The sequence below is a fragment of the Podarcis melisellensis genome, assembly GCF_964234715.1.
Source record: "Podarcis melisellensis genome assembly, chromosome: 1".
Classification (NCBI taxonomy): domain Eukaryota; kingdom Metazoa; phylum Chordata; class Lepidosauria; order Squamata; family Lacertidae; genus Podarcis; species Podarcis melisellensis.
Genome location: NC_138528.1, coordinates 72,189,392 through 72,477,749, shown reverse-complemented (window position 1 = coordinate 72,477,749; position 288,358 = coordinate 72,189,392). Strand labels below are relative to the sequence as shown.

At 42.7% G+C, this 288,358-nt stretch overlaps 6 protein-coding genes across 10 annotated transcripts; 1 reads left to right on the top strand and 5 right to left on the bottom strand.

The window, feature by feature from the left end:
- Positions 1 to 8,298: 8,298 nt before the first annotated feature.
- Positions 8,299 to 11,889, top strand: LOC309373626 (pleckstrin homology-like domain family A member 2). The gene is made up of 2 exons (XM_081917960.1): positions 8,299 to 8,962; positions 11,448 to 11,889. Exon 1 carries the CDS (start codon positions 8,497 to 8,499, stop codon positions 8,923 to 8,925), a length of 429 nt encoding a protein of 142 aa, XP_081774086.1. The 5' UTR covers positions 8,299 to 8,496; the 3' UTR covers positions 8,926 to 8,962; positions 11,448 to 11,889.
- Positions 11,890 to 26,067: 14,178 nt separating this feature from the next.
- NAP1L4 (nucleosome assembly protein 1 like 4) lies at positions 26,068 to 60,469 on the bottom strand. Of its 2 annotated transcripts, XM_081904318.1 has the most exons (16): positions 60,306 to 60,469; positions 53,619 to 53,652; positions 51,885 to 51,946; positions 50,963 to 51,062; positions 50,572 to 50,713; positions 49,616 to 49,702; positions 48,068 to 48,199; positions 47,153 to 47,224; positions 44,204 to 44,343; positions 42,049 to 42,194; positions 39,218 to 39,240; positions 37,808 to 37,927; positions 36,695 to 36,724; positions 35,836 to 35,892; positions 34,408 to 34,445; positions 26,068 to 27,621 (listed from the first exon to the last, which is right to left on the bottom strand). In XM_081904318.1, exons 2-15 carry the CDS (start codon positions 53,630 to 53,632, stop codon positions 34,440 to 34,442), a joined length of 1,131 nt encoding a protein of 376 aa, XP_081760444.1. In that variant the 5' UTR covers positions 53,633 to 53,652; positions 60,306 to 60,469; the 3' UTR covers positions 26,068 to 27,621; positions 34,408 to 34,439. The 2 variants fall into 2 exon arrangements, with proteins under 2 accessions (XP_081760444.1, XP_081760443.1); XM_081904317.1 differs by lacking the exon at positions 34,408 to 34,445.
- Positions 60,470 to 66,699: 6,230 nt separating this feature from the next.
- On the bottom strand, positions 66,700 to 100,178 carry CARS1 (cysteinyl-tRNA synthetase 1). 2 transcript variants are annotated; one of them, XM_081903751.1, is made up of 23 exons: positions 100,023 to 100,178; positions 93,435 to 93,680; positions 89,897 to 89,988; positions 89,660 to 89,748; positions 88,739 to 88,835; positions 88,177 to 88,275; positions 86,531 to 86,680; positions 85,635 to 85,775; positions 84,569 to 84,657; positions 83,365 to 83,486; positions 83,151 to 83,263; positions 81,597 to 81,725; positions 78,745 to 78,874; positions 78,431 to 78,534; positions 77,611 to 77,708; positions 75,615 to 75,804; positions 74,999 to 75,067; positions 74,248 to 74,329; positions 71,207 to 71,287; positions 70,675 to 70,742; positions 69,621 to 69,680; positions 68,001 to 68,084; positions 66,700 to 67,139 (listed from the first exon to the last, which is right to left on the bottom strand). In XM_081903751.1, the coding sequence occupies exons 1-23, from the start codon at positions 100,039 to 100,041 to the stop codon at positions 67,005 to 67,007; spliced, it is 2,487 nt and encodes an 828-aa protein (XP_081759877.1). In that variant the 5' UTR covers positions 100,042 to 100,178; the 3' UTR covers positions 66,700 to 67,004. The 2 variants fall into 2 exon arrangements, with proteins under 2 accessions (XP_081759877.1, XP_081759878.1); XM_081903752.1 differs by lacking the exon at positions 93,435 to 93,680 and having other exon boundaries at positions 100,023 to 100,157.
- Positions 100,179 to 100,850: 672 nt separating this feature from the next.
- Positions 100,851 to 120,929, bottom strand: LOC309365803 (tumor necrosis factor receptor superfamily member 6-like). Of its 2 annotated transcripts, XM_081904297.1 has the most exons (11): positions 120,827 to 120,929; positions 113,740 to 113,824; positions 111,493 to 111,624; positions 110,431 to 110,539; positions 109,636 to 109,706; positions 107,166 to 107,294; positions 105,743 to 105,765; positions 104,569 to 104,619; positions 104,114 to 104,263; positions 102,494 to 102,563; positions 100,851 to 101,920 (listed from the first exon to the last, which is right to left on the bottom strand). In XM_081904297.1, exons 1-11 carry the CDS (start codon positions 120,878 to 120,880, stop codon positions 101,622 to 101,624), a joined length of 1,173 nt encoding a protein of 390 aa, XP_081760423.1. In that variant the 5' UTR covers positions 120,881 to 120,929; the 3' UTR covers positions 100,851 to 101,621. The 2 variants fall into 2 exon arrangements, with proteins under 2 accessions (XP_081760423.1, XP_081760424.1); XM_081904298.1 differs by lacking the exon at positions 104,569 to 104,619.
- Positions 120,930 to 123,521: 2,592 nt separating this feature from the next.
- Positions 123,522 to 137,124, bottom strand: PSMG1 (proteasome assembly chaperone 1). Its single transcript, XM_081904562.1, has 7 exons — positions 136,828 to 137,124; positions 134,586 to 134,683; positions 133,276 to 133,427; positions 132,343 to 132,405; positions 130,470 to 130,668; positions 126,698 to 126,834; positions 123,522 to 124,716 (listed from the first exon to the last, which is right to left on the bottom strand). The coding sequence occupies exons 1-7, from the start codon at positions 136,965 to 136,967 to the stop codon at positions 124,645 to 124,647; spliced, it is 861 nt and encodes a 286-aa protein (XP_081760688.1). The 5' UTR covers positions 136,968 to 137,124; the 3' UTR covers positions 123,522 to 124,644.
- A 3,732-nt stretch (positions 137,125 to 140,856) lies between these two features.
- Positions 140,857 to 268,425, bottom strand: OSBPL5 (oxysterol binding protein like 5). Of its 2 annotated transcripts, none has more exons than XM_081903573.1 (22): positions 267,797 to 268,425; positions 193,687 to 193,843; positions 188,584 to 188,657; positions 181,790 to 181,870; positions 180,158 to 180,259; positions 178,016 to 178,219; positions 172,761 to 172,845; positions 166,680 to 166,851; positions 161,880 to 162,096; positions 157,129 to 157,313; positions 155,670 to 155,751; positions 154,828 to 154,926; positions 154,589 to 154,685; positions 153,947 to 154,045; positions 152,032 to 152,129; positions 151,024 to 151,113; positions 150,028 to 150,164; positions 147,709 to 147,894; positions 146,594 to 146,732; positions 145,167 to 145,284; positions 143,749 to 143,851; positions 140,857 to 142,496 (listed from the first exon to the last, which is right to left on the bottom strand). In XM_081903573.1, the coding sequence occupies exons 2-22, from the start codon at positions 193,820 to 193,822 to the stop codon at positions 142,361 to 142,363; spliced, it is 2,640 nt and encodes an 879-aa protein (XP_081759699.1). In that variant the 5' UTR covers positions 193,823 to 193,843; positions 267,797 to 268,425; the 3' UTR covers positions 140,857 to 142,360. The 2 variants fall into 2 exon arrangements, with proteins under 2 accessions (XP_081759699.1, XP_081759698.1); XM_081903572.1 differs by having other exon boundaries at positions 267,910 to 268,425.
- Between the last annotated feature and the right edge of the window lie 19,933 nt (positions 268,426 to 288,358).

Genomic DNA, 288,358 nt, shown 5'->3' with positions numbered 1-288,358 from the left:
TCCCTTTTTTATGGGAAATGGCAAGTTTCCTCTCACTAAAAGTTTTGTACAGTGCAGTGTTATGTAACAGTAATTGAGAAAGACTTAAAGGTTGCTTAGGGAAAAGTATGCATATCAAATAAATATTAGTATACTGGCTGATTAGGTTATTTAATGTTGATGGCTTCAGGCAGAGGGAAGTTCTCACAGTCCAGGCAAATAAACACCACCATTTCCTTTGTTTAAGTCTTGCAAAAAAGCAACTCTTCCCATGTATAAAATACCCAAGGACTCATCCTGGAAGTATTCAGTTTACTGGATCCACCAAACAAACACACACAGTTGATAGTCCATGTGGTATTCTGCTTTGAATACACAGATGAATACAAATCATTTGAACTGGAGAAGGTCTTGGGAAATGATGGCAGGGTTTTGCCATCCATTCATTAACATGCATTAAGGATACATTTCCCATAGACTATGAAGCCCATTTGTCTGCCTATAAAGCATTAAATGTTGGTGCCACAATAAGATGCTGTGAAATGGCTTCCAATTTATGTGTGCATTTTTAAAAATGTTGCATCCTGCCTTTCTATACCAAATGATGTTCAAGGTGGCTCACAACAACAGCAGAAATACAATAAAATGTAGTGAAACACAAGGACAAAAGCATTAAAAACCAAGCTATAGTCATTGGTGGGACAGACAGAAAGGATCTTTAAACCCAGGGAGATTTATATGGAGAATGCAGTCTTTTAGATAATCTGGGTCCCAAGTCTTGTAAGGCATATCCCACACTTTGAAACAGACTGGTAGCCAATGGGGTATGTTGAAACATGAGGATCACATCCTTTCTATAACTGGCCCCGATAGCAACCTGGCTGCAGCATTCTGAACCAGCTGGAGTTTCCGAAAACTCTCCAAAGGCAGCCCCACACGGGGTGCATTATAGTAGGAGGCAAGTCATTGAATGTAAGAGTAAAAATCAAAATGATGTCATGGAAATTATTTCCCAATATCTACTGTTGCAAGCACACTTTCCAATATTACTTCATTGCTACAAAGTAGGCATGACATGTTGCTTCAATCAAAGCCCCTTTTCACTTCCATCCATCCTAGCTGTCACATTAATTTTTTAAAAAATATTTTTTATTAACCGACCAATCAAATCAAATCAAATCACATAAACTCCGAATTACAAAGCCGAATTTTAATTTTTTTGTTGGGGGTACCCATATTTCAAGTTCCGAAGGGGATTCCAATCATCTTCTTGCTGCTGCATTAATATCCACAAATCTGTCCAAATAATGTTCATATTTCTATCCAGTCCTATCTTGCTGTTCCCACGTCTCATCTTATTCATATATTTTTCTTTTTTCATTGTGATGTCTTCTGATAATCCCCTTAAAAAAGGTAAACACCAGTTATAATCCTGTGTGAATTTTTCCATTCGTCCAATCACCATATCGAGATGGTTTCCATATATTATCACTTCCATAAATAAAAACACTCTTTCCATCATTAATCTTCGCAAATCTGTCGCCTTCTTTAGTCCTCTGAGGAGGCTTGCCCGCAATATGAAAACAGATCCATTCCTCCTCCTAGACATAGGTCTTTCGACAGAACTTGCCAAAATGGCGACGCTGTTTTTTTACTGCGTCATCCCAAACCTATTAAACTTTCCATGATCTCCTTAAAACATGCTTTTGGTTAGAAATTATCTCCACACAGTCTTAAATCATCAGCTTAGGTCATTTAAGCGGCATTTCTGACTTGTGGGGGGGATTATTGGTTAATAACATAAAGAAAAGAAAGAAAGCTCCCCCCCATCCAGTCCCGTTGCCGACATACCGAGCCTTGGTGTGTCTTCTCATGATATATTGCTGTTTATCCGACCCGTCTTCTTTCTCAGAGATCTCTTCAATTAGCAGTCTTTACTCCCCATTCTTCCTTGAAATATGTGCATTTGCTTCCACCTAATTGTTTCTTTTGAAGTTGCTGCAGCTAGAGGCGCGAATCAGAGACAGCGTCCAGGAGAGCCGAAGTCCACACAAAGGCTTTCTGCCTAGTGCCCCCACTCCCTCGAGTTCGGGGGTGGTATAGGGCACAGCAGGCAAGGGTAGTCCCCCCCCCCACTCACTTGGGGGGGCAGGGAGGCTGCTTACTCCCATCACAGCCTCTTAATTACCTCGTGTGGGTCGGAGAGATGTTATTGTCGGCCATCTTCCGATGCGCCCCTAGTGGCCCCCCAGCTGTCACATTAATTTTTATGTAGCTTTTCATATTTCAATGAATTGAATTTTGCTGGCAAGCTGTTCAACAAAGACTTAGGAATTTAGGCTGACGATTCTATGTACACTTACCTGGGAAATAAGCCTCCTTGAACACAATAGGATTGACCTCTGAGTTGACAAGCATAGTATTGCAGTGTTGGATCACTGTTGGCATGTTGGTACCCCAAAATTATACACATGGTTGTGTAGGTAACACCTTTGATAGCAATAGGTAGTAACACCCACTGTAGAATGTCAGAAACATTTGCACTGATCATTACCCTGGCTGGTGTTTTAGCTTTGTGAATTTATGGTTCTTAATTTGTAAACTGCTTATACCCCAATCTCTGAGCAGTGTGAGATCCCAGGGGTTCCAGGCACTTACTCAGGATTTGTGACTCCTTTTGGAATGAGGCACAGCAGAGACGGTGGTGTCTTTATGAGATGTGGTTTATTTACACCATATACAACCTGAGCCTGTGATGGAGGGGTTTGCAGCAATAACACAAGAGGGTCTTGTTTCTCCCATAGGCGCAGCCTTTAATTCAAACAGAAATCAAGCATGCCTCTTTCTCTGCCTTTCCGGCCTGTAGCTTTTCTTTCAGCTTCTGGCTCGCACAACTCTACTCTCCACTCTGGTCTTTTGTCTTTCTAACTAACAGAAAGTTCAGGGAGGGAAACCTCTCCACTCGCCCTCTGGAACAGAGCCACTCCCTTTCTTCTCTTAACAACCTGCACTTAGCAGGCCATTACCAGGCTCGCCTGGCTATTCCAGCAATTGAATCCATGCTGGATCCAGGAATTAGAAGGGTCTCAGCATACAGCCTACTTTCCCCGCAAAAAGACTCATAAGAATATTAAGCAGTCGGTAGATAAATTAATCTTAATCAGTGTGTATAGATCTATCTGGGTGGATGAGTGTTCAGAACAAACACATACTGTCAGCATTACAATAAAAATCCAAAACCAAAGTACTGAAACGATATTTTGTTTGTGCTATTTTCAAAGCCCCAGAAACATGGCCATATGCGTGACAGGAGCTATAAAAAAGTACCAATGAGGTGAAAGGTTTGGAAACCAAACTCTTGAATGCACAAATGAAATAGCAAGTGTGTGTCTCACCTAGAAAAAGCACATCTAATAATTTAACCCTCCAAGCTACGGCAGGGCATGTGTAGACGTGCATTCCTGCAGCCCTCGATTTGTTTCGTCTCATTTCTGAATGCTCTCACTCTTGGCATTTTTCCCACTGCCTTTCTTGCTCCTTTCCTATGCCTGGAGCAGTCAGGTTCTCCTTTCAAAGGAAGGGAACCCTCATGCCATCACAGCCCTGTCAGCTAAAGTAGTGGCTGCAAGTGATACTGCTGTGCTCTTGTAATTCCAGTATCGAAAGTAGCTGAGCTTTTAACTGGTTTGAGGCCAAGGCTGCTGTTGGTCACCTTTCTAGCTCTCAAAAGCAGGACAGGGTGGGAACACAACTTTGGGCAGACATAGTCCAAATACAGAAATTGTTCCAAAGCACTAACATATTATTACTGATGTTGTGGCATTTAGCGCCCATCTCTCAGGCGCTCAAGGTGGCATACATGGTTTTCTCTCTGCTCCATGTTATCCTCACAATAATCCTGTGAGGTACGTTCGACTGAGAGATGGTGCCTGGCTCAAGGTCACCCAGTGAGATTCATGGCTAAGAGGGGATTTGAACCCTGTCTCCCAAGTACAACAACTACAACAAGCTGCTTGCCTATATTTGGCACCATTCTGAAGAATAGAAGGATGTGTATGTTTCAAATTAATGAATGAACATATGAAATACATTCTCCATATCAAAGCATTGGCACCACCCATTTGTGCATTGTGATAGGCACCCAAAACCTATTTCTGAATGCTTACATGCTACCACACCAATCTCCTCCTGAGACTGGCGAGGCTTGTTGAAACAAGTGACTAGCTTGCACATGTATTACAGTGGTACCTCTGGTTACATATGCTTCAGGTTACATACGCTTCAGGTTACAGACTCTGCTAACCCAGAAATAGTACCTCGGATTAAGAACTTTGCTTCAGGATGAGAACAGAAATCGTGCTTCGGCAGCGCGGCAGCAGCAGGAGGCCCCATTAGCTAAAGTGGTGCTTCAGGTTAAGAACAGTTTCAGGTTAAAAACGGACCTCCAGAAAGAATTTAATTCTTAACCCGAGGTACCACTGTACCTCTATGAACCTAGACCATGAAGAAATGGGGTTTTTTTGGAAGGGAACACATCAGTGAGGGAGCCAACCCAAATGGGCAAACATTGAGGTGACCAAGTCCTCCTCTAAAAGCATCCTCACAGGAAAAGCATGACTAAGTTGATCGGATAAGGATTTAGCGAACCTAAAAATGAAGTCATCTTCCACGTTTCCTGCAGCAAAAGAACAGCTTTCCGTGGCATTTGCATTCAAAAGGCCTACCTCTTCTTCTCCCACTATCCGGGTGGCCCAGCCCAACAGCTGAATGAAACCTGCAGAGAGAATTCCAAGGCCGCCGCTGACTCATAGATAGTGGGCTAGGCAACAGCCGCATTCCTAAGGCGAGTCATCCTGCGAGGTACAAGGGAGCCAAAGAAGGAGCGGGAAGAAAATGTCTGAAGAGAACAGAGGCAAGGAGAGCAAGGCCTGGCCTGCCATTAGGCAAAGTGAGGTGGCTGCCTCAGGCGTCAATGCTGAGGGTGGGGGGCAGCAGCCTTGTGGCTGTTCGCCAGTATTGAAGTAAGAAGTGTCAAATGCCATTCTAGGCAGTTTCTGAATATGGAAAGGGAAAGTGGAAGATGTCATCTTGTTTTTTGCCTCAGGCCACAAATTACCTTGGGTCAGCCTTGAAGTAAAGGCTATGAGGGGGAAGAGGTGGGCAATGCAATATGTTGGCAGGAAAAATGAAGGAGTGGAGCAGAAGGGAGAGAGACTGTTGCATTATAAAGGAAGGTGAGCTGAAGGCGTAGAGAGCCATTTGGTGTACTTGCGAGATTGTCTGCATCCACACCATACATTCAAAGTGCACACACACCCTTCAAATAATCCTGGAAATTGTATTTTACCACTTATAGAGCTACAGTTCCCAGAACCCTTAACAAACTATAGTTCACAGGTTTCATGGGGGGTGGGGTGGTAATATGCTTTAACTGTATGCTGCACAGAGCCTTTATTTCTGAGGGGAACAAAGAAAATGAAACCAACCCATTGCTGATGGATAGGATTGCAGAAAAGCAGCAAATAAAAAATCAGAATTTAAAATGACCAAGGTGTTTGAAGGGCCCAGTTGAATAAAAACCAGACATCTAAAAGAAAGCAGACAGATCAAGTGTTTCATAAAGACTGGAATAAGTTTACAGAGTATTTGAAAGATAATTGTAAACATTTAACAACACTGACAGGACTGATTTATAGCTTCATAGTTTATAGAAAGCACTGATTTATAATTAATATAATTTTGTGATTATCAGAATTGAATAGAAAGTAAAGAGGGGAAATATGAAATGCAATTAAAAAAGATATAATTTAAGATAATCATGGACTGGGAGGGAGGGGAGTAGCGTAAAGGGGTGGCATCTGGAAACTCTTTCCCGAAACATAGAAAAACTTTGCTGTTCGGGAAGCGGGTGAACATACTATAGCTAGGCAAGGCATTCCACAATGGAGCGCCACTGGCTGCGGCTTATGGGAGTTTAGAGTCCAACGTCTGGCAGGAGGTGAGTTATCCACTGCTACTGTAAGTCAGAAACTGGAGGGAGAAATTCAACATAGCATGATGGCAATCCTTCCTTCAGGGCAAGCATTTTGCCTTGCCAGAGGGAATGACGCCCCTGCTCTCCTGTGCACTGCTCTGTGCTTCTCCCAACCCACTGAGAGCCAATTTGAGGGGAACGGGGGAAGAGGGGGGAAGCCCCATTACACTAGCAGAAGCCCTTGTGTGGGCTTCTGCCAGTGGAACTTATTACAGTGGTACCTCAGGTTAAGTACTTAATTCGTTCCAGAGGTCCGTTCTTAACCCGAAGCACCACTTTAGCTAATGGGGCCTCCTGCTGCTGCCACGCCACCAGAGCACGATTTCTGTTCTCATCCTGAAGCAAAGTTCTTAACCTAAAGCACTATTTCTGGGCTAGTGGAGTCTGTAACCTGAAGCGTATGTAACCTGAGGTACCACTGTACTTGAATCTGGCCATTATCTGCCATGTTGCAGATGTGGCAGGGACTGAGGCTGTGAGGCAGGGAGAGGTGCAGGTGGCTTTCCTAAGGCCACTCACCTAAGTCAAACCAGGGACTTGCAGGTTCGTGGCTCACTCTCTTAACACAGAGAACAATCAATCCCAAATAAAATATCCACACAAGGTGAAGAAACAGCAGACTAAAGAACTGGCTGTTAATCTTCTCCCTTGCTGCGTCATTTTCTTTGTCCCTATCGTCATTTCCAAGGCATGGAATTGACAACTTTTTGTCTGTGTACATTAAGACTTCAGGAGACTGGGACACTTAATCCCTATCAAAACACTTGGGCATGCAGTTGCAGTTTTTAACATTCAGCTATGCAGCTCTTGAGCTCATTTGGAATTAGTGGGAAGTGGGAAGAACTTTTTACATGTATACCCACAAGTCCAGCACTTGTGCCTGTAAAATCACCTTGTAAATTCATAATTATTCTGTGTATCAGTGGATGTGTTTATGTTATGTTTTATTGTGCACGGTATCAATCTGCAGCAACATAGTCCCAATAATTTTTCCCATTATTTGTGGGCTATTTCAATTACATATTCCTTTTTGTACATTTTCAGTTGGATTTCTCTGTTTTGCCTTTCTATTTTTGTCTGCCACAGGCCCGTCTCATTTTCCTCCCCCCCTTTTTTTCTTTTTGCAGTTTATAGAGCCACACTTCATTCCAGTGCTTTGTTGCGTGCACTTAGCAAGTGTATAATACACATTTGCAAACACAGCTTTGCTGCTCTCTTTTTTGCATATAACTCAGAAAACATTTAAGGTTTACTCCTTAAGATGTCATCTGTGAAGCATCCCTTTGGGGTTGGTTCAGACATGCATGTTCTGCATGTGTTGGCTACAACATCAAAGCCCTTTGCAGACAAGATCCAGCACTCCATGAATTCATGAAGGCTGAGAGAGTCAATCCCCCCAACCCCTCTCCCAAAAGCAGGACTCTTGGTCCACAGGACTATGCACCTTCAGTGGTACTAGCATAGGATCTACTGGACCTAACAAAGTCTGCCATGGCAATCCACTTTCCACACAGCTCTGGATGCACCTGGAAAAGGCTGAAGTGAGAGTTGGTGCCTCTGAATGGCCCATCACAAATACTGTATATGCAACGTTTTTCAGTGTCATCAGGTCACATGTTTGGCTACCAGCCATAAAAAAGATAAAGGGACCCCTAACCATTAGGTCCAGTTGTGGACGACTCTGGGGTTGCGGCGCTCATCTCGCTTTATTGGCCAAGAGAGTCGGCGTACAGCTTCCGGGTCATGTGGCCAGCATGACTAAGCTGCTTCTGGCATAGCAGAGCAGTGCACGGAAATGCTGTTTACCTTCCTGCCAGAGCGGTACCTATTTATCTACTTGCACATTGACGTGCTTTCAAACTGCTAGGTTGGCAGGAGCAGGGACCAAGCAACGGGAGCTCACCCCATTGCGGAGATTCGAACCACCAACCTTTTGATTAGCAAGCCCTAGGCTCTGTGGTTTAACCCACAAAGGGTGCAATAATAATCGAGAATCTAGTGAAAGCCAGCACTCCTAGCTGGGAAGGGTGTGGGGAATGGGAAAGTCATTGTCAGGTCCTGCACCCCACTTTTGCAATGACCATTGCAGAGCAACACCTGCAGTGGTGATGATGGCTAAAAGAAGATTGTCAGTGGAGAGTTGAAGGACGCAGTGTTAGACCGTGGGGAATTGAGAGAGAGAACGCGGCGGGGGAGGCAGTCTGGCGTGGGCGGGGCGATGGAGCCAGCAGGCGTGGGCGGGGCTCGCAGGGCGGGGCCTGGGACGTCTCTCCAAGGCCATAAATGGTTCTCTTCTCCCGCAAAGCGCACAGCGAATCCCAGCCGCGTCGCGGAGCCGGCGGGAGAGGCCAGCGTCCCCGTCGGAAGACAGGCAGGCAAGCAAGACTGGCAGGCGGGCGAGCGTGGCCTTGGCGCTGGTCCCCCGAGGCGATCTCGGTGCGGAGGCTCTGTTGGCGAGCGCGGGCAGCAGCAGCAGCAGCAGCATGAAGGGCCCGGCCGCCGCGTCGCCGTCGGAGGTGATCCGCGAGGGCGAGCTGGAGAAGCGCAGCGACAGCCTCTTCCAGCTGTGGAAGAAGAAGGCGGTGGTGCTGAGCAAGGACAGCCTGAGCCTCTTCTCGCCCGAGGCCGGCAAGGCCCGGGGCGGCGGCGGGAAGGAGCTGCGCTTCGGCTCCATCCAGAAGGTGGACTGCGTGGAGCGGACGGGCAAGTACGTGTACTTCACCATCGTCACGACGGACCGCAAGGAGATCGACTTTCGGTGCCCGGGCGAGAGCTGCTGGAACGCCTCCATCACCATGGCGCTCATCGACTTCCAGAACAAGCGCGCCATCGAGGACTTCAAGAGCCGCCAGGAGGCCGCCGAGCACGCGGCCGCCGCCACCCGGGACAGGCGCCTCGCGCGCGCGCCCTGAGCCCGACACACGCGCGCCCCCGAGCGAGAGACCAAAGGTGAAGGAGGGAGCAGGAGATGCGCGGCGGGATGGAGGGGCGGGAAAGGGCCATAGCCAATCGTGAGCCGGTGGCTTCTTCGTTTTGTGCACTAAAGTGGGCTGGAGTTAGTCCCGATCGAGGAGGCTTAGTAGGAATGAGCTTAGCAGCAAAGGCGGAGGTGGGCGAGATTTGAAGGGACGAGGAACTGGATCCACTGGAAATCTACTCCGCAAACTCCACCGGAGGTGCGGGGTTGGGGATAACTTCTGGCTTCCTGGGCTGCGGAGACAAAGAACCAGCAGCAGCCAAGTGGGAACAGGCCTTAGGGCGCCCCGTTGCTGAACTGCCTCTTCTCTTCCTCCTCCCAAGCCCTCTTGCCGCTTGTTGGCGGACCAGCGGCAGCCAAAGTGCCCAGTGCACTTGGGAGGAGGAGAATTGCAGTCACTCCGGGGTAGAGCATCTGCTTTGGGCACAGTTCACTCCCTGGCATCTCCAGGTAGGAGTGGGAGAAAAACCCTGAGGGGGCTGCTGACAACCCTGAGATGGGTGATTCTGTATAAGGCAGCTTCCTTTAAGAGCCATTGCTATCGGAATGCACAAAATGTGTTTGTGCAACATGCAGGCAAAGCTGAAGTTTGCGCTAACTCAGCTGGAGCGAGCTGAGGGTGACGCTACCTGCAAGCAGCCACCCCTGGGACTTTTAAGGGCAGAACAATTACAGAACATGTGGTAGTCCATGATTCTTCTTTATCCATATGTGTTTTGTTTTGCAAAACTGCAGCCATGTATGCTGCAAACCAAAAGGGGAGGTGGGGGAGGACTGACTTTGCAGGGAGAGCGATTTTTGGCAGGAAAAAAGTAAGTGTGTTTCGGGCCAAAGTCCATGTTCTCCAGTGATATTAGACCATAATTCTTGGAAAGTGGCATGTATGTACTCAAAGGGTCTTTCCTGCACAGAACTTTATGCACCCTGTTGGTGCCACATAGGGCTGGCCCACACAGACTATGTAAGTGTGTGCTTCTCTTCTGACTGACCAGAAATCTTTCCTGTAAAAATGTAATTAAACTATAATGGAGGTGTATTGGGAGGGGTGTTTAGTTGCTCTTGAAGCTGCAGAACATGTTGGGCTTCAGCAAGGATATTTCAAAGTATGAAGGTTGATGGCCTTGTAAGCTCTTAGTGCTTATTATGCCAGAGCAAGTTTTTTGCAGTCCTGATCACAATTCCTACAAACTGAACTGTTAGTGACTTAGTAGATATGTTTAGGATTGCATTGCTGAGATGCTCTGTCCCCGAATTGTGGTCCATGAGCTTCATTCAGGTGGTCCACAGGGTGTGTGGCGGAAGGCAGGAGCCGGCACACTGATCACTTTAAATATACTGATTTTTAAATGTACTTTTGATGCTTCTTTTATTTCTTATATTCAACATTGTATATGTAATACAGTACAATATAAGAAATAAAAGAAGCAATAAAAATGCATTTAAAAATCATACGCATCTAGCACACAGCACCTTACAATTCCTACACAGGCAGAAAAATCATTTAAGTGGTCTGCCAACACCCTCAGCAGGTTTCATGTGGTCTGTGGTAGTAAATGTTTCAGAGCCACTGCCTAGTGCTCTAATGTCAACTCGGGGATTTATTGTGAATGTGCCTTTGGACAACTTTGAATGCTGCCTGCTATGCCATTTGAAAAGAGGGAAATTTTTTTCAGTGCACTGCTTCTATTTCCATTGACTCTAGTTACTGCAGATTGGAGGACTCTGCCTAAAACATTCAATAGCAATTGTTCTCCTCTCACCCTAATCCCACTAATTATATGGAAGAAAGACTCGTCCGCAACCTACACTGAAACATAAGAAATGCAGCATTAGCTGCTGCTTCATTTTGTATTCAGGCATTTACCAGAGGAGTAGTCATTTTAGTCTGCTGCATTAAAAATAGCCTTATGGCACTTTAAAAATTTATTAATTAAAAATTAATAGGTTTATCATGGCAAAAGCATTTGCACATTTTGGTCCATAAAAACCTTTGCTGTAAATCAACTTGTTAATTCTTCAGGCAAGGATAACTGGATACTTTGAGGCCAAGGACCACACTGACTCCCAAAGTGTTGCCCATGAGTCAAAATGGCTGCAGCCAAAAATCACAGCAGGATCCATGGGAATAGTCCGTAAAAAACATTTGTTTATTATTAAAATGAAAAAAAAAAGTTGTAGGGACTTTTTGTCATCATGTTATTACAACAGAGGACCTATAGAAAGAATCATTTAAAAAACAAACAAACCAGCAATATAATTTCAAAAAATATATAGTGAGGTTATGGAGACCACAGATGACCTCTTACATAGCCTGTAAGTTGGCCACCCCTGCTTTTAGATGCCACAAGGCTCTTATTATTTTTTATTTAAATCTTTTAAAAACCAATTTGAGATTTCTACTTGGTCTTCGTCATTTTGCTGACTTCCTCTTGCCTTTCTCTCCCTCCCCATCTATAGAACATTATTCTGGAGGACAACAGGACCAAGTGTCTTTGTGATTCAAGTGCACCAGAGCAAGGTACCAATGAAGGAAAGCAAAGAAGGATGCCAGCGACTGCTAGATCTCTTCGGATCTGATGAGGCTGCTGAGCAGGAGAGCCAAATCTTTGCTGAAAGGCTTTTGCAAACCAAAGAAACTTTTGGCAAACACAAAGTCTGGCCAACTGAAGAGGAGGCCCACTTTGCAAACTGCTATTTTGTTTTATATTTATAAGATGCAAAGACTATCCTACACCACCTGGTGGGGAGGAAAGACATAGTTTAAATTATTTGTAGTATCAATATTTTGTATTTATTTTGATGAATGCTTTTTAAGCAAATAGCTGTCTTAATGTTGCTTTTTGCATTAATGTAGCCATTCCAAATAAATGATGTGATATGTTCACTTTATTTTACCACATATCTGAAATGAGCCTCTCTTTGTAATTGCTGTTAGCAGTTAGATTTTGATCTAGACTGAAAGATGTTGGCAGTAAAATTATTAGTACAGTGGTACCTTGGAAGTCAAACGGAATCCATTCCGGAAGTCTGTTCGACTTCCAAAACATTCGGGAACCAAGGCGCGGCTTCCAATTGGCTGCAGGAAGCTGCGGAAGTCGCGTTTGGCGTTTGGATTCCAAAGAATGTTTGAAAACCGGAACAATCACCTCCAGTTTTCAATCTTTAGGGAGTTAAAACATTTGACTCCCATGGCATTTGAAAACCAAGGTATGACTGTGTAGATATTGCACTGATCAAATCTGCAGAGAGAGCTGGATTTCCACCAGCATGCCTGCCCTTCCACCTGTACAAAAGGAGTTAAAGTCTATTTAGAATGGCAAGCTAGGATGACTAACCTTTACCCATAGGGTCATGAAGACCATGTTTCGGTAATTGGAAGTTGTTGCGATTTAATATATTACAGAGCAGAGAGAGCTAGGCACTAGGTTCATCTTTCACTGTTTCCTAGAGCAGTTGCCCCAAGCTTAAATTGAGGTTTATATTCTTACCACCAGCAGCAACAGCTTTCAACTTGAAATAAAATACTTTAAATAAAATACTTTGAGTGCCCTACTGACATATATGAATTGTGATCCTATATCTGGTTATGCAGGAGACCCAAAGTAGAATTCTTCCATCTGAACAAGACTAGCCCATAGATTTCAGATCAGAGTGTGCAGGAAGACAAGTGCAGGCACTGCCACTGTATTCCAGAGAAGAAGATCCCTTTAAGCAGAAGAACACAAGTCACACTTGCTGGAGAGCTCAAGTAAAGGCTCATCCAGACTTGCACTTGCCTCGTGCTTAGAAAGCATGTGTGATGACCTCTTTCAGGAGAGAGGCAGGGGAAATGGACCCTGTTAATTTCCCTTGATCTCTTAGTGGCTTTCAGTACCATCAGCCATGGTATCCTTCTGAAGCAGCTGTCCAAGTTAGAGGTGGGTGGCCCCAATTTGCTGTGCTTCCTGTCCTACTTGGATGGTCGTTTCCAGAGGGTGGTGCTTGGGGAGTGCTCTTCAGCCCTGTGGAGCCTTCCATGTTGGTTCCCCCAGGTTCTATTTCATCTCACAGGCTGTTTAATTTCTATGTGAAACTGCTGAGTGGGGTTCTCCGGAGTTTTGCAGAATATTGTCAGCCACATGCCCAATGACACAGAGCTCTAATTCTTTACACCTGCAGGTATAGCAGTGGATATGATGGATGCATTGTCTTGCCTTGTTTATAGGCTAGATGAGACCTAACAAACTGAAGCTCAATCCAGATAAAACTGGGGCACTGCTAGTGGGTGGGTCCCTAGACCAGATGGATGGGAGATTGCCTGTTCTTGATGGGGTTACTTCTGGATCCGCTGTTGTTGCTTGAAGCTCAGGTGGCCTCAGTGGCACAGAGTGCCTTCCATCAGCTTTGGTTGATAGCCCTGCTGCGCCCCTATCTGGACAGAGATAACTTCTGTCATCTATGTTCTGGTAACCTCTAGATTTGATTACTGCATTGTGTTATACATGAAGCTGCCTCTGAAGATGGTTTGGAAACTTTAGCTGGTGCAGAATTCAGAGGCCAGGTTGCTCACTGGGGCAAGAGAGTTGGAGCATATAACACCAGTCCTGCCCCAACTGCACTGCAGGAAGTCTAGAGGGTGGCAAGAGGGTGCATATAGCACATGCCATGTGATAGTAACGTGTAGGGCCTACCCAAGACATTTTGGTACTGAGGAGGACCCCAAAATGACCCCACCCCTTCCTCCTCTCTTCTAGGGAAGAAGGGGCCAGGGAAGATCTGCTTCAGGAACTGCTTGGTGGGGTGGGGGGAGAAAGACCAACATCAGGATCTGCTGCTCCGATGGACCCTGCTACCTGAGGCAATTGCCCCATCTTGTCTCATGGGTGGGCTAGCCCTGGAAATGTGTACAGTCATACCTCAGGTTACGTTTGCTTCATGTTACGTTATTTCAGGTTGCCTCCCGTGGCGACTCGGAAGTACCGGAAAGGGTTACTTCTGGGTTTCATGGCCCACGCATGTACAGTAGCACTAAATTGCGCTTCGCACATGCGCACAAGCACCTGCGCAGATACGGAGCTTCAGGTTGTAGGATTTTCACATTGCAAACGGGCCTTGGGAATGCATCCCGTTCGCAACCAGAGGTACCACTGTAATGTGGTATGACCTCATTTCTAAATAAGCAAGATGGCATCAATCTTGTCTGAAAATCATACTTGGGCCCTCTTACATGGAAGCTCATTCTCTGTCCATAGATGTGCAGCAAATAATTGATGGGGATTTTTTTTTATCTTAGAGAGGAGACAGTGGCACACTGCACATCTGTAATTTCCTAAATAAATGATGTACACATCCTACTGTGATGAAAACAGCAAAGTTAAAAATTGCAGCCATACCAAGTCAAAACGTTTACCAACCACCGCTATCTGTATTGTATGATTTTCTTGGATGAAAATTCCACATAATCATTATTTTGTAACTTCCTGTTTTAATGAGTTTCTCAGAAGGACAATCAAGAAAAAACCAAAACTTTTATCATTCCCCTTCCCCAGCCCACATATTTCCAGGCTAAAACTCTCCACAGTCATCCTTATGAGGAATCTGTGCCTGTGAATTGTATTTAAAAAAACAGTTGGATGCTCTTTTGCTTGGTCAACCAATGAGTTAAGGACTGGACAGTCTTGGACTGCTCAGTACAGCTGGCTCCAAAACAATGGAACTGAGGGGGAGGGCTGGTGATTGGCATCTGGAACTCATCAAGGCTTCATCTCAAAGGGGCTTTTATAAGGGAAATTGGTGCCTGCTCAGCTTCCAGTGTGGCCACTTGCAAATGAATGTTGGCCTAGTTGCCTTGTTCTGGCTTTGAATTGGGCACTGCTCAGCCACACCATAATTCATTAGGATTGTTGATGTTTGCTGAACAAAATTTCAGTAGAAAGGCATCGGGATTACCTTTTGAAAACAAAAGAACACGCCAAGAAAATTATCCTGGGGATCTGAAGTAGAACGAGTTTTCTGGGCGCTGCAAATAAGCGCTGGTGTTTGTTCAAAGACTTGCCTGCAAACTATAATGCAGGAAGAGAGGGTGTTCGCGTTCTCCCCCTTTCACTCTGCTCTTGTCTTTGACTGGCAAAGCGTCTGCAGAGAGGCCCTGGAGATGCCAGAGATTGAAACTGGAATCTTCTGCATGCAAAGCATGAGATCTTGCCACTAAGTGCTCTGCCCACAAAGCTGGAACTAGGGGAGGGAATTGATTCTGTCCACATTTACAGGTGACCTACCTAATTTTCACTTTCTGATCTGAAACAATGCACGAACTGAAACATAGCCATCCTTTGAACTTCTCCAGCCAAGGAACATGTAGTCACAAACATAATATACTAAAATGCTTCATATGCGGGGAAGCCAATTTGCAAAATTGTGCATATTAAGCAAGAGTGCATGGAAAATGTGCTTGTTGGGAGAAATTTGCACTAAAATGCTGATGAATTTTCAGGGGGACTTTAAAAAAATGCTTTTGAAACAAACTTAAGGTGAAAGATACAAGGAATGGAGAGGAATAGAAACTGAATGATTTGCCGGTCCCTAGCTTGAAATCAAGGATCATGCTGAGCCCCAGCATGTAGCATCTCAGTAATGGTTTCTTCAAAAGGGTGACATGTGACAGATGCCTGACTCAGCAAAACCCCAGTGCCTATGATCAGGAGAAAAGTCTGCACCAGCTGAATAAAATTTGTCCTGTCTCCCCAAAGGTTAAATCTGCAACTAATAGGCATAATTTGGGAGCAGAGAGCCAGCAGCAACTTTGCTTCTGTTAGCAGCACTACAGACCTGCTTCTTTGCTTAGAACTGCAGAATTAGGAAGTCATGGGAGGAGTATCTTTGCTGGTCATTTCCTTCAGCAAACTTGGCCAATATAGTTGATGCAGCATGAGAATATGTGGTTCCAGAAAGTCTAGGGAGAGAAGAGGGGGGAGCAAACCAGATTTCCACATTCCATCTGTCAAACTGAGATTTTTCAGGAAACAGTGAATAAAACTCTCCATCATAAAGAAGAAAAACAAGTGCAATTGCACACTTCCAGAGATATTTTACTTTCTTGGGCTCCATGATCACGGCAGATGGTGACAGCGGTCACAAAATTAAAAGACGCCTGCTCCTTGGGAGAAAGGCGATGGCAAACCTAGACAGCATCTTAAAAAGCAGAGACATCACCTTGCCGACAAAGGTCTGTATAGTTAAAGCTATGGTTTTCCCAGTAGTGATGTAGGAAGTGAGAGCTGGACCATAAAGAAGGCTGATTGCCGAATAATGATGCTTTTCAATGATGGTGCTGGAGGAGACTCTTGAGAGTCCCATGGACTGCAAGAAGATCAAACATATCCATTCTTAAGGAAATCAGCCTTGAGTGCTCACTGGAAGGACAGATCCTGAAGCTGAGACTCCAATGCTTTGGCCACCTCCCTGGAAAAGACCCTGACGTTTTGAAAGATCACAAGGAGAAGGGGACAACAGAGGATGAGATGGTTGGACATTGTTCTCGAAGCTACCAACATGAGTCTGACCAAACTGCGGGAGGCAGTGGAAGACAGGAGTGCCTGGCGTGCTCTGGTCCATGGGGTCACGAAGAGTCAGACACGACTAAACAACTAAACAACAACAAGGAGAGATACTGTTGCACCTGTCTTAGAGATGCCCATAAATTCTGCATCACAAGTGTCAGAGTATTCCGTAATATGCTTATGAAGTAGGGAAATGCTACCCATCCAGTTATGAAGGCACCAAATGGTTTATTGCAAGTTGTACAGGACTTTTGCCAGATTGTGCATGCACTTAACATCCTGACCAGAGGACCAGACGGTATCTCTGTCAGCACGACACTTGTACTTGTGCATTTTAAAATACGTGCTGCTTATAGCCTGTTTGTTTTTAGTAAGTTGCCTGTATAACTGGCTGGACAGGAGACAGCTTGAGGACCATATGTAAATTGTTTCGAGGTCCTTTGAGGAAGGCAGGGTGAAAATCAATAAATCAGTCAGTCAGCTGAACCCATGTAATTGAGTCATTCACATTGCAAGGAGGCCTAGGCATGGTGAAAACTAGGCTGGCATTAATGTATGGCATCATGGCAGCCCAAAGTAGCTTCACCAGCCCAAATAGCTTCATCTCTTTTTTTTTTTATAAAAAATTTTATTAAGATTTTTTACAGATACATATTTAACAAACAGAATAGGTTTCATAACATCCTTTCATTCTATTGTGGACTCCCTCACGTCTCCCGCTTCCACTTTCATCATTAAAAACGAATTTTTCCAAGCAAATTATCATCTTGTTTATGATCTTAAGTGCAGTATTTAGGTTAAACTCAAATAAAAAATTATAATTTAATGGTAGACAGTTATTTCTGCTCTGGCTTCCTTGTTAGGATTCAACCAAATTACAGTACTTTTGTAAATAAATCTTAAATTTCTTCCAGTCTTCTTCAACCCTCTCCTCTCCCAGGTCGCGGATTCTGCCAGTCATCTCAGCTAGTTGCATATAGTCCATCAGCTGCATCTGCCATTCTTCCAGTGTGGGTAGATCTTGGGTTTTCCAGCTCTTAGCAATAAGTATCCTTGCCGCCGTTGTAGCATACATAAAAAATGTTCTGTCCTTCTTTAACACGTTCTGGCCGACCATGCCCAGAAGGAAGGCCTCTGGTTTCTTGGTGAAGGTATACTTAAATACCTTTTTTAACTCATTATATATCATTTCCCAGAAGGCCTTCACTTTAGGGCAGGTCCACCAGAGGTGAAAGAATGTTCCTTCATTTTCCTTACATTTCCAACATTTGTTATCAGACGAATGGTATATTTTAGCCAATTTCACTGGGGTCATGTACCATCTATATATCATTTTCATTACATTTTCCTTCAGAGCATTACATGCTGTGAAGTTCAGCCCGGTGGTCCATAACCTTTCCCAGTCCTCAAACATAATGTTGTGCCCAATATCCTGGGCCCACTTTATCATAGCCGATTTAACCAATTCGTCTTGTGTGTTCCATTTCAGCAGCAAGTTATACATTTTTGAAAGTACCTTGGTCCAAATAGCTTCATCTCTTAATTAGTTACCGGTATCCTTCAAATGAAGGTTTTCCATTTTCCATGTTGACGATCCCAGGCAAAAACATTTAAGCATGGGATTTCTCATGCACAGCCCACTCATATGAGGCCCATAGAGTACTTAAGCCTCTTTGTACAGGCATCATTCAGTGTATGGGTTGTGTGTGCTGGAAAAGACATCCATCTTGAGAAATGCTAAAGGGCCTTGTCCCTTTGTATGTGTTCAATTTGCTTCTTGAACGATGTGGGTCATTTACTTTCTTCCAAATATCCCTGTGTAACGCCGGCTCTGATGATCCCAGCCAGTATTCATTGGTTTGGGAGATATTCGAATCTAATGTAGGTTAAACTTTGTTCTAAGGTAATTTATGCACAATGCTGAGTTCTGAAGTCTCAGCACAGCTCATTACACATAAATTACCTTAGAACAAAGTGCAGATACATCACACATGCATCTTAAAGCGCTTTAATTATCACTTACAAATCTTCCAGCACTTCGGCTAATGTGCATACTAACACTATGCTTTTTCCACTTTAAATATCACCCCATACACAACTGTAAGCAGTGCAGGACTGGGATGCTGGCTAAGACTTGACTAGACTCTGGTGGGAATATCACAAACCCTCCTCTCGTCTCCCCCTTCACCCACTGCTGTTTTGCAATGAACCTTACAAGGTTGGGGAAAAGTCATATCAGCTTCACTAATGCTGTGTTGGTTTGTTATTGTATTAAAGTATTATGGAAGGCAATGACAATGCATTGTGCCCAGACTTGCCCTTTTAAAGAAAACAAAATTAATTCCTTCCTTCCTCCCTCCATCCCTCCCTCCCTCCCTCCCTCAACAATGGCAGCACCAATGGGTGGTGGGCAAATAAGGTTTTCTGTGGCTTTCTCTCCATTAGCTCTCCAAAGAAGGGGATCTGCTGTTACATAGACCACTCATGAATGAGAAACATATTTTAAGGGGCTGGCCTAAAATCAAGCTGGACATGATTAGATCTGACTGGAGAAATATTATACCAGCATCAGATCTAACAAGCAGGAAGCTCGATTTCGGGTTTAGCCTTGATAGAGAGGAATAGATGGGGGCAACCTAAGAAAATTCCAACCAATTCAGGCCCAGTTAACATTTTCAGATCAGATTCTAGTTCAGCAGTGCCCCCCAGATGCTCTTGGGCTGTAACTTCCATCATCCCTGGCCATATTGACTGGGGTTGATGTGAAATACTTGAAACAAAGACATCTCAAGTGAAAGCTCAAATTCAGAGCCACTACTCTACTCAGGCAAGGGATTTCATTTGTGGGCATGACCTCCTCAGGGAGGCTCATGTGGCACCTTCTTTCCATATCTTTAGGCGCCAGGCAAAGACATTCCTCTTCTCCCAGGTCTTTGGCTAATTAAACAACCCCTGGCCTTTTACTATATGTGAGGGAGGGGGTTACTGTTTTTATTTGCCACTATGTTATGTATTTTTGCATTTTTATCTTGTAAACTGCCCTGTGATTCTCAGGAGGATGAAGGGCAGTATAGAATTTCTTCCTTAACCAAAAGCATCTATGTATTTCTTCATTTTTTAAAATATTAATTTATCTGGCTAGGTGGCCAATAATGAAGCAGCTGTTAATAAACAAAGCTGAAAACCTCACCCAGCAGATCAAAATCTACCATGGATCAGCTGAGAGCTGAACTGATTTAAACACAGCCCAAATCAGTACTGGAATAACCAAGTGTGGGAACTGCCGACAAACCCATTGTCATTTGCATAGCATGGTACTTAATGACTATTCAGAATGAGGTTGTAATATTCTAACGCAACCTCAGACCATAGTGACAGCAGCAGCAGCCGGGTCATCCCCCTTCATTGGGAAAGCTGAACTGCATTTAAAACTGAGCAATCATGAGCACCTTGCACATTTCTACAGCAGCCCTTCAGGCCTCAGCAAAGCTAGTTATTGCTGGGTTGGGTCAGCAAACTCACCTGAATCACACCTGCTTACCTAACTATGAGCTCAGCAGCACTGACTCAGCAGTGGAGCATTTCAAACTGGGGATTAGGTGTTCTCAACTGCACATCTTTTCCTATTTTGGTCTATTTTGGCAATTAGCAGAGCTGGATCTGCTTCAACTTGAATTTTGATCCATGCACACAAATATTTTGCCCAATCTAGTATGTATTTGCTTTCACTCTTTTTGTAACGAGGTTAGTTTGTGACGATGCATCCCAGAGAATTTTCTTTGTTTTAAATGTAGCACTTGTATTAAAGAAACACATTAACAAAGCTGTCGGTTCTGATTTCTGTGCAGGGTGTTTTATCTTTTTCTTGGCAGCCTGCTGGGCAGTGAGGAAGAGGGGGTCAGAAAGAGAGAGAAAAGGAGGATACCAAGAGTTGTGTGTATGCTATTGGGTTAAGTCCCTGCTTTTTGGCCTGATTGAAGTGAGAGCTGGGCCATAAAGAAGGCTGATTGCCGAAGAATTGATGCTTTTGATTTATGGTGCTGGAGGAGACTCTTGAGAGTCCCATGGACTGCAAGAAGATCAAACCTATCCATTCTGAAGGAAATCAGCCCTGAGTGCTCACTGGAAGGAGAGATCCTGAAGCTGAGGCTCCAATACTTTGGCCACCTCATGAGAAGAGAAGACTCCCTGGAAAAGACCCTAATGTTGGGAAAGATGGAGGGCACAAGGAGAAGGGGACGACAGAGGACGAGATGGTTGGACAGTGTTCTCGAAGCTACGAACATGAGTTTGACAAAGCTGTGGGAGGCAGTGGAAAACAGGAGTGCCTGCTGTGCTCTGGTCCATGGGGTCACGAAGAGTCAGACACAACTAAACGACTAAACAAGTTCTCTTCCAGTTTTAGCAGCTGGGTGGAGCAGTTCTCTAAGTCTCCTTACCTTGCAATAAAGTAAGGATGCATGGAGCTGCAAAATCTGGCCTCATTTTTGTTTTTCCTTGTCCCCCTCCCCACTTCTTTGTAGGACATCTTGCCTGATGAAGAGTTCTGGAGAACTCAAAAATCTAGCCAGTTTTGTGACATCTTGGTTGGTTCCAGTAAATAAATGCTTTTGCCCTGCTGTGGGTTTTTTGGACTGACAAAACTACCTTTGCTTTCCGTCAGGATAGGACTCACATTTCTCAGCAGCAACTATGAAAAGCTGTTTTCAGTGAGAGGAAGACATTTGGGAGACCTCTTGGACATACCATTGACAAGTCATTTAAAACTGCAACTTATAAAAACCATATTTGGTTGTTGGAGTTGCTACTCTCACATAACAATGCTATACCAGGAATCCCTGGCAAATAGCACCAGGGCAGGATATATATTTTGTTTGGAAGCAGTTATGTGAGGATTTACCTCTCATTGTGAATATATGTTATGTAATGGTGTTCTTGGAGAGTTACATGGAGAAATCAAGCAGATGGCCTTAGGCAAGGAGCTGTTATCTCTGCCTAACCCCCTGCCCCATCTGAAACAAGGGGCTCATAGTACTGACCTACTTAGAGGGTCCTTGTAAGGATTACTGAGTGTAATCCTCATGTGTAAAGCCTGGGGCTCAAAAAAAGGACTATACAAAGGATTAGAATTATTAAAAACATTGTATGCTACAGCTGTATCATAGGTGTTTTATTGTGAAGGCTCTTGAGAACTGAAACGTGTAAATTACATGCAATACTAAAACCTCAATGGATTTTGAAACATCTATCATGTAAAAACGAAACCACAAAAAAACACTTCTTATAAACAATAATGATGTATGCAGTTCTGTACTTTCTGCTAATTTTAGCTTTTTACATGGATCCAGTGATCCTATTCAAATTCAATTATTAAGATGTGTCTCTCCAGTAAAACTGCCTTGTGCTTTGCTGATTTCCATTTTCCTTCTCAGTAAAGTCAAAGTTGAGTGCAATGAAAGTAGAAATTGTATTTTTGTGACTCACTCCTACTTCAAAACAAAGTTGCATAAAGCTCATATTCATGGCAGCCCCCGATTCCTCCAAGCTACCACTTTGATTGGCTTCCAGCATTCTGTGTGCAAATATTTTAAGGCTTTGGAAACAAGACAGCTGTAGGTGTAAAAGCAAGGAGGGAAGTGGATTATATGCTTTGTCAGAACACTAAGCTCAGTGATGAAAATGAATGAAACCGTTTCCCATAAAGGTATTATTGTCCAGCCTTGCCAATTTTTCTCACTGTCCATGTGGTTCAGAGTTCTGAATTAATCTCTCTCTAGTTGTCTTTTTAAAAGATGGCTTAAACTATAACATTAAATAATTGATTTAATGATAAGCCAAAAAAGTCATGCCTAGTACAACTTTTACCAGTTGGCAATTTTTTGTTTGTTTTCGTTGTGGCAGTTTGCTGTAAATATCAGAACTATGAAATGTTACAGTCAAAGTGAGGTAGGAGCTGCTTTTCTGGCTTTGCTAATGTTTATATTTTTATTTATAGCACCACATGTTTGTATCCTGTTTTTCCTTCCAGCAGTTCAAGGCTATCTCCCCACAGCCCTGTGAGGTAGGTTAGGCTAAGTTAATACAGTGGTACCTTGGTTTAAGAACAGCTTAGTTTATGAACAACTTGGATTAAGAACGCTGCAATCCCAGAAGTAGGTGTTTTGGTTTGTGAACTTTGCCTTGGAAGTAGAACATGCTTTGCTTCCTTTTGAGTGTGTTCCATTTGTAAATTGAGTCCCCCGCTGCTATGGGAAAGCACACCTTGGTTTAAGAACTCTTTAAGAACGGACTTCCAGAACGGATTAAGTTTGTAAACCAAGGTACCACTGTACATACATAAGCCATTCTTGCCTATAAATTGCAGGTGCCTCAACCTATAGTGTAGCAGGCCTAGGAAATCCTGCAGCTATCTTTTCGCCTTGTTTCCCCATGCCTCTAACAATCTCTCTCTCCATGCCCACCTCCCCTTTTTCTCTTTGTACAGGTCTACTCTTGATGCCTTTCCCAACAAAACCAAACTTTGAAGTGCGGCTTGTCTGCTTCTGCAGTGCAGGAATATCAGTTTTGTAATTGTGAACGATGCCACCATTACCCCCTCAACAGACAATCCCGTTTGGAGGAGCCATTTTGCAACAACTCAGTTATTTATGCCACAACACTGGAGGGATGAGGCTCTGCAGAAAGTGATAGGGCTCCAGCAGCTTTACTAGGATGCTTGTAGAAGGAATCCGGCTTCATTTTTACGGAGGGAAAAGCAAAACAATTAGGAGGCAATCAAATTACATTTCCTCTTCCATAAGACCGGCCCAAGCACAATACAGCCCCTGCTGATGAATAAAGGAAAGATTTTTGGCAAGACCATGGTTTCCCAAGGCAGCTGTGAACAGCATGAAATTGCAAAGCCATGTCACTCTTGGAACTGAAAGCGGCTATTTCCTGAAAAACACGGGTGTAATTACAGGAAGAGAAGCCTATCAGTTATGCTTGAACACAAAGTATTGATGGATCTGCATAGAACCCAGCATCACTAAACTGGTGATAATGTGTCGAGATCAACACATAACTTTTTAAAGTGTTTGCCTAACTACCGTATTTTTCGCCCTATAGGACGCACTTTTCCCCCTCCAAAAATGAAAGGGAAATGTGTGCGTGTCCTATGGGGCAAATGCAGGCTTCAGGAAGCTATCCGCTAGCCGTGGGAGAGCTGCACGAAGTCGCGCAGCTCTCCCACGGCTTGCAGATAGCAGCCTGTTCGGGGGGGGAATATATTTTTTTCTTTATTTCCCCCCCAAAAAACTAGGTGCGCCCTATGGGCCGATGCGCCCTATGGGGTGAAAAATACGGTACTTCCTTCAGCCTTCCCTTTTGCTTTTACCTTACTATGCCCAAGACACCCAGGGTTAGTCACCCATATGTCTGCAATTATTTTCTTTTTTAAAGTACCTCCTCCAATGAGTCTATTGCTTGGCAGTTGGGACATGCACATATGGGCGAGTCTGTGGCTAGCGATGAACAATTTGGGAGAAAATACTCCAAAATGAAGCAACAATGTGAAGGGCCTTTCTTCTATGCCCTTCTACGGGGCTGACATTTGCATCCCTAAGTGGTGACATAAGGAACGCTGGAAACAAGTAAGCCTTGTAGTCTCTGGCAGCATCTGAAATCTTTTGGGGCAGAATTGGCTCTTTGCTGATTTAAATGCCTCAGCCATTGACCAAAGTTGTTGAAATACTACTAGCACTACTTTACTGGCTTTACCATTTAAAAAACCAGTGTTGAAGTGTTAGGCAAACTACCTAGGAGAAGCATGGGAGAGCTGTAGTTCTCCAGTTGCTGCTGGACTACAACTCCTAGTGCTCTTTCCCTCCCTGCTTTTATGATATAGAGACAAAAGGCAGAAAACATTCAGGGATTCCTATCAGAGATATGCTAGGAGTTATCAGGTTAAAGGATATATGGTGTCCCATATTATGATTAAGCAAACTGAAAATGTATTTTATTCATTAAATCATCCAGACCAGACAGGATTCTGACAAGTGAAATATTCCTGATGCAGAAATCTGTGGCCTAGATCAAGCCTTTCATTGTGCCTGAACTAGACTCAGACATTCTACTTGGCAGCATTTGCTTTAATTTCTCTTTCCTCCACCTCTTCATTTCCTTGGGACTTAATTGGCTTCTATTTGGGGTATGTTAAAAAATAATAAGCAATGATGCAGAAACAGAAAGCATTTGGGATTCAGAGGAGCCTACACAGGCAAGCATACCTCTGACCACTTAAAACAGGCACAGAAATCAGCAACTCACATTTTTTGCAGGCTAATTTAATTGCAGGAAGATGGAAGAGTTACATGAGCAGCTAGGCACACATCCAACCATAGTCTCTACAAAACAGAAAGCAGTCTTACCTAGACAAGTATAAAGAGCTTCTTCTTTTGACCCACATGGCTCTCGATACAGCCACCATTCTTATTATTTCCCCTAGTTCTTGGGATTGTTATAGCAACACTGCTGCCTTGCCTCTTCCTCCAGACAGCTCATAAGCACCATGTGAGATCAGACTGAAAGGCCAAACTAGTCCAGCATCTTGTTTTCCACCATGGCCAGCAAAAGACTCCAGGAAGCCCACAAGCAGACCATGAAGGCAACAGCCCTTTCCCACTCTTGTGCCTCAGTGATCCCAGAGTTAGTATATTGCCATAATGACCAGTAGCCATCAATAACCTTAACCATCATAAGGATTCTTCTACACTCTTTAAGGAGGTCTCACAAAGCCCCAGTCCAGTTCCACAACTTTCCTTTTGTTGCATTATTCCTTAATGGAATAATTTTCCAACTGGGTTGCCAAACAAAGCTATAAGGAAACTATCATTCTGATGCAAAACCCCAGAGAATAAAAATATTATCAGCAAACTAGTGGACAAATTGCAATCTATTATACTGTTTGAATAGTCTTCACTTCACAAGAGAATGTACTATTTACTCTCAGCTACTCAGGGCGAGAAGGAGGGCCAACCTTCAGCAGAAAGGCTTCTGTAGTAACAACTTCATTGCTATTGCCAACATGTTTAAGAACTGCTTGTGTGAAAAATGGTTTCTGGCCTGATCCTAGCACAGGGAATGGGTGTTCTGACTCTACCCTTTTGAGTCATTAAATCATTTTTACCTGGTAGTGCATGGTCCTAATAAATGAATCCCCCTCCCCTCCCCTCAATGTACCAGCATGTAATCTATAGGCCGTATCCATTGAAGCCACTGCACCTACTGAATGACTTCCACTCACACAATGTTGTTGGATACAGCCCTCAGATTTTTGCTGCATCTTGAAATTCTATCTATAAATCTGCTGCTTGCAGAAATATCCTCAAGCTGCCAAACCACTGAACTCTGAAATCACAAGCTATTTACTATACTAACATTCAGAATATCTGAGTGGCACAAGAATGAAATCTTAATAGCTTTCATTCCCCCAGCCCACCCCCCAAGTTGTTCAAAAGACCATGTATAGTATTAACAAAGAAACTGTCAGGACAATATGCTTCATGTTTCACAACTTTAATAGAATATTCTAACTATTCTGTACAAATTGAAAACACTGTATTAAGTTACAAATGTATAAGGTAAGGCTGGAGCACTCTCTACATGCCTGGTAACAGCATTCATACAGTTGCTAATGAACTGTTGCCAAAAGCTGGCATTGTATGTTGAAGAAATGAGAACTGTAATTCTGAATAGATCTTTTGAAGGATTCTGGAGCTTTAAAACCACTGGAGTGTGGAACAGTGCGATATGAGTATTGCAAATTAAATATCAGAAGTACACTCACATATAATTTAATTTATATTTTCCCAATTAAATGACTCTCATAAGCACAGTTCAGATGATCCCCTAAACCATCAGAAACATACCGTCCTTCCCATTCTTGCATCATTTTCAGACTCCTCTTTTGTGCATGTCATAGTTTGCTGTCATGTCTGAATAGGCAAGCTTTGATCTTTGCTTACCTCTAGAATTTGAAACCAACAATTCTGATTTGAAGTGCAAACCACAGCTTGCCAGTTCAGACTTCACAATAATTTATGCCTCACACTGAAAAAGAAACTGAAAAGTGAAGCTGCCCACAAGAGGGGAGGAAGCAGACAAAGCTGTAGCTCATTCCCAATCCTTGTTTTGGAGGACCATCTGAACCAGGCTTGGTAATGTAGGCTAAGCTAGACCAGTGATACATTTTACTGCTGCAACCCACTTCCATCAACTATGAGGCCCGTCTCAAGATCTCCTTTCCCAGTTTGTTTTGAAATGTTTGATGAGCAATCATTCTGTGAGCAGACTATGTTTTCCATGTACAAGTACCCATATTTTATAAACAGGAAAAATATTCTTCAAGTATATTTAAAACTATTAAAAGCACTAGTTCATCAAAGTACTTACAAACATGAATAAATAAGGTGAACAACTAAGTATCTGTCAACCACCACCTTCTTCAAAGAAGATAAAGGAAATGTTACTTCAAATTCAGATTGCTTTTACTGGAGATGACAATGTTTCAAGCTGCTCTATAGCACTAGTCTGATTGGTAGGTTGCAGGAATCATGTTATTTTAGAGGGAATAAGAGCTAGCAGAAATCATATTGCTTTATTTGTTTTCACTGCAAGTATTGTATTAATTCAATATATTTTCATGTGAACTATTCCACAATATTTAGATAAAAAAATTCACTGAAGTGAGGGCAAGTATTTCAGAAGAGCAAATTAGTTTCCCCCCCAATTTTAATTTGAAAGCCTACTGAAACAGTTTGAGCTACAGTATACCAAAGGCCGTAGAGTGTGTGCTTTAATTAAACCTCTTATTTCTCAAATGCATTAAGTTGCCACTGTACAAGTTAAGCAAAAAAATAAGAAAAAAGTTAGTGAAAATCATGCATTTGAAAACAATTTAGTTTTAAGCGTTGTTAATAAGATTGTGCTGCAGCAATGGAATATCCTGAACTGCAGGCCAGGTATCCAAATATTTGTTACAGGTTGTTCAAATATCACTCTGAAGTGGTATTTCCTTATTGTTGTTTGCATTCAGCAGGCTGGCTGGCATCTTTCTGTTTGAAGAGGAAAAAAAGAGAGCAAGTTTACACAACAGGTACCCAAGCATGACACCAAGTTTCATTCCACATTCATAAGCAACAGGAGAACTATGTTGTGGGAGCTAATGTAGGCAAACATTCCATCAACAGAAGGATTTCTCCTTGAGCAACAGAACATTCTCCCTGCACTCCTCCCTCCAAGCACCCCCTAAATCTGTTTCAGGTGTTTCCCCAACCCTCTGGAGCACAGAGAACACATAAGAGGGATGAGGGAAGTGAAAGTCTTGTTGCACAGGTAGAAATTCCTGGGCTGATGGGGCTCTTTTGGCAGAATACTCATTGTACACAACTGGTACAGTCAAACCTCAGTTCCCAAATGCCTCCAACTTGGAACGTTTTGGCTCCCAAACGCCGAAAACCCGGAAATAAGTGTTCCAGTTTTCGAACGTTTTTCAGAAGCCGAATGTCCAACATGGCTTCTGCTTGAGTGCAGGAAGTTCCTACAGCCAATCGGAAGCCGCACCTCGGTTGTCGAACATTTCGGAAGCCGAATGGGCTTCTGGAACGGATTATGTTCAACAACTGAGATTTGACTGTACTATGAAAGCTAATTTCCCATATTAAAATAAAAGGCTTCTGATGTTATTTCGTATGTGGCAGGAGAACTATTCCCCTTTCCAGATTTTATACTTTTTTGCTTTAAACTATTTTTGGCTATGTTAGAAGTGGTGGTATTTTGGCAGTGACTACCCACAAGGACAAGCATGGGTCAGCAGTGCTGAAGGATCTGGTGCAGAAGAAATATAGGATTGTATCTGATGGTAGTTTTGTACTAGCAGGAAGCACTTTTAGCTAGTCTACTTTTCCCCAGCTCCCCGCACCCTGAAAAGTTATTCATGAGGGTTTGAGATCCTCCAGCATATAGTTCCCTATACTAAAAACAGTTCCACAACTCTCTGGTTTCTGAATGTTTGTTCATGGCAAGGAGATATGCTGCCATTATCCCACGGCTATACTGTGTAGCGCTGTCAATGCTAATGGAAATGTGGTGAGGAGGACTGCTGGTCTTGCTAATTCAACTCTTTGTTCCAAGTGACACTAGAGCTCATGTGTGGCATAGGCTTATCAATGCAGTAGGTGACAGTTATCAGGCCACCTGTCTGCAACTCTATCACAAAACAAGCTGTTAATATTTTTTTAGTTTACTTTGTTAAACATATGCTTGATCCTATGTCATGAAAATGAACAAGCAGTTAATGTATTTCCTAGAGGCACAGGAAGCAATAATTTCCAAAGGTATGAAGCAAATTCTAGATCTTAAGAATGAAATGCTTTTCCAACACCTCCCTCAATTGTAATTCTAGAGAGGGAACCCAAAAATGTGAGGTTTTCAGAGCTTAAAGCTAGGCAGTTTTCTGCATATTTTGTATGCAAAATGAAAAGGACACCATGAAATATAATGGGCAATGAGCCTGAGCAAAACTTCAGGCTCCCTTTCTGTGTGTAGCTAGGAAAAGGAGCCTGTGCTAAACTGGCAATTTGTGAAAATGGAAGCAGACACTAACCAAGTCCTTGTTGTAGTTCTGCAGGAGGGGAGGAGTGTAGAAGCCCAAGGTTTTACTCAGATTCATTCCTGCTTGTGTACATGGTTTAACATTACATATAGACACAGTGCGAAAGAATGAAAGTGCAGGACTGAAAAGAGCATGTTGCCTTCTAATTTCAAGTGTAATGTGAATATGTGATAATATACTGTGTTTTATGGGTGAAATATATGCACTTTAATAAGAAAAAAATCAGTTGAGAAATTGTATTCTTCCTTTAAAAACAGGTGTTCAATACCCACATTTTCCTCTCTATAACAAAGGCCTTCAATATATGTCACAGAACACTACCACAATGTAATGGATCCCTAGTTTTAAAAGTTAGGCAAAATATACCATGGCTCTAAACAGATTGAGGTTACTATCTGCCAATAACCCCTAAAAACAGCTTTCTTGTGCCAACATCTCTAACAACTCAGATTTCTACCAAAGACCTCCACGTTAAGTATGCTTTGGTAAGAAAAAAAGCACAGGCAAGAGAAGACTGAGAAACACAGTATTCCAATCTGCTTCGCAAGTATAAGTCAACACACAATGCACAGGTTCTCCAACAGCAATGCTTTTTCGAGTATTATGGTCTGGTCTACACTAGATTAGACATCTTCACCCTGCATTCAAGACCGCAATTCCTCTTTTACATCAGTTGTCAAGGTTAGGGAAACAGATGTAATCATAGAATGTATGTAGAATTGTTCCCTGCTAATGCAATGACAATCATATAGGCCCTAAATCCTAATGCAGATATGGAAAAAAAACCTAACATAGTTTCCCCCTTAAATTCTCTGCACTGCCAAGAGCTGAAGAGGATGGCCAGCGGCACACAATATGGAACCATTCACAGCTCCTAAATCGGAACAATAGTGTATAATTGTGGTCAAATTCACCAAGATTATATAGATGGCAATATGGTACTTGCTACATGACAATGCAATTTGTAGGAAATATCGTCTTAGCCCTAAGCTACCAAAACAAAAGCAGTCTTGATTGCTTCTTTTCAAGTAATGTTCTTAGAAATACAACCATTGTATTTACAAACCTAACACCCAGCCTTAATACTTTTGAACATGGCTGGTGCTTCTAAAATTACCTCTCAATTAGAAGTGTAAAGGACAGGAAAAAACCCAAGAAAAGACAACATTAAGAACTTTGAAATTTAGGGCAAAATACCCTTGGGAAATGTTCTCTCTTTTGAGGTGAATGAAATACTTTTCAAAGCAGTTTTGAAAATACTTGTACAATCAGTTCATGCTGCTACACATCTCTTAGATCCAAAATCTAAAGGTCTGGATTATAAAAAAGCAACAGCCTTCAATTTGATGTTGGAAAGTCCCTTCAAATACTGCAGAATGAATATGAATTACTTTCAAGGATTTGGTACAGGAGTGTGAATTGTGAGTCTGCCAAGAAGTGGAATGAAATATGGGTTCAGAATAGCTAACTTTTACAGATGACACTTGCAACTGACTTCTGTGCATTTTTATTTAAAGTTGCGTACTACATGCCTCAATATGATTTTCACTTACATGAGTGTACAGGCTACGTCAGTGATTAAGAAGAGGTATATATATATATATATATATATATATATATATATATATATATATGCAGGTTTTGGTGTCCTCGGGTGTCTTCCCGTGTAAAAGTTGGGGTGTCTAGGCGACGTTTCGACGAGGTCTCACTCGTCATCTTCAGGCTGGTGCTTTCGGCTTCTTGTTACGAGGTCTCAGCCTGAAGATGACGAGTGAGACCTCGTCGAAACGTCGCCTAGACACCCCAACTTTTACACGGGAAGACACCCGAGGACACCAAAACCTGCATTCCTGTACCCGTGAAAATCTACGAAAGCATATATATATATATATATACACACACACATACACACACACACACACACACACACACACACTCTCCCAGATGTGCTGCTACTCATTCACAGTGTGCTGGAGATAAACTACTGTGATAAGAAAGCAGTGGCTAGAGTAGCTGTCCTAGCTGTCCTAGAAACACTTGCACAGATGCTATGCTCTGTAGAAGCCCTCACGCTGCAAGATGTTTCATAAGTGCTTGGACAAACAGAACATCTTCACATTTAGAGAGAGATGCAAGAGCAGCTGTGAGTACAAAATATGGCTTCATGGAGAAGAAACTTTTGGACCAGCACATTATAAACCCAAGTATCTTCTGTTTCTATGCAGTAGTGCCAGAGATCTACACACTGTCTTAAATAACTAAGACAAAGAGATTCAAAATTCCTGAATGTTTTTATTAATCTGTATTAGAAATCACATTAATTTTCAAGATGAAAGATTTATACTCTGGGAATTGGTGAAACATCAGTTGTCTTCTCAAAGGATACATGAGAGAATTCAGTAACTACTGACTCAAGTTCACATATTCTGAGAGCAAAGGTCTGCTACAAGTCCACTGCCATGATTGATGGCTGCCACAAGCTGAGACAGTCAGCCCATGATAACTTCCAGCTACACCAGCCTTTTGAGGCAAACACATGCAAGCCACTGGCCCATGATGAACTCAGCATTTGGCACAGCCGTGTATGTGCTGACCAAGCTGGAATTCAGCACAGGCCAAGTAAAAGTCATGGTTGCAGTATATGATGGGTAGGTTACAGGGGCCGAGGACTTCCAAACTGCACAATATGCCAACACCAACATTTCAATAAAAGTATTTACACACTCAAGTCAAACAGACTGTGCATTCTGCACATTCATAACATGATTCCTCCCAACATCAATCCAGTACGAGATAAACTTGGAACATACAAGGCTATAGAAGTGTGAGTCAGCACCTGCAAAAATCTTATGTTGATTCTAATATTTACAGAGCAAGTCAAGTAGTGAAACAGGTAGTTCACAGAGTAATTTAAAGGGATACTGGAAAGAGGTAGGCAGGCAGGTTTTATGCTGAACATAAAGGAGCTTATTTTGTGTCCATAGTTATTAAGACAGAGACATATAGAGAGATCATTACACCAACACACAGCACATTCCAGCCGTTGGGGGGAGTGTGCCATTTTTAGCTACTTCACAATCCCACAATTCAAAGCATGAAGAATCTCAGAAGAAGTGGGTAATCTCAATCTTACTTAAAACACATTACTCCAGTATCTAACTGCCGCTAAGTACAAAATGGAAACTGCAATCAATCTCCCTCAGGTTAAAACAGCAACACCTCAACCGACAGGAAAGCAGGGATGGGGGCCCTGTGGGTCTCCAAATGTTGACCCCAATTCCCGCCAGCCCCAGCTAGCATAACCAATGGTCGGGGATGATAGGGGTTGTTGTGCAACAACATCTGGGGAGAGGCAGGTTACCCATACTGAGGTAAAGGAACAGTGATTTAGTGGTCATTGAAAAGGGATCCTTGCAATCTTGCACACTGGATGAGATCTTTCCAATGTGCAATAGCCATTTGGCTTAACTCTCTCCATGATTTTTTGAAACGCTTGTTAACGTGGAGAGGCGGTACCTTTTCAAGAACAGAGAACCAGTGTTCGAAACTCCCATTGTTCTAGGTGCATTTTGCGACAGAGAATTTCATTAGCGCAAGCAGTTTCTGAGCTCTGGGCGCGGTACTGCACCTAAGTTTTCAGATGAAGAAGAAGAAGAAGAGTTTGGATTTGATATCCCGCTTTTTCACTACCCAAAGGAGTCTCAAAGCTGCTAACATTCTCCTTTCCCTTCCTCCCCCACAACAAACACTCTGTGAGGTGAGTGGGGCTGAGAGACTTTGGAGAAGTGTAACTAGCCCAAGGTCACCCAGCAGCTGCATGTGGAGGAGCGGAGACGCGAACCCGGTTCACCAAATTATGAGCCTACCGCTCTTAACCACTACACCACACTGGCTGCAGAGTGGAAGGAAAGGAGGACTTTTTTCTGCCTCCCCACTTTCAGCTACCCTCTGAAGACTGGAGAAGAGACCCTCTTAAGAATATTAAGACTACGTGAAAATAATATAATATTTTAGATGCAGGTCATTCATTTTCAGAATTGTATTTTTGTTATTAAAAAAGTACACCTAGACATTCTGTTGTTGCACCCATAATCTAGGTTTAAGGTGCCATTTAGCTCCTAGCTTTCATATCACAGTTTTTAACACTGCAGAGAACCCATGTAGAGGTAATTTAATCTTTTAATTTTAATAAAATTTATTTGCGTCAGCCATTGGCCATGTAGAGGTAATATGAACAGCTTAGAAAGAAGCTGGGATAGAAAATTAGATTTTAAGAGAAGAACCTGAGTTTATGGCTTTGAAAAAGCACAACTGAGAGGGCAGCAAAGACAATGAGAAAAGTCAACAAGCCTAACTACAGCGTTGATATTTTATGGATAACAGTCATAAACTCTGTGCAAGTACAAGAGAATGAGTGCATGTGAGGGTCCTAGGAGAGAAAGAGAATGTGCTTTTGCCTCAGGGCAAGAGAAAGAAGTTAACATTCTATCAGAAGACATGACAACATTGGCAAGAGCCTAACTGTAAAAATTGCAAGTCACAAACTCAAGTTTAGAATAACTAAATAAGAATGCAATTTCTTGTTTCAGCAATCTCGCCTATTGCATGAAACAAATAATCTCAAAATATATGAGTGCAAGTGTTCATTAAGCAGAAAAGATATACTGGCATATCAGTGACCACAAATTATGTAATTATACTGGAACACAGTACAAAGAAAGAAGGAAGTGAGGGAAATTCAGAATTTAAATTCAAGTAAGCAGGATTAAATGGGATATATGGGTGACTGATTTGGCAAGATAACCAAGTTGTCCAATCTAGCTGAAAGAGAGTGGAAAAATGTTGCCTCCTAACAACACCTTGAAGACATAGAAATCTAACCCCTAATTTTAAACATTAAAGCCTACACAAAGAAACACAAACTGCCAGTGCAATCATAACAAAAACACATCCATCTTAAGAGCACATAACTAAGGCAAGAAGAACATAATGTGCATCAGGAAGAAATGGAAATTCCTATAAACACTGACATCATTCATGATTTTACAGTTAAGGTGTTCTACATATTTTTCTAAACTGCAACTAGGTACGTGAGGGTAGCCATTAGAAACCGAATTTTTCTATTTACTAAATAAAAGAAACCAAACATATACTAAAATGAACCACATTGTATGGGCTACAAAAACTGGAAGCCTGGAAGTTATGTATTAATGGAATTCAACCTTACCTATAAATGAATGAATGATAAAGAGACTTAAATTACACCTAAATGGGGAAAAATTGAAAGGAACTGTCAGCATGAAAGAAAAGTGAAATGGACCAAAGAAAAAAGACAGTAATAACTAGTGTTCCAAAAGATTCAAGAAATGGTTTGTCACATACAGCTGCTCTCCAAAATAATTATATTCAAATAATTGGCATAAAACTTGATCTTCCCACCCACAAGACTTTAGATACAGCCATTGAAGCATTTCATTTGTGAACTCAGTAACTGCTCCCCTATCACTAAAATTATTCTGTGATAGCCAAAGAAACACTATTTCCACTAGAAAGCTATGTATATTGTGCAGAATGTGCTGGTTAGGAAGTCATGCAAGTGTATATGTTTTCATCATGACACAAATCCTATTTTTGCATGCTAATATATTTTATGTATAACTTGCTCTTTGTTTTAAGATAGGTCCCCAAATCAACACATACTGGACGTCTTAGTATCAGTGTAACCAAAATATGTTTGAGAACTGATCATGAGGGAGTCTTGCCCATGCAGAGGTTTTAAAACAAGCCTACTATGGGGAAAGAAAGAAAATAGAAAAGTTGAATATCCTTTCAGGTCCACTTCACCCATGACACTTTTCCTACATGGCAATATTATTAATTTGGGAGGCACTGAAAAATGTTATACAAGAATCAGACAAGTGTACATTTCATTGCAAATTACCCATTGCAAGCTAAAATGCAATTTGCAATTTGAGGATTTTTGCCTTTTGCACGTGTAAGGGAAGTGTTATGCATGAAGCAGCCTTACCATTTTCAACAAAAGACTCAATACCAATGTACATAAAACAAAGCCAAAGTAAAAAACAAAAAAGGTCAAACATTCTGCAACAGGATTTCAAAGCTTGTTAAATATGCATATGTAACACTTAAGTTCAATAAAACTGTGTGTTATTTGCTTATCTGTAGTTTACGAGTGTTTATGTGACAACAGCCAGGTTGTTAGTTATGTCTGTGCCTCTGTGCCTTAATGAAGGAGCATTAACAGGTATTGTTAAAGACAATGAAATGAACAGCTGTTAACTTGGTCACTAAAAAGCAGCAGCATAGAAATTCTTCAACCCCAATTCATGTCAACAAAAATACAGTCATACCTTGGAAGTCGAACGGAATCCATTCCGGAAGTCTGTTCGACTTCCAAAATGTTCAGAAACCAAGGCATGGCTTCTGATTGGCTGCAGAAAGCTCCTGCAGCCAATCGGAAGCCCCATTAGACTTTCGGCTTCCAAAGAACGTTCGCAAACTGGAACACTCAGCCAAAACGTCTGAGTACCAAGGCATTTGGGATCCAAGGTACGACTGTAAAAGCGAGTTATGATAAAATTAAGATGCTACGATTTAAAGGTTACATGGCATACAGTGCTTTAATAAAACTAACCTTAGGTTCACTTTCTGCTTCTTCGTCCTCTTCTCCTTCTTCTTCACCTTCCAATTCCTATGTTTTATTTTTTTAAAAAAGTAGGATAAGAATGCTTTTTTAAAGGAGCAATACTTTTAACTGATGACAACAATAACATGTCCAGAACTAAACTCAATGATGCTTTACTGCTAAGACTGAAATTGTTTGCAAGTAGAAATATTTAGTTACAGGATTTCCTTAACCTTCATATATTCTCATGGCTCTTGACATTAAGCAACCTTCCCATGGGTGTCTGCAGTAATTTTTCCAAGGCAGGGAGGGATAGGGTGGAGTAAACACTCCAAACAAACAAACACATGCTAGCATCAGAGAAAAGGTAAAATCTGGTGACTTAGCAGTGACAAACCCAAGGCAGGTTTGGTCTTTGGGAAACTTGTATTCCAGCTCTTCCCTCCATTGTTTCTCAATGGGTAGGCCTGTTGTCCATCTACAGATAGTGAAAAGATCCCCAGTCTAACTGTTAAAACCTATTCTCTGTCTCCGTTCAACCCCCCAATTCCAGTGCTGCTACAGTCAGCTTCACTGCCCCCACCCTGCTGCATTTGCCCCCTAACATGTCTCGACATGTCTAACAAATCTATCAGTAAACCATCTTTCACCAGACTTACTTGACAGAATATGGCTTGACAAATGCTTCCTAACATGGCTGTAGTTCCCAGTTCCCCAAGCACCAAGACAGGCTAGCTCTCACACTGACTTATGGAACATACATGACTGAAACATGTGCCTCCTTGGATTCTCTCATAGAAAGCAAAATATTACCTTTTTTCCCCCATAGGGAAAATGTGACAAGTAGATTAAACAGTATTTTACTCACCTCCTCTTCTCCTTCCTCTCCTTCTTCAAACTAAAAAGGGGGAAAACTTGTTTAGATCCTAATTTAAACCATTAGCAGATGAAACACAATATTTGAAGATACGCATTCCAGATCAGATCCCCAGCACTTGGGTATATAAGTACTTAACATTTTCATCTCAAGTCCATACATTAACACTTTCATTTATATCCTAATGAAGGACTTAATGTAGTCTTTTAAGCTAAATGCAAAATTGAATGGCTATATGAGGTCACAGTATTAACAAACCTTATCAATTTTCACTAACATAACCAGCTTCATCTCCAGTCATCTGTTTATTCTTTAAGACTAGTTAAGAGAAATTAGAGAGCAATTACATCAGTAAGGAAAAGGCCAGCAGGTCACTGTCTTAAAGGTGCGGTAGTGCGGTGCTTAGGATATTGTGCTGAGACATCCCAGTCAAATTTCACCTCAGCTACAAGTTCAATGGCTAGTGCTAGGCAAGCTGTTATCCTTTCAGTCTCAGCCTCCACCTGCACTACAGGGATACTGTACTAATATACTGTACTAATGATTACTGTTATACCGTGCCATAATGCTATTAGTTATTGAAATGTATTTCTGCAGCAAGTATTTCTGCAGCAAGGATTGTGCTTTTCCAGAAGCAGGAAGTTAGAAGAGGGGCCCTGCAACAAAATGTTGCAGTATTCTGACCTGCTAGCACGAATGCTCTTGTCCAGGGTTCCAGCCAAGCAGCCATTACCCCATCCAAATACTAAAGAGCTGTAAGGAGCTCTTTTTCAGCAGACACTCAGCATTCCATGTCTACTGAGTATCCTCAATCTTAAACGGGTTGCATCCAAAACATGTGTGAAGGGTAGCTTTCTGGTTTCCCTGAGCATGCAGATACTTCCCTTTTCATATTCAGAGGCCCAATTATTATTCCAGTTTTGTTGGAATTTACCACATCACTTGGCTATTTCAGGGAGTGATAAGGACACAATCTGTTCTCCAGCCAAAAGTTGACCATTTATGAATAAAGTTATCTTTCACTTAAAGCACACACACACACATACACACACCCCTCTACACATGGAATATTCACAAATTAAGATAATATTAAAGTATACATACATTATCATCATCCTCTATAGCTTCCCCAGTGAAATAGAGTACAGCACGGGGAACTATTCTTTCACGGAAAAAGTGTCCAACTTCAAAATCTATAGCTAAAGTACACTCTGAATCTTCATCCTGGAAAGTTAAGATGAAAATGTAGGTAAAATATACAACCACAACTGATTTCTTGGTCAAAGTATTTATTAGGTTATTAGTTTTAATAAAGTATTTATTATTTTTATAAAGTATTTATTAGGTGTATTAGTTTGCACACGGGTGGCACTGTGGGTTAAACCACAGAGCCTAAGGCTTGCCAATCAGAAGGTCGGCGGTTCAAATCCCTGCGATGGGGTGAGCTCCCATTGCTCAGTCCCAGCTCCTGCCATCCTAGCAGTTCGAAAGCACGTCAAAGTGCAAGTAGATAAATAGTTACCGCTCCAGCGGGAAGCTAAACGGCATTTCCGTGCACTGCTCTGGATCACCAGAAGCGGCTCAGTCATGCTGGCCACATGACCCGGAAGCTGTACGCCGGCACCCTCAGCCAGTAAAGTGAGATGAGCGCCCATCCCCAGAGTCGTCCGCGACAGGACCTAATGGTCAGGGGTCCCGTTACCTTTTAGTTTGTACTTCTACCACTTATTTAACATCGCTAGAAGTCAAACAATGAATTATAACAGTGTGACAATTTTCAACAGTACATCAGGCAACGTCAGAACAATTTTTAAAGAACCAGACAGACCTTTAGATGCTAGTCTGTTCTATAATAATAAACTGACATATAAGAAAAATACTAACTCCCTGTACTGAAACAATCAGCAATCAACTCCAGAGGATAGGTGGGAAGATAAAATACTGTTTAAGAGAAAAACAGCAGAGAAGAAAAGGAAATATTAAATAAATAAATAAAATTTATTCCTGTTTATTACTGAAAACTGTTTGCACTACTAATAAAAGAATTGAGTATGCAGTTCCACAAAGGGGGTGGTACCTGCAGTCTAAAAACAGTGACTAGAGTTTAAGTACAGGACTCAACAAAACACAAGATGGCTCAAGACCACAGCTGATGCTGATAAAAGTGTACACTGCCACAGATAAAAGTTATACATGAGTGGAAAGGCACTTCCTGCAAATGCAAGAAAGCCCCACAGAATTTTCCCAGTCTTGTTGCAATTTCTCCCGCCACAATGTCCCACCAAACTCCATTCCGGAAAGTCCCTCAACCCCGAGGAGGAGCTTTTGAAGGAGAGACAGGAGGCTGGGAAGACCTGTTTTGAGCAGAAATCCACAACTCTATCTCAGGATCCAACCCATATTAAGTAACTGATTATTTGCTATCCTTTGAAGTCTGTTGCCAGAAAAGAGTCTACCTCAACATGTTTAATGGTAAGGCTGGAACCGACTATAAAAATATTAAAATTAACTTACCAGTGATTCGCCATCTCCTGAAACTACAAAAAGACAAGAAGTCAGTCTAAACTGTTTAAAAACCCAACCCTGCTGCAGGTTCTAATGTGAAAGCTATTGCTACGTGTAGATGGAGCAAGAAATATCCTTAGCTTTCTCTGGGTGTCTTTGCTAATGGAGAACTAGGACTCCATTTTCAAAGCTTATCCTTTCAAATAGGTCCTTTTATTTGTCTCTTGGGTCAACAGCTTAGGGCCAAAACAGCACGTGAGAAAAATTGGACAGGTAAAAATGAAGTTTGCAAAACACACCCTGCCATGTTTCAACACAAAAGATGCAGCTTTGCAACTGAAACCCACACAGGATGAATGTTTACAACATCAGAAAGGAAAGTTATTCACCCCAAGCCCACATTTACCTCAAATAATGGGAATTCAAAATACTTTCTATAATACAAAAGTTAAAATGCAAGCATCATCACTCTGATCCAGCCACATAGTAACACACTGATCCAGAAGATAAAAACTGAATTTCAAATCTAGGTCTTGTCCCTATGATAAGCCTTATAATTGCCCCCATATAGCTCATACCTCTTGTTGCAACTACATGGAAGAATGAATGCATGAACCAACATGACTGCATTGGATCCTAGCAGCAATTCACACAGACTTCCCCACTTCTTTTTAACCCTCCTGTGCTTGTATGAATAGTTACTAGACCAGCCTGTCTTAACCTTGGGCCATCAGATGTTCTTGAACTACAACTCCCACTGTCCCTGACTGCTAAACAGAATGGTTAGAAATCATAGGAGTTGTAGTCCAACAATATCTGGGGACCTGAGATTGAGAAAGGCTGCATGAGACAGTAGAATGATCCTGTTGGTTGCTGCTGCTGTTGCTGCTGCACTAGGAAAGATAGCATGATGCCCTCTAGATGGTGCTGAACTACAGCTGCCACCATCCCTGACTCTTGGCCATGTTTGACCTGGACGGACGTGACTTGTAGCCCAAAACATCTGGAGAGCACCATGCACTGCAGAGTTACCAATCTCCTGCTTCAAGAGAGAAAAAGCCACCACTTGAGTGCTACCTTCCACTTTGCCCTTCAAAATGTTGCTTCTGAACATAGTGATTCAAAGAGCAGTTTGGCGGTTCAAGGGACATCAATAGCAAAACAAGCTCTGAAAAAGACAGGGTCTCATGAAGCCCCATCCTTATTTCCTGCCCAAAGCATGCATGAGTGTTCCAGAATTTAGAACATTGTGAAAAGAGAAGTTCAGCTGAACTAGCCAGAAACTCCTTTTTAAATTTACAATTGGCTTTCTCTCTATGCCCACCCACAGAACGGATGGACAAGCCTTCTAATCAGAACTTTGTGATATGCAAAGAAAGAGATCATTTTAATATTTTGATGAGCAACATATGCAAGAAAAAGTTGGCATCATGTTGTGGTTTGGTTTTTAAAAACTGAACACTGACACACGGGTTCTCAAGACAAGAGCAGTGCAAAAGTTAATATATTTCAGTTTTTGTTTGCTAAAGAAAGATGGGCTCTCCTAGAAAGAAAGAAACCTGTAAGATCCCCTTGAAGCCATTATGAGCAATGCTATCCTGATGCATTTTTAATAATAATTGCTTTTTTCAAGTCACAGAATGCCCTGTTGTCAACTCTGCAGCCTAATCACCACAGGCTATTAAATCAGTTTTAATCTTCCATGCAGTTATTTGGATTTAGAACTCTACAGCCCTCATGTGGTAAAAACTGGAACATGTATGCAATATTTAAACAACTTTATACCTTTTTCAGGCAGCTAAAATAAGGCAGCTCATAATTGTAGCTGAATTTGTGGTGTGGAACATGTTTCAAGATAAGATGTGCTGGAAGCCTAAACTATTTTAGATGTATGTCGCTGATTTATGAGTGACAGCAGGGTTTCGGATCTCTACTAAAGACATCTAACATCTTGGCCATCAGTTACCTACAACAGGTTTCACCAACTAAAGGCCTTTTTTTCCTTTAAAGATCACTGCCTATCAAGAAAGTAAGCTGAGTATGCAATGCCTGGTTAACTCCTTCCCTGCATACCTGATTCAAAGTACAGTCGTACCTCATAAGTTGAACAGAATCCGTTCCAGAAGTCCATTCGACTTCTGAAACACTTGGAAACCAAGGAGTGGCTTCCGATTGTGCAGGTACACCGGTAACAATAGTGGGAAAAAGTTTGAAAACTGGAGCACTCACTCCAGTTTTCAATCATTCGGAAGCTGGAACGTTCGACTCCCAAGGCGTTCGGAGCCGAGGTACGACTGTAACTGGAAGAGACTGAGGCAGGAAGAGAACCCCTTTATCTTCATCTCCTCTATGAGGATTCAAGAGCCTAATTCCTTGTTTAAAAAAGCCAACCTATGAAAGGTAGGTAAGGGAGGATTTTCAAATTACTCTTCAAAGTGTATGGATAACCCCACCACTCCCACAAAAACCTCTTGCAAATAAGTGTTCAAAAAGCATCATCTGTGGTATCTTAATGGCAATAGCCATTTTGATTCAGCTTTCATATAAAAAAGAGAAATGGCATCCTCTATGAAACCTACAGAGCTCCTGCTAGAGGCTGGCTATAGCTGGGGGACACAGAGGGGGCACATTTTGTTGCAGGACCCCACTTTTAAAGGGGTCCACAAACTGTCTTAGAACATACTCAGGCTCCTGATACTAAAGTTTTTACAAAACTAATAACAGCCTTAACAGACTGCTACTCTTTGTTTATTTGCTCCATGCTTGTTATATGGAAATAGCTATCTAAAATAAATATGAGTATTCCTAAATAGGAACAGATGAAATTTAACCAAACTTACCTTTTATTGGACTGAAGAAGTTAAAAAATGAGTCATTGGGTACTTGTTTAGTAATTGTTCTAACTGTGCCTCGGCCCTTGTGTTTTTGTTTCTTCTTTATTGTTTTAACTGTAACATTTTTTCCTTTCTTCCAATCAATAGTACATCTGGAGATGAAGAATTTATATGTGAGTGACATTTAAAAAGGAGAGTGTCACATTGAACATCTGGTAGCTTTTCAAGCCAGTGGTCAAGTCCTGTAAGGATAACGGCAGTTTTCTTTAGCACTGCTGCTACAGTTCGTCTACACTGTGTGACATAATATTCCAATACATAAACCTATTTGAGTTCTGCTTGTGGGAAAGTGACCTCCCTGCACCTTTCATCCCCTTTCCCTAAAGTCTGCAACTAGAACAAGAAGATATGGCAGGTGGAATTGCGATTTTTCACTGCATTATGCCCTGCCTACTACTCTAGTAGTTGATGGATTTTTAAATGGTCAGAATCCCCAAAATTAAAGCTAGTTGGGTAGATCCAGAGACAGATGAGGGGAAGTCTGTTCCCCACAATGCAGTTTTCCTGGTCCCTCCCCCTACCAACATGGACACTGGAGTGAGGGGAGAAATGCCTTTCTGGCTCATCTAAGACAACCATGGATCCAGGTTTAATTTAATACTTTAATCAAAGAGCCATAGAACTGTAGAGTTGGAAGGTACTCCGTGGGTCATCTAGTCCAACCTCCTGTGATGCAGGAATCTCAACTATGAGATATATGACCAATGGCCATCCAACCTTTGCTTAAAACTCTCCAAGGAACAAGAGTCCACCAGCACCTGAGAGAGTCCGTTCCACTGTTGAACAGCTCTTTGTGTCAAGAATGTTCTTTCCAATGTTTAGTAGGAATCTCTTTTCTCAGTGGTGGACTTGGGTACTATGGCCCCCTATTCAAGGCCAAAACATGATGCCCAACCCTCGCACTGCATTTTCAAAGTCAGGTAAGAGAGGCACAGGGCTTTGGCAGGGAGGCACGAGGCTCTGGCACAGTCCTAGAGCCTTGCTATCTCCATCTCAAAGCTGGACAGGCGCTTATGGGACTTTGGGAAGAGGAAAGGAGGAGGAAGGACTCTAGGACCTTGTCAGAACCTCACACCTACTTCCCAAAACCTGGCACCTCCCTTTGAGAAGGTGACCCCTTGGTTCAGCATCCAGTCCATGCGAACCACTCACACAGCTGTAAATCCATCCCAGCCTTTCTTTTAACTTACCGTATTTTTCGCCCTATAGGACACACTTTTCCCCCTCCAAAAATGAAGGGGAAATGTGTGTGCGTCCTATGGGGTGAATGCAGACTTTCGCTGAAGCCATCCACAAGCCTCGCGCGCCTGGCGGGAGGTTGCGCCGGGCGCGCAAGGCTTGGGGCAGCAGCCTGCAGCACGGGGCGCGCTGCGGAGCACGCCCCGTGCTTCGGGCAAATGTCCGCAAGCCTTGCGCGCCCGGCGGGAGGTCCCGCCGGGCTCACAAGACTTGCAAGCAGCAGCCTGTTCTGGGGGCTGGGAAAGCTTGGGCTACCCCCACGCCTGGGGGGGAAATTTTTTTTCTTTATTTCCCCCCCCCCCCAAAAAAAACATCTAGGTGCGTCCTATGGGGCGGTGCGTCCTATGGGGCGAAAAATACGGTAAATCCATTGGTTTGGGTGCTAGCCTATGAAGCAGGAGAAAACAAGCTTGCTCTATCTCCATGTGACAGCCCTTTAGATATCTAAAGATACTGGATATCCCATCTCTTCTCAGTATCCTCTTTACCGAGCTAAACATACCCAGTTCCCTCAACCGTCCCTCGTAAGGTTTGGTTTCTAGGCCCTTTATCATCCTGACCAGTGGGATCCAGAACTGGACACAGGACTCCGGGTGTGGTCTGACCAAGGCAGAAAAACAGCTTGTTTTTGCTGTTGCATCACATTGTTGACTCATGTTAAAACTTATGGTCCTCTAAGACCCCCCCCCAATCCTTTTCACTTGTATTACTGGCAATAGTTCTGTGATTGCTGATCCAATATACTACATTCATTCATAACATTTTATATTTTATATCATTTTATATTTTGACCACATATATTTATAATAGTACCTTAAACTTCAGACTAGAAGCTCAAAAATGTTCAAGAATATTTTCTTACCCCTCACAGTCAACAATTTCAGGGCCTTCAAATGAAAAGGGATCCGTCTTATCTGGCTCTGACTTCATCTTGTAGGTTTTTGTCAGAATCGAATTAGTAAAATATTCATTGGGCTCGAAGTAGAACTCTAATGTGAAAGACTAAAAGAGATCCATTATTGTTGTAAAGCTCTCAACTATTTTTGGCAGACAGAAGGTGATAAAGTGTTATTAGTAAACAATATTTGTATTGGCAATGCACCCTTTACAAAAATAAAAGTTCAGATCCTACATTGTAACAGTCTCATTTTACACTGTTCTATTAAAATGTCATAAAACATGAATAAGAAAAACAAACACAATAAATAATTTGGAACTATATGTATGTATATATGTGTGTGTGTGTGTGTGTGTGTGTGTGTGTATGTGTGTGTGTATATATATATATATATATATATATATATATATATATATATATATATATATATATATATGTTTTCTTGACAGGTTTTGTATTACAGCTATTCACAGTACTTCAACCTTATGTACAAAGTTCTCCTTTTTATTTTTTTGCCTTTCAAACAAAGCTTAAAGGCTAATCTTAATACAGTGCACACTTAATTCACAAGCAGATATGCACACATACAGGGCAAACAAGAATCAGCATAGCTCAAACTATGACAGTTGAATACAAACATTTAAAGCTGTATCCAACTGATGTCCCTCAGCTGATAAAAGCCTCTGCTGGACCAAAGAGGCTTCTGTGAGTGGAATAGGGATTAATGCCATCTTTAACAATTCCCCTGTACTACCTCCCCTGACTCCATGTTTTTTTGGGGAAGGGGGGATAGGATGTGGGGAATTGCCAAAGGTCACATTGCTCACTCCACCAGGCTTCAGTCAGTGGAGGAACACCAATTGGCTACAACCTTTAATGTTGGTTGGGGGACAATGACATAAACATCTTACATTCATATCTAAAAGCACAAGTGTTATCTATTGCTTTAGTCAGCAGCAATGGCAGGGCAGGTAAGAACAGCAGAGTATCAGATCCCACCCCCCCAAAAAATGGTTTAGAGAATGAGTCAAAGCATTTGAAAACATCTTCAAATGAATTATTTGATTATATATTGCTCAAGTGAAGAAATATTTCAGAACTAGTCACCAGGCATTTCCCTCATTAGCTTGTACTGTTGCTATTCCACCTTCTAGCCACTGCCATAATAATTTGCTAACATTTCCAAGCTACAAGAAAAATGGAGGGCAAACACCCCCATGTGAGCCAGAGGCAGTTTGCTGTGCAGGTGCTCATTCACAAGGAGCAGTTAACTGCTAACTTGTTCAAGAAAAGCATGAAACTGCGAAACCTTTGGTGAAAAATAATCCAAAATCAATTATCTTATTTCAGGTCTGACAACCAGGAGAGAATTACAACTTTACTTAAGTAACCACAATATGGATAAAAGCTTCACTACAGCGCATTCAAAGAACAGAAGCTTAAATATGTTCTAGCAGAACTCTCACATATTGCTTAGTTTTCTAGTGGCAAACTGCTCTTATGTGCCAAGTGAAATCAAGAGCTTGGAGTACTTCCAGGAACAACAGGATGCCATATGAACTGTTATTCCAGCCACTGATTTCTGTTTATATTACTAGAGCTAGTTCTCACTAGAGAGCAGATAAAAGCTTCTCCCACCCTCTTAAAAAGGTAATTCTAATCCTTTAACATATAAATAGAAGTAAAATGCAAACCCAGCATGTAAGATACTAACAGAAGACTGAGCAGTGTAACCAACTTAAAACTTTTCCAAGGAAAATCAAAGCCGAGGTTGTTAATAATGTGGGGTCAACTCTCTGAAGGTGAAGCCATGTAATGCTACTGAGCACAACTTCCTCTGAGTGCTTCTATTAGATCAATACAGTATAAAACTCTATTTACTGGGCAAAACCTTTCACTAAGAGCAGTGAACTACTGAATAGTTTTTCTGAAGTGGCCCACTAAGCAATATATATTTTTAGCTACTTTCACTGCATGCAGCCCAACAGAAACAGCTCCCAGAGAACCTAATTCACTAATTAATGCCATTAACATTCTAAATGAGGTACTAGGAAAGATCTGCATCTTCCCTTGCTCTGTGGAGGTTGTTTAAAACTAGTTCAAATATGTTAAGAATATCTTCCTTGATGGGCAGGCAATGATACAGAAGACTTCTTAACACATATTAAGTGGTTCTGTCTAGTTTTTCAATTCTTGAGTCATTGTATTAACTTGGTCCTTGAAGCAGAACAAAAGGTTCCTCCTATTTTTTGGAACCTTTCCCCAGGACAGCAGAAATGGATTAGTTTCACTTTGTTGGTTGTTGCATGTAACATTTTGCAACAAAGGAAAACTAAAATACAGTCCCAACAACTCACCAATGGCAGAAGAAACCTATACTCACTCACCATACATGAATTAGCGGCACATCTTAAGTTTACATAAATGATTACCAAACCTATACTGAACTCTACCCCTTGCCGAGTTCAGTTATTTTGCTTATGATACTCACGTAGATTGAAAATGAGCAAAACCTATGAACACCGACCAACATCTCTCCCTATTTTCCTTCCCTGCTCCATTTTTGTTTATTTTGTTTCTTTGCTGGTAAAGTTTTTGTTTTAGTTTATATCAATATAAGAAACATGCTTCAATAAAGGATTAATAAAGACCTAATTCAAGTACAAGCTCATATTATTTTAAAACATTGTTTCATTAATTGTCAGTAGGTGGTGCTATTATAACTGTAGTTTTTAATGCCTGATCTAATAAAGAAGTCCCCAGTGGGATATACAGCTGAGAAGTTCATCTTCTAAAGTGAAACTTGATACAATAAGATAAAAATGGAAATCCTCCACACTCAAACTATTAATGGATACCATGCCCCTCACAAGTTAAATCATATTAAATTCTTCGAAGTTAAATCATACTAACCATAGGCTGTCCTGGCTCAGAAAATTTTACTTTGATATCCTGCAGGTGCTTCAAAATTGGCTCATCATATTCCTAAACAAAAATGGTAAAGCTATGATTAAGATGAAAGAAATGGCTGGCATCTCATAAAGAGTCAAATGCCTCCAATGCAAGTTCTCAAGTTTACATCTTCAATTTCAAGTTAACTGTTTCTGCTTCAGATAGTTCTTCAGATAGTTCTGTTTCTGCTTCAGATAGTTCTTCAGCCAACTCTATATATTTACTAACACACTAACCCCCCCCCTCCCAATACAGTTGACTCAATAATAAATGTATCTCAGAAGGTCAAGAGGGATATACGATCAGGTGTGTACTAATTTAAGAGGAGAGATGAGAGACCCCAATTTTTGGACAACACCGAGACAGCAAATAAGGAGAAGGTAAATCAAGAAAAGGCCAAAACAGGGACAAAAGTAGCTTACTGAAATCTGCAAGTTGTAAATTAATTAGAAAAGCCCGGCAAAATTCTAACAAACAGCATGACAGTGGCCTGGGCTCACACATACATGTGCTGATGCAGGCTGCCCCAAAGTCCGTTTTGCTGTTTCCTTACTCTTGACATGCTGGAACAAGCCTAGAGTTGTTTTCTAGTCCAAACCCATGAAAGCAGGTTTGGACAACAGTACAAGTCAAAGCTTATGGTCTGTTGCAGCGAGAAGTGGGAGACAAGTGAAGTGAGGACTTCTGAGCAGCATGAGCAATACTATTTTAATGTGATGAGTGAACCAGAACACATGTTCATTAATACTTATTTGCAGGCAAATCTCTCACAGCTCCCTTTCCTGTTCATATTTATCATTATCAGTTGGTATTTGAATTGAGATAGCATGACATGTAAAAACACTAATTAACAAACATTCTTTTAATAGGCATTACCTGTACTAATTCACTCAGCATATCTACATTTCTAAATATTGTGAACCAAAAATCTGGGATTCCTTTGGGATTTGTCTCTTCAGCTGCTCCTGCTTCTTTTTCTTCTATTACTACTTTATTTTTCACATCTCCCTAATAACAGAAAAGAGAGAAACTTCTTTAAAGGTTTTGGCCAGAAGCTAGTCAACAAATAAATTCAAAGTTGTTTGTAAAATGCAAATGCCCCATTTCCTAGGTGTCCTTTTAATTTTCTTAATGCAGAAACATTGTCATTATAAAAAGTATTTGCATCTAAAACAAAACTTGGGTGGTTGTGAGGCTAAGGGCTATAAGAGGAAAGAATAGCAATTTTAACACGGATTGGTATTGCTTTATTACACAAGTAAACTACTTGGGTCATACATTATATCTCATTGACACATGGTGATTTATGGATTCTGAGAAGATTTAAGTAAATTTGTATAACTTCTCAATATATATCATTGAAATGTATGTACTGTGACTGTGTATTTTGTTTATTATTATTTGTTAAATGCTATGATGGGCGAAAATATAACCTTGGGTGGTTTTGCGCCTATCAGTTTGGAAACAAAATGACACCCCACCCCCGGCACACTTGCCCTAAAAAAAATGAGGCAATGGTTTCTCCATATTATGGAGAGTTCCAGGGTATGCAAAAGTAAATTAGTCTCTAATTTAAAAAAACCAAAAACAGCATCTAAAAATAGTTTAACATGGTCACATTTTCATTTTCTTACCTCTCCAGAATGCCCCCTACCCACTATACAGTAATAAAGCACTAAGGTTTCCAAACCTGAACTCTTTCATACTTTGTAACTCAACTGGGAGAATTTCAGGAGGCATGCAGACACAGTAATAAAAAATAGGGGAATATTTCCCTTTTAGAGCAGTTCAGAGATTAAGATCACTGGAGGAGGCCCTCTCGCAGATCCACCAATCTCATAGGTTCTGGCAGCAGTAGCTTGTCAGAGGGCTTTCTCAGTGATGATCCTAAGAATGTGAAGCTCCCTTACAACACAGGTGCATCAAGTACCCTATCTTTTTGTATCCTCCCTAAAATGTGTTGACTAAAACTATTGCTTTTGAGTTGCTGTAACCCGTCCTGAACCTTTTGCTGAAAAGCAGGCAGAAAAGACAAAAATAAAATAGATCAATAATGACGTGTCCCCAAAACGAAGATAACAGACATGCAAAAAATGCCTGCTTTTTCTCATCCTGGGTGTTACTGTAGCACTGGAATGGAACCCATTAGCAGAAGAGGCTGTCAACAGGTTACGAACAGTGCAAATGACTAGATCAAAGCAGGTTCCTGGCCAATTTCATTAGGCATGCAGCTATTATATGCAGCTATAGAAAGAGAAAAACTGCTAAATATCTTGGTAACTCAAGCTCATGATGTGCTCTGGTAGGACAGGTATTATTTTAATTAGATCACTTCATTAGGTTTTCTGAAGAGTTTACTAGAAATATTACACATCACAGCTTAAATTATTTTAGTAATTGTGTTCAGAAGCAAATTATACTTACGGCAAGTTTTTCTTCCTCCTCATTTTCACTGTGCCATTCTGCTTCTGCCTCTGTGGGTTCAGCACCACCAGTGATAAAATCCCTTCTCTGTGTAATTAGTATAAAAATTGTAGACAAGTTAGAACATACTAAGGTTATCCAAGAGCACTGGAGAGTGCTGTGGAAAATGGATCAACAATGGTGGTTCCCATTGTATGCTCAAATGAGTTAAGGAACTGTATAGACTACTATCTCAGAAGTATTAGGAATATGCTTCATTTTTTTAAATCTAACACCCAAATGACTTTATCATCAAACAATATCTGAGAGTGACAGGTTTCTGGTATTTTAGATACTCTAACCAAGGTACAGGGCAACAAATATCCTTTGAACGTTGTAAATTAAAGTAAAAAGAAAAGAAAACAGTTACTTTAGCTGAACAAAAACTAAATAAACTATAATGCCTAAAAAGAGAAAATGAAGTGCAGATTACAGCTGTGTAGCTGTTGAACAGTTCAAACATGAAATTGACCAGGATCAGAAGAATCCTGAATAACTATACCATAAATGAATACCAGTATTCTAAATGCCAAAATAATTAATTATAGAATTAAGACTTAACAGTAAAGCCCTAATATAGTTATTGTTTTAGGTAAAGGCTACTAACAGCAGGAACATTAGTTTTATATATCTAGCAGCTGTCTTAGAGGGACCACTCAGCCTATTGTTCTCACCTCCCTTTTGTCAACACATGCTAAACACACACCTAAGTAGTCAGGCTTTGAGAACACTTCGGATAGCTATAGGCAAGTTCTCATGATATAGATGACAGAAATAAAATAAATAGCAACCACACAGTGTAAAGAACAACCCAGTTTTAGCCCCCTCGCAATGATAGGAGCTGTTACAATTACAGGAAGATGAAGCATAGTTCCACTAATATTAGTTAAGACTGCAAGGAAATTTACATGCCTTACCTTATCAAAGAGAGGCTGGTACAGGGCTGCATATTTTCGCTCTAAATCATGAACTTCTTCATAAAATTTAGCTTCTATATGGGCACATTTCACCTGAAGCTGTTTCAAGGCATCAATTCTTCTTTTTACTGCTTTTGGTAAGCTAGGAACAAAAGTATTTAGAATTTACATAGCAGCAGCATCTAGCTTCCTCCACATAATAAGATTTTCACTACTTTCCAAGTATCTCCAGAATTCAGAGAAATTTCCTGTCCCTCTCTAAGGCTGGAGGCTTTCCTTAACCTCAGGCTGAGCTTGCCAAATCAAATTAACAAATGTACCTAATAGTGGCAAGTGCATTTTTGGACCAGTGAATCTTTTACTTGTGACAAGTGGTGTTTCTCATTCTTACGTTTCAATGTAGCTGGAAGGAGTGTGAGGTGCATTATCAAGTCGCTCCTGTAAAGCTGCCAAGACTTGTGGATTCTGCATTACCTGGTCTGCTAACTTTTCTGTAAAAGAAGAGTTTAAACAAATCTCACTATAACGGTATAATTTTATTAGGCATTTATTTTGGCATCATTTCCACATAAAAGTCAAACCAGGGAATTCTTAGATAGGGTATTGTGCTCCCAAAGGAATAATGAAACTATCTGGAAATATAAGACGTTCAAATTACAAAAGCTGTGGATGATAGAAATAAGATGACATTGAAGAAAAGTTCTTCAGAGGTATAAAGTACAGGTCAAAAGCTACCCATTCATTCAAGTTCCCTTATTGTCCCCAGCAACTTAAGCTGCATTTCTTTGGAATTTTAAGCAATTCTATCCCTGAAGGCCCAGTGCACAAAACAGAACATGTAATCAAAACAGATTTCTTACTCTGGGGCCAGGATTAAAGAACCATCCCTATTCATACCCAACATCAACTAGTTGCCCAAATATAAAGATATTATCTCAGTTCCTGAAAAAATATGAATTCCAGAGAAAATGTGCAAACCTGGCGAGCAGTCTTCAAGAACCTTCTGATTTAGACCTTTGATGTATATGCAACATAACAGAAGGCACAAGGAAGTTCTTGGCATACCCCTTAAGACAGTGATCACAGCTCCTGCTGCTCTGCCATCTCTGTCCACTAAAACATAACTTTTACCCAATCAGGAAGAGGTGCAGGAAGGAGCTATACACAAAAACCAGGATAGGATGCACAGCAGCAGCATAATTTCTCTCACCTTCAGAGCTTTTAAAGGGATAAAAACAATCTCTGGAAACCCTAACCACACACTCATTCTGCATTTTAACATACTTTTGAAACATAGTATTTTAATCAGTTACCTTTTTTATCACCGGTACCTTTAGCAGCTTCCACAGAATCTGAGGCAGCATCTTCTGTTTTACTGCAAAAACATATTTGAGAGATATTTGCATAATATAATATAACTTAAATCAAGTAAGCTTTGGTAAATGGGGTGGATCCAGGGTAATGCTCACTGGAATGCCACTCAAACTGAGTGGTTGGGAGAAGGACTAAAAAGCAGAACTTTTAATGATTCCTCCTTTCCTCTGTAGTCCATTGTTCCAAAGGGCTGCCCTTCTATTCATGACAGGATAAGTTCTGGATCCAACCCAATGTAAACTGGTATTTTAAAAATTAGTAAAGATATCAACTTCTTGTTGGCAGTTTTGACACTCAAATGAACTTGTACAATAGGCACTTAAAAATAAATCAGATTTTCAATTTTCCATTACTTTTGCCAAGACTGTACACAGGATAAAGGCTAAAGATACTGTTAGGTGAATTATACTGCATTCTAGGTGTGTGTGGAAAGATTCCCATGACACATATTTCCAAACAGCTTGCCAGGAGAATTTCATTGGTTAGGAATCACTATTTCTAAATTTCCAACTTGAAAAGGCAATTGGAGAAAATTAAACTGTCACCCTGGTTTAAAGAGCTATTTTGCACCTAGCTTATATATCAAAGTTTCTAAAACTGGATGTGGCTCACATACATCATTTGAATAGCAATGCTCCTCCACTGGGAGGGGGGATGGCCCCCTCAAATATTTTACTGAGGGGGCTGGAGGGATCTTGCTCCTTAGGAATTGGCTCCTATGGCACACAGTATGGATGCCTCAAGAGACAGACAAATCAGGAGTTTGTGGCATGCCAGGGCAGGAGCAACGAAACCTAGTGTGCCTACCTAAGACAGAATGAGCTCCGCCTGCCACTCCAGTGCAGGACTGCATTCCATTCCATAGCTCAAAGCCACACCCCTTCCCACCGGCCTTCACATTTCTAATTAAGACCAGAAGGAAACACATCAGAAAACATGAGGAATTGCATATTTAACTGTACTGTACCCTGGAGTTGCACTCTTATATTTTCAGTTGGATTTTTATACACCTGCCAAGAAGTTGGACCACTACTGTTTCAGGACCTATTCTTCCTCTCTTGCTTTGTGAATAGTAGTTTGGCTATAACGCTAGTACACAATTTGAAGCACAGGTTCTAAAAATTCTCAGTAAGCTTCCCATGGGTAACTAAGAACAAAAAAAAACTTAGTAGGAAGGACCCACATGTTCTATGTTTTAAGGGTATCAAGAATGTACAATGCACCATAAACTGACCATCACTCCCTGACACAACATGACACAGTAACGGGGCTACACAGACATACCAATTTCACACAGATTAGAAGAAAAAAAAGCACAAACATTTTCAATTATATATTTTCAGAAATGTTTAATGCTTTTCAATTGTGTTGTTTTGCTGTTTTGTCATTTGCAGTGCTCCTCTGGAAAGAAAGGCAGGATATAAACTTAATAAATGGTCATCATCTCCTGACTCATTAGAGGGACCACATCTTAACCAAAGGAAATCGGTATAGAAAATATGTTTTATTAAGTCCAGTGAAAGATTTTCTCAAGTACAGGGAACTCCCCATTTGCATAGTGGTTGTGCCGAAAACACTGCATGTGTCAGTGATCACACATCAATCAGACAAGCGCAAAACGTTTGCCACTAATTCTTAAAGACCCATAATTTTCAGGACTTTTCAGAACCTACCTGTTATCTGCCATCTGCGAGATCTTTTATCCACCTGTAAGACAATACAAAGAATTTAAAAGTATGCTGATATGTTTCCAAAGCAACTATCATGGAATAGTATTATTTTTGTATATTATTTTTACTAATAGCCAATCACAGCATAAACCACTTCTGAATTACATTTAAAAATGGTTTCAACCATCTTGTATTATGGAATGGACTTGCTTTTAGAAGTTGAAATACATTTCTCTGTTATTTTCCACTGAAAGCCTATTGAATTGGACTTAGCAGACTAAAAGTCAATCCTAGAATGTGTAAGATATATGTTTTTTCCCCCTTCGTTAACAAACATCCAAACAACAGTAGCACAAACTAAAATCCCTACGTTATAGTTCATATATTTCATTTTTGCAATACTAGAGGTAGAACTTATTTAGCCAATCACAATTTTTGAAAAAAGCTTAAATGAACTTAGGGCTTGAATAAATGCATCATTGTACATAGCAGAGTTGCCCTCTATTCTCTATTACTTTTGTAATGTATATAGATCAAATATCTCTATACTGACATCTGCAAGGAGTTGCTGCTCTTAACTGCATTCTAAGAAATGTAACTTTAAGAACTTGTGCTTAAGCATGCTTTTCATTCCTCCCTCCAATTTTTTTCCTTATAAATAAATAAATAAAATGAATCATTTGCAAGTGTTGAAGAGAGAAACTCAAGAAATTACTCCTGTGGGCAGGATCAGAAGCAAAAGTGAGTGAAATAATGGGTGCAACTCTACTTTGTACGGTAGGGATACATTCCAACTACACAGAAGTTGGGGGTTTCTATACAAACACATGCCTCCATCCAGGCAAGGAAGCAGTATTGTCATTGTTATGCATTTGAGAGTCATAGCCTAGGCCACAGGCACGCATGGGGAACCTTTGGCATGCAAGTCAATCTTAGTCTTGAGAGGCTATCTCCCAAAAACCACACCCATCTGTCAATCAAATGGCATCACTCTATTGCAGAGTTTTGCAAACTTTTCATGTTGGTGACACACTTTTCAGACACATATCATTTCATGACACAGTAATTCAGTTTTATTAGCAAACCAGAGGTTAAACTAACCCCTTATAAGAGTCTTAGCATGACACACCTATACACTGCAGCCAACACACTAATGTGTCACGACACAGTTTGGAAAACTCTGCCCTATTGGGTCGGTGATGGCAGCTGACAGGTAGGGAATTCTGTTATGCATTGGCAGAATTCTATGTAGACAGAATTGAACAGTTCATCAGCTGAAGATGTCATGACATCAGAACTGACAAGTGGGTGGTCAATTCATATATACCCAGAAAGTATACTCATATATACTCTGGAGCATGGTTTTAGAAAATTGTCCATATGACTACAGTTAAGTGACTTGGATGTGATATTGTAGCAGGTCAGCATCAAACCATATTTTGGCATTACAAGCATGAGTATCAGACTCATGCTCTTCCCTTTGCTCCACTCTGAATTTAAGACAAACCAGTGTGCAATTTCATCCAAATTTTGTTTCCTGAAAAAATGTGGGGGGGGGGGAGACACACTAAGGATCAGAACTTATGGGAAGTATCTTTGCAGTAGCCACAATATATGGCTCTGGCAAAGGATGCATGTAGACCAGAGCAAGGAGGAAAGGGCTGGAAAGCACATACAGGACAACTGTCACCTTGCCAGGGTAGGGAGTCACCCCAGAGGGAAAATACTCGGAATCATGACAGGTAAAGTGGAAGTAAAAGAAGTAAAAGCCCACATGGAGCTGCAGCAGTCTTGCTCAGAGAACAAAGGCAGACTGGCATGATGCTGGTCAAAGTTAGAGAGAGCCAAAAAGACCTCACAGATCTGTTGCCAGCTTGTTCAAGACGAGTGCAGGAAGCCAGTCTACAGGAGAGAGGTCCACTGCTTCGTTGAGCTAGAGTAAGGAGCCTACAGGGAAGGAGGGAGGCTTCCTCTTCTCACAGCTGGATTTTCTACAGCAGAAATGGAAAACTATTGTCTCTTGCTTGTTCATTGTCTGGCAATAGTGTTATCTTTTTACACACACACACACACACACACACACAGAGAGAGAGAGAGAGAGAGAGAGAGAGAGAGAGAGAGAGAGAGAGAGAGAACAGCCCTTCCCAAGTGAAAGCTCTGCAAGGAAAGCAACTGGTTGGGTACTTCTGCTGGACAGTGGCATAACACCCACCCCTTTTGAGAGAGTTCATGTGCACAGTGTGTAATGGCTGAAAAGTGATTCTGCTGAAGCCTTGGTGGTGCTGCACGGGAAGGGAGCCTGGAGGGAGGAAACACCCTGGACTCTGGCTCTTTTTTTGTTTCTTTCCTGTGAATCAATGTCCCATGAGAAAAAAAGTGTTTCTCCACCTCTGATACACAATATCAAAACTCTCCAAAATATATTTTGGTTACATTTTAGCAAGGTTTAACAATGATAAATATGGTGGAGATTTAAGTTGTTGCTATTGTTGACAAAGAAACTCTTAAAAATCTACTGCAAATCACCCAGATTACTACTTGTAGATTCTTACCTACTTTTGTAGATTCTTTTTTTTCCCCAAGTGAATTTTTATTGTTTTCCTTACATATTCTTTTCCAACAAATTGTAATAGCACCATACATTCCCTTTGACTCTGCCGAGTCGCGACCCCCCCTCCCTCCCTACTTTTGTAGATTCTTACCTACTTCTGCCCACAAGATCACATGACAAACTGAAAAGCAGGTAAGAGCAAAAATCTGAAAGAGCCACTCATTTGGGAAAAAGCTATTCATCACAAATCTGGGCCAGCTCACTGTTTCATAAATTTAAGATGAAGTATTTCTGACCTATGGTCAGAAAGATTAAGAAAACAGCTAAACATGCAGGAGTGATCGGAGCAAGAGTTACTGCAACAATACTAAAACTATACTTTACACCCAATATGAGGCTGCTGAAAGAGTCCTCTCTCTCAAGTTCTCCCTGTCTTCCCATTTAGGATAATTTATTCCATGTTGTGACAATATAATACTCTGAGTTTCTGCCTTGCGTGTTACTGGCATTAGCTGGGAGGGTGGGGAGGTGACAGACAATGTAATGACTGCATTAAATGGGATATGGATGAAGGATGGCGGGGAGAGAAGAACTTGATATGGGGCTGCAATTTTTGGCAGCAGTCCTGTGTCATGTGCAACACGTAGTTATGACCTCTGTAACAGAGCAAAATACCTACTTCAAAGATATAAAATATTAGAAGTACCACTTAGAAGCCCAGAAGACAAACATCAGAATATTTAACCATAATCACAACTTATAAGCAACCTCTAAAGATATGTAGCCTGCAAAGGTAGTTGAATTAAAGTTTACTGAATGGTCAATATATGGGACATAATTAAAAATAAAGACACTTTACGTGAAGTTGCTATCAAATAATAAGACAAAGTTTGACCAATTCAGTCAGCAATAGATTATTTCATAGATGGAATGCTAAATTCTACTTTGACTTTCCCCCATTCATTATCCACACTGACAGCCAGTGTGTTATAGTGATTATAGAGTGTTGGACTAGGACCCATGAGACTAGGGTTCAAATCCCCACTATGTCATGAAGCTCACTGGGTGACTGTGGACTAGTCACCGCCGCTCAGTGGGTTGTTGCGGGAATTATTTGAGGAGCGGGGAGAACCATGTAGGCCACCTTGAGCTCCTTGGACAAAAAGATGGGACATAAAATGCAATAAATAATAAAAATAAATACAATAAATAAAATATCCATAGAATAACATTAAAACTACACAAAGTAGTTTAAAGAAAAATGTAAGTGACAATGTGTATTAACACCAAATTCTCGGTCATGTGAGGTAGAACACAATGCTTTTATAAGCATGTTTTCACCAACAGCAGCAGTCAACAAATTCCAAAAACACTTGAAGTATTTCAGCAAGGTGAATTGCCAGAAATCTGTAGGATTATGGTTATAATGTATATTAAATTAGATATCAGTCAACATGACCATATTTCAAACCTTTTATAAAGCAGACCCACAAACAAAACTTGTAGTGTAGTGAATTGTCCTACTGTGAATGGAAGGGCTCTTTCCATTTACAGATGGGACCTTCTTCCTCCAGCTCCTCACAACACTTCCCACCATGTTTTGGAGGGGCCCCCAACCTTCTGCAGAATATTCAGGTGGTACAGAGGAATGGAAGTATTGGCAGGAATTGCTTCCACTCCCTCCTCTGATGGGATCATCTTATGGTGGGAGTTCTACTCATGGAAATCCTGAAAACAACTCGGTCATCATAGGGAATCAAGTTATACTTAATGTTATGTAAGTGCCATAGTCCTTCACAGTAACTGTCCTGAATACCACCAACCAACAACATGGTGATCAACAAGATTCCTGAAATCTACTAATTTCATTTGCTTACTCATTTCAGAATTACTTTGTAAACATGTAGAACTGAGACAGATTTTCTGCAATGTCCCTAGCGGAATTGGTAGCCAACAAAGGCTTGTTTGAACTAGGCCTTTTAAGGATCATATGCACATGTTTAGCAGAAGATGTAAACTTACATCTGTCTTTACTGCTATGCAACAAAATTAGCCACTTTATCTCAAAGAGTAACTGACAGCAAGTTGTAAGCAAAATATAATTTAGTTTCCAACCAATATTAATTTGGTTTTCAACAAAGGACTGACAGTTCTTTCTTTTCTTCCTTGCCCCATCAGTTACAATAGTACATACTTATTAAAAAGCCAGTCAAGTATGCAAAGAATTATACCTAAGAAGCAAGAGCATTTTAAGAGACCGTCTACACTGTCAGTCGAAAATAATTAAAGAAAACTGCTGGTAAGTGTCTATATTTTGGGAGCCTTCCAAAAGTGGATTATTTGTTATAATTAATGCAACCACAATTAAACTACAAGATTTGCATCTTGCTTCACCAAGTCTTGTAGACTGGGCTCCTTTGGGAGGAAGGGCAGGATATACACTGAATACATACATACAACTACTAATTATTACTATTCATATGAACCAGAGAAGGACTGCAGTTCAGTTGTAGAACATCTGCTTTGCACCCAGAAGGTCCCAAATTCAACTATCAGGTGGAGCTGGGAATATCCCATCTGAAACCCTGAAGAGCTACAGCCAATTAGTTAGAAATAAATGTGCAAAACAAACTAAATGGCCTGACTCCGTATGTTATTTCATAACATCTATATACTGCTTGACTGTACCACAAAACCCCTCAAATTGGTTTAAGATCTAAGATAGCTGTTTAACTTTACTCAGATATAATTCCATAATGTTTAATGGGGCTTGTGCACACTTATTGGAGAGCATCTGTCATGAAGTGGGATTTAATTCTTATAATGTATAGGAGCTCATGGCTATCCAGCTGCAGTTGACTTCAACTCCTATCAATCCCCTGAGTATTCAAATGGGAGGAATCAAGATGAAGCAATGGTAAATAGGAGCAAACTTTTGCAAACTAACAGGGGAAAGAATCTGTATGCTAAGGAACACAAACAGTAGTCATGCTGAGATTCTACTACAGGAAGATTTCAACCCATATGGTGTTATTGTGTACAAAATTCATTACTGAATATTATCTTCCACAATGCCACCTATTTTTGAAGGAATGGGTTTCTGTGCAGTAAGTTCAAAACTGACTCAACCCCCCCTTTTCTTTTCTTTCTTTTTTTTTTTTGACTGAGTTTCACATTGATCAGCTAAGTGTTACATTTAAAAGTTTGTCCGAGCTGACTGAATCTTGCGTCCCCAAGGTCTTGCATTTATCAGACTCTTTCAAAACTTGCATCAAGTGCGAGTCAATTATCTTTCTAAGCCTGGAAGATGGTGCGGCCCCTGCAATAAGAGCTACAAGTAGCGATGCCAAACCACAAAGGAAAATTATGGCTTCCGTTACAGAACTTGCAGTCAGAAACCCTCGGGCAGGAACAAAACTATGTGTTCTCTATACAGCGGGTGGGGGGGAGGCTGAGAGGAGCAGTGACTAGAGGGCGCTGGCAGGAAAAACAAGGGCCTGCCAGGTTACATACTGCAGGGCCTACATCGGGAGAAAAAAAGAGGGGGGGCGCTTTTCACGGTGTTTATCTATACGACAAGCCTTTCATAAGGCGCGCACACACGGCGCCAACTGACTTCCCCGCACCGCAACTCCCGCCCCCGTTTCCCACGGCACACCTTCCTAGATAGCCATTTTTAAAGCGGCGTGGCTTAGACAGCAGGACGGGAAGAGAAATCGCAGAGCACATGGCCGAGAAGAGGTACGGGAGAGAGAGGAAGCGATACGCGCGCGTGTGGATGAGCCCGGGGTCCGCCCTGAGGCGGCGGAAAAAAGCGGCTCTCCTCCCATCCGCCTGCGGCAACCCGTGTGAAGAATCGCCGCCAGAGAGCGAGGAAGCGCCGCATCTCGGAGCCTTAATAGCCGCTCCGCCGCGCCCAGAGGCGAGGCCGCTCCTTAAAATGGTGCCCGTGCTGGGACCGGACTGCCCCACCCGCTCCCCTGCCTGTTTCCCCCCGTCAGCCGGGCCTCGGCAGCACAACGGGGCCTGCTCGCCTTCCTCTCCGCCCTTCAGCCCGGGTGTGCAGCAGCAGCACAACAGGCCCGCTCCGCGCTGCGCCCCGCCTCGCCCGGGCCCAGCCCCCGCTATCCCCAACTCACCTGGCCCGGCCCTTGCGTCTCCTCACGCCCGCAATAGCAGCGCCCAGGCTGATCCTCTCACTCCGACTCACTCGGGGCTGCGCCGCCCTAAAGAAGGCCGCCTCCCATTGGCCGACGCGACAGGGCCGCGCGCAGTAAGAGCCGTTCGGATTGGCCTAGGCTTAGCGGCGGCCGCTGCTCCACACGCGGGACATGTTGACTTTCCGGCAGAAAGGGGATGAGCCAATCAGAGCGTGGGGAAGGTGGGAGAGCTCGCGCTCGCCGCGCGTGCGCGAGACCGCTCTAAGCGCGAGAGAATTCTCCGATGCGGGGAAGGGGGCGAGGCGAGAGGAGTGGGGTGGGCGGGGCTTGTCCGGTGGAGCGAGGGAGGCGCTGGAACGCGCCGCGGCATTTAAAGGAGCAGGAGCTGTTTAAGGAAACAATGGGTGGGGAGGTGGAAAGGGCGGTCGGCTCTGCACTAACTTAATGCTTGCGTTTTGCCATGGCAACGTTTGTGATGGACAACATCTGAGCGCCTGGCGCCAAGCTAGAGCTAGTCGACTCTCACCTCGAGGCTGAGGGACTTTAAAGGGAAAGGAGAGTATTGTGCCAGTGCTTCGACGCATAAGTAAATTTACTGGCAGGTAATTTAGTGGGAACCAGTGGCCCTTCCGCTTGTGCTGGATTCCGCTCCCATCAGCTCCAGGCTTTACGTCATATAGTCAGGGATTATGGGAGCTGGATATCAGCAACAGTTCCCTACTCCCGTCTGAAAGGGACTGTGTGCTATGGTGACGGATAATGCAAGAAAGCATAAAGGAAAGAATAAACGTATTGCACATTTGTGCAGAATCACGTGTTCACATCCTGGTAAGAAATTGCATTCGCAACTTTCTACCCTCTGAACATGCAGCGTTTTAGAAATCCATCACAGGCGTGTAAGACAGTAATCCCCGCTGTGAAGTGTAATAACTTTGTAAAAAGTAGTTAATTCACAGATTCAAAGTTGGGCTTCTTGCTATCACGAATGAACATGCAAATAGGCCCAAGGCCAACTTTACCATGAGTTCCAGAGGGTGCCAATATGTCTAGTTTCAAATTTCTCATATCTGTGTGTCAAAAGAGGTGGGAAGCAAAGCAGGATGGTATTATTTACTGTTTACCATACTTCCAGTTTTTAAATATCAATGACTTTAGTCCTAGACACACTGATTTAGAATGAAACTCCATTGAAATTGACATAGGATTGGGCTGTGGCGATAGCTGCTGCAGGAGAAAGGGTTAGAAAACCCCTTGGGGCAGAAAGTTTCTCCTGCCATGCAGTGCCAACTCCAGATTGCAGAGGGGCACCCTTAAGGCAAGATGCCCTCCAGCTATTTCAGTGCACACCTCACAGAGGCACAGGAAGCTGCCTTATAACAAGTCAGAAAATTGGTTGTTCCAGCTCAGTTGTGGAGAACCCTTTTCAGGCTGAGGGCCACATTTCCTTGTGGTCAACTTAACGGGGGCTGCATACGGCCAGAAGCAACAGTAGGCATAGCGACGGATGTGCCTCAAGCCTACATTTCAGCCATGCAGAGCATAGCACACAACACTAATATTTTTGCCTTCCAGACAGGCAAAAGTACTCAAGGAAGGGGTGGTCTGGGGAAGAGTCCTGAGAGTCAAATGAAGAGGCCCAGAAGGCTGTATTTGGTCCCCGGGCCTTAGGCTCTTCATCCAGGCTCTAGCTCAATATTGTCTACACTGGCCAGCAGCAGCTCTCCATGGTTTCAAACCTGGGTCCCTTTCAGCTTTATCTGGACCTTCTGGGTTCAAGCAAGAGTAGGCAGGCAAGCAGGTGGAATGTTGGCTCACTTAACCACTCTGGGGAGAGCAGGCTGGCAAGGAGGAGTTGCTGCACGCTTGCTTGCTTGCTTACTCACTTACTTGCTGGGAGCCAGAATGAAAGTATCAAGGAGCAAGCCGTGGCAGCTGCTGCTCCGCCTTGCTCATTCACCAAGATGGGTGAGTGACAGCAGCAATGAGAAGGACAGTGTTTGCCACTCACCCCCCTTGTCACGGTCTCCCTCCAGAACACTCCTGCTGTTCCACCTTGTTGCCCTTGACACTGTTCTCTCAGACTTCTCCCACTCTGAGTGAGCAGCAACAGCAAAGAATGAACAGCAGCAGAGATTATCCTCTTCCTGGGATGTGGACCTTGGTGGATACCTGCTGATGCCAATCCCTGCCCTGCTCCCCACCCCTCCAGTGCTGATTCCATGTCCTTGAAAGCAAGAAGCCAAATCCCTAAAATATGCAGAGGAGTGCCCTTGTCAAGTTGTTTTGACCAAGTAATTCAAGTGCTGAAGGGGGGTGTGGGGTGGGGCTGTTTTTTTCTTTAGATATTAATCATTGCTGCAAAGACAAAAATCAGAGCATGCCAATCTGCCTACATTCTCAACAGAGTCATTTCTGTAGAGGCAAGTTTCCAGCACACACACTGACAGGACTCGCAGTTAGCCTGTGCACTTTCATTGCTAAACCTGAATAGTCAGATAGTCTTTGACATTTTACACACTACCAATTAGGGGAAAATTTGAGAATAGTGCCTCAAGATAGTTCTGAAATCGTTTTAAACTTTGAAACAGAAGCCATGTTTGGTGCCAGACACCCTTCATTCAATAAGATCACTCTTTTCTCCTCCAGTCCAGTCACAAAAAGTTAGAGCCCCTGCAGCATCGGATCAAAGTCCTGTCTGGTCCAGTCAGTGGTATCAAGCCAGGACTTTCAGGCAGAAGTTCAGGGTTCCAATCAGAATGAATATGAAGGCCTTCAAACACAGCAGGGCTGGCTTATCACATTTTGAAGTAAACAAAGAAATAAAACATTGTTGTCTAAGAGTAACATACACAGTAAGACCTTTGGAACTTCCCAATGTTTGGTAGAGCAGTCTGTAGTATATCTGTTGCTATAGGACAGGTGTAGGGAACCTTTGGCTTTCCATATGTTGCTGAATTACAACTCCCAACAGCTCCAGCAAGCATATGGCCAATAGCCAGGGCTGATGGGGTTTGTAGTTCAGCAACATCTCGACTCCAAAAGGCTCCCCCATACACAGTGCTATTTTTTCTAGAAAAATAGGTTCTGTGCCCACATCTGCTGTAGGATGATTATGGAAGCAGGATCCCATTGCTGTCTTTGAGATTTATGTGGAGGGGGGTACTGGGAGAGTTTTAATGTATCTGATAATATTATTTATTATTGATGTGTTTTGTTTTATGCTCTGAGCCCCTCTTGGGTAATATTGTTAACAATACTAGATTTTAAACGCACAATTGCTAATCCTGTTTGGTGTTTTGTAGCACTGCCAGAATCATAATTCCCTAATGATATGTGCTACCCCAATACTGTGCATCTTTCCACAGAAGTGCCACCCACTGAAATGCACCTTCTTCCAAAATATGCCATTTCCAAGGGTATAACATTTTAAATGTATTATGTTGCTGAACAGTTTTCTTTTGGGGGCAGCTTCAAGAGAACAAACAGCGCAGCAAACAAGCAAATGAGACCTATGCCAGAGTAAAGCTTTTCAGTAATTTGTGGTTTGAAGTTTAATCCCTAAACCTTGGCAGGGTGTGTACAGACATAACACTTATCTCTCAGCCAAACTTATTTCTCCAAACTGTTGTGAAGCTAAATGGCTACTCTGAATTCCTTGAAAAAAGGCTGGGATATAGCTAATGAGAAACACCCCTGCTTCCAAGGAAGTGAACAAGATGGTGTCATTGGTTGCTGGATCCTAGAAAATGGGCTGTACATCTCCCTCTTCTTTATCAAATAGCCTTGACTACAAAAGCTATTTTACCTCATCCTCAGTTTGCGTGCCCAGTTCTTCCTTCACAGACAATCTTAGGGAGAACTCTAGCTTCCTTAGGCAGGATGGGAGTAGATATCGGGGTGCTATCTGACTCAGTTGATGAGGCACCTCTCCTTTGGGGGCCCTGCACAGAAAGATTCACATTCTTCAAACATTTCTGTTGCATTTCTTTTTGAGGGGAACCCACTTGCCTATGCTATCAAAGCCATTCAGGAGGAGAAGGTAGACAAAATTCACAGATATGTGGAGCATTGGAATGTAACAGATCCATTGATTTATTTGTAGGTTTTGTCATGCACTTTCCTTAAAAGAGGTCTCAAGCAGCTATCATGAGGAGAAACAATATCACAGAATGGTGTGCTATCAAGTATCTGATAGAATTCCACTGAAGTATTTAAACAGGAATCACACTGTTATGCAGTACAAATGAAGTCAAAATATGCTTGCCTATAATGCGGCCCCGTTTCTACACAGATTTTATTTCATGAGCAGATGGTACACAGAATGGAGCCTCTCTAGTTGATATCTTAATGGGTGCATGTATGACAGGATGAGAGGCGGTGTTTTTTACCTTTCTTCCATCAGAAACACTTTCCAGTGTTTTCCCTTTGGATAATTCAGCATCCCTGCCACAACATCCCTGAGAATTTGTGGGCATGTTCTAGATACTGACATGGGGCACTGACCAAGTTTCAGCATTGCTGTGTGTGAACTGAGTGTACACACTACAATTCACATCCTGCTGGTTGCACATTGCAGGCCAAGACCAATTGCAGGGAGCAAACTCTCTACATATCATAATGGATCTTTCTCATTAAGGAATCCATGAGGTTTCTGAAAATAGTTTGAAAACCAGTGCCCTGAGATGTGCAGTGTAGGACTTTAGGCTTTGCGATCCCCAGTGACATTCTGTGCCAGTTGTTATCAAGAGCAGCCACAGTTACAACCAATCTCTTGATGCAACAAGCAATTTATGCTAGGAGTTCCTGATCCAACAAGTGCCAAGCAAGTCGAAGCCTGCACACCTGCACGTGAATGATGAACTCAGCTTGATGCATATCAGACTATAGAAGCCATTTAGCTGAAGGTTGCTTGATGATCTCATGCAACCTATATAGCTCCTTGGGTTTCGGCCAATTTAAACAATGGCCAAGATTTAGTAGTACAGCATGCGAGAAAGCTTGTAGAACCTCTCATGACATGATCCAGTTTATACTGGAAGGAGTATTCTCGCATCATACCCTTAAATCAGGCATGTCCAACTCCCAAGAGACTGCGATCTACTCCCACTGTATAAAATCTGGCAGTGATCTACCCATTGAGTTGACCAAAGGTGTTGAGCTTTTTTGGGGGGGGGGCATCGTTCAGGATCACGTGATCGACCAGGGATGCCCCATGATTGACCAGTTGAACATGCCTGCCTTAAATGATGGCATCTGCTGATTGTATAAAGCAACCATGAGTATGCAACTCTTGTACAGCCTTGTACTCTATTAAAAAAGCTGGAAATACCTGAGGTGGACAAGTATAAAAAAAGGTCTCGTTCACATCTTAAGATAACTGCCAGTGTCTTCATGTTAACCAGGGAGCCAAGGCAGTGCTTTTTGTTCCTGGCCAAGAATCATCAAGCACTGCTGTGCAAAGATGATCGGGACATTGCAGTACCCTGTATTTCCAGGATGCCATTTATCTGGCATTGCAGATTTTCTTGCCAATTTTATTTCAAAACCAACAGCCAAAATATAACATTTATTAAGTCTGTTTTAAATGTCCAGGCACTTTAATTTCAGGGCTTCTCCTTAGAGTACAGGCAGCCTCAGTGGTGGTCTCTGAATGTTGTTGAACTCCCACTTGCCCCCACAATCATGGCCAATGGTCAGGGATAATAGGAGCTATAGTCCAACAACATTTGGAGAGCATCATCTTAGCTACAGCACTGCCTTAGGGGATCCCACTCCTCCGTATGTTTTTAAGGGTAGAGGCAGTGACCAATAGTCGCTGTCCACACTAACTGATACTGTACTCCATTTACACATTGCTTAAGAAGCTCAGTCCAACAGAATGCTCCTGCTGGAGAAAAATACTGATGCCCTTTTCCACTTCCTCAAGGTTATCCTTTTAAGCTCCTCAAAAGGAGCAACAAAACAAAGGGGGGAAAGACATGGCATTTGTGGAGTCCCCATAGAGGAAATGAATTGAAGCAGGTGTGTTCTTAGGCTTACAGTTCAGAAAGTAAATGTCAGAGACAGTACTTGGTTACCGAAGTTAAGCACATGTAAAAACTTCTGTTGAGCAAAGCTAAGTGCATGTACTATCCATATTACAAACAGAATTCTCCTCATAGTTTTAACAGATGAATTGAGACATTGTGAGTTTGGCTTGAATGGCTTCTCACAAAAGATACAAGTCCAGCTAAAATTAAGGGGTTGAATCCAGAGTTCCATGGAGCCAAAGTCCAACCTGATGCTGCTACAGATGGTAGAGATGGAAAGGACACTGTCTCTGATCCCCCCTCCCCCTACGCACCTCTATTTCCCCAAAAAAAATCTTCTTAGGGACAGTTAGCAAATTGTTTATTGACTTGTATCACATAAAAATATTACAGAACCTTATTTAACTAACAAAACTTTTATTGACGTTTTAAACAAGGTAATATTAACCATGCAATCCTATGCATGTTTACTCAGAAGTAAGTCTCATTGTGTTCAATGGGACTTAATCCCGTGTGTGTATAGGATTGCAGCATTACTTTTTGTTCAGCACAATGTGGAAAGTTAAAGCCCAGTGAAAATGCATTTCCCCTCACAAAGGTTATCCAGCTGTATATTTTATTGAAGACGCAGATTGTCCAAGTTTTGTTCTCAGTTTGCAACTCCATTCTGAACCATTTGAAGATATTCTTTGTACAGTTTTTCTTGTGCTTCATAGAGTTTCTTTAGTTTCTTCGTTTGACCTTTGCTGAGTTCTTTGCCTTCTGTGTCATGAGTTGGAAACCCCTGGAAAACATTAATTCATTATCTTAGGACCATGTTATCTCAACGTTTTTGTTTCTTTCTGCTGTGGTAATGCAATAGCATTATCCCTTTTCACCAGTAATTAGGCATTATCAACAAGAAAAATAAAAACCTGGGTTCTTTGCTTATTTATTCAAGCCCAATAAACCACATATGTAACTCCAAAAGTTTCTGGAAAAAAGTAGTAACACATCAAGTTAGGAAATGATTTGGAAGAGTTTAAGGCTGAACCTCCTTATTAAGTATCAGGTAGTAGTCCTTCCAGATGTCAACATGTCTGTCTCCTCTAGGTGCAGGAGGTAGGGTTGTTAGGACTCACCTGCCTTATCACTATTTCCCTTTGCATGCACAGAAAACCATAGACATGCATCCTCATTGAAGAGGGGTGAAAAATGTGTCAAAGTTACAAATATGAAAAGGATCTAGAATTTGTGGCTGTAACAAAAGACTCACATACGATGCAGAGTTATTTGGGAGCAAGTCCCATTGAATTCAGTAGAGTTTACTTCTGCATAAACGTGCATAGGTTGTACAGCTGGTGTAGTGTGGCGGTTGAGCTCTAGTTATGAACTCTCAGCCACTGTCTCCCTTCCCTTCCTCCCCAATATACAATATAGGGGATAATAATACTGCCTTGCCTTACAGAGTGTTCTAAGGATTGCAGTTAGATAATGAACGTAAAGCACTTGGATCACTTAAAAGTGCTACACAAATGTTAATAAAATAATGCTTGTCTGTCTGTCTGTCTGTCTGTCTGTCTATATTGTCCAGGATTGAACTAGCAGCTTTCCCCAGGATCCCTAAATACAATATTCAAGGAAGAAAAATCCCAGTAATGCTTACATTTTCATCAAATTTGGAATACTTGTCATGCTCCGATTTAAACATTTCTCCTGGTGGGATTTTCATTTTTGCCAATTTTACTGCCTGCAATATATTTAAAAAGTGTTACAACTCTGGAATACATGAATATCACAGCCAGTATTAACCTGCCTACATCAAAACAATTCCTGAAAACAAATTTAAGCTGATACTCTGATGCTCATCCTTCCTAAGACACAACCCGCCCCCGCAAAAGGGTGTCAGAAAAGCATATAAGTTTTTGGATTTAAAACTGGTTTGGGTCTTGAATACAAAAGTATCTTCAAAATCTGCTGAAACCCTATTTTCTCATACCATGTATCGCAAGATATGAGAACAACCTGCAAAACAAATGCCCAATAAAGTTTTAAGAGACACTTGTTATTTTAGCTTTCTATTGGTAAGACATTCCCCTTTTAAAGAGATGCTGCTCTGTGCACTTGTGGTGTTGAAGATAGAGCTTTTAAATATATTGAATTGGATCCAGATCCAAGCAGGAGGTGTGCTTACAAGACACTCCCATTGGTGGAAAGGGGTAGGGAGGAGCAATTCTAGTGATCCCTCCTCCTGCCTGCAGCTCCCTATGCCCCTTGAAAACATGAGTTGGAGGGATCCTCCATAACACTATAGAAGGTCACAGAAGAGCCATTCTAAATGCAACCCAGCAATATGTTTATAGAAGACAGAGGCCTAGCAAAACATGAACAATTTGCAGATGATCAAAGCATACGCCAGGAGCAAAAATAGGCTTTGTACACATGGTAGGGGTGGAGAGATTGGGATGGTGGTAGCAGAGAATATACAGCATGTTTGGGCTACTAGGCTGTGACTGAAGTGGATTCAGTTTTGCCTGTAGATAAAGCCACCCCACACAACTGAGAAGCCATTTCCTTGTGTTTGGCAGCAAAACCCAATGTTCTCTCCTGAAAGATTCCAACACAAAATGTTTGGAATAAATGACTATAAGCAGAGAGTTGGCTGGGCAGGTCTCTCCACATCTCACTCTCTGCAAATGTTATACTGTTGGTTCTGGAAAGAGGGTGTCTTTGGCAGCCTCTGCTAATTATATACTGTTGGATGCTGGAGCACTTGAGTTCAGCTGGAAGTCCTCAAGTGTCATTCATGCTGTAGGTCTACCAAAGTACTCAATGGTTTGGGAACGGCTGCTGGGGCAAAAGGTGGTTCAGGGGTGTATATGTGTTTGAAAGTATGTGTTGAGGGGCTGTGTGGATTAAGGTCTCTCTACCAATTCAGCTCTGCTTTGCAGCTCACATAACAGTAGGTGACATGAACGGAAGATAAAGCCTGAAACATGCCCTTTCTCGCCTGACATCAGTGCCATTAAAACCAGCCTTTAAAATGTATATTTAAAAAGTACAGTGGTACCTCTGGTTACGTACATAATTCGTTCCGGAGGTTCGTTCTTAACCTGAGACACCACTTTAGCTAATGGGGCCTCCCACTGCTGCCGCGGCGCCACTGCGCGATTTCTGTTCTCATCCTGAAGCAAAGTTCTTAACCTGAAGTACTATTTCTGGGTTAGTGGAGTCTGTAACCTGAAGCGTATGTAACCCGAGGTACCACTGTATTTGGTTACTTTACCTCCTGTTCCTGTTTCTTTCTAGCTGCCTCTTCTTTCTTCCTTTTTTTCTCTTCTTCAATCTATGGAAGAAGAATTTGAAAAGCAACATTAGGATTTAAAAAATGCAGAAGTAAATCACTGAGCATTTTATTAGCAAATCATCCACAGCTATGTTTTATACAACAGGATCCTAATCAAGCTGTTAGCTCTACAAAGTTCTATCCAGAACAACCAGTCTTTGACTTTTGAGGGAATTAAAATCACCAGCTCTGCGTGTTCCTCATACATATGCACGTCCCAAGGTTCACCATAATGCAATAAAAATAGTATGTGTGCTAATGTAGTAATCTCAAGATTAATGTCGGAAGGTACTTGTTAGGTGGTTGGGGAGAATGGTGTCATTAATTTTATAGGAGTGCATCACCACTGAGGGATACATCTATAAATGGGAAGTAACTTTTATTTTAGTTGCTTATAAATGACAGGATTTTTGTTCATTTTTCTCTCTGAAGATGGCACTTGTCAGCTACAATGAGTGAACATACCAAGAGAATCCTAGAGTTCTCTTATTCAGAAACTCTGATAAGCAAAAGCCAGGAAAAATTGCAGAGCTTTTTAAAAGGAAAGAAAGGAGCTTGGAACACTGGCCATGTTAAAGTCCTTTGGTCAGGTGATTGTGTCTTAATTACAGGAGTTTACCCGGTTTATAAATGCCAGGATTGCCACAGATTACAGGAGGGTCGGGGGGCGAGGTGACTGGCAAAGCGCCAGTAGGGCAGTGGAGCCAATATAGCTCTACAATCACTGCACCCACACCACCCGCCCACCACCTTGCCTCTCCCCCTAACCAGCTGTATCCCTATTGGGAAGCCAAATGAGCAGTGCTGCCTCGCCCCATCAACTGCTACAGGAGGTCTTTGCATGGTTGGTGGGGTCTAGAAAGTCCAAGATCCTCAGCAGAAGCTGTGCTTGTGGAAGGAGACTGATGCAGGCTATATTCCTCTGACCATCCCAAATGATGTTAGACAAAAATTAGGCACATCTAGACAGAAAGTAGTTCAAATAACGTATAACCTTTTTCTTCTCTTCTCTTTCTTTTAGTAAGGTGTCTCTGTCCACTAGCTTGACCACAGTTGGGAGTCCTACAATAAAAGCATTACAAGGAATAAATGATCATGTATATTACTACTTTTAAGTATTTATCCCAATGATACACACCAGGGATGGAAACATGCGGCCCTCTAGATGCTGCTGAACTCCTCTGCAGCTACTGAAAATATACATCACACTGTTGAACACAAAAGGCAGAACTCACTTAACCTTAATTGATGGACAACTCTTGGAAAGTTTGAGAAACTATAATTTCTTGCTGCTATTATTTGATGTTGTGTCTATTTCACATCCTAATCATCACCATATTTACTTGGAAGAAAATCCTACTGAAATGCCACTTCTACATAAATGTGTTTAGCACTGCATCTTTTAAGTGTCCAGGGTGCTTGACAAACCTCATTCATTTTGCTACTGCGCCTCATTACTGTTAGTTGGAAACAGACACCAGGATGTAATAACTTGTGGAGCTCAGTTTGATTTCCAACTTAATTACCTTCATGATCTTCAAACCGAACTCCATGCTCGGGAAGGACATCATCTCGAAGAGAATCACATAGTTGCAGAACTTCAAACACTACAATTACAAAGAATAAAATGAAACTGTTAATATCAACGTCTGCAAAAGTTCTTATCTTTTATTCAGGTGGCTGTTTTATGAGAAGGGAACACCACCTTTTATTATGTCATGGAGCAATGGGTTTGCTCTCCCCCTTTTGGATGAATGACATTTCCAATTCCACTATGCTATGGGGTGGGGGAGAACTCCACAGTTGCTATTCTCCTTCTTCAGTCCTAAACACATGTGCTAGAAGGTAGGTCCTTGGAACACAGTGGGATTTAATTGCTACCAGAAATACATATGATTTTCTCCCCACCCTCAACTCTGTAGTCCTTGTCTCTGCTTTCCTCCCCTTCCTTCCTTTTCACTGAACCTCTATCTTGGAAAGCAGAAGTCAAAAGTCTCATGGAGTGACATAGGATTATATTATAAGTACTACAGCATAAGCTATCAACTCATGAAAAAAGGTTGAGGTGAACTGGGGCATTAGCCAGTTCTTCCCCACTCTACATAACAGGTAGAGATATCCATTTTGTTAGAACTATTAGCCTCTTATAGTGATTTAAAGTCTGCTTGCCTGCCTCCAAGCCTGCGTATCTTAATAATAATAGGTCTTTTAGAAGTGGGCAGGATGTTTTTAATTGATTATGTTTTACTCTCTGTTTTAATGTATCTGTGTGAGGGGTTTTTCTGTCTGCCTGGTTTTAAGTCGTTTGGGTTGCCCTGGACAAGATAAAGTGACTAACAAATTTAATAAATATCAAAATAATATCTTCATCCCCAGTAGCTCAATAAAAACTAGACAGTTAAAAAAAAATCCTCTTTAAATACACGCTGAAAAGTATTGTCATGAACAGGTGAAGAAAAAGCTATAAGTGCTCCGGAAGGAAGGTATTCTCTGCAGTTGCTCTGCATTGATGTCTCCCTGAGTTATAAATATTCACCAGCCTAAAACTATGAATAATTAAACTTTAGCGGCAAAGAGGAGAAAATTCCTTCTTGGCAGAGGAGAATGAGAGATGTGTGTATAAAAAAAAACCCATTATGTGGAGGGTGAGAATATTATCCAAGGTATTATATTTTCTGAAGAATTAATATTCAGGCATCAGGAATTACTTCAGGACTAATGTGCGCCAACAGTGTGTTTTCAGAGGGACATCAAAGACAGAAGGTTTTAGTGATAATCCATAGAAGAGCATGTGCCAAATCCTGATGAAAGGCATGCTCAACTACAATCTGCTTCACTACAGCAGTCTCCTTCCTCCAATTGCACAGCCACATACTTCTGAACCACAAGGGCTTTTTCACCCTCAAATGCTGCTGGTGGTGCAATGCAGAGGAGAGAGATATATCAAAACAAGTACCACCCCGTCTGCATGCACACTGTTCCTGCATGTACATAAATGCATTTGATTACTTATAACCAACACTACTATGAAGAAGATTATTAGATTTCTATAGGTGCACCAGTATGGAGGTCACCACTTTTGCTCCAGTGAGCCAACACAATTGTTTGGCGACTGAACTCCTGATTTGAAGTTCCTTATTCTCAAAGGAAGGAGCTGAAAAGAAAACTCGACTGACATTCCTTGGCAAGGCTTCATTAGAGGGGAAAATTCTTTTCAATGTACAGCTATCAAATTATTTGAGGGGGGTAGTTTTCTTTCATTCACTGTGCGTTATCACTAGAACATCAAAAAAGCAAATCAGCTCCCTGCTAAGAATGACCAGTGTTGCTCTCAGGGTTTCTGGTGTCTACTCTTCTTGTACCAGGGATAAAGGAAATTTTATTTGCTTGGCATTTTAATATCCCACAGTTAAGATCCTCCACTTCATGATCAATGTTTGAGTTTTGAGTGAGTACTTTGCTGAAACTCCAATTCTCTCTCAAGAAAGAAAGAAAGAAAGAAAGAAAGAAAGAAAGAAAGAAAGAAAGAAAGAAAGCTTTCCACATATAAATGATGAGGCTCTGCAATGTCTGAAAATAAGAGGATAAGAAGGCGCATTGCCTCAGCTCAGAGTTTTATAGGAAGTTGTAATGAACACTGTTTAGGGCCCTTTGCCTTTTGATGAGGTTCACCTGCCCCTCAGTCTTATCCAAGCATTGCTGCAGGAAGTGATGGACTCACACACCCCAAGTTTAAGTACTAGCTCCTAAGGCACTATCAAATATAACCACGGAATACACAGGTTTCCTTTTCCAGCTTCAAAAATATGCCTCCAGAGGAATATAACTGAGGGAAAACAACCCCTGACATACCACAGTAAGATTACTACTATGCAGTCAAGAGAAATTCTATGTATTTTTCAAACGCAAAGCACATACATTATGGGGATTTTTCTGTCAAAACACACGAGTTTTAATTGGTATATCCTATGGAACAATGTTAAACGGCATTCTGAAAACTCACAATACAAATAAGGGCCATCATTTACTTTCATCTGTTAATAACAGGGCAAACACATATATGTAAACACATTTGCATACACAGACATTCACACCAGGGTTGGTCCAATAAACGTTGCTATCTGAGGTGAAAACAACAAATGGCATATCCTCCACCCTGACCCAAAGTCAAGGTACAGAGGAAAGCTGTCTTTTTTTTTTGGCAGAAAATCCAACAAGCGCCTGCTCCATCCCGGCAGTAAAATACGGTAATAATAAATAAATGATTTGCTGCCCTTTCATGACTTGCATAATCAGCTGCCTCAATCTGGTTCATGGCAGAGCTGGCCCAGACTCATACGCAAGTAAAACGCAAGGCAAATGCAGGCAGACACCTCCCTAGTTTTTGGCTTTAAGAGTTTTGAAGAGTACATGCGTCTGTGTGCCCACACCAATATCGAGCAAGCAGATGAACAAGTGTGAGGAAGAAAACAAAGCACTATGGTACAAATAAAAATGACATTTCGTAAGACAATTGCACATTTGTGGAGATCTCCATTTGTAAAAAAAAGCACAGAGTTAACGTCACCTTTCTTTTCTCGGGCAATTTGCCGCACACCTTCTCTGAACTCGGACAAAACCTGTAGGTATGGCATCACTGTAGATTCAAGCTGCAGAATGAAACATTTTGTCCATTAGTTGAGATTCAACCCATTTCTTTCTGGTTTCCTCTGAAAATACTGCTAGGAAGCATAAGAACATTGGGAGCAATTCAGTATAGCACTAAGCAGATTGCTCCATCAGCACAACCATTTCTGCTTGCCTGATGGAGCTATCTGCCCTCCACCCCCCTGTGTGCTGTTCTGGGGGTTCTCCTGACCACCCCCAAGAATGGCTGGGGTGGGAGAGAGGAGAAGAGACAATGTCCTTACACTTTTGCTGGCAGGGCTCGTTGGTTGAATGGTGCCTATAAGACACTATCTTCTACCACGTCAGATCACTGGCCAATCCCAGCTCAGTACTGACTACTCTGACCGGCAGCGGCTGTCTAGGGTTTCTGGCAGTAGTCCCTCCCAGTCTTATATCTAGATATGACCTTTGCAAGCAAAGCTTTGGCTCGACAACTGAACTCTGGCCCTTCCTTGCTATGCTCTCACATACACATATAATTCTTCTCTCTTACCTAAATGCAATTGGAGTGATTCCGTGATTCAGTTTTACTGCAGAATTTTATATTCGTATGAGCAGAAAAAGTGGCTTTGCTTCAGCATGTAATCCAATTTTTCTGAAAGCCATGAGCAGAGTTGAGATTGTCACAGTAAAATTTCCGTACAACTTACATTTAAGTTTTGGGCACTTCCTCCAACTGGGAATCCGATAGCCTCATCGCTTTCTATAGCACCGAACACCTATGCGAGTGAAACACAAAACAAACTGAAAAAACACACAGCAGCAGATACTTTAACACTGACAGAAAATCCAGCCCCAAAGGCTGTGAACAAAACTTTGCTGGGCAAATGAGTTTCCTGGACTTTGTCTGCACTGGGTTGGAGCTGCAATTAAGACATTATTTCCAAGAGTAAACATTGCTCATAGCATGGCCTCCTGGAAGTACAGGGGACTGCAATATTTCTACGATCTTTGCATAGCAGTGCTTGATGACCATTTATCTATGTCCAGGAAACAGCAAAACTTTGCAAACAATTCAAGTACTACCACTGTTTTATACTGATAGCTAATCCTTCTTTCAAAAGTGCTACATTTTTGTCACAATTATTTCCTTGTGGTAGGGGAATCCCTCCAGAAGTTGCTGGGCTGCAACCCACAAACATCTCCAGGCTTGGCTCATAGTCAGGAATGACTGGAGTCTTATCTAAACAGTGAAAAGGCCGACACATTCCCACACAGTTACAACACACATGCAGCAGTTTCAAAGGTTTTGTGAAAATCCCATACCTTGAACATCTGTGTAAGATAGAGACTTATATTTTCCAGCAGCATTCTATTTGGCATTTGCCTCGCAGTTTTCTTTGCAGCAATGTAGGAATTACACTGACTGACCAACGATCGCACTTCTTCCAAAACTGTGCGTGTATCAATGTTGTCACACAAGGCTTCATGGACTGCTAGCTTCTTGTCATAAAAACTAGCCAAGGAGGGCAGGGAAACAAAGAAGGACCAACATGTCATTTGTGTCATCCTTAATGGTTTTCAGCCAAAGATTCCAGTATTCCATAGATAAAAGAAAGCCAAAAGCATTTCAGTACTTTACTTGCTAGGGTAAAACCTGAACAGGCAGATAGTGGGAGAGAAAAGCCCTACCACATACTTGGTGGCAACATTCAGATGTCATGATAAACAATGGTTTACCATGATGAAAACAAGCCAACCCTACCTCCAGACTTGTACACTCCTCCTGCCATATCTAAACTCAGGTTCAAGTGGCACAAGTCAGGAAATTGCATATTTACATGAAAGACTCTTTTAGCAGCAGTTAGAAATTGAGCAAGAAATACAAGAAGTAGTCAGTATCTGACTAGACTCCCACATACACCATTTCTCTCTTGCATTTCAGAGTACATACTGAAAAAAGACACAGATCTTGAAACCAGCTTTGGAAGGAGAGAAAAGAATCAAACAACTTGCCAGGTAAATGAAGGATAAGAAATATGAAGAACGTTATGGAGTGAAGCATGGAAAATTACAAGAGAGAGAGAGAAAAAGTTATCAGAGAAGAAAAACACAAGAAAAGCAAATCCATGAAGAGAATATGATAGAATGGTGCTAAAAAACAGAAAACATTTACATTACAGAGACAGCATTTTATTTTAACAATCCTGTCAATCAAATCTGTAAATGTAGCACTCTTCTGACTCCTCTGATGAATTGCAATAAGTACTATAAGATTTATTAGTGGCATTCAGAAATCATGACAGGTACAAGCCTGGGGCTTGTGTACCTCCTCCCGCTGGTGTGGCAATCATAAGTTCAGAAGCTTTTGCTTCTGTTTCTGATTAACTGCAGTGTGTCATGTTGTCAAAACCAGACAAACTGTGGTCAACTATGGATTGCGTCAAACAAACCAACTTTACATCATGAGTTAAGAAAGCTGGATTGTTTCAATCAATCATAATTAGTTGAACCACAGTTTAAGATTTGGATGCAGGGCTAAGGTGTGGTTAATCAAAACCAGTTGCAAAAGTAAGTCTGCATAAAGTCTGAGGTTCCCTGTGGGTTGTTTTCACAATTAACCATAGTTTACCTTGACAAACTAATACAGCCATTTAAAGCATCAGGATTAACAAAACAGTTAGGTGTTTGAATAGAAAACCTAAGTATCTAGCTGCAATCCACAAGCCAGTAAGTCAAGTCTATTGAGACTGAGTACATTCTGAGAAGTTTGGTTTTCAGGTATTATTTTAAAACAACCATTTATAATCCCTGAGGTGATGAAAACAAAAATAAGAAATGTGTGGTCAGTGCATAATAAATTGCAGAAGCCAAGAAAGGGTAGAGGAAATTCCCAGTGTCAGGGGTCTGCCTTTAATAGCCCCCAGTGCTCTATTTACTCATGCATGATAGAATGAAGTATGCAAAACAAATACACTGATATAAAGTTGTTTCATGTTCCTAATTTATGCAGGTTTCAGAATTTAGCTTTTGGGATGAAGTGGGTGTGTATAGTAAAAATAAGCAAGGAAACACATCTATGTGAAGAACTAAGAAAAACAGTCCGAAAGCATGTGAAAGGATCTAGGATCTGCACCACAAGCAGTCTGATTGCTATGTGAACTAACAAGTAACTGAGATCCAGGGGAAAGTGTTGTAGAAATGCAAGATTATCTTGCTTGCACCAAAAGGAAATGCCAGTTTGAAAAATGGGATCCATTACCATGAATATACAAATGTCTATTCATGAAGAAAGGAGGGGGAAAACAGGTTTCTCACTCACCTTTTATTCAGCTCTATTTCCTGGTTTTCCCATTTTTCAAACTGGCCTGTCACATCAGCGGGGGCCCGAAGGATGTCCTTCACATTTAAAAAGAACTCCTAAAAGGGGGAGGGAAAGAGCCCACAATCTGAAGTCTTCCTGTTGCAAAGTATACTGTCCAGTTAGCTATTTCAATACTCATATCAGACTCACTTTCAGCCAAGAACAAGATATACCCTGCATCTGCCAAGAAAAGCAACTTTTCTATTACCTGCTGTCAAGCTGATTTTTGTCTATGCTGTGACTTAGCATAATGTGATATGGCACATTAACAAAAAAAGCCAATGGTGTTTGCAATTAACGAAATTCAAGACCCTTCATCAGGTCCCAGGCAAAAACAGGATAATGATGGCCTACATCCTACTCCCCCCCCCATGCCACTGCCCATTACAGTCTGAAGGATACCTTTCCAAGAGAGATCTTTTATTTAACTTCCTACTACTACCAAGTTTCCTGTTGGTTACTATTGTTTTACCACAATATATATGCAAATATAGGATATATCAAGCACATAGAACAGATTAGGTTGACCAAGTTGTTTTGAGCAGATTTGGGGATGAGAGAATTGGTGAATGGATACAGGAGCTTTTAAAAATGGTTTGCAAAGCCTAGATTTGGAGTGCAGATCTGGTAAGAGATTAATAAAACGGCAGGCCAACCTGCTAAACCTGAGCACATATATTATACATATATAGTCAGCAGAAGAAAACACCTGGTACATCACATTATTACAACCCAAAATTTGTACAGCAGAAAACATGAAGAGGGGAAGTAAACTTACATTCATGAATTTCTCATACTGAATAGCAGACTCCATGGTGTTGTTGGAATAGTCTAGCGTATCCTTCCAGGAATGCATAAGAAAAGCCAGCCGTAATTGCCGAGCTGTTGAGAGTTTTAAAAAGAAAATGGAGAAGTGCAGGAGGATATGGGACTACAGTAGAAACCATGGTGCCAAAGACAATAGAAAAGAAATTTTAATAAATGAAAAAAAACCAGTCAGATTAATCATTAGCTGGTCTCAAAAATGATTTTAAAAAATAAAAGAATGGAAAGTGTTCCTTCCTTAAATATATGTATATATTTATATCTTACCTGTGTGCTTTTTAAGTGCATCTTTTATTGTAATAAAGTTTTTCAAAGATTTGGACATTTTACAACCAGCAATTGTCAGGTGCCCGGTGTGTAGGAAATAGCGAACCCAGTGATCGTTTTCAAAGTATGCCTAAAAACACATGGGGGAGGATCATATAATACAGATATCTATTAGATTACAGCTGTATGGGGAGAGAGAGAAAAAAATGCTTCAATCTCCCATTTACACAGCCCCACTCCAACACACTTCTCTCTTCAGTTTGAAACATGATACAATTGTAGGATGAATTATCTACCATTACACATATTATTGATTGAATTATGGACTCCTAACATCAGTATTTTCCGAATTCTGGATACCTTGGCCCCTTTTTTTGTGTGTGGATAAAAACTGAAGGCAAAGTGGAGGCACATTTCACTTGGCAGTCAAAAATCTATAAATATTCTTTCTCAAACAGCAGAGGCTTGGAAGTATTTAAGAGGCTACGGAGTGAATTTCCCCCTTGAACTTATGAGACAGATAGGCACTAAATGTATGTGTTCTGCAGTAGTTGTGCTTCCATATTTATAATTATTATTTTCCTCAAGCAGCTCTCAGAGAAATAGGCTGGGACCTTCCCTGTGACTGCAAAATAGCCCAGTTAATAGGCCTCTCATTGCCCCCCTTTCCCAGAGTCAGAACTGTGCTGGAGCGTGGAGAAGGGGCCAATGCATCACTGAAGCTCCCCACTCTGATGGACACAGAGCGATGGATGCATCAAACAGACAGGCTTCATTTCTCATGAAGCTCGCCTCAGAGCAGGAAGTGCTCCTGACACTAGTAATCGCTGCTTCAAACTGCAACAACACTTTTTCTTAACCTTGGGGGTTAAAAGAAGGCAGCCTGTACCAAGCAACTGCAACTTCAGCCGAGCCACAAGATTGCACCACTGGAATGAGGAAACTAGTTTCAACACCACCGCCCCAATCTGAAGATCACATAAAGGTATGTAAGTTCCTAAGTACACACAAAGCACTCCTTTCCCTGCCCCTGATACCACAACAAAAGACCTTCCCATTCTCTTCAGAGAAGGTCACAGCAAATCTATGTGGATGAAGAAAGGAGATGCAGTTTGGAAGCGATAAGCACTTCAGACAATAGGATAAGCCTCATAAAGAGAAAGCTCATTTAACTAAGTAGGAAGTTGGGGAAGGTGCCGTTCTGTCACTAATGAGGGAGGAAGCCTCTAGAATCCAAAACCTTTGACAGAGCAACACCTTCAGATCCTGTATTATGTTTCTGCCATTGTGACCCAGAGACAAAGCCCCTGGGTCTCTTTTCCTAGTGACAGTTGCCTTACAAATGGGGCTCTCTTTGTGGCAGTTGCTAGTCACTGCTACTGCCTCCCAAAGTTAAGACACCATAATGTCAATTATAATTCTATTTTTTTAATCAAAAAGGAATGATGGAAGTTGTTATCCAAAACATATGGAGGGCACCATGCTGCCTATTCCTGCAATATACAGTGGTGCCCCGCAAGACGAATGCCTCGCAAGACGAAAAACCCGCTAGACGAAAGGGTTTTTCAGTTTTTGCGTTGCTTCGCTAGACGATTTTCCCTATGGGCTTGCTTCGCAAGAAGAAAGCCCATAGGGAAATCTCCGGGGACCTCTTTTAAATGCTGGCGGTGGGGAGCAAAGCCTTCCCCCCCCCAGCCTTCAGAAGAGGTCCAGGAAGGCCGGCGGGGGCCGAAAGGCTTTGCTCCCCACCGCCAGCATTTTAAAAGCGGTCCGGGATAGCAGGGAAGCGCTTCCCCCTATCCCAGACAGCTTTTGAAGGCAGACGGGGGGAGCAAAAACTTTTGCCCCCCGCCGGCCTTCAGAAGAGGTCCTGGACCTCTTCTGAAGGCCGGCGGGGGGCGAAAGTCTTTGCTCCCCCCTGCCTGCCTTCCCGGGAGAGCGGAGAAACGCGCTGTGATTCTCCGCTCTCCCGGACGGCTTTTGAAGGCAGGCGGGGGGGGGGGGAGCAAAGACTTTCGCCCCCCGCCGGCCTTCAGAAGAGGTCGGGGGACAGACTGTCCCCGGACCTGGTCTGAAGGCGGTTTCCATAGGAACGCATTGATTGATTTTCAATGCATTCCTATGGGAAACCGTGCTTCGCAAGACGAAAAACTCGCAAGACGAAAAGACTTGCGTAACGAATTAATTTCGTCTTGCGAGGCACCACTGTACCAGGATTTGCACTTGCCTTCTAGCCCAGAATTAGAAACCTACTCCCAAGTCTGCTTTCAATTGCAAACACAAACCATAGTTTGTAAGTCTTGATGCAATGGCAAACTATTCTTTGACTGACTGGGAAGGGAAGCACTGCATGAGATGAATGTATAAAAGATCTGGACCTGACAAGCTAGGGAAAGAAGTAGCTTGTGCATGACCCCTAGGCTCAGACCCAATGATTATAACCTATTTGGCTGCTGCACCCAACCCATTCAGACATCACACCAAGCCATAGTGCAGGGAGCTTCACTATGGTTTTCTATGATGTCTGAATTGCAAAATAAAACAGTAGGAACACATGAATTTAAAAAGCACTATTGTCTGATATTTACAAGTAGAACTTAAGATAATTTTAAAGTATAGTATCACTTAAAGCCAAGTGTAGCAACAGTAGCATTGTTTTTATTTTCAGTCTGCTATATGAACACCTGATAATATTTTCTCCTTTGACAGACAACAGAGCCTACTTAACTGAATTATTACTTCTGTGCTGTCTGAACTATTAGTTGGGAAACATCCAACTCACAGCCAAGTGAACCTGAGAGCTCTCTAGCAGGTATCAGAGCATGGTAAGAATTAGAACATAGGTCACCTGCCTCAGATTGTGCCAACTCATTGTCATGATGAGGGAACCGAAGATCAAAGCCTCCTCCATGTATGTCCATAGAATCTCCTAGAATGGACCCGGCCATTGCAGAACATTCAATATGCCATCCCGGACGGCCCTGTTTTGAAATAAAGTAGGTTATTAATGATGTTCCGGAAAGTTCTCCCCAGTTAATGAGCCCACTGATGTTCATTAACTGGATTTAATAGTAGATATTTTAATGCGGAACTTTTTCTTGCAGCTTGAACTTAGTTCTGCATGCTCTGCTGTTGGAGCACTTCGGTTAAGGCAATCTTTGCACTGAATCAATAATCTGGCTTTACAAGATCAGAGTGCACAAGAAATAAGTCAATCAAAAGCTACACCCTAAAAACAACTGACAGAATATCAGTGCATGGCAAAATTCAAGACAAATCATCTTAAAATCACCACTGAGGGAAATTAAATAGTTTTAAAAGAAATTTTTCAGTATTACTTTGTAGGCAACACATCACATTCTCACCTATGTTTTCCTTTCACAATTTTTATCCCCCAGGAGAGGTTCCTAAACTGACTAAATTTAACTGAAAGTAGAGACTCTTGATAAAACCATGAGATTTAGTTTTTAGGGTGTGTGCATGCAAGTGTGTATGTATTAGCCCCAATTGTGGTATCCCATCAGATATACAGTCATGGGTGGGAATGGACCCTCTTTAAATTCTGTGGTTTTACATATGAAGATATAATAAACAATCACCTGTTCCTTAGCAGGTCTTAAAATTAGGTAAATTCAACTTCAGATAAACAACAACACATGATATATTACCTAGCACTGGGTAAAACATCAGCTGGAATATGTTTGGTTTTGGGCACCATATTTCAACCAAAAAATAAGTCAGTAGAAGGACAGCACAGCTATGAAAAAGGGGCAAGGGCAATAAGCCATGGGTTCAGCCTCTAACAAAGCAGGATAGAGGGTAGTTGTCAGGGGGAGGGGGAGCTTTCACTACAAAAATTATTGGATTACAGGAGTAAAATAATACAATATGTTGAAAAGCACATTTCAGTGGAAATTTCTACAAGGGAATAATAGATACCCCTGCCAACTATTATTTAAATTTTAGAATCCTAATCAATGACTTGATTAGATGCAGAACATTATTAAGAATCAAGAGGCCCCAGGCCATAATGCTTTGGCAGGACATTTAAATTATATGTCCTTTATGATGTCAGCCTGCATCTTAAGATATGACCTGTATCCCCATGATTTAAAAAAAGTAACGGCAGGGGATGTTTTAAGCCTGGGCTACATGTTATGGAATATACTTACTTTTAGTTTCCACATAAAATTGTGCATAGGGAGCACAGTAATAGTGGATTGGATGCAAAGATCCTGCTGCATAATCCCCCCATCCTGGTCTACAGCCAAACCTTATCCCATAAAAACTGGTTCCAGACAACTGGGGACATAGGGCACTAAAGACAAAGAGCCCCTCCTTCCATGGGAGCACAAGCATTTTCCAACCATGCAGCTGGATTGTTTGATCCAAGTCACAGTCCTTACTTTTCCCCAAGGAGAGTCCCATGAAGGCTCGCCTGGTTTGGAGGATTTCCACAAAGCAAAGTCATTTGGAGAATGCTTCTCACTTAAACGATCCACTGAGATACTCAGGTCACCTGTGGAGAACAAGAGGAAGAACATTTGTAACCTTCAGAAAGGAATCTTAAAATTGTATTTGTGTATGCACTGGAAAGCCCCTGACTGACAGTAATATTACCTTCACCCTCTTGAAGTGCTTTTTGATCACCTACAGCTTCAGGAACCAACTTGGCATAGGAGTGTTTCTCAGATGCATCAAATTTCATGGTATCAAAATAGACAGAGCCATTGGACACATAACTAGAAGACAAAAAGCAAAATTGTACCAAGTGTTCTAGAGTTTCAGATACTTTCCTACTATTGGGTGGAATGCAACTTGTCCTCCTTTCACTGTTGCTCCAGCATGAGGTATGTGGTGATCAAGGAGAACTGGGTGCGTTTTTTGCTAAAGCCTCTCAATGAAGCCCTCGTCGTCCCTGAAAATCTGTTTTGAAGTGCTCCCCAACCCTCTAGAACAGATTTTCATGAGGAGGTGGGGCCTGCAAAGGAGGGTGAAATTGGCACACACACAAAATAGTGCCCCACCTTATCCATTAGTGGATACATTTCACCAGTTGGCTAGGAACTACTGTATTTAAAGGTGAATTTCTTCCGCTGCTTTCCATGATGGGTAATGTCAGGGAACTGCCATCAGAGCAAGAAATGGAGGCAGGGCTACCCAGCGATGCCGGAGAGGGGACAAGCAGGGGGGAAGGATTTCAGCGTAACACCCATAGAGCAGAGAGGGAGAGGGAGGAATTGGTGACAGGGCTCCAAGACCCTTCCCCCGAAACTAGTGGAGAGAGCGCTGGGACGCCCCTGCCTTCCCCTTACTTGCGCAGACGCGTTCCGCGCAGAGAACATAGGTGGAGACCCCGGGTCAAACAGCTTCTATGCTGGAAGAGATTCAAGAGACGCCCACTCTCGGATTCTGCAAGTGACTAACAGGTCACGGAGGGAGAGCTCCGACCCTAAGCATGGTTGGGCAAGCAAAATAACTGAACTGAAGTAAGGTTACGCACAAGTAACCCCTCACACCCATTACAGGTAAGTTCGATGGGATTTACTCCAAGTTTGCTGGATGGGAGACTACTAATGATTTTGGAAGCTCTAGCAACACAAAACACGTCGAAACAGCATCTTTGAGACTGCCAATAAATAAAATGGCTTTCCATTGCCCCCACCCCCGTCATATGGCCTTGTTGTGCCTTCAGGTCTGATGGCAAAGGTTTAATTATTATTAGAATTTGGGCTGCTTACATGTGAAGCACACATAGAGCTGCAGGTGATGATTTTCTTTTGATTTACATAAGATGTAAAATGTGAGACGAATCTATACGCACCCATATCCATTATCTACAATCCTTTGGACAAAGTCCACAATTTCTGGTACATATTCACTAACTCGTGTTAAGACATCTGGAGGTAATACCTAGAAGCAAGCAAACAAAATAATATATATTCTCTGTTTCACAACTCTTCTTGTACCAGACTCTCTCAACAGCTTTGCTTTGCAATTAGTTCTATATTTGCATATAGAAAACTAGGCAAATGGCACAATTAACAGGGACTTGTTGAAGAGAGTATTGCTGTATACTCCTGAGATTTATCTTATACCCAACAACACCAGAGCTTTAAGTGTAGTGGCACCTTCCCTTTGGCTTGCGCTTCCAATGAACATTACAGTATAGGCGTTCAGGGGTTTGCTTAAACTCATGGACAGGTTTCAGCTGAGTTCTATCAGTGGAAGCCATGAGCAATAATGTCTGCTTACACAATGGGGCTTTCCCTCATTCTCCTGCCCTTGTGTGCCCCCTTTATGGTACAGTGTACTTATGCTTATATTTTGAAATATAACTCACTCGGAAACCTTTCTAGGTAACAAGCAACTAATAAGTCCTATTACTATTATAAGCAAATTAAATAAACAGACACACACATTGATGGGCAGAAACTGAGCACAGCCCAGCATTTCTAGGCATCTGCTCTAATTAACCATACTGAAAGCATATTTGCAGTTTCCAAGAGCTCAAGATGAAACATAATCTATAAGGTTAGAAAGGCATGATCATTGCTCTAACTGCTGATGAAAGGAAAATCAGACTTGATTTGTGTCTTGGCATGATTCCAGCTTCCTAGGTATGAAGAACAATTTTATGTACCTTGAAACACAGTGCTAGGGAGAGCCCTAACCAGACGGCCAGCAAAAAGTGTTAGTGTGTCATCTTGATAAATCAATATATATCAAAATGTGTCCATGGAGCAGTACTGTGAAGCCATTAATTTTAAGCAAGCTTTATAAGTTTGCTTTCTAGGCCTTCCAAGAGAGGGAAACTATAATAAATAAGTACTACCAACACTAGATTTCCATGTGCTTTTATATTTTGCTGAATCAATGTGCATACTTACATTGAGAGCTGCCATATCTTTATGATATTCCTCTTCCCAGAATTTGGGGAGCTTTGAAAATATAGAATTGTCAGTCACTTGACTCCCCAACCTAGTGTCCAGCCACTCAGAGAGTATATCTTTTGCTTCATGCAATAATACCTAGAAATAAATTATAGATCTATATATAAAACACATAATTATCAGCAATGCACACTTTTTCAAGATAAAGCCTAGAGTGTTCTTTATTGTGATTAAATAATGTTAATTTATTTGGGCCAGGATCCAAAGCTTGAGTTCATGTTGCCAGTTTTTCCACCTGGAGACAACCTATCATACTTCTTGGAAAGCCACTCCCAAAGATTCCAGACCTTAGAGGATACTTTGTAGGAAAACAATGCAGCATTTACACACACACTCTCTCTCTAGCACTGGGGTGGAAGTGCTACCTTTTACTCTTAAAATAATAGGTGGAGTGTTTTCTCTCGAATCTTAGTGCTGTGTTTAGCAGAAATATACTGGGAAATGAATTTCCCCTGTCTGTTCTTGAATGATCCACTCAAAAGCAGGAATATGGCTCTTTAAAGCTACTCCTACCCCAGCACAAGACTGGGAAGCACTGGAAATGCTAAGACAGAGTGTGTGTTTGTACACATGCACAAGTATGATGCATGTGTGTGTATGTGTGTGAACGAGTGCATATATACATGCCTCTGCTGCCATGTGACCCTCAGAGATGTGCCTAACCATCAATAAGATACTTGGGCAAAAAAAGTTAAGTCACTCCAATGTAACTAAATAATTATGTAACCTCACAGATATAAATGGTTTCAATGAAGCAAAGTCCCACCCTAAAATAGTAAATCAAGGATACTGTTTCATTTGCTTAAGGGCACAACAGCCCGCTCAGTACAGACCTCAGCATGTTTGCTGATTTGACCTTCAGAGTGTTTATTTTTCAGTGCACTTTCTAGAGGTTCCAAAGCAGCCTTCACTGCACTCTGAATCCTTTCCAGCATCTGTTTCTTATCAGGGTCAGTGGTCTCTTGTAGCTTAGCTGCAAAAGGCTGATTTAATAAACATGAATGAAATATACATAAAACCACACTGAAGGCAACAAATAAGCACCACTTAATAAAATCACAGCCATCTTATAAAATATTCCTTAGGAATTTTCTTGTGTTTAATTTTCAGCAAAATCTCCAGAGTAAAGCAGTAACAAATGTCTGCATGGTATAGTTTCAAAATTAAAATGGAATGTAGACATGCTATAGTGAGGAGGGTCATTACCAAGCATTTTCATGGGTAGCAACCCTATTAAAGATGAGGACAGTCCCCTTCCAAACTTAAAGACAACAAATCCCACAGCAGGAAAAACCTAGTGTTCTGGTCCCCAATATTACACAAATTTTAAAAAAATAGCACATCTTTATTTAAACATAACATTCTGCTTTCATAATCCATTTTTTTCAGAAGAATTTGGAATCTTATAGGCAATTATAAAAAGTCACAGGAGGATATGAAAGAATGGAAAGATTTGCTCAAATTTCATAGATATAGGACAGCACTCTCAATGGCCAGGTTAAACACTTTGCCATCAGCAGTTATGGAAGACAAGTTTACTGGGTTGCCTTGTCACCTGAGTGTTTGCCCTTGTAACAGCAGCTCAGTTGAAACATTAGGCCACATTCTCCTATGTTGCATTTTTTATAGCAATATAAAAATTACATACTGGGGAGATAAAAATGGGACTCTACTGATGGGAAAATAAGAACCAGATCTTATACCTGGTAAGTTTCCATTTTATCTCCGCACTACATTCTCTACACTTGGGGAACACAGATGAATTTTATAATCTTCATTTTAATAGCAGAAATATGGACAAGTTCCTTGCTGCAGCCCACTATGATGAAAGGGAGGATGAGTTCTGAGTCAAAATTGTCTCTCTTTGATTATTATTTTGTTACACTATTTTTAAAGACACCATTTGTGTGCATGCATCTTGTGCTCCCCCTTCCAATTTTCTCTTTTTTGTTATTGATGACCCTCCACTGTATTTGATGCTTATGGTTTGCAGATCAAATAAAGTAAATGTGTTTGACTGCCTGTAGGAGGAAAAGTAGTAGCAAAAAGTATTCTCAGGAAAGATGATAAGGCTAGGACACTAAAGCTTGGTGTCTCTCTCCAAACTGGTTTTGGCAGACACTACTAAGGTGTCCGCTTATTGCCAGATGAAGGCAATGTGCTGGAAACAGGAGCAGCCAAGGTATGTAAAGCTCTGGTTGTCCCTAGCAGAAGCAACACTGCTTCCAAGTGTGGACAGGTCTTTGGAGTCTTGCAGGACTCTTGGGGATTATAGCCTTGCTAGGAACAGAGAGTGGTGGCTTCATAGAAAGAGCTTGCGTGTGGCCAATGATGGAACAGAGTCTGAAGAGAGGGACAAAAAGAAGAAAAAAGAAGGAACAAGAGCTGGCTGATTCCTCCTCTGCTCCAAGGTGTTGGAAGACAACTAAGCAGTCTCCTGCCTACATGAAGTATGGAAGAGAACAGTCAAGGAGCTGACCTCAGAGGCACTCTGGACATCTTCAAGTAGCTGTGCTGCTGATGGCTGCTTCTCTGTGTATTTTTCAAAGAGATAGTTTTGCCTTGCTCTTTTTATGATCTGTAACACAAAAGTTAAAAGATGTTTAAGAAGCACACACAGTGTATACAATTTGAAGATTAAAATTAGAACTGGTGTTCATCTTACAAAACATCCCCAAAGTTAAAAAAAAAAAGGGGGGGAGGCAAGAACTGACACAAAGCCTCAGCCCATTCGTCCATATTTGCCCAATTATCTTGCCTCTGTCTTTTTCTCCTCTTCTCACTGTCTCTCCAACCATCTTCTTCTGAAAATTAGATGGTAAGCTTCTTGGGGTGGGGAATCTGTCTTTTTGCTATGTTACTCTATAAAGGCATTTTGCACATTGATGGCGCTGTATGAATTAAGAAGTAATAACCTCAAAGAGAAAGTCTTTGACTTATTGGTGGGATAGACAATTAAATTAGAATAAAAACTAAGTTAAATAATCTCATCTGTTAGTCTCATTCCTGCAGCTAATCAAATGACAGTACTTTAGAATTACCTTGTCATCTATATCTGTGATATTCATACAGTAGAAGATATCGTATTTGAAATAGTCTTTCAAAACTCTTCTCAGGATATCAAATGAGATGTATGATCTACAATAATTCAAAAGACAAATTGATTTTGCAACCTCAGGAGCATTTACATGCACCCACTCTATTCATGAAGATTCACATTATATTTTTGCTTTTGAAAAGTAATGAACTGCTTTCCTAAAATAAATTACACACTGCATACAAAATTAATACGTGGTGAAGAAAGGCGACACATAGCAATCCTGGCTTCCAGCTTGCAGTATCCTGCTACCCACAATTCATTTAGATATTTGAACAAATCATTTAGAGCTTTCCTTTAAAAACCCAAATCATTTGGCATTCATTTTTATGTTATTTCAAAGCAATGCCATTACATCTGCATTTGTATCATAAAGTGATATATGAAGTTCTTGTGAGAAACTAGAAAGGACCAAACTAGATGTGATGAAGAAAATTGTGATCAGGATCTCTGAAATTGTGGGGCCTGGAGTGGGGGAGAATTTGATCAGGACTTCTGCAGTGAGGTGGGGGATGAGGAGGTTAAAACATACGTCCACGTCTTTGCTCTCTGCCATAAGTCAAATAGTAGCTTTAGGGCAATTTCAGTTGGGGGGAAAGCACAGGATGAAAGGTTTAGACACTTCCTCCTCCAGAACCATGGTCCTGATCATCACCACAGACAGCTATTCACTTTAAACAAACAAGAGACATTCTTGTTATGTATGTCCAACAGCATTAATTGGTGCCAATATGTCAAAAAGAAGATTAGTCATAAACTTTGGATTTTTTAGAGATTTTATAAAGATGGCAGTATTAGTTTGATGTAACAAATTCAGCTTTGCTCTTCAACTGCCCAAGGGACTGCTACTCAGACATGGCCATACCTTGCATGCCCCATGTGGGAGGCATCATACACTGTCGGACCACAGCAATACCATTTCACCCTGTTGCCATCTTGGGGTTGAAACACATCCTTAGGAGGAAAAGGAGACATAGTAGTTAGAAGCACCCAAATTTGTACAGGCAGTCTTACAGGAAAAGCAGTTCAGCAACCATGAGCAATGCTACTAACTCCACTATGCAAAAGACACCACATGGAAAAGCCAAATTCAAAAATGTACCTTATTGCGAGTGAGACTGTTGTATAGGCAGAGTTTGGGTAATGTTGTTCCTTGGGGTGGAGACCAGGGAGGCTGAGTTCGCTTGTTTTTACCTAGAAAGGATTTAAAAATTCAGTATTAATTTTCCAAGAAAAACAAATCTAGAAAGGGTATTATGAGCTTCTTTGCTATAAAAGTCTATGTCATTAGCTCAGAAGGAACACTTGAATAATAGCCAATTTGAAAAACAACACCACGTTTTTGATGCAGAGTACATCATGACATTGTTGATGCCACTTTTCTTTCTTTCATAAAGTGACAGCAACTCTCAGGGCTCTGATTTAGTGCACTTACTCCCACAGGAACTCCTGTATTAGCAAAATGTAAAAACATCCTCCTCACCTCCCAAAAATCACATGCACATGCTGTTCTTCCAACTTTTAGGGAGCCTAAAAAAGAGTGATAAGCTCCTGAGAAGAAATTGAATTGCTTTAGGACAGAGCAAAAAACTTATTGAATATAGTCATCAAGCTGTGAAGTTGACATAAAACTCCCAGATATCTAAAAAAAAGTGGGCAGGATTCAGCTAATGAGACCCCTCAGTGGAAACCTGTGCAAGGACGTCCACTTAAATGGGTCTCATTCCACAACACACCATGAAATTGGGTCAGCTGTAGCACGCAGCAAAGTGGGGTGGGAATAATTCCATTTGCCAATCTGAAATGCTTGCAAGACCTTGAATTCCTCCCTGAATAGCATGAACAATGCATATATATATCCCACACCACCTCTGCTACATGATTTTATATTTGTGATCCTATGCATGTTTTCTCAGGAATATGTCCACAGAATTGTAGCCTTAATTAAGTTCTTTCCTAGTGTTCCAAAATCAACACTTTGACTATGTGAATGTCTCTTTGCATTGCATCTGCAAAAAGTATATGTGCTATACTTAAAACAGGAAAACTTCAACAAGGCAGTTTCATAAAGAAAACATATGATTCAGAATGCATTAATAAGTTTGATGTAAGGACACAGAATAATACCTTAATCAGCATGGGGGGGGGATGGCACATGTATGTATGGCATACAAGTAGTAAATAATTTCCCCACTTGGTTTCATTTTATTCCCTCTGCCCTGCCTCAATCATGTATGAAGTGGGTAATAGGGGAGTCCCATTTAAAGAAGAAAAGGGGTGTGCAAGTGAAAAGAGCTGATCTCTCCCTCCTATAGCTTATGTCAGGAATGAGCTGATGGTAGATAGTGATTTACTGGTAGAACACTGGGCAATTTGCAATAGGATGACAATAATTTGTGATTCCCAGTTATTTCCATTTGGCAACCAGAAAAACATGTCTTTCTTGCTTAAATAAGTCTTCACTATGACATAAGCAGTGGAAATAATTGATTTAAGGTTGAGTTTAAAGAACATACACAAAGCAATTTAATTCTGTCCTTTTGGTTGCTTTTTAAACACACACAGAGAGAATTAATTATGGCCATCAAGGAGGTTAATTTCTAAAAGATTAAACCAGCACACAGAATCAAAACTTGCTCCAGAAGACTCCAGATAAGAAGGCTGAAAGAAGAATGCATAAACCACAATATGATAACCTTAACCACAAAAGAAAAACATACAACAATCTACCCAAACTATTCATTCAGGCAAATCAAATATTCCTGCCAGAAACAACAGCTATCATTCTAATCACTTCCGCTGTGTTCACCATTATGTGACACACCTTGAAAATGAAACCAAATAAAACCAATAGTAGTTCCTATCTTCTGCTTAAAGATTTAAAGCATTTATTTTATCTTGGTTTGTTGCATTTTATTTTTAGTTTCAAGTATAATTCTTATCTACTTCTAAACACCACACCGATCTCTTCTGTTTTCAGACTCTACCTATGGAGCTTCAAATGCTAATAAAATGCACTACCACCTGAACGCTCAGTGAGGTTTTCATAGTTCTCCCAGTTCACCCTCTGGTGTTCCCAGAGAAAAATGCCAACATTCCACTAAACAAATTGAAAAGGCAGTCTTGACAGTGACCATCTGAGTATATTCTGAGGGAAACAATGTGTTTGAGATACACCTGGATAAGTCTTCTATAGCACAGAGCTCAACTGAACACCTGAGGGAATATAAGGAAGATATAATTGACAGGGTTTTCTGGGAGGTATGAAAGCAGCCACTAACAATATTCATTATAGGTACTTCTGTATATTCGAAACTCGCACATAATGTAACAAAGTCTCTTTTCCTTTCCTGTTCTCTGACACTATTAGAGCACTGCAAGGATTCAACCAATGGCTTCAAGTTACAAGAAACAAGATTCTGACTAAACACCAGGAAGAGCTTTCTGGCAGTTAAGAGCTGTTCCGACAGTGGAATGGGCTCTCTCCTTCATTTGAGATTTTTAAGCAGAGCTTGGATGGTCATCTATCATGGATGCTTTAGGTGAGGTTCCTGCATAGCAGGGTGTTGGACTAGATTACTCTTGGGGTCCCTTCCAACTATAAAATTCAATTATAAGAATGGTGAAAACTGTGGCCTGCCAGGATGTTGTTGGACTATAACTCTCATCACCCCTGGTCACAATGGCCAATTGTGAGGGATAACGGGAGTTGATGTTCAATAATAAGGTTGCAGGTTTCTTATCTAGGGTCCTTGGAAGGCAATCTGTAGCCAATCGAGGCACACACCAGCACTAAAAACAAGACTGCAAATACCATTTTGAACATGGGTTTGCAACAAGGAGAAAATTTTAACTTTAGCCTCTGACAATTCATGTCCATAGATGATTAACAAAATCCATCTTTTAGTATGGCAGCACCTAGACCAGGGGTCAGCAACCTTTTTCAGCCGTGGGCTAGTCCACCATCCCTCAGACCATGTGGTGGGTCGGACTATATTTTGAAAAAATAAATAAATAAATTCCTATGCCTCACAAATACCCCAGAGATGCATTTTAAATAAAAGCACACATTCTGCTCATGTAAAAACACACAGATTCCTGGACCGTCCACAGGCCAGATTTAGAAGGCAATTGGGCCACATCCGGCCCCTGGGCTTTAGGCTGCCTACCCATGACCTAGACTTTGGAACTTCCTGCCTATTGACATCAGGCAGGTAGGTACCTTGGGCTGTTCTCTTTTCGGCATCTACCAAAAACATATTTGTTCCAGCAAGACTGAGACTGGGAGGGTACAGTGTGATCCATGAAATTCACAAAGTAACTTTGGGCTGGTCACACCTTCTTAGTCTAACCTACGTCACAAGGCTGTTGTAAGGATTAAACAGAGGGGAGGAGAGAACTTTGTATACCACCCTCAACTCATTGGCAGAAAAAAAGGATATAAATGTAATAGATAATATTTTAAATAAGAAAGAAACAGAGCCTGATTATTTGTTGTAATGACCCAGAAGTCTATGGCTATCGAATGTAGGAGCTTTTAAAAAATAAATAAAATCACAGAATAATCTTGGATAGGAAGTTTTTTTCCATATATAAGACAGCCATTAGCTCGCTGCCCGCTAGCCCCTGCCATTACTCACTTGTTTGGAGTTTACAGGAGTCATGCTTTCCTCTGCTGCCATCATAAATTGCTTCTATGTGCCTGTACCAACGAACCACATGGAAATGCTGGTCCACAGGCGGGCCCGAAAGCTGCCTGAAAGCTTCCACATCTGCATGTGAAAATGTGAACCCCTGGATATAGCTACGAGTGCTGAGGTACTCATTCAGAGCCTTCAACCTGGCTTCCTCTTCACTAATGCTCAGAATACAATTGTAGTCAGAAGCTGTAAAGACAGAGGCAGATGACAAGCAGTCAGATCCCATGCTTTAAAAGCACCCAGTCATAAAGCATCCCTCACAGCCCAGAAGGGGAGGGTAGCTAGGCACATTAAGGGGTTAATGGTGCAGTAGCAGCCAGGCCATAGTGCACCAAATACTCAAGTAGCCCAAATAGGGGAAATAAGACTAGTAAAAAAAAAAAGCATTCTATGCAGAGAAAGAAAAAGCAGTAAACATGATAAAGGAAGGAGGATTTTAGTCTTGTAAACAGATGCTAACAGAGTACCCTGTGGGTTCTACACTGCCTGCAGGCAACCAAGCAGGGAAATATATATGGATCACAAGTATGCATGGGCTGGTGGGCTCAAAACTTTGTATACAGCAAGGCTAGAACATCTGTTGTAAAAAGTAATAATAGGGTGGTTCATAAAGGCTTGTTTCAATATACACTATAAAGCCATGTTTTCTCAATTGTCAGATTACAGGAAATCCTAATTTAACTCTCAAATATACAGATATCACTACTCCAGAGTTGGAACAGGAGAACTGAGCATTGTAGGCAAAGAAAAGTCCAGGTTGAGGCTCAGAAGAGGCTGCATCACCATCTGGCTGAAGATCCCACTCAGGAAATAATTTTCATATTGTTGAGCAACTTAATGGAGAACTGCTCCACCTTTTGGTGAAATATACAATTGGAAAGTACATGCAGTTGTTGGGAATTGTAATGCACTTATGCCATTAATGTCTTTAACCACTTGCTTTGTTACCACTGGTAATCAGGCATTCCACATAAACAAAAGCATGGAATTCCTGCCAGGCAAGTGACTGGGCTGTCCAAGCAGGGACAGAAGGTTGTACATTGACAGCCCAAATAGCTTCCATACTTGTTGCAGAAGAAGCCACTTTCACAATATGAAAACTGATTGGGTGCGGAAACCAGAAAGCTTTGCCTTCCCAATCAGCTTTGGTACAGGCCACGTAAGAAGTGAAGCCACTTATTCTTTCTTGCTTTTATGGAACCCGATTGGGTTGACAAAGCAGGGACAGAGAACTTTGTTTCACCAGCTTAAGAGCAAACTGGGCTAACAAAGCAGAATATTCTAGCCCTCCCCTTCCTTGAAAGTGTGGTCAAACACCTCCTGCGTTGACTCCAGCAGTGCTTGCTGTTTTCATTTGCCCACACTGCCCCCCTGGGGAGATAAAGCCCAGATCAGGAGGTGCATCCCTGCAACAAAGCACACCAATACATGTTAAAATGGGGAAAGGCGAACCAGAATCCTCTTCCTATTAAGGAGGGAAGAAAAACAGAGCAACCAGTGGGGCAGAGGAGGAGGAGAAAGTGGGGAGTTAAATGCTTCTGGGCTGCTATCTTCTTTATTAGCTAGTTTTTTCACTCATAGGTGGCTCCTCTGATGACTAAAAAGCAGGTAGGTAAATTTTTTGGCTGTGTAGTTAACTAACACCCCAGGAGTTGACTTACACCCCAGGAGTTGACTTACAAGTAGGTGTTCCCATGTTAAAATCTGATTGTATATCAGATTACATTCCACTCCTGCCACCTAATAAACAATAGAGATGAAGGAAGCAGCTACGCAAACCCTTAGGAATTCAATTTCACCATTATTTCTGGCTAGGTGGAAAGAAAAGAGCAGTGTTTCTTGCTACAATTTCTATTGTCAGCCTGGGCCCCAAGGCAAACTTCTAGGCACAGAATGAAGCCCAGTGCTTTCAATACACTGGCTCAGCTGTTTATACTTTAAAACAAATTATGTGGCTAGTGAAAGCAACCAGGATATACATCCTGGTAAAACAATGTAGGCAATATTAGACAATCACAAATTATTTCTCATGTTAATGTGTGCCAACCAACTGGGCTAGTGGTGAGGGGATAAGAAACTGAAGAGAGAACTTAAAAAGGTTAACAAAAAGTCAATGCCTGTGGTACAGTAGCAAGACAGACCATGCAGAAAATAATGCAGGTTTTACTGCAACTTTAACACACATATTTGACTAACGTTACAGACCCAGTAATGAAAACATCCTCTGTCAAATAAATACACCCGGTATGTACAATTAAAATGTATCATATCTCAACAGTGTGCTTCAGTCACTCCAAATGAACAGTAAGCCAAGCAGCAATTTCAGCAACAGGCCCTGGAAGTAACAAAAATTCAGGATAATGATGAAGTCTGAGTCCCACAAAATCATGAACAAGAGGACATAAAATTGATACAACCTTTGCTTGCTATATGTTTGCTTGTCCTCTGGGTTAGCTTTCCCTGATTTGGTGCCCTTAAGATGTTTTGGGCTACAACTCCCATTGTCTCAGACCAATTATTTGCTGTGATAGCTTGAGTTGATGGGAGCTGCAGTCCAAAACACATCCAACTGGACATTAGGGTTCCAGGATCAGATGCAAAATGGCAGAATTAGAATTTCAGCCTCACAGAAAAGGAAGCAGCTGATGTCCCACTGAAATAACACAGACCATATCAAATGAAGGAGGTTGGGGTGGGGCAGACACCGGCATCTGATTAACATTATACCATTATAATCTCTCTGAGGCATAGTCATTATTGATTTCCTCAGTCTGAAGCTTGGGTTGCTATTAGACAGAGGAAGGCCACAAGAAGGGATGTAGGTGACCCACAGGCCATAGGTCGGCTAATGTTAGCTTCTTAAATCACCCCCAAACCATTTCTGTTTAATCATACACTCAGCAAACAGTTTAAATATAATTTGTATGCTTAACGCTTGTAAACATTATACACACAGATACATATTTGAGGTCAGCCATATAAGCTATTAATTTATTCTGGCTAAGTATCACTTGCTAGCTATTTAGTTACTGTCATTACTTGCATTCTTCTTCAAACATACATTTGGAAACAAAGCAATGATGACAAACAGAAACAGACTTTCTTTCCATTCACTGTGATCCTGATCCGGATTAGGGTCACAAAAGGCTACTGTTTGTTTCGGGGTGGAGGTGCATTAAGGAAGTGGCTGGAGAAAGCATGCTTAAAATAATGTGTAGCTTGACCCTTGGACTCCTGGGCTGCAGTCTCACTTGCCCCTGCTCAAAAGTCAAACTGTGCATCTCTGAACAACAATATACAAATTTCCTCTTTGGACATTTTCAACACAACTGAATAATCCAAGCATGCCTCAACTGCATGTTAGCATCTGCACAATGATTTGGCAAGCTCTTTTACGCTGTCAGTAGCAGAACAGCATTGGGTGGGATTCAACAAAGTGTTTCTCAAACTTGGCTCCCTAGCTGTTGTTGGACTACAATTCCCACCATCCCTGACCACTGGTCTTGCTAGTTACGGATGATGGGAGTTTAGTCCTACAACAGCTGGGTTCCCAAGTTTGAGAAATGCTCAACTAAGTTGTTGCATGCGTGGAACAAGGCCCTCTTGTGCAACAGGACTTCCCCTGCTCCTCCCGTGCCCCCCCCTAATTTGCTCTGGGGTTTGAGGGAACATGCTCTGGAAGGGAAAGTGCATACCCCACTTAGCACCATGTTGAATTCAGTGTTAGAAATGCCAGGCGCAATTTGCTACCGGTGTGGGTCCAATTGTGACTACGTGGATATTTCTGGGCACCAGGTTGTCAACCACAGTTTAAAAACCTCTGCCTCAGTCCATCATTAATATTATTTTCCTTTCTACTGTGTGTTTTTCTCCTTCTTGCATTGGGACAAGTGAATTGTTTTAAGAGCAAGCTACAGTCAAGCAATGTAACATATAATCACAGAACTGTAGGATTGCAGAGGACCCCGAGGGTAATCTAGTCCAGCCCCCTGGTGAATAGACATTTCGTTGTGGTGACGGTAACCTAGATTTATGGTGCCATTTGGCACCTAGCTTATATATTTGAGTTTCTAATACTGGTTGGGGCTGATGGGAGTTGTAATCCAAAACATATGGAGGGTACCAGCTGGAGAAGGCTGTTGTAAGCCATCTTGAGATCCTTGGAGGAAGTGGGAAGGTATAAATATGCTCATAATAAATATGTAGTTAAAAACAGTAACTCCCTCATGACAACTGCCTGAAATATAAGTGATCTAGGATACAAAGCTTGCAGGTTTTTACATACATGCTCTGGAATGCAAACTGATGACCCTTTTCTTTTTAAATTAATGGTTCTGCACATTTACCTCAAAGACTTAATTATGCGTTTAAATGGAAATGCTAAGTACACTGCATGCTACTCAATTGAGTCATAAGAGTATACTCTATCATTGCATGTGGAGTCTGGCAGGGCATAGATATGGCATGGTATCTAGATTTCAGGGCCTAGACAGAACCAATGTCAGAGACTAGTCTGAAAGCAATTCCTATTTTTAAAATATGATCAATTGTTTTCTTTAAACAAATGTCTAACTAACCCTAGTTTAAAGGGAAGCAAACAGGGATGATTCCATCAAGGTAAGCAAAGCAGTCTTCATTAGATAAAGAAGGTCGAGACAGACTGAATTCCTATACACATACCTAGAAATAAGTCCCATTAGGACATATGTCTGAGTAGCCTTACAAGGGATTGCACTGTCAATTAGAAAGTTATAATGACCTTATTTTTGGAAACTGATATGTATCCAAAGGCCTGAGGGCTAATAAGCTTTTATATAACACTATTAGTGGAGTTGCTTGATGTTTTCATGGTATTTGGCTTACCTTCACATGAACTAAACAAAGTACTAGTATTACCAAAATAGAAATAGTACTGAAGACTTTTCCTGGCACCCTATGTGGAAGCAAACATTTGTATTCAGAAACAGCCCAAGTTAATAACAGGGCATCTGGTGACCTAAGCAAGACCAGATGACCACATGATAACACCAGGAATGCTTTGGAATAATCAATAGTGTGTGCTCTGTTCAAGCCATGGTCCTCAATGCAGTCAAATACTAATAGCTGCCAAAACACGATCACTTAGGGCTAATTCACAATACCCTTTTGGTAAAGCTTTAATGTGGATGGAGACTATCCATGCAACAGCTGGCATGCATGAAGCAGTAGTGTGATGGAGTCAGCTCAATCCACATTGCCATGGTGTCCCTCAGTCTGCTTTCAGCAGCATTGCATCAGAGTAGCATGCACTACAGCAGCTGCACAATCAAATGGGCAAGATCCAAGACAAATTCACAACATGTCAAATGGATCATCTACACTAGCCCTAAATATTATTTACCTTACACCTTCTCATGCAAAGAAAAGGGTATGGTAAATGTTCTCCTTATGTTCTCACAGCATTTTCTAACTAATAGACACAGTGTTTTGCAATCACTACATTAATCAACATACAAAGCCATGTTTGGAGTACCATGTACAGTTTCGGTCATCCCATCTCTAATAAAGGAGCACAGCACTAGAAAAGGTACTTCCAAGAAATCTAAATTAAAATATCAGAGTGCAGGAACATCACTCCCTTTAATGAAAATTTAAATCTGGCACGGGGAGGGATGCGAGTGAGCTAAGTTACTGGGGTGGCAGGGAGATGAATAAGGAAGGCATGACAGAGTTCAGAAAGATATGAAGCAAATGAATAGAGTAGAACTCAGGGTAACAGCCAATGAAAACGACTGGCAGTAGATTCAGAACTGACAAAATGAAATACTGTAAACCACCCTGCAATCCTTGGATGAAGAGTACATAAATTTAATAAATTATAATAATGTTTCTCATGACACCTGTCACTCTGTGTTTGCAATTCACTGCCCCAGCATTCAGTGATGCTCGCTGGCTTGGGCAGACCTGTCCCTCAGACCTTTTAATGTCAGGCACAGCAGCTACACGGAACCTCCGGGTGCAGGAGCAGTACTCATCCGAATCCCACCCACCGCGCACCCAGCGCTCCCCAGTGACTCTCTGGCGGGCCCCTTGAGGGACCAGGACGCTGGGTCTGCCGTTGGAACCAGAGGGGCTCCTACAAATGCCCCCGGGACGTAGGTTGCGAAGACGACCAACTCCATTGCACGAAAGGGAAACATCGCCTGGCTGAAAGTCGCCTGCTAAGGGAAGCCGGTGGCTCCCGGGAATCGAAACTCGCTCGTCGGTGAGTCACATCGGATTCCACGACAACCAAAAGCGTCGTGGGCCGCCCATTGTCGGTCGCAGGAGACCCAGCGGGGCAGCGCCACGACAGCCCTGGGCAGGTGGTCAGTGGACCCCATGAGGGAAAGCCCCGCAGGTGCCCCATATGGCGCCTCAGCAGATACCGCACAGCTAAAACCACCCCCCCACTGTGGCGCCACACCCCCTCCCCTCTGCCCCCTCCTCGCCCCGGCGCGCCTCCTTGTTCCCAGCCCTCGCTCAGCACCCAAGAAACGCAAAGCTCACCGGCTGCCGACGCCGCCATCCCGCTCCTTCCGCTCCTCCGAAGCCGCTCGACTGACGCCGACGCCGCTCTGCCAACACAGGCTGATGCAACCCACGGCGCGTCCGGAAGCGCAGCTCCGCCTCCAGGCGCCGCTTCCGGTGCGCGCGGGTGCTGCGTGACCAGGCAACGCAGGGACGCCTCTCCAGCCCAGATGTGGATCATGTGACCGCCGCCCTTGATTGATTTATTGTCGCGCATGCGCTCTAGTTGTTCCTTGTTTACCGCTGGACAGACCTCACCTGGATCAGGCCGGTGGCCCACCTAGGCTAGTTTCCTAGCAGCACGGCTTCCTCTCAACTGTGGAGGCAGAGCGCAGGCATCGTGGCCAGTAGCCACCGATAGCCCTCTCCTCCATCATGGCCTCAATCCTCTTTTAATTCCCCCCCCCGTGGGAAAGTGGTCTCCTTCTAAAAACTTGACAGCAGCTGAGTCGTTTAAGGGGGGAACTATTGGGGGGGGGACAATTATAGGAGTTTTTTTAATATACTTCGTCCAATGTCTTTCATTTCATTTCTCATGCCTTCTATGCTGCTCGATGTTTTTTAGGTGCCGGTATTCCCATAATATAAATTTAACTGAATCCACTCCATGGTGAGGTTAAACATTCTAAATCTGTTCAAACCCCCACCCCCACCCCCCACAAGCCGATTTTCTAGCATCCCATCTTCAGAAGTAAGGATGCTCTTTGGACATTTTAAGTGCTATGTAAATTGGAGCCATTTTGTTTCATTCCCTTTCATCTCACTTTTTTCCTTGTAAATTTCCCCACATATGACATAAGCAATGAATTTTAATAGTAGAAAGTGTTTTATTGACAAGTGTTTTAATATAAAAGATTTTCAAAAGGTATATTTTTTAAATACAAAAAATAAAATCTCACATTTCTAAGATTTCACTGTAAATATAAAGTCCCCCCCTGCCCCCACTCTTCACTGGAGTAACACCTCTACATGATTTTATAACCCTGCAGTTCTGGCTTCAAGCAAATTATGTCTTGTTTCAGCCTGCTGAACGTTAATAAAAACGCTTTGCAATTTATGTAAAACCTTTGGTATTACACTGAAGTTTGGTCACAATAGGAAGCACATTTTATAAAGAACATTTTTTTCCCTGATAATGCAAGTGTTAAAGATACAATATACTCCAGTCCTTTCTGTTGAGTATCTTACAGTAACAATTTCATTGGATATTTGGAAATGGTGTAAAACTGCATCATTTTGAACTGTGTACATTCATTTTCTACCTTCTTTGAACCTGAATGACAAACTGTTTGCAGCTGCTCAGATTTCATTGCAAAAATGTTCAAGTACAGCAATTCACAGGAGCTCAAGTTACAATCTCACATTTTGATGTTACAAAATACATAGACGCAGCTTTGCATCATGCACTGTTGTCCTCCAGACAAATGGTACTAGTCTCCATACTTAACCATATTATCAGCATGTTCTGCTTATACATCCTCAGCAAAGTTACATGCACTAAAATAAGGTCAGCAGACCCATACAGTTTGTAGTTTGCAGATTCTGCTCTTGTTCAGTTTTATTTAAAAAACCAAAATATTAGTCTTTAGTCTCCAGTGTTATTATACCTTTGCTTTTTAATTCATTTGTTAGATTGTCATAAATATGTGTAAGCTTCATAGCCCATATGCCATTTAATAATTTAAGCAAAGCATCTTTAATGCCATATCTGTTTTGTAAAGTTTTTAGCATCTGATAACGTTGTTCACCGGTTTGTGAAGGGTGATCATGCTCTATTTCAGCAATGTCATTGTCTTCTAAGCCACTCTTTCTCATAAGAGTCTTCCAGTCATACAGTGGTACCTGCTTCCTTGAGTCGAAATAGATTTCATTCAGCACTACAATACAAGATAATGTTTAGTTTAGAAGGTGTACTTTTAGTACACTCGCATGCTAGTGAACTGCAGTTCAAAAAAACTTTATAGATTTTTCTTTCAATGTGATACTACCTCTTTTCTTCTGCAACATCTAGTTTAAAAGACGTAAATACCAGCTATATAGTGCTCAACATACTGCTATTTCAGTTAAATATGTATGGTTGTTTTCAATGCTGCATTTTTGTTCATGTAAGACAGAATTTGTCTCTGCAAAACATGGGTCAATGACCACTGGCCTCTTGGTCTGCATGCTTGCCTTCTATAGCTTTCTCATATTGGAACTTCTTGAATTCAGCACATTTGGTGTAATAAAACATTTTAATCGGAACAATCAAAGTTGAAAAGAATCAACTTATTCACATACATAAAATTTTAAGTATTTCCTAAAGTTTAAGAACATAGCCAATAAAAAATTGGGACAGACATGGATTACCATCATTTTACATCAGGTTAAAATCAGGAAAAATACTTTCTCAATACTTCTGCTGGTTTACAGATCGTGGGGTGGGGAAAACAACACTTGGAAAGACTTACCTTTAACAGAATCAGAATTTTCAGCCGACGCCACCACAACTACTACAGGTTGTTGCCTTGACCCCTGCAACTGGGGGGGGGGGGGGAAATAACCGCCATAAATCTCAGTAGTAATTCAGAGATAAAGAATTCATATGATTTGCTTTAGGGTAGTTGGCATGTTATATTTATAAACAGTTCTACAAAAATTCATTAGCAGCCGCAATTTAGCTTTGTGGAATAGCTTTTTGAAGAAAACCAAACATCACTGACAAACTTTAAGCAACCTTTCCTATTGCATGCTACAAAAGTGATGACTGTCACAGAATTTATTGAAGCATTTCTTCAAACTATTATAATTAAGCAAAGGGCCATATTTTAAAATACGATGTTCAAGGGGTTTATTTTACAACAATACAGGCAGCGGCCATTTTAGATATGCCCAATATGTGTGCGATTGTGCACATGGACATTCTGCTGAACCCAGAAGTGTCACCAAAGGGGAATAATGGGATGCTTGCAGGCTTTTTCAATGGTGTTTCAAATATACGTGGTTTCACTTATACATGTGAACATAACACCCACGTAAATTGTACTCAAAAAGGCAACTCTGTCTTGCTATTTCTTATCTTTTAGTGCTTAAACTTTTCCTAACATTCTTTAACTCTCTATTCAACGGTATTTGTGAGCCAATGAATCATCACAAATATCCAACCAGGATATAAATATTAAATTTGTACAGAGAATGATTCTCATTGAACAACACTAATTAACTCAAAGTACCCCATCTTGGTCCATCCCAAGATGGAGTACTGTAGTACCCACATGGAAAGTAAGGTGAATCTAGAGCAAGCATAGCTGTCAACTTACAGATTTGAAAATAAGGGACCAGCAGCCTCGAAAATAAGGGATCAGCAGCCAAAATAAGGGATTTTCCTAGCACAGGTATGTTCAGCTTCTGAGCCCCTCCGAGCCAAAGGCAGAAAGCCCAGCCAGCAGCCAAACAAAGCCTCAAGCCTCAAGGAAAACCACCGTCACCTCTCCGCTGGGAAACGCTGAGCAAAGGCGAGTCCCCAGACAATGCAGCCGATATGATCAGCACAAGGCATGCAAGCTCTACCCCCCAGTCGTTCTTAGACTTCTTATTGGGTGTGCAACGCAGCCAAGCAACACAGTTGGAGCCTCCCTGGCCAGCAAGGAGGGAGGGAAAGGAACTGCTTCCTTTGAAACCCGGGAAATTTAAGGGACATCATCAATAAGGGACAGCAGCGGGACATGGCGCTGGGATAAGGGACTGTCCTGCCAAATAAGGGACGCTTGACAGCTGTGGTCTAGAGATACATTTCAGATACTTTTATCAATATTTGCTTTTTTTCTTTCCATCTACCTTAAATGTTCTTTGCTTGAGCTCCCAACTGCTGTTTTTGGATTGCTGGTACCCAAGAAATAGCCAGCTAACCTAATCAGTTTCTTGCACACCACCATAAAGCAGAGGTGGGGAAACCTTTGGCCCTTCACATGTTGTTGAGCTCCCAACTCTGATAGGATTTAACTAGCAAGGCCAGTGGTCAGAGATGCTCCCACCCCATAGTCATCAGGTATAGATAAAATTCCAGTTGAACAGCTTCTACACTTTCTTACATTGGGCTGCAGGCTTGCAGCAGTGGATTCAGTGCTTCCCAAGAGAGGTTCTTCATTTGTGTTGCCCGCTGCCAGGTCGCTTCTGTCAGTATTCCCAGGCAACTTGTTTTCTGATACAGGACCTGGCTTTTCCATCTGATTTATAAGCAGCTGCAAATAAAAGGAAAAACCCTTTTGGTACTAGATGGTTGTCAGCTTTAGGAATGCTTGTTTGTGTCAAAAGCACAATCCTGGACATGTTTACTCAGCAGTACACACTCAGCTGGGGACATTTATTTCCATGCACCTGTTTACAGCAGGGGTAGGGACCTCCAACTGTCACCAGCCCCAGCCACGATGGCTAATGGTCAGGGGTGATTGGAGTTGTAGTAGAGCAACACCAGGAAGCCACAGGTTAGCCCCCCCCCTGGGGTATAGGATCACAGCCTAAGCATAAGAACATCAGAATGTTTTACCGATTCAGATGAAGCTCCATTTGATCCAGGATTCTTTTTCTTACAGCGTTCCTGGAAGCAGAGACCCAGTTTAAATGCAAGATCCGGTGTGCTTTGTTTTTGTTTTTAAAAAACCCTTCCCTATAAAGGGTTGCATGCACTCAGTGTAACAAACTGGATCGCTGATGCATGCGTGGGCAATATTGGCATGCCAGCATGGCATATTGCTGAGACACAAATCCATAGACTGCTAAAGTACACATAGGCATCAATGATCCACTTTATATGCAACCAATAGTTATCTCTCATTATTATTATTTGGTAACATAGGTTTTATTCATTTTCATATTTAACTTTTTTAACATGGTTATACTGAGATATATCTGTTTACGTTCTACCACATGACATGCAACAAATACATAAATGTAAAACAATAAACATTTCTGAATATACTAACAAGGTTGTGTCAAAATTATTATGTATATTGACAAGTATTGCTTAGATTGATGAATATAAGTAAAAGGTATTTTGTTTCCATAACAATTAGAATTTATATAAAGATGGTGGTTGGGGAATTAAAATGTTTACTTCACGCACGCCAGACTGTGCTGTAAACTATGGCACTGTTCTACCATATGCCTCATTTTTTTGTGTAGCCAATAAAGTCACACCAAACTGCATAAAAACTGACATGTTTCTTTTGACCTCTTGCTAATTTAAATTTTTCTGTCAGTTTTTCCAATAATGCTGCTTGCTAAATTGCATTATACCATTGGCCCACAGTTAATAAACTGAGCCACTATCACTTGTGTACTAGATATCTGCACTATATCATGACAAGTTTTCATGACTGCAAAAGCACACAGCACTGAGCACATGGAACCCAGTATAGCAAAGGATTTCAAAAAGTAGTTCCTTTATTTCCATGATTAGCTAACACTCTTTCTTGAATGAGACTTCATATCCCCCCTGCTAGGTGTTTAAAAATATGTCATCAAGCTGCAAATTTAACAGGGTTATAACTCATCAATGAGATTATGAGATGCAAGAGACTAAGGAACTGACCACAATGTCCTGCTTGACACATCCCACAATGACAACTTCTGGCCCTGTCCAACCAAAATATGGGGAAGGCAGGAAGCTAAGTATACTAGACATGTTTCTATAATAAGGAGTGACATTTATGGACACTTACCCACCAAGGTTGGGCAGAAGTTTCTTGACAGGAATGGTGAGAGAGAAAGAGAGAGAGAGAAATAAATGTTTATATATCAGTGTACTGGGTCATAATACAGCAACTTTGAAAGTATTTCAAGACATAACTAAGATTGTTGGAATCAAAATGGAGATGACATGACTGTCATGTTCTCTTCATTCTTAGTTTTATGATTAACACAGTGGAATGAACAGGAGAACCCCAGAGCAGGGTGAGGGCGGGGACACTGTTCCATTGGGCAAGCAGAAGCACTTGCACCAACGGGATGCCCTCCTTAACACTACATTGCACTCTCTGACGTCAGGCGCTGATTTTGATGGTGTTTAACTTTCAAATAGGGAGGCAGGTGGCGCTGTGGTTTAAACCACCGTGCTGCTTGGACTTGCGGTGGTTCATATCCCCGCAATGGGCTGAGCTCCCGTTCCTCGGTCCCTGCTCCTGCCAACCTAGCAGTTCAAAAGCACACAGTGCAAGCAGATAAATAGGTACTGCTCCAGCAGGAAGGTAAACGGCATTTCCATGCGCTGCTCTGGCTTTGCCAGAAGTGGCTTAGTCATGCTGGCCACATGACCCGGAAAAACTGTCTGCGGAGTGGACAAATGCCAGCTCCCTTGGCCTGTAAAGCGAGATGAGCGCCGCAACCCCAGTGTCGTTCACGACTGGACTTAACTGTCAGGGGTCCCTTTACCTTTACCTAACTTTCAAATAAAATGTTGTTAGTAAGTAAAGTAAAGGGACCCCTGACCATCAGGTCCAGTCGTGACCGACTCTGGGGTTGCGGCGCTCATCTCGCTTTATTGGCCGAGGGAGCCGGCGTACAGCTTCCAGGTCATGTGGCCAGCATGGCAAAGCCACTTCTGGTGAACACACGAAAACGCCATTTACCTTCCCGCTGGAGCGGCACCTATTTATCTACTTGCACTTTGACGTGCTTTCGAACTGCTAGGTTGGCAGAAGCAGGGACCGAGCAACGGGAGCTCACCCCGTTGCGGGCATTTGAACCGCCAACCTTCTGATCAGCAAGCCCTAGGCTCTGTGGTTCAAACCACAGCGCCACCCGTGTCCCTAATGTTCTTAGTACGGAAGACTTATTTTAATTTCCAGTTTATGGTTAAATTATAGTTTGCAGGTGGAAAATTCTTTTCCTTCAATTACCCACAGCAGTTTTGTCTATTTGTCCTAAGGTGGCTACCCCACCCCAGTTCTGTGTCACCTATGATAAGGCTATTTGTCCATCTAGTCCAGTATTAACTATTTAACAAAAGCAGAGGTCTTGTACATGACCTACTGCCTGACCCTGGAGAGATCAGGGATTGGTTCTGGGACCTTCTGCAAGCTACACATGTCCTCGGCCACTGAGTGCTGCTCCTTCCCAAATCCCAGCTGTTTTCTAGGAAATTACCTTCATTGCTTTGACAGAAACCATTTCTTGTAGACTTCCGGCAAAATAATGCAATAGCACCAACGGCAATGATAGCAACAACAACAACAAATGCAATGGCTATATAATTTGAACTGGCATTCTTGGTTTCTGAAAGGAAAGGAAAAAATAAGCACATTAGAAACAGGTCCCAATCACCAGAAGCTTTCACTTGGGCTGAAATATTGGTGAAAGATACACCCAGCTTGCTCTGGGGAACATAATTAACTCATGCTTTACAAAAACTTACCGGGTGCCTCTGATAGTAAACGTAGGAAGGGGGCCACGAAGGAAGACACAGGCCACTATCTCCCAAGAACGCAGCAATGTGGGGTGAAAAATGTTCAGTTTCAGATGCTCATTAATAACAATGATTGGGTGCCACTTAAAAAAAAATACTAGGCAAGAAGAAGCTTGGCAGTTCCGAAATATTCAGCGTTAACTCTCCAAAAACAAATCAAATGTGCAAAATCAGAATACTTGTTAGGGCACCTGAAAATGTGCTGATTTCCTAATTACTGATTTTCTGGAAAACCTACACTACGGCAAGTTTATTTCCTATCCTGAGTTTTTGCTTCAGGCCAGAGCAAGATAGAACAGGAGTACATCCACAGGTCTGCTCAGAGGCAAAACAGCTTATTGCAAAAACCTCTTATTGTAAAACCAGTGGTAATAATAATAATAATAATAATAATAATAATAATAATAATAATAATAATAATAATTTATACCCCACCCTCCCTGACCAAGACCGAGCTCAGGGCGGCTAACACCAAATATATAATACATTAAAAACACAAAATCAAACGATTAGTCAAAATACAGTTCAAAATCACATTTAAAATCAGAATAAAATTAAGTGGGAACCCACGAATCACAGCCGTAGGGGTGAGGAATATGAAATGTTCACCATGCCCAGCCACCCGTGCTGGTCCCATATGGGCCAATAGAAAGAGCCAAGGGGGCCACTTACATACAGGGTCCAATAGAAAAAGGGGGTCAGACTGGGCCCAGACCAAAGGCCTGACGGAACAACTCCATCTTGCAGGAAATATGTCAAGTCCCGCAGGGCCCTAGTCTCTTGCGACAGAGCGTTCCACCGGGCTGGGGCCAGGGCTGAAAAGGCTCTGGCCCTGGTCAAGGCCAGTCTAACCTCCTTGAGTAGCCCAACAACTCCAATCAGCTCCAGCCAGCATGACTGAGGTGATGGGAGCTGTATTGCAGAAAAATCTGGAAAGCCACAGATCCTCTACCCCCATGCCATAGGCAACCCCCAAATAGCAGGGACTTGGTCAAATGTAACAATAAATTATGATTTCACATTATGTCCAAATGAGGTCTATGCCTTGTAGCCTCAATCTTGCTGTTAAGTGCACACAGATGTCACCAATTTCAAGTTGTGTTAATTGTACAGAAAGGTAACCAGTTGCAGATTCAGGCTGTCATGTAGTCATTTGCACCCTGGTATATTACACTGTTTCTGCTAATGTGAGTATTTTATTGGAAAAAGAAGAGGTGGATCCTTGAAGTCTTGAGAGAATAGAGGATTTGATTCCTGAACCATCTACAGTGGTGCCTCGCAAGATAAAATTAATTCGTTCCGCAAGTTTTTTCTTCTTGCGAGTTTTTCGTCTTGCGAAGCACCGTTTCGCATAGGAATGCATTGAAAATCAATCAATGCGTTCCTATGGAGACTGTCCGGGGACAGAGGGGAAGTGCCGCGCGCCTTCCCCTCTGTCCCTGGACCTGTTTTAAAGCAAGGGAAGGGGCAGCGGGGAGAATCGCTTCTCCCCGTTGCCACTCCTTGGTTCAAAAGGGGTCCGGGGAGAGAGGGGAAGGCGCGCTGCGCTTCCCCGCTATCCACGGAGCTTGCGGGGCAAGCTTCGTTTTGCGAAGCAAGCCCATAGGGAAATGAGTCTTGCGAAGCGGCTAAGAAAACGAAAAACTCCTTCGTCTAGCGAGTTTTTCGTCTTCCGAGGCGTTCGTCTTGCGGGGTACCACTGTACCATAGGAGATAGCAGGCAAAGCTGCCAAAAGTGTAACAGAGCTTTCCACTTCAGCTCTAAACAGGCTTTAAAATGGTAACACTATGGGCAGGGCCAGTTAGTTCTTATCTTTTTACCATACTTAAATATTTTTAGGTGCTTTATAAAAAAAAAGTGGAACCTGCAACAAAATGTTGTAGCGTTGACTATTCCTGTTCACTATTCCAGTCAGATAGCTATGCTATCTTCAAGAGTACTCAATTCCACTAGGGCAGGCATAGGTAAACTCGGCCCTCCAGATATTTTTGGGACTACAACTCCCATGATCCCTAGCTAACAGGACCAGTGGTCAGGGATGATGGGAACTGTAGTCCCAAAACATCTGGAGGGCAGAGTTTGCTTGAGGCGGCCCGCTACAAAAAGCAAGAGAGGCGGTCATTCTGGAAAACAAAGTGTTCATACTGTACCTGTAAGAGAGCCACACTTCATATCTGTAGTGGCATTGCAGTTTTCCACAGGAATCTGCCCTTCAGGACACCTAGATGTTAGGTTTAAAAACAAGATGACAGACTTTCTAATCAGCTAGGGTATCTGTGCCTTCTAAAGACATGCAGCTTAAACTTGTCTCTTCAGATAGATGTGCAAACTTCATAGAAAATGAATTTGCTATTAAAAGTTATGAGAATTTCTCACATTACGGATGACCAATAACAAATATTTTATTTTTAAAAGTTAATCTTCATAAATTTTAAAATTAGCATTCTTATTTTAAATACAAAATTGTTAAAATTTAAATGGACCATAAGCACCTAAAGAATTCAGCTATTATCTTTCAAATTCCATTAGATAGTCCATTAACTCTGCTGGATCATCCCCCCCCCCAACTTTCACCTAGTAGAAACTATTCCACCAGACTACCTGTATTGTTTCTAACTCACCTGGTCATTATGAAAACTGTAACTCTTAAGAACCTGCATTTAAGTTTGCTTTTTCCTCCACCCAATGCAGCCCTCAACTTGCCCAGCACAAAGGGGCTTTGGACTTTTCTGCCAATCATTATATTAACCAATCAGTATGCCTCATTTCTTAGGAAATACAAGTACCAAAAAGAGACCTGATTTAAAAACAAATTATTTAAAATTTGCCTTTCTTCTTGGGTGTTTTTTTATTTTAAGAGATCACTTTTATTTAAAGTCAATCTGCGCCAACAGTACCCAAGCCTCTCTCTAAAGACAGCCACACTAACCCATTAATGTACGTACTTTGTCGTGCACGGGGCACATTCCTCACAACTTGGGGGGCAGAAATACCCGGCTTTACACCGACATTCAGTGTTACTCTTCACAGTGCAGCTCTTCACCATTTCAAAACCTAAAAAAAGGATAGAAATAAATCTGCAATGCTTCCTAAAATTGTCAATGGTCATCCTGTCTTTTCATAGAAGCATTAAAGTGTAGGAAGGGCCACATGCTCAAAACATTTAGAGAACCAATAGATTAACCTTGCCAACAAAGGTCCGTCTAGTTAAAGCTATGGTTTTCCCAGTAGTGATGTATGGAAGTGAGAGCTGGACCATAAAGAAGGCTGATCGCCGAAGAATTGATACTTTTGAATTATGGTGCTGGAGGAGACTCTTGAGAGTCCCATGGACTGCAAGAAGATCAAGCCTCTCCATTCTTAAGGAAATCAGCCCTGAGTGCTCACTGGAAGGACAGATCCTGAAGCTGAGGCTCCAATACTTTGGCCACCTCATGAGAAGAGAAGACTCACTGGAAAATACCCTGATGTTGGGAAAGATGGGGGGCACAAGGAGAAGGGGACGACAGAGGATGAGATGGTTGGATAGTGTTCTCAAAGCTACAAACATGAGTCTGACCAAACTGCGGGAGGCAGCGGAAGACAGGAGTGCCTGGCATGCTCTGGTCCAGGGGGTCATGAAGAGTTGGACATGACTAAACGACTAAACAACAACAAAGGATACAAAGCAACTCAAAGATCCCTAAGTGAACACTGCCTTGGAAAGAACTAGCATTCAAGGTGGTCCCACTTCTAGGTCATGAAGTGGGTGGGAAATCAAGGACAGGGAACCTCTTGCCCTCCAGATGTTACTTAACTCCATCAGCCCCAGCCAGCATGGCCAATAGCCAGAGATGATGAGAGATGTAGTTCAGCACCATTCTGGAGGACCATAGTTTAAATAGATTGTGGTGGATCCCTTCAGCAGACTATTAAAGCAAAACAAAATACAACTGACTGGGAGAAGACAGCTGACCTTTTAAAACCCTAGCGTCAGAAAGCAACCAGTTCACAAAACCATACTGTACCAGATTTGCAAACATCACAAGGCAAGCATTTCTGAAGTCCATTTGCATGAGCAGTGTAGTCTATTCCTTCCTGGCAGGGTGCACAGATTCCAGAAGTATGTGGCGTAATGCAGCTTTCAGCAACATAGGTACCTATTATATGGGGACATCAAAAAAATTCAAGGTTAAAAGCATGTTAATTAAGGTATTTGCAGAATGCATACCTCTGACTTTATCTGCAATGTGAACCTTTTTGCTTAAATTAAGGTTACAAAGGTGTCAATCTATAAAGAATGTAAGCAGCCCAATCTTATGTGTGTTTACACAGGTCAGCGTGTACAAGTTGGCTGCACATTTACTGGAAAGTGAATTCCACAGAACTGCATGGGACTAATCCCCAGAGCTATTGTCTGGAGTGAGAGAGATTGGGGCAGAAGTCTCAGTCTGCTGCAGAAGAGCTCTGATGGTGGAGCCATACCTGCCAGAGGCCCCTACTATGCCCCCTCAAAAAACACAGGAAGAGATTGAACACCTGTAGCAGCAGGTCCCTAAATGGGGTGCTCCACTGGTGGGACACAGGCGCCTTTTTCCAATATTTAAACCAGAAATTTATTTTAAATGCAGAACATTTCAAAAGGGTGTTACATTTAGGCTTTAATAATTAAAGATAGCTCCTTATCATTCTTTCAAATCTAACACAAGCATATTTTTGGACAAGTGCACCATAGTGGGTCGATTAGATAACTGAGACTGGGAAGGCTCATGCCTGAATCTCAATTCCACCCCTAGCAACCTTGGGGTAGCCATCATCTCTCAGCCTAACCCTACCTCAAGTGATATGTGTGAGCAGAAAAAGGGAGAGGAGGAGAGTCTCCGTTTTGGAGGAAGGCTTTGGACAAATGAAATTGATTAAAGGCAGAATTCAACTACCCCGTCACGCTGGCAGAAGCCAAGGGGGCTATCGATACCCCTCCTCCCCCAAATCTACTTCGGAGGGTTGGGAGATCCCTCAGAACAGCATGCCTGGGGAGGAGAGGGGAGACTGTTCTACAAGCCCAAGTATTTCTGCTTGCCCAACAGTACAATCTCCTTAGCACTGGGTTGGAAGAGTTCCAGAGGGTCATCTAGGCCAACCCCTTGCCATGCATGAATCTTTTGCCCAACATGGGGCTCGAGCTCACAAGCCTGAGATTAAGAGTCTTGTGCTCTACTGACTTGAGCTATGGTACCAGAAAGCTTAGACTGGTTTAAATGGTTCCTAACCTTTCTGAAATTTATTCACTTTTGCAACAGGAAATCATTTTCTTGACAAGCTCCCAAGTCAGAGGCATTTTACAGAGACAGTGCAATTTTTTTCCCCGTAAAGGATGCAAATTCCCAAAGGCAGAAGCAGGGGAGAAAAGAAGAGGAGGAAGAAGATATACCATAAATAACTGCTTCCACCTCCCCCACAATCTATTTCACCTTTAAAGTGAATCTGCACTACTGCTGGCAAACCAGCATACACGTTTCAATAAACACATAAATGTGTGCTTTGGTCCTAATATTTGCCTATTTGACAGAATAGCTGAGATAGTCTTTGATGAAATATATAGGAAAGAGTAATAATAATAATAATAATAATAATTTATTATTTATACCCCGCCCATCTGGCTGGGCCCCCCCAGCCACTCTGGGCGGCTTCCATAGAAACCAGGAAACACTAAAATATCATACATTAAAAACTTCCCTGAACAGGGCTGCCTTAAGATGTTTTCTGAATGTCAAGTAGTTGTTTATCATTTTGACATCTGATGGGAGGGCGTTCCACAGGGCGGGCGCCACTACCGAAAAGGCCCTCTGCCTGGTTCCCTGTAGCTTTGCTTCTCGCAATGAGGGAACCGCCAGAAGGCCCTCGGCACTGGACCTCAGCGTCCGGGCAGAACGATGGGGGTGGAGACGCTCCTTCAGGTATACTGGGCCGAGGCCGTTTAGGGCTTTAAAGGTCAACACCAACACTTTGAATTGTGCTCGGAAACGTACCATATAAATGCTAAACATGATGAACAAATCCTTTTCAATAAGCTTTGGAGCACGCATAGGCAAACTCAGCCCTCCAGACGTTTTGAGACTACAATTCCCATCATCCTTGATCACTGGACCTGTTAGCTAGGGATGATGGGAGCTGTAGTCCCAAAACATCTGGAGGGCCGAGTTTGCCTATGCCTCTCCAACAAAGAGAGATTCAGTTATTTTGCTAAATATATAAGCCACTGCATGACCACTTACCTGCAGGGCATAGTTTGCAACAATGTCCCCCAGAATCAAGATATTTTCCATGATCACATAGAGGTATCAACCGTGGAGATTCAACCTAAAGAGATTCAGAGAGACAGGCTTCATAGGAATGGACTTCCCAGGTGCATCATTCCATCTTAATATGAGATTTATTGGCTATTTAAAAACTCACTTTCCAGGACTTCAGCATATTCACAGGGAGAACACCTAAACATTCCTTTGCTAAGCTTTCAAGTAGAGCTCAATTTTGCTTTTTAAACACTCATATCAAACTTTTATTCTCCTCATAGCAACCAGAAAAAGAGGTGTGAAACAATCTTTCCCACATAATAAATGCACCAAGCAAAACTCCTTTTGACATTTTGGGTAAAAGAGTTTCCTGCAGTAAGAAATACCCTCTGACATGAGGAAAGGCAAGCGGTAAAGCTTTAAGGCAAGGATAGGGAGGCTGTGGCCTTCTGGTCAGCATGGCCAATGGGATGCTGGGAGTTGTAGTCCAGGAGCAACAGCTGCGTTCCCCATCCCAGATATGAGATATATATTATTTTAAAGGGTTTACCCTTGTCCTGCATGCAAACTGTGGGCTTCCTGCTTTTAGAACTGAAGAAGGAATTGAACAGTAGCATGGACAGAGGGAATGTTCATGATGTGCTGAAAAGTTAATGCCAACTCGCCAATTTCCATGAGAAGGAAGGCGGCCTAACTCCAGCTCCTTATTGCAATTTATACAATCCGGATCAGTGTGCTACAACTGGAGCGGAAGTGCAAGTTAGGAAGTTCTGCTGAATGGAAAATGCAAGCAAGCCAAGAAACACACGAAGTTGTTTTGACATGAAGAAGTGGACACTCGCCTTACATTCAAGCACACCTCTGAGGACTGGAATGTTATATTATAAAATAAAATCCGGGATGTTAAAATGGGACAGTTCTGGAGCAGCATTTTCACCAAAAATCTTGGCTGTATTAGCAAGCACAAAATTTTTAATTTCTAAGCAGCTTCACCAATGCCAGTGGGATTTTCACAATGTGGTTGTTCAATCTATTAGTCAACAGGAGTTTTCTGAGTGATCCATGAACTTCTCAAACCCTAATAATAATAAATTTTATTTATACCCCGCCCTCCCCAGCCAAGGCCGGGCTCAGGGCGGCTAACAAGCAATAATAAGAACAAGTTGAATGAATACAACTTAAAAAAACAAGATTAAAACATTAAAATGCAGCCTCATCACAGGAGGAGAAAGGAAAAACAGGCTGGCTTCAGGCTATTGGAAACAGGGAGAATTCAGAGTGCAATTTCACAACTTGGAACTCTACTTTTAAGCTGCACATATAAATATAGTGGTCAGCTCTGACATTGAAAGATGATTAGTGGTAAAAAGGTGTGGTTCTCAAACTGATCAGAGACAAGATAAAAATGTGAACAAGCCTACATGTTCAACAATTAATTCTGAGTCTAAATGCATGACAAAGAAAGAGATCAGAACCACCCTTGTTAGTGCAAAACATACGGTAAACTTCTGCAATGGGAAACGGTGAACCTGTTGTGCAATGGGAATAGGCCCTACCACTAGGTGTGGTAGAGATAAGGCCAAAGTCAACTTTGGGATGGACTAATGGACTACATAGCTCAGTGGTAGATCACTTGCCTTGTACAAAAATGGCCTCACAACCAATTCCAAATGGTGGCTGGTATCCCTGGGACTAGTAGGACACCAGGCAAGGAACCCAACAGTAGGTGGAGTCAGAGCCAATGAAAGGAGCTACTGCAGCCAATGACAGGCAGAATTGACAGATTCTAGTTTTGTCCCCCAGCCTCCTCCCTGCTGAACTGTACAAGGGTGAGGAGGCTGAGGAGGAGGAAGTTAACAGCCAGTGTCACTTCCTAGACTGGCTGTAAGTAAAAAGGTAGGCAGGCAGGGGCCAGCTGAGAGCGGTGTCCTGTTGAAAGGGATCAGATGCAGGGTTCTGCAAGAGACCCCAGAGAGTCACTGCCAGTTAAGAGTAAATCACCCTGGGCTAAGTGGACTAATGGTCTGAAATTGTACGTGGCAGCTTCCACTATTCCTATCCCGCTGATTTAAACAGAATGAATCTCCAAGTTGTGCCTTGAACACTAGGCTGTAAACCAAAAGTAGGGAGATAGCTGGAGAGATTTCAATAACAAAAAACTAGAAAGTTGCTCCTAGATATACTAAAAGTGATGCCCATGTTTCAAAAAACCTTCATTACAACTTAGATGCCCCATCTGGGCTCTTGCAGCAGAAGAGACTCTTTTCTTCATTGCACTCATTTTGAGAACCAGGGTGAAAAAGCAATACAGTGGTACCTCGGGTTAAGTACTTAATTCGTTCTGGAGGTTCGTTCTTAACCCGAAACTGTTCTTAACCTAAAGCACCACTTTAGCTAATGGGGCCTCCTGCTGCCGGAGCCCGATTTCTGTTCTCATCCTGAAGCAAAGTTCTTAACCCGAGGTAATATTTCTGGGTTAGCAGAGTTTGTAACCTGAAGCGTATGTAACCTGAAGCGTATGTAACTCGAGGTACCACTGTACACAGAGTGAATTAAAGCACAATGATCTCAAGGTGATTTAGTAGTGAAAGCAAAAACTAATTAGGATGTGCACATTAGTTTTTCTCTGTGGCATCTACTGACTACCAAAAGAATGCACTTTGTGAAAATGCTGTTATGTGGCTTGTTACCTAGATGCAAAGTCTGTTATTTTCCCCTTGGGTTGGCAGAGGCTGATGGAGAAATTGCATTTCAGACATTCAGTATTTATTTTTAATGCTAACATTTTATCAAATTGCTAATGTTACTGAGACATTTAACAATCAAGAACATTCCACCTTACATTCCAACTGAAAAAAATCGCATTTACTTGAAAATTGTCTGTGTTTAGAATCACAGAGACTTACCGTATTTTTCGCACCATAGGACGCACCGGACAATAGGACGCACCTTGTTTTAGAGGGGGGGAGAACAAGGAAAAAAAATTCTTCTGCTCTCTGCCCAGCGCCCCTTCAGCGAAGCGGCAGGAGGCGCTGCGCAGAGAGTGGGAGAATTTTCCCCCTTTTGTTTTCCCGCTCTAAAACAAGGTGCCGTTTAAGGTGCGTTCAGGCGGCTACCTTGGAAGCCTGGAGAGCGAGAGGGGTCGGTGCGCACCGACCCCTCTCGCTTTCCAGGCTTCAGGTTCCTTTCGACCTGCTCTTTGGGGCTGGCGGGGGAAGCCCACCACCAGCCCCAAAGAGCAGGTCAGGGAGCAGCGGCCATAGGCGCGCGTCACCTCTCCAGCCGGGAGAGGGTCGCTGGGGGGCTGCTTTAGACCCGTGCGTGCTCTCCCGGCTGGAGAGGTGACGCGCCTATGGATGCTCCTGCCATATGCGCGCGTCACCTCTCCAGCCGGGAGAGGGTCGCGGGGGGCTGCTTTAGCCCCGTGCGTGCTCTCCCGGCTGGAGAGGTGACGCGCGCCTATGGAGGCTCCTGCCATAGGCGCGCGTCACCTCTCCAGCCGGGAGAGCGCGCGCGGGGCTAAAGCAGCCCCCCGCGACCCTCTCCCGGCTGGAGAGGTGACGCGCGCCTATGGCAGGAGCCTCCATAGCCGAGCGTCACCTCTCCAGCCGAGAGAGCACGCGCGGGGCTAAAGCAGCCCCCCGCGACCGTCTCCCGGCTGGAGACGCGGGGCTGGGGCGGGGGAAGCCCAAGCTTCCCCCTCCCCCAGAACGGGACCCAGAGCCATGCCGAAGCTGCGCGCAGTTTTGGCATCGCTCTGGGAGCTTGCGGGGCTGGGGGAGGAGGAAGCCCTCCGCCAGCCTCCAAACCATGTCGGGAGACAGCGGGAGGGCGCGCTGCGCCTCTCCCGCTATCCGCCGAGTTTGCAGGGCTGGCGACGGGGAGGAGCAGGCTTCTCCCCCCGCCAGCCTTCTAACCAAGTCGGGGGACAGCGGGATGGCGGTGTTCCGCCTCCCCGCTGTCCCCCGAGCTTGTGGGGCTGGCGGTGGGGCTCTCCTGAAGCCTGGAGAGCTAGAGGGGTCGGTGCGCACCGACCCCTCTCGCTCTCCAGCTTCAGCGAAAGCCTGCATTCGCACCATAGGACGCACACACATTTCCCCTTCATTTTTGGAGGGGGAAAAGTGCGTCCTATGGTGCGAAAAATACGGTAGTTGGAAATTATTTCAATCTAAATCTGTAAGATACATTTCCAAGCTGCTGTGGTAATATCAGCTGCACTTATACTGCCACAGTCCAAGGAAAATTTACAAGAAAAATTAAATTATTCAGTGAATTTACAGTGCAATATTAATCATGCCTATTTGGAAGCAAACCCCATCATGTTCAAATGGGGGAACTGTGTATGTATGGGATTGCAGCCTTTGGAATATAGCACCTTGCCTATGGTACCTACGTGTGCTCTCATTTAGGAACCTTACAAGGCCAGATCTGCTAAGCAGCACTTGTTGAACTTAATAACTTAATTTTACAGTGTACTGGTCCTGACTGCTATAGAGGGGATGCATAAAAATTCACTGCAAAATAAATAAATATTATGTCGGGGAGAAGTCTGTGCTAGTTTTCCTAGGGGAAAACAATCAAAATTACAACCACCCCTGTCCACCTGCAGTTCGAAATTAGCACACGAATATCCAGTGGCCTGGTCACTTTTCTTTATGCTTTTGTTTAAATCTGTCCATCAAAACAAGCTATACGTAGCTGCAAATTGCAAAGCAATAGCAGCAAATCAGCCAGCAACAAAGACACGCTATATATGCTGTAAACAAGGTACAAAAACTAATAAAATCCACAACCATTCATAAACATATGTGTTTACATAGAGAGAGCAAAACAAAAAAACAAAAAAGTAACATAAAATGTGCATACAACAGTCACATTTGTTATGGTTTGAATGCTTGGTACCCTGATACATAATTTTTAAATTAAATAATTGAGATTACAAAGTAGAAAATTAAAAGTAGGAAAAGTAGAAAATTTCCTGCTTCCAGGGTATTCTGTGGAGTAGGTAGTACCATAAGCAGGTATTTTAAAATTTGTTTTAAAGACCTATACCCCTATCTTTTAAAGAAGGTAAACTCTAAGATGGCTTGTATAATAAAACATTACTAAATAGAACTTTTAAAGCCACATTTGCCCTGTTACACTTAACCACGTGGTTGGATATATAGAGCGATGAGGAAAATGATACTTTTAAAGGGAACCGAAAAGTTTTATCCATTCAAAACTTGAATACATTCAATACTGCAATCCTAAACTGCTTCGTACCAGAGCAAGTCCCACCCATGCTCAATAGCACTTACTCCTAGGGAGGAAAAGAACTGCAGGCCTAACAGCAGTAGCCTATGGACACTCATTCAAAAGTAAACCCTCTTGTGCCCTTGGAGGGGTTACTCCTCTGGAAGTACAGATGTGCAGCTTGCATTTTGCTGGCCAATAGCAGGTCTAGTACAACTGATTTCCCAACTACTCTACCAGTCTTGGACATCTGAAGAGCTACTAAAGCTGGATCTAGACACATCAAAGAAGCGTTTCAGTTAAACACGTTGTACAGTAGTGCCTCGCAAGACGAAATTAATTCGTTCCGTGAGTTGCTTCGTCTTGCGATTTTTTTCGTCTTGCGGAGCGCGGATTCCCTGGGTATTAACGGCTTTAAGAAAAAGGAAGCAAACCCGCAAGACGTTTTCGTCTTGCGAAGCAAGCCCATAGGGAAAATCGTCTTGCGAAGCAACTCAAGAAACGAAAAACTCTTTCGTCTTGCGCGTTTTTTGTCTAGCGAGGCATTCGTCTTGCGAGGTACCACTGTAAACAGGGAATTCCGGTAGGGGAAAATGGGAGTGCACAGCGCCGTCTGCATATACCATGCATATAAATCCCTCTTTCTTTACCAATCTAGCTTCTCCAGACATAGGTCTCTGCCCCGTTGTTTTCCCATTTCAAACTTCCTAAAAGCATTTCTGTCTCAAGCAATCATCCTGTCACAGATATCAACTATTTAAACTGATTCCCCCACCTTTCAGGCCATAAAGGTGGAAAAAGTGTTTGCATATCAGGAGCTAGGCTAGTAAAAATATTTCGGGCCGATCATCTTTATTAAACTATTTGCAGTAGAACATAGGAATAGACGTAATGAAAATCAGATATTGGAGAGGAAAGGGGGGGGGGAGCCGCCAAGTGTGTCTGAATGTGTCGAAGAACGCGAAAAGCAAAGTCTTCTCGAATCCCGGAAGCCCTCTGCCTGACGTCACAGGGTATTAACATGCCGTTACCCTCAATGAATGACGTCACCATTAATGGTTATTGCAACATCAAGAATTGACTTCAGGCGGAGAAGGGAATCGCTTTGGCTTGCGGATTTGAAGGCGGATCGCAAGAGGACCCCCTGGGGAACGCCTGCGCCCATCCCACTTTCGTTTCCACGGACTTCCCATCGTTTCTGGGAAGTGCAAAGCCTCGTTTGAGAAACGGCGGAGCCGATCTCCCTCTCGAAGCGCCTCCAACTTCCAAGAACCCCCCCCCCAAAAAAAAATAAAAGCCAACCGCCGCCTTTGTGAACTTTCCGCTCTTCGGAAAGTTCGCTTGTCCGATTACCTGCGCGGGCAGGAGCCATTTTGAGCAGAATCGGGGAGAAAGCCGAAGCGAGCCCAAACTTGGGAGCCGGCCGGCTTCCTTATCGGCCGCGAACACAAGCGGCGGCAGCAGGTCACGAGGAAGGCGCTTCCCCGCGGGAACCCAGACCCGGGTGCCGCGGGACCCCGCTCCCCACCAGTCCCAGCCAGCGGCGCCGGGAGGAGCTGCTGCTGCTGGGAGCCCCAACAAGGAGGACTCGCTCCGGAGATCCCGGCGCCTCCCAACCCGGGGCCGCTTCGCCGCGCGGAGCAACTTTCCTGCGGGGAGTGAAAGGCGGCGCAGGAAAAACAATGGCTCGCGGGCAAGGCAGGCGCGCGCCGCTCGGCCCTTGGGGCCCTCCTGCTGCCGCTGCCCGGCGCCCAACTCGCGAGGAGAGCGGCGCTGCCTTCTGCTCTCCTCTGCTGCCCCGGGGTTCCCGCTCTCGCTGCCCGTCCTCACTCACCACCTGAAGCGCCAAGGCCGTCAACAGCACCGCCGCCCTCAGCGCCACCGCCATAGCTCCAAATGGGGCGAAAAAGCACTGCACCTCCGCGCTGAGGAAGCGGGCCCCCGCCCGCCCTCCGTTGGGGAGGAGCAACTTCGGCCCTGCCCTGGAGAGCTGATATTGGGCGGTTCCTTCTCTCTCCAACCCCCCCCCTCCCGGAAGAAAGTTATTGGGAAGTTGCAAGAAAGAGAATCGGTACCATGTTCGGGGTCGTCCCCCCCCCCCGGAGAGGGAATGTGTAGCCCTTAGCCCTATCTGGTAAAAAAGAAATAAATAAAATGAATCGGGGATCGTTTATCCGTGAGATTTCTGGCCGCAGCCCTCATACCTGAGTTCTCAATGGCCCGCGCTCTTTTTCTTTATGCTGTCCTTTTCATTTAGTAAGATTAGCAGACCGCTTGGTTGTGAGAAGCTCTATGAGCAGCTTAGGGAAATAACAGAATAAAGCATTGCAATTTGGGATTAATAAACAGTTGAAACAGGAGATGGGAGAAGGCTCTTCTTTACACACATCCCACCCAGAACGTGGAGAGCAAGAGGCAAACCTGGCAGGCTAGCTATGGCGCGGGGAGGGGGAGCATGAACAAGCGGGCTGTCCATTCCTTTGCCAGTGTTGATGCCTGTAATGTGTAGGGTAGCTGCAGGGACGGGGAGGTGGGAGCAGCCTGCGAAGTGATGGTGCCCCTCCTCTTCCAGGGGAATATTTTACCCAGGGCTTCCTCAAACCTAACAGCACCCAGGTTGGGGCTGAGCAGGTGTAGAGGGCGAGGAAGCAGAGCTCCTGATACTGTCAGGGTGTGGTCCTGGTTGAATGAGGCAATAGGATTGACTCAGCCTGCAAAGGAGTTCTATAGCCCAGGGCACGTTGGAAGTAAGACACCCTCTTTTCCGTACCAATGGAGGGAGGTGGCCAGACGAAATGTGAGAACAACATTAAAGTGCTCTGGTAGTACCCAGAGGGCCATTTGTGCGAACTGCTCTCCAGTTCCTGCCCACCACTCCATGCACAAATATCAACACATGATGGTCCCCCACCTAACCCCCAGACTATTTCAAGAGAGGTGGAGCAAGCAGTCCAGATTTTGTCTATTGTGGTTCAGCTCACTTGGTTGTAAATTTCTAAGCCAAATTAGCAGTGGTGGCACCAGGGGGAAAAAATGGGGTATGGGGGAGAGTGGAGGACAGAAGACGCAGAGTATATTTCTAGGTGGGTGAGTTGTGTCCCAATTGTTAAGATCTCCGAAAGGAAAATGCGAGTTTTGTTTGCTTGCTTAGAGCCCCCAGAGTAGCTTAAAGGTAAGGGGACCCCTGACCATTAGGTCCAGTCGCGAACGACTCTAGCGTTGTGGCGCTCATCTCGCTTTACTGGCTGAGGGAGCTGGTGTACAGCTTCCGGGTCATGTGGCCAGCATGACTAAGCCGCTTCTGGCGAACCAAAACAGCGCACGGAAACGCCATTTACCTTCCCACTGGAGCGGTACCTACTTATCTATTTGCACTTTGACGTGCCTTTGAACTGCTAGGTTGGCAGAAGCAGGGACCAAGCAACGGGAGCTCGCCCCATCGCAGGGATTCGAACTGCAGACCTTCTGATAGGCAAGTCCTAGGCTTTGTTTAACCCACAGCGCCACCTGCGTCCCCCAGAGTAGCTTACGTACAATCAAAACAAGCCAGTCCCTACCCACAGGCTTACAATCTAAAAAAAACCCTGACTGTTTTGATTTTTACACCATACCTATATTTATTGACCTTTGTATTCTAGGTTGTAAATTGCCTCATGGTCTTGTGATGAGCAGTATATTAACTTAATAAATAAGATTAAGAATAGCAGCATGACCGGGCTTTCCCATCTCTCCTCCCCCTGCACATGCCCCCGCCCCAACTGATGTATGTGTGTGTGTGTTGAGAGAAACCCCAGACCAGTGTGCAAGGAGGAGAGGGGAGGTGGTTCCATAAATGAGCACCAATGGAACCATGGTCTTAGAACAACATTGAATTCCATCCATAATTACTAACGTAGAACATTCATTGGCCCCCTTCCATAAGGTTCAAGACAAGGTGCAGAAAAATCTTCCCAGTCTAACAGGTTCATGGCAGGCTCACCGTCTTTATTTAAAAAGCAAGTCACATCTTTTTGGGATTCTGCCCACTGCAGACCTTGGAGAGGCCTCCTCTGAAGAGGCAGGGTGGGCCCTAGGGAGAACCCCAGCTGTCCTGGCAGTCTCAAGGTGGTCCTAAAGCGCCTCAACATGGTTGTCTCACTTGGATCCCTTCATAGCCCATCTGACCACACCCAAATTCTCCACCTTTGCTTCCTGAGCCTCAGGGCAGAGAGAGGCAGTAAACCCAGGGGGAATCCCTGAGTGAGCAAGACCAACCTGTTTGATTGTCCAGAATGTTTTATCCTTAGCAGCTTCCTTGAAAGGAAGATGATGCAACAGTAAGTGACCAAGAACAGGAGTAAAGAGAGACTGGCAGTGAGGACACTGCTTTCTCAGTCTTCTCTGCAGCCTTGTTGAGTCGACAGCTCCCTAACTCAGCTCCAGATCCCACACTTTGTGCTGCTTATGGACACCTATGTTCTCTTTGCAGCTACCATCTAAGGCAGGAAAGTGCAGAATTTCAAAAGGGCAAAACAAGCTTCATAGGACAATTTCTTAGTATAAGAAGGTTTTATTATTTGAAAGCAATGTAACTGAAAAACGTAACTAGCTATTAAGTAACAAGGTAAAGTTCTGTACAGTTAGAGAAGCCTGCAGACAGAGGTTTAATGGGCTATTTCAAGCAACATTAGCTATTCCACACTTTGCAATTCCTGTCCCTGAGCTGGTGTCCTATCTATAGTGTTGGCATAGGTAGGTACTTCTTTACAGAGGAAAAGCTTCAATCGGAAGGAGTTCTCTATTTTGGATGGCCATCTGATCGAAGTCTAGTTTATAAAGATATATAACACAAAAAAGGAAGAATAGGGGCCTTGAAGTTGCCCATCTATAGTTTACATCTAGAAAACAGACTGAACAAATGCACAGGTCAATCTTCCTTGCTATTGCGGGACGGATCCTTTTTCTCTATTGAAATGGTAGCAACTGTTTCTGAATCTACACATGTAAATTAGCTTATGCAAATCTGTGTCTCCTTATGTGGTGATAAACACTGCCAAAAAAGAGGAAATGTAAGTGGCCACTCTACCTACCTGTCCATTCCCACCATTTTACTTCTCTTCCTCCCCCACAAAGAAATTCCTCTGGGCCACTTTCTCTTACAATTCCCACCCTCTTTTCCTAAGCCTTCCTTAGCCTCCTGCCTTCTCAGTCATCAGGCGCTTGCTTCCTATGTCCTTGCATCTTATTAGACTATTTTGCCTGCCTTGCCTATCTCTAGTACCTAAGCACTTCAAATAACAGCATCCACAGGCTTTGCTGCCTGCCCTGCTTCTGTGGTAGGAGGCCAACTCAGTCAATTACAGACAGAGGCTTTGCCACATCCACTACAATTATTTTGCTGCATTAAAGTATAGATTTGATTACTGGTGGAAGAATGTAAGGAGTTGCCTTTGCTCATGGCAAAAATTAAAAGTGGCTTGAGGTTGTGAAAAATAAAAACGTCATCTTTTAATTCATTTTAGCTGGTAACACCCCACAACAGTCAGCATATGGTACAAAAGATAACACATTCCACTTCTAAAGAAACAACTACAAGTCCTAAATGCTTCCAGGCAAAGTAGCTGCAGTTGATAAAATACTGGAGTTTGAAAGTATCCAAGATAATTCTCCATTTTAAGTGTAGATGTTATCAATTTCATTTGTTGTCACCACTTTTCTCAATATTTCTGTGCTTCTTGAAATGTCCTGGGGGGGTAAAAGAAAATAGGAAAAAAATCCAGTAAAGATAAGAATGCATTAATAACTGCCTATCATATTTCCCTATTCTTGGCCACCCAACTTTTCAAAACAAACACACACAACCCTCTGTATACTACATATGAAATGTAGCATCCATATTCTGTTCCAGGACAACCATATCCAGTTCTTGCTATGGACTACAACCTGCGAACCAGCTGGTCCTGCTTCACACTTTTGTAACTAATTAATTGATCAAAGCCAGGTAAGAATGAACAAAAATATTCAACTGAGCACACAGTGGATCATTAAAGAATGTAAGAAAAAGTTCTGCAGGATTAGACCAAAGACCTACCTAATCCAGTATTCTGTGCTCACAGTGGCCGACCAGATGCCTGTAGAAATCTTACAAGCACGGCATAAGCTCAATAGCACTCTCCCTTCTTATATCTCCTTTAACCAGCAGGAATTTAAGTGTGCTTAATTGTGCACTGGATTGTAGCAGTATTCCTCCAGTTAATTTTCCTTCCACTTTAGTGTTGTGGGAGGAACCCTTGTTCTGCTGTGTGTTCATCAGCACAAGCTCAGGGTGTGGACCGCTTGGTACCATATAGACGTCTTTCATTTCAGATTGACGGTTGCTAGCCTCATCCACTTATTGAGCCTAGTTTGAGGAACCAATAACTCAATATCAACTCAACTAAGCAAAGGAAGCACAGGGCAGAAACCATTAACTTTTTGTGTTGTTTTTTTTAAAACCTGCAGTTTCTGCAAGAGCTTCAGGATTCAAAAAACCCAGCAATGTTTTGAGTTAAAGTTTACATTTAAGACTGGATTATCACAGATTTTCTCTACAGCTTGAGGACAACTCTAGAAGTCATCCTGTGGGTACAAAGGATGAGAAAAAGCAACACAAAACAGCACAGCCTACCTGTGACCTTAATTTCATTTCTTGCTCGCACTGAAGGGTGATTGTACTGACTGTTTTATGTTGCAAGGCATTTTGTGCAAGCCAAGCTGAGTGCCGCTCATTTTGAAATAGCTGTTAGATCTTTGTTCCAAGGGCATTTCTACACCAGAGACTTAACTGGTTAACAGTCATTCCCTCTGTCCTGGGGAAGCCAGAAAACCGTAGTTCTGCAAGTGGGCTAAAAAATTCAAACAGAGAATTTGTAGTCTGTTTACCAAACTACAGTTCCCAGGATTCTTCAGAAGCAACAGCAGTTGAAACTGGTGTAAAAATAGACATTTGTTGGCAGGGGTGTTTAACTCTAAATTATTCTGTTATGTGGCCTACGGAAGAAAGTCCAGTGACAAGCTTTTATCCTTTGAATTATGAAGTGCATGGATAATGATGTAGGTAGTTTTGAAACATGACCTAAATATGGATTTCCAACATAAACCCTTTGTTGTTGCCTAGGTTCAAACATGAGAGGAGAAAGCCCAATTAAAGTAAAAAAAAAAAATCTCAATGTAAACCAATTTATATCCCAACCAGGTGTGAATCAAAGCCAAAGACAGCAACTCACAAAGTCAAACAAGCAGCTAAGCAAATGTTTTAAGCACTCAACAAGGGAAACCCCTGACACACAGTAATCCCTAATCTGCATTCACAGCTCCTTTCTTAATGCCCAGAGGCAGAAAATTTCAGTACCATGGAAGTGACTCAAAAGCAATACAATGTTGCTGGGAGGCTTCAGGGCTTCAGTACCCACAAATACAACAAAGTGGCCCTTCTGGGAATTGAATTCCAAGTGTCCTTATGCCTCTGAATACTAGTTTCTGGAGAGTGCTGATGAAGTTTGGTCCTGCTTGCTGGCTTCCTGTAGGCACCTGATTAGCTACTGTGAGAACAGCTGGATTAGATGGGCTTTTGGTCTGATCCAGCTAGCCTCCTCTTAGGTCCCTTCACAGCAGCTGTTATAGTGATCAGTCTGCAGACAAGCAAGCTGAAATAAGGCCACATACAGGCTTAATAATTGAACCTTACCTTCACCAAACCCTTCAGGATTCTGGAAGATAGCAAGGGCTCAAAAGCTTCAATTGTTACCAAATCCAGTTTGATGATATCAGTGTAACACTGATAAAGCACTGCAGGAATCTGCCACACTTGACAGTAACTGAGAACTAGGCACAATTCAGGAGACATGGGGGGGGGGAGAGAGAGAGAGAGAGAGAGAGAGAAAGAGAGAAAGAGAGAGAGAGAGAGAGAGAGAGAGAGAGAGAGAGAGAGAGAGAGAGAGAGACTAGTAACCTGCTTTTGCAGTGGTAATAAATCAGCAACATGCTCAGTTGATCAAAATGAATCATATATTAAAAAACAACAACACCTTATTGTTTTCTGCAAGCATATTGTAAGAAATCCACAACGAATCACACATGTTAACAACTTTTTTTCCCCCTAGAAGCATGTCATGAGAAAAAAAAGGCCGACCAACACTCTAGGTCAGAGTTCCATAGCCTTAGCACAGTGTTCAAGGCACTGTCACAGAACCAGTGTTGTAAGGGACCACAGAGGTCATCAAGCCCAGCTTTCTGCTCCGTGCAGGATTTGCAATGCACAGTGCAATTGCAGCATCCCTGTAGTCTATTAAGCCAGTGTTTCCCAACCGGTGTTCTGCGGCACACTAGTGTGCCGCGAGACGTTGCCTGGTGTGCCGTGGGAGTCACTAAGGCTTGTGCGGGCAGACACGTCTCTGGCCGCGGGCGTGTTTTGTGTGTGCGCTCATGGGGACGCCGGAGCCGCCTTGCTTGTGGGTCGGGAGCTCCGTCGGAAGAGCGCACTCCTCGGTGTCTCTCTCTCTCTCTCTGCCTCCGCCCTGCGGAAAGCCTCTGCCTAACTTGGGTCTCCTCGCTGGCGCTGGCCACACACACTCACTCCAAAGTAGGACACGCCGCCATCTCCCCCCCCCCCCCCGTCGAACTGCAAAGGAGAGAAGAGGCTGGGCTGGGAAGCGGAGGAGCCCTCTGGATCCGCGCGAGGAGGAGGAGGAGGAGGAGGAGGAGAACGCAATCTGCACGGACGCTTAGAAAACAAAACAAAAAAATATGGGGGGGGGACATGCTCGTTCTTAAGCTGGGCGGGGGAGTGTCTGTGGATCGCGGCGCCCGCCCGCAGGAATCTCTGTGCGCGGTGCATAATTCATGGGCAGAAGGTTACCTATTCCTTCCCGGGCGGCGGGAGCAGCAGAGCAAGCGAGCGAGAGAGAGAAGCAGGGAAGCGCCTCCACCCACCCCGCGCCCTCCTTCCCCCCGTGCGCACGCTTGGGCTCCGATCACGGGAACGGACGGGGTGGGGGGATGGACGGTGGCGCTTAGCCGCCTCGGAGCCAAAGGGGGCAGCCGCCCGCCCGCCTGCCTCCCTCCGCCGTGCGTGCGTGATGACTGCCAGCTTCCAGGGGCTGCCGTTTTGTCACTGATGTCACTGACGCGGGAGGGGGAGAGGCGCGCCGTTTAGACGGGCAAAACGGCCAGGAAAAGGAGGTTTGCACAAGCATTACGGAAGTTGCACCCAAGGTGATTGCGGGGCGGGGTGTAGTTTGAAGGACGATCTTGCTTTCGGGGGCCCAGGAATTTCCCATCTGCTTGCTGTTGGCGGGAGGGGGGGGGCTTTTTGGAATCAGCCAGTCATTTTAAAGTGCTTCCTGACAGAGACAATATTTGGGTCGGGAGGAAGGGGGGGCTGTGGCCCAGGTTGCGCACTGAATAAAGTATTTTATAATTTTTCATATTTCTGTTTACTTACTATTTCATAATAAAGTAATTATAAAATACTTTCTTTGTGTTTATTTGATTCCTATTAAAGAGAGTTACTTTATATATAGTCAATATAGGCACAGAGTTAATTTTTTAAACATTTTCTAATGGTGGTGTGCCTCGAGATTTTTTTCATGAAACAAGTGTGCCTTTGCCCAAAAAAGGTTGGGAAACACTGTATTAAGCAAATCATTTGTTCTGGCATACCTGCCTGGGTAGATGGTGTAAAGCTGTTGATTTGCCAATAAAATGCATTTTATGAAGCCAGGCTGGTGCCGCTACTGCCACTTGCTGTAGCAGCAGAATATCTTACGATATTGAGGAGAACAATTCTATTGGTGCCCATCATCAGTCTAAATGGAATTCCAGCCAACTTCTTGTTACATCCTCTGCACTTCCCCCAACAGTGAAAAATTACAAGGGCAACACTAGCTGCGGTAAGCTCCCTTTGGAGGAGGAAATTCTGAATATTTCTGGCATTTTTGTAATATTTGTTCGTTTTCTTTTTAAAAAACACCATAAAAAGTGGAGGCAAACACCACACATTCCTGCCAGGCAGCAGATTAATTGCTCCACATTAGTGCCTTCAACCTTCCAGCAAAAGTGCAATTCACTCTGACCTGTTGCTCTCCCCCACCCCAAATAAATTGCTTTTGTTGATTCACAGCACACCCCTCTCCTCTCCTCTGCTAGGGCTTGTGCTTGCACATCCATGGGTCACCTTCCATTTCTGGCTTTCCCATGCAAAAGACTGAAGGAAAATTATCCAGCTCTTTCCTAACTATTAGCTCCCACTGAGAGAACATCCACAAGTCATTCAAGACCAGATAAAAAGCAGCTTCAACATTATACTTATTTATTCCAGGACTATATACAAACCACCTTTAATCAACGGTTTGATAAAAACAACCAGTGCACCATTATAAAGTGCACCATTAATAGTATGAAAGGCTATATATATATATATATATATATGCTTTCGTAGATTTTCACGGGTACAGGAATGCAGGTTTTGGTGTCCTCGGGTGTCTTCCCGTGTAAAAGTTGGGGTGTCTAGGCGACGTTTCGACGAGGTCTCACTCGTCATCTTCAGGCTGGTGAAGATGAACAATGAACAAGCGTGACGACACATCCCGCTTGCCAGACATCTGGAAATTAGCCCTCCCCACAAAAACTGACACCAGATCCAGAGGCACACAGAACGCTATCACCAATCAACCACACCAGACCCAAACCCAGACCCTCTCCACAGATAAATTACAGACACCATCCAGCAGCCAAACCATGGTGGCACCTCCGGATGCTGCACCCCCCTGCAATCCCTACACAGATCTGGCTGACACAGGCCACAAAACCACAGCTCGCCCCTATACACGAAGCCAAGCCAGAGCACAACTAAGTGCAGTACAGCCATCTTCTCAGAAAAACTCTTCACAAAGTTCAAGAGGTCAAGACACAAAGACTTTAGCAACTAATCCACACCTAATGACCCACCTAAGTGGTACTCAGGATATCACTCAAGAAATCACTCAAGATATCCCTCAAGTAATTAAGGAACAAAAGAAGAAAAGGCACACTAGCCTGGGAACTTCCTCTCTGCCCAGAACATTGGAGGCTATACACCACACCCCCTCAACAGTATTTATAGGAACTCAAACACTGAGATCCTGCTCTGTTCCAGTAACAAGAAGCCGAAAGCACCAGCCTGAAGATGACGAGTGAGACCTCGTCGAAACGTCGCCTAGACACCCCAACTTTTACACGGGAAGACACCCGAGGACACCAAAACCTGCATATATATATATATATATATATATATATATATATATATATATATATATATGGTAAAAATGTTTTTTAAATGCCTGGAAGCATCAAAAGGGGTTTTTGCTTGGTGCCTAAAAGACAGCAAAGTTGGTGCCAGGTGAATCCCTCCTTGAGCAGGACACTTCATAGCTGAGGTACCGCTATAGACGTTCAACTTAAAGTTTTACATTGTTAAATACCTGCAGCAGGGAGGTCCCGTGCAATATTTGGCTGTTCTAGTAGTGAACAACAGACTTTATCTTTGAACGTGCTTGTCTTTAATGCTCTCAGAAAAGGAGAAGGAAGTGTTAGAGTTGATTCTGTTGTTTTATATTCCGTAACAGAGCACGTTGAAAGAACAAGCACTTGCAAATCCGTCTTCTGCATGCATCCAAAAACCTAGGATGAAAATTTAAATCCCGATTTAAATGTGAAAAATTTCAGACGCTGGAGCCAATTCACACATACCAGCAGTATTACAGGAGCCTCCAGCACTATTGTGGTTCTTCCCCATAATATCAACCCTTAAGGCAAATGGGGGAAGCAGCAATGACAGCATGGCACTCATACCATTGCTGGTCAATCAACCTTTGGGCCACAGTCTTACACTCCCTCCTCCCGAGTAAGCCTCATTGAAATCAAGGGGGCTTATTTCTGAGTAGATTTGTAAAGGATTGTTCTACTAGTGTCTTTAGCAGCATGAGTGCTGTGGCACCTGAGAGACACAATGAATCTGCAGAAGCTTTCTCTGCAATTTAATTGACTTTGTCGGTACATTCAGTCCCTGTAATTCACACATCCATAGGCCTTCAGCCCATAACTGAATCCCAGATTGGAGAAATGCCACAGCACCATGATCTACACTATCTTGTACAGTCTAAGGGGCAATGCCAGTTTGGAGATGTCCTATGCAACATCATATATTCTTTTTTGAGGAACAGATGCCAATGCACCAAAGTCAAAGTGCCAAAAGGCCTCTGAGCAAGTGTGCTGAAAAGGAGGTTATCAGCATTTTTAGGCAATATCCTCCTCCGTTCAGAAGATGGCGCAGAGGATTTCTGTTTGCAACAGGCTGGATTCAACACAGTTGCAGGTAACAAATCAAGCCAGTGTGGTGTAGCGGCAAGTATCAGACTAGGACTTGGGAGACCAGGATTCAAATTCCCACTCAGCCACAAAGTTCACTGAGTGGCCTTGGACCTGTCATTATCTCTTAGCCCAACCCCTATCACAAGGTTGTTGAGGGGTTAAAATGAGGAAGGAAAGAACTATATATGTCACTGTGAGAGCCTTGAAGAAAGGGTGCAATATCACTAACAACAACAACGATTGGCAAAGCTGAATAACAATTCCAACCAATTTTCCTTTTAGTATGCTGCCTGGTAAACAATTATTCTTACTGTTTGGCCCTTGATACATTATGTCAATGTTTTACCCAGTAAAACAGACATACAATGACCAGTGAACAAATCAGCAGTACATTTATTTACAGTGCAATCCTATATAAGTTTACTCTGAAGTACGTCCTATGGAATTCAGTGAGACTTATTCCTAGATAAGTATGTATAAGACTGCAGCCCAGAATCTCAGAACCATTACTTCTCTTATCCACAGTACGGACTCACAAAACAAGGGGACTCTTTCACCCTTGCACTTTGTATCAGGGTTTGAAACTCCCATTGTTCTAGGTGCATTTTGCACCTAGGAGTTTCATTAGCGCATGTTATTTCTGAGCTCTGGGCGCAGTACTGCACTTCAGATTAAAACTGCAGTGTGGAAGGAAAGGAGAACCTTTTTCTGCCTCCCCATTTCCAGCTACTCTCTGAAGACTGCAGAAGAGACCTCCTAAGAATATTAGGGGGATGGACAGGGGAAGGACTAGACCATGTGAGAAATGAGCATAATATTTTAACTGCAGTTCATTCATTTTCAGCTTTGTATTCTTGTTATAAAAAAGTGCACCTAGACATTGCATTGTTGTGCCCATAACCTAGGATTACAGTGCCACTTAGCTCCTAGCTTTCATATCTCAGTTTCTAATTTCTTTGTATCCCCATTTCTTCCACTTCTTACCTTTTCAAGCCACTGAAACTGTTGGTCCTCTGCCACATAACAACTGCACTGGCACAATAAAACCTGAAATGACAGAACAGTCATAAATGTTTCATGAATTTTCAACAGATATATATATATATATATATAATGAAAAGTAATTATGATAACTGAAAGTTATAATAATCTCACAGGCACTTTCCAGGGGGCTCCACTGAAGACAGTGGAACTTGAGGAATAAACGTGCATAGGATTGTGCTGCACATCACACTTGATCTTTGCTAATCCTACAATGGACAGACTCACAAACCACAATTGTTACTGTAAGGCTCTTTCTTCAATGACCAATAAGACAAAAGGAAGAGGCTGTAACTGAATGGTGGTGGAGCACATGGTTTGCATGCAAATCTGGGCTGAGTCAGTTTGAAGGAGCTGCATGTGTTTGTAACAAGGAATACCATATTACAATCTCTCATTATTTACACAGTACTAAAGGCCACATCTAAAGTTATGCATACTATGTAGCTAATATGAAAGCATGTGACTGTTCAAAAGCACTTGCATGAAAGCAGACTGCCAGTGTTCTAAATCTTAAACACAAGGATAGGCAGGAAGATTCAATGCAAACACTAGTGCAGGGCTGGACAGTCTAACTTTGCCGTCTCTAGCACCAAACCACATCAGTTAAATATCAAGATATCATCAGGTAACAAACTCAAGTCTGATTCCATAAGCTCTGGGAGGTATCCAATGAATGCATTATGTCAGTGCAATGATTTCCACTTGTGCCACGGGACTCCCTAAATCTGCTCTGGAGGGTTGGGAGAACCGCTGGAACAGATTTAGAGGGCATGTGGGAGCAGAGAAGGTGGAAAGTACAGCTGCCGAAGACAAAATCCCTGAACTGACAGGGTGCTTAATGCTACGCTGGGGACAACTCTCTATCTTACTTACTGTGGGATCTGAAATCAACCGATAGAACAAACAGAAGGAATCTGTTGGAAGGACTTTGGTCGTATTTGATGTTCTGCACCACTCATTCCACAATTTGACAGATCCAACGACTTCCCAGCCTCCAGAATTCAAAACAAAGGAAGACAAGAATGCTGCAAGCAGAAATGAGATTTATTTCCTATAGCACTGTTATGTTCTGTACATTGTTCGTAACCACCATTGCTATGTAGAAGTGGAGTGATGCAACTCAGTTTATGTAGGCAGCTTCCCTGTAGATTATTTAGTGTATATACACATAAATACAAAGAAAATAAGATAAACGTTATTTTTTTGTTTCCATAGAATTCAACTGGAGGGAGGGGGTTAAGGTAAACATGGCTACTAAACTCAGTTACAAAATATGTAACAAATTATAAGGTTGCACACTATTTTATACACATCAAAAAGTGATAATTTGTCTAATCCCCCTTTAAACCAATAGGAGCTAGTGGTCATTACTACATCCTGTGGGAGCAAATTCAATAATGTAAGTACAGTGGTGCCTCGCAAGACAAAATTAATCCGTTCCGCGAGTCTCTTCGTCTTGCATTTTTTTCGTCTTGCGAAGCACAGCTATTAGCGGCTTAGCGGCTATTAACGGCTTAGCGGCTATTAACGGCTTAGCGGCTTTAAGAAAAAGGAAACAAACTCGCAAGAATTCGCAAGACGTTTCGTCTTGCGAAGCAAGCCCATAGGTAAATTCGTCTTGCGGAATGACTCAAAAAACGGAAAACTCTTTCATCTTGCGTGTTTTTCGTCTTGCGAGGCATTCGTCTTGCGAGGTACCACTGTATGTGCTGAGGGAAGTACTTAATTTTGCCTATCCTGAATCTTCCTACATTCAACTACATGGAAGTTCTACTATTACAAAAGATAATAGCAGATGCATAATCTTATATATCTCTTTCATGCCTTGCTTAAAGATAAAGGTGCCTGACCATTAGGTCCAGTTGCGGACGACTCTGGGGTTGCGGTGCTCATCTCGCTTTACTGGCTGAGGGAGCTGGTGTTTGTCAGCAGACAGCTTCCGGGTCATGTGGCCAGCCTGACTAAGCCGCTTCTGGCGAACCAGAGCAGCGCGCGGAAACGCCGTTTACCTTCCCACAGGAGCGGTACCTATTTATTTACTTGCACTTTGAGGTGCTTTCGAACTGCTAGGTTGGCAGGAGCAGGGACCGAGCAATGGGAGCTCACCCTGTCACAGGGATTCGAACATGCCCTGCTTACAGGTAGTTAAACACTGAAATGAAGAACACATACAGATTGCTTACCTACTGCATTATGCCCTACAGCCAATACGAACTTTGAGCAAGGAAACTGCTCGTTATTAGATGCAGTAGATGTTGAATTCCAGAGGATGTGAACTTCCCTGAGTACAGAAACAAAACAAAAACAGAACAAGGTTAAACATACCCTGAACAAGATGATGGATAAGAAGCAGCAGCATTCCAGCGAAGTGTTACTTGTACAATCGAGACAGGTTAAATATAGATGTATCCGCTGGGTGTTCACAGTACTATCACTGATCAAGGGGCATAGGCTGCCATCCTAACCATGTCTATTCAGAAGTCCCACAGAATTCAGTGGGTTTCAAGTCTCAGGTAACTGGGGTTAGGATTACAAGCTTAGTTCTCTACTCACTCCTAGAGAGCAATTAGTAGGCCAATAGCCTATAAAAGGATTCCCAACCCATTTGTGCAAGGAAATCAAAAAGAGAGAAGATTAAAAACATTACAGAAAGTTCTGTGGGTTTTTGGGGGTGGTGGGGGTTGCTACACAATGCAGCCAAAGAGAATAGAAAGGAAGAAGGGCCTCTATAAACCTTTCTCCACATACTGTCCTATTCTACTGAAACTAACCCATTCCCCAGACTCTCTTTACTCCTGCCGGGTGAAAAGTAAAATGAAGGAGCATCTGTATGGGAGCCTCTTTGTAAGGAGTAAAAGGTAAAAGATAAAGGTACCCCTGCCCAAGGGCCAGTCTTAACAGACTCTAGGGTTGTGCGCTCATCTCACTCTATAGGCCGGGAGCCACCGCTGTCCGCAGACACTTCCGGGTCACGTGGACAGTGTGACAAGCTGCATCTGGCGAGCCAGCGCAGCACACGGAAACGCCGTTTACCTTCCTGCTAGTAAGCGATCCCTATTTATCTACTTGTACCCGGGGGTACTTTCGAACTGCTAGGTTGGCAGGCGCTGGGACCGAGCAACGGGAGCACACCCTGCCGCGGGGATTTGAACCGCCGACCTGACGATCAAGTCCTAGGCGCTGAGGTTTTACCCACAGTGCCACCCACGTCCCTTGTAAGGAGTAACCAAGCACAAATCTCCCCCCAAAACCCAAGCCAGGAACTGTCATTTCTCCCACACTTCTGCTGAGCATCACTGTCTTTAGAGTAAGGTTACCAGACGTCCCTGTTTCCTGGGGACAGTCCCCAGATTTACAAATCAGTCCCCTGACAAAATCCATCTATTTAGTAAGAAGTTGAAAAGTGTCCCTGGATTCATTGAAAAAAAAATCTGGTAACCAGAGGGCAGGTGGGGGGGGGGAACCTTTTTGTCAATCCAGATGTTGCTCAACTACAACTCCCTGGCTGTGTCTGATGAGAGCTACAGTTCAACCACATCTGGAGGGCCAAAGGTTACCCACATCTGTCACAGAGCAACGGACCCCCAAAACTAAAGGTTGGCACAAGAAGATTCGCATTACAGTGGTACCTCTGGTTATGTACTTAATTCGTTCCAGGGGTCTGTTCTTAACCTGAAACTGTTCTTAATCTGAGGTACCACTTTAGCTAATGGGGCCTCCTGCTGCCGCCGCGCCACTGCTGTGTGATTTCTGTTCTCATCTTGAAGCAAAGTTCTTAACCCGAGGTACTACTTCTGGGTTAGCGGAGTCTGTAACCTGAAGCGTATGTAACCTGAAGCGTCTGTAACCCGAGGTACCACAGTACTCCCCCAAAAGGGAAGGCGATGGCAACAGGTGTTCACACCTATTGCACTGGGAACCACACAACACATTCAGAGGATACATGGCACACACAGTCCCCACCCCCTGTAGAAACTACACACATCGGGGTCTGGCCAGTGCCTAGATGGCAGTCGATTCCCGGTGCGCTACTAGACTAGAACTAAAGGAGGGATATAAACAAATGCACATATCAAGTAAAATTAACTCTAACGTCACTGACACCCATTCTAGGCTAGGTTACCACACGACCCCTTCAGCTGAGGTTTGGTTCCCGCCTCCGGCTGAAGGGTCGCGCCCACCTGCCTAAGGGAAAGCTGCAATGACTTCGCTGCGGCGGGAAGGCACTCTTCACATGCCCAGAAGTGCCCTCGTTGTTACGTCACGGGTTGCAAGGGACAAGAATGTTTTGGGTTTTCTTTTTGCGTGTGTGTGTGTATCCCCCCCCCCGCAGGGGCTGAGAGCCTCGACTCTGCCGGAGCCTTCCCCATTCCTCCTCGTGCCTGGTTTCCAAGCGCCTCCTCTGCCTCCCGCCCCGGACGCCACCTTTTCTTCTCCAGCTGCTGGCGAATCTCGCGATCCTCCGGCGTCTCCTCGCGCTCCAGGGCGGCCGCCTCCTCGTCGTCGTCGTCGTCGCCAGCGCGGGACGGAGGCGCCACCACCTCGCCGAAGAACGTGGCCATCATCTCCCCCCGGGCAGCCCAAGTAAGAGCGGCCGCGTCGCTCAGCCCGCCTGCCTGCCGAGACACGCGCCGGGAGCCCTTCCGGGTCACAGCGACCGGCAAGGAAGGAAGGGCGGGCGGCCCGGGCCGTGTGCTCGCTCGGGTCGCCTCCGTGGAGGAGCGCGCTTCTTTGGGGCGGAGGCCCGTCGGGTTCGGCAGCGCCTTTCCCGCGAAGCCTGCGAGCGAAGCCCCGCCTTACCCGGCAGCAGCAGCAGCAGTGTAGGGTTTTTTATTTTTAAATTAGGTTTTACAGTTTTATATTCAACATAAACAATAAAGAAAAATTAATGTTCCAAAAAAATAAACGATTCCCTCAACCTCCCCTTCTGGTTCTTTAAATATTTGCTACTTCTGCTTACTTTGTTTTACCTTACTTTTAAAATCTTTTAACTAAATGCTCTTGTATTCTTATCATCTTTATACCATATATTTTCAAAATACATCCTACATCCTACGCTTGGTTATTTTCCAAATTATTGCTCCTTAACTTTTACACTTGTTTTCTTAGTTGTGTTTACTCAAACCCTGCCAGTGAGCCCATTTCTTTACAACATTTTTGTAGATACAACATAATCGGTTCCCAATCTTTTAAAGTCTCTATTGTCTTTATCTCTTAGTCTTCCCTTGCGTATTCCATAGTTTTAGGGGCTGTGAGTTACTCCAGTTACTACAGATCCAGAATAAACCTCTTGGGTGGCGGATTCGGTCAGTAAGGGCACAGTTTTGACTAAGGGGAAATTGGTGCCGAGGGGGGGGGGGGGAATAAAGAGGTTTTGTCCAACGTTGGAAGGTATACTTTGCAAGAGCATCTCCCAACTTCATAGAATTGTAGAATTGGAAGGGACTACGAGAGTCATCTTTTGAATGTTTTGTTGCCTTTTCTTTAAAATGATGTTGGCAATTCTTCATGAAATGTCTTATCTGATGGTACTTACCTTTGTACTTTTACTTTTACTTTTATATTTTAAAAATATAAAAATAGTACTCCCACTTGTTACATTGATTGAATTTAAGTGATGTGGGGAAAGGTTAGCCTAGGTTTATTCAGTTTATGAATCGCTTTCTACAAAAAAAGAAGCCCCAAATTGATTTTTAAGAAAAAATGCGTAAGCATATTAAAAACATATAAGACAAACATCCAACTACCCAGCATGGGTGTAGCCAAGGGGGGGGGGGCAGAGAGGGGCAGCTGTTCCCCAAAACCAATAAAAATATATAGCAAACTGAGGTCCTGTCCTCCAAACAAAAGGCCTGCCCTCCATCCTGGCTACGCCCATGGTGCCCAGGAAAACAAAATTGTCCTTGTCCGGTGCTGAAATGATGACAAAGTTGGCACCAGGTTAGCCTTTCAGGGACAGCATCCAAGGGGGGAGGGGTGCTACTGCTCTGAGGTTTGTTGGAAAAGGCTGTCCTTGGATATAGGGATCCTAAGCCATAGAATAATAGAATTGTAGTGGAAGGAAGAAACACCTTTGATTTGAATTCCACTGCCATACCAATCAAAGTACAGTACCTGGTTTTAGATTATATATACTGTATTTTCTCATCTATAAGACCCCCCCCCGTATTTTGGGGGACTCAGATTTAAGAAAATGGGGGAGATGGCCCAGAGTATAAGACACCCCCTAATTTTTGACATTATTTTTTAGGGAAAACCCTAGTCTTATACACGGGAAAATACGGTATATTTATCTCTTTAATAAATACATCCAACCTTTCCAAAAGAATAGTGCTCAAGGCAGCAAATACATATATTCATCATTTAAAAGTGGCACCCCAGTAAGACAACACCGCAGTTGGCAGTGTGGAATCCAAGTTGAAGTACAGCCCATAAGCTTTAGGCCCTGACTCTTTGGATTAAAGAACTAGCTCAGTATCATCCTCTTACTCACCCCCCCTTTCCTACCCCATGGAAAACTTCGTGTGGGAGCTGGTCTTGAATCTGCAGAGCCATGCTTGTGCAACAGCTACACATGCACAGAAGACCCAAGAGAGCAATCCTGCAACACACAAGCATCACCATGACACAAAGCACTGTGTTTTGGGAATCAGGATGCCAGTTTGTCATGCATGTGTAAGATTTGTAGAACTACTCCCAAATAATAAGAGTATGGCCTGATGGCACATGAAGGCATCACCTTGTAAGTCTGGATCCAGTCACTGGCTAGGAGACCTCAATGATCAATATGTATACAATCTTGGCTTCCATAATGGGAAAAGTTGGGATATAATGTAAGGAAATGAAACTTAAAACGGCACATTAGATAACAGGAAGGGTTTAAATTGGGGGTGTTCTGAATATTGTCATGTCTGCTGTCAGGTAGACCATTCAGAGTCAGTGAGGCCTGGAGGGCCACATTTTGCCCCCTCAGTTGAAGTTTCCCAACCCTGACTTGTATAATACAAATCTGTAAACTACCACTAGATGTCCTAGCAGTGATTCAAAGTACTCCAGTGAAACAACGGAAAGAATTACTGTGTTCTGATACTTGCCACAACAACTGAGCACTTCCACCATGCATCATTTTAGACAATTTCTAGGAGCTCACATTTACTTTAAATTCTTTGACCCTTGCATTTTTATTTTGAGTTGATATACTCTAAAAACTTTACAAAGACTTATTTTTATTTTTAAGAAAAAAAGGGGGGTCATCATGAAGAAGTAGGTCAAGTCAATGTTTCATCCCAAGTATTACTGCTCTATCCTCCCATAGGTTCAAGGCACCTGTGTGTAATCCATGCTGCTGTTCTTAAAGCCAATTGTTCAATGATGCCCTGTAGTTCTAAGTTAAGATCTAGTAGATGTTCTGATCTATAGTTCTGTTACATTTCAGTCTTTCAGCAACTTTCAGCTATCCTAAAAGTCGTTTGTGAACACGCTGCTTCCCCAGATTTCTGAATTGCTATGGATCAATAATAATTGCTCAGCTCCTCACTCAACTGGAGATTAAGGCAACATGTTCTCCATAATCATAAGGAACCTTGAGTGCCATCTAGTCCAACTCCCTGCAATGGAATCATCTGTAGCCCAACGTGGGGCTCAAACCCGAGACCCTCATTTTAAGAGTCTCATGCTCTACTAACTGAGCTATAATGAGAGCTACGACACAGTAAAACAGCTGGGGAACCTGTGGCCCTCCAGATGTCGCTGAACTACAACTCCCATCATCCCTGACCACTGGCCATGCTGGCTGGGATTCATGGGAGTTTTGTGTCTAACAGCATCATCAGATTCCATACACTTGCAGTAGGTTTTCAGAAAATATATTCTCAAGGGACATGACTCACATAGTCATCCAGGTATTCCCATTGATTCCCCAACACTATGAAGACGTATTGGGGAGTAAGGCCAATTGAATTTAATTGGACTTTTAAACAGAAATGGTTAGAATTGTGCCTCAGTATGCCAATAGTGTGTAAGAATAGCAGTACTTCATTGGAAGGCCAGATAATGACCAAACTTCCTGATACATGCCTCACTAAGCTAGAAAAGAAAAGAAAAATGCATTATCTGACACCTCCTTAGTTAAACCGTCTCTCTGCCAGAAACATTAACATGAAACAACCAGATTGTCACTCAAAGCCAATTGCTTTTCAAATGTATATGGAACAGAGAAACAGCCACTTACAAAAATTGCTGGTAAATTTCCCAAATAAAAATAAGGTGTAATTACAACTTAAATTTTAGTGCATAATGTGACGCCACCATCTCTTAACGGAGATCATATGCATTATATCCTACAGTATACACCTACTTGTTGTGAAAACTCCCACCTTAATACACAAGTGATGTGAGCAGCAGAACATGTACAAAAGTCCCCAGAACAATAATGATCCAGCCACAAAGAGGTGATAAGTGAAAGTTGTGTAATTTATTTCAATGTATCAAGCACAAACAAGTTTTCCCCTAACGGGGAACATCACAAGGAATGTAGTTAAAAATCTGGAAACATTTACATTGAAAGTTAGCCCAGACTGGCACCACCACTAAATATTTTAAGGCTGTATATATATATTTATATATATAATATCTTTATATATATATATAGCAGTACTTACCACTTGGAACTATTTCAGGCCAGAAAAAAAGGCTTAGTACTGGCTGCAAGTCTACATAAAATATTGCAAATCTTTTAAAAATGGTGTAAAAATAGGAAGACTATCAACAGATTTGGAGGATGCAGTGGCAAACCCTTACTATTCCTGACCTTTCACCTTTAAATGTACCTAAGAGCAAACAATATCCGCAGGGTGCCTTCTCACAATCACAGGATCAGTCCTATACAGGAAAGGAGGTCTCTCTATGATACTCAGAAACAGTTGTCCCTTGATGTAAAGCACAAGGAAGATGAGCCAACTGTTGCAAGTGATCACTTCAGAAAACTGCAGGAGCAATTGCTTGCACCTGCTCACATAACTACCCTGTATTCATCAATGGACAAAATGTCTCCCGCATCACAAAATAAGCCCAGTGAACCCCAGAACTGTAGTGAATTTGTGACATATGAAATTACCTATATACAGAAGTGCTTCTACACCCATCTTTTTCCACCCATCATGGAATAATGGTACATTTCGGAGGCATTCCTTTATACAATGCTTGTGTGTGTGTGTTTTAATCAATGTAAAAACATACATACATATATATATATATATATTAAATCAAATCATAAACAGGCATGTCTGACTCTCTGGGGCCTCATTGGTTGTGGCCTCATATTTCTTAGAAGGGCAGGATTTAAGAAATTGTGTATATTTACAATCTTGGTGGGATGGAGTGGGATGTGCTGTTTGTAGGGATTTGGCATGTGAGAGCACTGATTAGAAGACCCAAGGAGAAGCTGTGCTATCGATAACCCAAGTTGGTTCAATTTTCACATGGGTGCCTAACATTCCCTTCCATATGGGAAATTTATCAAAAGGCATCTTGATGGATGGCAAAACGCCCTTCCCCCACCCACAGAAGAGCTATAAAACAAGACACTAGGAATCGTTTTATAAAACCAAGTAGATGTGTAGAAGTGTTAAAGGGGGCACCAAATACTGGTTGGTAAATCTTAGTTGTCTCAGAAAATGACAAAACATAGAAAACAAAATTGCACAATTAAAGCTACATTTGGCTTTAGCATTAAGGCCCATACAGGTAAAGAGGTCCTTGTAGATGTACATGTAAAAAGGCAATGACATTAATCTGAAGAACAAAACTCTGCAGGCTCCCTGGTTAACCTTGTTCTCGCTTCCTCTTGCCCCCGACTGCGTAGGTATTAAAGTGCTTGGTGCCTCAGTGGGCTCCTTGCAATTAAGTCTCCCCATTCCTGCAGCTGGTCACTTGTTATTGCTGCCAAATGCAGTGCTTTCTATTTGAACACATAATTAATGAAGAGCTGACATGTTAGAAAGATGCACAGAAGAAACCAACAGCGAGAGTCCAGGAAGAGGTTTTCCGATGAGGCCCTCCTGTAGAGCGACTTTTTGTTCAGAGCAGTGAGGTTTCTGAAAGAAAGAACAACAGCCGCCAATCCATTGTTACTCAAAACCAGACACTGCATTTGCGCTCACAGATCAGACAGTGCCAAAACTCAGGATCAAGTTAAAATTCAGTGCCTGACATGCCTGGTAAATATTCTGGCCCCACATATTTCTTCTTGATAAACCTATGAAGGGAAACGGAGGATTTGCCTTAGGCTTCAAAAAGCAAGAAAGTACTGCAGGCCTGAAATTTAGGGCTAGCATAAACATCTTGCCTAATTTAGAAAGAGAAATCATGGAAAGTTTTATTGTTGATTTAGATGTCAAATATTAATTGTCTATTTGAGGTATTAAAGAGAACTGGCATCTATTTACTGTACTGACCAAAGGTTGTTGACTTAACCTTGTCAGCTTGACGTGTACTCATACATATTCCATGGTTGTGTCTTTAACTCTCCTAACCTAGGTACGAACTAGGGAGTGTTCTGACAAAACTCCCTTGACAAAATTATATGTAAAGAAAATACTGCAGCTGTTCTTTCCTACTGGCAGCTGACTGTTAGGAAATGCTGCACCTGCAGGTCTCCTTACGCTTGCACCAGAAAACTGATTGCAATGAAATACAACAAGGTTTATTTACTCATTTCCTTTTTTTAAAAAATAAATAAATTGTGATTACGCTGGAGCGGGGAGAGCTTTGCAAGAACTGAACTGCTAAATCATGCTTGAGCTTCACGCAGGAGTGGAAACCCTTTGGAAGTCAAGAGATGAAGAAATGCCTTCTGTCAGTGGGCAGTTGCAATTTAAGCCAAGATTTGAATTTGCAAAGTTCTTTTATGCAACATCGTTGGCTCTGTTCCCTTTTATCTTTTTAAAAGCAGACAGAAGAGACTTAAGATTAGTTTTCAGCTTACTCTCCCCCCCCACCTCAGAAGAGAAGGATCAGTCCTGAGCATCTGCCTCACCAAAAGATAGAAATAAGACACTTTTAAAAATGTGGATACATGCAATGTCTTCAGGTTTGTGATAGAAAACAGCAGGATTTGAAGGAGGCCAATCCTTGTCTAGTTTATTGGCTGTACCTTCCACATGGGTCAAAGGTCATTATTGTCATGCTTGTGTTCATGCTTGGTAGTATTCACATTTGACCCAGGCACCTGGCCCAAGGTAACCTTCCTCCTCTCTATCCCAAATTCTGTGTAATAACGAGACCTTAACACTGTGGTGGTTATTTGAAGATCAATGCATTTTTTAAAAAAGAAAAGAAATTCCATACCTGTGTATCTCCTGTTGGGCTCTCTGGAGGGATAAGACAGCAGTGTGAATTTCTTTCAAAGGGTCGGTTTCTTTCCCACACTGAGCACCCGGACTTTCAAAGCCTGTGGTGAAAAGATGACAGCTGGGTTTCACATGTGTTTGGAAAATGGGGGCATTTCCTCCCCCCCCCCCATGTTCTGAAGTTTTCTTTCCTCCTCCCTGGGAGAATCACCCCTAACATACATGGGGGAAAGGTAATTTGGAAGCTGTAGTTCATCAGTTTGACTTGCTTCTGGATTCATTAAGCTAATATGCTTAATATGCTAATATTGCAGATTTTACAGATCTGTGAAAAAAAAATCCTCTTACACATTCATGGTAGAATCCAGTGATTTCCGCTCAGGCAACAGGATTTTCCTTCACCCTGCTCCCACACTGCACCCCTTAAATCTGCTCTAGAGGGTTAGCAAGTGAAAGAGAGGTTCTGTTGCACAAATGGAAGCTATTCCACTTATATAATGGCTTTGTTAGACCCAACCATGTGCCTTTCCTATGAAGGCAATGCCTGTATCTGCAAAAACCTAGCAAAACTAGTACGTGAATCAGCTCTGAAAAAGAGATTCAGGAAGAATGCACATTTTGAATATTGCTGGGTAGAAATTGGTTTTTACATGTGCAATTGTTTTTAATTGCTTGCATATATGGAATTGTTTTTACACATGGAACAGTTTTAATTGTTTATTTATTTGGTGTAAAATCACTTTAACATATTTAATGGAAGGGAATTCATAAATGGAATAAAATAAAATAAAATGGAAGTCCTGTGCGAATGAAGAGAACTAAAATGAACCCAAACTTTGGCAACACAAAGCGCAAGCAGAAAGTAAGGGATGCTAAAAAAAAAGTTTTAGGACCATATTGCTAAAAGCATGAAGACCAACAACAAGAAGTTCTTTAAATATATTAGTAGCAGGAAACCATCTAAGGAATTGATGGATCCTTGTATGAGAAGGGAGTCCAAGGCATGAAAAAGGAGGATAAGGAGATTGTGGAGAATGTGAATCAATTATTTCTATCTGACTTCACTGCGGAAGACATATGGCAGATCACAGTGCCTGAACTAACTTTTGCAAGAAGGGAGTTTGAGGAAGATAGTGGTGATGAGACATGAAGTTCTAGGCCTGGTAGACAAACTAAAAACTGGTAAATTGTCGGGTCCAGATGGCACCCATCTGAGAGTTCTCAAATAACTCAAATGTTAAATTGCTGATCTTCTAATAAAAATATGTAACTTGTCCCTAAGATCAGTCTCTATATCTGAGCATTTTCCATCACTCTGCAAAAGGATTATGTTATCAAGGGATGACAATAGGACTTAACACTGGATATGCATGGAGTGAGTGAGCGCACAGTATCAGAAGCCTGCAAGATACTTACTGTCATCATCTGAAAGTTCTTGTACAGACTCTGGTGTTGAACAGCTACTTTCAGTGTTCTGACTGTTGCTGGACGGTTGATCGCTGGCTTTACGCCGTCTACAATCATTTGCAGACCTCTGAATGAAGAGGAGTACAAACAAAAAATCCCATTATTCTTATTCCTGTTCTGACTATCATTATTTATGAGATATACCAATTTATCTGCCTAGCAAACATAGACTTCTGAAGTGAAAGGATGCAATTTATAGAATCCATCATCTCAAGGGTTTAATCTTAGGCTGAAATCCTCAGCCCTCTTATCCCTAAGTAATCATACTAGTTTCTGTGGAATAAAAGGAGGGTGATCTGAAATAAATTTTCTCAGGTTCAAGGCTCCTAAAGCTCCCCTCCCCATAACACTACAGTTCAGGGGGTGAGGGTTTTAAAACCCAAACTAGAGCATTGCAAATGGTAGCTACAACAAAATGTTACAATATAACCTCATCTTCTAATAAGGGTAATCCTCTTCAAAGCACCAGGCAGCCAGTTGTGCCTCCCCCATAATACTCCATTCCCAACCTTCCCCTCTTTCCCAACAGACAATAAACATTTCATGGCTACTGAGCATGTTCACTCCACAATGAGTTCTTAATTATTTTTGGCCACTTAATATTTTGTGTGTGTGTTTCTTGGTGTATTGGGTGTCGATACTGCCGTCTTGTTTCTACATTTGTTGTTTCTTTTTGTTGGCAATTACCACCTGCATTTGCTATTAAAAGGAACTGGGAATAAAAGTGAAAGGGCATTGCTTCCCTCATTGTTTCTTCCCCCTCTCCACAAGTCCTTGCAATTTATAATCATAAGCTTCAATCTACAACCTAAGATATTCATATTGGTCAGAGCAGAAAGCACAGTCCTCATCTTTTTCTGCCTCACAAGGTAGAGGTGTGTGTCTATCATTTCCAGTTTCACCCCATCACACAGATAAAGGCCAGTCAAGTAGTTTATTTGGAATTTGAATCCAGGTCTCTAAAGCCCAGTCCCCTATTCAGTGACCTGCTGGATGGCTAAGGCATCTCGCATCCCATTTATACATTTAGTTCAACACCCACCAGCTCTCATGATCATTCTAAACACACCAGTGAAATTGCAAAGTGTTTCTTTTTAAATTTGTGCCAAAAATTCCACTAGGACAAGCCACACAAAATGTCTGCTGATCAAAATCCAGCAAATCAGATAGTGGTTTAAGCAAATCACTGTACCCGTTTATTTCTAAGTGGGATCGTGTTGTCCCAAATCTGGCTCAGGGTGTGCTCAGGGTAAAGTGACAGTGGGATAGCAAGATGTTATTCAGTTCACCAGGATTCTGCAGATACAGTGCAGAAGGAGAGGACATCTCCAAGCATCACTGAAAATGTGGACGTTCATGGGGAGATGGCCAGTTACCTTGTGCCGTGCAACTTGGTTGCTGTTGCACATGTTTTTGTGAGTTGACATTCGATTGGATAAGTGCCTCTGCATGGTTTGAAGTATGCCATCCTTCTCGTACTGGGCAATGTCATTCAAAGGGTCCCAGGGCCGCAAACTTTGAAAATGAAGAAGAAATTTATAAGAAAGAAAAGCCTCTGTTTACTATACTAGTAGCAATATACACCAAATGTACAAGAACACTTTCAACATTGCGTAGAGCAGATATGAATATGCACATTCAATTTCTTCCTATTTTGCCCCACCAAAATGCTTCAGCTGTAACACAGAAGGACTGTGTGGCCAAAAACAACAACAAAAGTAGTCATTGTAAACCTGATGGGGCGGAGGAGCCTGTGACCAATCAACATTGTACAGTCTTTATTTTTACCTTCCCAACAACCCTGGAAGGCAGGCCACATGACCATATTTTCCATACGGCTAAAAGACAATTGCTTTAGTGACTGCATAGAAAAAAATAGAATTTGGTGCTCAGTTTCTCAGAGTCACTGGAACATGCTGGAGCTTCTCTGAGGCCTGGGGCATGAGTCTTGTTAGAATAAGGTTATAAACTCAAACAAAAAACACACCAGCCAGTCCTTAGCAGAGGCCCTCAGCCAACTTAGCCCTCCAAGGCCTGGGACAAATGAACCCAACTGCCTGCCCCCCTCTGCACAGCCCTGGGTGCAGATATAAGATTTATCATACCACAGAATCATAGAATTCTAGAGTTTGAAGAGTCCTATAGTCCAACCCCTTGCAATGTAGGAGTTGCAGCTAAAGCATCCCTGGCAGATGCCCACCCAACCTCCGCTTAACCTCCAATGAAGGAGAGTTCACCAGCTTCCAAGGGAGTCCGTTCCACTGTCAAACAGCTCTTACCAGCACCAAATTCTTCCTAACATTTAGCCAGAACCTCCTTTCTTGTAAATTGAATCCACTGGTTTGGGTCCTACCCTCTAGAGCAGCAGAAACAAGCTTGCTCCACCAGTTTTAAGAGTGCGGCACAGATGTGCTCTAAGTCCACCTGTTACAATGTGTGTACCTGGACACAGACCCCTTTTAGCCACCACACTCCACTCAAGAGCACTCACTCTTCATATTTGTAGTGCCATTCGTTCGTGGCAGGATCATGCCAGAAGAGCAGAGGCTTCCACTCTGTCCCATTGTCCTTCCGCTCCCGCGCTGCATTCCGCTGCTCCTCTTCCAACACAAACTTTTCTTGTGTTGCCTTGTTCTGGTCTCCTTTGCTGATTGCACTGGTTACGTGTTGCCAGAGCCTGAGAAAGAAACAAGGAATCAAGTACAGTGGTGCCTCGCAAGACGAAATTAATTCGTTCCGCAAGTCTCTTCGTCTTGCGAGTTTTTCGTCTTGCGATGCACGGTTTCCCATAGGAATGCATTGAAAATCAATTAATGCGTTCCTATGGAAAACGCCTTCCCCCGACCTCTTCTGGCGGGCGGCATTTTAAAATCACCCGGGACAGCGGAGGACTTCTCCGCTGTCCGGGGCGATTTAAAAGCCCCTGGGAAGGCAGGCAGGGGGGACAAAGGCTTTCTCGCCCCGCCGCTCGGCTTCGGGACATCGTTCCGATGCCGGGCGGCGGGGGGAGGCTTTCTCGCCCGGCCGCCCGGCTTCGGGACATCGTTCCGATGCCGGGCGGCTGGGGGAGGCATTCCTGCCCCACCGCTCGGCATCGGGACGATGCCCCGAAGCCGGGCGGCGGGGGGAGGCTTTCCCGCCCGGCCGCCCGGCTTCGGGACATCGTTCCAATGCCGGGCGGCTGGGGGAGGCGTTCCTGCCCCACCGCCCGGCATCGGGACGATGCCCCGAAGCCGGGCGGCGGGGGGAGGCTTTCCCGCCCGGCCGCCCGGCTTCGGGACATCGTTCCGATGCCGGGCGGCGGGGGGAGGCTTTCCCGCCCCGTCGCCCGGCATCGGGACATGGTTCCGATGCCGGGCGGCGGGGGGAGGCTTTCCCGCCCCGTCGCCCGGCATCGGGACATGGTTCCGATGCCAGGCGGCGGGGGGAGGCTTTCTCGCCCCGTCGCCCGGCATCGGGACGATGCCCCGAAGCCGGGCGGCGGGGGGAGGCTTTCCCGCCCCGTCGCCCGGCATCGGGACATGGTTCCGATGCCGGGCGGCGGGGGGAGGCTTTCCCGCCCCGTTGCCCGGCATCGGGACATGGTTCCGATGCCAGGCGGCGGGGGGAGGCTTTCTCGCCCCGTCGCCCGGCATCGGGACGATGCCCCGAAGCCGGGCGGCGAGGGGAGGCTTTCCCGCCCCGTCGCCCGGCATCGGGACATGGTTCCGATGCCGGGCGGCGGGGGGAGGCTTTCTCGCCCCGTCGCCCGGCATCGGGACGATGCCCCGAAGCCGGGCGGCGGGGGGAGGCGTTCCTGCCCGGCCGCCCTGCATCGGGACGATGCCCCGAAGCCGGGCGGCGGGGGGAGGCTTTCCCGCCCCGTCGCCCGCCATCGGGACATGGTTCCGATGCCAGGCGGCGGGGGGAGGCTTTCTCGCCCCGTCGCCCGGCATCGGGACGATGCCCCGAAGCCGGGCGGCGGGGGGAGGCGTTCCTGCCCGGCCGCCCTGCATCGGGACGATGCCCCGATGCCGGGCGGCGGGGGGAGGCTTCAAAAGCCGTCCGGGGGCTTTTAAATCGCCCCGGACAGTCCCGGGGCGATTTAAAAGCCCCCGGTTAGGCAGGCAGGGGGGGCAAAGACTTTTGCCCCCCGCCCGCCTTGGGAAGAGGTCCAGGACCTCTTCCCAAGGCGGGCGGGGGGGGCAAAAGTCTTTGCCCCCCCTGCCTGCCTTCAAAAGCCGTCCGGGATAGGGGGAAGCGCTTCCCTGCTATCCCGGACCGCTTTTAAAATGCTGGCGGTGGGGAGCAAAGCCTTTCGCCCCCGCCGGCCTTCCTGGACCTCTTCTGAAGTCCGGAGGGAGGAAAAAGGCTTTGCTCCCCACCGCCAGCATTTAAAAAAAGGTCCCCGAGATTTCCCTATGGGCTTTCGTCTTGCGATGCAAGCCCATAGGGAAAATCGTCTAGCGAAGCGTCGCAAAACCCGAAAAACCCTTTCGTCTTGCGGGTTTTTCGTCTTGCGAGGCATTCGTCTTGCGGGGCACCACTGTACTGTATAAATGTCTGTAGTAAGGCCAGGGCAGTCATGGAGTTCAGGGGCTCCAGGCATGTTTTTAACATTGCAGAGGTGGGTGCTCATAGCAGTCCATTGTTAAATTTAAATAAGATCCCAGCTGTGCTGTGGGGGGAGGGGATACACTGTGTGTGTGTGTGTGTGTGTGTGTGTGTGAGAGAGAGAGAGAGAGAGAGAGAGAGAGAGAGAGAGAGAGAGAGAGAGAGCACGCGCGCATGTTGCCTATATTTCTCTCTTGGAGCAATCTGCCTGCATTACCTCTCAGATTCAAACTCTGTTTGCTCTTCAAATAGCACAATGTGACGCTTCAGTCTCTGCTTTCGGACCTCACTGGTTGGATTCCAGAAAATATCTGTGCTGCCATTTTTCAGGTCATTTATATAAACCTCTCCATCCTGAAAAAAGAAGAAGAATTTAGTGCTGGCATAAAGCAGAGGTGTTCAACACAGGCTTAGCAAGATCTTAGCAAGATCTAAGTGAAAGGAAAGGAAGCCGTCAATACTCTTCTGATACACCATTCTTTCCTTCATCCTTTCCTTCTCCTCACTTTGCTATCTTCTCCATGCAGGAACGCTAGATTGTAACCTCTTTGGGGCAATAATCTAGCTTTTGTGCTTGTTCTGCAAAGACTCATACACCTCAGGAATCATGCAATCAGTTTGTTTTGTTTACAGGTAATTCACATCTTACATAAGGCATAGTGTCTGGGGTTTACACAAAAACACTTAAAGCCAGCAAGGCTTCATGTGCAGGCCGCAGCAGTCTGGGTAGCTAACAGAGTGCCCTCTGGAGGCTGTTTGGACTACAGCTCCCATAATCCCTAACCTCTGTCCTTGCTGGCATCTAGAAAGCAACACATTGCCTCCCCCAATTAAGAGGAAATGTGGGTAGCTGTCTTCTGAATCCACCCTTACAGCCAAGTGTCCAGTTTTGCTCCAGATGCCTTCCAGTTTCATAGAAAGTTTTATTTACTAGCCTCGCCGGCTTTGACTCATGCTCTGTTTGCTAGATTGAAATCAAGGTAAGCTATCAGAATTGGAGCCTTTCGAGGCAACCTGTACAGCAAGATTTATGTCTGAGCAAATAAAACTGACTGTTGCATCTGTTTCACCCGAGAGCTGCTTGCTTCAAAATCAAGCTCTGTTTCAAAGTAGTTTAGAAATGCAACCCTATTCCCAGCTGGCCCTCGTCCTCTCCTGCACTCCACACAGACATTTTTTAAAACTGTCAGCAAAGAAGATTACGATTTCTTACCCAGTGTCCATCGAGACTCGCCAGCACTTCTTCTCCTGATTTAATCTTCCCCGAGATTTGATTAATGCTTGTGCTGCCACCAAAGAATGGCTTTGGGAAGAGAGAGGAAGAAAAATACAATTCAGCCCACGGGGTGGGGGGGGGGGGAAAGCTGGAGGCCAGCCAAGAACACAGAGACCCACCAGGATACAAGGCTCAAGCTGAACTTGTCTGGATTTCTGGAACTGCCCATGAAAGAGCAGTTCATAAAATTATTGTTATGTGCTCAGATGTGGGTCAAATGGGCACGTATGTCACCTGGCTGCATGGTGGTAGTGCTCAACTAGCCTCATGGCCAAGCCATCAAATAACATTATTTAGTGCACAGTCAGAAAAGTTCAGTTTACACACTATTCTTGCATGCACCAATGTGGGGCAACTGCAACTTAGAGATGGGTACTTGACAATGTCAACAACAATTGAGCTATTGAGCCTTAAAGTAACTTGGAGCACTATTAGGATGCTGTTGCCCCTTAGGACTGTCTCAGATTTTATTCACAGCTTCCCCATCTCCCCTTTATACGTTCTGCATGATCTTTTATTTCTTTAGCCAATTGTTTTTACAACAATTTTCGAAAATCTGCTTCCCACTCTCCTTATAAGATATGTCCAAGATGAACCTCTGTTGCTGCTTATGTTCTCGATTAGTTAACATTCCCCAGTATTTACCAATACTATAATCCATCGGCTGCCCCTTTACATCCCTGCATACAGCAAAAAAAATCAAGTGAACCTTAATATATTTTTATGTCCAATAACAGCAAGTGTGGTTATTACTCCATCCTCACTTTAAATATTAACTTAGTTATTAATAAGTGCATGATCATTGTACAGAATCTGGGATGACTTGCAAGCCTAGCCCTGTCACTTGAAATTGCAGAATGGGGAAAGAAACCTGCAAAAGCGGGGAGGGAAATGTGGAACTGGCGGGCAGGAGTCAAGTTCAAAATGCAAGACAAAGATGGTCACCTTTAATTTGAATTCCAGTTCTGCCCGATGATTGCTTTTCTCACAGTCAATGGTAACTTTCCCTCCAAGCTCCATTGTCATGGTACCATATAGAATCCCTAGAAACAGAGAAGAAACAAAACTGTTAACAGGATATCAGGGGCACAGAGACCATATAAGTTGCTGAAACCTGTCGTTCACATTGACTGAGGTCTGTATAAAATAATCTTCTTTTTTCCTTTTCTTATTTACAAAAAAATGGTTATATAACATTAACCTGAAACAGCCTCACCTTGTTGTGTTAATCAGCACACTCCATAAAAAACAGAAAAAGGGTAAAATCTGAGATGCAGAGAACAACATGGAATACCACCCATAACAATCACAGCTGACTACTGGATAGGTGGGTGGATACAGGTCAGCTGAACTGCCCTGCCCAACCCTGGCTCTGACCAGGGTTGCACCCAACCCTCCTTGCACCCAAAAGAGGGTCCCATTTTAGCCCGTTGCCTCCATACCATTGGACAACATTGATGAGGGAGGAGCACAGCATGGCTCTCATTCGAGTTGGACGAAGAGGCAAGGGATCTCCATGATAATTATTTTTTTCAGATTTATTTTGCATCTCAAGCAAGTGGAAGTAAGAGCTTGGATCCTGAGCCCCTGCGACATATTCATTTAATATGATTCTTGAGTGGAAGTCAAGGGCTTTAAGGTGGAATCCACCAACACTAATAAGAAGAGCCCTCCTGAATCAGGCTGAAAGCCCTTCTGGTTCAGAAGCCCGTTCTCACAGGGGCCAACTAGATGCCTGTGGGAAACCCACAAGCAGGATCTGAGCACCACAGCACTCTCCCCTCCCTGGACTCTACATTTGGTCTCCTGCTACTCTTAGGCTGACTTTGGCACCAACTGGGGAGCAGGAGGGGGAATAATGGTGATGTTCAGCAACTTGGATGGATTTAAAAGCATAACTAGGCAAATTCATGGAGGACGCTATCAAAAGCTACTAGCCATGAGAGTAGTGTTCTACCTCCACTGCTAGAGGCAGTCTGCTTGTGAATACCAGTTTCTGGAAGCAGCAGGAGGGGCGAGTGCTGATGCTTGTGGCTATACAACTGGGCGGCAGCAGCAATAAGACCTGACTCAGCATGAACAAGGAGGGTGCAAGTAAATCCCCCCCCCAAAAAAAAACCCCATCTGCGTAAACAAGCATTGGATTGGGCTCTGCAGCTTAAGTTAAACTTTGCAAGCGTTGGCTTCATCTGAAATGAATTGAAGATTAGCATTTGCAAGCAGAGCAAGTCTGAAGTTCACACAATGCCAGAGAAAAATAGCTCTGCTGGTTTTCCTTCGGTGTAAAAATGCATTAGAATGGGCTGTGCAGCTTAAGATAAACGGTGCTTATCTTCATCTGATCACTGTAACCAGATCTTTGCGTAGCAGATTTATGACCTGCCATTAAAATCCCTCATCTGTATTCACTTTCATCACCTATGAGATGCAGCAGGTGATTACAGCTAGCTCAGTCTCTGTTTTCAGTTGGTGGGCTCCTCTGAGTTGCTGAGAACTTCTTCTTCCTCTCTCCCTGTGTCCCCACCACTCCAACGTGCTCCAGAGTGTCCTCCCTTCAAACCCTCTGCAGCAGATTCTGATGGTGCACAGAGGGCTGCAGGAGGAAGGAGAGGGAAGTTCCACAGTGCAAAAAGAAGTCTGTTGTGCAAGTGGTATGGCAGCCTTGGATACATCCTGTTCATCTTTAAAAAAGTTGATCCATGATCTTGCAGTGCCCGACCTGATGTTAAGGTGTTATGGTTATAAATCCCTATGTTTGGTGATATATGTCTCTTTTTTAAAAGGGGAGAAAAATAACCCCGCCTGGAAAGGGAAGGAGGCCCACAATTCCCCCTACTCCAGAGCCCCAGCAATATCCCACCTTTGCAGTGTGCGTATGGCATAGTAATGATGTACTCCTCCCCGCTGCTTAGAAAGGTAAGTTTTGCTTGTCCATCCAGCAATGCCGAAAGTGAATTTCCTGCAGGTAAAAGAGTGCAGATGTATATGTCATGACTGCTCCTCTTACAAATACACAGCAGGACAATGAGAAGCCAATATGATTCAGTGGACCATCTCTTAAGAACTTCCTTGATCGTAAGTATTTACAGAAAACAGAAATGCTTGCGCTGGCAAAACCTTCTCCTTAGCGCAATATTGAATACCACCTTCTAGTTCACATAACTAAAAACCCCAGACCCAGACTATCTGCAGTTAGGAAAGTGATGGGGAAATGTTTTGAAAAGTGTGGGGGTGAACAAATGCTTAATGGAAAGACGTGTAAATAGCCCACAAGCAAATCAGGATGAATGCTCATTGTTTATAACCATCCTGTAAACAAATTAGAATTAATGCTCAATATAGACAAGACATACTTCAACCTTTGTATAAACTTTGTGCAAGCAAAGCAGGAGAAATGCTGAATAAACTGGTTGTCTAGAGGAGCTCAAAGTTGGTATGAGAAAAGTGACTGTGGGGTAAACTCTTTCCTACTATAAATAGCTGTTTGACTCTGATGTCTTACCATAAAACTTAGATTTGGCTAGAATGCTGCCATTTATACAGAAACCATCCTTCCTGTTACTGACATGAAAGGCTGATACAGGAGGATGATGAGAAACCTGTAATGGAAGGGAAGACAAAATTACATCTGTATTGTAATTACAATACACACAATATGTACATATTGGCTTCAGTTTAGATGGTGCTACATAGACCAAAATGTTCAATTTTAATCTGCTGCATGTAATTGCTCAGATTTACCTGTTCGGCTATGTAAAATGTGTGACTGTTTGTCTGTGGATGAAACCAACAGCAACGAAAGGTCTCTCCCAAAATGGGATTGTATGGCTTTTTTATTCCCTGGAAGAGAGGCATTAAACAGAATACATTATTAGAGAACACTGTCCCAATCTGTGGGTTAGAATTTAATGTTCATATATATATATATACATATATACATATTTGTTTTCAAACATAAACAATACAACAACAATAGGTTTTATATTAGTTGAGATTAACTCCCTCCAAGATCAGTGGGATATGACTTCGTCATGACAAACTTTTCATGCTGACATCAGTGAGACCCAAGTTCAACTAACTTCGTCTGGATCCAATCCTGTGTAATGGGTTTCTGAGTGAACAGTTGATGCAGATGGAGATATGAATCCACATCACAACATCTACTCAAGCTCCACTTGAACTGGCTGGTTTTTCTTGCAAATCTCCACCTAGGGCTAGTGCACATTTGGGCTTTTTCACTGCACTGTGCCAAAGAGGAAGAATTATAGGCAGGAGGATAGAAAGGGGAGGGGAGGGGCTTTCCCTGCTCTTTGTTCCGTTTCAGCAAACACAGCAACAAAACAGAGAAGGGTGGGCAGTAAGACCCTGAGGCAGAATGCAGGAAAGCAGCCGCTTCCTCTTTTCAGGTTTCAGGTTTCCCTTCTCCGTGAAGAGCGATATGATTTTTGCCTGATTTTTCGGCTCCAGGGACCACACATTCGCTCTATAACATGCACAGACATTTCCCCTTCCTTTTTATCCTGAACCCAATAAAAATAGGGGTTCTATAGCATACTTGGAGTATGAGTTAAGCATAATCTTACCTTTGGCTTCTTATAAAAGCCCGATAGGTACCATCTCAATACTTGCTTGATTCGACAATATGGGTCTTCTTCAAGAGCAGCTCTATAGGAGAAGAGTAATTAGCTGATCTGTTTGCCCTAGGTGGTTTTACAGACATATGAAATCACATCAGATACAAATAGAACCAACAGCAGCACAATGTGGAAACCCTTCACTATCCCTCTCAAGCCTCCCTTGCTATCTTAACTTGTACTTATACTACCAAAGCTTAAATTGAATGAAACTATCCGAATACTTCATCTAAGAGTCTTTACCTGATCTTAATCTTACCCTGGCTGGGTAGCTTAGCTCATGGCTACTGTATAATTTTACATGGTTATGGGTATTTAGTTATTGCATTTATATGCCAACCTTTTCCCCAAGGCACCCAAAGAGGTTTAAATTTTTGAAATACTAGAACAAATCAATGACATAAAATGTAAAATAAAATGTAAGAGTGGTGCTTTACATGAGCTACTCCATTAAAAATGCAGGGCTATGGAGAAATCTACAGTCATAAAAGCCACTTGAGAGAACCAGACAGCCTATAGCACCACAGTCCTAACACTGTAGCTACTTATGGAGAAAATTAAGTGTCAGATCTCCTCCATTCATCTGAATAAAAATTGTGGAGACAGTGAGACTTACACAAAGGTCAGTGATATTTAATTGTAGATTCCATAGCAAGTGTTCTGAAATGTTTTACCCATCTGACTCTTAAAATCAACACCAAAAGCTAGCTGGAAATCTGAAAAGAGCATTTAAGTTTATCCCACCCCTTGCAAACCAGCTCATGAAGACTGCACATTAAAATATCCTAATTTTAGATCCTGCCTCACTTTATAGGAGGGGGGAAAGGTTTCCTACTGCACAAGATCCTATGTATGTTTACTGAAAAGTAAGATCCACTGTATTTAGTGGAAAGTATTCCCAGAAAAGTGCACAGAGGAGAGCAGTCCTAGTCTGCCAAACCTAAAGGCCTGCATAATATAACCCCTAATTTTACCTTCAAAACATCTAGGTTTTGTTTTTTACTGTACATGTTATTGCTGCTTAAAAAATGCTCCAGGATTCATCTTCCCTATATGCTTGCTCTCCTTGTTCCACAAACCTTAACCTATCAAATAGGTTGGGTATGCAGTTATTGCCAATTACACACTGGCAAGGCTGAGTGCAGCAGAAAGCATATCAGTACACCTCTCATTTTTCTTCTTCTTTGCTTTCCTCACGGCTCCCATAAACTGTTGATGTCTAAAGGTCACCGAAATGGATTCCTGTCCTGATTTACGGCACCAGCCGATTAACTCCGAGAGCCTCACGTATTATCAGGGAGCCCTTTCAAGCACACAAACATCCCAGCTGCAGCCCGGACTAATACTCCTGGCACATGGGTGCACATCTGCGCACTGCATCATCAAAAAGCCGGCAGGCGCTGCTTACTGGGAAAGTAGGTCGGCGTGGTAGTAATAATCGGAAAGCTTGTTGAGAAAGGAGCGCGGCTCCAAGATGAAGGTGGGCAGAACGACGCGGGACAAGTCCATGCCAGGCCTCAGCTGCTTCAGGATGATCCACATCAAGCTCTTGTTTTCATCGGACACAGTTTCTGTTTGAGAGCATTCGCCCGTCTAAAGAGAAGAGGGTGGGGAAAAACCCTTCAGCTTGCTGATGCTCCATTTTGTTGTTTCAATATTTGTAATTTCCACTTTCATAAAGTATATATCAAGGCAGCTTACAGCATATAAAATATAATTTAAAAAATGATCTATAAATGTCCATAAAACATTAAATGTGGTTAAAAAAGTAAAGTATTTAGGGGTGCACTTGACCTCCAAAAATTTGAATTTGTTTAAGGACAATTATGAGAAATGTTGGTCAGAGATCAAAAGAGATTTGGAAACATGGTCAAGACTGAAACTTTCCTTGTTGGGTAGAATAGCTGCTATTAAGATGAATGTATTGCCGAAAATGCTATTTCTGTTTCAGGCCCTCCAGATCGTGGACAAGGTGGAATGTTTTGGAAAATGGCAGAGGGATATTTCTAAATTTGTCTGGCAGGGCAAAAAGCCCCGAATTAAGTTTAAAATACTAACGGATGCGAAAGAAAGAGGGGGGTTTGCCCTGCCGGACTTGAGGTTATATTATGAATCTGCAGCCCTCTGCTGGTTGAAAGATTGGATTTTATTGGAGAACACCGATGTCCTCGACCTGGAAGGATTTGATAATGCTTTTGGGTGGCATGCATATTTGTGGTATGACAAGGTTAAAGTTCATAGATCATTCAAAAACCATATTGTCAGAAGGGCAATTTTTATGGTCTGGTCAAAATATAAAGACTTATTGGAGAGTAAAACTCCGAGGTGGCTCTCACCGATGGAGGCCAAAGCACGGAAAAGACTCAATATGGAGGCCCACTGGCCTAAATATTGGGAAATAATTGAAAAAATTGGAGATAATTGGAGGTTGCAGAGTATGGAAAAGTTAAAAAACAAGGTGCGAGATTGGTTACATTATGCTCAAATTCAGGAAGTTTTTAAAGCGGACAAAAAAGTGGGTTTCCAGGAGGAAAAGTCGAAATTAGAGACAGAGCTGCTTGAGCCAAAATCTAAGTTAATTTCGAGAATGTACAACTTGTTGCTTAAATGGAATACACAGGATGAGATTGTTAAATCCTCCATGATAAAGTGGGCGCAGGATTTGGGGCACAACATTATGTTTGAAGACTGGGAAAGGTTATGGAACACCGGAATGAAATTTACGGCATGCAGTGCCCTGAAGGAAAATATTATGAAAATGACATACCGGTGGTACATGACCCCAGTCAAGCTTGCAAAGATATATCACCTGTCTGACAACAAATGTTGGAAATGTAAAGAGGAGGAAGGGACATTCTTACACCTCTGGTGGACCTGCCCGAAGGTGAAGGCCTTCTGGGAGATGATACATAATGAACTAAAAAAGGTGCTTAGATTTACCTTACCCAAGAAACCGGAGGCCTTCCTCCTGGGCATGGTGGACCAGAGGGTGGTAAAGAAAGATAGAATTTTCTTTATGTACGCTACTACAGCAGCAAGGATCTTGATGGCAAAGCACTGGAAGACACAAAATCTACCCACATTGGAAGAATGGCAGACGCAGCTGATGGACTATATGGAACTGGCTGAAATGACTGGCAGAATCCGAGACTCGGGAGAAGAAGAAACGGAGGAAGTTTGGGAAAAGTTCAAGGATTATTTGAAAAAGCATTATAAGTTGTATGAATGTTAAAAAATGCTCCTTTTTAGGAAATTACAGCTTCAGCATCGGTTAATTTTTTGAATTGGAAAATAAGGAACAACAGGACAGAAGTGGTGTAATGAAATAATTTTATTGTGTTGAAACTAAAACAATGGATTTGGACTGAAATGTTTAGAGACCAGATATCACGATAAAATGGAAGATATATTATTATGTTTAAAATAAGTTAACAATTTGCTGAGGTTTTAAATATACAGAGAATGCAGTGTTCGGAAGATGGGGGGAGTCCACTAGATTTATGGAAATAAGTGTTTGGAAGTTGGATTTTGTATACTATAAACTTAATAAAAATTATATTAAAAAAAATATAAATGTCCATAAAACAATTAAAAACATCAGTAGATACTGGTTGGTTAGAAAGAGAAATTCATATTGTGAAGGCATGTTTAAACAGTAGATCAAGTCAGGAAGTTCCTATTTGTGCCATGTGTCTACTTCCTGTTTAGTTGCACTCTGTGATCTTGTTCACACATGAAACACTAAGCCAGACCATAGCTCAGGATGAATGAGCAAACATGCTGGCTGCCAGAGAGGACATGCTCCTCCTCCTCTGCTCCTTCTGTTGCTACGCTGAGCTAAGCAGGTTTGGCTTAGCATGTCATCTCAACCAGGGCTTGTGGTTTATCTCTCCTAGCCAGACTAGGAGCTGTGAAGCATAGGATGAACTTTGGTTACAGCTCATGGTTTGTTTGAAGAGAGCTAAACCACAAGCCTAGGTCTGGAGTACAGTGGTACCTCGGGTTACGTACTTAATTTGTTCTGGAGGTCCGTTATTAACCTGAAACAGTTCTTAATCTGAAGCACCGCTTTTGCTAATGGGGCCTCCAGCTGCCTCCGCGCCCCCAGAGCACGATTTCTGTTCTCATCCTGAAGCAAAGTTCTTAACCCAAGGTACTATTTATGGGTTAGCGGAGTCTGTAACCTGAAGCGTATGTAACCTGAAGCGTATGTAACCTGAGGTACCACTGTACAGGTTAAACCTGACTCAGCGCAGCTGTGGAAGAACAACTGGAGGAGAAGCAAAGAAGCCATGACCTCATCTCTGAGAGCTTGCATGTTCATGCTAAGCCATGGTTTGACATAGTGCCATGTGTGAATCAGGTCATCGTTGTGTGCAATTCAACAAAGCTAAGCACATCCAGAGAGAATTAATGCAGATACAGACCCCTTTAACAGGCTGATTTATGCACCTCCTGAAGCAACCTCAGCGTTTTCCTCTCAACAACGTGGGAGAAAGAATGTTTTATTGATGTTGGGGCCCAACATCTAAACTTTTAATGGCAAAGAAAACTGTAAGAAGCTAATCTAGCACTTGGATGTTGCTTTTAAGCTACTTTTAACTAATACTGTAAGGTGGTAGTGGGAAAGGCACTTGCTAACCAAGCTCCGCCTCAACATTCCCCATAATTCTCCTTGTAAAAAAAAAAAATGGAATAGTTTGGGTCTGTGAGAGAAGCAGGCTGTGCAAACGAAGAACCCAACAATCAAGCTTCTGGGGAATCAGATCACCTCACAAAGTGTTGGCTTGTGCCATTAACAAGGTGACTTGAGGTGAATCAGGGAATCCCTAAGCTCTGAAGTCATTACATTGACTTGGATATTCCAAAAACTTAACTGCACAACCTCCCCACCCTGCTTTATTTTCTGAGAAACAAAACCCAAGGTGACTGAGACTACAGATACAAGGCGAAACTTGTGGCTGCTGCATTTCCCTACCTTGGGCATCATTTATGCTCCAGTATTGACCTGCAGAGCATGGCTCCCTAGAGCAAACCCACAATGGGAACTTAGCACCATGCCACTTGCCGCAGAGCAGAGTTTGATAAAAAGAAAGCCTGTGAGCGGAGCAACAAACTTTTTCCCTCTCTATCGATTTCTATTAGTTACAATCTGTCTTGCGCCCCAGACAAACAACATCCCTAAGCTTGATCCACCTTAGATAATGGAAACTGTTAGACGAAAAGCTATTGCAGTGGTGCTATAAGCTATGATGTGTATTGATCTGTCAGTGCTTTCATCAGATGTATTTGCCAACTTTGCAGGGGCATATATCTTGGCCTCACACACATATATCACAAAGGATTGAAAAGCAAGTCCTCCCAACAACAGGAATAAAGAACAAAATTACATTTTTAACTGTTTACAGAGGGATACCCTATGTTAGTGTGCCTCCAGACTTATAGAATTTTGCAGGTGGGATTCAATTGCATACCAGAACTTTAGGTTTGTGCCTTTGATGTGGTTTCAAGAGTTCTGCTGCCCTAGCACAATAAATATACTTAAAAAAATAAATCAGATTTTTTTTGTGGCTTGGAAAGTGGCAGGGAAAGGCATTGAAAAGAGTGGGATGAACAAAGGTCTTACAAGGGAGTAAGCATCACTGAATACAATGGCAAACACTATAATGATACAATCCAAGTTCTCTTTTTTCATGTTCCATTTAAGTTCCATGGCTGACTCTAGATTTCCCACAACAACAAAAAGTAACAAATCGTATAAGGTTAACAAAGTTTCCTCTAATTGGGCATAAGCCCTGAGGTTATTAAATTGGGTGAGAAAAAATGTTGTGGTTCTACTAGTAAGCCATTTAATGTAAGTCCATTGGCCTATTACAGCTCACAAGCAGCTCATTTTGTTCATGATATGAAGGAAAAACCAACACATTTTACACTTCTCATAAGGCAAGTTAAATTGTCCTGGAAAACAGATTATTGGAGGGGCAATAGCCCTCCTGCTGTCTCTGGCAAACGACTTTGTCAGTGCGACTCAGCTCTTCACAACAGAATAAAAGAAATGGGAGGAAGGAAAGAATCTTCTATCATAAGGCGAAAAATGTAGTGGACAGATGGATAACAAACTGTGTGTGGGGGTAGATAGATAGACGTTTAAATGGTTACCTCTCCAAATTCTTCATAGTTCTGCTCCAAGTAGGTGGTCCCTTTCTTTTCCTGGGATGACTCCCCGTGGAGTTCGGACTGATCGCTCTCACTTTCGTTTGTCTTCCGGCTGTTCTCATGCATCTCGTTCTCCGACTCTTCTATATTGTCCCTTTCAGATTTGTCTGAGAAAGCATCGTTCTCTAGGTGGTGGTTCTCCAGAACTGACTCATTAAAGCTGAAAGACACAGATGGTTACAATGTCTTAGGATGCATACATGCTAATCTGTCTGTAGCATGAAAATAGTAGTTTTTTCTCAACCCAGAAACGTTCTTGCTCCTCCTTAACAAGCAACTCTCAATCTTGATTGATTCTAGATCCTGCTGTCAGCAAGGGTAGGTATGCTTACTTAACATGCATTTGCAAATCCTTGACTTAAGTCATCCACACCTTTTCCTCCATGCACATGCCCCCAGGTGATTACAATTTTGGTATACACCCACCAGAATGCGGTTAGGCAGGTGTGGCTACACTCCCCATTGCCAGGACCCCCTTCATCTGTTTTCAAATGGAAAACTTGCAGGGTAACACAAAGCCAATCTGCTAGCAGCTTTTATTTTGGGAATGAAATCAGTTTCTCTAAAAGCACTTTCCAGAGGCAAACACTACACAATGGATCTAGATCGTATTGGAACTACATCAAAAAACCAAGTCCTCTGTCTCCACTGATTCTAGAATAAGATGTTGTGTGTACGTAGCCTGAGTTTCAAGGTGCTGGAAGCCTTGTAAGATATGGTTGCTCACCGGATACAAGGATCATAAGCAAGGTAGTGTGGCTCTGCAGTGCCATTTGGAGTCTCTCAAGACAGGTTTCACATAATTGGAAGCCCCAGAGCCCAACAACAGTTCAGAGCAGGAAAGGAATGCAGGAAGCTGGTAGGGCATCCCTCACAGATCCCCACCCAGCCTCTGCTTAAACACCCCAAGGAAAGAAGAATTGGCTGAGGGTACTTTAGATTTTGGTTATTATTAGGACTGTCACCTGATAAAAGAAAATTTAGTCAATTTATCCTACAAGTGTGAATTAGTCAATCCAAGGGCGCCAACTCCCCCCCCCACACATCGCAGGGGCGCATCATGTGACGTGTCACGTTACACATCACATGGCGCGTCCCGCCCCCACCTAGCGCCCAACCCCCCCACACTGGGCTAGGACACACAGGCATCCTGCCGCTGTGATGCCAGCGCTCGTGCACTGGGTGGAAAATGGGGAGCATGGAGCTGGGCTCCATGCTTGGCCTCCTCCTCCTTGCATGACATCAGTGGGGAGGAGGTGGTGGGGCAGGGCCACAGATTTGGGGGGAGCACAGCCCCCTCCTTGAAAAATGGGGGGGCTGAAGACCCCTCACCACTTGGCACACAGAAAGACTTTTGCCAGTTCTCACAATTATTTTCAAGGCATTGTTCCACTGTATTCATTGTTAAAGCCAGCCCTACAAATGAAAAACAACCAGAGATTAATTATGATTGAAAATGTGTGGCTGGCATGAAAGACTCTCCAAAAACCATGAGAAGCTTTACTGAGAGGCTTTACAGTTGCATGTTAATCAAACAGAGTGATTTCAGGCTTTGCGCCAAGCCACATCTCTACCATCTTTCAATAATATGCCCACTTGCATTAGCAAAATTAGCCTTCCGTTCAGTTTTATCTCAGAAGAGGACTGTCATGAATAAGGCTTAGAATCAACCAAATCTGAAATAAAGGCATACAGCAACATATTGCAACTCCACTTTGAAAGTCAAGTGAAGAGACCTCTATGTCAATATCTCATACTTTGGAGCATGGTAGTTCATTTATGTGTTTTGCTCAAGGATCATATATTTGATTTACTGCTTTGAGCTCATGCAACTAAGGTTTTTTTTTAAATGCCTACAGTCCAACTTTTTCATAGATAATTATTATGGTCTCTTTCTATTATGAAAAATGCCCCCTATCCCCAATCTGAAGGGCATGATAGAGAAGGAATTTTTATTCTACAAGGCAGGCTAGATCTGGTTTCCCAAATCGCTCATGCTCTTTGGCCCAGTTCATACTGGCAAACGACTGGGGACTGACCATGTTGGAATTCAAACTGCAGGGGGAGCTAATCCACATGGGAATCATTTGCAAAGCACATGCCACTAAGTTTTGAAAGTTTACAGTAGTAAATCTGTGTGACGTGTGTTATAAGTCTAAATGGAAAACAGCACATACATATGGACAGCCACATGAAATAATTTAAACAAAGTTTGGATCAAGCCCTGGAGTCTAGTTGTTTGCACCAACTGGGACTTCCTGAACAACAGCTACTGTGCTCCAAAGGGCAACCTAAGCTGGTCCTTTATCTGGATTTTGGAGACAAAAAGGATCCCCACCACCGGCATATGGGAACTTTAGGGTTGCATGTAAGGTGGATTAAAGTGCTCTGTCACCTGTGTGCAACTAACCCGCTTTCTTTTTAAAACGCAGACGTTTTGCCATTTGGAAAGTGATGGGAAAATGTATTGAAAAGTGTTGGATGAACACATGTAAACACCTTGCAAGCAATTAGGGTGAATGCAGAATGTGTCCTCGTTATCGGATAATTAATCCACTAACTGCTCAGAATGACAGTGGAACGGACTCCACTGGCTGTGGACTCTCCTTCACTGGGGGATTTTAAGCAGAGGTTGGATGGCCATCTGTAATGGATGCTTTAGCTGAGATTCCTGCATTGCAGAGGGTTGGACTAGATGACCATCCTAGGGTTGCCATATTTTGAAGAGCCAAAAAGAGGACACATTTGCTGACTTCTAATTTTAACCATGGATTGCTCTGACGCATGAAAAAGAGGACATGTCCTGGAAAAAGAGGACATATGGCAACCCTTCCAACTCTACAATTCTAGGATTCTATGAATGCTTAGCAAAGACTGGATGCAGTCTAACCACCATGTAAGTGTTGTGCAAGCAAAACAGGACAAATGCTCAGTAATAGGTTGTCTGCAGGGACCCTTGTTTGCAACAGATGGGGCAAAGTACTAGTTTCACTTGATTCTCTAGATGCAGAGAATTTTTTCCTGCCTCTCTCAATAAAGAGACACTGCTGTATTTGGAACAGATTGACTGAAAGCAGATAAAACCTTTATCTGTAATCCCTGGAAATATTAATACTGCATGATGGGTTACCAGATTTTAAATGGAGCATCCCTTAGACTGTGAGAGCAGCACAGACCAGGAAGCAGGCACACCCCTGATTTCAGAACCCTCAATCTCCATGGCATCTGCTGAGCAGGCACCCCAGCTTTTGAAATTTTGATCTGACAACTCTGCTTAATGGCCAGACAGACATCAAAGGTAAACAGTCACAGTAGAGGCAGATGCTAAATCCTAAGTGTGTTTGTGTGTGTGTGTGTGTGTGTGTGTGTGTGTGTGTGAGAGAGAGAGAGAGAGAGAGAGAGAGAGAGAGAGAGCGCTAGCTTATGGGAGTAGAATAGCCTGGTTCTATTCCATATACAATTTAGAATTATAAAATGAATGCAATGCATAAAGGGAAAATTCCCATTAGCAATCAGCAGCAGCAAGTCTTTGTAACTGACAGAAAAGACTCAATAGTAGTGCTACTTGGAACAGAGGTGTAAGTTTGGAGCAATCCCTGTATGGGCATTCCAATAACTGAAAGTAATCACGATTACTTTCTCTTGTGTAGTCACCCAGCACGGGAAGACAGCACTAGCTGGGGAGCGAATTCTTCCATGGAGTATGACCAACTTGTTGAAGACACAATGTCTGCTTCTTTAATTTCCAAGCATAATTTATATAAGCTGAAGAAAGCATTACATGTAATTAAATGACTTACTAATAATAACATGTCAGCTTAATTGGCTTAATTCCCCAAGGGGAAGATGTTTAACTGAAGGATTTGATCCCATCATGGAACACTGTGCCAGTGATAAATCTTCTGCTAGCACTACCTGGATATGTGGGAGAGAAATGCTACTCCTTGGAAGTGATCTACACTTAGTTTCTGCAGTAAAATCTGTATCCCTTCCTGATGTCTAGGTGACAGATTTTTACTCACAGGCTCACTATTTAGAAAGCAATGGATGTTGTTATGAATGTTTACCTTGAATGTTAGGAACACACAGCTGAACAGAGAATAGTGTGTGTGTGATGCCTGAAAACATAATAAAGAGCCCTGTTGGATCAGACTAGCAGCCTATCTTGCCCAGCATCCTGTTTTCCCAGAAAAATTGCTTTCAGGATATGCCCAAGGAGGGCATTAAGGCAAGAGCCCTCTCTCACTGTTGCTCCTTGGCAAGGCATGTTTAGAGGCAGACACCTTTGCCATCCTGACGTTGTCCTAGTTCAAGTGAAAGGATGCTCTCATTACAAAACGGGTCTTTTACTCACTGCTACCACTGCTGCTCCCGCTGCTCGGTCCCAGCGCCTGCCAACCTAGCAGTTCGAAAGCACCTCCGGGTGCAAGTAGATAAATAGGGACCGCTTACTAGCGGGAAGGTAAACGGCGTTTCCGTGTGCAGCTCTGGCTCGCCAGAGCAGCGATGTCACACTGGCCACGTGACCCGGAAGTGTCTTCGGACAGCGCTGGCCCCTGGCCTCTTGAGTGAGATGGGCGCACAACCCCAGAGTCTGGCAAGACTGGCCCGTACGGGCAGGGGTACCTTTACCTTTACCTTTACCACTTAGAAGGGATTAAAGCAGATGCATGAAACATACTCTCAACTGCAGGAACCACTACAGAACTTCAGAATATATGCAGTAAGTGTGTACATCCTTACTGAAAAAGTTCCTGATCTGAGATGGTAGCCGTGTGCAGTAGGTTGTACAGGCCAGCATGCGAAGAATCAGCCGAGCAATTCAACTCTCCATCTTTCCCTTGCTTGGATGCACTGAGCCTGAAGAGGCTTGAGCAGCGCAAGGCCAGTTCCAGAGCATCCAACCAACACCGGCCTATAAAAACACAAACACAGAGGTCAAATAGGAAAATGCAAAATGCTCCCTTGACTGTTTCCCATTTTGTGTATCCAGACATTTAATCCATATCGAGAGAGACAACGGATACAGTACACAGCAAAGATTTCAAATGTCCTGAAAGCAATGAGACTTGATGGCTGCAGAATAAGTGTTACCATTTGATACTCAGTTCCTCTCTTCAATATTAATAGCTTTTTACATCCTCCAGGTGATGGCCCAAATATGAAATATTTCAGGATACAATTTGTCCCTAAAAGTTTACCCTCATCGAAAACAACAATAGGCAGATCACGTATAGAGTGCATTTTAAATCTATACATCATTTCCGGTCTTGGTATTTGTGGTTTACATGCCACTCAAATTACTGAGATTCTCACAGTTTTACACTGTAATGGATACTAAATATTAAAATACTCAAGCTGTGCAAAGTAACATGATCCAAGTAGCTGCCAGAGGAGTTGCCACATCAGTTTCATACAGCAAATCACTGTCCAGTACCTCAAAATACTGACACATTTATTATGGCACTGCTTTTACAAGGACAATAAAATCTGTGTTTCCCCATTTATGGTTTTCTTCCATTTCCACTTAGTTTTCTACCCCCATCTTCCCCACTTAGGAAAGCCTGCTCCTCACTTCATAGTACCCTCTGTGAGAACGTGTGGCAATTTCTGAGCAAAGTCCTCATATACATTTTGCTAAATCAAATGGATTTAAGCGGCCCAGGAACCCTGAAACGTAAGACAAATTGTGAGGCTTCTCACCTATTCTATTCCTTATGTACTCTCAAGAGTGGTACACTTAAAGTGTACCATGTAGCATTTCCCCCCCTAAGCTAGTGTCGAAAAAACCTTTATGAAAAAGCATTGCTAATAGTGACTGATACCCTGGCATTTGCTTTGGGGGAATCTTCCTATGCAGGCAAACGAAGATTAGTGCTTGAGCCTATCCTACTTCCTCACTGGTGCAAGAGCTACAAGGCAAGTACGTGCAATTGGTTTCCAGTTTCACTAGTGATAAAGTGACGTTCATTCTGAAAAGCTCCTTAAACCTGGTGGCATATAATTGGATACATAATGCTTCAGTTGTAGAAATAGTCTCCCAGGCATTATTTCAGGGGTTTTTTTTTAAATAAAAGAAATCTATAAAACCTTCAGCCTGCTCAATCAAGCAAATGTTAGGGTTAAAAATAAAATGTCACCAAGTAAAGAAAATAACACCAAAGGGCATAATTATTAACAGGAAACAAATGGTTCTGCATATAGGACCAAACAGCTCAAAAAGCGTAAGACAGACGGTGGTGAAATACTGATTTTCATATTGTACTGCAAAACTCCCCTATGTCCTCCCTTCGAAAGGCAACTCCAGAATGAAAGAGGGCCTCTCTCGGTTCCAAACGAGTGCCTTCCCTCAATAGCAAGCATAATTTTCTCTCCCCGAAACTTGTACTGTACTCTCAGACTTGCAGCAACCAGTTCCTGTCCATGAGGCTATATTTGGAGGATAACATCTGGGACACCTGCCAATGTGGAGACACTTTCTGGATCTAAACCAGACAGCACAGACAGACTCACCCCATCTCTCTTCCTCTCCCCTAGTAGGTGGCATGGAGTGGGTTGTAACTTTGATGAGGCTTTCCCCACTTTTATAAGCTGTCACCCATCAAAATGGCTTCCAAACTTGCTGTTTGTGAGGCATGATTCAACCATATATAGGCAAATAGAGTCTGTGTGGTTCAGTGGATTGTCACTCCGGTGCAACAAAACAGCTTACGTATAAACCTTGTCATTTTTGTGGTAAGAAAAGCAATGGGTAATGTACTGGAAAGCAGGGATAATGACAACGCTGGGCATGTCGGTGCAGACAAAATGGAATGAATGCCATATAATCTCCCTGTAAATTTTGTGCAAACAAATCAGGATAAATACTCAACCAACAGACCATCTGCAAGGACCCTTAAGCAGGTAAAGAGGTCCACTATAAGCTGAAGCTTTTGGGTCCTCGACCTTCCAAAGAAGAGAGAATAAACCTGGGGTTTTCAGCCTAAGGAGGGGCTTCTGTTAACTGCTACACTTGATAGGAGGCAGTGAAGAGAGCAAGGGATGTTTCCAATAGAGTAAGCCCACAACTTACACACATTTAATTTGTGCACATTCAGCTTTATGCACATGATAAGTAAGTAGTAGAAAGGGGGCAGGGTTCTGGGAAAAATGACTTTGGCAACCCCACCCACCACTGAACCCAATGTGCTTTGACTATATGCAATTTTGGTCTCAAGTGCAATCCCTGGAACGTAACCCCCCACATAAATTGTGGGTTTATATCAGAGCTAGTAGGCATTCATATATGAGTCAGTATGGGCGAGTGCATTTAGGAGAGTAAAAGGGGGAATGGATGGATAAAGAGACAATATTTAAAGACTGCAGAAGTATGTGAATTTTTATTTGTCCATATCCTATTTTTAAACTTGCCAGGTTTTACAGGTATGCAGTATCAAGACAAGTGGTTCAGCTACTGGACTTAAGGCCATGGACTGCGTTGTCTTATGCACCTTCTTGCATTGGCTTTCTGGTTGGAACTGTTCCTCCAACCATCGTATTGTGAAACACTTGCTCTAAAAAACTGACTTCAACAGATAAAGGGTAAATCAATGTAGGGCGATACTCCCTTGTGTCCTACAGGTGGTGCTGTGCTTTTAGAATCAACTACATCTGCTGAACTGAAGGATTAAAACTTAAAACTGGAGGCCGCCAACAACAACACCACCTCCTCCACTGGAACCCACACTGAGCCATATCCTTCAGATTTGCCAGCAAAATAAACCAAAGCAATGATGCTGGAACCCGATGAAAGAAGTCACAGAAGAGTGATTTTGATACCTTTCAAGTTGGATAATCACATAACACTAATGTAATGAAAGAGAGCTGCACAGGAGCAGGCAGCACAAGACTTTATTACATGTTCTCTTCCCCTCACTACTGCTCTGTCAAGATATCTGAAATATTCACTTAAGTGAACAACGTACTGATGGCACCTAGAGCCATATCTCCTAATGATGGCTCCCAACAGCTTCATGCAGGTATTTAAAAAACATTGGGGATAAAACAGTACTCCATACATAACCGCCATGGTTATTTCTGTACAGAAACTCTATAGGAAGGGCAGAAAAGGACATACTGGAGGTGGTGTCACTCTGTACAATAAAGAGCACTGAGTCCAGCAAGTGAGAAATCCCAAAAGGGACAGACTCCTCCAAAGAAGCATCATTGGTTGCAATAACAGGCCCCAGCATTAATTTAGGGAGACATGTTATACCACGCCCCTGATCAAAATCTTCAGGGAGATCTTGACATGAAGAATGAAATCAAGGAACAATCCGAAAAAAGAGACATTGTAGTAATGGGTGATTTCCACTACCTTCACACCGACTGGCTACATATGCCTTCCAGTCATGAGAAAGAGGCAAAATTGTGTGCCCTGGAACAGTTGATACTGGAACCAACCAGAGAGGTGGCGATCCTGGACTTAATCTTGCGGGGCACCCAGGATCTGGGTGCAAGATGTTTTGTTAAGCCAATTGGGGGCAGCGCCCGCATGCTATTAAATTAAATATACAGGTAAACGGCCAGCTGCCAATAAAATCAAACATGGCTATGTTTGATTTCAAAAGAGGAACCTTTCCCAAGTTTTTGTCCTGCTTTCCCCTCAAATGGCTCTCCTGAAGAGGGCATATATATCTTGATTTTTCTCTATATACTGTATTTTCCCTTGTCCGTCTTCATGCTGACAAACAAGCACTCCTGTGAAGCTGAGTGAGCGAGTGGAAAGGTGGGCAGACAGGGGTGGAGGAAAGAAGGCAGGCCAGTGGCCCAGGCAGGTGGCGCAAGCAACAGACCAGTGAAGCAGCCAGGTGGGTAGCCCAGGTAGATCTTCCCACACTCTCTGGGGTTGGTGCTGCTGCCACTGGTGTAGAGAGGGGAAATGAAGGGGAGGAAGTATTTATTCCCTTTGTCCTCCTCTCCCCGCTAGAGCAGTTCCTTAAGACTGCTGCTGAAGCACTCCACCAGAGAATTTAGAGCATACCACCAGCAGATCCAGCACAAGAATTAGAATAAATGGCACCTGCTAGAGGAAAAATTATGTCTGCCCAGGGAGCTGACTAATTACTATGGGCTCTTATTTGGCTAGTGCCTACACTATAACATACATAATGGTTGGTTCAGCCCATTTGTTTGAGGCATTTTGATAAAACAGTCATTGAAAAACACAGCTGTGGGCCACACCATATTCACCCAGGGCAACTCAATTCCCACCAAAATGCCAAAGGAACAACAAATAGTAAGTGTTAGTAATCAGTGAATCTTATATGCAAAATATTGGCTGAAGACCAATATGGTTTTAGATTAACAAAGTTTGGCCTCTGACGATTCCCTCCTCAGTGAACCTGGGTTAGCATTTTCTTTATGTGGTATGGCTCTAGAATAAGGCAACCTGAGTCCAAACTCTTGAAAGCAAACTGGAGTTGCCCTCGTATGCACACTCATCTGGGAGTGCAACCCATAGAACAAATGGGACTCACTTCTGATAAAGCATGCACAGTATTGCACTGTTATAATGGGCAAGAAGTCACCCACCCACCCTTCTCCTCTGAAGCTGCTATTTGCATTGAGAGGAAATCCTTTGGCTGGCCCCAATGGGGGATTTCTTCCCTATGTAAATAAGGGCATCAGAGGAAAAATTGGGTCAGGACTGCAGCAGGGGAAGGAAAGGGTTAATTTACCCAGATGCTGGGATTCCAGTGGTTATCACCCCCCCCCTTCAGCTGCTAATTATTACATGTGAAAACATGCACACTAAATGCAAAGACACATTTGAGCCTGGCTTGGCCCTAGCTTTCCTGAGCACTTTGGAGGAAGGACAAGGTACAAATGTGGTAAATGGATAAATCAGAGCATCCCATAACCCCCCCCCCAAAAGATTTTAATTTTAAAATTGAGACTATATAGGATAAACCAACAATACTCAGCACAGTTAGTATTTTACCAGTAATTTCAATCATCATCAAGATGCAGTTTTCAAGGATAGACAGGTCTAAATGAGGACCCAAAGGAGCAGGTTGCTGTTTGAGTACATAAGGCTGATTGCATGAAACTCATTGCAAGTAAAGGTTAGAGAAGCCCAAAGGCTATTGTAAACAAGATAGGTCAATCCAGTCCACAGAAGCCAAAAGGAAAATGTTCTTATGCACACCTCTTTTTCCCCAGCTGGGATGACGGTTCTTAGACAAGAACTCTATGCTATCCCTCTCCAGCAACAGAATGACCGTATTACTTTACCCTGCACATTTTGTAACTACGTTAATGAAATGTCAAGTTAAATTGATCTTTAAGGAGATAATCACTTTTATGGCATGGATTGATAGACAGTCATTGGAACTATTAAACTGCCGCAAAAGCCTGAGGGACCGGTTGGGTTTCATCTCTCTTCCGTGAGCTGCCTGCATCTGACCAGAAACTGAAATATGGTCTCCCCCCCCCCACAAAAAACCCTAATTATATATTGTAGCTGTCTGGGGGAGGGGAACAAAGTGGGATGTGGAACATCAATACTAAGTGTTCTGCAATTCCTCCCATTGCAAAGGTTTAGCGTGGTAATGACAAAGAAAAACAACAACACCTTAAAGTCTTTTTTACCCTTGAAAATTTTGCACTCATTTCCACTGAATTAAAGGTGGTTTCCCCAGAGAGCGCATGACATGAATTACATGAAGCCCAATGCATGAATCATAAGGGGCCAAGCACATCTGCTTGCCCAGAAAGATCTGTATTGGTTAATTGGAAGAGAATGAATACCATGTAGACATAGAGAAAAGGTCAAAAACTTACCATCTGATTCGGAAGCTGCCCTGAAGATCAAGTAGCTGCTTGGAAGAGGCTGTGTGATTGAGCCTACATTCTCTCCCTTTGGACCCTAGAGTGATACATGAAAAGAAGAGAAACGTATTTTATCATTTTCCCATATCATTTCAGTTTATATTCTCTGCTTTTAATTAAATGAAACAAATGAAAAGTATGCAACCACCCTCCATTTCTGGGATAGAGCAAACTCCAAAATGCATTTAAAGGTAAAGGGACCCCTGACCATTAAGTCCAGTCACGTACGACTCTGGGGTTGCGGCTCTCATCTTGATTTACTGGCCAAGGGAGCCGGCGTTTTTCCGCAAACAGCTTCTGGGTCATGTGACCAGCATGACTAAGCCTCTTCTGGCAAACCAGAGCAGTGCATTTAGCTATGTCTAAAATAGATGCCTCGAAGAATAGAGTTCTGAATCCCAGTGGGAAACTCCATGAATATAGAAAGGCTCTCCACTTCTGTAAAATGCCCTTCAATTCATGGAAGGTCTGTGATAAAGGTAACTAGGAAGATTTGGGTGTCTACGAAGGTGGCCTCTGACACATTGCCCAAAGTCACAGATTTGCATAAAGTAACTTATACATACAGATGCAAATTTAGAAGCAATCACTATAACTTAAATAAAAACACAATACATCTCAGCATAGTGGTGACCAGGTGGCTTGTGTGCCTACTCAAACAGCTATCCTGGTGGTAACCGTTGATAGGCACCTTAAAGGTCCCCCTGCTCTCCCTTGCTAGGAGTTTTGGTCTTCACAACAGAGACTCTCCAAACAGAGGAATGCCCTCTGTCAACTAGGACACACCCTTGGTGTGACTCAGGGTAACTCACCTCCTAAGATTGCTTTTTTATTTCTATATATTTGCTTGTTTTTTTATTTTCTGTTTTTAGGTCACTCTCCCCCCAAGTCTTTTCAAGTGACAAAAGGGGAATAACCTAATGTACACCGCTCTGAGATCTTTAGAATAAGTATAGGGTGCAAGTGAATGTAAGTGTGTGTGAGAGACAGAGAGAAAGAGGGAGAGGGAGAAGGGGAAGCCAGATCTCTCAGTAGCTTTGGAAACTGCCCTTCTGTCATGGGGGAATCTCAATCTTCCACCCTGACAATATCAAAAGACAGGTCAGCATGCAAACAGAGTTGTCTGAATGAAAGTGACTATTTCATAGCTTCGCCGTGACTGGGACGTCTCTCACATAAGCTCCTGGCTCATCAGAGATCAGCAATCTCAAGAGATGTTTTTAAAAAATAAGCTTTCATTTATTAATTCACTCAGTTGCAAACAATAGTCAAATAACGGAGGGTAATGAGGAGAGCCCTGCCCAGAACTCTGAAGAGCAGGGGGCTGGTGAAGGATCCGTGGCACCCCCATACTGCAAGGAGAGAGGGCTTGTCTACCTAAGCAAGTTCATGGCAGAAATGAAAACTGACCTGGGGTCATCATTGTTCACAGCACTATCCTAACCACAGCTAAGCCCTATTGAATTCAGTGGGGCTTACTCCCAGGCAAGTTGGGTTAGAATTGCTGCCTTATACACTACCCTAGATGCTACTCAATTGTTCTTTTAGTTGACAGATAATTTAAAACACTTTGGTATTATAAAGAAGTGACTCTAACCCTTACTCCAACTAAAAACATTAGCACGATTCCTCCCCCACATATCTCTTATATAAAAAAAGCCCAAAACCATTCATATTCAGAATGCATCAAGTGTTTTCCCAAAGCCCAGCTTTCAGATTAAAACTAGCAAAAGGGAAAAGGCCACTAGAAGTACTGCCAGTTCATATTAATGTCAGCCGCAGCATTGAGATCTGCTAAGCTGAATGATGAGATTCCCAGCTCTGCTCATTTTGTCTATTATGTCTCCATAGTAATAGCTTCAGTTTCATTCACAAGCCCATCTTGCAAAAGAGAAAAGATGTCTTAGCCTGGCCTCTTCCAGGGAGGGCAAGTAAATAAATGTACTCATTCCCTGACAGATTTTTAGGTATTAAAAACTAGGTCAGAAAATGTGTTGCTTCAGCAGTTCAAATTGTCAGATCATCTCTAGATCAACATGATCAGTGGTAGCCTCTTATTTTATTTCCCACTTTTCTGGTTCTCAGGAGCAAAATCTAAAAAACTGCAATACATATTTTTTTCTTATGCAAAACTGCAATGAATAAATAAATCCTACAGTCCATGTTTGGCCACCTGTGATGCTAACTGTTGATACACATTCCATATGAACCTTTAAAAGATTCTCAATATTCAACATATCTGAAATTTGAAGTATTCTATTAGGCAGCTTGGCTTGTGTAAGAAGAAACTCCCTGATTTTGACTGGTCAAGCAATTCTTGCACACTAAACTCAGTCAACTCATTTTCTTCCTGAATAAACAAGTTTAGGATTAAATGATCAACACCCTTTAAAAGAGCATTTTAAAAGGATGTCCCAAACTGCTCTCACTTTAAAGTGTTCATGTCAGAGCCAAGCTATGACATGTAGCTCAAAAGACCATCCCTGATGAGAAAAACTGATTCTCAGTACTGAACCTCAAAGCTGGTGAAGTTCTCTCGCGATACAGCCCCATCAAAGGTTTCACATAAGGAGTCATTAGACTGGAAGCTTGCTAATCATATACACTGCATTACCTCCTATGGTCAAGCTAATGCCAGACATATTGCTCTGATTTCCTTTGGACCACATAAGTAAGGCTGAGAGGTGGGTCTTGTTGTCCAGCAGCCCAGGACCTACAAACACACTGCCCAGGCTTGCGCCCTGGGGAGGTCGCTTTGGTGCTGCTAACGCAGCAGTTTGACTTCACCCCTGAAGGTGCACTCCATTGTCTCTCAAGACAGACAGACATGTCACAAAAAAGGAAAGTTGTCAGGCCTTCTCTCTGAGGTGACATATTTTCAGGAAGTATGCAATTTTCAGAGCGGGAACACTTTCAGCTTGCCATGTGAAAACTAGGGGTGGAATAGTGACACATCAGATTTGGTTATGTTATGACAGGGGTCAGCAACCTTTTTCAGCCGTGGGGCGGTCCACCGTCCCTCAGACCATGTGGTGGGGTGGGCTGAACTATATTTTTTTTTGGGGGGAGGAAATGACTGAATTCCTATGCCCCACAAATAACCCAGAGTTGCATTTTACATAAAAACACACATTCTACTCATGTAAAAACACCAGGCAGGCCCCACAAATAACCCAGAGATGCATTTTAAATAAAAGGACACATTCTACTCATATAAAAACACGCTGATTCCCAGACCGTCTGCGGACCGGATTGAGAAGGCGATTGGGCCAGATCCGGCCCCTGGGCCTTAGGTTGCCTACCCCTGTGTTATGACATCACTGATGGTTCACCTGGAAGGAGGCAGGCTTAAGGTACCCAGGTCTAATGCTTTATTAAGGAGGTCAAAAGCAGACCAATTTGTTCATGGGTCCAATTTAAAAGGCGATAATGCAAATATCAGAGCAAGACCCTTTGTGACAAAAAAAAGAGAGAGGTTTCTAACGACTGCCAACATTTTCCCATGAGATAAATATTTGCAAGTGAACAACTCGGTGTTTCAAGTTCATTATTAGGATTAATTACAACACACATTGTGTTTCAATATTTTAAAGGCCCCAATTGAATTGAAGCGACTATCAGCTAACTTGACCAATATTTTTTGCATTGTAGGCAGAATTCACAGATAACCATTACAAAATGCATGTTGGGGGTTTCCATTGTGGAAGGCATCTTTCTCTGCACCTCCCTCCTTTTTATGTAGTGGTTGTTGTTTTTTTGACATAACAAGCAGGATCAAGAAGAGGGGCAAAGCTCGGTGTTGCAGCATCTGCTTTGCACACAGGAGGCCCCAGGTTAAATCTCTGGCATCTCTAGGTAGGGATGGGAAAGTCTCCCCCTCTGAAATCCCAGAGAGCTGCTGCCAGTCAGAGTTGACTACACTGAGTTAAGACAGAAAATTTGTCCAACTTGCTAAAAGGCAGATTCTTATGTTTCTAACTTGAATACAACCCTTCATGATTTTTGGCTGATCCTATGAAAAGCTATTACCTTGCATGGAATTTTTGTTTTGCCTTCCAAAACACAATCTTTTTACTTCAGAGCACTTTGGCATGTTAGAATGTAAAGGAAGGAAAGAAAGGAAGGAAGGAAGGAAGGAAGGAAGGAAGGAAGGAAGGAAGGAAGGAACAGAATGTTTCATTTCCAAACAAGAATGGGTCTGTTCTGAGTGGCCAGCTATGAGACATTTACCTGGATGTCTGTGGTTCCATTTTTGACATATATTTCTAATGCCAGCATGAAAAATGATATCAGCTCTCCAAGCATAAATATGGCCCCATTTATAGTCTCTTGTGATGGAGCAATCAGCACTGCATTAATTTAGACTGAAAATGTTCCTCACAGTATCTTAGCTGTCAGTCTGCAGACTTGCTACTTTTAGGAATGGACCAAATTCAAGTGTGGTTAAGCACTGTTCCCTCAGAGCAGATGTTAATAATCTCTGAACGTGTCAGAAGGTGGTGAGGAGCCAGTCTCATTCATCACAGCTGGCGGCAAATGCTATTTATTTATGTCTCAGGGAAAGAGCGTCATTTCTTGACAACGTTGCTTGGATTACTTATAAATAGAAGTTGTAAGATCTTCAGGCAATAATATCTTCACTGGACCCAGAGGCCCACAAAAAGTTCAAGGCTCTATTGTACTAGAGGCATATAAATACAATGCTCAATATTGTGTCCCCTTAGAGGTTCCAACCTAGTTAGCCCAGGACAGATGCAGCATGGAAGGAAATATCACTTTGCATGTGGAGAATTGATCCCCTACCTACCTACCTCCTCCCACCTCCTTGAAGGCAACAGGCACAGGTTAAGGACACATTTCAGCCTACCAAAAGCACTCAAAGAAATTGCAGAGCAGTGGCATAGAGGGCATAGCCTAGAAAGGATCCCGAGGGTCTTAAACAGAAGCCTGGAGGGTTATATTTGTCCTCTGGCCCTGAAGTTTCCCTCATGATCTATCATGAGGAATGCTCCCAAAAAGAGAATTCTGCTGAAATCTCTCTTGATTTTACTGATGTTTCCCTTCCCCACAATAAATTCCCAGCAACAAATTCTTCAATATTCAGATCCCCGATAGCTGCCAGAGCTACTCCCGAGCCTGCTTGGGGCCTGCTGTTTTCTCCTCAAGGAAGCTCAACATTTGTTGCCAAGTTCGGGCCTTGCACTTACCTTCACAGCCCAAATGGACTGATCCAGCGGGTGAAAAAGTTTGAAACAGAAGCCGTCCTTTTTGGAGGGTCTCTCGATCAGCTCACAGGAATGAAGCAAGATGGTGCCCACCCACTGCCCGACCTTTGGTGTTTTGTAGATCAGCAGGACTCCGGGTTTCAGCACACACCACAACTTGGTCCAGCTTTTCAGAGTCCCACGAATCTGAGGGGGGGGGAGAGGGGGGAAGAGTTAGGAGGAATTATTCACCTCTCTACTCAAGCCAAGTCACTATCCAGCAAAGCAGTTTTAGATAGCCCCTATCCAGTGAAATATTCTTGTTTAATAGAGTCAGAGAACAATGCAGCCATATTGAAAGGGGGCTCTATTCTCCCCAGTGGCTTCTCATGAAGTAACTTGGGGGTGAAGCAAAACTCCCAGGGGAAGCTGCCTGCAAAGAAAAGCACTGGTTTTCACTAAGCAGCTCATTAAAGGTAAAGGGACCAGTGACTGTTAGGTCCAGTCGCAGACAACTCTGGAGTTGCGGCGGTCATCTTGCTTTACTGGCCGAGGGAGCTGGTGTACAGCTTCCGGATCATGTGGCCAGCATGACTAAGCCGTTACTGGCGAAACCAGAGCAGTGCACGGAAATGCCGTTTACCTTCCCGCCGGAGCGGTACCTATTTATCTACTTGCACTTTTATGTGCTTTCAAACTGCTAGGTTGGCAGGAGCAGGGACCGAGCAACGGGAGCTCACCCCGTCGCGGGGATTCAAACTGCCGACCTTCTGATCAGCAAGCCCTAAGCCCGTGTCCCATAAGCAGCTCATTAAGAGGGTGCAATTTTGCTTTTACCCCAATACATTTATGCAGCATTTCCCTGGAAAGACTATAACCTCTTACATCCAAAAGGGCAATGCATGCTGAAGTCACTTAATTTTTTACATTTCCAGGGTTTCGGGGGGGGGGGGAGAGTCTTCTCCTCCTACTTCCCACCACCACCACCACTGCAGCCTAGCTAGTGTTTTAGTTGCAGAAAACCTCAAACAACCAGAGGAGCCCATTTCTCTTTCACGTATCTTATGGATACATTGTTTGGTTCTGAGATCAAAGTATATTTCCTCCACGTGCTAGCAGGGAGGGGACAAACAGATCAGAAAGGCATATTTAAAGTGAACCATGAACTATGGCTAATGGAAGCTAGTGTCAGTAAGAACTTCAGAAAATGGCTGCCAGTAATAGATCTGATCACCAGAGATCAGAAGGTGACTTCATGAGTGCGTTGTTATATAAGGGTTTGGTCCTGCAAGAATGCAGTGTGATGGCGTAATTAGTGGGAAGCTGTAATTTAAAGGAAATGATTAGAAGTTTCAACAACAAGAACGTGTGGCTTATATCAAAGGTCACCAACCTTTCTGAGCCTATGGGCATATCTGCAAACAGGAGAAACTGTGGTGAGCATCTCACACACGCATGACAACCTGCCCTATGCTTCTTTTGAGGCTAATTTCAGACTCATTTAGCACCAGAGAAGACCTCTGTGGGAACATATACACATGCCCCATTGGCAATCCCAGCTTTATATAAATACACAAGGCCACCAGTTCAGCCTTTGGCATCTCCAAATAAAGGGAGGTTGGTTAGCAAGGCTGAAGAGATACTTCTGCCTGTAGTGTTTACACTTGTTGGGCTGGATGGACTGTTGACCTGAGAGCATGAAGACAGCTCTTTCATTTTCCGCTTTAAAATATCTATCATTCCTCAATTTTCTGCCTAAAGAATGCATTTCCATAAATGTCAGAATTAACATTGTAATGATTTTCAGAAAATTGGTCTCCTCTCCCCATACCACCACCAGAAAAGGGCATTTAACTAATATGGAAGGCATTCTGAACGAAAGGAAGTCCTTGGTGAGCCAACAGTCAGGCTATCTGTCTTCCTAGCCATTTCCCTTACTTCCCTAGTCTAAATTTTATTGCTCATTTTGACATATATAAGTTTTGGATCAAAAAATATAGTATTTGAGTCATCAGGTTTTATTCTCCAAACAGGAATATTTGTAAGCAGCAAGCAACCTTCAGAGAGAAGGCAGCTGATGGATTATGATCGAACAGCCCTAAGAGTAGCTGGATCTTCTTAAAATGATGCTTTATACTAAATTACCTTCAGCCAATCTGCCATAATGACCACACTGGGATCTTTCAAAGCACTGAAGAGTTGCTTGGTCGCCCTTTTCTTTTCCTGCCTGTAATTCTTCTTCTGTACCTGTTACAGAGATGGGGGAAGAGGGGTGAAAACACTCATGAACACAGTTTTCTTCTTTCTCCTATGCTAGCAAAAAAAAAAGTGGGTGAAAAACCGAGGAGAGAAGATGAGACCATGGCATTCATTTAGAGAAACAACTTGCATTGTAGGGAGTGAAACAGTGGCTGGGACAGCAAGTGCTTTATTATCTGGTAAAATTGCTATTGATTTTGGCCTCTTACTTAATGCGGTTCCACAGCTGCTTGGAACAAATCCTTTTTACTCAAGGAGGCAGCGCAACATAGTGCTTACAGAGGGTCAGATGAGGACCTGGGAGACAAAGACTCAAAACCCTACTTGGCCATGGAGCTGAATGAGTAACCGTGAGCCAGTTATATTCTGGCAACAGGGCAGAATGTGAATCCTCCACAGCCACTTCCATTGATTTTAATTAAGGAGTCCAGGTATTGGGCATATCAAGCCTTACTGAGGACCATAGGAAAGCAATTCACTTTCACACCCAGCTTCAGAATTCTCCAGGTTTTGTTTATTTTTCTGTAAGTATTAATTTATGGATCACTTTTGCTTACACGTGTCTCATATATGTGTGTATGATTTACACACATATCATAAAACCCAGATAAAATAGTTTTGAAAGCAGCAGCAGAACAACTGAAAACAAGTTTAAAATCAATACAAAATGAATACTGAAAGGCAGAGGATTTTCATTCAGCTGGAAAAGCTTGTCAAAGCAAGCATGATTTCCATTGTTTCTGTGGGTGCTTGTTGTATCTCAATAGGAATGCTGTTCCAGGGAACAAGGGCAGCCACAATGAAAGCCCTGCTCCAAGTGCCTGTAGAGCGGGGCTTCTAATGTTTCTGGGACTTTAAGGAGAAATGCTCCTGCAGAACACAGTGACCTACAGGGCATACAAGGGCAGGTTGAGCATATAAGGAAGGGGTGGAGGTTATAAGTAAAATGGTTTTGCATTGTTGTTTCACTGGGAACTTGTACCTCCACAGTTGTCGCCAGTTGTAGTGTTAATAAAGCCCATGTGTGACATTGACTGGAGACCACTGACAGCTCAAAGAAAGGATTAAAATTATCCTATTATTGGTAAGATTCTTCTGGAAATTATAGCTGAAGAAAAGAGCTACCCTATGCACAGCAAAGTTGTAATTTGAATTAATTACATTCTATCCCCTTTTAAAATGTATTTTTTTTGGGGAGCCTATTGGGTTGTTGTTTTTATTATGTATTTTGTGGCTTTATATCTTGAATTTATTCTGTGAACCAACCTGAGAACCCCAGGTATAGGACGGCATATAAATTCAATAAATAAAAAATGTAAAAAAATAAAATAAAAGCAAACTAATCCACAGGGAAGAAAGAGCAGTGTTAAAAAGAAGAAGAAAAGAATTCTGGCCTTGCTGTGATACTCCAGAGACGTGGCCTATGGGCCAAAGAGAAAGAGGTTCAAGTCTCTCGAGCAACAGCTTCCCACACAAATAGAATAAATATTCTTTTCCACACATCTAAACTATACGTACCTTCAAAGTCTCCTTCTTGTTGCTTTTTCCAGTGGGAGATACACACTCTTTATCAGACCCATTGCAAAATTTGTATTCAATCTAGAATGGAAGGAATTGCAAGATTTTAGGCTCCTTAAAATAAAATACAAAAAGGAACCAGTCAGCAATGGTTATCAACATTCATCTAACCACAAACTAAAGAAAAGGCAGTACTGAGTAGTTACCAACATGTACCAGAACTAGGTCCCTGCCTTGAGCCCAGGGGCCAAAATAATCCTGGGCACCTCAGTCTGAAACCCCCATGCCAAGACCACTAGGGACAGAGCCAGATCCCAAAAACTTTGCTCTTTCCCCTTCTATCTGCCTTCGGGATCAGTCAGGATTTCATATAACACGGGCACTGACACAAATCATGAAGAATGCAGATCATGACCTCATGTGTGTGGCTCAGTGGCAGAGTATTTCATTTGCATGCAGAAGGTCCCAAGCTCAATCCCAAGGAGCTCCAGGTAAGACTGGAAGAGATCCAAGTGCGAAACCCCAGAGACCCATGGCCAGTCAGAGAAGACAATAGGTTGACCAGTGCTCTGAATCAGTATGATGCAGTTTCCTATGTTCCTAAGAAATTAAACCATGGTTTATAAGCATGTTCACAAGTTAGGCAATTTCGGGGGAATCAGATTTGCTCCAATCATGGCTTGTCTCAGTGCAGGTGGAACATATAACCACAGCTAATGATGGGAAGTTGGTCCACAGAGGGAGGAGAGAGCGCACATGTTCACAGGTTGGCTCAAGCTGTTCCCTAAGGTTAAGGGATCAGTGGTATTACATCCATACAGAGCCTTATAAAGACACCTGTCCCCTAGTTAGGTCACCATCACCCACCATTGACTTCAGTGGCTTCAGATGCAATGGGATGCCACAGTTTCTCACTAGGTGAAAGAACCATGGTGAGTTTGGGCTTGCACAGTCTCATTTCCTGCCCTGCCCTTGCACAGCTGCAAGGAGGCTAGAAGCGCTCACTTTCACTTTTCAACAAATCACAGCTCCTTGCTGCAGGCAAATGCTGGAGTTTGTTTAAACCAACTGTGATTTCAGATCCTGGATCATTCTATCAAACCACAGTTCCACTGTAACAGGAAGCGGTGGTTTGTTTAAGACTGCAAACAAAGAGCAGGAAGGAATCTCTTCCTCACAGCAGCAAGAGAGGAAGAGGAGGGAGGGTCTGCAAACCCAAAGCTCACACAGGTTCTGTTCACACAGGCCCTATATGCAAAAGGAGATGAAGGCAAGATAGCGAAATCCATTTACTCTTGGATAAAAGCAGAAAAAACCCAACCCAAATAGCTCTGCATACACACATTTATGCTTTGGGAAGTGATGCTTTGGCAATAGTAAATGTCCCTAGAATGCTTGGACTCTTAGCACAGTATTCAACTCAGGGAATACAAGCAACATTTTGTTCCTAAAACTACACCCGCCTGGACTCTCTCTGTTTCGGAGTTTCCTGCCAACTGTGACTGGTCCTGGTTTCTTTGACTGCTGGATATATAGCAAGCAGTTACATGTATCAGGACCGACACATTCCACTGGTGAAGATAGCTATCGTCATCTTCCAAAGGTTAAAAGGCAAACAGTGAGACTACATTGTAGTGTTTATCGTCATTTGCATCTTGTTCCTAGAATGCTGGCAAAATGGGAAATTGGAAAGATATCCAACTATGCTCCTACTCTTTCCTATTGTGCCTTTAGGAATTGGTTTCTGAAACCAGGACCAGACTTGGGTTTTGGTGTGTGTGTGTGTGTGTGTGTGTGTGTGTGTGTGTGTTTGTGTGTGTATGTATTCTGCAACATTCTTGACACAAAATTAACACACCAATGGGGGATTTATACTGGATCACCCACACATCATTCCACTTTACTAGTTGTTCTGTGATGGTTCCCCAATCATAACACATTACTGGTGTCTGGAAAGGCTACAGTGCAACAAACGTGAAGACACCCTCCCCCCACAAAAAACCCTGAACATTTGTGGTATGAAAAGTTACGGGATTTCAACAAGAAGTTACAGGGCATGCATTAATTGGAAATGAAGCACTATGATCACCCCAAAACTTGAAAGCAGGAGCACATATGACCACCCTAATAGCATCATGAGCACAAATCATCAGTAAAAAGCATCTCTAGAGCCTCTGAGCAAATGATGTACTAATTTACTATAACATTGGTGGTTTCTATTTTCAGCTTTAAAATTTCCCTGCTTCTCAGATGGCAAAAACTAAAATACACGTGCTTAGGTAGCATAGGGTACAGCAGTCTGCAGTTCCCACTCTCTCTAGGGGCTCATCCACATTTTGCTCATTCTGTGCCTAGAATGCACAAGAGGTTTTCCATTTGCCCTGCTGCTTTCCCTGGGAAAACCTGCTCTTTACCACTGAATCAGAGCAATCTATCAATACAATACATGGAAAACCTAATTGACATTTGCTCCGATTCAGAAGGAGAGAGTGGGTGTCTCCAGGGGGAAGTGGTAGGACTAGACGAAGTCTGGATGAGCCCTAGTATTCAATAGCTTCTCAGTTTTCCTTTTACAGAAAAATGAAGCAGCAATCCTATGTCCACTATTGCTGAGAAATTTAGGTCACTTCTGGTACTTTGTTTAGGAGACCCTTAAGGATCTGTAGTTTGCAGGATTAATTGGGGAGGGGCATGAATGTGGTATAAGGGCACTTTAAATGGATAGTGTTGATGAGCCCTTATTTCTAGAGGGGAAACAGCAAAACTGACTTACTACAGATGTTATAGTGCCTCAGAGGCTGCTTCTCTTCCTCTTAAGCAAACTGACCTTAAGACATTATAAATGGATAAAAAGGATATGAAAGACCAGCAACAGATGACCAATGTCAATGATCAACTGCTCGGACTCTGGGTGCTGCAAAAGGGAGAGAAGCTAATTAAATGCATTAGGACGAGGCCAAAGGGATGAACCTGCTTGCAACACCAAAGCACTACTGGTTGCATAAGGAACTGGTGAATTTGTGGCTTATTCCAAAATGGACAGGTGCTCAACTGATACTTGACATTAACCAGCTGGTTTTGCAAAGGGGAGAAACAAACAAACAAAACCCAAACCCACTGCTAGAAAAAGGATAGTACCCCTCAAGTCTGTTACTGTGTTGTAACTGTGACAGGTGACTCTGCAGCGCAGTTCTTCATTTCTCATTCACAGTGGCTGCTGTGGTGAGGAAAAACAGGACTGCACACTTCTTGTCCTTATCTTTGTGGCACACCTTGCTACACATTTTCCCTGTACTTATTTATCATGTGCCTGGCCACAGCAGCCTGAATTCTTCCCTCCCTCAGTCACCCCAAAGCCTCCTGATGTCTTAAGCAATTCCATGTACTCCTCTTGCTGCCTGTTGTGCCTGGGAACTCACCCACAGAACACTTAAATGGGGGACCAGCACCCCTCCAGATGTTCCTAGAACTCTCATCATCCTTGGTGATGCTGGATGAGGACCCACCAACATCTGGAGGACTGACTTAAACCCTTGCCCTCTCTTCCCAGAGAACTCACCTCAACACTCACCTTTACCCAAAAGCAAATGGGTTAACCCAAAGGTTGCAATCCCTTGCTGAAATGAAACACAAGCACTGAGCTTGCGGCAAGGGAGAGGCCATATCTAGGGCACCCTGCTTTACATGTAGAAGGTCCACAATTCAATCCTTGGCCGTTCCACTTTCAAGGATCAGCCAGCAAGTGATGGGAAATATTCTGGACAGGTGGTGACTACCAAGTTGGATGGGAAAAGAGCTTGATTTGGCCTAAGGCAGCTTGCTGTGTTCTTATAAATCAAGGGTAGCCAACCCTCCAGATATAGTGGACTACAACTCCCATCAGCCCCTGCCAGCACAGCCAATGGTGAAGGATGACTGGAGTTGTAGTCCACAGCATCTGGAGGACCAGCTGGGTATCCCTGTGGTCAATCACATTCCACATGAAACTTCTCATTTGTTGAAGTTATTAGGTACCCCACTGTGGCAGGTTAGATAGGGGCTGAGGTTATTATTATTTTAATTTTCCAAGGCTGCCTACCTAGTGCCTGGTTTAAGAAGTTTAGGCTGTGAAATGCTAAACACTCTTGCCTGGGAATAAGCCTCATTGATCTCAATGGGATTTGCTTCCCATGTGCTGGTTTGCTCTGTTAGGCTCCAAACAGAGACTTTGCCCCATCTTAAAATGATTAAGAAATCTCGTGCTCCTGCAGTTAATGTTTCATTACTCTAACTGCTGCTTGTTTTTAAAGAACATAGTTTATGTTGTTGTTTTTTGCAGACTGAGACTTATTGAAGCATTGCAAGTCACCTTGAAAATACTTGTTTACGAAGGTGATACAATAACTGCATATAATTGCACTTGCTTGCTTTCACACAGAGTGGCCACTTACATAGGAATATAGTTTGCTGTGACATGTGAAATGGTCAAACTGAATCGGCTGGAAACAGATAAGTACCTTTGCTGCACAATGGCAGGCTTCCTCTACCCTGTGACTGTTTGGTCACCTGTTTTACCAAACATGTCCTTAAATGCTTTCTGCCACACATGTTCCAAAAGTCACCCTGCATAAGAATTTGGACAAGTGGTACTAAGGCTCCCCCATATTTTCCCATGCGAATTGATAGCTTGAATGTCAATAGTCTCTGTTTGGTGACACTGTGCAACGAAAGAATTCTTTTAAGCACAGCAAGATCAGAATCAATCATCTGGTTCCCTAAACAAAGAACCAGGAAATAGTGGCAAAATGCACAAAGGAATAGAAAGAACTAAAATATCCACTTAGTAGCAACAGCAACAAACTGTGTACATACAGTTGGAGCAACAACAAGCACTGAATAACAAATAACAAAACCAGCCATAGGGTTCATCCAAACTTACCGGTACCTTTTGCCCTGCTGTTTCTAGGCACAGGCAGTGGTGGAGAGCAGGCGGAGCGGGGCTGATGTGCATCCCAGGGGTATGGTGTGCCGCCCGCAGAGGCATGACACGCGTCCTGGGGGCATGGCGCTCCGCCTGTGGAGGAGTGGTGCCCAGTGCAGGCGGGGGGGGGGGAGCCGCGATGGCACCCCACCGGGATCGCGCTGCTGGGGGCGGTGCGCTCCCCTCGCACTCCTCTTTCTCCCCCACTGGGGACAGGTTTGTGCTTTAAAGATCGGAGCACTCTTCTTTTTTTTTCCCTCTGGCTTTCCACAGGAAAACTCACTCTTTAACAGAACAAATGGCAATTTGTGTTTTCTGTGGATTGGCATTTGCTCTGATTCAGTGATAAAGAACAGGCTTTCGTGAGGAAAGTATCGGGCCAAAAGAGAAAAAGAAACACTTAAGACACAGAATTTTAGTTTAAAGCATGGACCTGTGCCTAGAGTCGCGGCATAAAATGAAGTCTGGATGAGCCCAAAGTCACCTGCATTGCAGCATTTAAACTTAAATAAAGAAACGGACAAACTTTTCTACATTACAAGCTTGTTGTTTGTACTTGTGCTATAGCTACTGTTAACTGTGGCCGACCTTCAAACTAGAAGAAGACATGACTTAAAGAAGATGACATGCATGGGCATGTAGAGAGGTGTTCTTGCAACTGTGGAACTCCCCTCCACTTAAGAACTGTAGAGGTTCAGAAGAGCGGAAGAAAAAAATTCTCTGTTTGGGCTAGTCAACAGTCAGTTTAAAGAGGTGAGGGCTTATTTTCATTTCCTTGGGTATTTTTGTTTTTGTTGGCTTGGGTCCAAGGCACCGTGGAGTAAGTCCCGTAAGCCCCAAGAAAACTTAGATTTTGTTTTTCTTGAACAGCAAAGCCACCTGGCACCTGCTTTGATGCTGCATGTTAAAACTAAGGGGCATTCCAAAAATAATTTTCAATACAGTGTGTTAAAAGAAGGTGGGGGGCAGCAAAAGGTCTAATGGAATAGAACAATGTGGAGTCCTCAGATCACCTCCTGTCTTTTGCCTCTCCTTTTTAAAACACACACACACGAGAGGGGGGAGGACTGTGTTGTGTTTGCGGTTTAGGGGATGGCCTGTTTAGGAGCTGGTTTTCTTTTTTGGTGGCTCTGAGCATCAACCATTTTTCTTCTGTGAAACAGGTATTACGAGATGCCCATGAAGGAGTCTTAAAATTTCAAATGTACTCTCAAACATCTGGATTAGGGACCCCTGAAATTAGAATAAACTCTTTGGGAGAACTTAAGCAGTTTTGTTCTGTGTGCTCTGTTTTACATTTGACTGTTCTCGCTCACTCCAAGGCCTTGCTAAGAAACAGAATACGGTACAACTGAACAGTTGAGCGGAGCAGCTTCCCAAAGTAGAGATGTATAAATGCTCTCCTACTCGTCAAGCATCCCTCTAGCAAGTGTTAACAAACACCAGCCCTCCACCTGAACGTGGAGCTGGGCTAGGGGATTATCTCTACAGTTGATCTGTGCTTTGGAGGCATTCCAAGCCCCTCCAAAGTTCAGTGTGACATCAGAACCAAGAAATGGCATTAAAAAGGCCAGCCAACATTTACGGACCTCTAATAAAAGTTCAAGAGACGTTTACTCACAGGTTTATAGAAACAGAAAACTAATCACTGGTTATCTGAGAGGCTTTCTTCACAACAAAAATGTTTACATTTTTAAAAAAATTACCTTCACAACAAAAATGTACTACATATGCACTGAAAATACAAATATCAGAAAACAGGAGGGGGGCATTTTGTCTCCCTGCTCTTCATCTGGACTCCAGTAAAAATAAGCATTCCTATAAGCCTCATTACCTTATTAATAGAGTTTGGTGTCGGAGGAATCTCATCCTTCATCATGGGCAAACTGTTTCCTTCCATATCCTTCCCTGAAACAAAATGACAGAAGTAAAACACTGAGGAGCTCTGTGGCAAACCACGACTGCTGAAACAGCGATCCTGAGAAAGGACTTCATTTCTAAAGGAAACAAAAAAGGCCACACACGCCCTGCCCCCAAAAGGAGCTGCTGTAGGATTAATTGCAGGAATATGTATAATATTTTAATATGACCAAGATCCAGCCCAATAGCAGGATATAGAAAAGCTACCCCACAGCGAAGAATGAAATCCAAACTCCACCTACCTGGGAGTAAGCCCCGCTGAATTCAGTAGGGCTTACTTCTGAGTAGGCATAGTTAGGAGACTGTGCTGTAAGCTGCCAATATCTGTTCAAAATAGCAACAAAGGTCAAATGCAATTTCTATACATGATTTGGAACATGATTTTTGGCCAAGGCCTAGTTCACACAAGCCTTTCTGTCCACTGTCTGCACTAGCTGACTATGAGAGCAGGCACCAATGAAAAGTGCGACATTTGAGACAACTGGAACAGACAGGGAAGTTCTACCTGTGAAATTAATGTCCATTCACACATGCATTTTATCACTTAATTTGCAGTCAGGGGATGAACAGGCGTGTGTGTGTAAAACTGCTCCAATCCTATGAAGACTTACTTCTGCAGCAGGAGTCACATTTTATTTACCCTTCCTTGGCATTCCTCGAAGGACATAATGCTCTCTGTCTCTCTCACTGATCTGCCTAGCTTCATGCCTAGAATAAAAATCAGCTCTGACTTTCAGGCTACCTTTATTAAAGAGGAAAGTCTAATCTGCCTTGTTTCGTGATTTGAAAGTCCTGTTATGAGAAAGACTTTACATTCTCTGCCTTAGGCTGAGATCCTGGGCAAACACGGTTAAGTTCCACTGAGGTCAATGGAGCTACTGGCAAGCAAATATTAGGATTAGGGCTACCCTTGCACTGCCACACTCATACATGTCTTGATTCTAGGTATTTGTACAATGGTGTTTACATGGGTGAACTATTATTGAATGAATTTCTCATCCTTGCCTTGCATATTCATTTTGCTGAGAGAGAACATATGGCCCAGGCTGCCAATTAATTTTAATGGGAATCACAAGACTGATTCATGGCTCACAGATATGCAGATTTACTCCTTTGACAGTTTAAAATAAGTCACACCGTGCCCTGATTATTGATTCACACCTTAAGAAGAGAAAGTACTGACATCTCACACATACACACAAATTCTTCCCCCAGCTTTGTGAATCAGTTCTCCCACAACACTTGGCATTTCAACAATATTTTCCCTGTGCCTTTTCATTTTCCCTACAGACACTCTAATCCAAAATTTTTCATATAGGATTTACAGTCAAGGGTGTATGCACTGGACTGCAGCCTAAACATCACTTAGCAGCACATGTCTTAATACCTTTGTGGATCTGCATTTAACCTAAAGGTTATACAATTGCCATGTGCTCTGTATTGATTGCACTGGCTTTGGTTATGCTTCCAGTTTAAATGCTTCTGTAGCTCCCTCAAAACTCACCCTTTGTTATCTCAGAAGAAAAGGAATGCCTGCTTAAACAAATGCAAAAGAAAATGGTTTCCATTTTCCTTAATGCTGCTGTGGCTTAGAAAAACCAACGGCAAATTAAGCCCAAGAATCCACCACAAAATCACACCTGTACCACATGTGCTGATATGCAACACAAAAGGGAAAACCCAAGCTACCTTGAACAAGGCAAAACAGAAGCTCTCAATAGTTGCCTTCAGAGCCTCAGTTCATCCCGAATGGAATTTAAAGGGGCAGATACAAAGGGTGTGTGTGAATACGCTAGACAGACAGAGAACTGCAGCTCTCAAACCACTTGGTTTTTATATAGAGGAGACATTTTGGGACTTCATTAAAATCACAGATGTGTTCCAGTGTTCTTCTGTGTGATAATACATTGCCAGTGCTACGTCAATAGCAGCTACGTCTTTTACTTGCTGTCGGTCACTGAATTTTCTCCTTCCTTTTGCTTCTTGCTTAATGCTTGATCTTTTTATTATGTTTTTAGACATGCTGTTAGCAGTCCAGAGTAGCTGGGGAAACCCAGCCAGATGGGTGGGGTATAAATAAAAAAAACCATTACTATTAAATACAGTCCTACCTTGGGAGTCGAATGGAATCCGTTCCAAAAGTCTGTTCGACTTCCAAAACGTTTGGAAACCAAAGTGCGGCATCTGATTGGCTGCAGGAAGCTCATGTAGCCAATCGGAAGCTGCAGAACCCGTGTCGGATGTTTGGGTTCCAAAATAATGTTCGAAAACCGGAACATTCACTTCCAGGTTTCGATCGTTCGGGAGACAGTTTGTTCAGGAGTCAATTTGTTCAGAAGCCAAGGTGTTTGAGATCCAAGATACAACTGTATTATTTATTTATTTGTTTGTTTGTTTGTTTGTTTGTTTGTTCAGTTTACTTCTTTGCTGCTAAGCAATAATCTTGGCTGATCACTGGTGAAGCATTTTTTTCCTTAGAATGTTGGTTTACATTTGCTTTATTTTCACAAAATGAATTGGTTGTCTCCCTGCTCTCAATATTCTATTAGCTATAATACCTAGAACAACTAAGGGAAGGGGATCAGAAAGAGGATACTGAGCCCATGATTATCAGTGAATCTACTATTCAGTTTTAATGTGCAAGCCTAATCATGTCTACTCAGAGGTAAGTCCCACTGAAGCCAATGTGGCTTACTACCAAGTAAGTGGAGTGAGGATTGGAGCCTCACTGCCTTTTACTCCCTCAATATAGACTTATGGCTGCAGACTTATTCTGGAAGGAAGGCTGACCCAGTAGGTTAAGTGTGAGAATGGCCAATAAAACTGCTGCAAGAAATGAAGATGGAATGGAATAAAAGAGCATAACTTTCAGCACCACATCTCTGTTCCAGGCAAACCAATGCCTGTTGACTTTCTGTGTATCATATAACTAAGAAGCAAAGAGAACTTATGTCAGAGGAAAAAAGGAGGGCTACTATACTTGCTCGCTATGGTGTGGATGAGCTTGCATCAAAGAAAATATTGCCCACACTTTCCAGTGTATTTCTTTGTTGCTTTCCTTACTGCAAAAAGTCCAGTTTGGGGGGTAGGGTGGGGGAGTGAGTTTGTTGGGCAAAACCTTCCAATCAGTTTTTATTGTGCAACATGAATTTGCGGGCATGTGACTGAATTCCACCCCCAAATAACGACAGTCTGGAAAGGCCCTGAGTGAGATACGTGATACTGCTCCTTCAATTAAATGTGTTGCCTTTTAAGGATTTCTATGTTTTGCTCTGACACTATCCTGCTGCCGCTTGCTATATATTTGAGACTGCTGTCACTTTATTGTTTATTTTTTAATGCTTTTAAGTTCATACAGTGCAACACTTTGCACGGTCTTCTCTCAGAAAAGAAGTAAATCAATCATCACTTTAATAGCAAATGCAGCTGGGTTGAGCCTTTATCGGTTTGGAAATGAAACAGGATCACTGAGAAAAGAAGACAACAGCTTCAAAAGGCCCTGAAGGCTCCCTAAGTACATAGCAGTATGTAAGTTTGTAAATTAAAATAAAAGTATTTTTTTTAATGGGCTGCCAATGAAGGGCTTGTGAGTTTCTAAAATGTGTGGAATGTTTAGGCAATCAGTTGGCAGGTGAGGAAACTGAAGTTGTAGAGAGGAGAAAGAAATTGTTCTGCTCATGTCTCTTAACAATATAAAGTATAGTTAATACCCTGGAATGAGAGGTGGGGAGGGGGATATGTGTGGTGATTTTTATTTATTTTTTAAAAAAACCTTTCACTATTAAATGATGTTTTAGGAAGGAAAGAAAGATGCACCCATATTCTACAGAACTCTCCTGCACATACTGCTTGCATTCTAACGCTACCTAGCTATAAAATGCTCAGCAGGAGTAGAGGCCAGGATGAAAACTGAGTGATAAAGCACAGTGGGGGAAGACTTTGGTTGGGAATAGGAGAAGATAAAAAGTGTCAATTGCCTTCTCCACTACCCCTTCCCCAAGCTAAACAGCATTGTAAGGTTTCTGTTCCAGACTGGCTGAAAGTCCTGGACAACAGGAGGGGTATGTGTGTGTGTGTGTGTGTGTGTGTGTGTGTGTGTAGATGCAGCGAAACTCTGTGTATCTGGCATGCTTTTTAAAAACTGAATTTCACAATGATAACAAAGCATGTATCCCAAATATAAAATAGCCAAACACACACACACTATTCTGAGCTAATATGATACAATATTCTGAACTAAACCTAGAAAATATATGAAATCAGTTACAGTGAGCCTGTTGTGGACTGTCAATAACATCATTATTAGGGGCATGGTACTAAACTTTGATGCTTTTCTTTCCCTTCTCATAGAACTCAAATACCTTGAAAAGGAATAAAATTGTGCCACACTGCCAGAAGTGAATTATTTCTACCCTAGCTCCACATCATCTTGAGAAATTGCTTGCCAGTTTCTCAACTAATGTTATCTCCCACATCTTTGGGTACCAGGAGTCAATAGCTACTCCTTACCAGGCCACTAACACTCTGGCTGCTGATTCACCAAGAGCTTATCAGATCCCTACTTTCAGATCTCCTGCCCTAGAAATAAATTCAAAAGAGGAAAGGGCAGAGAGGGTTGCATAGTATATTTTCAAAATATTATTATTATTTCTACCCTACCCATCTGGCTAGGCTTATTATGTTAAAAACCCAATTCCAAAACTCCTGAACTCTGTGGTACCCCACCAAATAGGAAGATAACTTTTGAAGAACCCAACACCCCCTCCAACACATTGGAGAGGATCTAAGGCTGTTATAAGATAGCTGCCATGGAGTAAGATATGGTTTGCGAAAGGGCTTTAATGAAATTGATTTGAAAGGAGTTTTCGCCCAAAGTTAAGTTCCACTGTCCATCATCAACCCAAAGAGGATCTCTGGGGTGGGTCCTCTGAGGGGTGTGTATTCTGGCACCATTTTGTCGGGGGGGGGGGAATAATTGCATACAGCATGTTATAAATCCCACTGAGCAAACACTGACCTGGGCTGATTGGGTAGATCTCATTATCGGTCCCAAAAAACAGGTTCCGGGTCAACTTGTGAGGATCTATTTTCTGAGGAGTGGATGAGGCAGGACAGAGCGAGAACCTGCGCCGAAGAAAATTCTCTTCCTTCATGGCATGAGCAGTAGGGGTTTTCTGAAAGGAACACCAAAATAACAACAGCGTCAAGTCACAGAATATTTAAACAGTACACTCAGATTAAAAAATTAAAAGGCCCTTGTTTGCTATTTTGAATCTGCCTAATCTTAAACTGTATACTGGTTATCTGTCCCCCCCCCACACACAAACACCCCACCCCCAATTTTACATGTTATTGCTGGAAGCTTGCTAGCTCTGGCAAGTGAAGAAAAAAATTAAAATGTTATTTTTCTAAATTGTGGTGGTGTAATATTTATTCTTCAATATAGTCGTACCTTGGTTTTTGAATTTAATCCATTCTGGGAGTTGGTTCGACTCCTGGAACAGTTCAAAAACCAATCGGAAGCTGTGCCGGATGTTCAGCTTCCAAAAATCATTTGAAAACTGGAATAATCACTTCTGGGAACCAAAAGTTTAAAGGCATTCGGCTTCCGAGGTTCTACTGTAATGCATTATGAAATTACTTTTGGTCAGGCTTTGCTAAATGAAAATATATTACCTGAACAATATCTGATATCCACATCAGGGGGTAGCAAAGGATACCTGGTGTCCACCCTTCTCCCCACCTTTCAGTTAAAAAAAAATCTTGCTGAAATTTTAATGTTTTTGTTCAGTGATTGCAGCTCAGCGTCAGGGCTGATGGTCAGAGCTCTGCAGGCCAGGGCCCCCAAAATGAACACGCAAACAGCACTAGAGGGTGGCCCAGCATCAGGCAGGCCCAGTGTGATATCCTCGGTTCACATAGGAGTTTCAAAACATAGGAAGCTTTAAAGCTAGCAATTCTGACACACCTCTAAAACGGATGGGATTTGCCATCATTCCAGGATCCCCATCACCTGCCATATTCAGTCTTCAAACCAATGCCACAATCAAGAGAGAGTTAGTTGCCCCAGAGAAATTCCACCCACACAAGTAACTCATTGCCTAACCATAGTTGTTATCCATAGAACACAGCAGATAATGACATAGCCAACATGTTTATGCTTACAAAAAAGTAGAAACAGGGATGTTTCGGTCACATGTAAGACCTCGGTTAGTGTAGCTAACTAGAGAAACCACAACATAAGCCCAAGCGTAATATGGTAAGGACATAGCACACCTTATGAAAGGAAAAATGTGTTTTTCATCAGAAGGCAGCCTTTTCCTTTTTTAAAAATGGTGCATTTTATTGGGGGGGGGGGCTTATTACAAACAAACATTACATAAAGCAACTGAAAGAAATTTGATGCAAACAAAGCAAAACCAACCCAAAGCAGGCCAAGAATTATAACCTCTGCAGGCCGACTTGTAACACTTGACTCTCCCGCTCATATCATGCCAAATGTCAGCTGGGGAATGTGGCATCGCTTTAGCCACAATGTTTGCAACCAGGCTCAAATTCTTAAAAGCCCCTTTTTGGCAGCCGTTGTTCACAAACAGCTTATTGGTCCAACTAGTATGCGCCTGAATTAGCAGAGAGAGGCCTGGCAGAGCTATTCTTTCCTCTTCTGTACTGCCAAAAGCAATACCTATTGAAACAGAGCTATTACCACAGTGTTTAGCATCTCATAGTCGGCCGGGATAAGTGCACTTCACATATGCATGAGATAAGCATGGCATCAGCTATGCAGCATTAATCTCAATCAGGGCACTATTCTTTGAAAATAGCAAGCTGCCGGTCCTTACAATTTCGAGGAACTGCTTGAAAAATCTGCAGAGCGGTGGAATGGATGCAACTTCCAGTGGAAACGCCATGGGGCTTCCTAGCGATGGGTGAACTGCTCATCTCACTGCTTCTATAGGGCATGCAGTCAAAGTCACAGCAAATAACTATTTGGGACAACACACAGGTCTTGCATGGTGCTCCTTGCCATTCAGGTGTTGGCTGCCTCCCACATGCCACTTCCAAACCCTGGAACCAGCACTGGGAAAAGAAAAGCTACACCTCAGAGAAACCCTTTAAAAGCAATAGGCAATAATGACTAATTATTCCAGGCTGCAGAGAAGTTGGAGGACAAGGTCTGCCTGTGCTCTTGTTTCCCAGTCTATTCGGCACCATTTCCAGCTGCATTGATGGCATGTTCTACTCTTATAGATTAAAAAGTAACAAAAAGGGACGATGCTGAACATGAGGTTGGTTTCCCAAAGAAGAGGGAAGGGGTGATGTTTCAGCATGGATCGTGTGTGCTCCAAGAGTAAATTCACACACATGAGGATGGAGCAAGTTACAGAGCTGAGTTGCCTGCTGGGTTGTATTAGAGTGAACAAGAAGAATCAACCACTCTGATCTCAAAGGCACATGCTGCTGCGACAAGGTTAGTATGTGACAAATGAGGGGCACTGTTTGCAGAAAATTACCCATTTGAGGGGAGAGACTACTGGTACACAGCTCTGTCTTCTAAGTAATCTGTCTTCATTCAGATGGACAACTTCAGATGTCCAACAGCCACTTCTCTCATATGTTCCACGTTTGTGGAGATCACACACTGAGGTACAAAGTGACTGTCTGCTCTTTAAGACCATCAGTACAGACCTGCCTTTCCCAAATCTTGGGTCCCTAGCTGTTGTTGGACTACAACTCCCATCTTCCCTGACCGCTGACCTGCTAGCTGTGGATGATGGGAGTTGTAGTCCAACAACATCTGGGGGCCTAAGTTTGAGAAAGGCTGGTACAGACAGAGACTCCGTGGGTGTTCTTTCCCCAACTCTAACCCGACAACAGTCTACTCCCCTACTGCAAGGAAGACCACAACCGTGAAAAATGTATGCGCCCAATCTCAAGCTTATTAAGATCAGTTAAGAAGGCTTGCATCAGAATCCATCCATTTGTATGGCAAACTTAAACCAGGAGGTTTTTTTTTCCCTGAGGTGACCCTGTCATTATGCAATTCCTTTCCCAAAGAGGCCCATCTGATCTTCCCCATGTAAACCACCACTTCTGCTTTTTTTAAAAATGATGTTTTTAAATGTTCAGAAGTTGCTGGTAGTTTATCATTCTTAGAAACTGCGATCCTCGCGAACTTGAAAAAAACCAACAACAAAGTTTCCACATGCGGAAAGGCAGGACACATCTTAAATTATAAACATAGGGTTTATAATCCGCTAAAACGACTTGCTCTGAGTTGGCAACACAAAGAACTGCTATATGTACTGTATGTAAGTGGGCTACATTATTTCTGATGGTTGAAGTATTTATCTTTTTCCCTGCTTTAAGTGCTTTATTGTATTTACTCCTGGTGTTTTATTGTGTTTAAAAGGGTTAAAGCTACTGCCTTTTAAACATTTGTTGTTAACTGTCTAGGGCTTGTCATAAAAAAGCCAACAGGGTACAAATGGTATAAATGAACAAACAACACTCAACAGAAACAGGCTTGTGTGTTTGTTTTGGTCCAGGTGTGCTAATGCAATGAGACAAAGAAATATCAAAATGTATTTTCTCCAGGCAGTTAATGGTACCGAATAAGAGCACTAAGGCAGATAGCTGAAGGAATAAAATGTGTTGATTTATCTGGGGAAGGGCTTTCGCTCCATGGCAAAGCATCTGCTTTGGGTGCAGAAGGTCCCAATCCCTGACATCTCCCAACTGGAGAACCACTACCAGTCTGTGTAGGCCATAATGAATTAGATGGACCAATGGCCTGACTCAGTACAAGGTAGCTTCCTATGTTCGCATTCCCCGGGCAGCTTACAACAAAACAGAGAGAATGGGATGGGCTCAGATGTAAGAAAATGATGGGGAAGACAGCAAAGTTCCTTAAACAAGTGCAATGTTTTTGACAAGGGAAGATGCATTGCTAAGCTACACTTGTTTCCTAAAATACAGATTCCATCTTCCAGACACAAAATACGAGAAACGCACCTTTAAATCACAACCAAAGAACAATGAAATAGAGGGTGTTTAGAAAAGTTTCAGCATCTAGAGGGCGAAAAACCTTTAATAAATCTTTCACGGTGGTGATCTGGCAAAATAAGCTTTCACAATGTTATAGTAACAGAATCACAAAAGACAGAACAATCAAGCAACACACAACTTCTTTGTTTTATCTGCTTGCAAATACAGACCCTTATAGCATCCAAGACAAGAAATGGCAGATAAATCAAACCAGACTTGCTGAACTATTCCAAAAAGCTGGCATTAAATTCAAAATGCTCTAGACGTGGCAGATCTGCTGGAGCGATCACTGGATTTGCAAACTGATGCTGCTGAGCTAAACAGACATTGCATTTTAAAAGGAAAAGAGTGCCCTACCATGATGTAACCCTACTTTGGCATGCCTCACAGGGCCTATCTATGCCATCTTCAGGTGTTAACAGTATAAGTGAGAGATGGGAGGGAGGGGCATGCGGGGATGAGCCCCCCAATTCCATCCCATCACCACCATTCCAAAGGGAGACCTTGTGAAGCCGAGAGCCTTCTGTGATCTGCAGCTTCCACACCGAAGCAAATTTTCAGAGGGGAAAGGGGACCTGGGAGCACCTCAATCTATGAATGGACCTTTGCCCATTTATCTGATGTTACAGCTTCTTATTGAGTTCACAGCCAGAATCACTGCTAGTCTGGCAAGCTGCTACTTTTTAATTTTTTTAAAAATAATGACAATAGAATTTACTAGGGTGGTTTACATGGAACCAAATAGAATAAAAATAAAATAAAATGCAAAACAAATATGAGATGAATGCAATCAAAACTAGAATTAAAAAGTGCTGCCACAACTGTTCATGCTATCTATATCATCTATCATCTATCTATCATCTATCTATCTATCTATCTATCTATCTATCTATCTATCTATCTACAGTATCTATCTATCTATCATCTATCTATCTATCTATCTATCTATCTATCTATCTATCTATCTATCTATCTATCTATCTATCATCTATCTATCTATCTATCTATCTATCTATCTATCATCTATCTATCTATCTATCATCTATCTATCTATCTATCATCTATCTATCTATCTATCTATCTATCTATCTATCTATCTATCATGCAAAACTGTTCTGGGAATTGCATTAGGTTCCTTGATGACATCACTGAAGACATAGTCAATGAGCAGAGTACATACAGAGCTCAACTCTATAAGGTAAAAGAATAATGGTCAACTGAACACAATGAAGTGGCTTTCATTGAAAACTATTCATGTGCGGCAGTACTCTAGAAGAGAACTGTAAGGATCAACAATACAGGAAAGAAATATGTATCAGGAGTGGGGAACTTGTGGTCCTCCAAATGTTTTTGGACTCCAGCCCCCCTCATCCCTAGCTGGCATGGCCAATACTTAGGGATGACAGAACCTAGAGTCCAAAAACATCTGAAGGGCCACAGGTTCCCCATCCCTGTTATAGAGCATTTACTACCAACACTATCTAAAGAATTGATCCTCCTCAAATGGCGGGACCTGGGTTTGTCTCTTTCCAGCATTTCTCAAGAAATATTGTTTCCTTTTGAGCTAATACATTTCTTTTACCAGTGCTTTGCTTTGAAATTTCTGCAGTTTCACATTAGAAGATTAGATCACGTCTACCTTGAGAGAAAATATTGGGCGGATATTCATAGAAATTAACTTGGCTTTACATTTATTTCTTTCATTTCCTCTGACCTTTTAGCATTTAAACTGATTGCTGCGCAGAAGGCAATTAGTATGACAAAGAACAGTCAATTTGCCGTTGCACAGGGGAACTCTTGTCTTGATAAAGATAATTTATTAGCCTTTCTCTTGATACGGAATGATATTGTGCTTCAGTTTCTTCTTTGATTAGATCAGGGGGAACCAATGTGGCGTCCCCCACGTGCTGCAAGGCTGTGGACATTAACTCATGAATGTTAATGTGCACATGGGGCACACAGACTTGTTTTCCTCCTCAGGTGTGCTTCTGAGCACCCTTGTCCACACCCGACCATTTTCAATGGAACTCTGCCTCACTGCATTCTGTCCACACAGTGGGCAGTGCTTGATACATTGTGCATTGTTGTCGCCTTCCCACAATTAGTACTTCCCCTGAGTTTTGGAAACCTGAGATTCCTAAATCTCATTGTGCACCGCCCCACAATGTGCACATCCACCACTTTGCAATGACAGTTTCTGATAATGCCCTGTCACAAAGCACTCCCATGCAAAGCCTGGCCTGTACCTGACTCCCCTGTAAACAACAATATTTATTAAGGAAAGACCATCACAATCTAGCAGTACAGTGATACCCCTGGTTACAAACTTAATTCATTCCGGAGGTCCGTTCTTAACCTGAAACTGTTCTTAGCCTGAAGTACCACTTTAGCTAATGGGGCCTCCCGCTGCAGTCGCACCACTGCTGCATGATTTCTGTTCTCATCCTGAGGTAAAGTTCTTAACCTGAGGTACTACTTCTGGGTTAGTGGAGTCCGTAACCCAAGGTGTTTGTAACCCAAGGTGTTTGTAACCCAAGGTACCACTGTATTGGGTTAGTGCTTCCATTAAAATCAATAGCTACAGGCCATAAGATGCTTGTGTCACTTATGCATTGATAGCAGTCAAGGACATTGTTGGCTACAAGGTGACATAAATGATACAGAGGTACTGAGGAAATAGACCTGCAAGTACACAAGATTTCATAAACAATTATAATGTTCCATTATAACTCTGGGCAACTTTTTTAAAAAAGTTAATCGCATTTTGACCTTGGCCATGTCATGAACGGGTGTGATCATTGTACTTGGCAATTACTATTAGTTTAAAGTGTCCAGAGCAGCTAATGATACCCAATATTTATCAGCAATCTCTTGGCCTTCTCTTGGGATGGAATAATTTAGTGCCTTTCCAGTGCTGATTAACAATATTAATTAGTTCTGGGGTTGCTAGCAAGCTACATAAACTCCTGGCTTGTTGACCCGCCAAACAATTTTCTGGCAACTAATACGCAGAGTGATTATAAGTGGCCTCTTGAAGAGAGTCCCCTGACAGACAGAAAACAACCTCCTTAACGAGGAGAAGCAGGAATAAACAGTATCTGTTGTTCTAAAGGCAATCGTTCCTAGAGCATTTAACCGAGAAGAAAAATGTGTCTCAGGCAAGGGACAGTGCAAACAGACCCGCACACAAAGGGCTCATCCACACTTCAATTTCTCCTGTGATTTCTTCCATTTGTCCCCTGATTTGTAGGCATGGGTCTAAGAGTGTGTTTTTTTTGTCCCACTACTTATCCCAGGAGAACCCACTGTTTACTGCTGAACATAAATCTGCAGAAAAGCCAATTGGCATTTGTTCCAATTCAGCAGTAAACAGCGGGTTTTCTAGGGGACAGCAGCAGAAAAACCTATCAGACCTGTGCCTAGAAATCATGGGGCAAAGTACAGAGGAGCCCTGAGAGACAGCCCTTGCCCAATGTTTGAAAAACCCTCAATCTCCATATTGTTCTGATATATATACAGCTGCACGTAGTGTTAAATAGTGACTGCATTCACATGGCAGTATATTCCATTTCCATGATGTTTCCTTAACTGTTAATTTTCACATAATATCTGAGCTTTCATACCATGTAAAAGCCACTTCTGGAACTATAGTGGAATGTAGCACAAGTTTAGCACTCATTTCTGTATTATTTCCAAGCATGTCCCCCCCCCCCCGGCAGCAAATAGCACAGAAATGAGCACTAAATATGCCCTATATTCCACCATAGTTCCAGTAGTGGCTTTTGCATGGTATGAAAGCTCAAATATAACGTGGACCTTAACAGTTAGGACAAAAATAAGGAAAGAATAATCTGCCATGTGAATGCAGCCACTGTCATTGACTGGTGGGTTTTCGGCTTCAAGTCTTCATAACTCATAAATCCACACACTGGGCCTCTCAAGTTCTAGGACCACGCCTAACCTCAAATTACATGCTGTCTACTAAGCTTTAGAATGGTTGAGAAGAGACAGGAAGCTCACCAGTCTCATAAGGCTGAAAGTCATTGTAGAAACCAAGCTTCAATTGCTCTTAGCAACAATCCTGGACCTGAAATCTTATAAACGGGGTCACATTCCAGAGAACACACGGCAGGAAAAACAATGTGGTGTAGTGAAAAGTCCTGTGCTCAATTGAGCAATGAAGCTCACTGGGTGAACTTGGCACAATGGGTGAACTTGGCACCTCACAGGGGTGCTGTGAAGTTAAAGTATTTCTTAGGCAGGAATGGTTTGTTCCTGGCCAGGAGTCCTGATGCAGCCCCCCATCAATTTTTTCTGGCCTCTACAAGATTCCATTGATTTTGGAGGAAGTCTTGTGCATCTGGCTCTAGTTGGTGCACCTTGTAGTTAAAAACAAAACAAAAACCTTGAGCAAATCCTGAAGTTTGGTCACACCTACCTAGTTTAGTGTTATATCAAAATGCAGGCACCTTGTTACTGCCACATCAAGCCTAGCCCACCAAATTTTTACAATCTACCTAAATGAGATAAAACAGCATTGTATTAAAACCAACATCATCTTAATCCTTCTGCCCTTATTTGGGATATAGCTGAATGGTGTTTTGCAGATAACACTTGGTTTAATGCTAGGAGGCAATGTAAGCATGTAACTCAGAGGTCAATTATAGCATGGAGGCCTGGACCTGCTGTTCAGTCTCATCCAAATTTAATTACATAAAACCAGAGGTAGATTTCGGCCAAAACAATAGCTAATTCTTGGGATAATCCGATTTTAAAATAAATAATTAAAGCATGGCAGAGAGTCCTTACAGTAAGAGGAGTTTAATTATATATCTGAAAACAATGATCTAATGAGCCTTTTTTTCAAAGGTTTTTTGTGGGGGGGGGAAGGGAATACCTCTTTAAAGGTTTGCCTTTTTTCAATTTAAGGAGTCTGGAGTCTGTCCATAGAAGCAATTTTTGTTGTTGGATAAACATTCTAGAAACATATGCCACATTAATGTTGGTAATTAACTCTTGGGGTTTTCAAAATAAGGTCTCCGTGCCAGTATTTGGCCTACAATATGTGTAAGTTGTCCAATTCACTGAATTCAAACAGAATGGGGGTTTGGGAAATACTAGGCAGGCAGACAATGCACAGGTATATGACAACCCTGGCTTGTCATACAGAAGTTCTGTCTTTAGCATCTGTAAGAACAAAGGTGGCCCAAAGTCCAGGTGGGATCACCTGTGGCCCTCCAGGTGTTGCTGGACTCCAGCCCCAGGCATCATGGTCAATGGTCAGAAATGATGGAAGTTGCAGTCCATCAACACCTGGAGTTGAAGTCCAGCAATAAATTTCTCACCTCTGCTGTAAACTAAGAGTCAGACGTGGTTGTTGCTGGTTTTTTTTTAAAAAATACAAATGATGCTTAGTTATGTGTTCACATTTCCATCAGCTAAAATTACAATATAAAGAATATATATTTTAAATGGCTCCATTGTAATTTTATTCAGCTTTCATGTTCTTAAGCAACGCATTCCCAGCTAAACGTCACACTTTAAGCATCAATCCTTAAAAATGCCCAGAGACTCATTTCTTCCCTTGGGGGGACGGACTAAATGCTTCTTTGAATCCAGCCCCAAACTGGAATTTGGGGTTACAGTTAAGACAGTTTAAAATTATTTCCCTCTCCAAAATAGATAGCAGAAATGTTCACTTCCACTGCATGTGTCTGACTGCACGCTGCTCGCAAGACTGTAATCACTATATGGGATTTCTAATTAGTATCAGCTGAAATCAACAGTAAAAATAGAACTGTGCTGTCTGCACACAGCTGGAATTGAAAATGCAAATGGGAAAGTGTAAAAGCAGTGGAAGTAAGCAAAAAAAAAAAAAAAGAGTGGGCAAAGAATGGTTCTTAAAATGTGGGTAATTGAAAGGAAAAATGCTGGCTAAGGCCATGGAAAGGCGTATTTTTCTAACTGGAGGAAGTGCAATGAAAGGGCTGCAAATTGAAAATGCACCATTTAGCCATGACCTTGCAACGCACGCAGCGTACTTGATCTTGGCCTCTTAGAAAAATGCAGTCAGGCAAGTCCAGAATCACTGATACCCATGTTAAATAAATGCACTAATTAAATTAAATAGAGGTGTCACTCATGGGTGGAACCCATTAGGCTCTGTAAACATTGTTTTTGCAAGCCTTTGAATACACATGTGTTAAAAGCTGGCCTCCTAATGCCAACTTGGTAGCTAATGAAAGCAATAAAGCACCACTTGCAGTGTTTTTGCCTCCATGATGCGTATTCCTAAGGTAGAATACGACTGCACTCTTTAGAGGAGAAGTGAACTACAGTACATGATCCCCAATCTCCTTTGGCACCCTTAGATGGGACCCAAGCTTTTATTAACAGCCAGAGGGCTTGGGTTTTCTTTTGAGCATGTTTACATCTCTCCTCATTGCCATCGACATGTTGAAAAGCAGGAAGGTACTATTTCAAAAGCCACCTGCACCAAACCAAACAAAATCAAACAAATCCAAAACAGAAGTATTGGCAGAGGTGGCACAGATTGCATCAGTGAACTGACCAAACAGAAGAGTGCTAGAATCATCTTTGAAAACTTAGAAACTGTTGCTCTGCCTCTCAGTAGTGCATTTAGCCAAAAGGTTTCAGGATCTGTTTGTAGCAACCGATATATAAAGCAACCCATCTTGTTCCTCCACTTGTTTTGCACAGAGTTTGTTTATTTTTCCATCACATCAGACTTCCATTGAAAGACTATTATGTAATCAGACATAAATATTGAAACTCCTCTCTAGCCTGTGTCAGGAATGCTTTATGACTGCCTGTGCTAAGATGTGCTAAGAGATGGGGTGTCCTGGAATAGACTACATATTGTCTTTCAGTATTTCATTTCAAGATCCTGGTTTTGACCAGTGAATGCCTAAATGGTGTTGTCAAAATGACTAAAGATTTCCTCCTTCCATATGTCTTACTAAGGTCTCCAAGTCTGGCTAAGTGAGCCCTGAGTAACACCATCCATACACCACTAATTCGAGTTCTAAAAACACAGAGCCCTATTCTTGGGTGGGTGGCCTGACAGTGACACCAGCTGTGCAACTCTCTCCCTCAGTGACTCAAGCAGCATTTGAAAGTGCTTTCTATCTCAGGAGGATTTTTTGTTTTGTTTTGTTTTTGGAGAGCCAAAGCTAAGCCAGGTAAAGATAGGTGGGTAATATCTGTATTGCTTTCATCTGCTGTATTGGACCTTAACCTGTTAGTGTAGTGAGATTTTACATTTGCTTGTTGGACACATGAAGGAAGTTTCTTTGTGTAGTAGTCATTGCCTATCAGGATTGTTGCCTGTTCTGATTAGGGATGTGAAGGCCGGGGGGGGGGCCCTGAAAAAAATGGGAGAAAACACAGCCCCCATAATACCCCTCTCCCTATTTTTCTGCTTTTTTCTGGGCCCTCATATCTCTGATAACCCTGAAAGACGTAAGAGGACTTTTCCAGTTCTGTTGCTGGAGATCTTTTTCACTGGAGATTCCAGGGTAGACTTTTGCAATGTGGTGTCCTCTAGATGTTTTGAACTATAATTCCCAACAGCCCCAGCAATGCCATAACAGTCCAACACCTCTCAGGGGCACCAGCTTGGGGAAGGCTGTCCTTGGGATCAAAGATGCATATTATGGATGCACTCTCCTGCTGACATATGGGTGCTCTATGACACCCACTTTTACTGCTCTCAGTTCAGAAAGAGTCAGGCTGCAAACTCAAGATTAATAAATACAACTTTTTGTCTTCAAGACACAGTCAGTTAGGAACAGAAAAATGAGTTCAGGCAGACATCACCACATTCACTTGACAACATCAGTCTGATGAAACCCTAAACACCTGTTGGGACATGAACTGTTTTCATGAGAGCCAATGATTTCAACAGTCATAGAGACTCTTGCCTGAAAGACACTCTTGAAATTCATGTGGGAGGATTTAAGCACATGGCAAGTGACTCTCTCTAGCCACACAGAATATCGGAGGCTATTCTGTAGGCCATACAAGAGGGAGAAACCCTAAGGAGCTTGCCTGCATGATCCAAAGGTGTTTAGGTTATTGAGCTGGAGCGTAAAGTATGCTGTTATATGCAACTCTTTTGCTACACCGAAGGCACGTTCCTACAAGGCTGCATCTGTTGGCAGCTAAAGTTGCAATCCAAACGCCACTTATTTGGCTGCAAGCCCTACTGAACTCATGGCAAACACCATTGCCAATCAGGGTGATACCTTATGAGGAATCAGGTATCAACATGTCTTTCTATCAGTTCCAAGTTTCTCTTCCTTGATCAATGCATAATAAGCCACTGCCAGACCTCTATTTTCCTTGAGAAAATAATAACCAAGGATAATTTTCCACACATGCTTACAGTGACTTTTGTTTATTTTGCTGGGATCTAAAAAAGCCAGAGGACCTAGGGGGAAAAGCAGCTGCCAAAACAGGTAGTTCTTTAAAACCCATGACCTTTCTATGAGAGGTGACCATGACATAACTAACTGCTTGTAGCATCTGACTGCACCCTGCTTCCTTCCAGCCCACCTGCCACTAGCTCTGGTGATGTTGAATTGGGAGCAGTGCTCAATGAGATGTCCTACTTCTTCATGTAACACAAAGGTGGATTACTTCTTCAAGTGACCTCACGATGGAGACCTTCACCAAATTCACCGGTGGGATTCTACTATCTTTCTCTTAAGGAAGTCAAAACAACATCTCCTCAATTCATTAAACAAAACTAAAAACCTACCCTATATTCCCAATCAATATACATATAGGAATATATTTGTTGTTAACATCTATGGGAACCACTAGATGAAGGAAGGTTTAGAAGCTTAATGAAATAAACAAACTAGCAAATAGCTCCTTTGTCGTTTGAAAGCTGCTAATGTGATTTCATCTAAACCAACTGACTGTCTAATGCAAGGGTGGGGCTCACTGTTGGAGAAGATAGGATTCTGGGGACATGAGGGCACACCAAGAAATCCAAACAATCTTAGGCAAGTTGGTATATTGCAAGGGTGGGCGCAGTTCAAGTCTGCAGGATCTACTTTTTTTTTTAAGGAAAGAACCCAGAGATCTACCAGAGTCAAATGCAAAAAAGACATGCCTAGAATTAAATTTTGTGTGTGTGTGTGAAAAATGTGTGTGGAGGGGAGCTGCAAAGCAGGTAGGAATGGAGCTTACAGTCATTCCACACACAAAAATCCGCTCTTGGTTATCCCAAGGTTTCTTCATTTCAGCTGTATAATTTTGGGCAGTGAGGCATCCCTTTGTCATTGCTATTGATAAACAACTAGGAATCAGAAATCCCCGCAGTCCTGCTGCACATCACTCAGAGGTAGGAACACAGGAAGCTGCTTTATATTGAATCTGACCTTCAGCCTGCCCTATGCTGATTGGCAGCAGCTTTCTAGAGTTTCAGGCAGCAAATCTTTCCCAGCCCTACCTGGAGATGCCAGGGATTGAACCTGGAGCCCTCTGCCACTGGGCTACGCCCTTGCCCGACAGATCCCTCTGCCCACCTCTGCTGCAAGGGCTATGTCTTGACCATAAGTCTCCCAGTTATCGAGATAACTTCGAATGGGCTGGTTGCCAAATTTGTTGGGATCTCTCGTACTACTTTTGTTCCCTCACCGTGGCACAAACCCTTGTCGCTCAGCAAAGACAGCTAGTAGGATTGGATTGGAACCACAGGAATCAATGAGTAGCTTCAGATCCCTAGCTTCAGCTTAATATATTCTAAACAAGCAGGAGAGAAGTAAGGTTGGTTACAACAAGAGAGAAAAGGCCAGAACTGTAGGTGTGTCAGGTGGGGAAGATCAGAAGCAGTGAATGCAGCCAAAGAAACAGGACTAGCCTTAATGCAGACATATTTTTTAAAAACAAGAACAGCAAATATGGTTTCTTTTCCTGACTTATTCACATTTTTCTTGGAGGGCACACAGGAGGTGAGTGTAAACGTTCTGCTTTAAAGCACTCTATCTCTATTAAAATTCAGGTGTTCGGAATCTCTCTCAGTGCAGATTTAGAGGCAATTCATAATAATTCTGTTGCAAAAACATCTCGAAGGCAACAACTACAGTGCTGCCACAACATGAGAGAAAGCCAGAACTCTGTTGGCACGGAAGGCAAGATTTTCTGGTATAGTAGAAAAGAACTAATTACTGTAATATTTCTTCCCACAGCCTTGTCTTTCCCCTGCAGACATATTGCCTTTACAGTGTGAGAACTGATCTACCTGTTTTCAAAGCCTCACAGACTCCGCTTAACAAAATGAAGGCTTTTCGTGCTTGACATTTGTGAAAGCCAGTCTATCGTTTGTATAGCTTAGGAAATATTTGTTGTTCTTTCAGTCAAAGGCAATACGATAAAAATACAGAATGTGTGCAATTACTTACATCATGTGAAAGAATAATAGTCTTTTGTGGGGGGTTTTGTCTTGGTAAAATTTTAGTGGCATCTCTAGTCTCTCAACTAAAAGCCATCAATCAAACTCAATCCATTCAAACTGGGATAATATTTTGTTGCTCTCGTAAAGGACGGCCACTAGTTGGATCTCCACTTTTCTACATTGTCAAGTTTGATGGGACTTTCAGGACAGGAACCCCCCCCCCTCCTTCTAATAACAAACTCAGATAATGAGTGCTGCTACTGAGGTTGAAGCCAAAATGGGTCCGCTAAGAAACAAGAGGAAAGCATCAGCATGCTTTGAAGAACTCTGAGGTTTGCAAAAGCAGATTTTTAAAAATTGCTCAAGGGGGGGGGGGAATGCCAACCAATGAGGAGAGAGGAGAGAGCTGCCATGGAATATAATATGTCAGGTTGGAAAAGAAAAACAGAACACATTTGGGTAGGGGGTAGTGGACTGCCCTACTTAGAGCAAATGGCTGACTAGAAACATGAAGGGGAGCAGTCCTTTTGGGAGGGTGGATATGTGACAACATTTGCAACAGACCCAACTTGTTTATCTCTTATTTGAAAACCCAGAGCACAAACAGATTCTAATGCAGAGCAATGGATTCCCCATGCCTACCATTTCAAAGTATAATATAAAGGCAACCTAATCTGCTTTTGGTTGTCTTTTGATGTTTAGATATTGAAATACTGGGCCCATTAGCTCTTGCTGCCCATTACTAGCAGCCTCAAACCTGTCATTGCTTGGGAATTCCAAAAAACCCAAGGTGAGCGTAGTTTTGAAATCAGAGCAATTTTGAAAAGTTCAGTCCACCATCTTGATTCAAAATGGCATCTAATTGTATCCAAACATAGTTGGAAACCTGCTCCGTGATCTCAGGACCTGCCATGCCAAAATGTGATGTCCAAATGCATAGTTAACAAACAACTTCTCCCCACCCCCGCAAAAGTGTAGATGTGAATAGTACACATTCAGGAGATAATTGCACCAAATAGATATGCCACCAACTTTGTCCCTAATGCTAAAAAGTAGCATTATGTTCAAAGTCCACACTCTGATGTTCTGTTTCTAATGAGAGACAGTTGTCATTCTATGAAGTATTTATAAAAACCTATGGAGAGCTAACATTCTATTACAATCTTCTATCATCTTATGTTTTTTACTTACGCCCTGGGAGTGTTTCCACAAATAATTCCCATGTCTAAACAAGATTTTACATGGGAAATACCTCTGTGAAAGGCACAACTTACCAAGAATTCCAGTATTCTTACATAATTCTTTCTCAAAAGTAAAAAAAGAAAGCAAAGCACTCATCTAAAAAAAATTCTAGGCATTTGGAAGCCTAGGAATTTCAAAATCTATTTCCAGGTCTTCATGTATACACAATACTATTTCAATCCTTTCATTTTAGTGGGAGTGGCTTATGTGAGGCACTGCTTTTACAAACTATCTTTAATAAATAAGAAAGGAAACTATCTTTCCTTTGAATTCAGACGTGCGTAATTCCCTCTATAAAACGATTTAATTGTGTTTTTAAGAGCAACCATTTATTTAAGAGTGTTGCCTACCCAAAAGTCAAAGTAATGTATATTATAGGTCTATAAAAACACTTATAAGCGTAAAATGATGGGTTTAAAAAGAAAGAAAGAAATTCAGCAAGTCAAACTCTGGCTGTCAAAAATCAACCTGTACTGGGGAAGAAAAAAACAGTTCAGATTTGATAAGATGAGACTGCTGGCTCAGGCCAATGGCTCGTCTAGTCCAGCATCCTCTTTTCACAGTGTCACCCAGATGCCAGTGTGGTGCCTGCAAACTGGGCATGGGCACAACAGCCGTCTCCCCACCTGTAATTCCAAGCAACTGGCATTCAGAGGCCTTATAGTGGAGGCAGTGGCTAGCAGCTGCTGATAGCATTGCCCTCTGTGAATTGGCTCCCAGTACGTTTACGAGCACAATTCAAAGTGTTGGTGCTGAGCTTTAAAGCCCCAAACAACCTCAGTCCTGTATACCTGAAGTCTCCACCCCCATCGTTCAGCCTGGACACTGAAGTCCAGTGCCGAGGGCCTTCTGGCAGTTTCCTCACTGCGAGAAGCCACGTTACAGGGAACCAGGCAGAGGGCCTTCTCAGCAGTGCCACCCACCCTGTGGAACGCCCTCCCTCCAGATGTCAAAGAGAAAAACAACTACCAGACTTTTAGAAGATATCTGAAGGCAGCCCTGTTTAGGGAAGGTTTTAATGTTTAACAGACTATTGTATTTTAATTATTTTGTTGGAAGCCGCCCAGAGTGGCTGGGGAAACCCAGCCAGATGAGTGGGGTATGTATGTATGTATGTATGTATGTAAGTAAGTATGTATGTATGTATGTATGTATGTATGTATAAATAAATAAATAAATAAATAAATAAAGATGCCATCCAACTTGGCAGCCATTACTGCCACCTGTGGGAATGAGTTCCTTCATTTAACTATTATACTGCATGGGGCACACAGTAAGAGACTATTCTGCTGCTGTTTTGCTCAGCTTTAATTCACACCAGCATAACATCTTCTGTCACATCTACCTCAACATTACCCACCCAATAAACCCTTTCTCTGCCCCTTATCCTTTACTTTATCAATCCCAGTTTTTGCATATGATCACCAAAAAAAGTCTCATGGTGCTGTTTCCACAAGTCCACCTGAATCAAAAAGTGATGCCAATGGCATGGAAAGATGCACAGACTTAGAATGTGAGGGCTGGAGTTCCACTGGCATTGAGGACTCCTTTTATCCTCCAGGGATGCCTATCTGGTGCCCCTGCAGATGTTGCCCATCATCCCTGGCCATGATGCCTGGGGCTTGTGGGAGCTGTAGTCAACGTACACGGGCAGAACTGGCTGTAGACCTCTTCCTATGTTCCTTTCATAGAGTGGGGTACTGCTACACTGTGGATCACTTCTGCATCATTCAGGTAAAAATCAGAATGGTATACCACATAAGAGAAGGCCTCTTGGAAACATCATCCCAAGTGGAACGCGTCTTCTGGTGCTACCTAAATAATACCAGTAGCAAAACAAGTAACTCTGAGAAAGGTGTCTTGACCAAATTAGTGTATGAGGAGTAGGCAGCTTCTTAGCTGGATCACACACTTTTGTGTCCTGGAGCCACAAACTTTCCTCCAGGATTTAACCAGCTGTGGTTTGAGAGAGAAACAATTTTAAAATAGCACTTTCATTTGCAATTATCATGTCACTTTGCCACTTAACAGCAAGAGCTGTGCCGCAGGTCTCCGAGAAAGCCTGTTTAAGCACAATTGCAAGTTCAGCACGGCTCTCTCTAACTGACACACAACACTTCGAGTTAGCTAATGTGTTATTGTCTATTATATAACACTGTCATTTCCCCCCACGATCTATTAATGCACAGAGCTCATTTCCATTTCATTACAGCACTTGTACATCAGATGTGTCCTCTCTTTTCAGCCTCGTGTGCTACAATCTACTGTATTTAACATGGAGGGGAGGGAAGACTGTTGCAACAGGCAAGAAAAGCAAGCTGGCCGTTAAAAATGGACGGGGTTCCATATAATGATTTGGCAAGTTGTGCAGTAAAAGGGCACATAGGGCATTATTAAGGGATTACATCCAACAAGAGACACAGTTTCCTGGAATGAGGAAACAGGAAGCCTAAAGCCATGAAAATGTAGGTATCAGTATGAAGGAAGAAACTTGGTTAAATTTCCATTTTAATGCAAACCTACCCAGCTTAAAACTCACACTTCTCTGATTTTTGTGATGCAATTCTCCAAACAAACAATGTGCTCAACTAATCATATATTAGGAGAAAGTGTGCAAAAATGTATATGTAAGTGGAAACAACATACAAAAACACATTATATCTGGGGAAACTGCTAACTGTCCGTTCACAGCTCAGGCTAAGACGTGCAAATTGGGTCAATTTGCACTGGAATTCATAGAAATCAAGCACACCTAACCAGTGTTCCGAAAGATGAATTTGGGGAACTCTGGTTTCTTTAAATTACGGTTAGTAAACAAGCCAGGAACAGACCATGGTTTCAGATGCTGGTGTGTTCTCAAATGGTAGTTTAAACAAACAACAGTTCCCCATGTTGACACACCACAAAACACTATGGTTTGTTTAAAAAATGGGAATGTAAACTTTTTATCTCTTCCTCTGGTGCAAGAAGGAGGAGAAGGAGAAGGAGAAGGAGAAGGAGAAGGAGAAGGAGAAGGAGAAGGAGAAGGAGAAGAAGGGAATGGCCCCAAGCTTTGCACAGCTCATTCACGTAACAGGAAACCATGGTTTGCATTATGTCTGACTGGGCAATAGTGAACTAAGATGCTGACAAATTAAACACTGACGAATTAAATGCTGACAAATTAAAAATAAAAAATAATTTAGAAGACTAGCACCAGATATTTGTGATAAGAGATGGATGAGTGCTGGTTGAGGGGGGGGGGACGTCTCTAGAAATCACATGCTAGGCAGTGCTATTGGTATTGCCCTAATGTTTATGATATTTTACTGAGTTAGAACAAGAAGATGGATCCCTGCCCCAAGGAGATTGCAACCTATTGTACACTTTGAGACAGTACAGGCAATACAAGAAGGGGAGGGTAAGAAAAGGCAGGCAAAGGTTAACAAGGGATGAATATGCTTGTGTACTTGGGATTAAGCAGAGTAGAGGATGGGGGATTGGGCCAAAGGCTGCATAGGAAGGAGTGGGTTTTATACCATTCTTTCCCACCGTAACACTCTAGCGACAGGCAAGATAAGTGATGTGGGCGCTTATATCTTGTGCTGTTGTCCAGAGCCTGCCACAGTCTTTATAAACATAGGAGAAAGCATAGCCAGTGTAGCTTCATATTCTGCTTTCCCAAACAGAGCAGGACAATTCATCCAGGGCAAATTTCTGTCATGCTCAGGGTCTCTGATCTAGGAGAAAAGCCTCGGCAAGGAGCTCATCAGGAGAACAGGATCCAAGGCTTCACACACCCCACATACACAAGGGTTTGTCATGACAAAATTTAACTACTGGATTTTTGGCTGGCCAGGAGTCCAATGAGGTTTGGCAGTTCTGCTTCTGTTTCCTTTGCTGTGCTATGGCTCCTTTCCCCCTTTCCCTATCTCCTTCTTCCCCAACCAGATGTCCTCCAGGTAATTTGGTCTACAGCTCTCATCCACCCTAGCCAGTGCAGACAAGGATCAGGGATTATGGGACCTGCAGTCCAGAACACCTGGGAGTGCAGAGAGGGGAAAGGATGCCCTATCCAGTTTTGTCCTTGTCCATTAACTCCTAAGAGTTTCCACCTTATGTAGCTCAGCTGGACACTCCTGTCCACAAGGGAAGGCAAAGGCAGATGGTAGTGAGAAGTAGGGAGGACAGAAAGGAAGGAACTCTGCCCAAGCTTCTATTGCTGAATGGATTGCTGAAGAGCTGTTGAGAATCAGTACTGTGCTCGATGGGCCAATGGTGTGAGGCAGCTTCCCATGTTCCAAAGCTCTTTGCTTGTAGCTCTTTCTAAGAAGGTAGCCACTAGCACAAAGACCAAATGCCAACTCTCTAATATAAAAAACCCCTCCAGTTTCAAGCCACAGTGAGTAAATTAAGTTGGCCACTCCTCTGTTTACTCTAAGTCAGTAACATCCACCCACGTATTTCCGTAATGAAACACACACACAGCTACAGAACTAAAGCCAAACACGAAGAAAAAAGAGGTCCCAGTCCCTAAGACATTTATTATCAAAATCACTGATAAAGCCATGCAGGCATGCTTTTTGTCAGGATCACAGTCTCTCTCGGCACACACACACACACACACACACACACACACACACACCAAATCCTCAAAATATATCAAAGCAAATTTCTTGCCTGTTCCTGCCTTGGTTCTTCTGCCCGCTGCAACCATGTACATGTGTAAAGCCTAAGGTGTGGCTGGTGACAAGACTGCTATCACCCTTTCCCTTCCTATTGCAATGTTGTTTCAAAACCCCTGTGCCCAAGATCGCAAGTCATACACAATTGTCCTCCTCCTCCTTAAACATACTATTACAAATCAGATGGGTGTGGGAAGAACAAGGAGAACACCACTTTGCAGAACGTCTGCCTACCATATTATTATTATTATTATTATTATTATTATTATTATTATTATTATTATTATTATTATTTTATTATACATCTGTATTCTTAAAGAGGGACGTGAGACAGAAAGAACAACACTCCAGCTGTCAATAAAAGGGTTTCCATTCTTATACTAAAGAGTAACATGTTGGGTGTGATTGTTAGTAATCTCATCATTTTTAACATTCATTACAAATGCCTTTTTTCTGCCACTCTCAATTTTCCTCATAGTTGCCAAAGTGGAAACTATTTCAACTTGCTCTTTAAAGGGGGAAACACAACTCTATGCCTAACGACAGCTTTACTCTCATGTAGCACTAATACCGAGTCTGACTCCAAGCTAATAATAAAAATTTGTTTGGGTTTCTGGCTTAATATGCTGCTTCTGTTTGTTTGCCAGTTTGGCAGTGGACTGCACATCAGCCTCCTTCACCTTCACATATGAATGGCACCAGTTTTTGATCACACTAGAGCACTGATAGTCAACATGGGATACTTCAGATGTTGTTGGGGTTCCCAATTCTCACCACCCCAACCAGTATGCCTACTGCTTAAGCATGACTGGAGCTGGAGTCCAGCAATGCCTAGAATGCAGCACATTGGCAACCCTTGCAGTAGGGAATTCAGGTGTTTTAGAAAGTGACCTTTCCCAATATGGACTCTGGCTTGGAGCAAATATGCTCGGATCTTGTCAACCAAGTAAACTTCCCTCTGAGCCTGTGAAGAAAAGCAGGCATTCCCACCCACCCAAAATTTGACAGCTTCAAAAAGAAGAAAAGGACAGTGGAATTATCTGGAAGGTACAGGGACCGCAGTTGCGCTCTTTAATTACTGCTTCTATTATTAGCACGCAAAGGCAATATATCAGGCATTTTAAGGTAGGGATTATGTAAGAGAATAGAAGACTTTTAAAAGAACATCACTTTTATGTTTTCAGTGACGTTGGTAAGAAATGAGGACCTGCAGTTCTAACAGCGTCAAACTGACAAGAAAGAAAACAGGACATTTCCCTGGGAAATAGATCCACTCTGGGCAAGAGTGGGCAGATTTTATACTGGCAGTTGGCTAAGTTCTCCTCTGGCTCATCATCTTGGCAGACCGTGCAGGGGAAAGGAAGTGGTTGTTTCTCTCCTAAGGGAAAGATTCCAAATTTCAACCTTTGGTCCTATGTTGGAGGAACACACACAGTATGAGCCAATGAGGAAGTCTACTTGACTGCAGGGTAAAATGTTATGAGAGCCCATCCAATGCCAACAGTTTCTGGAATTAAATAAGGCATTCCCATACTTTTTTCACATCAGTTTCTCTACAAGAAATCTCCCATCACGTGCTGTACTTCATAATGACATTCAAAGCCATATTTTTACCATCTAACAGTGCAATTCTATGCATCCCTGCTCAGAAGTATGACCGGTTGAAGTTAATGGGCATAGGGTTGCAGTATTAAAACAGCATGTATGAAAAGGATTTGAGTTTTACAGCCTGATTTACTTTCTAGTAAACATGTTGAGGATCATAAAAGAAACCTGCAATGCTAGACATATATTTATTTGAAAGTAAGTTCCATAGAAACCGGTGGGTTCTATTTCTGCGTAAACATGGAAAGGGTTAGGCTGTCAAGTGTCCTTTTTCATAGGAAAAGAAAGCAATTGAAATGAAACCAGGTAGATTATAGAAAAAACATTTAAAATCAATTGAAAATTCTTTAACAGTGAATCTGACTGCAATTATTTTCCTAACTGTTTACAATTTTCCTTCTTACATACAAGCAATATCAAATACACAAACCAGAGTTTTCACACTAAATAGATTTCTGAGGTTTTGCAAAAAGAAGAAGTCTTGAAACCTTGGTGGTGATGAATGATGAATAAATTGACCTACCTCTCTACTGACTCATCTTATAAAGAATGTGTCAGAAAGTTAGTAATCAACATAAGATTACTAAGGGCAAATAAGCTTCCCCGAAAGACAACTAGTTCACCATTATAACTCTTCTCCTGAAATGCAGAGGTGTAAGAGGGAGGGTTGGGAAGGTTCTAAGGTGCAGACTCATTTTGCAATGGGCAGTGACAAGCCCCAACTGTCCCAGGTGTTATCCTTTGTGATCTGACTGACCTAGAATGCCAACTCAAGGCTTATGTAACATGCCGAATTCCCATCAGATACAGAAGGGTGTGGAAAGAGCTCCCAAAGAACGTATATTTGAAAGCCACTGCTTTAGAACCTGACAGCTATAGTGTGATAAGTAGTGTGCAGGATAGTTATTATATTCTAAACTTCTCAGCTTGTAGGCCTCAAATATTAACTGAGCTAGACATAAATTCCCTTCTCCTGCCTTATTCTTGGCATTTGGGAAAGTGGGGTTGTGCCTTATACAAAATCAGAGCATCAATTTGTCCAGTTTAGTATTGTCCACAGTGACAGGATGCAGCTCTCAGATGGGAATCTTCTGCAGCCCTTTTTGGAGATGCCCAGAATTGAACATAGGACTTTCTACACACAAATCATGTGCCCTATCACTGAGCTACGGCCCATCTTCTTTGCAATAAACCTGACCCTTTGAATTCAGAATAACCGGCCTCTGATCCTGAGATAGGATATGCTGAGCTTAAGACATGGCAGGGTCAACATAGGAACCAATACTCCAAGATGCAGTAATGTTCCAAGATTTCCAACACTAGTTTCCCCAAACTAGATCTCCCCACTAGTGTCTCGCTTAGCGAAGGGCCAAACAAGGACCAAGAGACGCATCTAAGCTCTGCAAGGGCTATCCATGCTAAGCAAAACAGTACAGTTCAGGAGCAAACAGAAAGGAAACCTTCCCTTCTCTTACGTTTCAGAGGTTGAGCTCTTTTTGACATATAATATCCAAAAAGGAATTAGAAATTGCTTCTTTGGACTCCAAGGGTGGGGCACTGATTAGATGGAGCTGGCTGCTTCCCGTCAATGATGAACTTTTGAATGTGAGAGGAAAGGCAGACAAAGGAGGCGGACTTTCCACGAAGTGCTTATTAAATCATGTTTTCGGCTCGGCTCAGTAATATTTACAGTTTATACAGAGCATGTTTCATTCCACAACCTTTCAAAATATCCCAAACTGCAAGCTCCCAAGCACCACCCAGCATTAGTAAGATAATAGCTTGGTGAAAAGATAGAGGTTTTCTTGTTTGCTTAAAGGACTGTGCCCATTTCAAATTCTGACAAGCATGACTCCAAATATGAAAGGTAACTAAAGGAAGCTACAGTGTCTGACTCAACGGGGATTAAACACTGATTTGTGCTAGTCCTAGTTACCGAATTATTTCCTGCAGGAATTCAGTAGTAAGAGAGAGTGTTGCTATTGTTCTGTTGAGTTTCCAGTTAGGGAAGTATTTTGCTTACTGTTTCTTTCCTGTTATTATATTATGGATCTGTCTGAGAACAGGAGAAGATAAAGCACAGCGGAGAACAGCCACAGTAGATATTCTTCTTTAAAGGAAGCCCCCCCCCCCTCTTTTTTGGCAACAACAACTGAGACTTGTGTCACCTAAATTGACTGTGGCATAAACTTTCACAGACTACTAGAAACCACACCACTACAGGCACCTGACAATTGCCCATCCAAAGTGGCTTACAATAATAAGAACAACAGCAACAAAATGCAAACAGTGCTTCAAACAGCCCAGCCCATCTCGAAAACAAGAGCCAGTAAAGCATAATTAAAAATAGCCACAGTCCATCCAATAAGCATCATTGCCGGAAGGCTAATTGAAAAAGAAAGTCTTCAAGGGCTTCTAAAAACCACACAATGGAAGTATGCATTCCAAAACTGATGGGAGGCATGGGGCCACCAAATGAAAGGCCCTCTCCTTTTAGTGATAGATTCTAGTGGTGGACAAAAATCCCCCCCCCCATCTCTCTATTTGCCCTAGGAAATAAGCTGGTAGTGATGCAAACAGCAGCTTCTGGACAAAAAGCAGCTGGGGGAAGCTATTTTCATCCACTCTCCCTACCTCTGTGCTACACTGCCCATCTGGACTGCACCTCTCACAGCTCCTTTTTTAAAAAAAACAATGACAGCAAAAACACCCAACAGGCAAATGTGAAGACATGTTTAATGCCAATGAACATTGGTGTGATATGCCTCTGACACCCAGTTGTTGAGGAGCACAGGCAGGGAGAGTGTCATGGCACCAATATCCTGCTTGTGGGCTACCCCAAAGCATTATTTTATTGTCCATGCAGTTTGACCCTCAGGTTCATGCCATGAAGCCCTGACAGTAAGTTCAGAGCAGGAAAAAGGAAATGCTTCTTCACACAACACCAAATTAACTGATGGAATTTACTCTCCTCGGCATCCTAGGCTTGAACACAAGCTGAAATGGCCTTTAAAAAAAAAGAACAGGCAAAGTCAGACACAGTAACTTGTGGGCTCTTCATTCAGTTATGTAGTTTGGGCAGCCTGGGTGGTGACTTGAGGATTTCACAGTAATACACAAACCATTACACAATGTGAGCTGTCACTAGCCATAACACATAATGCTAAGCATCTCAGTGAAGTTTGGCAGCATAATTGTTTGCAGAAGAACCTAAGAACGGACCAGATAACTCTGGTCAAATTGTAACGCGGCATAGATGCCTGCTATGTCTCCCTTCCTCCCTATTTCTTATGTAGATTAATATGAGCAAGTCGCTCTTTAAAATCACAGCTTCACCAACCAAAAGGTTCACCTGCCTTCAAGCCAAAGGACGCACCATGATGGGAAGCTGACAACCTTATCCATCACAATGGCTGCTTTTTAACAGAATGCTCCTCTCAGAACAAGCCAGGACAGACCAAAGAGTAGAAAGGCCGTGAATGTACCATTCCTCACGTCCAACCTCTTGGAGAAAAAGGCAAAGCAATATTGTCAAGCATCAAGCATCTTATTTATCTTTTTTCTAATTGGGATTGTGGAAGCCTAGACTGCTTTAGAAATTGCTATATCATGCTGGGGATGATAATCTTATGTAGGTGTATATTGTTTTGCCACCTTTTCAGATAAGTGACTGACAGAAAAATCAGGCCCAATTATAATTCATCCTATTATATTGAAACTCTCTCATGGGCATTCGGGGTTTTTGGCCACAAACCAGAGACTCACCCACACCTTTTTTGTGGATATACCCTGATTTCTTTCAGTTTCCTTTTAGAATATCTCCTCAATGAACCCTTAAACCCTTTCTTAAACCTCCCTGAGTTTCTTTTTAAAAGGGGTTGGGGTGCAAACATTAAAATGGGGCAGCCAAGGAGGTGTGCTCAGGTAAATCAGGGGTCAGCAAGGTTTAGTGCAGCATGCAAGTGGGCAGCTCGATTCGGGGGAGGCTCAAATGACCTCCGCGGGCTGCTTCTGGCCCATGGGCCTTAGGTTGCTGACCTCTGAGGTAAATGGAAAATTTCCCATTTTAAAAGCTTCTGCACCAAATTCTTTGGACTATGACCTTTGGGGTTCATGAGAAAGGCATCACTAATTATACGAATAACTCCAGTAAGCTCTGTCAAAATTGGTGAGTGTACTTTGAGTGTACATTTTCTCAATAGCAGCATTTCAGAGTCACAGTTCTAGTTTCTCCCAACATCAGAAGTCTGGAACTCTGAAGCCTGGCTCTTGAGCTGTAACACTCTTTTATTTTGCTTGCTGTGTTTCCTTGTCCAAAGGCATTTACTGCAAGGAAGCTTTTCTGGAAGGAAAAGGGGTTTCCTCCTCCTCTCCTTCCCTTATCTCTGCCCTTATATGACATCTGCACAGATCTGTTTTCTGCCTTCAAAGCCATTTTGCCTCCGTGGCATTTGGCTGAGACAGTGCATGGTGGAGTAAGATTTCACAGCAATGGGGTCCATTTTTACGTGGACATTCAAGATCAAAATATGCAGCTTAGTTGAGACTGGTGGCAGCTGTTTAACTGGGATCTTTTATTAAAAGCAAGCTTTCTGCAATAGTCATTCTGCACTTCAAACAAGCCAAAGGTCATGATGACATGCTTCCTTGGGAGCTCAGCTAAAACCATCCTACAAAACTTTCAGCCTGGTCATGTGAATGTTTACTCAGAAGTGTGGGTGGACAGATCAGTCTATTTCCAGTCTTTGTCCATTTTGCATGTGTTCATTCATAAGTGCATTCTGTCCTCTTACCACACCAGTCTGCATTTCATAGAATCATAGAATTGTAGAATTGGAAGGGACCCTGAGGATCATCTAGTCCAACCCCCCTGTAATTTATTAAACTTTCGAATGCATTTTCTCCTAAAATGCACATTTTATATGTATTTTGGTATTTTTTAGAAGAGAAGTACGCAGCGGGTGGCGCTGTGATCTAAATCACGGAGCCTCTTGGACCTGCCAATCAGATGGTCGGCAGTTTGAATCCCCGCAACGGGGTGAGCTCCCGTTGCTCTGCCCCAGCTCCCGCCAACCTAGCAGTTCGAAAGCATACCAGAGCAAGTAAATAAATAGGTACCGCTGCTGCAGGAAGGTAAATGGCTTTTCTGTGCACTCTGGCTTTCGTCACAGTGTCCCATAGCACCACAAGCGGTTCAGTTATGCTGGCCACATGACCTGGAAAAACTATCTGTGGAAAAACGCCAGCTCCCTCAGCCTGAAAGTGTAGATGAGCACCGCAACGCCATAGTCAAATTTGTCTGGACTTAACCACCCAGCAGTCCTTCACCTTTTTACCTTTATTAGTTCAGGAGGTCCAAAAAATGCACACCAAACAAAATCCTCACACATTCCTACCTAGAAGAAAACCGCACTGATTTTGGTGAAACGTAATGATAGGGAAGTACATAGACGGTTGCAAACAATGTTTATCATCAAATGTTAAAGGAACCTTGTGATTATCAAGAAATCTATAAATGGCTTGCATATTACTCTTTCAGTTTCCATCATGAAGACAAAGAGGAGCAAATAATGTAGTAATGAATGAGGCATTTCCATGAAAGGTGCTGTCATGTCTCTCCAAATGACACTGTTAAGCTTTCTGAGCCCAGGATGATTTTATGTATAAAAATATGGATTTTGTTTATGTTATATACTGGAATGCTAGGTTTTAAGCCAGGCTAATGTAAATCCATTCATTCCATTTCCATGTTGTGATATATTTCATATTTATTTATTACATGTGCCCTGTTCTTCCTCTAAGGATGTCAAGCAGTTTATCAAAGAGGTTCCAGAAAGCCTGGCGGCTTACAGAGCCAGATCTGTTCAACCTCAGCAGCAGACCTGGATCCTGTCTTTGCAAACGATTCTCCAGAGCCAAGTAATAAATAGTAATGCTTATATACTGATTTCAACATTTCAGAATGTTTTGACACCCTCTCACTCTCAAAAGAGTAACGTTTTCAGAACCTGAAAACTTCTACTGCGAAATCCTATTCTGAGGCAAAATGGACAGTACTATACTTGTCAAAGAGATATAGTGGAATAGATAGGTGGCAAGAGCGCATGGTGACATGTGCAGGTCTTAGGTTTCAGATTCTCTTCCACCAGGCTGAAATCCTACACACAGTTTCCTGGGAGCAAGTATCATTGAATTCAGTGGGGTTGGCTTCCAAGTAAAGATGCACAGGGGTGCACTGTAGAATCATAGAATCATAGAGTTGGAAGAGACCACAAGGGCCATCGAGTCCAACCCCCTGCCAAGCAGGAAACACCATCAGAGCACTCCTGACATATGGTTGTCAAGCCTCTGCTTAAAGACCTCCAAAAAAGGAGACTCCACCACACTCCTTGGCAGCAAATTCCACTGTCGAACAGCTCTTACTGTCAGGAAGTTCTTCCTAATGTTTAGGTGGAATCTTCTTTCTTGTAGTTTGGATCCATTGCTCCGTGTCCGCTTCTCTGGAGCAGCAGAAAACAACCTTTCTCCCTCCTCTATGTGACATCCTTTTATATATTTGAACATGGCTATCATATCACCCCTTAACCTCCTCTTCTCCAGGCTAAACATGCCCAGCTCCCTTAGCCGTTCCTCATAAGGCATTGTTTCCAGGCCTTTGACCATTTTGGTTGCCCTCCTCTGGTCACGTTCCAGTTTGTCAGTGTCCTTCTTGAACTGTGGTGCCCAGAACGGGACACAGTACTCCGGTGAGGTCTGACCAGAGCAGAATACAGTGGCACTATTACTTCCCTTGATCTAGATGCTACACTCCTATTGATGCAGCCCAGAATTGCATTGGCTTTTTTAGCTGCCACGTCACACTGTTGGCTCATGTCAAGTTTGTGGTCAACCAAGACTCCTAGATCCTTTTCACATGTACTGCTCTCAAGCCAGGTGTCACCCATCTTGTATTTGTGCCTCTCATTTTTTTTGCCCAAGTGCAATACTTTACATTTCTCCCTGTTAAAATTCATCTTGTTTGTTTTGGCCCAGTTCTCTAATCTGTCAAGGTCATTTTGAAGTGTGATCCTGTCCTCTGGGGTGTTAGCCACCCCTCCCAGTTTGGTGTCATCTGAAAATTTGATCAGGATGCCCTTGAGTCCATCATCCAAGTCGTTGATAAAGATGTTGAATAAGACCGGGCCCAAGACAGAACCCTGTGGCACCCCACTAGTCACTCTTCTCCAGGATGAAGAGGAACCATTGATGAGCACCCTTTGGGTTCAGTCAGTCAGCCAGTTACAAATCCACTGAGTGGTAGCATAGTCAAGACCACATTTTACCAGCTTCTTTACAAGAATATCATGGGGCACCTTGTCAAATGCCTTGCTGAAATCAAGGTAGGCTACATCCACTGCGTTCCCTTCATCTACCAGGGTTGTAATTCTGTCAAAAAATGAGATCAGGTTAGTCTGACATGACTTATTTTTCAGAAATCCATGCTGACTATTGGTGATCACAGCATTCCTTTCTAGGTGCTCACAGACTGTTTGCTTAATGATCTGCTCCAGAATCTTCCCTGGTATTGATGTCAGACTGACTGGGCGGTAATTATTTGGGTCCTCTCTTTTCCCCTTTTTGAAAATAGGGACAACATTTGCCCTCCTCCAGTCTGCCGGGACTTCGCCTGTTCTCCAGGAATTCTCAAAGATGACTGCCAGTGGTTCTGAGATCACATCTGCCAGTTCTTTTAATACTCTTGGATGCAGTTCATCTGGCCCTGGGGACTTGAATACATCTAGACTAGCCAAGTATTCTTGTACTATCTCCTTAGTTATTCTGGGCTGTGTTTCCTCTGCTGAATCATTTGCTCCAAATTCTTCAGGTTGGGCATTGTTTTCTTTATTGGAGAAGACTGAGGCAAAGAAGGCATTGAGGAGTTCAGCCCTTTCTGTGCCCCCTGTTTGCATTTCACCATCTTCTCCTCTGAGTGACCCCACTGTTTCTTTGTTCTTCCTTTTGCTACGAACATACCCATAAAAGCCTTTTTTGTTGCTTTTAACCTCTCTAGCAAGCCTGAGTTCATTCTGCGCTTTAGCTTTTCTGACTTTGTGTCTGCACGTGCTGGCTATTTGTTTGAATTCCTCTTTGGTGGTTTCCCCCCTTTTCCATTTTTTGTACACATCCTTTTTTAATCTTAACTCAGTTAAAAGTTCTTTAGATAGCCATCCTGGCTTCTTTAGGCACCTTCCATGTTTCCGTCTCATTGGTATTGCCTGAAGTTGTGCTGTTACTATCTCCCTCTTAACAAACTCCCAGCCATCATGAACTCCCTTTCCTTTTAGTATTACTGTTCATGGGATCTCACCCAGCACTTCCCTAAGTTTTATGAAGTCGGCTTTCTTAAAGTCAAGAAATTGAGTCCTAGTATGCTTGGCTGCTCCTTTCCGCTGTATAGTAAACTTCAGAAGAGCATGATCACTCGCGCCTAATGATCCTTCCACTTCTACCCCACTAACCAGGTCATCAACATTGGTTAGGACAAGATCTAAAATGGCTGTTCCTCTTGTTGCTTCTCCCACTTTCTGGACAATGAAGTTGTCTGCAAGGCCAGTGTAGAATCTGTTTGACCTTATGCTCTTGGCTGAGTTTGACATCCAACAAATATCCGGGTAATTGAAGTCCCCCATTACTACTATCTCCCTTCCTTTTGCATGCTTGGCCATCTGTTCCAGGAAGGCATCATCTATGTCCTCCGTTTGGCTTGGGGATCTATAGTAAACTCCCACAATGAGGTCACTGTTATTCTTCTCTCCCTTAATTTTGACCCAAATGCTCTCACTTTGGCTTTGAGGTTCTAAATTTTGGATCTCTTCACAGGTATACACATCCCTGACATATAACGTCACTCCTCCTCCTTTCTTGTCTGGTCTGTTTCTCTGAAATAGATTGTATCCCTCCATTATTACATTCCAATCGTGGGACTTATCCCACCAGGTTTCAGTGAAGCCTATTATGTCATATTTAGTTTGCTGTACCAAGAGCTCAAGCTCATCTTGTTTATTTCCCATGCTTTGCACATTAGTGTACAGACACTGAAGTCCATTAATCATTCCCCCATGTCTCTTATTTAAGGATTTTTTCCTCCCACCACTAGGTCTGTGTGCTGTTTGCTCCATTTGGTCCATGACATTTGGATGATCATCTTCATCAATTGATAGACTCCTACCTTCAGGAGCACTGTCTCCCTCCCCCACATTAGTCAGTTTAAAGCGGGGGAGGGAGACAGTGCTCCTGAAGGTAGGTGCAAAATAAATCAGGTGCAAAATATCAAGAAGTTTCACCAAACATTGGCTGATAAAGGTATAGCAAATCAGATGCTCTGGCTTACAACTGGCCCACGAGCTGGGGATAAGAGATGGTACGGGCAAATTTTCAGTAACCATGAAAAAACGTTACTGAAAGCACCACCAATCTGCTTGGAGCTTTTCAAAAACAAAAGGGCAGGTCCATGGCAGAGGAGCTTACAAACTAAAATTTGAGACTGGGGAGTCAACAGAGGAAAAGAAAGGAAAGATTTGCCAGAGGCTGATGAACACTGTATGAGGCTTTGTTGGTTACAGCAGATCCCCAGTGAAAACAGTGAGATGTCTTTGAATAAACACACATAGACTTCCTCTCCCTTACAGAATTGTCCATACATCTGAGGAAGCTTGGGCTGTGTGTGCACTATACCTTTAAAGCACATTCGAAGCACTTCCCCCCTCAAAGAATTCTGGGTACCGTAGTTGACTCCTCACAGAGTTGCAACTCCCAGAATCCCTTAACAAACTACAGTGACCATAATTCTTTGAGGAGGGGAGAAAAATGTGCTTCAAATGTGCTTTAAAGGTATAGTGAGCAGCATTGGAGAGGAAGGGAGTGGGAGAGGAGAAAACCAGTGAAGATGAGCCGAGTACCGCAGACGGCCTTTCCTTTTTTTGACTGCATGCCACGGTGTTTTTCTCAAACGAAGCACAACTAGCAGCCAATTATTCTGCAGACTTAATGCTCACAGCACCAAGTCCCAGCTGATAGGAGCATGGCAAGCCTGTCTCCACCGCCGAGCAATATGTTTGTGCACTCAAGAAGTCCCTTGAAACCGTGCAATCAGGGCTCCGTTACGCAGCTGCCGCTATCAGACAAACAGATGCCGAGTAGTGAGCTTCACATATAACCAAGTCTATTTTGTTCTTCCCTATAATTGTACCCGTTCTCCTCCTCACAATAATTAATGCCTCTCCCCCCTCCCTACACCATCACGCCCGCTACTATACTTAACTGGCTCTGCCAGCCTATGGTATCTGAAAGAATGGCACATTTTCCTCTAAAAATAATCAGCTCCTTTCAGCTGTAGCACAAAACAAATTAGAATTTAAGCAGCACAGACTGTTGCCAACCACAATGGGCTGCACAAAGAAAGGCATACATAATCTGCTTGGTGCCTTTCCTGCAATAGTACTACTTCGGCGTGTACCGTAATGAAAGATAAACGCCTTTTATCTTCATGAATGAATGAATGTACACACACTCAAGGTCAGAAAGGACAAGATGACTCTCTCCAGCACAACCCACGGAACTCAAATGCATATGTTGGAAGTCTTCGCCTCTCACTCTGTTGCTTGATCTGTAATGGGTCTGCAGTGCCTTAATAACAGTTGCCATGCCTCTCTTACATCTAAAGGGATATGGCGGGAAACTCCACCCGTACTGGAACACTGCTAACAGGTTACAGCAGGCTTCCTCAACCTGGTGCCCTCTAGAGGCTTAAGGGCTACAACTCCCATCATTCCTAATCATGCTAGCTGGGAGTTGTAGGCCAAAGCATTTGGAAGGTCCCAAGGTTGGGGAAGGATGAACTAGCTCAGTGATCGTCAAACTTCGCTCTCCAGCTGTTTTGGGACTACAATTCTCATCACCCTGACCACTGGTCCTGTCAGCTAAGGATGATGGGAGTTGTAGTCCCAAAACAGCTGGAGGGCCAAGTTTGGCCATCACTGAACTAGCTCAACCCCTTTCTGTAACACCCGAGGGGATACTACCAACACCTTTTGAGTCTGCGGTAGTGGGAGGTTGGCTCACTCGCTGGATCATCACCTTGCCGTGATGAGTGGGCTTGCATGTTCCTATGATCCTTTTGAGCAAAGCCGTTGGGAGTCTCGTACTCCCAGTAGGGTCACCCAAGGTGGCAAGGTCAAGGGGGAGAAGCTAGACAAAGAATGATCCAAGAAGTCCTCAATGGCAGAACAGGTGGAAGATAACAAAAAGAAAAGAAAAGAAAAAAGAAAAGTGCTGCACCAACAAGCACAAAACAACCCCTCTGCAGTGCCACAAATCCAACTTAATGGTGTAATGTTGGAAAGTGTTGATTACTTCTCCTACCTGGGCAGTTATCTTTCCACATGGGCCGACATTAATGCCAAAATGTAGCATCACCTGAGCTATGCAAATACAGCTTTCTTAAAGTGCAGAGTGTTCGAGGACTGGGACATTTGTGGGGAAACCAAAGTGCTTGTTTACAAAGCTATTGCACTACCAACCTTACTGTACGCTTGTGAAACACAGACCACTTATAAACGCCATCTGCAACTCCATGAAAGATTCCATCAACGGTGTCTTCAAAAATGTTTACATATCACTTAGGAAGACAGGCAAACTAATGCCAGTGTACTGGAAGAAGCAAAAATCAACAGTGTTGAAGCAATGATTCTTCAACAACAGCTTTGTTGGTCATGTTGTTCGGGTGCCTGATTATCGTCTTCCAAAACAACAACGCTATTCCAAACTTAAAAATGGCAAGTGTAATGCTGGTGGTCAACAAAAGAGGTTCAAAGACTCTCTCAAGGCAAATCTTTAAAAATGTAGTATAAACACTGACAATTGGGAAACATTGGCCTGCGAGCACTCCAATGGGAGAACAGCCTTTACCAAAGGTGTCATGGACTTTGAACTCAGGGCAAAAAGGAGAAACGAGCTAAGGGGAAGGCACACTTGGCAAACCCTCACCATGAACAACTCCCACCCGGAAACCAATGTCCCCACTGTGGAAGGATGTATGGATCCAGAATTGGCCTCCACAGTCACTTATGGACTCACCATTAAGACCATGTTCATGGAAGACCATCTTACTTGGCTATGAGTGATCACCAAAGAAGAAAGAAGCGGGAGGCTGGGTTAGATGACTCTTGATGTCCCTTCCAACCTACAATTATATGCTTCTATGAGTTCCATGATGGAAGAAAGGTGGGAAATAAAGAAGCATGCAACAGCTAATCAAGGGGTGTAGTTGGACTCTATCAGCACCAACCAGCAGAGATGATGAGTGTTGCAGTCCAGTAACTGCCAGCAGGCTTCAGGTCCCTAATTCTTGGCCTAGTCTGATGCCCTGAAGCTATTATTGTCTTGGGCACCATCCAGCTTTAGCTTGGCCCTGTGGCTGGCTTGCAAACTCATCTGTGGTGAGTATGGATTGCTTCCAAGTGAATGAGCAGGAAATTGTGTATGGTCTTGTGTGTGTTTTTGTAAACTGGGAGAAGGTTGATCTTCCTCCCATTGCCTCCTTCCCCTACCTCTCAAGTTATTGATGACTTATACTGGTTTGTGTTGGCAGGCTGAATAGTTAAGATGTATGAGCACTTTTTGTAGGCTTATTTAGAGGCTGATTTTAAAAGAAAAGTCTCTCTCTATTGTTTTGACCTTTAGAAAATGAAAAATAGAATGACAGATTTCAGATGAATAAGCCCTCCAGTCCAGAAACCCAGTGGATGCTCCCACTGCCTTGCTTGTACCGAATCTCCAATATAAACAAACAGTTTCTGAGTGCTGCTCCAAAGTGGAAAATCACTGAGAATGTTATAGTGGCTTTGCACATAAGGGATATCCTGGAATCGTAACGGGCTCCCTATTGAAAGAGGTTAAGCTGCTGTTTTTATAGATTTGGACCTGGCCCTGACAGATGAAAAGGACAATGAGAGGTTAGAGGGAGCAGCTATGCATTTATTATCTCTATTATATTAGTGCTGACCTACTCCATGCCCTTGAATCTGTGGATCACTGTCCGCAGATCACCTTCCTAACTGGTGCTGACACAACAGCTTAGTGCTAATTTATTATGGGGGAAAAATTGCCTAGTTGTTCTTCACTCTAGATTTAAAAAACAAAACTTGTGCAATCTTGGAAAAGTATAACTGAAATGGATGAAGTACACATGACACTGGGTGACTGGAGTCCAAATCCCAGCCCAGTCCAACTCATTTGTTGTGTATCCTATTACTGTGCTCATATCCAAGCCTCATTCACCCATCTGTAAAATGGAAAGAACAGTGCTCAACTTCCATAGGGCTGTAAGACAGGAAATCACCCTGTGCACTAACAGTAACATCATGGTATCTCATTATTTTTACTATTTATGCAAAATCCTGGGCGCTTTTGAAAATCTGACTGTTGATTTTCTGTGTGTCAGCAGCTCAAAGCTTTTCAATTAGGTCAACGGCAGGGGGGAGGGGCATAATAATAATAATAATAATAATAATAATAATAATAATGCCCTACCCATCTGCCTAAGGTTGCTCCAGCCACCATGGGTGGCTTCCAACACGTATAAAAATAGAATAAAACATCAAACATTTGAAACTTCCTGAAATAAATACTAATATTATTTATGATACAGTGGCAGCTGGGCAGCATGCTGCCAAACAATAATATCTATTTTGAGATCCCAAAAATATTTCAGATTGGCTGCCATGTGTTGTTAAACCATCATTCAGCCCGGACACTGAGATCCAGCGCAGAGGGCCTTCTGGAGGTTCCCTCACTGCGAGAAGTGAGATTACAGGGAACCAGATAGAGGGCCTTCTTGGTAGTGGCACCCGCCCTGTGGAACGCCCTCCGATCAGATGTCAAGGAAATAAGCAGCTACCCTATTTTTAAAAGACATCTGAAGGCAGCCCTGTTTAGGGAAGTTTTAAATATTTAATGCTGTATTGTTTTGAATACTCGATTATTGGGAGCCGCCCAGAGTGGCTGGGGAAACCCAGCCAGATGGGCAGGGTATAAACAATATATTATTATTATTATTATTATTATTATTATTATTATTATTATGTAATTTATTAAAGAAAAAGCTGGATTTGTCTCTTCATCTCAAGCCCTGTAGTGGTATCTGTAATGTCTGCACTAAACATGGCCCTGCTGAAATAAGTGGAAAAACCAAACCAACAAACCAAAGTCCCTGTGTAAATCATATTGCAGGCTGAAATTAAATATTCTGAAAATGAAACGTCAGTATATCACTAGAATGGGGTTTCTTTGCCCAGAGAGTCTTTTCCAGCATTTACATTCTCCTTGCTTGAATGAGCCAGTTTCATTTACAGCTATCTGGATTGTGAAACCACCCTATGAGCTCACTGCTTAGATTTTGTGAACATTCATTCTTTATGACCAAAGTGCGTAGAGATGATGTTTTTATGTTGATCTCATATTTTAAAACAATAGCATTCCATTGAATGGTTGAATTTTGTGATTATATTGCAGACAGGGAGAGAGAGAGGGGGGGGGGGGAGAGAGTAGGGGAAGGGAATTATAGAATTGGGTGGGGGGTTATTAAGTCTTTGTGTTAGGATTTCAATCCAAATTATAATGTGGTATCTCACCAAACTGCCACCTTTTTTGTTTTTTGTTCTCTCCATGATAATCTACTATCTGGCTACTCTCAAAGATAACTATTACTATGGAGAGAACAAAAAGAGAAAGGGGGTTGGAGAGATACTAATGACATTATAACTTATTAGAACTTTTCTTTTGTTTTATTTTTTAAAAAATCCAGAAAAATAGGCAAAGAACATACAAAGAACTCTGCTGCATCAGAATGCAGAATGCCCACCTTGTCCAGCATTGTCCAGTTCTCACAGAGGCCAATCAGATGCCTGTGGGAAGCCCACAAGTAGGATCTGAGCACAAGAGCCCTCTCCCCACTAGTGCTCCCCATCAGCTGGTACCCAGAGGCATGTTGACTCTGACTGTGGAGGTACAGCATAGCCATCATGGCTAATAGCAACTGACAGCTTCATCCTCCAAGTTGGTGGCCATTGCTACCTCTTGTGGAAGCAAATTCCATATGGGCTGGGTGAAGAAGCACTTTCCTTTTTCTATTCTCAATCTTCCAACATTCAGGTTCTTCGGGTGGCCCTGGGTATTATGTTCAAAGGGGGAAAGTGTCAGGAGCTCAGCTTGAGTAGGACCCTGGCAGAGACACATGCCCGACTGGCATGTTCTCTCCCTCCTGGTCAATCGTTCAAAAGCCTTCTTCAGCCCGAACATCACAGCGACCGATGCCAACAGACATCGGCACACTTAGGGATGCGCAGTTGACGTGACAGACCTCAGCAACTCAGCATTTTGGCTAATCTACTTTATTTACATATAAACACACACGGAGCACTGCAACACAGCTCCCTCTCTCTCTAGCATCAGACAGCAAAGAGAAAGAACAAAGGACAATAGTCCCACTTCACGGAACAAAGTAACATAAACATCCTGTCTCTGTCACTTCCCACTTTACACCGTCATGTGATAAACAAAAATCCCATGACTGCAATCATGGAGCAGGAATTCTAACAGAAAGTTCCCTCCACCTCCTCTCTGTGCATCATACATAATCTTGTACATCTGTATCATGTCCTCTCTTACTCATTCCCTACTCCCAAAAAAACTGTAAAGGTATAAGCCCTTGACCATTTGAGTTGCCGCTTTCTGAACCTTTTCCAGCTCTACAACATCCTGTTTGAGGCAAGGTGACCCTCGCGGAACACAGCACTCCAAGTGGGGCTGCATCATACATTTGCATAATGACATTATAACATTGGCCTTTTTAAATTCTCAATCCCTTTCCTAGCATGGAAGTCATTTTTTTTCACAGCTGCAGCACACTTGGATGGCATCTTCATCCCATTTTAAATCCATGTGATCAATCAAATCCTTTCCACATCAAGAGCAGTACTTTCACAGCCGCGTTCATTTTCATTTCTTCTCCCCCAAATAAGAATGCCATCTTGTTACAAATGTATTTCTCTGCATTCTTCCTTATTAAAATTTCCATAACAGCAAGCTCCTGGCCATGATGTGATTATATCAGCAGGCACATTCTGAACTTTCTGTTCTCGCCGCAACCCAAAGATGTAAAATCAAATTACAGGTGGTTGTAGCATTCCCTACCCAGATCATTTTTGCTTTCAGAGACCACCTGCACCCTATGAAAACCTGAACTGCGTACAAATTTTGCAGCCAAATTCGGACTTTCCCATAAAACTTCCCCCAAGGGTCTCTTATTCTCAACATATTAACATGCCACAGATAATGTAAGAATTGTAATTACGCATGTAAGTGTGGGCATCTAGCCTAAGTCAAAGGGAAGCTACTAACACATACATTGTTTCAAATTACTCATTTTGGGCAGAGCAGGTATTACATATGGGCAGAGAAGGCACTAAGCTGTGGACAAGCTGCTCTAATCCAACAATTCTGTTACAATATTTTTAAATGCGTATTCTTAGCTGCAGAAGAAACATTGGGTTAAAGCACCTGTAAAAGCTGTGGGGAGCAGGTGGGGTTTTGTTTTCTTGGAGATATCCAGGTCATGCAAAGATTCTGATAAGAGCTGCAACGTGGCCCAAGAGCCATATTGCCTTTCTCTCTACAGCACATACATTCCTCATGTGTTCAGTGGGGGGTTCTGCACTTGTGTCAGCCTCCTGGCAGCAGCATAGCTATTGCTCAGCAGGAGAGGGGAAAGCTGGTGAGGCTTTCCCACCTGTGATTCCACACTGTCGCCCCACCCCTGTATCATCCAGGTAAATGGCAAGCAGGTAGCAGGCGGGAGGCCCACTGCACAGCCCAGCCCACCAGCTGCTCCTGTGGGCACTGAAAAGTTCTACGCGGGTGTGAGATTTGGGGACACATGCATCATCCCCACCCACTCCATCTCAACTTTGTCACACTGAGCATCAAGAGCTGAAGGGGGAGCTCCAAGAAGATGAGAAAGAAGCCTTGAAAAACAGCTTGTTCCCAGCAAATGAAACGTCTTTAGAGTGCAAGTGGAAGAGGGATTCGTGCGTCAGGGGGCCAACAGCTACTGGGGGTGGGGGGTGGGAGAGCAAAACAGGTTGACTTGGCTGGTGGCATAAGTTGAAAGTGAAACTTGCAACGATCCACGTTGCACCCTGCAGGCAAAATGGGCAGGACCCGAGGAAGGCTGTGTGGGTGATGAGCAGCCAAACTTAACAAATGCCTATTGTTGGTAGATAGCAAGAGAAGGGACAAAGTCCACAGAGCTGTACTGCTGATGAGCAAATACTCAGACCACAGAAATACAACTGGTAGAGAGGGCTCTGTGTGATGTCATTTCCCCTCCTCTCCTGGAAAGGGAGGAGCATACAATACTTCCTGTCCCCCCCCTCTCTCTCTCTTTGAGCAATCATGGAGGTAGACATTTCCTCCACTTGCTCCAGTTTTGGGTACATGCCTGAAGCTGGTTATATTTACAGTACAGTCATACCTCATGTTATGACAGCTTCATGTTACGTTCTTTCAGGTTACGTCCCATGATGACCCGGAAGTACCGGAAAGGGTTACTTCCGGGTTTTTCTGCTTGCGCATGCACAGATGCACAAAATGACATCACGCATATGCGCAGAAGCAGCGAATCACAACCCGCGCATGCGCAGAAGCACCGCTGCAGGTTGCCTTCTTTTCACGTTGCGAACGGGCCTCCAGAATGGATCCTGTTTGCAACCAATGGTACCACTGTATATAAAGTATTTTGTCTGCATAGTTTTTATGGCTAACATTGCTGTGAACCAATACATGATTATACGCACTTAAATCATACTTTATGCTTACTTTCCAGTTTGTTGCTTGATTAAGAGGGGTAAGAAAAGGGAGCCAGCTTACTTCACAGCTGAACTTGCTCAAAACAAGGTTTTATAGCCTGATTGCTATGTTTTTGAAACTCAGTTCAACCCACACATGTGGGCACCTGGAGGGATAAATTGCCATGAATATATCCTCTCCTGTCTGTTAAAACCAATCCCACAGGTTGCACACAGCATAAGGAAGGGACACAGTAAATATTCGGTGAAATAAGGCATGCTCAGTGTTCTGTTTTGGATACAGTATGCGCTCACTCTTCAAGTGGGGCACAAACAGCAGAAGAAATATAGCTGATACAAACACTACCAAGATTTCCCAAGGGCAAGAAGCACAGGATATTTGGCCTTGAATGTGCTACAGCAACTCCTTGTGATCTGTGTAAAGCCTTTCATTCCACTGGTATGAATCTGGGTATCATAAGAAAGGCTTCAGCTGACTTTGAACAACTCTTGATCTTTATGCCCATGTTTGATTATTGCCAGCACAGAGCATAAACTAGAGGATAGGTATCTGCAGAGAAAAGTGGCTATCCTGGCTAGGGCTGGGTTCACATTTGCATTCCTAACTGACTGAAACATGACTCGCCTTTAAGCTTCATGCATGAAAACATCCAGTACAGTTGACAGAGCAAGGGCAGAAACAGGGGTGCTTCATATTTTACAAAGCAAACACTTAAAAATGTGAGCAATGAGCACAAGTTCTTTCAAACTGACGTGCACAGGGTGGAGGCCATGCTCCAATCAATGCTGCCCGCCATGCACACATAGGTGTTTTAAGGCTGTGCATCCATCGTTCACATCATTGCTGTATGATAACGTTACCAGATTTTTTTCAGTGAATCCGGGGACACTTCATTGAAATGAGTCGGAATGATAGGATTTTGTCAGGGGACTGATTTGTAAATCTGGGGACTGTCGCTGGGAAATGGGAATATCTGGTAACCTTACTGAATGAAGCACAGGGGAATCCACAGCAAGTACAATGACTGTGTGAAGTGGACCTCAGGCTTGCCATCTCCTAACTGGCATATGCATTGAACCAAAAGACTCTGCAGAGAATGTCAGCCACAAAACCGCACATGTGGTCCACAAGCATCCCAGAATAACTGACTGGTTGGGGCTTTCCTTCCACCCCCAGCTTCCTTCCTCCTCCTATCATGCCCAAAGGCCCTGGGGGGAAAAATCCGAAGTTCATTTACTCCAATCCTCGTGTTCCACCCCAGAGTATACCAAATACTCCTGGTAAAGAGGTTTTCAGTTTACTCAACTTGTAATGAACCACTCTGTGTCAAGGGAATTGCTGAAGCTTTTCTTTGATGCACAGTCATGTGGGGCAGTACATTTTTGTGTATTTTTCACTCTGTGTGTGTATTAAATGAGATACTTAGCTTCAAATCTTTGTTCAGATCCTGCTTGGGCATTAACAGCTCTGATAATTTCCCCTTATTCTAAATTAAGCTGTCAAATTATTTTCCTTTCCTTCGTTTAGATTTGGGTGGAATTCAGCCTGTAGGACAAGCAGTAAGTTCAGAATGCCACATGCGAGCAAGTGAGCCGCACCAAAAACGCAGAGGAAGACGACACTGATTCTGAATGAAACAACTGATAGAACCAAGCAGTTACGTTGACTCAGAAAGCCATGCTTTACCTTACAAAAATGTGGCAAACATATACTAATATATTTACAATAAGCTATCATTACCCTGCACGGGAAAAGGAAATGGAGATTAATGCTCAGAAAATTCTCCCTATCATGGTAAGGTGAAAAACAGACCCGCTTATATGCACAGCATGATTCCAAACGTACTTACTCAGAAGCAAGCCCTGCTGAGTTCAGTAGAAGTTACTCTCCAGTAAGTGCTTTTAGGACTCCACTCATAGGCGTGACTAATGGGCTTCCCTAGAACCAGTCATCTTTGTCAGTTTTGAAATATGAAGTATGCTTTATGCTCCCGGAACAACATAACCCACGGAATTGCTATACATAGAACATATGATCAAAAACAGCATGCACCAAACCCCACACATATTTTCTGGCATTTAGCTCTAATAGCAGTTCCCTATCCCCTTCTTTTCATTCTCCCCCACCTATAATGTGAAAGATTTTTGCCCCAGTGACATTCATACTAGCTTAAGTTTTTAAACACGCAAGAAAACCAAGTGTGGTTTTTCTACTGTTTACTGCAATAAAAATAGACAGTACAGACATGGTTAAAATTAGCTGAAGATATTCTGGACCTATTCAGGGCTATAAAAGGTTTAATTTAAATGTCACTATTTCCTAATATAAAAATCATGGTTTGAAGATAGAGAATTTGTTGCTGGCTCCTTACACATGGATCTCCCCTTTCATTTTATGATTGGTTATAATAACCAGAGTTCACAATAATCAGAGTTAGCACCAGTCAATTTAGAAAACAACAACATGTTTCGCAAGCCAACTTCAAACCATGGTTCAGAGACAATCCTAGCTGGTGCCACCTATATATCAGATTCAGGAAAACTAGGATCACATGGAACAGGGGTGGGAAATGGGTGAGATGAGAAGAGGGACGGGGTGATGAGAACAGAAAAACCTGAACCACATTTCTAATCTTCAAAACTATGACTGGGGAGATCAGGAAGCATGATGTCTGAAATAGCCTTTCTGGAAGAGGGATTGACTGTTAAACCACTCTGAGAATTGTAGTTCTCTTTTTAAGTGGATACTTTTATCCTGATCTGTATTGGAGTTGAAATTGTTCTTATATATGAAATTGTTTTACTAGTGTTTTTACTGTTACTTCATTTCTCAGTGTTATTGTTATTTTATTTCACAGTGAGTGGTTGGTAAGTGGGATGGAAACAAACAAACAAAAAACAACAACGATGTTTTTCAAGATAGTTTCTAGAGAAACCTTTTTCCTAACCACATTTAATGGCTAAACTCTTGATAATGTTTTGCCACCTAGTATCCTTCCATCAAGCAACTCCACCCACACCAATGCCTTTATATTCTCAATCCTTCCTCGGCTCCCATTCATGCTTTCCAAAATCTCAGCTGCTGAAACATGTCAGTCCCCTATGATGTTAATGGAGGACATGGACATTTTGTTGATCTATACTGTCAAGAATTCAATATACGACGACGGCTGGTGGCTCGCTGAGTGCTCGCATCCTGGATTTCAGTTTTCCACTGCAGCTTATAATTACACTCCATAAACGTTCTGCGCACACTTTGACAAATATAAGCTCACCTCAGGAGGCTGCTTTCATCCAAGAAGTAATAGACATAACTCAGCAGCTCAAACCACATTTCTGACCCCCAGAGTGAAATGAATTAGCATTACACATAAATTACTTTTAAAAGCCATCAGGTTTTTGGAAATGTATATGTAATTTGTTAATACGCTACTTACTTAAGCAATTGAAGGGAAATTGCATCAGGGTCACTTCCCAAGCCCACTCTGAAATCAATGGGCCTACCTGAGCAATATTCAACAGTCTCAGAGAAGGCTTTTGCAGAGAGTGATTTCTTTAAATTGCATGTCTTAAGGTAACATTTCTGAAAGCCTGTCTTGGTTGCATTTTTCGGAACTCGGTGAATTACCATTTAATTGTTGAGAGCAAACCAGATGCTCTTTCCGTTTTCATCTTGTCAGTTGCCTTCTCCCAGAGGTGCATAGCTGCTTACACAACAAGGCTTCCTGAGAGGGAAACCAAATGCTCTCAGTAGAGCCAGTCTGGTGTAGTGGTTAGAGGTGTGGACTACGGGTCTAGTAGGCCATGAAGCTCACAGGGTGACCTTAGGCCAATCACTGCCTCTCAGGCTATCCTACCCCATAGGGCTGTTGTGGGGATTAATTGCCAGCCGGGGGGGGGGGGACAGGAAGCACCATGTATGAGCTCTTTAGAGAAAAAGGTGGGATATAAATGCAATAAATAAACAAAAAATAAAAGCAGGTGGCACATACCCTTAGCCACTGCAGCAAGTCTTCGCAGCAGAAACTGTAGCTCAGGAACCTGCCAGTGCTTATCAGAGATCAGGGACTACAAATTGTGTAAATGTGCACCACGACCCATTGCTACCATCCTCCTTTCCTTATATTGGAGGAAAGATCCATTACGGTACCATGTGCCTTCCAAAAGTTCCTTTTGAGCCGCTGAGGTTACAAGCAAAGGGTGCCGCAAACTTCCTTTGTAGCAGGATTAGAGAGGAGGATCTGCTATAGAATGACAATGCTTGCGTTATTGGTAACTAACACAATACGGGACGAAAAGAAAATAACCCAATACACCTCAGCCTATCCGTGCACGTAGATCAATCTGTTCAATCCAAACTAGAGGCAGAAGGCAGGTGCTTACAGACACAGCATGTGCACCGAACCCAGAAAGTTTATTTGCATCCACAAGAATTCAAAGGTTTTCTCCTGAACCTAACTTTGCTAATAACCTGCTTGCAGCCATTGGCATTTTACCCATTGCCTTTTTTAATCTAAATAGTAAGGTCCTTTTTCTGTATTTCCGACTCTATGTCAACAGAACGTGAGCATATCCCCTCCCTGTCTCTTGTTCTTTAAGCTAAGCAGGTGCAGCTATTTAAATCTCTGCTTGTACAATAAATTCTACACTCAAGGGATGTTTGAGAAACTCCATGTCTGTGCAAAGAGACCCAATCCAAACCTCCCAGATTAACACATGAATTCCATTATCCTTTGGATTTTGCATGCTACTGAATTTTGCAACACAGTTCTCAACTATAAATATTATAAATATTAAGAAAGAAACTATAAATATTAAGAAGAAATCAAAATGTGTTAAAATATGCATTTTAGGATAAATGGGTGCAGTGAGATACAACGGTATTTAAAGATGTATCTTAATAGGATTTTACCTGTGGATTAAAAAAATTCAATTTGCAGATTGAGGTGGAAGTGGGACAAAATGGACATATACAAAACAGGAACTAGAAATAGACTCAACCATCTATCCCTAATTCATACCTCCTAGAACTGAATTTCTCCCCCTTAAGCCCATGTCACAAGGCATTCATAGCAACCTGGAGATCAGCCAGCCCCTCATATCCCCATGCCTCTTGGATCTATGTCTTTTAATGCAGCAGGGAATCTGATCAGGAATTGGTTTAACTCAGGGGTAGCCAGTGTGGTGCCCTCCAGATGTTGTGCCCTCCACAATGTTAAAATTTTGATGCTGAATGTCTTCTAAACCCTTCACCCACAGGCTCAGATAGCACACATAATGGGAATAAGCTGCAATGTTTGCTTGTTATTTGACCCACTGGTCAAATAACAATTGCCATTTCCCCATATAGTGGTTGGAACTGCACCAGAGAATGTCAGGAAGCACAAATTTCCAGGTCAAACACCTGGCTAATGAGGACACCACCGTGTTGCCCTTAACTGTGCTGATCTCATGGAGGTCTCAGTGATACAGATCACATTTCTCTTGCTGAATACAGACAGAGAAGGAGCAAAGAACAGCATGAACTCATGCAAGTTTCAGCAATTATTTTGAGGTGTATGCTTGAATGTAACCAATGAAACATACCAAAGAAAATACAATGGAAGTGGGAAATTAGTGAGAATCTGCATAAGCTGTAACTCAGCAACAGAATGAGCAGTTGCATTTGCTGTCAAAATGCAAATTATCATATACCAGGCTTTCTGAGGCAAAGGGGAAGATGGCACATCCATTTCCCACACAAAAGCTGACTGGCTTGGCAGTTGAGTCTTATTTTGACACTAGTAATGGGGCCTCTTCCACCTGAGAGCAAAAGGATAGCTTAGGGGGCCACAGACAAACCGCCTTCCAGCACCTTACCAACACTTGCTGTTGCCCCCAAATCTGCCACCTTAGGGTTTCCGTCTCACTCTGCCCAACGATAGGGCTGTCCCTGCTAGTCCTCTCCAACCTGGAGATCTCTGTTTTGTACTGCAATTTCCATCATCCTTGACCATTGGCCATGGTTATCACATTCGCTAAGCTGTTTATTATTGTTAGCAATCGTAAGATCATACCGCCAAGCACACATGGTGCTTTACTGAAGTAACATAAAAGAAGGAAAGAAAGATAGCTCCCGAAAGGAGCTTGCAACCTAAATTTTGAGGTGGAGGAGCTAATAAAGAGAGAGAGAGAAGGGCCGGTGTAATAACAGACAACTATGACCACAGGCAGTAACACGCACTCAGACTTCATTCCAGCCTACTCAGAGTGATCGCTACAGAGATTAAATGCAATAACGAAATCCGCTGAGGAAAATCTTTAATCATTGCTCAGTGTTATGGATATTATATTGCTTGCTGTGTTAATATTGTAACCTAGCAGGCAATATAATACCCACCAATCTCAGTGGAAATATTAAGGAGTGCAGGAGAAGCATCAGCAGCAGAGACTGCACCAACCCACAACTCTGGCGGACAATTGAGCTGCTTTGTTGATGAGGGTGGGGCTGAGAAGCAAGGATGATCCCGTGGTTTCCACCCAGACAAAGCTGCAGAACTTCTGCTGTCCACAGCTCCATGACTAGCCATGTTGGTAGATGCAGCATCCATGATCAGGCAGAACGTTTGCTACTTTCTTATCCCCATTAATCCCTGTCACCCAGTAAGAACTGCAGACACATTTTTTGATGGTGCCTGAGTCTAGGGTTGTACAAGCCTCTATTGTTACTTTATATGTAGGAAGCTGCATTCTACTGACCACTGGTACATCTAAGCTCAGTATTGTCCACATCAGGGCTACTCTAAGTGGTGGTCCACAGACTGCTACCAGTCTGTTAGCCATCAGCTGCCACTCCCTGGTGAATCCACCACAGCCAAGGTTGGGTGGGATGCTTCAAGGTCCAAATACGGTACCAGTCCCTGGCGCATTGAGGGGGCAGAGAATTGTGGGTTCCCCACATTATCAGATCACTTGAGAAGTGCCAGTCCACACCATCAGATTGTTGATCCATCTAATACAAAGAACTGGGGGGGGGGGGAATCAGAAACCGAAATTGACAGATTTGTCTATCCCTAGTCCTAGGGATGCAATGGCAATTTTAATCTATTTATTTACTTGAAGCATTTACATCCAGCCCTTCAAAACTTGTTTTTTCTTAGTTACATGTTTGTAATACAGTGCCTTGACTTTCTGCTGTGGCTATCATTGTTCTGCTAGTTCAGTTGTCCAATCTGTTCCCTTCTGCTAATATAAAAGCATTCCAGGATTAATAGAAACTTGGATGCCTTTGAAAATGCTTTGATGATATTTAAATCCACCCAGAGGATTACTAGAAAAAGTGTATGCTTTGCTGCTGGAGGAGGAAGGAAAAATTCAGAAACAAAGGAATAAAGCAAACACTGACAGTAGTGAGATATTATCAGAACAAGCTTCTGATCTCTACTTAAGAACATAGAAAGCTTCCTTAAAAAGAGTCACGACCATTGGTCCAACTCTCACAGTACTGTCTACAGTGACTGGCAATGGCTCCCATGGGCTTTCAGGAAGTGGGGAGGGGGGCAGGAGGTGCTCCAAGCCCTGCCTGGAGATGCTGGAGACTGAAGCTGGGGCCTTCTGTAGGCAAAGCAGATTCTCTTTGGGGCAACTATGCTGGAGATGAGAGGAGAGGGGAGCACACGAGCCTGCTCCTTATTCATGTAACACTAAACCATGGCTTAGCATTACATCTGAACACTCTCTTTGCTGCAGATCTACATTTCGCTTGCCCACCTGTGCTGCACAGATTCCAGCAAGCATACTGTATGTGGCATGTATGTGTTGGAGGAACTGGACATGGAGGAAGGGGTTCATTTCTCCTTGGGCACAAATCATCCCATGTACGAGATAAGCCAACAGGTGCAAATTCAGCCAAGCCAGTTGCTGTGGCAATGACCCCTTCGTCAATGAGTCTGTCCGTGAATCAGAGGCCGGGTTACATCTTGAATCGCTGGAGCAACAGAAATACTTTCTACCTGTATATATCTGTATCTGCAAAGCCAACAAGCTGTATGCCTGTGTCAGCATCCAGAACTGTATTACTGAAGCCTGATCTTGTGTGGCAGCAAACCATTTTGGACCTTAAGCTGTCTCTGTGTGTGATGACTGGAACTGGAGACAACTTCTGCTATGTGGGTATCTCACTTCAGATTCCCCACAGTATGTATGCATTAATTAAATGTACATCACACCCTTCCTCACAAAAGAGTAAACTTGGCTAGGCAAAAAGAAAGGTGTGCATTAGATCCAGCCAGATGCTGGCGGAGTTTAATCACTGCATTTGTGAATAGTCTGGTCCTGCAAGAAAAAATGACTACAAATCACAGATCGTGATGATCAGTTTGATTGCGAGATGTGCAAAGTATCAGCAGCAGCTTTGGCTCAAATTGCTTCCATTTGTGTTTCCCAAGGCACTTCTGGTCTCGTCCTCTTCCTTGCCGCACTGCAGCCACAGAAAACAGTTTATCATATTGAGAGGCTCGACGGTGTTAAGGATCCCCCCCTTCCCCATCACAGAACTGGAGTGACGGATATTAGGGGACACAACAGGCACAGCAGCTCAAACACGACACCGTTTCTAAAGCTACTTGCATTTGCAACTAAGATCGAAGGGAGGGGGGGAAATAATTTGGAACACGAATCAAAATGAGTCAGGAAAATACTAAGAGTGTTTACAAAGGAGAGTACTCTGTGTTCCCTACTGAACTGAGCAACGTCTCTATCCTCTGATTTAGAATTCAAAGATGTTTGGCAGCCTCCAGCCCCTATGCTGGAAAGTCCCGATCCTGGAAGTTTTTTGTTTTCTTTTTTAATGCCAGTTTAGTTTGTATACCCAATTTTATGTTTCCATGACACACTGTGCCTGAACAATGGGACTACATTAGAGCCAAGGAATTGTGTAAATACTAGTAGACCCAGGGCTTCCCCAGGGGTACTCAAGGGTACGCAGTACTGGTACCTCTTTTTTGTTGTTAAAAAGTGTGGCACTTTACTGTACCAACTTCATGATGAATACTGGGACCTACTTTTCTAGAAAAAAAGCACTGAGTTGACCTGTGGTTGTTCATAAATCTATTGAGAGCAGGGGAGTGGCGCAAAACTGATGCAATGAATTGCTCTCTCTCTCTCTCTCGGGCTCCTAGAAGAAAAAGGTTGATGTGCTTCCTGCCTCTTTTAAGTGCAAAGTATCAGTCTGTTTTTACACTTCATTGGCTATAAGAAATGCCTTGTAATATTAATCCTAACAATCATTAATATCACAAGGCACTCTGGGCGGCTTTCAACCAATATAAAAACATAGTAAAACATCAAACATTAAAACTCCTCCATACAGGACTGCCTTCAGGTGTTTTCTAAAAGTTGTACAGTGGTACCTCGGGTTACATACGCTTCAGGTTACAGACTCTGCTAACCCAGAAATAGTACCTTTGCTTCAGGATGAGAACAGAAATTGTGCTCCGGCAGCAGCAGGAGGCCCCATTAGCTAAAGTGGTGCTTCAGGTTAAGAACAGTTTCAGGTTAAGAACAGACCTCCGGAACGAATTAAGTACTTAACCCGAGGTACCACTATTGTATTCTAATAATCCTAACACAAAGTGGAAGCAATTGAATCTTTTATTTCCCTTTTTCTTGTGGCTATGAAATTCTGCAAACTGCTCAAGCAACTGATACCGCTGTCTAGTTCTTGACACCTGATAAGAGGCAGCTGGTGCTGTCAACAGTGGAATGAGGAGGAGGGGCCCTGCTAAGCCACACCCACAACAACTCCACCTGCACAAAGCTCCCTCTACCTGCCAATTGCACCCAAGGAAAGCCCCCCTCCTATCAACTGGAACTGCAGAACGAAACCTCCAAGTCCCAACCTACCAGCTGAAGACAAGTGATTTAAACAGATCAGGTTTCAAGAGAGGATAGGGAGAAAGCTGGGCGTAGATCAATTTTCTCAGCTTGTCTGCCCAGTTATAGATCCCTGGGCACCTGCAACAAGAGTTTATGTAACTAATGCAGGTGCTCAGAATTGGACTCCTTCAACAAATGGGAGGAATTGCTTTCAGCCAAGAACCAGGAAACATTTCAAATAAGCCAATTGAGAAGAAAGAGAAGATAAAAGCAGTACTTAGGTGCTCCTAGAAAAGCAGAAGGTTATGTATTTACCTACTCAACGTACATAACTGTCATTGTAATATCTGGCAGAGCTGGTCATTAACTGTGATGAGTCATGGATCTGACCCATCTGCTACCTATGGCTGTTGGCTACATCCAGAAATGTTTCTGGTGGGAAAATATTTATCGGGTACATTTTTTAAAAAAATATGCAGATAATGGGGAGAAAAAAAATACAACACTCTCAAAAAAAGGGAGTTTCATTGCCAGTTTTCTACAGGCAACTTCTTTTATTTATTTATTTAAAAATAATAATTTATTATCTGTACCCCACCCATCTGACTGGGTTAATAATAATAATAATGAATTATTTATATAGTGCAATAACATTAAAAATATCAATGAAGTTTACAACAATATCTATATACATTTTTTTAAAAAACACATAGAAATCTGAGAGAAAACTGACTTTCAAAGGATAACTGTGTTTTGGTTCATATAATGGTTCTGAGAGTGCAAATTAGGTAGTTTCTCATTAAAATGCAAACCAAATTTCTCCCTTATCCCCTACCTGCGCATAGGTCTCTAGGCATAGGCAAGTCATTTGCGATATGGCTGGATTTCCTGTTCAAGGGTCAAACAGAAGGGAGCAAACCAAATCAGACCCTCTGCTCCCTACTACATTCTTCAAGCTTCGGAAACATCTTCAGCAGGAAATGAAGTATCAAAATTGTAGGGAGCGTATTTGTCACATTGCACTTTCAATATGACAAAAGACGACAGCACACAGTTTTTTAAAAAGAAAGCCAAATAAGACGAGTGTCTCAGAATCAGTCCTAAGGCCTCTCTGGAAAAATCTGCCTGGGCGATTCAGAATATTGGTCCATCTAGCTCAGTGCTGTCTACACAGACTGGCAGCTGCTCTCTCCAGTTTCAGAGAGAGGACCTTTCTAGTCCTACCTGGAAATGCCTGATATTGAGCCCAAGCTCTACTGCACACCAAGCAGAAGCCCTTGAGCGTATTAATACTGGCCTGACTTACAGGGAACTTGAGATGATTATTGAGACAACGTATTTGACGGGCTTTGAACAGTCAAGAAAAAATGCTAAGTGTTGTTATTAAAAATCCAAGGAAGTGGCAAGTTTACCCAGGGCCTAAAAGAGCAAAGTGTGACCGCTTTGGATTTTGGCGTTACAGCCACTGACTCCATTTCTAGGTGGGCATGATTTTTTTCCTCTTTAAAAACAACAACAACATTTTTAGAGCAGAGCCTAAGGCTTGAGGGCTGAGGCTATATTGATGACACTAAAAATAAAAGTGCTCCTTTCCGAGGAACCAAGTGCAACGCATTTGCTAGTCAATAAGGCTTGGCATTTAGAAAATGTTACACAGTGGGTCTCCAAAAGGCTAGTTTCCAATAACTTGGGCACTCCGCTTCAACAGCAGAGGCTGATATTTCTCTTTGTCTACTCCTAAGCCTTGTGCATTCTCGAAATAAATGCTCAACAACATCAGGAACAATAACAGCTACTCATGGGTGCCAGATGAATGAGTAAATACCAGACAGGGAGTCCCACGCTGGCCCAGAGTTCGCTCTTGGGGCAATTGGGAGGACACGATGTTACAGCAAAGCTGTGTAGTCTTTACACACCTCCCATCGGATCACAGTTGAACGTCTGTGCCAGAGCTGAGCGTTTCAGAAGAGCTTAAGGGAATTACTCAAAGCTCGCATAATTTCTTGCACTTAAGCCCTTTATCTTTTCTCCCTTTTTGCTCCTACACTCCCCAAAACACTCTTCCTTGGTTTGGGTTTTGCAAGGGACCTCCTTTTGTTTTATTAGAGAAAATGCGTTCTCTCCTCAACAAGTGAAGTTCAGCGCCGAGGGCCTTCTGGTGGTTCCCTCACTGCGAGAAGTGAGGTTACAGGGAACCAGGCCGAGGGCCTTCTTGGTAGTGGCGCCCGCCCTGTGGAACGCCCTCACATCAGATGTCAAGGAAATAAACAATTATCTGACATTTAGAAGACATCTGAAGGCAGCCCTGTTTAGGGAAGCTTTTAATGTTTGATGTTTTGTCACTTTTTAAATATTATTAATAATATTCTGTTGGGAGCCACCCAGAGTGGCTGGGGAAACCCAGCCGATGGGCAGAGTATATTATTATTATTATTATTATTATTATTATTATTATTTCAAAATACTGGCATGAAAGGCAATAATAAGCTTGACATTATTGTTTATGTCACCTTCTTTGTAATGAGTTTTACAATTGCTGTCTCATTCCATTCCTGTGTCCTGTATAGTCCTCTTTTGCATCCAGGTCACAGGAAAACACTGACAACATTGACATCACGGAAGTTACCGCTGGTTACATATCTGACACTGACAACATTGACATCACGGAAGTTACCGCTGGTTACATATCTGACCACTTACCACTGCTTTCTTTCAAGGAATGAGAAAGAAAACTGATCTAAGTTGGAAGCTTTGGGGCTAGGTTCCGCTTCCCTCCATTCTAAAGAAAGAACTTGAGACTAGATTCCCTAAGAGAGCACCTCACCCCAGATATTCCTGTCCAAAGGTGTGCTTAGTTTGTACTAAAAACTGGGCTTTTAGTGTTGCAGCCCAAGCACCCTAGAATCCATTACCAGGCAAAGTCAGACTGGTACTCAATCATGCTGTTTAGGTGACGCTAGATGGTTTCTTTTTGTTTTGCTTTCCCTGACGTGTGACCCAGTTGTGTATGAATTACTTGTCTGTGGAAATGCTTTTATTGTTTTTAGAGCTTGTAGAAATGGTTTTGATTGTGGAATTTGTACTTTTTGTATTTTATCTTATTTTTAGATTGTTGTACACTGCTTTAATGGCCTCTGACTATAAAGCGCTTTATAAATTTATAGAATAATATAAATTTTTATTACTATATTACTATATGTATTCTCCTTTCTCAGTACAGATTAAACATTTGAATTAATGTTTCTAGACAAGTGGTACCCATTCACAAGACAAACAGTCAACCACTGCTCTGAGAAGGCAGACAAATGCAACATTTGTTTTCATATACTGAGCTTTACTGTCAAAATGTTTAATTCTGGAGCCCCACTAAATGTCTATGGACAGCCTATGTAGGAGGAGTGAAGGAGTCAATTATCACGTTGGTGGTATTTGAGATACAATTTATATTTATTTATTTATTTTCTTTCAAATGCCAAGCTTGGATTAGAGCCAGGCAATAACTTGAATTGTATACTCATAAACACAATCTATGCAACTGAAATAATCTGTTCATTGTTTACATGTTTATATCTGGACAATATTTTTTAAAGTGTTTTTAAAAGAACTGCATTGCTGCTATTTAACTAGCCTTGAGTTTTAAAAGGAAGGTCATTCTGACCTTGAGATGGGCTTGTCGGGAAACGCACTTCTTTTTGTCCCACTCTCTGCCTTTGATTTAATCTTTTCCAAGATGGCTAAATGGCTGACCTCTAGATTTCCATTTAAAATGCTGATTTCTCCTGAGCTGATCTATACTAGTTATGCAACTGTCTCCAACAATCAGATGTGAGAGCGTGTGGTTTTGTGTCTATCTTATACTTTTGATATTTTCCTGAAGACAGTGTACACTATACAGAAAACAATCTGGCATGTGTTGGAACAGGAGACAACTGCCAAAACATCAGAATTCTTTCCAGGCACTTTTAAGTGGAAAGGAAGGTGAAGTGGGAGTGGCTTAGCAGGGTGGGCGGGACTTTTAACTTTCCACTTATTGGATACACCAGCTGCCCCAGATGATTCTCTATCCTTATGTAATAGATGGACAAGGAGAATATCCTTGCCAGAATGGACCACCTGTACTCCTGTCCCCACTTTTGAGTCCAGCTATTATTAATCATTCATTTTCAAGGAAAGCACTCCAAACACCATTTCTTTAATTCTAAAAGGGCAAAAACGGGCAGAGTGTTTTTTGAGGTCATTATTAATAGCGAGAAAATATTTTCAGAACCAGAAAGTTTGTTTTAAAATGTGAAAAGCCCTTAAACGAAGATGCAGGGGAGAGCATGAAACAAATTGCTGAGCGCCCAGTGACTTGTCAGCTTTCCTAGAGTGTCCTTGATTTTTTTCACAACTGCATTTTAATGAGAAGTACCTTTGTTTACAGAATATGGCAGAAGCAATGACAGCAACTTGGTCCTTTAAAGCTTATTGGAAGGGCCTCGTTGACAGCAGGCATTTAATGTCACATCATCCTCTGGCTTCACACGCCCCATAATTTTAGACACTCCAGGTTCATATTCATCATTTCCCCATATGTGTCCCATCGTACAGATGATTTTATGACCATGCAGCCATGTAGAAATAGATCTCCATGCAGAAGCTGCACTCCCTGAGACAAACATTGTGCCAGCTGCTAATTAACTCGAGTGTTGCTTGCGCCAAAGTCATGGTTTAGAACGGCTTTGAAGATCAGGACAAAGGTTGTGTCTATATTAAAGCAACATGGCCCCATTTCCAGAACAAAGGCTGGAATCCGGAGAGCAACAAGCCATACAAGAGGTGCCTCAGCAGCAAGAACTTCTCCTTTATTCCTATTACTGAATAACTGACAAGGGCAGATCACACAAACAATCGTCCCCTTGCCACATGGCACGGCTGTCCAAGTGTTTCACCATGCCATCAATCCTTATTTATGTAGAGACTTCCGGGATAGCGCGAACGGGTAATGGCGGATTCCCTCCGAGCTCCGGAGGGAATCGGCTCCGCTAAGGACGGGTCTTGCCGTGCCGGCGACACGGGGACCCTTAGAAACCGCAGGCGCGGAAGCCTGCGGACATGGTGACTCGGTGGGCACCTTAAGCGCCCTCCCTGACCCGCGAAGAGCCTTTTTAAAGGCTACGGAGTGGACCGGAGAGTGGTGTGGTGCTGAGAGTCGATCGCTGCCTTGGCGGAGCGGAGCCGCGAGCCATGACCGGAGAGCGCTATCTTTTTTCCTGAAATCCGGACTGAAACAAAGAACCCGTGAGTAGAAGGAAATTTCGGCACTAAAAGCTTTATACCTAAAATTGAGTACGATCGGGGGGGTGTTAAAAGGAAGTCCGCACTCCCCCCCCCCACAGAAAGACTCAAAGTAAGGAGAGGATCACTAAGGCGGAAAAGACTTTGGTGCTTAAATAAATAGCTCTCATGAATTGGATTACAAAGTTATCGTGCTGGAGTGGAAAAGAGTAGAATCTCGGAAAATTTTCTTTTTCTTGGCAATCCCCCCCCCCTGGACCCGGGAGTGCCCTGTATATGAGCCCGAGGAAAAAGAATCAAGAGTTTGACAGCTGTCAAAAGAGCTGTCAAACGAGCGGTAAAGCGGAACTGTGTTGCCAGTATTTCTTTGGATTAAAAGAGCTACATTAAAATTGAACTTTTAGAAACAAAGTGATTGGGAATAACAAAGTGGCTGGAAACAACAGTAACGAATTGTTGGAATAGGACTATGATGGAAATCCCCCTGGAGGGAATTAAAGATATTGCAATGGCTGCAGAAGAGAAACTATGGGCAGAGATTGAAAGGATGTTTTTTCTCGTGGGAACTTTACAAAAGCAAAGTACCACAATGAGTAAACAATTGGAGACTTTCGGTTTGGAACTGAGCAACTCTGCTAATGATACAAAGTTGATGGAAAAAAACTCTGCAGCTGCAGAGGATGAGATAACTTTGAAATTGGGGGAAAAGGAAGAGGAAGAAGGAGAGGAATCTCTGATGGAAAAAACCAATCAAAAGCCGACAACCTCTGGGAACAAAGGAAACAAAGAAAATGACAAGTGGACCACAAATCTGCAAAAGGAGGGAAAGAGAAAAGAAGAAGTCCCTGGAATAACTGGAATATGGGACTATATAAGAGCAAACAAATATGATAGGGACTTCTTCATTTGGCTGGAGCATGGGAGAATGAGTGGTCCCGAACAGAAACTGATATTGATTGACTCAGAAGGAGAAAAACATGAGGGGCTGATGACAAAACCTCCCCAAGAAGAGAGGGCCAACAAAATGGACTATCAACAAAACTGGTGGAGAAAGACTAACTGGGGCTTAAGAGCCTCTGACGTAAGAAACCCGGGCTAAAGCAGCCAATCTATTGGGACATCGGTTTGGGAAGGGACAGAAACCGGGGCAGGGGGGGAGGGGAGAGTAGAATAGTTAATATCTGAGATTTTAGAATTGTTATAATATGATTTTTGGTGTAATATGGGAAGGGAGGAATTCATGGGAGAAAACCTAGGCCGCCCTTAGGGAAATGATTTATTGTGCAAAATTGGATAGGTTAAACTGGGTTAAGTAAAGGAGACAAATATTAAGAAAAGATAAGAAATATTTAAGGGATGAGAGGAAATAACTTGCTGAGATAATTTATGAAATTGGAATGTGGGAGGGAGGGTGCGGGGAAGTCAATGAAAGAAGGTAATGAAAGTAAGGCTATGAAATCATGCATGTTTTGTTTTGTTTTTATATGTTTGTCTGTCTGTTAAAAAAGTTAAAAACCCAATAAAAATTTTATTATAAAAAAAAAAAAAACAATCCTTATTTATGTAATCCCCCACCCCACAAAATTAAGTCTTTTCGGTAGCGGATTATATTGAACACAGTGATCTGTGCAGAGTGGACACAAGTTAAGTGTTACACTGCAGGCATTTGACTAAATAGAGGAAGCCACCAATAATCAAAGAGAGGAAGGATGGAATATAACCTCTCCAAATTATGAGAATCAACCATTTTCAGATGTTGTTGTTACCTTTAAGCCTTGTTAGCAGTGCAGCCTTATCTACGGTGTAGGATTAAAAATTAGGAAGACAATGCATGATACTTTTGGGCCAAACTCTCAAGCATATTAACAGGTCCTTGAGAATCTGTCATCAGCTCTCAGACTTCAGGCTTACTTTGAGAGTGTGTGAGAATAACAGAAAAGCCCACTCTGCTGTGTTTCTGCAGGTCACTGAGCTGGCCAAGTCTCCTGATTGAAAAGAGACAAGCCCAGAGCAGTGACTCACACAGAGATGCAACAGGCAGCTCCTTTGAGAAGAAGAAATTCTGTTCTCTGCATTGGCAGTGACTAAGTGACTCAAACACATCTGATGTACATAACACATCCCCAGTGAATACTGACTGGAAGGAGGAAAAATTAGAGCAGGGAATCCTATGGTGGAACAGTGGGCAGCCTCCTCTGCTGGTTTCCTATGGAATCATAAGAAACTTTATCTATTTAGCTCAAGCTGTGTACCTGGGAACATTAGTATTTTGGAATTTACAGGTGCATCAAGATCCTTTAAGGAAGTGCCTCTGTGGCCTGATTGCACTATACTTTTTCTTCTGCATTTAAAGCCTTCTTTGTCCACATCAGTGGAAATGTGATCTTGGCCTTCATCTAGCCCTTCAATATGAAGGGCTAGATGAAAGAACTATTTCCTTGTCCATCTTGTCCATTTTCTGCAGCACTATGAATGTCCTAAATAATAATAAAAATGTCTGCAGTATGTATGGGAAAGAAGACAAAAAGCCTATTCTAAGCATTGCAGGCTTGACATTTCAAAGTGATAGATCTGTGGTCCTTTGTACAGGCAATTTTCAGCCCACAACATACAAAAATATGTGGTTATTCATCCAAATTCTCTAAGTGCAGTATTTTATTTCAGTGCCTGACAGCTATGGAATGTTCCAGAATTTCTGTAGAGCTCAGCAAACACATTCTCAACCAGGAGATGGCATTTGGAGGAGGAGGAGGAAGAAGAAGAAGAAGAAAAGAAAGAAAAGAAAAAGGTATTCCTTAGTGGCAAGGAGGCTATCTCCTTCATGCTTTTGAGGGCCACAAGTGATTGTTTCTAAAAACAGGAAGTTAACCAATATTGTAGAAACATTTGTTTAGGAATTTTGAAAGTCTATTCTCTTCCTTGAGCCACACCCGTGATGAAAGTGAAAAAGCCACGGCCTGGTATTTATAAAGAATTTGACATTTCCACAATGCTTTTGCCTGCGAAAACATAAAAGCCAACTTGTCTGAAGACAGGCTCACTCAATTTGCTTTGCCCTTTCCAAAATGCTAATCAATTGGTTTCCTCAGACAGTACCGTATATATTCCTGGACTCATACAACTTAAAAAGATTTCATACTATTGCAAAGTCATGTCTTGGAATGGTTCTGCTTCAGGTTCACATCTGTGGGCTGCCCTCTTCCTATGTTTACCATCACATAAGTGAAACAGCAAGACAGGCTTCCTCAACTCCCTTATCCCAGAAGAGTTCCATAGTGTCCAAGGTGACTTCAATGAAACTCTAGCAACTCTCACCCACTGTACATGGAACCTCAAAGTATTAATTTAGGAAATAAAACAACAAGATATAAACATTTAATTTATTTTACAGTGAGATACCTCAGCTTCCAATGGATAGAGCTCATATTTCTTTAAAATGATTATGAATTCTTTAGGACTATAATCATATATACCTAAGTGCTTTTCAACAGAATAAAATGGATCATTACTATCATTTTAACTATCATTTAAAAAACAAAAAACCAGCCAAAAAAGACAACTAAAAGCAACTAAATAAAGACCAAAACGGTCATTCATTAAAAACGTTAAAAGCCTGAGTAAACAGATACATGTTCACTGAAATGGCAACAATGGCAGCGCATGACATACCTGTAATGGGAGACATTTCGGCAAAGGAAGGGGCCACCACAAAGAAGGCTTTTTTTTAAAAAAAAAAACAGATGTAACTTTCAAAAGCAGTTTTTAATATGGCTTTGAGCAGTGCTGTTTTGCTAGAAAAAGAGGGGCCAAACTCACCATGAACAAGTCCCTCATTCTCTTAGAATCGCAATGGCGCCACCTGAAAGGTGCTGGAACTAAGTTTCCCCTGAAAAAAAAGCCCTGGCTTTGAGAGAGGGTCTTTTGTTGAAAGAAACAGATATTTGGGTCAAAAACCATGTGCCACAGAGAGGATCCTTCCTTCCCTGGTTCACATACAGTCGCCAAAAGTATCCCAAATCGAAGGGTGAAAATACTGTAACCATTATTCTTTAAATAAAAATGTAAAGTTTCCTTTGCCAAAACCTTTTTTAAAAAAGAAATAAATAAATCAAAGATTAGTGTGACTATTAATATCTGTCCAGAAGATGCAATCTTTTATTCACAGTGCAGGCCCCACAGACAAAAAGGCATTTGGATATCCCACCCCACCCCGTCACAAAACATCTGCTTTTAATTAAATGGAGCCAAAAGAATCTTTTTTTAAAAAGAAAGAAAAAAACCCTGTGCCTAGAAATAATTCTTAGCTTTACAGTGACAAAGGAAAGTATATGTGGGTTTTAAGGAATCAAACCCAATAGATGGAGCATGGTGCTGTCTTTAATTTACAGAAGAAGAAACTGCATATTAAGTGACACACCCAAAACTGTACATAAACTTCTGCGGCTAGGTTAAGACTGCTAAAGACGGAGGATTCACATGAGCTACTGTCCTCCTGAAGATGACATGTGAGTCATTCTATGTATGGCTCTAATTATTGAAATATATCCACCCCCCAAAAAAAGAGAGAGACCCTCCAAAACATCATCATACTTAACAAAATGGAAGTGATCCAGCACCATCTCCTACAATCACCATTGAATTCAATGGGATTTAAGTGGCTAAAATGCAGCTGTGATGATGGATAACAGAGGCCATTTCTCCAGGACTGATTTTAGTCTCTTTACTGTTTAAATGTAATGAGATTTTATCACTGTATTAACTGTTCTGACGTATTTTATTGATTGTTCCCTGATTTGTGAGACGACTGTCCTAAAAAGCAGTATAGAGTCTCTTAAAACAAACAAGAATGTTTCCAAGAAGGAAGACTAACCAGAAGAAAAAAATAACAACCAGTTTTATTTTATTTTTTTGAAGGGTTTAATTCATAAGGGGGTAAAATGGTCACCCTTGCATGGTCAATGATATTTAGAAGCATGATCATGCACGTGCAAAAGGCATTTCCCCCTGCAGAATCTGAAATCAATAACGATGCCTCAACCGGCCACAACCCAACCCTGACAATTTTAGGAGTATAAAACCAGGAAATTGATTTTCAATATGCCCAACAGCCCAACAACACCAGAAACGAATAACCTAAATATGAAGTGAACTGAGAATGATTTCAGGAATTGAATGAAATGCCAGGGGGAAATGATGTCTGGGTAGATATAGAGAAGGCCGGAGACACAAAGCAAGACGACCTTGTTCTAAGCACAACAGAGTAATTCGCATGGATAAATCAGATTTTCCCAAATTACTGTCTAGCTGGCAAAAAGAATTATTGGGGAAGCAGCTGCACTTTCCACTATCACAGGTGCTGAGTCAATGCTATCTGTAATAAGGGCAGGAATGAACCATATGAGCCTTTTAAAACCGATTTCCCCCGTGCAGAAAATAATTCCAACAGCAAGTACTTCAAGTGAATCCTAATTCAATTGATTTGACACAAAGAACATTTTGTAGTAGCTTTCGTAAGCTTCGGCTTTCCTCTTCCCCTTGCTAGTTTTTTTCATTCTACGAAATGAACCCATTTGGCGTTATTAGTATGTAGTCGCAGGTGGTATTCCTCTACTGTAGAAAACTGCTAGTAATGTTTCCTTCCCTCCCAAGGAAAAACGGTTGCAGTCTAGCATAGGAGAAAGGGCTTCAACTGCAGGTGCCTTTCAGCACCACAGTAAACTCATGCCACGCACACACCAAAACCAGGCATGTGAAGCTATAGCTCCTTTCAAATTTACTTATTCCATCCTGATCTAGGATTCTTCCTCATGCATAGAAATCCAGAATTTGGCAATCGCCTTTCCCTGCTGAGATTATGAACACTCATTTAGCCCAAGTGCTCTAACAAGGCATACATCTACTAGGCAGTTAGTCTCATTCAATTCAGTGGGACTTACTCTCAAGTAAGCAAGTTGCGAGATGTACCAATACAGTTCACCTTTTTATCAGTGGCACACTGTACCACTGTCTTATGGCAGCCGTTTGTTGCACACCATTCTCTAACACGGACGTCATCAACAGTGATGACATGGAACCATTTCCTCCTCCTCAGAAGCTTATTGTGCCAAAACTAACAACACTGGCTCATAAGAGCCTTTTAAGACCACGCTGAGATACAAGATCAATTACCAACCGTCTCCCAAGACTTACTTTGTAGTGGAAAATAGCAAGACCTTAGAACACCTGGCTTCTCTTAACAGCAGGGCAAGGCAAAGCAAACAGAGCAGGGGTAGAAGCCAACAGAGGTTCCATACATTTAAAGTACAATTCTCCACTCCCTCCCCACACCAAAGACTCATGGGGACTGTGGTTTGTTAAGGGTGCTGGGAATGTAGCTCCATCAGGGCAAACGAAAGTTCCCAGGATTTTTTGGCTGGGAGGGGAATGTGGTTTAAATGGTGTCTATGCAACAAGACTCTCCATTTTTTTCAGACTAAAGGTGTGTGCCAGTCCAACCCAGAAGCATTTGCAGGTGGCCAGAGCGTATTACTTGACCCACTCAGGAATATTTAGTGTCACAAGGCTTCCTGCTAACTGGCAGGCTCAGCTAACTGACAATGCAAGTGTGTACACTTAGAGCCAAAGGAGAGAGCCCTGAATCATGAATAATGGCCTACGGCAAGGATGTCCAACAGGTAGATCGTGATCTACTAGTAGATTGTGGGGTGTCTATGGTAGATCGTGGGGCCCCCCAACCTAAAAGAAGTTCAACAACTTTGGTCACTGCTAGTTTGTTTATACTGTAGTGGGAGTAGATCTCAGTCTCTTGAAAGTTGGACATGCCTGGCCTATGGATACAGCTGGAGTCATCCACACAAGGCAGATGGGAAATGCTGGTATTGTAATGATTGTGTGAACTAAAAAACAAAAGCACCAGAGGTGAAATGCACAGGCAATTTCTGACCCCAAATCTCTTCCCTCTGAATGTCAGATGTGTGTTGTGCTGTGGTTGCACAGTAATAAGGGGAAAACTCTCTTCACGTGAATAGAGGCAAACTCTTATTTGTGTAACCCCAAACTGGTTCTGGAGCTAAAGGCAAGACAACTGTTATTGTTATTATTTGGTGGTCCAAAGAGAATTCATTAACTTCCATTTGTCCAGTCTGACTATTATTTAGACACATGAAATGGGTGGCGGTTGCATATGTTATGATAGTCATTTTGTACAAAACATTGGATAAAGGATGCAGAACAGAGATGGGACAGACAGGGAATAAAGTCTCTTAAAATGTAGCTGTGACAGTTACTGGTAAAGTGTAGTTATAATTATTGGTAGCAGCATACCACTGAAGCCTTCGTATTATATTATGCACCAGATGATCAGTGTCCCCTGTTATTAAAACTTGGCTGAGGGCTTGAAGAAGAGGTGCTCTTTGTTTGTAAATTAGCTAAGTATGTATTAGAGAGTTATTCAAAAGCCCCATTGTAAGCCAACAGCTCCTGTACACAATTAGCATTTTAATGAAGCTGCTTCACCTGTACTCTGTTGGTAGATTTTATGCTCTTTGAACAACCCTTTAAGGTTGCTCTTAGTACATTTACAATGCCATGTTAATTTTAACTCTACATCTGCATCAGATTCCCCCATCCCAAAACACCAAGACAAACCGGAATAACCTGTATAAGCTCCCCAGTAAGTGTGTTTAGGACTGGAATAATTAATCAAGCTCCACAATTTTAAGCTCAAATGAATTGCACAATACAGAAGATCCTGGTAAAACTTTTGTCCGCCTCTGGAAATCAAAGTAGAAGAGCCATGGTTGCAAATGGCAGATAACAAGCAGCTTAGGCTTAGGCACCTCTACCCTTTGGGACAGTTATTCTTCAGCAATGCATGTGAAACAATGAGGTCTGGGCTGAGCAACTCCAGGTTGATTTATTATTTTTACCCCAATTTAAGAATAGCACCAGGGCCAAGCCAAACAAGAGGATAGCATACAAGGCTAATTTTAGAACCAGCCAGGTAGCAACCATGTGAAGTATTCTCCCATTCAAGCCACAACAGAAACTCAGCATATGTATAGTATTCCACTTATTTTAACAGGCTTTAAGCTTGTTTCATGGGAATACTCAATCGTACCCAGCATCTTTGGCAAAAGGGCCTGGTCTCAAACTATCACTTCTGCTGCTGTTAGCTTCAGGCAGACCTGCTGCATGCTGTAGAATACAAATGCATTTGTTAGACTTTCAAGACTTTTCCCACCAAGGAAGTATAGAGGACAAGTTTTACCAGCTGAGCTAGTTCCAGGCTGCACTCAAAAAGATGAACAGCCTGGAACTGGAGATAATAATACTGGTCCTTACGCCTCATTTGGCCATTTTAAAGACTAATTGTTTCAATAAGTAGTCTGTACAGTGCTTTGAAAATGTATGTATAATTAGCTAACAGCTGTGTTATTTCACTGAAGTCCATAGTTTGCTAGACAGTTAAAATGAATTAGTAGCATCCCATTCCAGGGAACATTTTAACCACAACTGAAGTCATCGGGATGATTTCCAGTAAGGGCAATGAAAACTAGACAGCAGTTCAAATGAGGCTGAAATTACGCTGGACTTCAATTTTCTTCACTGTAAATTAGTGGCTTGATGATTAAAACAATGAAGGTGTACCTAGGGTTTATTTTAAAGCAGAAGTTAAAAGGCTTAGGTGGGTAAAAAGATCTTCACCTGGTGCTGAAAAGAGCATAAAGAAGGCACCAATCAAGTCTTTTTTTGGGAGGCGGTTCCATAATTGGGGTACTACCACTGAGAAGGCCCTGTCCTTTGTAGCCAACTGCCTCCCCTCACTTGGTGGTGGCATATGAAGCAGGGCATCCTAAGATGAACCTACCCGTGTGACCCCAAACCATAACTGCCCTGGAGCCAAACAGTCTCCTTCCAGAACCACCTTCTTGGAACGGCCACCCAAGTAGCCCTGAAATTTTAATCAGTGTGTAATACAATCTTGCACGGTATTAACAAGGAATATTGTTTTTCGAATACTGCTTGAGAAATTAAAGTGGGAAGCCTTGCATCGGACTGAACATTCATCCAGCATGCTGTTACAACAGTGTCGAGCCAAATGCCTTTGGAAAGTCAACAAGTGGGGCATGAGGGCAGTAGCTGTCTCCCACTGTTGTTCCACAGAATCTTCTATTCAGTGGTGCAAACGGGACCTGCAACAAAAAGTGTGGACTCCTGTTCAGGGTTCCAACCAGCCAGCCAGCCATGATGATATTCCATTCCATTTTCTCTTCCATCTGGCTATCTGTTTTCTGCCCACAACCACTGAATTCGCTTAGCGCTCACTGGGTTATCTCCCCCAACCACCCAATTTTGTTCTCCCTCTCTCTCTCTCTTTATAAAAACTTCATAAACCTGGGAGTTTCTCTGAGCCTGTTGATGCCTCCCTCCTTTGGATGGATGATGCCACTGTAGCTATGTAAGCAACAACACTCACCTCTGAACGCTGGAAATAGGGGAAATGATTTGTCTGTGCCACTGTCACATCCCTCCATCCCTTTATATTCCAACTTTGATTTATCTACTTCACAATTAGAACTGAAACTGCCTAGCTAGCACTGTTCTCTTATACCTGGAGATCACAGAGGTTACAAGAGCAGTCATTAAATTCAGATCTTCAGTTTTATTAGTTTTTATCCTCCCCAGGCCACCAGGATAGGAAGGGGAATGAATCTCAAGATAAATCAAAAGAACTTGGATATGCTCTCCAAAAGCAAAACATTTACATCAACTTCCGAATCAGCAGAAGTGCCCTATATTCTAAAAACAAACACTTTTAGCATAGTGCTTGTAAATGCACACACATTTCCCACATATCTAAGAGTCTAACAGCTTTCAACTCTTCTGTTTAGGAATGATGAGTTCCAGATATACACAGATCATAATGCAGCAGGGACAAGACGGATTTGAAAGCTTTTTATTTATGTCACCAGGAGAGGCTGGGAAAAGCAGCCGAGAATTTGACTTCCAATCCCCTTGGGGTGGCGAGAGGTTTGGGGCTGCTTTTGCAAACCTGCTGCGGTTGGCAAAGTGCCTCGGCAACAGTATATTTCAGAATTTGGTACCGGTAACTCATAAATGAATGCCAGAAGTGGCGGGTGCAGAATCCCAACACTCCAGATGCAAAAAGGGGGAACGGGGAATGGGGTAATTTAAAATAAAACAGTATGGAAAAACTACACAGATCTGTCAAGGAATGATTTAAGTAACGAAAGGAAGAAGCATAAGTGGAACAACATACTGATACATTTCATCAAGCAATCTGCTTTCAGTATATTTGGCTAGATTTCAGAACCAATTAACACCAATATGGAATCCTCAGTTGGTTAACACAGAGCTTCTCCTTGTTGCATTTCCCCCTTAAAGGCGCCTTAACAGCATTCAATCTCTAAAGCATTGTGGGGAATGTTTCATTCCCCCTGTGGAGTTACACATCTACACAACAACGTCTTGTGGGATATTCCCCCCCACCCATTCCAATATCAATCTTGGTGAAAATTCAATTACCCCCAAAGCGTATCCAGAACAGAAGACATTCCACTGGCCCTTCAATCACACTGGACCAACGGGGTGTTCCTGCTTGCATTGAATGCATCATGTAGCCAAATGGCAATGAAGGGCTGTAGCCAATGTCAGTCCTACTCAGAGTAGGCCCACTGAAATTAATGGACCTTAGTGACTCATGTTCATTAATTTCAGTGATTCTTCTCTAACCAAGACTAGCACTGGATACAAAGAGCTCTACAAGAGGTGATGCCATTTTGGTTTTGAAAGGTTCACAGTGAAATGGGAGACGTTTTCATTCATATTGCCAATCCTACTGAAGACTCAAATGAGAAATGTTTAAGGAAAAGGGAAATGTTTTATGATGAAGCTGAAGACAATGAAACTGCATTCTTAGAAGGATACTGATGAGGTGGAGAAAGACAACAGCATCCAAAAATCACTGGATATGTACTCAGAAGACATTGCTTCTATTGTCTTTGAAAGTGAACTGCAACACTTCCTGTATTTTGTCAGGTACTACGTCTCCAAATGTAGAAACAATTCTTAAAATGTTGTTAGCATTACTCACATCAAACGCACCTAGTGAAAAAGAATTAAAAGAGTCAAAAATGACATGTGTTCTACTAGATATAAGCATATTTAACAAGTTCAGCAACTTTAGCAATCAAAAGTTCCGCACTGCGAGATGTAAATTGTTGATGTCTTTGTGTGAAAGAAATGTTGATTTTTTTAAAAAAAATAATAATCTTTGAATGTTTATTCATTTTGTTCCTTTAAATAAAGGTCATTTTTCGGATAACATGAAGTGCTTTCTTTTTAACTCTCTATATAAGAATATCATTAACTGAAAAAAAGTAATACTGTTTAATAGTAAGGAAAGATAGCCCTTGTTATCAACAAACTCATTCTTAAGTACCGGTAGTTAGCTCTGTCATAATTTTGGGCATAGTCATGTTTATTTATTTAGGTAAATGAACAGGGTCCCCGCAAAGGGTTGTGTACAGAGCCCTAAAAACAGAAATTCACCCTGGTAACCACCTTTCCCCTTTCAGTGGTGGCAGTGTTTTTAAATCCAGGTCCTGTTCATGGGCTTTTCATGGGTATCCAGCTGTCCCCTGTGAGAACTAGTGGTCTACTAGCCATTCTAAGATGGAAGATCAGAAGCAAAGGAAGAAAGGGTTAGAATCAGGCAACTCAGTGTCTTGACCCTTGAGCTGCCTCAGCCTCCTCTCATATTTGGCCAGAGAAGCTGCTGATTCTAAGAAGCTGTAGGCCCTATTAACAAAAGACAAGAGTTCCACAGGTCTGCACAAGAATACTCTTAAAAATGCATTCCCCCACCAAACACTTTAACCCAGATGAACATTTTAAGAAATGGCCCAGGGCTGAGGCTGGTGCAAATAGGCATATAAATCCATATTAACAATGATGGGATTTTGAAGGAGGGGGGGGAGGATTTCCCAATCCTTGGTTGACAAACCTATTGTACAAGGAGTGTTTGAGCCATGAATTTGGTACTTTTCAGCTGACACAATGCGACGCTGCTCATTCATACTCTTATCACGAGAGCCTGGGAGCTGTCTGCTCAGTCAAATGTCCTTTCCTGACTCCCAGACAGAAATGGCTGAGCAACTTCCATTTCTGACCACTTGTAGCTGGGTCAATACTGCTGGAGATGTAACTGTAGCACTATATGATCTCCAATGACAAATTAATGATAATAATGATAATAATGTCTGCATCACTAAAGCTTGCATGGCCCACCAAGGAAAACATTGATTTATGTTTTAGATTTAGATTCTACTGTCTGCCAACATTTCAGTGTTTTTACATAAGGAAGAGTTGTGCGACACATGGAAATACTTATGCATGGAGGCGGTAAATCAGAGGTCACCAACATGGTGCCTGTGAAAGGTCTTAAGAAATATCCTCTCAAAACTCCACAGTGCCTCAGAGACTGTTTGGTCTTCCAGCTCAGTACCTGTTTGAATTGGCTTAACCTCGCCTGCAATGAATACCCCCTTCCAAACATTCCCACATGTCACTGAGTGCCAGAACTAAATACCCTTCCACCCTTCCGTTCTGAACACAAGAAAGGTGCAAAGAGTTTCTCTCTCTCAGCAAGCATGGAGGTGGCTGGTGGAGGTTTCTTTTCCTTTTCTTCATTGGGAGCCTCAAAGGCTGAAAAGCTGCAAAAAGCAATGCACAAAAGATGAAACGCCTGAAAAGATGCAATGGCAACACCTAGTCTCCCCCAAGCCTCATTGTTCCATATTCTCTTCTTGGAAGATTAACACCTACCTCCAAAAATTAAAAATAATACTATCTGACAGCTCCCATGAAGTTAGCCATCATTTTGTGTCACAGTGTAAATGTGGAGCAGGAATCACATTGCGTGGGTTCCCTTTAAGAGCAGCTTAGCAGAGAGCACGGACATTCCTCTCATGAAAGGAAAATCTATTCTCTGCACAGCTGTGCCAGCTGCTTATCAAAATCAACCTGCTGGCCCACTATTAATCCCAGCAGCCCTTTCCAATGGCCCTTCCAGGGAAGTGGTGCGACATCACCCAGCACCCTCAGTGAGTCATACATCTGATAAGGGTCACATCACACTTCCTCCCTTGTGATTAAATCAACAACAACACCACAAAGTAACCATACAGGATATGAAGCTCAGGGGTAGCTGAGCGGGCAGTTTTCAAGATGCAGAGAAAGGGCTGGTTTTCTCCTGCCACGTTGTCTGGGGTAATGAATAGCCTCCAGCTCCATGCGGCTTCTAATCTCTAGTGAAGGAAATGTGCAACTGTTTACCACACCTCCGCAGAGTCCAGGAGTCTGCAGCATCATATTCAGAGATAACGGCAAATGAACTGCACTGACATGATATTAAATCCATGAATCAACCACCCCTTTCCTCGTGACTTCAAAGCAACGAGAGAGAAAGGAGCCCTGGCGTAAATGAATGCAATATGCAGATAGGCATTTGTTATTAGCATTGGGATGGCATCGGTGCTGACGGCAGATAAGCAAATGGCAACTTTCATGCACCACCGAGGCCATCTATCAGGAGGCAGAGTGAGGCGATAAGACAGATGCTTCATGGGTGTGTGGGGAACACACCATGGCGGTGAGGTATTGGAGAACAGAGCTGGGTGAGCTATGTGGTCTGCCATACATTACTTAAGTCAGGTGTGTGGGGAACCTTTGGCTCTCCAGATGTTGCCAAACAACAAGTCCCACCATCCCTTGCCACTGTCCATGCTTGCAGTGGCATTGTAGAGGCACGATGGACATTGTAGTTCAACAACGGGGTGGGGACAAAGGTTCCCCTCTCCTGTCATAAGCTAGTTTGCTGCGCTCAGGTTGGATGGAGGACGCTATGCCATCACCAGTGTTGAAGCAAATTAAACTCTCAGTCTAGTTGGCGTCTGTTTGTGGAAGAGGGGAGAGTACCACCTTGTCCTTTGCCTCAGGTAGCAAAATACCTTGGACCAGCCTTGTCATCTGTCCACAGGGAGCCAGAGCCAAACAATGTAGAGAGTAAGATGCCTGCTGCTCATATGGTCTCTCAGAGTTAATATACAAATGCAGGAAACGGATTTATTAATCCATCCCAAGCTTTTTCACCCCTCTGCACTAACTGCTATAATAAAGCCAACAAAACAAATAAGTCAATGATACATAAATATTCACACATATATTCATGTTGCAATAAATTACAAATGGGGGAACATAAAAGCAGAAGGGTATAATAATCCCATTGAGATTAATGCTATCGTTTTTTCCTAGCAGCATAGCCATGTAAAACCAGAGAGGCTTTGCCATTCTTAAAGGAATAGGCTTTTTTGGGGTGGGGAATCACACCCCAGCACTGCTGAGGATCAAGCACAGAGCCCCACCTAACAATCTCTCCTGCTGACAATTTGGGTTTCCTCTTTCACAGCAAGGCAGTAGACAGCTCATTTGATTCCTAGTGCAAAAAACAAACAAACCCATATTTCACCTGTGCTAACATGCCTTTTGTTAGTTCATGTTGGATAAGTACATTAATCTTGGTTCTTTGAATGGTTCGACACATGGTCATCTTTTTAAAAATGACTGCAATCTGACACATGGATGCATGAATGTATCCAACAAAAGCGGGCTAGAAGAGTAAGGTTATACTGCAGGAAATAGCTGGGTAGGTCTACTCCAGCAATCCCCTCTCACCTGTCTAAAAAGCAAATCTGCGGTCTTCAGGGATATGAATGGAAAATAATCACTTTCAAGGGCACATATTGCAGCCATGACACCAGCTCATATACACACCTAAGAAACCTGCAGAACCTTCATCCAGGTGAAGGCAAGTCAGAACTAGGCTTATTATATGAACACAAAGCAGTTAATAAGCAAGGAAAAGCCACCTAGATAACATTATTGATCTTGGCCTCCATACAGGTCCCTGTTGTAAGAGATTTGGTAATCTTAGATAAGACAAAGTGCCTCTGAACACCCAGAACTTTGAAGATGTTGCACCACCCACTGAACCCTTCACTTCCTTTAGCAATTCTGATAAGAAAGGAAAACCTTGTCCATTGAACAGGCCAGCTGCTTTCAGTCAAGAGCAAACCAAAGAAGTGTGAAATGTTGACACAAGCTCATGTCTAGCTAGTCTAATGCAACACAAGTAATCTGAGGTCTCAGAGTACTCCACAGGAAAACTCTCTTTCTGACAACCAGCAGTTTCAGCTCTCACTTTCCTCCAAGCTGTTAATTAAATAAGTGTCTTAGTAATTCACGGGTGGGAAAATCCTCTTATTTCAGCCTTTCACTTGAACAGTCGAATATCAGTGCAATATCAAACAGGTTGGTCAGCTTTTTACAAATATGCACAGAGCATGAAGAATTTAATCTGCTACAATGAAAGACAGAAATGGTTTAAGGCAAAGGCTCAGAGAGATTATTTGCTCCTGCCCCCATCAATGATGCTCTGGAACTGAAAATATTATTGTGCCAATTTTGTATGCCTGGGTCCTGGAAGAAAGGAAGCAGGCAGCATCACTGCAAAGGAAAAATGTGGGATTCAGTGCTGCCAAACATCTGCAATCTTATTTTGAGTCCCATGATTATAGGAGTCTTGGAGGCTGTTACCCTCCAATAAAATCAGAGAAGTGTAGTTAGCAACTTATATTTTATTGGGTCAACTTCCAAGAAGTTGTGCATTCCCATCAACTGAATACACTGGACAAGCAAGAGAGAGAGAGAAAGATTCCCTTGCTTTATCTCCCCATCGTTCTTAACTTTTAAAAAAATGCAATTTATTGAAGGCCTCATGTATATTGTTGCAAACTGCTATGGAGGCTCTTTAGAAGCCAAAAAAAGGCAAGACAGAAATGTTTCTATACCTAAATAACTTCTCTGTGTTTGTAGTATTGTGGATCTATCACCCTCCTCTTCCATCTCTAAGCCTTAAAAAAAATAATCACAGGTGGTAAAAGTATTTGAAACTGTATTGTTAGGGCCTGTTACACGGCAAGTAATGAGGCAGTTCATGTACCAAGAATGACACCTTAGTTATGCTGTCTGTAGGGTTGTCATCCCTTTGCTTGCTCATTTTCTTGGTTAATTTCAGATCACAGCAAAGCTGACTGTTAATTACAAATGCCGCTTATCTTCCTGAGGTGCCAATGCCAGTCTGGTTCATACCCAAGGTGAAAGAGAAAGCACAACAAACGGCCAGCTATCCAGGAGCCTTTCCTTGACTCACTTTAATCCTGTAAATAAATCCAAGTCTGAGGTGGCTTGTTCTCTCTGAGAAGGGTGTGTGCGTGTCATGTTTTAATAATAATAATAATTTATTATTTATACCCCGCCCATCTGGCTGGACTTCCCCAGCTTCCAACAAAATATTAAAATACAGTAATCCATCAAACATTAAAAGCTTCCCTAAACAGGGCTGCCTTCAGATGTCTTCTAAAAGTCTGGTAGTTCTTGTTCTCTTTGACATCCGGAGGGAGGGCGTTCCACAGGGCGGGTGCCACTACTAAGAAGGCCCTCTGCCTGGTTCCCTGTAACTTGGCTTCCCGCAGCGAGGGAACTGCCAAAAGGCCCTCAGCGCTAGACCTCAGTGTCCGGGTAGAATGATGGGGGTGGAGACGCTCCTTCAGTTATGGATGTTATGGATGGCAGACGACCAGCTCAAAAGTATCAGGGTGCCCAAGGCAGATGATGAAAGCGGATTCCAAATGCAGGGCTTCATCTTCCTCGTTCTTTACTGCTGTCAACCAGCAGTCCAGACAAAGACTCAACAAGGCATCTTACCTTTCAAATGAATTCTGCTGAATTCAGGGAGTGATGCATGGTGGGCCACAAACAATCTTTGCCCAAGGTTATGCACACTGGTAATATATATATGAGCCCTGACCTAGACACCCGTAATCCATGTGGATGTCAGGCTCTCATCACAGATCTGGTCCAAAACTTTTCTTTCCATGCACCACCCTCAGAACACCGTTGCTCCTCTACTGCATTGCTATAGTTGACAGACATGCCACTAGAGCAGTTGTTTCCAGAGCCTCATTTTTGGGGTACCGAATTCCGAACCCCTTCTGTACAGAAGATGGCAGAACATGGAGAGCAGAAGGCCTTGCTTGAGCACTCCTCTCTTTCACAGGCAATTACTGATTTCGGCAAGGTGCTTTAAGATAAGATCAGCCAAGAGCATTTGAGAAAGTGTAACTGCATTGCCACAGTTGCTATACAAGAGAGGCAAAGAACCCTTTTTTCTATCATATTCCCTTGAGGAATCTGTCAGTGGTCACATGCTGGCAAGGGGCCAAGCCAAGTCAGAGCTGGGCAGGGACCCACCCCTTCTCTCTCTCTCTCTCTCTCTCTCTCTCTCTCTCTCTCTCTCTCTCTCTCTCTCTAATTTCATAACCTTTTTATTGGGAGGTATCCAAGTACCAAGGATGAGCAGTCTGTGAAGCATACAGTTGGATCCCCTCCCCCGGTAAATGCCACACTGAAACTTGGTTCACCTGCCAGACTGCTTAAATCATGTCCTAAAAAAGCACAACTGCCAACAACCATTAGGTCTGGCTAAGTCTACCACTGGCTCGGTTATGAATCTTAATTGCTCAGTTGTTAGGCAAAGACCTGACTTCTTCTGACATTCCATCACTCCCCCGGTAAATCCCAAACTGTAACAAAATGCGCTTAAAAATAGCAACATGCTCTGCCTATGTTGGCCCCAAACAGCCCACATATAAAGCATTAGTAACATTTGGCCTCAGATCTGAAAGATGTTTTCATTATTTTCCTCGGGTTGCATTCCAAGATCTCCCAATTTATATTCACTCTGTATTTCAAGGCACCGAGGAGGTTTATTTTTACTGCACCATGACATGAAATAACTAGAGGGGAGGAAGGGGGAGAAACTTGTATTTTAAAAATAACCAAAAGGCTCACCACTTTCCAAAGACAGAGCCCAACAATACATGTAACAAATTCACTTTAAATACAAAGGTATTAGAACAACAAACAGGCCTCTCCGGCTGCTTTCTCAATATAAGCCACCACTGGACAATAACTTCAAGAAAATCAAATTTGCTGTGACGGCACAGAAAACAAAAGAAGGATGCAAAAGCATAGCAAAGAAAATTAAAACTAAATCCCTTGTTGCTGTGTAATTATGTTTTTTAAAAAATATATATGCTAGCATTTAGTTTATTTTTAACCCACTGAATAAACTAATAGGCCTTATGTAGTTGAATTGCCTTCAGCATTTTACAAACTGTAATTCTGCAAGACCTCAGATACAATAAGTACCTGACAGATTTGCAAACATGCTGCTGAAGAATCTTTCAAACACAAACAAACAAACCTGTTATTGCCATTACCTTTAGCTACATAGGCAGCTGACAAGGCTACTTGATGCAGGAATGGGCGTCGGGGATGCAGCATTTTAAGCATCTGAAAACCATGAGATTCCATGCACTTTAAGAATGGGACTCTTCTTGTTCCATTCAATGAGGACAGAACACATGGTGGCTGCTACACAGTGAGTGTCTCCCGGTTCTTGCTTACATGGCCACCGTTGTACTCTTAGGGATTTTTGTGAACGGAAACATTTTTGGTGCACTTTGTCTCCCCCACTTTATTTTTTAATCAAATCTCCTAAAATGATCTGAACATCCGTGTCCGTTTTCTAATTTGAGAGACCCTTTTAGTAAATCGCACTAATAAGGGGGGGTTCGGGTCTCACCTCTTTAAAACGGGGAATCCCCGTATGTAACGCCTAAATACGGGCTGAAACCTTCGCTCTATTAAGGGCGATGTTGTTGTTTTGAGGAGGAAAATAAATCCATCCCTCATCTGTCGTCCCACGAGCGATGCAAAACGCTGTGTTGCGCCCGTCTCCCCACCACCCAGCCCAGCCATTGTGCGCCAGGAGAGGGCTCGATTCCTCCGCCGGGAGAGGCTGAAGACGCGCCACCTTCCCCCCGCACACATCCACACACTCGGGCGCGCACGTTGCTGGGCAAACCGAAAACATGTCGTCGTGCTGCTTCTCCGCCTTACCTCCTCCTCAGCGCGCAGACAGCAGCAGCCCGAGAGCCCCCTCGCCCCAATTCCTGCCGGCGAGCCGAACAGCAGCGCGCGCCCCGCGTCGCCAAGCAGCGGCTCCTCCTCACCATAGTCAAAAGTTCCCCGGGAAGCATCGCCCCGGCGCGTCGCTCATGGTCGCCTTCTGCCACAACGCGACCGCGTCCCCGAAGCTGCCGTGGGCTCGAGGCCGCCGCCTCCTCCTCCTCCACCCGCGCCGCCAAGTGTCACTTTCCCCAAACCGCTGCCATGCGCCGCGCTGCCCGGGGAGGAGGTGGTGCCCCTGGCGCGCCCCCGCCGCGCCCGCCTCTCTCTTGCTCCGCTGCTTTCTGGCGCCCTCGCAGCCAAGAGCCCTCGAGGGCCCGGAGCGCGGCAGCCAGCCTCGCCAAGCGTCCCTCCTGGGTCCCGGTTTCCAGGGCCGGCAGGCAGAGGCAGGCAACAAAGCAACAGATCCGGGGAGGGCGGGGGAAGAAAGAAAAGCTTTGCCACTCCAAAGCAGGACAGCTGTTTCACCGAGTCTCTGCAGCAGGAAATGCCACAAGACTTATATCCAACCACATCAGGAAGAGAGAGCGAGAGAGACAGAGAGAGACACAGAGAGAAAGAGGGGTGGGGTGGCGTATAAAATCCGGGAAGGATTAATTCAGTTCGGGATCGGATTTGGTTGGTAGTTTGTGTGTGCGAGCGCCCGCGCGTGTTCGACGTCTTCCTGGTTTTGCTGGCTAATACAAGAGGCAACAGGGGAGAACACAGTGCCAAAGTGAAGCAACGTTTAGCCAGGAGTAGCACAGAACGTCTCCATATACTGAAGGATTGTGATTATGATTGTTGTTGTTATTATTATTATTATTACTACCACCAGGGATTGCCCCTCCCCCTGAATTTGTGGCTCTCTTTCTGTTTCTCTTTCAGATGCTTTCAACAGAGCAGAAAATAGGAGAGCAGGCTTGGGCAGCCAAAGAGCCTGCTACCCCCTGCTGGACGGCCAGCGTCCAAATACTGGCCTTCAATTAAAATGATGAAACCACGGAGGGGAAATGAAGGCGGCATAAGCAGAAAGCTCAATCACAAGGGGAAGGAGCAGGGGAGAGAATAATCCTGTTGATGGTGATATATCACCGTCTTCTTCTTTTTAAGTGTTTTCAAAGGTGGCACAAGATGAAGCTGTTCTCAGATCTAGTCCTGGACAGTGCTTGGATGGAAAGTTAATTGAAGACCATATTTAATCCACTCTGAGCAATGTGCAAGAAGAGTGGGACAGAAATGCAACATATTGCATATCTGTGCAAATCCCTTTGCTAGATTTGTGTAGTTGTCACTTTTTGTGTGTGTCATCTCATGGTTTTCTGGATGCCTTAACAGCAGTTTAAATGGAACAAACTAACCAACATAGCTTCACAGTACAGTGGTACCTCAGGTTAAGTACTTAATTTGTTCCGGAGGTCTGTACTTAACCTGAAACTGTTCTTAACCTGAAGCACCACTTTAGCTAATGGGGCCTCCTGCTGCTGCCGCTCCGCCGGAACACGATTTCTGTTCTGATCCTGAAGCAAAGTTCTTAACCTGAAGCACTATTTCTGGGTTAGTGGAGTCTGTAACCTGAAGCATATGTAACCTGAAGTGTATGTAACCTGAAGCTTATGTAACATGAAGCGTATGTAACCTGAGATACCACTGTATTGATTGGAGCATTATGCCCGGCCAACACTCAGGTATAATTTCTCTGGGAAAAGGACATTTGTAATGAGCTTCTCCCAATGAAAAGGTCCGTCTGCTTTGAGACCCTGGAGGACGAGTTGGTGTCCAGATTAATTTTCTTTAGGCCCCTTTGTTTAAGCTTCATTATAGCTAGATATGGCTATATATACATGACAAATGTATATTAGTTATTTAAAAAGTGACAAATGCCTGCTTCCAGTTCTTGGGATCTGATGTCAGAACTTTAATGCACTCTTGCAGACCAAAGGCATCGCACCTGTATTCACGTATTTTCTGCCACCTGTAAATCATAACAGCAGTGCTGGCATCCACTACGTGGACGGGGTGTGGGGATGTGTGCATTGGCTTTGTGGCAGTCCACTAATCTGTAGGCTAAGATGCAAATCAATTAGTCACAGTCGTTTTTACTCTATCTCTGGAATTGGCGCCGATTTAGCAACATCCTGTCTAGTGAAGCAACCAGGAGCAGGGTGGGCAGATAGATGGAATGGACTTTCCCCCTGCCCCAGGGCCCATCACCAGTAGCAATAGTCAAGCAAGACCAAATAGTAAAGTTCTCTGCACAAAACCCGCTGGATGGATCTGCCTGAAATTTGGCAGACTTAATCTACTGTGGCAATCCTAGACAGCACCTTAAAAAGCAGAGACATCACCTTGCCGACAAAGATCTGTATAGTAAAAGCTATGGTTTTCCCAGTAGTGATGTATGGAAGTGAGAGCTGGACCATAAAGAAGGCTGATCGCAAGACTGCAAGAAGATCAAACCTAGCTATTCTTAAGGAAATCAGCCCTGAGTGCTCACTGGAAGGACAGATCCTGAAGCTGAGGCTCCAATACTTTGGCCACCTCATGAGAAGAGAAGACTCCCTGGAAAAGACCCTGTTGTTGGGAAAGATGGAGGGCACATGGAGAAGGGGACGACAGAGGGCGAGATGGTTGGACAGTGTTCTCGAAGCTACCAGCATGAGTTTGACCAAACTGTGGGAGGCAGTGGAAGACAGAAGTGCCTGGCATGCCAGAAGTGCTCTGGTCCATGGGGTCATGAAGACTAGGACACGACTAAACAACAACAATCTACTGTGGAGGGACTCGTTTGCCTACAAATTTCATACACTTGTACTAAAAGGAGAAAGAAGTTATAGCTGTTTTTAGATCCCCCACTATAGGGAATGGGGATAAAACAGAGCTTCAAATTTAACATATCAGATTTGGACCTCAATAAAAAGTTACAATGAAATGACAAAGAACAGATCTGAAACAGATTAGGCTGCTTCCAGACGCCAGAGATAAAAATACAAGGTGAGTCTTGTGGCTGCTACAGACCCATAGCACTCTCTCTCTCGCTGGGATTTTGTTCTCTTGGTGCTTGTCCCTCTCTCCTACACCCTGTCAGATAATATACTCTGTTGGCTGCACACCCTGCCTCCCCCTCTTCCCCCTGGTCTGTTGTTTTTTTCTGTTGTCCCTCCCCCCCTTCTCATTGCCTCCATTCAACCCTGCAAGATCAGGAAATGAGGTAGCCCAGAAATTCTCAGACTCAATCTATTAATTTACATATGTATTTTCCCCATCCTTCAACTATAAAAGATTTCCCACAGCAGCTAACAATTAAAGCCATAAATGTAAAACCACATTCACCTCCCTAAAACAATTCACCAACAGAACATTATATAAAAAGGTAAAGGGACCCCTGACCATTAGGTCCAGTAGTGACCGACTCTGGGGTTGCACGCTCATCTTGCTCTATAGGCTGAGGGAGCCGGCGTTTGTCCACAGACAGCTTCCGGGTCATGTGGCCAGCATGACTAAGCCGCTTCTGGCGAAACCAGAGCAGTGTACGGAAACGCCGTTTACCTTCCAGCCGGAGCGGTACCTATTTATCTACTTGCACTTTGACGTGCTTTCGAACTGCTAGGTTGGCAGGAGCAGGGACTGAGCAATGGGAGCTCACCCCGTCACGGGGATTCGAACGGCTAACCTTCTGATCAGCAAGTCCTAGGCTCCGTGGTTTAACCCACAGCGCCACCTGCGTCCCTAGAACATTATATACCTGGTACCAAAAAGATAACAGAGTGGGTAGCTGATGAGCCTCTCTGGGGAAGGAATTCCAACAAAGGGCCACTGCTTCCAAAATAATCCCAAACTAGGGTCACCCCTTACCTAGAGATGGGCCTCAAAAGATGGTCCAGGCAGGTTCATGTGCAAAGAAGTCAAACAGGAGGTTCCCTGGTCCTAAGCCTTGATTCCCCCACCTGCTACATGATAATGGGCTTGCAGACGAGGCAGGGGTCTCCCAGACCTCCAGACAAATTGTCCCTTTACATCCACACATGCTTGGGCCCTATCCCATGCTAAAGTAAATATAATTTTCTGGGAGGCAGTTATAAAAATAAACTGCCTTATAAAAATAAACCATTGTTTTACTTTTTGATCATTTATGGACAGAAGAACCAACGTTCTTAAGCAATCGCCACTCAGAAATAAATATCTTCTTTCTATTACTTTTTAAATCCCATTATATATGTGGATCATATTGGTCACACTATTCCCAAATGGTCAGGAGTAAATGCATACTTTAAAAATGCAGTTTGTTTTCAACACTATTATTAACACCATCAAAAAATACTAACAGGATTCCCATAAGTTATAACCTGACACTAACAGGCCAATCTTATACATGCTTACTCAGGAGTACAAAGGAGGAAAAACTTGGTAGGTTCAGATTGTGAACAATCCACAATCCGAAGCACAGCTATCCTTCTAAATTTGCACTCATCTGAATTTTGTGTGGAAGTTTTCCAACCAAACAATGAGCGCAAAAATACATAAATTGCGGGAAAGCATGCACATAATGCATGTATTAGTGCGGGGGGGGGATCGGCTTGTAAAAGTGTGCATATCAGGCAAAATTGCATGCACAATGTGTATATTAGGAGAAATGCACACTTAAGTGCTAATGAACTTTCATGAGGATTTTAAAAACAAATTGCAAACTGATGAAGAAATGTGCAGAAGTCAATTTAAGACTGGGTAAAAAATAGAAATTGAGAGACACTAAAATTGACAGATGTATTGATCTGCTTCCAGACTGTTGCTATTTTTGATTGGAATTTAATCACAAACCTGCTTCTTCAAAATATGAGATTTTTTTTATGATTAGGAAAGTAACAGGAAAAGTGTGGTATAACACTTGGTGTGGTGCAGTGTCTCTTAACCTACCCACAAACAAATTGGAAAGAATGCTCAGTAATAAACATGTCATCTGCAAGTACCCTAAGTTTAATTGAGCTCAATGGGGCTTACTCCCAACTAGGTTATTGGGTGTAGGATTGCAACATAAGGCAGCCCCATAAGGTAGTCTAACTTGACTAAGTTGTTTTGCCTTCTGCAAATTTTAAATTTTAGCTCTGCAATTTCAGTCTAAGCACTGGGCAAACGTATTTGAAGGAAATCACTGTTGTAAATTAGCTTTGACTTTCCCCTCTCCTGGAATAAGCAGCAATCATATATGTCATATTAAAGGATGAAGAGAAAAGCCAGGTATGATTGCAGAAAATAATGAAACTGTAAAAGTAATAAAATGATGAATCATGTGAAAAAGGGATCAAAGGACTTCAATGCCACACTTGTATCAGTATAACTGACATGAAGAGATCTCTGCAACCACAACTCTATTGATTAAACAATATATTGGTAGTCAGTTAATTAAAATACTTTGCAATAGGTTTTGCGGCTGTTCATGCAGTGAAAAGTATAATAGTTCAATAAATCAAGTGGATTACAAATACAGCAGCCTCCCAGCTCCCCACATGCAATACAGTTCTTAATGGAACAAAACCTTGTATTTCTACCTTTAAATGTTTTCGGATGAACTTATTGGCTAAAACGCTTAAAGGCATCATTCAAGCAAAGTGGATGTTTTGTAAAAGGTATGGATACGTGCCTCTTCTGAGCTCACAAGCCAAGTGAAATCTGACCTTCCTTGTTGGTTTATTTTAGCGTTCAGAAAACATATAGTGGTATCTTGGTCTCTTAATTGCGAACTTGCTGCAGCTCTCAGGTGTCAAGGGAAGGAGGAAAAAAGCCACAAACAACCTTCCAGTGTCCCCAGAGAGAGCAGTTGACATAAGCCAGCACCCTAAGGAGATGTAGCAGTTTTTGTCTGCTTAAGACAAAGGCAGCAGTTAAAAAGTATGGCTTAAAATAGGTCATACAAGCCACACAGAATTGAACAAACAAGTAGAAGCCAAGGCTTCAAACACACCCACACACCCACCATATATTTAAAGCACAGGGCTTCCCCCACGGATTCCTGTGGACTGTAGTTTACCCCTCACAGTGTTATGGTTCCTAGCACACTTGACAATGGTTCCCGGGATTCTTTTGGGGAAGTGTATGGTCTGCACACAGCCTTACAGGGGATACAACATCAAAGAACAGCAAAGCTGCCCATCTCCAATCTTGAAAATAAACACAATGCTTTTCTACCCAACTTCAGGTGTTATGTGCAAGTTTTTATTCAACATGTGGGAGTCAGTGATGACAAGTGTGCCGGCTCTGCCGCCATCACTATTCCTGCGATCTTCCAACTTATAGAAGAAGGTCTTTAGTGGAGAACCTTTTATATCCATGACGGTTCACCACAGCTTTTAGAACCTTCTAGAACACACAGGGAGCCGCCACGGATACAAAAGACTCCTTTGCTGCAGAACTTTGCCTTCCTGCATTGAACCAAAGGCGAACTGTTGCAGGAGCTTTGCTAATGCCATCTTGATAGTCAAGATAACCTCAGAAGTAATTATTGTAGTAATGAGCTCATATATGTTTACATCCATTTGCTTTGATAAAAGCTAATTGGCCTGCTTTGATGCTATCCTTATCTGTGGGCTTGGGGGGTTGGAGGGTTGGGCTCTGAGCCCAGAAAAGGGAGCTAACTATCTAAGATTTGGGTATTTGCCACCAATGATGCCCTCATCTCGTCAGGTGGAGTGATGGGAAGTCCTGGCCAAACTGACATATGCTGCTTTGTGTATAAAGAATGTATGAATGTTTGCTTGCGGGTGGACAAGCCATCTCCTTGCTGCGGTGTCCGTCCCATGTCTGCAAAAGCTAGGAGACCTGGCAGGTTGCTTTGCTGTAAGTTCACACCCATCTTTAATACAACACAAGAACCCATCACTCTGGTGTGATGGAACAGACACAGGAAGAACCACCTCTGAAACAGTCCAGAAACAGACTGAGCCATCCATCCCTACTCGAGGGTGTCTTTCCCTAGCAGGAACCAAAGTAGATGATAAAGGTTCAACATGGTACACTTACCCCTAGTATTTGGTATCTTATTGAAATGAAACTAAGGTCTAATTACATTTGGCAGTACCTTTATACTGAATTACTAATCAAATTATGCCTTGTGTTCCTTCCTTTCCTAAATCTCCTGAATAGCAACACCCTTTATGCAGGTAAGCATATTCATTCTGATTTTCCATGCACATCATAACTTTTTGATTTATGAACTTGGAACTGTCACCCAGGAGATGTGTGGCATGCACACACACACACACACACACACACACACACACACACAACCCTGGCGAAAGAATGAGATAGGAGATGGCATGCCAATAGCACTATAATAACAATGAATCATACAATACAGGGTGGAAGTGCTTCCAAATCATTATTAGATATATTTGTTCATATATATATTACAACTTACTTTATTATTATTTAGGCACAAAGCCAAATCATCCATAGTAGAGTATGACACCTTTCGCATCTTTTATGCTCAGCCCATAAATCTTCTGCCTTCTTTTGGGATCAAGTTAAGTATCTGCTTGACTATTATAATTAATCTTCAGCCTGCCAGAATACTGCTGTCCTGGCTCATGAGCAGAACAGTTGCCAATGGGAATTGGAAGCACTCAAGAAGACAAAACTTTAAATATTAGTCATTCCTGCCTAGGCTGAAGGGTAATGGTGGCCCATCTGTGCAGGAGAAGGGGGATTTCTGTGTTATTATTCATTTTGACTCCCCCCCCCCCCGACAAACAGCTGTGCAAATGACTGAGCAAAGCCTCTGCCACAATTTATATAAATAAACTTATATATGCAGGTTTTGGTGTCCTCGGGTGTCTTCCCGTGTAAAAGTTGGGGTGTCTAGGCGACGTTTCGACGAGGTCTCACTCGTCATCTTCAGGCTGGTGCTTTCGGCTTCTTGTTACTGGAACAGAGCGGTGGAAGGTTTCCTCCCCGTAGAGGTGAGATATTTGCTTTCGTAGATTTTCACGGGTACAGGAATGCAGGTTTTGGTGTCCTCGGGTGTCTTCCCGTGTAAAAGTTGGGGTGTCTAGGCGACGTTTCGACGAGGTCTCACTCGTCATCTTCAGGCTGGTGCTTTCGGCTTCTTGTTACTGGAACAGAAACGTCGCCTAGACACCCCAACTTTTACACGGGAAGACACCCGAGGACACCAAAACCTGCATTCCTGTACCCGTGAAAATCTACGAAAGCAAACTTATATATATATATATAACCCCTTCATGTGCATTGTCACCAGCATAGCAAGAATTAATATATTCCAATCCACTTCTTTACTTATTTTGGAGGAAGATCCCATTCTCCCATTTTCTAAGACCTGGTGTGGTGAAGTGGCTGCGAACAGAGAAATCCTCAACCCAAATCTCACATCTGCCATGAACTCAGTTTCATCTGAGGTGCTCTTTCATAATATGGGAATAACACTACTGACTGAAGTATTAGGCCAAGGATTAATACAAAAATGATGTTGCAAGGATTATTGAGGCAACGCACGTGAAGTGCCAAGCACACACTCCAATGTGTTATAATCAAATCCAGCATTTTGTGTGGCATATGCCATGAACCTCCCCCTTAATACTCAAATGTACAGCATTAACTTCAGTAGGATTGCATTATATTTCTTATTAGTGCATTTGTTTTGGAAACATGCTTTTTTAAAGAAACAAGTTGGCTTGTGGGCTGCGAGTACTTGGGAACAAAAAAATACTTTGTATGAAGCAAAGTAAATACATAATAAATACAGGGGCAACAGGGTTTCTTTAAGCAGGATTGACTTAGCAACACATCTTTTCTTAGAGTTGCCATATTTCAAAAAGTGAAAATCCAGGAAGAAAAGTTATTGAGCTTCTTCGGGCAAAGTTGCTGAGCTTTTAAAACAACTTAAAACAAGACATAACAAAATTACATTTGCAAACTGGGATTTTCATCAGGAGCTATATTTTTCACCCCACAAGGCAAAATTTGTGCATACTTTGGAAAATTGCTTCTTTGAAGTGCAAGCCGCTTTATTTATGAAGTGCAGGCTGCTTTATTCTATTTCAGCTCAGTATTTGTTTTTTTCCTTTGTAAGATTGCATGTTTCCTTTAGTAGAACTTGAACGCAGAGAAGATGTATCAATAATGCTTGAAGAATAGGGCCTGAGAGCAGCTATTTTCTTTTATGATTATGTGTGTTAGTAGGGTTCTGCACCAAATGGCCATCTTATTTGTGAGTGATTTCAAAAAACTTTTTAAAAAGGTTTTGAAGGTTCAGCCACAAGAACCGCTGGAGCAAAAAATAGGAAAAAATGGATGAACTTTTGAATCTGGTGCACATAACCTAAGAATAGTGACTGGTGTCTTTTGAACTACAGTGTTACACAATGGAAAATCATCATCATCACCATCTTTATGGTGGAGTGGGGATTTGAACATGGTTCACTCCAGCCTTAGCGCAGCACTAAATACTATCCCACCCTGGCTATCTCCAGGCACTTGATTCAGTGTCCTTAATATGAGACAATTTAAACTCTAAATGAGACAAAAGAGATAGGCAAGCAATCAAAGTTCACCGACTCAGAGATTTTTGATTTGGATCCAGAACTCTATATCCAAACCCGTATTTCCTTACATTATTCAGAGTTCATTATTTGTTGCTGCTGCTGCTGTTAGAACCAGTTTGGTCTAAGAATCATCACAGAGCATACAGCAATTCTCTGAGGATGGTTAGCTCTGGTTATTTTTGGCATGCATGAATACATAGGAGCAGAATAATAAGTGCTGCTCTTCTCTTGGGGACTAGGGTGGCCAGTGTAAACACTTTTGTCCATTCCTTAGTAAACAGGCATTAATAAAGTCCCAGCTGCTGGACCCCTGCTGACCTTCACTGAATTTTAAGATGGCCATGGATCCTACTTTACAAAGGACGTTCCTCTGTTTGAACAGCTGTCAGGAGGCAGACCTTCCTCTGAAGGCACCCTCTGTTTGATCAGCATTCCAGTCTAAGCCTGGTTAAAAGGTAAAGAACTGAAATAAGTTTTAAGCTTCTTGGCTTGGAACTGAGAAGAGATGTTTTATAGGCTTTGAAACATACGAGTTGTGTGTTTGTGTTGAAGAATAATCAAACAGTTGAATGGTAGAGTGGAAGCAACCGCAAGAAGTGTCCCAGGATGGAATACTCAACTCCAGCCCAAAATAGTACAGTGGTACCTCAGGTTACATACGCTTCAGGTTACAGACTCCGCTAATCCAGAAATATTACCTCAGGTTAAGAACTTTGCTTCAGGATGAGAACAGAAATTGTGCTCCGGCGGCGTGGCAACAGCAGGAGGCCCCATTAGCTAAAGTGGTGCTTCAGGTTAAGAACAGTTTCAGGTTAAGAACGGACCTCCGAACGAATTAAGTACTTAACCTGAGGTACCACTGTAAAGCCTTAGGCTGTACTATACTGTACTTACCCATTTGTAACAAAAGGAGTAGGTTTTTTTCTCAATACAGAACTGTGCATGCTGATCCTCAACATACTGTTTTAAGTCTGGATTCATTCTAGATACTTCCCGTTGTATTCAGAAGTTGTATTAGAAACATGTTGTATTAGAAACAAGAAACAAGGCTCTACTTGTTAGATCATGGATAGGCAAACTAAGGCCCATGGGCTGGATCCGGCCCAATCACCTTCTAAATCCGGCTCACGGGTGGTCCGGGAATCAGCGTGTTTTTACATGAGTAGAATGTGTGCTTTTATTTAAAATGCATCTCTGGGTTATTTGTAGGGCATAGGAATTTGTTCATTTCCTCCCCAAAATATAGTCCGGCCCCCCACAAGGTCTCAGGGACAGTGGACTGGCCCCCTGCTGAAAAAGTTTGCTGACCCCTGTGTTAGATGAAACAGTTTATTTTAGAGTGCTTTCCTTGCTCAGAGTTACATGTGGTGTTCTTCTTTCCATAATTGTCTCTAAACCTTGGGATGGACTAATCTACGCTTAGGCCAGTGCATTCTGGAATCCTGGTCTGAATCAATGAATGAATGCATGTGCCATAGACAGTACTCTGCTACCCACAAAGGAGGGTGTGGTTACATGATATGCATTTGAAAATCCTTCCCTTGATGAGGAGGCGGCAGAAATTTTTGCTTGAGGTGCTCAATCAAGCCCCCCCCCCCCGGGGGGGGGAATTAGCCACTCCTGATTCAGTTTAACATAAATGTTTTAAATAAGCAGACAAATGATATAAAGGTTGTGGTTAAATCCACCTCAATGCAGGTTGAAGTGTAACTTTGAACTTACAACACTTTGAATTGTACATTTGAAGAAAAAAAATGAATAAACATATGGTGTCCATTTTTTTGCTTCTTCTGGGAGTAATGGTAGACCTGTTTGGAATTCAGAGTCCTATACATGTCTGCTTAAAAGTAGTAAGTCCCATGGGCTTTGAGAGAATCTTTTCCCTCAAAGGTTGCAGCCTTTACCAACTCCATTTGAAAACAGTTGCACAGCTTTTAAGGTGAGCACATTGTAAAAATAGGACTAAGGGGCATCTGTCAGAAAGTGACAACTTTGTACATACAGGAAGTGCAAAGGTGTTCCAAGGAAGTTTGTGTTTCCTTGTCAACAGTAACAGCTCTTGCTCTGTGGAGCTTAAAATGAAGCTGCAGACAAAGCAGTTTTCTAGGATATGTTCTGAATTAAACAGCCACAAAGTTTATATTCACCTGAGATAAATTGTACAGGAGACATTTTTAGGGCAGGCAAATGTTTACTTCACACAGCATGACTTCCTTGTCTTTCAAACCAAAAATAGAGAAAGGGGAAAGGAGAGAGAAATGAGAGTGAATGAACTGTTCAAATTACATGTGTTCTTTCTGGGAAGCGTAAGACAGTTTGAAAACTTAATATAAAAATTATCTCCTTACCTTTAGAAGCTATATATTTTCCCCTTTCTGATGGGTCCCAGCCCTGTGCCCTGAGAAACAGTTCTTGCTGCCCTCATCATGAGAGAGTAGCCAAAGATGGTCCTAAGGAAGGATCAACTAGCAGCACCCAGGAACATAAACATTGTCCCATAGTTACTGGGGAGGGGAAAATATGACTCAGTCAATGCTAATTTGGGGACAGTATTGCACCTCACACTGCAGAATGCCAAGAGTTGAGATCATATACTGTTCTTCCGTTTCTCTGAATTGCTTTTCACAGAATTCCCTTCGGATCTCTTGATATGCACAAAAGCTGCACCATGCTAAATTTGTTAATCTTTAAGGTGCCACAAGACTCTTTGTCATTTCTGCAGCATCAGACGAGCACGACTCCCCCTCTGGACACAGTTATGTAAGTGAGCAGAACAAAAGCCTTCCTATAGCTTTAGCAGCTGGCACAATGTACTTGAAGGGCATTCTGAAGAAACTTTTTTTCTCTTCAAAAAAGAAGAGACCTACAAAACTGTTTTTTGTGGGTTTTTTTTGTTTTTAAAGGTAGAAACTCAGTAAAGGGCTGCTTATGTAATCCTGATTTGAAGTGGTTATTTCTTTCCCACCAGGAGGTTTCTTAAGGTTCTTTGGAACATTAGTTTAAGGGCACATTCCAGCTAGGCTAAAAACACTCAAGGAGGATGTAGAAAAAGGAGGCGATGAATGTGGATAGTGATAGTCTTTGGCCTGGAGGGAAACCTGAGGACCAGGAAGTGATGCCTGGGGGTGGGGCGCTGCTTTTGCTTCCATCTTGTCGCAGGAACCCCCCCCCCCAATAATTCAGTTTGTACAAACTTGACACACACACACACACACACACACTCTCACACATGACATACACTACGCTTCTGTTATAAATTCATAGAAAATCAACCATACATCGGATCTGCACCGTTCCACTTTTATTTTAATCCATGAAGGAAGGACTACAAAATGGGGAAGGTTTAATATGGGGCAGCCATAATCCCTTGAGCATACCAGCACATACACAGGAGCCCTGCCCAGTTGCTATGCCAACCCTGATGGTCCTAGACCTAGATGGTCACAAAGAACTTGCATATAGGAGTGGATTCAGCATGGACTGGAACAAAGGACAATGGTCAGCTCTTCCCTCTGGGGGCAGGAAACTGCAAACTCCCCTCTGTCACCTGGAAAGTACTCATGGGGAGGGGGAAAGGGGGAAACAGCCAGGTGACAGGACCCTCAGATTACCACCACAACTCCTCCCTCAACCCCTCCTCTTTGTGATGTATCAATGATGTAGTTGTGATGTAGTTTTAGGGGTGTGGTTTGGGGGATTAGTAACTAATAAAAGTTGGGGTCTTCTTTTGTTCTGGACTTCCATCTTGCTTCATCTTGTTGTGGGTGGGAGTCCTGTCACGACAGTTTCCACTATAAGGCCAAACCTACAGGCTGCTGCTTTGCTCCAAATTGTCCTGGTTGGTGTCTTTGTTTTTTGTCCAAGGGAGCCTTTGGATTCCTCCGTTAACAATCCCACACTGAGGTTCCCTATGCCTGATATAAGCTTGTGTGTCAGAAATATGGAAGCGTTTACATTATCTTTCTCTGCAGTGAAACTCTCTGAATGAAACTGACCAAACTTCAGGTGAAATCTCTTTCCTTTGTCTGCCTTACATAAGAAGAGAACCCTTTGCTGCAGGAATGTACACCATCCTTTTTCAGGGCAGGAGCTTTAACTTTAAAGATTAAAATTTGGAAGGGCAACTCTCTGCTTACGATTAAAAAGCAAAGCCACTCTGATGAAGCATATTATTTCTTGTCACCATTTGGAGGGGACAGTGTGCCACTCATGATTTGGAGCACATGGGATGGCAGCTTTCTCTTGCTGTGCTTGTTGTAGCACAGCACTAACTCACAAGGCATGCGGTAATTCTGCAAACTGCTGAAAGTTGGGTGATGGTGGTGAGTGTCAGGAACATAGCTGCTGCCACAATTCTCCCTCACCTGACCTCCACACATTGGTGATGTCGTCTGTGCAGGGACCATTTGATGTAGACTTTGTACACAGGCCACGTCCTTGGAAAAAACTGAATGGTAGGGATTGCCTATTGGGAATGAGCGTCTTTTGTGCATTAGCAGGTGTGTGCAGATGCAGTTCTCCAATGAAGATGTCATCCTCCAGCACTTGGAGGTTAAGCACGGCAAGCGGCCAGCACCATTGGGCATGATCCTGAATCTCCAGCCATCTGACCTTCAAGTTTTATGAAGGATGAAATGCTGCACAGGGCTAATGTGATGTCTGAAAAGATTACCATGAAGATCCCCATCTATTTCAAATTATTTGTGATCCCCCCCCTAGCAGGAACTCACCAGAACTCAGTTCCAGCACATCTCAGGTGGGTGCCATTGCTGAGGTGTTCATGGCGAGTTCTGGCACCTCTTCTAGAAAAATAGCACTGATCTATCCTTTGTCAAATAAATCCCATAGGAAAGTGGTGGGAATCCTTCAAGTGAAACAGGAGAGCAACAGCGCTCTTTCCATTCATAGGAAGCTACTATATATAGAAATCAGCATCGTCCACACAGACTGACAGTAGTCCTTCAGGAGTTGAGGCAGGTAGTCTTTCCTAGCCCTAACTGGAGATGCTGAGGATTGAACTGAGCTATGTCCCTTCCCAGTCATGGTCCCCTCAAACTGGTATTCAAAGGCATACTGGCTCCAACAGGGAAGGTAGAACATAGCCATGATGGCTAGTAACCTGCCCTCCATGAATTTGTCTCTTATTTTTTTAAAAGCCATCCGAGTTGGTGGATATCACCACCTCTTGTGGGACCAAATTCTGTGACGTGCAAAACGGCCTAACAAATTCTATGCAGTGGCATTCTTCAGCTCTCAGAAGGCAAGTGTCCAAGAAGAACTGTATGTGAATGCTGGACCATGTAATTCAGTGGGTTTTTCGGTTGTTGTTGTTTTTTTGCTCTTTGGCCATTTTCTTCTCTTCTACAGCTGCTGCTACCACAAGCAATCACCATCTCCAATGAATATTTATAAAGGAATTTTGCTTGGCTTCCCATAAACAGGCACAAAGGAAGCAGCATCAAGAATGCAGCAAGACATATTCACCTCACAAATGCAAATGGCATGGGCTAAGGAAAAAACCAAGAAGAGCAAAATATACCTCAGACCCTTAACATGTTCTGTTTATTGGCTATGTCAAATTTATAACCTGCTCTTCCTCCCAAGGAAGGCCATCCAGGGTGACTCACCACAATAATATTACACAAAACATTTCAAAACAACATTTGAATATATCGCAGAGGGACGTTAGAAGTAAAAACTTCATCAGCCCAAAGCCTGGATTAAAAAAAAAAATAGGCCCTTCTTGGTGTGCCACCTCCATGAAAGTTCTGGAGGGTAGCAACACGAGAACAGGCCTTTTCTGCAGTGGCTCCCCATTTGTGAAATGCTCTGCCCATTTTATTATGTGTTCTTATTTTGTATTTTTATATTGTGAACTGCCCTGTGATCTTTGGATGAAGGGCAGTATACAAATAATAATAATAATAATAATAATAATAATAATAATAATAATAATAATAGTTTCACAGGGTCATAGCAAAGAGAATATCTCAAAAGAACAAAATCAAGGGGAAGTGAGAGGATGATGTGTCCATAGCCTATTGATACTTTTCTGTTGATCTCTAAAGCTGATTTTACCAGCTCAAAAGCTGATTGTATAAGCTCCTTAAGAAAAGGAATGAGCATAGGCTGTTGATTCCAATGTATCTAACACTAGAATTGCAGGGAAATTAACTGTTGCCTAGTCTATGTAAAAGCAGTTACTATTAAAGAATTCTGGCAACATATAAATAGAGTCAACAAAACAAATATAAAAGGTCCCATCTGATTTCCTAACCCTATAGAATTATGGTCAGCTCATTACTCATAACCCTATTATTAGAGCTAGGTAGAAAATGTCCCCATTTTTTGTTTGTTTGTTTCTTTACCATTCTTCATTGATTAATGAGGAAAAAATGCATTTGAAAATTATCAAGGGGGTAAGAGTTTGGTTCAAAATTCTCAAGGGTGGGGTTTTGTTGTGTTTCCTTTACTTTCAAAGTAAGCCAAAGAATATATGAGTGCCTTTTCCCCCAGTCTGGAAACCATTTACCTGACGGTCTGCACTTTGCAGCCTTCCTAGGTGCTCACCTTTCCTGAAAACCCCATTACATCTCTGCTGGGCTTTTCTTGGAAGCATAGGAAGGTAGGGAAACTGCCCACTTTATTATTTGTTTTTAAGTGAAGTCTTTTAAAATGTGGGAAAGTTGCTTTAAAAAAAGGTAAAAAGAAGAACTTTGCTTAAATACAGAGCTGTAAGTTGCCTTGGGTCACTTTCTGTGAATAATAATAAATTTATTGTTATTATTATTATTATTAAGTACCTTTCAGCTTTCCTGGCTTCCCACACATCAATTAAAGCTCAGGGGAAGGCATTGTGCCCAACTCCTCCCAAGGGGCTTTTTCAGATTAAGAAGTGTGGACAGCCAGGGACACTGTAGTGCTGGGGGAATTACTGGAAAGAAAGCACAAGAAAATTACCCACTGTCACTTCTTAACATTAAAGGAGTGTCAGTGGCATAGCGTGGGGGGTGCAGGGGGGCCGGCCGCACCGGGTGCAACGTCTGGGGATTAGGGTTAGGGGGCGCAAATCCACGGGTTAGAGGGTGCAAATTACTTGCCTTGCCCCGGGTGCTGACAACCCACGCTACGCCACTGAGGTCAACCCACACTTTACTTTGGAAGAAAGTATAAAGAAATTGTAAAGCACCCCGAGAATGAGGCAGAAAAATTAAAGCCTCTCTTGCTGGGAAAGGGAGTCAAAGACAGGTTTTGGTGCAGCATTCCTCATTTTTGCCCTGGCTTATGACTGAAGATGGTCAGGGCAGGTTTCCCAGCAGTTAGTAATTTAGCCCTTTGCGGAGTTAAACCATAAGGCCCTGAGACATGCTTGGCAGTGGATCCATAAAGTATCAAAGCAACAAGGATCCAGAGTTCCAGCACTGGGTGATGGACAGTAATTGTTGGACCACCCACTTTCCAGCCTCTTTAAGCATCTCCACCCTGTTCCATTATTTTGATCATCCCCCCATTCTTCTGTAGTTCATTCTCAAATCCAAGTCTCCCCCTCATTTTGTAAGGCTGCCAGCTGGCTGGTGCCTGCCCTCAAAAGCCTTTGCTGACTGCAGAAGCTGATATAGATTAGCATTTGAAAATGGGAGCAAGATGGGAAGAGGAGCAGTGGCAGGTCAGGGAGAAGTTAGATGAGGTCATGCATGTCATTATTTGCATGAAGCCTTTACAACATGTCAGTGGGCTGCAATCTGAGTATTTTATTTTAACTAATCTAGAAAAGCTGTTCAGAACAGGAGCACATTATGTGCTAATGGGCATGAAAAACGCAGAATGATGAAAATATTATTTTGAAGTGCCTTTTTTCAGCCTGAGGGCCACATTGTGTTGCAGAGAACCTTCCAGGGGCCATGTTCCCTTGTGAGGAATAGATATGCTTATTACCTTTGTATAATATAAACCAGAGGTTTATATACACATCTCTCTCCATCTAAGCAAGCCAGAGGCACAATTACAGTTCAAGTGGCCTAAAGGGAGTCCCAGGGACTGCATAAAGAGCTGGGGAGGGGGGCACACTTGGTACCCAAGCTTGAAGTTATTCTAAGAAACTTGTATGTGTTTGTTCATTTGCCCTGAAAAGGTCTGATCAAATGTGGTGAGCAACGCTGCATATCGACATCATAAAGTGCAGGGAAGTATCTCTCTTGGATGGAAAACATTGCAGCCTTTAAGCCAAGGGATTGTTGACAAAATCCACTGTGTTATACTTCCAGCTTCCATTTGGCCAGAGCCCTGAAAGATGTTGATCTCACAATGCTCAGAATAAAATGTGCATTCAAACCCTTCTACCCTCCCTCCTTCTCCATTTCACACTCCATTTGTAATGATTAATGCTTGCATTCTTGGAGAATGAAAGCTGAAACAGATGTTAGCCAGCTACAATGCCATCTTGCTAACCCCCAGCCAAAGGCTGAAGTCTGCAGCAGATTAGTGGCTGAAGTCAAAATGTGGATAAATACAAAGTGAGTGGACAAGCTCTGAGGGGGGTTATTTCCATAGATCACAATAGGGGGGGGGGAGAGATTAAATGGCAGCTTTCCAGCCTTCAAACCTTGGCGGGGGGGGGGGGGGGGCGGGACCTCTCTTACTGCAAAAGCTGCTGTGACAGATTACTTAATACACCTCACAACATGTTTCAAACAAGAGACCTCCCCCAAAAAATACTATTTCAGGCATACCAATGGAATGGTTATCTCTCTCCAGCACCCCTCTGCCATTATTCTCTGTAGGCGTCAATGAAATATTGCAAACCACAGTTATCCACAATTTGAAGTGCTTTAAAGCCCTAAAGAGTTTAAGGTTATGCTGTTTGAAAGACCACCTGTCTATGAGCCTGACAGGCCCCAAAATCAGCCTCTGAGGCCCTCCTTATGGGGATACCACTAAGAAGTATTAGATTGGTAGGCACGAGAGAGAGGGTCTTTTCGGTGGTGGCCCAATGCCTATGGAAATCCTGCCCTTGACAGGTACATGTGGCCCCTGCATTGACAATTTTTTAGAACAGGCTTTGAAGGTTTCAGAAAACAAAAACACAATTCCAAACTGCTTTTTCTGCTGTTGCATTTCTTTCAAAACTGTTATTTTTGCTGTCTGCTTTTATATTTGTTCTATTTTAGTCTGCTTATATTGTTTTTAACAGCTGCTACAACAGTCTTTTTTTGTTATAGATTGTGTCTTTACATGTTGTGAGTAGGGAAATCCTGGAAGATTTCTCAGTTTTGGTTTTCTTGGTTTCTCTCCAGTCTAAAATTCATTTTTTCCATATTTCTGCAGAAATCTGTGGTTTTTATTTTTTATTTTTTAAAAAAAAATCCCGATGAAAATCCTCAACAGTTCAGTAAAAATTTCTGCCACTAAGCAATTTCTCCTAATATAATGCATCTTGTATGTTGTTTTCAATATTTCATAAGTTTTCATAAAGCTGTATGTAATACCAATTAACTAAGAGAAAACAATACATATGGTTGTATGTTCTATTGTCCTATTGTTCCTTAAAGTGGCAGATGACCTCCAAATCTACCCACTTCCCTTACACCCATTCCCCACAGTTCTCCCCACATACAAACCCCTCTCTCTCCTTTGTAACACCAGAACTATTTATCAAACAAGCACACAGGGGCTGGGAATGTCCCTTATCTGAAACCCTGGAAAAGCGGCCGCTATTCCATCTAGCTAGGTGAACCAATGATAATGATCTGTCTTGCTATAAGCAGCTTCCTGTATCCCTCTCTTCCTAATCTGCATCTTGAAAGATGCTTGTGCAATAGTGAAAATGCATTTAGGAGCATGCCTGAATCCTCTTGGGAAAGTTCACAAGGATACTCTGTGCCAACAAAAGGTTTTGACCTGCAGTGACATCTGCTGGAAGACAATGATGCAAACACTCAGCTCTGTCCCTACAAATGGTGCCCTGGAGTTTGGAGAGTTCAACAGGAAGCCTGCTTCTGAATGCATGAAAATATGCATGAAATAGGTGGCTGTGCCGACAAGTAGCAACTAGCCATTGGTACATGCGGTAATGCACGAAACAGTCTCAATAACAGCACAAGAATAAATGCAACATGCAGGCGTCCTGATCCTCAGGCCCAAAGGAAGGCCTCTGTGAGTGGTTTGATGCAGGGATACCAAAGGAGGATGACAAAAATGCCAGAATGGCCAGTTCTGGTGCTTTATTAAAGAAACGCATAAACTTACAACACACCTGCAGGGCCCTGCCGTCTTTACAGACTCGTGGCAAATGCCAAAGCAGCCAGCAGCCACCATGTCCAGGAGGTGCTAATATGTTAAGTGTCACTTATACAAAAAGCAAGATGGTTGTATTGCTTATTTCTACCATTTAAAATAAATTTAGCAGTTTCAAATTTTAAGCTTTTCATTTTTTTTCTAAAAGGCGTGCAAGTAGTTAGTCTTGCCTAGGGTGCAAAATAGCCTGGCACTGACAACGAACAAAGGGAGGTCTTCGTGTATTGATCAAGATTAAGAAAACGTTCCAAGAACTGTGCTTCCTTTAACTTTTTGTGGGCGTTTTTTTCAGCACTTGATGACTGTGACATTGAGTGGTGACTAGAACGTGTGAATCAACCACCAGAAATAGAGCTTCTGTGCCCCCCAATATTAACAGTACTTTTCAATGAGCAATAAGTCATGAATTGTTGCCTTATTTAGTGATGTGTACATCACCTCTTAAACTGGCTTGGGTTGGGAGAGATGCCTTTCATTTATCTCTGCTTTCTTTGAGGGGGCGTTCCTTTTCACAAACCTGACTTGCAACTTCTAAAATTAGACTTTGTGTTGCTAAGTGCAGTGCAAGAAGCAAAATAAACTCCTGGCAAGATCACTCAGATTATACACTCCAAAGAGGATGCTTCCTATTTGGCACAGTGCACAAAGCCATTTTCACAGTTCAGAG

Bases quoted from the DNA above. Each gene is read 5' to 3' on its own strand.
- LOC309373626 (XM_081917960.1), top strand. From the start codon at position 8,497: ATGAAGGGCCCGGCCGCCGCGTCGCCGTCGGAGGTGATCCGCGAGGGC.
- NAP1L4 (XM_081904317.1), bottom strand. The intron at 44,344-47,152 runs GTTAGTATGATT...GATCTCTTTTAG, and splicing joins CTGAGCCAGGACAGCCTATG to TCTTTCACATTAGAGTTCTA. The intron at 36,725-37,807 runs GTATGTATACTT...CCCCCTTTTTAG, and splicing joins CTATAGAGGATGATGATAAT to TTTGAAGAAGGAGAGGAAGG.
- CARS1 (XM_081903751.1), bottom strand. The intron at 68,085-69,620 runs GTAAAGTAACCA...AATATATTGCAG, and splicing joins GAAAGAAACAGGAACAGGAG to GCAGTAAAATTGGCAAAAAT. The intron at 67,140-68,000 runs GTAAGCATTACT...AATGTTTTCCAG, and splicing joins ATTCCAAATTTGATGAAAAT to GGGTTTCCAACTCATGACAC.
- LOC309365803 (XM_081904297.1), bottom strand. From the start codon at position 120,880: ATGGCGGTGGCGCTGAGGGCGGCGGTGCTGTTGACGGCCTTGGCGCTT. The intron at 111,625-113,739 runs GTAAGTGGTCAT...CCCATATAATAG, and splicing joins TTGCAAACTATGCCCTGCAG to GTACCTATGTTGCTGAAAGC. The intron at 104,264-104,568 runs GTAAAACATTCT...TTTTATTTGCAG, and splicing joins ATGGAGCTTCATCTGAATCG to CTGCTTATAAATCAGATGGA.
- PSMG1 (XM_081904562.1), bottom strand. From the start codon at position 136,967: ATGATGGCCACGTTCTTCGGCGAGGTGGTGGCGCCTCCGTCCCGCGCT. The intron at 133,428-134,585 runs GTAAGCAATCTG...TTCTGCTTGCAG, and splicing joins TGTAGGGCATAATGCAGTAG to CATTCTTGTCTTCCTTTGTT. The intron at 130,669-132,342 runs GTAAGAAGTGGA...TTTTCATCCTAG, and splicing joins AGTTTCAGTGGCTTGAAAAG to GTTTTTGGATGCATGCAGAA.
- OSBPL5 (XM_081903572.1), bottom strand. From the start codon at position 267,936: ATGCTTCCCGGGGAACTTTTGACTATG. The intron at 188,658-193,686 runs GTCAGTGTTTGC...ATTTTGTTTCAG, and splicing joins GATCTACCCAATCAGCCCAG to GGAAGGATATGGAAGGAAAC. The intron at 143,852-145,166 runs GTAAGTATCTTG...TTTTCACCACAG, and splicing joins AGAACTTTCAGATGATGACA to GCTTTGAAAGTCCGGGTGCT.